Source organism: Xenopus tropicalis, chromosome 1 (assembly GCF_000004195.4).
Source record: "Xenopus tropicalis strain Nigerian chromosome 1, UCB_Xtro_10.0, whole genome shotgun sequence".
In the NCBI taxonomy this organism is placed as follows: Eukaryota; Metazoa; Chordata; class Amphibia; order Anura; family Pipidae; genus Xenopus; species Xenopus tropicalis.
This window is the reverse complement of record NC_030677.2, coordinates 83,743,155-84,031,512: the sequence shown is the minus strand read 5'-3', so window position 1 is coordinate 84,031,512 and position 288,358 is coordinate 83,743,155. Positions and strand designations below refer to the sequence as shown.

The following is a 288,358-nucleotide window of genomic DNA, read 5'->3' as shown; positions in this document are numbered from 1 at the left end:
TAGGAGGCAGAACACTAGGAAACAAAAATGCTCCTCCCTCTCTAGCTGTACCCCCCTTGGTTTTTTCCAAGTGTCAGGAGATTAGCACTGGTGCAGGATTTTTCTGCCTGCATCTGGAGCTTTTTGTACAGTTCAGAATTAGCCTGGTCACCTGGGGGCCACACTTTGTTGGCTCCCTTAGAGACACCCTTTGCCATGGGATTTTTTGGGGGGCTATTAAGGCGCTTATGCACGTGGCATCTAGCAAATTCCTGTCCTCACTGAAGGGCACAGGGCTAGACAAAGGTGAGGAGCATTCTCTTATGTGGGGCTGATGCTATGTTATATGCGTATAGGTATGCGGTATCTTCTACCAGCCACGCTTCCCATTCAGTGGTGCTGGGCAGCTCCTATATACTGTATATTATATGTTGTGAAGTTAGAGGGGCACACAGTAAAAAATGCTTTTAAAGCACCATTCAGTTTTTAAGGTTTAGTACATAACCTATTTAGCAGAATAATTATTATTATTTTTTTTTTTTTAAAAACTTAATATGTTTTGTAATGTAAAGTTGCTCAAGTTAAGAAACCCCAGGAATGTCAATTATTTGAAACTTTAGTACCAAGCTTCCTTTCTCTGCGGATAATTTTTGATTCATTTGAAGAAATCATAATTTTAAACTAAACAGCTGCAGGCAACACAAAGCAAGCCTGAAATAAGGATAATGAATAATGTACTGCTAAATAATAATTTCCATAAACAATCCCTCAATTCATACTTTAACCCTTTAAGTGCCACAGGATGTAGAATGTACGTCCTGTGTATAAAAGTACCTAAGTGCCACAGGACGTAGATTCTATCGCCCAGGGGCCCCATAGGAAATGTCAGACACGCTGTCTGTCCGTGCCTGACATTTCCTGCTCTGCTCTGCTCACGGATTGGAAGAAAGAAGCTGCAGCACGGCTCCTGGGTCCTTCCTCCCACCTCCAGAGGATCTGTGTGACTGCTTGTCCCAGGTAAGTGTTAAAAAACACACATACACACACATAATACACTAATACACACTTATACTCTCACACACAAACACATACATTTGGGGGGGGGTTGGGGGGTTTCACACATTCACAGCACTCACACTTACTTGCACAAAACACATATTCCCTAGTGCACACACACACACACTTACACACTTATGTAATTGCATCGTTTTTTTTCTTGCCTGAAAAAAATGTTTTATTGCCATTGTGGATAGCGTATTTGCTAACCGCACTGCGCAATACCTTTTGTGTATTATTTTGGTGTTTTTAGTGCATTTTTAGTCATTTTATTGCATTTTCAGTTATGCATAGTTGTTGTTCGCTTGACTTTGTCTGTAAAACTAATTTGCCCAAACCAAAATACTCAAACTGTGATTCTGACTGCAGATATCACTAGTAAAAAAAAAAACATTGATTTTAGGTATATTTTTTTGGGATTGTAGCAATTTTACTGCATTTCACATTGTTCTTTGTTACTTGTCTTTGCACATGGACATTTTGTCGGCTGTATTTCAATTTGGCTTCCTTTGTACCCCACATAGTTTGACATCAAACGTTCAGTAGACACCTGGCGTTCATATTTAGAGTGTTTTTTGTTGGTACGTTACAAAATGTGGGGGTACATAATGGGGCAAAATGCAAACTTTGTGACGATTTTCAGAAATGTCATAAAAACCTTTCTGTTTAGCATAACTTTGTAGTTTGGTAGTTTGCGGTAGAAAAATGTATTTACCCATTTTTGTTTTGTCAGAATGTGTATTTTCGGAAAATATATGGTTTTCTAGGGTGTCCGTACTGTTAGGGGTTCTTATGGCACATAATACACATACCGGGTGCAAAAATTGCACAAGCCGGAGCGTCATATCCGATACCCATTTTGAATTCACCCGAATGTTAATGTTGAATTTTCAGTAGCTAAAGAGATCTCCGGGGGAATTTGTATGTTTTCTAGGGTCTCCATACTGTTAGGGGGTCTTATGGCACATAATACACATGCCGGTAGCTTATATTGTAGCGTATTCACGTTGTATGCATTAACTTCCTTTTGGGGTCTCTACATTCCAGATACATTGGGAGGTAAGGAGCTTGAAAGTGGAAGATTTGATGCAATTTTCAGGTATTTTATCAAAACCGCCAATTTTGGGAAAGCATTGAGACTCTGTAGTTTGGAGTAGAAAGAAATGGATACCCATTTTGAATTCACCCGAATGTGTACTTTCCGAAAATATATGGTTTTGGGGGGTCAATGTGTTTTTTGTGTTTTTACCCCACAGAAAATGCAGTATTGCATTAGCTAAAGAGATCTCCGGGGCAATTTGTATGTACTAACTTCCTTTTGGGGTCTCTAAATGCCAGATACATTGGTGATCCTATGCACAATGGGCATCAAACTGTTTGGTGGACCCTTGGCTTTCATATTTAGGATGTGTTTTTTTGGTACCTAATGCTATGTGGGAGATAAGGTGCTTGAAAGTGGTAGGTTTGATGCGATTTTCAGGTATTTCATCAAAACGGCCAATTTTGTCAAAGCATTGCGACTAGTTTGGAGTAGAAAAACATGGATACCCATTTTGAATTCACCTGAATATGCACTTTCCGAAAATATATGGGTTTGGGGGGGGTCAATGTATTTTTTTGTGTTTTAACCCCACAGAAAATGCAGTAATCATGTTAAATTTTCAGTAGATAAAGAGATGGAAAGCTCAGGTTCTCCTGAAAAAAACAATATATAGTTTGCCTACCTAAACTTAACCCTTCTTCCAGTAAAAGCCCCTAAATTGAGAGAGCACACAGAATGTTTACAAAACGTCTGGCACTGAGGGGAACCGAAATGTCAAATTCTGCTGGCACTTAAAGGGTTAAAAAGGTGTTTTATTTCCTCCAAACCAAAACAACTGTTACTGTTTTTCTCATAAAAAAGGTTATCCATCTGTACCCAAAGAATCTATGATCAATGCTGAATGAAATAAAAACAATTTGTATAGCATTCAGCATTGATCTCTGTTACAGTGGTTACAGATCGATTGGAAAGAAATTCCTTTTTGTAACTCACAAATTGACCTGCAGTGGTTATATAGAACTGCATCGCAGCAAACCAGATACTCTAGCTTAATGGGCAAAACAACACTTAGCACATTTACAAAGACACGAATTCGAATCCGAATTGGGAAAATTCCGATTGGAAAACGAACATTTTGCGCCTTTTTCGTATTTTTTGCGAATTTTCGGTGCCTTTACGACTTTGCGGAAATTGTCGCGACTTTTTCGTTACCAATACGATTTGCGCGAAAAAACGCAAGTTTTTCGTAGCCATTACGATGCGCTCGTATCTTGTCGCGACTTTTTCGTATTGAGCGCTCATAAGCGGCGGGCGAAACTTTCAGACTTAGCATGATTTTGGAAGCCTCCCATAGGACTCAATGGCACCCTGCAGCTCCAACCTGGCCCAAGAAAAGTCACCATACTGAAGCTTGAATGAATCCGAATCTTTCGTACTCGGCGCGAAAGCTGCGAAAAAGTCGCGACTTTTCGCGCAAGTATTAACGCTACAAAAAAATCGCCAGATTTTGCGCAACATTCGGAATGGCAACGAAAAAGTCGCGACAATTATCCGAAAAAATCGCAAAATACCGATCATTACGAAAAAAACGCAATCGGAAGCATTCGGCCCGTTCGTGAGTAAGTAAATGGGCCCCTTAGCAAAGGAAAGTTCTTTTGATTGCAGATGCCTCTGCTAGAAGGCAGAGATTGCTCCAGTGATCCCCCAGTTGGGCCTGCTATTATAGTTCTTTGTGCATCACAGTGAATAGAAAGCATGCATCAATCATTCAGGTGCTGTAAGCCTTGGGAAAGCAATTTTTTAAATTCAGGTCAAAGAAGAATGTAATTAATTAAATATTAACAAATCTTAATAGAAGATGTCACCAGGAGTTGAAGATGAAGAGAAAAAATGTATTTGTAACAAGTAAACAAAGCTTTCAAAATATATACTATATTTATATGCACCTTCCTCCACCACAGTCTATCATAATATACAGCATGCAACAAAATGCTAAATAAATGCCTTTAGATCACTGGGTCCCAAGCTCTAGGGCTCTGTTATATTATAAATCACTTACTGCATATTCCTTTTCTAATTTATACTATGAGAATAATTTTTATTTTATGTTAAACCAAAATTGATGCATATGAGTGGTTTGTATTTCTGCGCAAGTAGAATTAATAAAAATCTATTGAGCACATTTTCAAGATATTAAAATAAACATGTGTCAGAAACATTCATGTATCACTTTCTTACAGACATACATATTTACTGAAGGTCTAAATACAATTTCCACCAGTAACATCACTCAGTGGCACTGCTGTATTTAATTATAAACCTGGTTTTAAAACATAACCTCTTATTGTAGTTCCCAGAAGATGCAAAGATATTGATGTCACAAATTTACTTCACTCCTTAGTACATACGGTACATAAACACAGGTGTCACACGCAATCGGTTCTGTAGAGAAATGTCTGTGTTAATTGATGTAGATGCACAAATTTTGGTATTAACAGCCAGCACTTATAAACTTTGGTATTAACAGCCAGCACTTATAAACCCTCAAGCACATGTTCAAGTTCAATACGGTAAGGCAGGCAGTAAGGTAAGGCAGGATGCTTCTGCACATCTTTCCCAAGTGAAAAATGCACAAATGAGCCCCCTATCCTGGTCGGCCCTGGGCAAATTCCCCTTTTGCCCATTTATTAAAATAGCCCTGGACTCAATACATTTGATAATCACCATGATTATTTAATATTTACAGTGTGGAATACTATAATGATGAAAATATAATCAAGATATGATACATAATACTGCACAACAAATGCCTAAACTAATGATAATTGGTGTCATTCCTAATAAATAGTAAAGTATTATGACTAAGCTTGGTGTTTCTGGATGTTTGCATTTTATAACTATGGTAGCATAGACTGGAGAGCCTGAACCAACATGCACCTGAGGAAGGAAGGACCATTTGAGGTTCAAAACATGTAGTGCTATGTCACTTATAAAAGGTACATTTGCTTGCACTGCAAAGCTGCAAGGGTCTATTTCTACTATATGTGATACAGAAGTGGAGGTGGCTAACCCATCAACTGTTGAAGAGCCTGTGATACACTGAGGACTAAAGCAAGAGACTCTAAGAGGACTATATGAAATGCATTTTATAACTAATGTAAGATTTGCCATATAACTTGACTTTCCCAAGGCCTTCTCTTACAGACCACAATAGGATACTGGAATTGTAAATTATGGCGATTTTCTCAGAGGAGCCAAGCAATGTTCAGTATGAGCCCCCACTAATATTTACATGTATAAATAAAATCAAAGAAACAAAGGAATGTCCCGTCTATACAGTAAGATATGTTTTTATACCTAGTGGTAAAAATATGGAAAATGTAAAACTGTCATAGGAAAACTTTTTTTTTCAAAATGCATCAGTTAATAGGACTTCTCCAGCAGAATAGATTTTTTATATTTAATTTTGAAATTTCTCATGGGGCTTGCTCTGATAAACTTCAGTCTCTCTTTACTGCTGTGCTGAAAGTTGGTGTGATGTCACCCCCCTCCCCAGCATCCAAACAATGGGAAGGTAGCAAGATAGCTCCCTGACACCTGTATTGCTAAAAGTGATAGATATCAGAATAGCACTCAATAATAAAAAATTCTAGTCTGGCTTGAGACTCCTCCAGTTACATGGAGTAGGAGAAACAATAGGTTATCTAAATAGCAGTTCTTATGGGTAGCGATGGCTGCCTACACACCAATAGTACAAAAAATGCATTTGTTAGTTTAAGAACAAAACTTTAATGGTAAAGTCAATTATTTTTTATGCCAACAATGTCATTTACAAATAAAATGTGTACATAAAAACATGACAGAATCCCTTTAAATTAGGTATAATTATTCCAAAAAATACATTTCCATATAGATCTCAAGGTTTTCAGAATAGCCTTTGCTCAGGGTTTAGTAAATCATAGCAGCCAGTAGGATGCTTTATGTTTTATTTTTAAAACACACACCTCATGTTTAGAAACCAAATCATCCTGTGTTTTAAATTAAACTGACAGAGGAAGAGTAAACATAATGTCAATTGGCCCCAAATTGGTCTCAGATTATGGAACATGTTATCTACCGCTTAAAGGGTCTTTTTACATCATTTGAATCATCATACCTTTACTAAAAAAATTTAAACTTTAAACAACCCAATAGGATTGTTTTGCCTCCAATAAGGATTAATTATATCTCAGATGGCATCAAGTACAAGGTACTGATTTATAATTACAGAAATGTAAATTATTTGATTAAAATGGAGTCTATGGGAGATGATGTTCCCATAATTCAGAACAGGTGTGCAGGTAACAGATCCTATACCTGTACATTAATATAAATTGACAAGTGGTTTTTGTTTTTTTTATTGTAATTCCAATAAAATAATTATTTTATTCATTCTTCACTGCTGGTTGCGAGTCTTGAAGCAGAAGCCAGCTCTTCCCCAACCAAGACTTTTCAATGAACTGCACTCTTCTTCACGTCTCTTTGCTGGTCTCTGCTACATTGTTTTAAGAAAGAGAATAATAAGTACAAAGACAATATTTTATACATACACACATATTTAATACATTGTATAGTAGAAAAAATTATATTTTCTGGTAAAAATGAACAAAAACATTGGGGGTCATAAGTTCCACCTTAATGTATGTATCCAGTTAGGATGTCCTTACAATTATTATTTTTCTGTTACTTACCTTGCAGTTCCTGTCATTTCCTGACATTTGTTTCATTGCAGCCCTGGGGCCCTGTGTTGCCAGCCAGAGCGCCACAGCAAGAGTTTGTATGTTCTCCTGGTGCTGGAATGGGTTCTTTCTGAGTACTCCAGTTTCCTTCCTAATTGGCTCCTGATAAAATTGACCATTGTGTGATTGTTACATTATAAACTTGGGTGAGGCAAGCATTAATGTGAATAATTTATAATCTATAGAAAGATCTGCAGAATATGTACACATTATATAAATAAAGGATGATAATATTTTTTTAGTCTATGATTAAAGCCACTACCTATTTATTAAGCTTTATAACAAGATAGCAGCTGGATTAGATTGGGTAGAACAAAAAGCAGGTTTACACTAAGAAAAGTATTTACTAAAGGTTGTTGGGGTTTTTCCACAATGCATATTTTTGTTCAAAAATACAATTTTTTTGTGGAAAAAACGTGATTTCTTTGCCACTTATCATGCAAACGAGCAACAAATCCAAAAGTAAAAATAAGCCATTTAAAAGCTATTGAGGTCATGTAGAAGTCAATGGCAACTGTTCTTTTTCAATTGGCTAATCTTTCTTTGCTTCATTGTTTTAGAGGTTTTCGGATTTTTTTACACTTTCATTTGTGTTTGTGCTTTTTTTAAAAAGATTGTTTTAATACAACACTTGGCATTTGTGGATTTAGAGAAAGTGTTAAGGACCACTAAAACCTTGAAAATGAGAATGTTGATAAATGGGCCTTCGAGGAGCAGATTTAACAAGGAAAAAAATCTTTTCTTTTACTGTTTTTGCAAATTACTATTTTTGTTAAAAACTTTTCTCATGGCAAAATATATTCTGTTTGATCAACAAAAAACTTTTTAGCTTTTTATTTACCGTATTTGTAAAGCTAAAGCTACCACCCTAGACCTTGGCCTTTGGGTGCCTATATGGCAGTATGGCCCTAGTAAAGTTTATTTCACCTTTTAATTCTTATCTACAGTGTAATCAAAAAATTTGGTTTCATTTGTGGTTTGTATGTTACATAGTATATACTTTTTTCAATTTCTATACAGCCTTGTGTACTTTTATTTCTTTTGCATGTCATGCCTTTCATAGAATGACATTTTATTGTGTAATTATCACTTTTGATTTATACAGCACTATGTAATATTACATGTTTGATCATTGGGGAAAAAATGCACTTTACAGACAATGTTTCATTGTCACAAGTGATTTATACATGCGACCTTGCTTACATTAATAACAATAAAGAAATATCAGCAAATTCTCTTGCAAACATTTATCAAGCCAGGGTCGGAATGGGCCGCCGGGACACCGGGAAAATACCCGGTGGGCCCCAGCGGCCCAGACCCGACCCTGTTGCTGCTGCCCCTGGCCAGCGATGTCCTCCCCTGATGCGTTTTACATATGCGCATTCAGAGAAGGACGTCTCTGTTACATTAAAAAAGAAATACAAATAAGGTTGCCTGTCTCCCTGCCTGCCTCATAAATTAAAGCTTCTGTAATTAGAAGGGAAAGTGAGGCAGGCCGAAGATGCGTAACGCTTAGATGCCGGTAAAGAGGTGACGTCACAAATCTCCGCTCTCCTTTGAATACAAACATTCCTAAATGGGCTAAGCTCCTTTTGGAGTTCACAGGAAGGAATATCTGTGGGCTGCTGAGCTGATCTTTGCCCTTATCCTACTTGCAAAATCGTCTGACATTTTTTGGTGCACTAACTGCTGGGGCAGGATCGAGTGCAAGAAAGATGGCAAGGACACAGTAGGGGACAGGTATTAAGCTATTCCCACTTTTTTATGCTTAAAACTTAACAAACTTAAGTGAAACCAATTGCATGTGATGGAAAAGTAAGCACTGACCTAGCAGCCACAATTTGGTTGGGTTTTTTATTTTATTTTTATCAAATTCCCTACATTGCATTTTTGCTTGCAGGCTACAAAAAGCCAGAATATTAACTATAGATCAAATGAAAGATGCTTAAAAAAATCTTAATAAAACTAACTTTAGTAAAGTTCCCCTTAAATCATCCATGTTATGCGAATGACCAATTTACACAGTAATTAACTATTTAGCTGGATATTAAAAAATATCTGAACCCACAAATAAACATACCAATGTGCTTTTCTGGGCATTTTTGCATTAAACAATTTTTGTATTTTTATAGATATTTTCATTTTTAGACTGGTTGCTGAAGACACACTACTAACAACTACTTTTTCACAGCTACTAAACTCAAGTAAACAGACAGCACTGAGAATTGCCTCTGCTAAAACACATGTAGAGACAATTATCAGTAAATGATCAGCATTGTCTGTTTTAGTAGCCATGACAAGTAGCTGCTACTAGTAGCTCTGTGTGTCTTCACTAAAAAAGAGTCTAATAGAGAGCTGTTAAGCTGAAGCCTGTTGTTAGAAGTTAAACTGTATAAAACTGCAAAAAATTTTAAGGACAAATATAAACAGAAAATGGATGTAACTTCCAAAAGCGGTCAGAGGACCGCTCTTAGTTAGTTTACATCTGTTAATTTTTGGGGGGATTATGTCCCCCTATGTATGGCCTCTTTTAGCCTCCCCAAACAAAAAATTCACCCTCCGCCTATGGAGGGGGTGAATTAGGGGTGCGCGGTGGGGGCCCCTGCAGGGGACGGAGTTACCTTGTCTGTCCGATACAGTCCGACCCTGTATCAAGCGCTAACATCAAACCAGCACCTGCATGGAGCCATAAGATGCATTAATGTTTCTGAATCAGACATTTGTAATAAAAGAATAACAGTGATTGGTTGCAGCAATTATATTTTTCGAAACCAGGTTTACTGCGAGCGATTGTTTATTGAAATGTAATTTCTGAAGGAATGGGTCTATTAATTTTCAGGAATATAAAATGATTCCTTCAAATAAAAGAAGATACGACCCACAATTGAATTTTATGTAATATTTTACCTTGGGCATTTATTTTTTCTGCCAATACTTTTTACAATAAACATTGCACATGATCATTGCTGTAGCACTGGTCTTTACAAGCTAAAAATGTGTTTGAGTAGGTTTTAGTAATGGATCAAAAAGTCAACAACTGTCCCACCTTGTTTTTCTGTATGGTCTGCAAGGGAAAGGGGCAGCACACCAGAGCTGAGAATTGACAGTTATGGGTACAGATATCGCAAGCATGGCTATACACCTGTGACACGTGCCCCAGGCCTTTTGTCCTGTGCCAACTGATTTCAGTTGGCTGACAAAGTGCAGAAGTGAGCAATAAAGTATAACTACTAGAAGGTACTTTTGGTCCCAATTTGCTAATCAAATTTCTGGTTGCAGGCCTTCCACAGGGTCTTTTGAGAAGTTAGTAACTCCATTAAAAGGCATGGTGCAAAACTATACCATGCATGTTAAGTATGTTGCTGTTTGGTAGCCCAGTATCCAGGCTAGGCTAAAATGTAAGTACAGGTATGGGATCCCTTATTCGGCAACCCATTATCCAGAAAGCTCCGAATTACGGAAAGCCCTTCTCCCATAGACTCCATTTTAATTAAATAATTCAGAATTTTACAACGGATTTCCTTTTTCTCTGTAGTATTAAAACAGTACCTTGTAATTGATCCCAACTAAGATATAATTAATCCTTATTGAATGCAAAACAATACTGTTGGGTTTAATTAATGTTTTATTGATTTTTTAGGAGACTTAAGGTATGGAGATCCAAATTATGGAAGGACCCCTTATCCAAAATACCCTTGGTCCCGAGCATTCTGGATAACAGGTCCTATACCTGTATAACAATTGCCTGAGTTTACCAAGATAAAAAAAAAAGTATCCATGCAGTGAGTCAAATGTGTTACATCATGGCAGCTGTTTTGCCATTATCTTTGGCACCAGCATGAATGAGTGGCAAGGTTAGCCTTCTGTATTTTCTTACATTCTTTATTATCCTGTGATAAATGTCCTTGCATTATGTTATCAGCTATAATAGGTGCTCAAAGTTGATGATTCATTAAAATGTTTGTATTATTAAAAACTATTCCATTTTTTAAAATATAAAACTTAAAATCACCTTGGAATTTCATGAGCTGCATGAAATCCTATAGGAATATCAGAAGCGTGTGGACCCTTGTGGTATTTTTTTAACTTCACCATGACTTACAACAGGGCTGTCCAACTTCTGTGGTCCCAAGAGCTGGAATTTTTCTGGCCTACATGGTGGAGGGCCCCCCATGCTGGGCCCTCTCCCCTCCAGAAGAGTACCCTTTCTTTTTTTGGGAAGGGTGCGCAAACTTATACGCAGATTTGCCCGTAATGAGATCCCAAATCATGTCTCCTGCGAGCCCCGGTGCAATCGCATCAACTCTCAGCATCAACCCTCAGTTTGGTTATGTCAGCAGACGTCTGTTTGCTAGCATCTTTTTTACCCTAGCAACCAAGCAGTGGTTTCAACAAGAGGCAGGAATATAAATAGGAGAGGGCCTGCATACAAATATTAGTATTAAAAAGTATCAATACCAATAAAATTATAGCCCTTAAAAGGAATACTTTTGGGCATCAGAAGCATGCAGTAGGGGGTCAAAAACTAATGACTGCAGCCTTCTGCTTATATTGCCCACAGGTTGCAGCACTACTTGTCAGAAATGCTCACATTGTTACCAATTAGGTCACGCATGTGGCTGGCCAAATTGTACTGATATGGTTATTCAGCATCGTGCGGTCAAAGTATTTCAGCCAGCACAGCAAGTAAGGTGCAAGCAGGGCTTAGCCCTTGCGTGTTTATTCAAAATGCAACGTTTTGGGGGCGTACCCCTTCGTCTGGCATACAGACACACAGCAGTGCACATGATTAAATAGTCACAACATTAACATATGTGATTGTTTGGTTGATATATTAACCTTTAAAACACTCTAAAAACTTTATCAAAATTGTGCAATACATGATTCACAAAAACTTTGATGAATTATATTATACAGAATTAACCATCCTTCCCAGTATTCAGTGTCCATAAGTGAAGCCTCCATAAGCAAGGCATAATTCAAACAATGGGTATAGATCTGCAAAAATGAATACATAAAAATCCATAAAAACATACTCCATCAATCTTATTAAAAACATTATCCCTTTAAACAGTTTCCTATGTCCTTAACATTCATTATTGTTGTTACATAGTCTCAATTTAACCTTATAACCTTTTAACAGTGTAACCAATCCTAAATTTTGTTTCCAAAACTAACGCAAGGTTACAAGATCAAAACTCAGACTCACCCTGAAGCAAGAAAGGATTCCCTGTCATTGTAGCTCTGCAGCTTCCTCACATGTATAATAAATTATCTGCAGGGAGAAATATTTTTATATATGATTCACTGAACATACTACCAACATAGTCTATAGGAAGCAGGACATAATGCACTCCTCATTTAACCCTCTAGGGTATTTCGTTTTTAAAGCCCAGATCCAGTAACACTCCCTTTGTAATAAACGTCTTTTTATATCACGATCTTCCCTTCCTTTCACCTGTTCCAGTATTTGCCACCTCAGTTGCGAAACTTGGTGGCCACATTCAAAAAAATGTTTAGCTAATGTTGTTTCTCTTTTTTCTTTTCCCAATTTTTTAACTGGTTCTTTTTCGTACGTTACGTTACGTATAGTGGATTTATGTTCATTCAATCGTACCCATACTGCACGACTGGTCTGGCCTACATAGCCTAGTCCACAGGAGCATTTTATATAATAAACCACATTTCTACTGGTACAATCAAAGGTCCCTTTGATAGGCATTTTTAAACCGTTATGTGGGTGTATTACAGTGGCCTCATGTATAATGCCATTACAATGGCTACAATTAACACATGGGTAAGTACCTCCCTTCTCTATTAATTCACTATTCATCTTCCTGCAAGTTACTCTTGATTTTACCAACTCGCCATACTTTGACTGGACTGTGTGGAGAGTGCCGACTCTCTAGGCTGTGCACCAAGTAGTAATTCTCTGGAGGAGGTAAGGGTGTGCTGGTGTAAATATTTTTCCTATTCAGCATTGTGGCCAGTCCTTATGAAGTGGTATCTGGTATGATGGAGTTTGATCTACCAAATTGCTCAATAGCCCAGGATCATACAGCCTGGATACAAACCAAACTGTATAAAGAAGTAGTTGATAAGTTTCTCTCATTACAATCCAATTTCCCCATCTGCACAAACATGAAACTTCCCTTTGTAGATAACAGGCAGCATTTTTCCCACTTACCGGAATGTAACATTGGTCTAAGGCAGTGCAGTCCAACTGTCAGCCCGTGGTCTGCATTTGGCCCACAGCCTCCCTCTGTGTGGCCCCCACCTGTCTGCTTGCTGTAACTGCTTGCTTTTGTGTAATCTTTAAATTGTATCATTACTGAGATTAACTGCCCCCCTGCATTGTTTACACCTCTGATTTAGACTGTAATCCCCCTGTATTGTTTAAACATGTATTCCCTGTACTGTTCACACTTTTTAGTCCCTGTATTGTTCACCCCCTGCATTCTTCACTCCAGACTGTAAAACCCACATTGTTCACCTGTTCATACCTCAGACAGACTGTAGGAGTGGTGCCAGCATTGTGTACTGCATGTCCTATGCTGCCTGTGTGTATGGAACACACAGGCAGCATAGGGTAGAGCATGGCACACATAGCAGCATAGGTTTTCTGGTGGGCCCCTGGCATCTCAGTCCAACACTGAAAGTCTCTATAAAAATAAATCCTATAAAACAGCTCATTATGTGATGTGGGAAACCCTGCTTCATATAAATAAACCATTTTCATAAAAATAATCTTTTTAGTAGTATGTGCTATAGGTTCCTAAATAGAAAATTGCCATTTTAAGAATTAAGGGCTACCTCCTGGGATGATATGATTCACGGTCCACGAAAACAAAACAAAGGCAGTTGAGGGCTGCTAATGGAAGCCAGTTTTGACCACTCCCCTTTTTTAAACTGCACCCACTTCCAACCACACCCATGTTATCACAAGACCATGCCCACATTAATTGTGGTAGCATAGCAAAAACCCAAATGGTTGGTGCTCACTGCGGGGATATCAACCATCATTCATATATGAAAGAATTATATTATGCCATATTAAGACACGTGCTTAAATCCATATGCCTCCTCCTCCCCTGTCGATAGCACAGCAACCCCCAGCACATAATTACACACCGTAGGGGCTATTTCCAACTACTAACTAACTCCAAGAACAAACCTCTGCCAGGTTCACCTCCTACAGGCAGCATAGGGCAGGCAGAGTATGGCACACACATGCAACATAGGGCAAGCACACTCAGAGAGTACTCTGCTTGCTCTATGCTGCCTGTGTGTGCCATACTCTGCCTGCACTATGCTTCCTGTGTGTGTCATACTCTGCCCTATGCTGCCTGTGTGTGCCATACTCTCCCTGCCATTAGCTGCCTGTGTGTGTGCCATACACAATACATACAGTGACACAATGCTGGCACTGTTCCTACAGTCTCTCTGAGGTGTGAAGAAGTGAACAATGTGTCTGATTTCAGCCTGAGCCTGAGGTGTGAATAAATGAAAAATGTGGGTGATTACAGCCTGACCCTGAGGTGTGAACAATGCAGTGGGTAAACAATGCTGGGATTAAAAGGTGTGAACAGTACAGGGGATTACATGTTTAAACAATACAGGGGGATTACAGCCTGAATCTGAGGTGTGAACCATGCAGGGGACCAGTTAATCTCAATACTGGTACCATTTAAAGTTTACACAAAAGTAAGCCATCAAAGCAGCCAGACAGGTGGGGGGTCACACCCGCGGGCCGCCAGCTGGAAAGCACTGACTTACAATATATGCCGTCCTTCAGACTGATTTGCCATATTTTTTTTCCTTATTTGCTCTCATCCCAGTGGCCTAGTGGTGCATGGGTCACAAGTAATTGCTGATTTGTATTTATTACACAGGGATATCATAATCCTTAAGCAATATCAAAGACACATGCTACCATGTTTCAAAGGGAACATTCTCTTGACAAGTGCTAGTCATTGGGGAAGGTTTTAAGCACTGTGTGTTTGGGCTATGTAAAAACATAGAGCTGAAAACTCCAAAAAGCCATAATGTAAACAAATTCAGTAATGTGAAGAAGTATTCCAAGATCTTCCTTGTCAACCCACACAATAAATAAAAAGGAAAAATAAAAAAAGGCTTGCAACAAAACAAAACAGAGTTTACCCTGAGGGACTAAGGTAGACACCAGTAAAGAGTAAATCTCCAAACCACTACTGTGTACCCATGAGAAGGCATGCACAAATACCACTTATGGTGAAGGTGACTACTTTCTAAAATTCAAAAAGGAGCTGACACATCCAAATAATACTTCCTGGCGCTCAGCCAATCTTTCAATTAAATTACTGTTTATGAAGCACACAAAATAAAAAAAAATCATTATACTCACAAACAAGAGGTAAATATTAGGCATACATCAAAGTGGGTGCAATTATGCACAAGTTTACTTTATTTCATGAGACTGCAGTCCCAACTGGAATATTATACTTTATATGTTGTACCGTTGTACCTCGTTTGGCTCTCTGGCCTCTCTCCACTTCCGTGCTTCCTGTTCCCATCCTCAGGCAAGCCTCCGGTAGTGTGGGACGTTTGTGGGCTTGCTTACATCGACTTGTCTTCCTGGCCATGACAGCTAAGCTAATATTAAAGCTGTTGGTAGTCAATCAAAAATCATTCCAACATATAGATTTTAAAAAAATGCAACATAAAACCAATAGTCAAGCCACTTGGGGGAGCCATGCTCATTTTAAGAGTCAGGGTGGGTCACCCTTCTAAGTCTACCTAATCATTACACCAAAGTAAACATTGAAGCCAGAGGTAACCCCATCAAAAAAATCAGCATAAGTACATTGTGCTTAGAAAAAAGGCTTCTGAGCTGTAAGACCCACCTGCATCCCTCAGGCTACTGCTGAACTGCAACACCCAAAACCCTTCTTAGCAGGAGTTTTTGTGAAAAACATAACTGGGTGGTAATTTCCGCTTCTTTTACATTTCAACACCAGATATTAATCTCTATTAAAACATTTCATCAGAATCTATTATGTATATGTGGCTAGCCCAGCTGGAACTAATATAAAGTTTAAAAAGCCCACTATATGGGTTACATGAAAAAAGGCTGGCTAGCTGCTCTTTATATATATATATATATATATATATATATATATAAAGCAAGAAAAAGCCAGCACTCACGTAAAGAATAGTGTAAGTCGCCTGGGTGCAGTTACCACGAAAAAATCTTGGTTATAGTCACAGTTCAGGAACCGCTCACGCAGGTCTTATGTAGTTATAAATCAGTTTATTGAGGTGAACAGAGGACTAACGTTTCGGCTGGAGCACCAGCCTTTGTCAAAGTCACAAAATGGAGTGTACAGAAACACTATATAGTGTGTTTGGCGGGAAAACCAAACGGACAGTGATCAAGAAAAAAAAGACTTCTCAGTGATGACATCGCAGACCCTCTACCTGTGATGTCATCACTGAGAAGTCTTTTTTTCTTGATCACTGTCCGTTTGGTTTTCCCGCCAAACACACTATATAGTGTTTCTGTACACTCCATTTTGTGCTGGCCTGCAACTGAGTGACGTCATTAGTTTGATTTTGGCGCCACATTTTGCTTATCAGGGGGTTTTCTTGCATGGATGTTCACTTTGAAAAAGGCTGAGGTTCCAGCCGAAACGTTAGGTTTTTGTTTGAATAAACTACTCTAATTTTCTACACTAAGCCCTGTGAGTGCGGCATTCTTCCAATTTTGCTCTCTAAACTACAACTCTAATACTGCACCCAGGCGATCTGTGAATCCTTCTGACGTGAGTGCCTGTTGCTTGGACTTCTATATATATATATATATATATATATATATATATATATATATAGTACTTTTTACTGGAAGTATTCCAATAATTTATATTGTAGCAAGCAGGAAAATAACTGTAAATCAATTGGGACACTGACACAGAATATACCATGCTATATGGACAGTGATACACAGTCAATAAAACCTACCTTCTTCTAACAAGATATATACTGCGGAGATAAGATTGATTTTTTTGTGCTCCATGGGTGCAGCAGCCACAGGTAGCCATGTTCTTATGTTCTTCACATCTTGAATAAATGATTGTGTTCTCCAAAATAGAGTCAATAATTATCTTAGCTGTGAGTGCACATTCCTAAGGACCATGGCTTCCGGTTATAGACATACAGTATCATGTGCAAATGCAAAAAGGATGTCACTCACGTTTTAGCTGGTGCAGAAACTGCCTCCACAGTAGTTTATTTGGAGCAATCAGAGAGAACGATACAAACATTTCGGGAACCTCAAGTTCCCTTTTTCAATGTAGCATAATAATTTTACACTATATGATGTTTAGATGTTGTCTTGGTAACCAGGTCATAGCCCTGACTGTGATCTTCATCACATGAACTAATACTGATGTCGCAAGATTTTGTAGGATCATGGACGCGCACTCTGGAGTTTAAATTCTATTCACTTGGGGTGGGTGTTGGGGAATGCTACATCGAAAAAGGGAACGTGAGGTTCCCAAAACATTTGTATCCTTCTCACTGATTGCTCCAGTCTCTCTTACACACAGACACACACTGTGTACACACACACACACACACACACACACATATATATATATATATATATCCCAAACTGAAGCAGAACACAAATTCAAGCATTACAGGCTTGAAAAACAAGAATTTTAACCAGGGTCATATATATATAGGCACATATACTGTATATATTAGATATATAATTTAAAAAAAAAAACTTCCACAACATAAATTTCCTTAGGAAATCCAGCAATGGAGAAGCAGATGACTTACATTAGAATTCCAATTCCAATAATTTAACTATTATATTTTTTTGACTCAGGATGATGTTCAAAAGAGACTAGAATATCTGAAACGGAAACAAAGGCCTAGGACTAGATGGTAATTATCCAAGGTCATTAAAAGAGCTCAGCTCTGTGGTTGCCAAACCTCACTATGTTATTTTACAAGATTTACTTCATTCAGTGTTGATAAATACAAGTTTATGCATAGGAATTCTAACTAAATGGTAGTGTTCTGGGTCCTTCCTTAATTGAGAAGGATTTGGATTTTTTGTGTACAACAAAAAATCTAACTCTAGGCAGTGTCAGTCAGTCAGTGCCTACTAAAGCAAAAAGTCTTGCATAAAAAGGACATTAACTTGAGAGAGCAAAACATGTTAAGGCCTTGCCTTGAGTATGCAGTGCTTATTTGGGCCCCAGAAAGAGTGCAGAGATATAAAACTAACCTACACAGGTTATTTTCTCAGGTGAAAAGGTTCTTACGAGGGGACATGAAGACTTTTTACAAGTACATAAGAGGGCATTTTAGACAGATAGCAGGGTATCTTTTTTCACATATGAAAGAACAGAGAACCAGAGGCCACCGCTTTAGACTGTAGGAACTGAACGTTCAGTTGAAACAGCGCAAATGTCTTCACGTTAAGGGCAGTGAGGTTGTAGAATTCTCTGCTGGGTGATGTAGTGGTGGCAGATTCTATTAATCCCTGTTACAGTGGCTTGTGTGAATTTTTGAACAAGCATAATATACAAGCCTATAGTAATCCCAAGATCTACAGTTATTTTAGTACAGGTGAGTGTTTTGATAGGTATGTATTTATGGGAGGGGCTGAACTTGACTTGACATTATTGTCTTTATGTTAGAGTGTTTACTGAGGATTCCTGTTAGCTTAAAATTAGAACTGATTCTTGTTACCAAGAAAAATTGTTTAATATATGCCTTTGCATTTCAGGGTCCAATTTGTACCTTTTACGGTGTACATGTGCAAAGTGGTTTAATTGAATGACCACTAGGTGGTATTGTGTAACTAACTTCTAGGTCATTCAGCTAAGAAATGAAGAGACAGAATAGTTCTGTAGTTATGTTTTACACATTGTAACGAACAAGGGCTTTTTCTGAGATCATATCTGATCTGTTTTTTTTCTACAAAAAAGCAGATGCAGAACATGTGCTACTAAGATCTACATATGTCAAGTTAAATTTATTTGATCTCCAGTTTAGAACCTCTCATTCCTTATTATAGCCCAGATGAGTCACCTCTCAAAAATCTGTTTCTCTTCAGTTTTCATTGTCCAAGCTGCATCCCACAGTCTACATTAGCTTATAGTTTATAAAAAAAAAAAGTCAGAATTGTTTCATAATAATGTATTCCTTTGGCTTCCACCCATTTTTTCTGTTAGGAAAAGCATAAATATTTATATTAAAGTGATATGCCAATAATATTGTAAAATTCTGCTTAACATTTTACACAAACTTACATGTGCTTTGGTAGTTTCTAAAATAATCATAAAATCTAAATTTTATTTTAGTTATTTTGCCACAGACATGGCATTATCGTGCTTTTATTCACACCATTTACAAAGAATAGTTTCATACTTCACAAGCAATATAACCGATTCACTGTGGGGAATAGCATAGCTGTTTCTGGTTCTTTCTGGATAAATGGAATTTTAGCTAATAGATCCTATGTTTCTGCATTATTTTGCTCTCTTTGGCAACTGATCAGAATTTATGTACATGTTATCTGGCAACCCATAAATGCAACACTGAAATAATACTAATAATCTTTGGAATTTAGGAAACATAGACATATGTGGCTTAATTTTAACTCTGACATTCCTATTATGCATACACTTGTAAAAGAAGATAATAGTCCTTGCAGACAATGTTGGACATGTTTTTCATGTATTGGTCAAATTACATGTTGTAATTCCATGTTCACCAGCCAGATCCCATTAAAATCAAACACTTACATAATTACAATTTATCACTTACTATTATAGTTACTTGGAATTGCACTGCTTATGACACTCTAGTTCAATTCTTTGCAAAAAACACGAATATGAGCAATGGATCACAATTATGGGCCACATGGAATTATGTTTATCTTGGCTATAACAGGATACATTTAATACATTAAATTATTGGCTATCATTGGTGTCTTAGTTGTTTCAAAAAAAAATATGCAACGCTACAGTACATTAATAATTTCAATCATTTTAAAAGATTATAGTTTATGTCCTGTTACAGTATGGGGCAGATTGAACTAACTTTTCTCAATTTTTAATGTTTTAAAATTTCAATATACTCATTTCCACGAATGTCTGACTTTTACAAAAAAGTCTACAGTAAACTGAAAAAGTACTTCTGGGAAAACGTTTCAGAAAAGTCACCAAACTGCAATTTTTTTTTTAATTGTCCCACTGAAACCTCTGCTTTTTCTAATTGTTCCACAAAAAACAAAAAAAAAAGGAATCTTAATTGTTTGTACCAAGTATACATGGGCCATTTCTTTCATGTAGGATAAATATAAAGGGTCATCTGTCATTTCTTACCAAGCAGTATTAACGATTACAGCTCTGTAAAAAATGACTGACCAGATTTACAGCTGAAATCATCAACAAGTGGCTAGATATGAAATGTTCTACACTGACACAGCTTCCTTGCTACCTTGCTACCTTGTTCAGGAAGCATTATGGGGCAGATGTACTAAAACTAGAATTTTTCTGGCATTGAAGCTCGTGTAAACGCTATTTTTTCAAATAAAACACTATCAATCTTGCATTTATTAAATTTCACAATAACATTGGTATGGTTAAACAAAAATATTGATTTTCGATTTGATTTTTTTCAAGCCAAAAAAATTTGAGAAATTTGTGAAATTTAAATGGCTGTCCATTTTCATGGATCCTCTTTATTTTTCCCAAACAGAAAGTGCTCCAGTGGCCATTTTAGGAGCATTTGCGTGTATTCTTGGAAAAATAATGCCTTTAAGTTTCACTTGAAACTGGGTGAAATAGAAAACAATGATTGGATTAACCTTCCCTTAAAATGCGTGGAATAGAAAACAATGAAAGGATTAACTTCCCCTTGAGAGTATGTGAAATAGAAAACAATAATGATTTTAATTTCCCCTTGAAAATGTGTTAAATAGAAAACAGTTATGGGAACAACTTCCCCTTGAAAATGTGTGAAATAAAAAGAAAATAATGCATTTAACTTCCCCTTTAAAATGTATCAAGGACAGGCTATCATTGACTATTCTATTCCTCTACTATTCTAAGCCTTCATAGGACTCAATGGTTCTCAGCAGCTTAAACTTGCTGTACTTTTTGACAGTCTAAAAAGTCACATAAAGCTTTATAAATCTCTAATGTTTGTTTGTTTCTCAAATTTAACATATGGGTCTCTATGTGTTAATGTTAGGGATGCACAAAGGGATTCAGTGAAGAATTGTCCTTCTTCAGCAGGATTTGAATTTGGCCGAATACAAGTGTCTAGGTGAACCGCATCCAAATCCTTAAAATCATGTGACTTAGCACTTGCTTCTATTTAACCCTGCATGCAAATTAGGATTTAGATGCAGTTAGTTAATCATATTTGTTTAGTTAATATGCACTGGGATTTGTAATTGCATTGTAATCTTTGTTATTTTTTGTAATTGATTAATATACTTTCTTATTTGCGCTAATGGCAACAATTAGAAAAAGTCGAGTTTTATACTAGTATCAGACATTCAGGAAAACTAGTTTAGTCGAATTTGAAAATAAAAAAAATGAGAAATTATGGAGTTTTAGTAAATCTGCCTCTAAATCTTCAACATCTGATTCCTGTTTTATGACAGACTATAAATAGGTTTGTTAAAGAAAAAAAAGCTCTAGGGAAATAGCTGGATATGTGTTAAAATGAAAACTATTGGTTTGAATGACTTTTTTAAAGAATTTCAAGTAGTTTCTAAATTATTGCTTTTCCAGTTGACCTTCTCTTTATTCCCTTTTTCTAAATTAAGTTTTTTTTTCCTCGTTCCCACATGTACAGTTCACAGGCTTGATACTGGGCTCTTTAAAAATAAACTTATACAAATTTAAGCTAATGAACCTTCCCCTTAAATATGAATACTCATGTACTACTTTAGGAAGGAGAAACAACTTTATTGTTGAGAATAGCTTCTTTATAGATTTAACTGCATAGTCAGAATTTAATGTCTTCTGCTATTTTTTTCCATCTATCTGCAATTTTTTTCTTTAAAAATGGCAGCAAGTGGTAAAAGTGTTTATGTAGAAACGTTTCCGGGTTTCATGGCAAAGACTTAAGGGGCCATTTACATCCACTACAGCAGTTGCAGTCTTGTAAATTTGCTCACAATCAGTTACATGTTAAACCCAAATCATCAAAGGTACTTGATTAAAAAAGCATTTTGTACTTCTGTATAGTTGTTCTTGGTGCTTTTCAGTCCATACTGCCTCCTGTTTGAAATTAAGCACAGTTGCACCTTTTGACAGAAAGGAACCCTGGAGCAAGCACCACCCCAACCAGGCAGTAGCTCCAGGGTTCCCTTAACGACATGCGTCATTAGGCAAAGTGCACTTGCATCTGAAAAATCTGGTGCATGTGTCACCAAACAACGGATATTACGTCAACTAACTGGACTTGGAAAACTTTCAGCAAATTTGTGTTTCATTTATGTCAAGTAAGAGAGCAGTTGGGTTAATATTGACACATAGCTTGCAATTGCTTCGTGGGCAGCACCCACTTGTGACAACAATGATGCTGGAATTATGTGAAAAATCGCTGCAATATGGGAAAAAAACATTGTGAATGTGCTCTACATTGTGCTTTGCTTACTTCACTTGTGAATGTAAATGACTCCAAACTTCTTTACAAGCCTGATTGCCCATCATTCCCTAATAAATCCCTACTGCATTTACTTCCATTAAATTTGACTGATGAGCCAGAGTACCACAATGTATATAAAATCTTGGCAGCTGCTGCGCATATGTGCAAGCACAAATGTAGTAGTTGTAAATGCAGAAAATAATGTTCATATTAAAAGTCATTTGTGTTTAGAAATACTGTCATGCACTGAACATATGAAAGAAATAGTTATAAGTACAATATAAAGATTATCATAGAATCAGTAATGCATGTGAAAGAGTATATTGTTGAAGGATCTAGATCTTGTGATACCTCTGCTGAGGATAAAATGAAAGATCAATATGATTGAGTATAATAATGTTTTATAACACAATAGTGTTAACAAAAGAAATGTACTTTTTCAAATCTGTATGTATAATATATTTCCTCTCTCTCTCTCTTTCTTTATCTATGTATTTTTGAAGATGATTTTTAGGTTGTAGTCATGTGACACTATGTACCTGTTGATAACAGATTATGAGAGGCATGTCAAGAGAAAATTACAAAGTTACACAGTAAGTGCAGCACAAACCAAATAATTGGCAATCTAAATTCTAAATACTAAATTCTCACAAAGTACTGTGCACCACAGCTTGTACACCATATACTAATAAATTGGTGATTTTTCTTTTCAATGTGTGCGTTAATTGCATCACAGATAGTAAAGAATCTACCAAGCTAATTGTAGGGGTATGCTATAGACCCCCTAATGTAAGCGAAGAGGAGGAGGCCCAGCTCCTGTTGCAAATAGAAAAGGCTGCTAGTTTGGGGCAAGTGATAATAATGGGGGATTTTAATTACCCTGATATTGACTGGGGCAATAGTACTGCCAGGACAGTAAATGGGAACAAGTTTATAAACTTGCTGCACGACAACTTTATGTCACAGGTTGTTGAGGAGCCAACCAGGAACAATGCTATACTAGATCTAGTGATCTCTAATGACCCAGAACGTATAGCAAATGTGCAAGTGGTTGAACCCCTGGGTAATAGTGACCATAATGTTATTTCATTTGATGTTTGGTGCAGGAAACAAATTTACACGGGGGCAACAAAGACACTGAATTTTAGGAAGGCAAATTTTAGCTCCTTAAGGGCAGCGCTTCAGGGCATAGATTGGGGCATTATGTTTTCTGATAAAAATACAGAGCAGAAATGGTTGTCATTTAAAATGATATTAAATCATTACTGTTCTCAATTCATTCCATTAATAAGAAAAAGTAGAAGTGTTAAGAATCACCCTATGTGGCTTAACTCTGAGGTAAAGAAGTTAATAGGGAAAAAAAGTAAAGCTTTTAAGAAATATAAGTCAGAGGGGACAGTAGCTGCGTTTAATGAATATAAACACTATAACAAGTGTTGTAAAACAGCAATCCGGAAGGCAAAGATAGAAAATGAGGAGCGCATCGCGGCCGAGGCCAAGACTAACCCCAAAAAGTTTTTTAAGTATATTAATAGTAAAAAGATGCAGGTTGAGGGTGTGGCCCCATTGAGTTATAATAACAATATGGTTACAGCGGATACAGAAAAGGCAGATGTGCTTAACCAGTTCTTTTCTTCTGTGTATACAGTAGAGGAGCCAGTGGGCCAAGTCTCACCCAATAGCTTCACTGTTGCCTCAGCTCCAACTACACAGTGGTTGGCACAGGATATGGTGCTTAAAGGGTTACACACGATAAATGTAAACAAGGCACCTGGGCCAGATGGAATACACCCTCGGGTACTGAGAGAGCTAGGGGCAGAATTGCAGTGGCCCTTGTTTCTGATATTCTCAGACTCTCTTTCATCAGGTATGGTACCTAGTGATTGGAAGAAGGCGAATGTCACTCCCATATTTAAAAAGGGAATAAGATCTCAGCCTGGCAATTATAGGCCTGTAAGTTTGACATCCGTGGTGGGCAAGTTATTTGAAGGCTTGTTAAGGGATCACATTCAAAATTATGTAGTGGAGAATGGCATTATGAGCAGTAATCAGCATGGCTTTATGAAGGACAGGTCATGTCAGACCAATTTAATTGCTTTTTATGATGAGGTAAGTAAGAAGCTGGACAGTGGGGATGCAGTAGATATAATCTATTTGGATTTTGCCAAAGCATTTGATACCGTTCCCCACAAACGACTGCTTTCTAAGCTAAGGTCTATTGGTCTTAGTGAAGTCGTTTGCACATGGATAGAAAACTGGCTACAGGATCGGGTACAGAGGGTGGTTGTTAATGGCACATTCTCTACTTGGAGTAAGGTTCTCAGTGGGGTCCCTCAGGGTTCTGTACTGGGTCCACTTTTGTTTAATTTGTTCATAAATGACTTAGGGGAGGGTATTATGAGTAATGTATCAGTGTTTGCAGATGACACAAAACTCTGCAGACCAGTCAATTCTATCCAGGATGTGACATCCCTGCAGCAGGATCTTGACCAACTGGCAATCTGGGCAGCTAAGTGGCAGATGAGATTTAATGTGGATAAATGTAAGGTCATGCACCTGGGATGTAAAAATATGCAAGCCCCGTATAACCTTAATGGGACTGCACTAGGCAAATCCATAATGGAGAAGGATCTTGGAGTCCTTGTAGATAATAAACTTGGCTGTAGCAAGCAATGCCAGGCAGCAGCTGCAAGGGCAAACAAGGTTCTGAGCTGTATTAAAAGGGGTATAGATTCACGGGAGGAGGGGGTTATTCTTCCCCTTTACAGAGCGCTGGTAAGGCCCCATCTAGAATATGCTGTTCAGTTTTGGTCTCCAGTGCTCAAACGGGACATTATTGAGCTAGAGAGGGTCCAGAGAAGGGCAACTAAGCTGGTAAAGGGTATGGAAAGTCTCGGTTATGAAGAAAGACTGGCCAAGTTGGGTCTGTTTACACTGGAGAAGAGGCGCTTAAGAGGTGACATGATAACTATGTATAAATATATAAGGGGATCATATAATAACCTCTCTAATGTTTTATTTACCAGTAGGTCCTTCCAACGGACACGAGGGCACCCACTCCGTTTAGAAGAAGGGAGGTTCCATTTAAATATTCGGAAAGGATTTTTTACAGTGAGAGCTGTGAAGTTGTGGAATTCCCTCCCCGAATCAGTCGTACTGGCTGATACATTATATAGCTTTAAGAAGGGGCTGGATGGATTCTTAGCAAGTGAGGGAATACACGGTTATGGGAGATAGCTCTTAGTACAAGTTGATACAGGGACTGGTCCGATTGCCATCTTGGAGTCAGGAAGGAATTTTTTCCCCTCTGAGGCAAATTAGAGAGGCTTCAGATGGGGTTTTTTGCCTTCCTCTGGATCAACTTGTAGTTAGGCAGGTTAGGTATAGGCATTATGGTTGAACTTGATGGACGTATGTCTTTTTTCAACCCAACTTACTATGTTACTATGTTACTATGTTACTTCCGATATGCTGTGATAGCTGCTAATAGAAAAATTTGCCACACATCAGCAAGCTTTGCCGCATAAAAAGTGGCGCAAAATATGCGTAAATCTGCCAAAATTTATGTAAAATAACAGCATAAAATCTGGCGTTTGAATGGCAAACTTCTCCAGTTATTTTTCACAGCTGTTTACACCGTTTTTTTCAGCGAATTTCATTTTACACAGTATAATAAATGTGCCCCTAGGTGTTAGTCAGTTGCATGTGTAGCGGTAGCACTCTAAGGGGCAGATTTACTAAAACTCTATTCGGATTTTTTAATAAATGACTAGACATTCATGGTTTTAGTGGAAAAAAGTTTAGTTGTGGTTTCAAAAAACTTTTAAACCACGAAAATGAGAATGCTGATAAATGGGCCTCAACTTCAAGGCATATGTTAAGGCCAGGGTTTCCTTAGCGCCTTGTGTCAATAGACATGGTGCACTTGCATCTAAATAATTAGGCGCATGCAGCATTCTCACTTTTAACACTGTAAATGACACCAACCAGACTTGGAATGTTTTTCAGTGCAATTGTGTCCAACTTACATTAATGTACAAGTGTAATTGCATTAATTTTAACACATCGCCCTAAATTGTGTCACAACCCCACCCCAGTGAGTGTAACAACACTGGAATTCTTGCAAAAATGCTGGATTATGGGAAAAAACATAGCGTTTGTGTTTGAAATTGCATTTTGCTCACTCTAATTGCAGTCATAAATGACCCCTATAGCATGGCCAAAACTAGGGTAGACAGTAAATGAAGAGGGAACTTGGGAAGAGGGAGAGGCTGAGGGAAGAGAGTTGTGCGGCGGTGGTGAGTTTGGTTGAAGGGCAGGCCACACTGGGGGCTTGTGACAGATGTCTTTTCACGTTGGATGTGTAATAGGAGACTTAATGGATTCATCCATCTGCACACTAAGAGGGCCATTTACTAACAGGTTTTTTTCAATTCAGAATTTTTTAGCATTAAAAAGATGCAGAAAAAAGTCACAACTTTTTTGAGATCTACTATTACTACAGCTAAAAATCCAAATCTGACAATTTGCCAGCTAAAACTTGTTGAGATCATGTAGAAGTCGATGACAGATATCCCTTCCCCGGAGGATTCTCCTTTGTTTTGAAACTTTAGAGGTTTTCAGATTTTTGATGCTGGTTTTTGTGCAACAATTCAAAAAAGCAGAGGTGTCAATGCGACAGTTTGAAAAAAGTCTTAGTTTCACAACTTGTCTGTGACTTTTTCCCCACACATAATTTTTCAGTTTAGAGTTTAGCAAATGTCAGAAATTAGTTTATTCAAATTTCAAAAAGAAAACAATGATACAGTATACTGCAAATAAATATTTGTCCCCATTTTCTGACTCTAATTAGGATGTGTATATGCAATACACTGTAAAAATTGATGTACTTTATCCAGCATTTATGAAACTAGCAAACTTGTGGTTTTTAACAAAAAAACATTTTAGTGAGCCAGTGTTTTATGATCATATTTCTAAGAATAAATTTAAGTTTGACCTGCAATTAATCTTTGTAATATTTAAGTTATTTTATTGTACAGGTCTAACTGTAGTCAGAAAATGTAAGAAAGGGGCTAATTTACATGTACAAGTGCAATTGCGCAGTCACAGTTTCACATAGTTTCACACAGTTTTCAGTATGATGATTATGCTAATTTATGAACTACAGAATTGTACATTTTCTATAGATTGACCATTGAGCAATGTGCCAGAAATCCCTACCTTTCTTCCCCATGATTTCTTAATGCAGTTGTTACTAAAAAACCTAGTGATGTGGTAATGGCAGACTCTGTTAATGCCTTTAAGAGGGGCCTGGATGAGTTCTTGATCAATCAGAATATCCAAGGCTATTGTGATACTAATATCTACAGTTAGTACTAGTGGTTGTATATATATAGTGGTGCTAGCCCAAGAAAAAATATATAAGTGCTATACTGCCATATTACTCTATTCTCAGACATCCACTACTTGTGCTTGTGCATTTACTGTGGGGTGCCAAGCATATTGGCAGTATCCGTCTTTCCTTGTCCTGCAATACAAACGCTAATAACTGGAGCATTAACTTTAGCTTTACTCACAAAAAGAAATTTGTGGTGCATAAGTATTGAAGATGTGTCATGTATATAGCCTTTACTAGTATAATGCAAACTTTTTCATCAACTGTGAAGCCCATAGGGTTCATTTTCTAATGGCCTACATAATGCTAAGGGTAAAAGTGGGAGCAGAATTATGCCCATTTTGTATCTACAGTATCCGATTGCATTTTGGGTAAAAAGGAATGTCAACTTGCATTTGTTTTTACAGCTTTTTATCTCACTTTACAATGTTTCCTAACAGTGTAATGCCTACTTGTCTATAATCTCATTTGCAACTTTCTTATAAATATATCATACTTTTTGCACTGGTACTTAAACTGGGTGGATTCCATAGGTCATGTGCCACTGTCAGTAATCCTGTTTAGTCTGTACGATTAATTTTTCAGTGGTAAGCATAAGCTGGAACAACATCAAGTGTTAGTTGCCATTTATCACTCTCTTGTAAACAGTGAAAAAAATAACATTTAAATATCAATTTTTGCTGTATTCTCATTGTTTATTATAGATTATTACTACTTTTCATAATATTGAAGATCACATCCTCACTTGCAGTGGTAAACAAAATACATTTGTACTAGATAACAACTCCCCCTGATTTTTCTGATATTTCAAGCCCTCAGTAATATATCTATGCCTGAATAAACACAAACCAAGTTGCCAGAGGGTCACAGGTTTTATATTGGAAAACAAAAAAAAAATGTTTTGTGACTGATGTTTCGACCTCAACAAAGGTCTTTTTCAAAGAGTGTGAACACAAACAGTGAAGCGTAAAAATCCCTATTTGGCAGGAAAGAGCAGTGAACATAGACTGATGACATCATAGTGAACAGCTGGGAATGGTGAGCATCAGCCTTAATAAACATCAGTATGTAATGAACAAAACACACAAAAAATAAAAATATATACATATATAGATACTGATAATCATGGAAAAAGTTTATCATATATGGAAACGATATTTATTACAGTTTAATGTTGGCAAATTAAAACACAGGATCGCAACAATGTTTCAAACACAAATGAAGTTAGACCTAAGAGCTAGTGAAAACAGGAGCAGGAAAAAGGAATAATGTGCAATGGTAAACAAACAACAAGAACATACCTGCAGGTCACACACATCAAAATTAACACAGAACCAAAAGAAACCCAGATACTGCTCCTGAAAAATAAGCGGTGTATGAAAGAAGGTAAAAGATATGCTTCAAAGACTGTGTAGGAAAAAAGGAGCATAATCACTAATACCAGTACTTGAGAGTATAGACTAAAAGGACAGGAATGTCAATGCAAGATGTTCTACATTCTGTGTTACTAATGCTAGATTTTCCCCAATAGGTTCTATTTACCACAATGATTCTTAATGATTCATCAAGGACATCCCCACAAGAGGAGGAGTGGCACACAACATCCCCACCACAAGGTCCAAAAGACCCCCCAGGAAGTAGTAGTAGTAGTAATTAAGTTCAATCAACCTTAAAGGAGAAGGAAAGTTACAATCACTGGGGGGGTGCCAAATGTTAGGCACCCCCCAGTGATTGTCATCACTTGGCCAACGCTTCTGTTAGCAGAAAACCGCACCAAGTGATCCTCTCCCTTCACTTGTCAATCTTCAGAATCTATTTCTATATTACAACACTTATTCCTGTATTCTCACATACTGGTATTAGTGATTATGCTCTTTTTCCTACATAAGGTTTGAAACATTTATGTTTCCCCTTTACATACTTACCCATCTATCTTTCAAAGGGGGCCGGTTACTCTAAGAAATCACTCCAAATTTATTTCTATCATATTAGTTGAGCAAAATAAACTTTACTTAAGCTATAACAATTAAAAATACATTTATAAATAATACATCTTGTTTCCTTTAGTCTTGGGATTACACAATCACAGCAAGTAGGCAGGTGCCATTTTGTGGTCACTGTTAGTAAGGCAAACCACAATCTTGTGATAGAATGGAGGACCAGATGCCCAGGCCCATGTACTGGCTACACAATTAGATGGTAAGGAAGCAGAGGGAGAGAGAGGAGTGCAGTGACTCTGGGAAGTGCTGAATGGAAAACTAAAGTTATTGTCTGTCACACCTCTATGCCTAAGCCATAGAGGCAGGGCAGGCAATATATGATTGACAGCTATGCTTTTCAAATGCTTTTATAATGGGTATGGATGTGTTAATAAAAAAAGACTTCGAGTTTCATTTTTAATATGAAAGGGGCTTTTATTATACAGCTTTTTATGTTTAGGTGACAGGTCCTTTTTAACTTCGTTCATACAACGCTTATTTTTCAGCAGCACTATATGGGTTTCTTTTGGTCCTGTTTTAACTTTGGTGTGACCTGCAGATATGTACTTTGATGTTCTTTTCTTTTGTATATGATATACAGTATATATATACACAGTCACAGTCAGGTGATCCCAGTGGAGCCAATAAAAGGGAAATAATTTGGGGGTTTTAACCTTGAAAGCAAGTAAGTTGTAACAATCCCTGTTTTGCTTAAAGTGGAGGGCATATCTTTGTAGCTTAAATGCACAAAATATGTTGGTTCGTCCACTTGGAGATAGCTAGGAGGCAGTTAGAGATTTGCGTCTCAGTTTCAACTGTTAATGAAGGGGTCGAAAAATAAATATTGATATCATCAGCATACATATGATATTTAAAGCCGAATGAATGGATAAGATCTCCCAAAGACAGGGTGTAGAGGGAAAACAACAACGGCCCAAGTACAGAGCCTTGCAGTACCCCCACATTAAGAGGAAATGGAGATAAGGTTTTGTTAGCATAGGAGCATGTTAGACTTGGTAACCACCTCTGGACTGGATATTGCAAATTATGAATCTCTTGTCTGTGCAGAAAAGCATAAATCATCCAAATAGCAAAAGCAATTATAAGAATGGAAATGAATCATAAAAAAGTACCTAATCTTATTTTGCTTCAGTTATAAACTCCCTTTTTAAGTTTGCATTTTTTTAGATGAGAGGTTTTCTTTTTCCCTTCTGTTAATGTAACCAAACCTTTATTAATGATCTATGAAAAATCTTACATTATGCTACCAGAGAGTGCTGAAAGGAAATACATTTGAGAGTGTTTATAAATAAAAATGATCATCTATAATATATGTCATCACCCTGGGGTGTTACTTACATGTTTGCTGTTGTTACATAATGGGAAAAGTTATACATTTGAAGCAGCATTTGAATTTAGTGACAGCATATACAGTAATATAAATGCTACTTTTAACTTGTTTTGCCAGTCCATTCTTATTTTAGCACTAGAATATAATAGTGTTGGACTTTTGAAACTTTATATTAAAGCTTCACACTAAATTATTTTATTTTGTTTTACAGATTCATAACACAGGATTCAAGAATGATCCATTGAGTCTCAGGAATTTTCTAGCTAACCCAATTTCCTGTGTGTGTTTTATGGTCTGCCATCTAAGCATGTGTAGTTCTAATTGGTTGTCAGCTTCTCACGCTTACTCTCAAAGATAGCTTTGCCCAGTCTGGCCAGCCACATGCCTGGCCACATTCTGATATAGAGCAGATTGCTTTTATGTGCTTTTTATTTTCTTTGTTTTGGTTTTTAAGCTGAATAAAACTGCATCTTCACTCCCCCAACTAAGGGGTTTCTCTATAACTAAATATAATTAAATTACTGCTTTTCATTGGAGTCCTACTTAACAAAGGTATTGGAATTTAGATCATTATTTATATTGCATCTTGACAGAAATGGTAGAACTGGCTAAATAAAATCTTTTGATACTGTTGACCATTCAAATAACACAATTTCTTCATTCTCTTGTTATCTATGGTTAAGTCACATCCCTATCCTTTTTCTACCTTTCTGACTAATTTTATGCTAATAAATCTTCTTCAGTTTATGTGCAGATGACATCCTGATATACTGGGACACCTCTTTATTACCCACCACATTTTGACTCAGATCTGCCTCCTTGCTAACTGCCCCTGGACAAATCAATGCTACCTCAAACTAAAACTAACTAAAAAAGAAAACATTATAGACTTTTCACCTTAATCTGTCCCTATTTCTCCTTTTCCTATTATTTATGTCATGCTTATTAACCCTGTTGATTCAAAACTGGTGGTAATGTTTGTCCATTCCATACATTCCTTTCTTTTTCATGTAACTGTTAAAACTCTAATCCATGACCTTGTGCTATCCAACTTATTGCAGTCTTAAACTAGCAATCAATTTTAAACTCTTTCACTAGAATCCTCCTGTGCTCTCCTAAAAAAGAACCTGAAAAATTCTAGGAACTAATCTCAAAGTGCTCCAAGAAAATTCCATTTACATGGGTTTATCCTATAGGCTAAAGATCACCCATTGGGGTTTTAGAGCAGAAGTAAGAATAACAGCTGACCAGATTCCAAACTACAGACAGGTTTCACTCTTCTTGGGGCTCATCAGTATAGTGCAGAGTTTTCTGATCAGCTTAGGTAGAAGCCAGGGGTGCGGATCCACAAATAAATCAAAAAGGTTGAGTACATATGCAAATAAAAACTAGGAATTCTGGGAGAACCTGTTTATCTCCATTAACCTTTATCATGGCTGTCTGTTAAGCAAAGCACAGTACATAAAATCTTTCTGCCAACCCTCAAAGCCTTTAACTACATTTTTTCACTTGTGTCCTTGTGTACGTCTGTCTCCCTACAAAAGTAGCTCTTTGGGCCCCAAGCTCTAATAAAATTTTGGGTGACCAGCCACTAACATGCCAAATAAACAAAGTATAAACAACTTTATAGGTGTTTAAATGTAAATATGTTAATAGGTTATTTGCATAAGAATCATATGTGATTCACAATAACGGGAAAGAAAAACCATTTAAAAAGTAAAAGAAGCTTATGATCATGTACATTTTGGGGTATGGAAAAAATAAGTCTAATATCTGTTTTACTGGGGAGTTGGCTAAACAGTTGGCTAGACAGAAAAGATCGAAGCAACAAGTAAAAAAAGATGGGATTTTCGCAGCAACAATTCTAAAAAGTCACATTTTTATGGCTTTTCTTGGAGCAACTTTTCCTTGTGACTTTTTTAGTAAATAGCAGACATTTGGAAAAACAGACTAAGTCAATTTCAAATTAGAAATCATAGGGGCCGATTCACTAAAGTTCTATAAAACAAGCGCTATTTATAGCATGCGTTAAAAATTTTATTGCTTCTTATTTTTTGCGACTTAATTCTCGTTTCAGTAAAAGAACATGTGTCATAATTAAGAAGCGATGTTCTTTGCGTTATTTAACTTGCGATGAGCGTTTTTTTGCGTTATCTCACGCTGTGTGCGTTATTTCCTAATGCGATATATTTCGCCACGTGCGATATTTAGCGCACAATATTACACGCGTAGCCATTACTTTCTGAAAACTACTGTTCTGAAAATGACCATTTCCCTGAAAACTGGAGGATGCATCACTTTAGGGCCAACACATACTTGAAAAAATCCGACTGCATGTTGTGTTGCCAAAAGCTCAGGAACCGCAATTTTCTTTAAGTACTGCCTGCCCCAAATAGGTGTTAATATTCGCACAGATTAATGCAATATTTTGCACGTTTACCGTTTCATATGCTTTTGTGAATCATGCGTTAGTACTATTTCTATTCACTAATCAACGCAATGCGTTAGAAATAACCCTTATCGCTGATGCGTTTTTTTGCGCATGCGATATCCATCTCAACGCATGCAAAATGACTTTGATGAATCGGTTCTTATTTATCACATGCTTTTTAACACAAAAAAGCATGCGATAAGCGTTATCGACCTTTAGTGAATCGACCCCATAGAGTTTAGTAAATCTGCCCCTAAATCTCCATCTATTTATATTTAGTGCATTTTTTCTCCCAGTTTGTCCTTTTCTGTTTGTAAAAATGTACATAGCTACATATACTATTTAAATAGTTATCCATGAATATCCATACATATACATGCAATAGCTGACAATCAAGGTTGATATGGACCTGATACTGTATATCCTTTTACAGATTTAGTTGACATAATCCACAATCCAAACATGTTAGTAATTGCTTGAAATCCCAGCAGGCTCCCTTATTAAAATCAAAGCCAATGAATTTTCCAGCATTAGCAGAAGACAAATATGAGGGATTAGATAAATAGTGAAAGCCCAAAGCACAGAGAATTAACCATGAAAATAACTACTTATCTTTTCTAATTACAGCCCCTTTCAAACCCGAACAAGTTTCTTATATCTATCGTTATTCTACTGAAAAATTAGTGTTATTTAATTACCTAACTATTCTTCGGAGGGCACAGGCTAAATATCTCATGTCAGCACATCAGAAATCTGACAGGCTTTAGACTGAAGCTCGTAGTGCCAAAAATGACTGATGTCAGAATAACAAGGAACTATGTGCAATGCTTAAGGCTATATTTTCCCTTTAAGACTTTCCATAGTCCTTAAAACAAAACATCTCTGACAGGAGTCAAGATATATAAGCAAACAAAAACTCATATATAAACCGTTATGAGCGCTAACAAGGTTTCAAATTTCTCCATTAAATTCCAGGGATGGGCAGCAGAATTTATTTCTATGGGTTTTCGTTAACAGTCCATCAGTAAGTAATTATTGCACTTTGTGTGCTTCCTGGTGCCAGACAAGGCTGGGTGATGCATGACTAATCAATACAAAATATGTCATTCTGTAATATGCATTCTAACAATGAAACACTGGATATGACTTTTTATTGTGGCATGCAAGTTAAAAATATTATTCTGATTCATAGTGTGGCCCCTATACTTCACAGGCATGACTGCATTGTCGTTTTTCCAGTTGTAAGGAAGGGGACTTAGGACTTTTTGAATCCTGCTGAATAGTCTGTTTATTAAGCCTGATCCTCTCTCAGTTACTACTTTACTGTTGCCTAGTTTGTCTGTTTATTGTTGGTTTTATTTTTTGGTTTGATTAAAAGGTTACAGGAACTGTATTCTTTTTAAAAAAAATTTCACCAAGAAATTGTTCCCTCGCATTTTCTTTTGAGTAACAAGGTATGAAAAAAACTATTATTTCCATTGATTTGGCATAGACTTGCATTGTGGCTTTTACCGGCTAAAAGCTATATAAACACTTTCAGCCAAATAACTAAATGTATTAAAATGTTCCACTGATTTGGCATAGACTTGCATTGCGGCTTTTACCGGCTAAAAGCTATATAAATACTTTCAGCCTGATAACTAAATGTATTAAAATATTGGCTGGATTTTAACAGGCTCTATAAAAAGCTCTATAGTAGTGTAAACTACAATAATTGTATACATATTGGTGTAACTCTGGCATATTCACTTTTATAAATTAATAACCTGAGCTTTTATATACATAACTACCATGCAAAGGGGGACTCAGCATTATTTTAAATGTTGCATCTTTATAAATATGTAACACTTGTTTTTAAATATGCCCCATACTTAGTAACATAGTAGATGAGGTTGAAAAAAGCCACACATCCATGAAGTTCAACCTTTTTTGTCTAAGTTAACAGTGCCTAACTGTTAGTTGATTCAGAGGAAGGGAAAAAAAGCTACTTTCAGTATCTTTTCGTCATTGATGAACACAATGAATAAAAGGGGACCTAGTACAGAACCCTGCTTATGTTGTGTTATGCAGATGATTATGTTATTTAATTTGTCTAAATTTATCCCGGATTAAGTAATGCTGATACTATTTGCAACTTTCTAGTTTAAAACATAATCATGAATGTGATTCTTTAGCAAACTTTAAAATAGTTTGCCTTAACAGATGTTAGACTTACAGGTATGTAATTGTCAGGCTGAAATTGTAATCCTTTCTGAAATAATTAAATTGCATCAACTTTTCTCAGTCAATTGGTACCATACGATTTCAAAGGGAGTCTGAAAAAATCAGAGTGGCCTGGCTAAAACTAAAATGTGAGGTAGTTTACAGTAGCTGTGCTTGAGAGAAGAGGGTGTGGGATCTGAAGCTGAAGGGAATGGGAAGGAAATTCAAACTACAATTTTCATTGCATAAAGTCCAATCTTGCCTTTTTCATTATCACATGCAAGTGTCAATGATGGGTCCCATATTTACATAAGGGAGATATACAGAAATACATAAACACACCTGATTTATTGTGTGGAATGTAACCCCTCTTCCTGACTGCATGTGATGAATCTTTCCCAGAGTAATTTTTCTGGCCTATAAGCTACAGTATTTCCAGATTTGCATTAACATCACCAGCACTTCTTGCACCCCGTATGACAATCCAAATGATTATACAATTTCAAAGTAAGGTTTAGCAATCTGCATTGTACTTAAACTGGAATGTGGTCAGTGGTGTACAGTAATTACAGAGGGAGCAGACCCCATGACTGCAGGGGCCCAAAGGAAAAGGTAGCTTCGTAAGGATAGGCAGATGATAATTAATTTTGAGTTATGAACTGAGCATGTGCCAGAGTAGAGGGGACCAAAATAAATATTTCCCAGAGGGAACAAGGCATTTGAAGTAGCAAGTACAAAGTTGTTTAAAAGTTGCTACTCTACAAATCTTTACAAGTATTCTGGCATTTCTCATGCATTGGCTCCTGATAGTGTTACATTGAAGTCCATTGGGGGATGTAATAAAAGCCATAAATGGGAAGAAAATGTGCACAAATAAAAATAAACATTCGCATTTCGCAATGTAATATTGTTCATTAGACTATTACTGCACTGCAAATTTTAATTGTGCATTGTAATCTTTTTAAGGCGTGCTTGAAGGTGGCCAAATCTTTTGAAGCAAATGTAACTTTTTCATTAAGACGTCTTATTACATACACTGCACACTGTCGCAAACAATAACATTCACAAACTTTCTTTCACTGTCAAAAGTGGTCTATAAACTGTTTCTGTGTTCGGCAAATTTGTTCACACAGAGGCGTACATTTTCGCATTGCGAACAGTTTTTTGTTTATGTATATTATTGTGTTGGGTTGAAAACCCCAACATACTGTTCTTCAACTTTGGCTTGTTCTTCCGCTTCTTCTTATTATTCTTAGCGCCCCCCATTTTCTAAACGCTACTCCTCCTACAGTTTTAGGGGTACAACACCCAAACTCGCCACACAAAGTGACTTTGACTCAAGGTTAGAAAAAGTGGGCACACCCACCAACCACCAATCACAATTCACCTATTGACTTTTATTGGTTTAAATTTAAACTGCTGCCGTTCTTTAACTATTAATCCTAGGGTCCCTAAACTTTGCAGAGTTAGTCACTGGGTAACTGCAGTTCCAGGTTAGAAAAAGGGGGTGGAGCCACCAACCACCAATAAAACCCATTCAATGACTTCATGTTTTTCACCCCAACATGAAGTTTGTTCTCAAACTTCCCTTTCTAGTTAAATTCTCCCTCAGAGAAATGAAACAATAAAGATGATTGTGCAGCATAACACATACCTTCTGTTTTACTTAGCACTTAATGGCATTATAACTAATATGTTTTTGAAAGTGAATACAGAGATAAAAAAACACTAGCAGCACATAACAATAGACTCCAACGGTGAAGAGTTAGATAAAAAGTTTATTGAAGTTTTAGATTTCCCCATATTAGCAGATAGTCAAGGGTATTTATTTTGGCTATAGTCAAGTAGGTCCTTAAAGGACAAGGCAACTCAAAATATAATGTTTTGCCTAATAAAAGAAACCAAAATTCTAAGCAGCTTTGCAATATACATTTATTACAAGTTTGTAATGGTTTTTGAGTTATTTGTATTTATAATTGCTATTAGAAGCAGTGTTTGCCTGTCCTTTTCTATTCTCTGCCCTGGTGGCTCAGACTGTTGAAACATTGTAACACAAGGCAGCAGACTGACAGACCTGCCTTGCTGGAGAAGCAAGACCTTTGCAACATTGTTTAAAATGTAACAACCAGGAGCTCAGCAAATGCAGCTTTCAATAGCAATTACATTTACAAATAACGTTTAAAGCGCTACAAATTTTTAATTATTTCATATTGGAAAGTTGCTTAGAATTATGTTTTCTTTCATTGTGCAAAACATTATTTTTGGGGTTGACATGCCCTTTAACTTTCTTTTAATTGTAAGTGGACCTTTACATTTCCTGTTTAAGCAGCTGCATCGTCTCTGATAATAAACCTCTAGGTCTGTGACAAGACAACAGGACCCTTTTTTGGTCAAATACAGCATCTCATTTTATTCTGATTATTTATGTATAAGGTCTGAAAACACCACAATGACAGCTTTATTGTTCAAGATATTTTTTTTGTCATGCCAATGAGAATGTTAAAGGAGAAAGGAAATGTAAAATTACTTGGGATGGGTACCAATTCTAAGGTGCCCACCAGTGACATCCTAATTGTTCCCAGCACTACTATTTATTTAAAAAACACACTGGCCTGGGGTACCTTTGTGCAAAGCAGCCTGCCACCAATTTGTTCTAGGTTTCCAGTTATCCCAAGCCCTGATTCAAACTGAGCAGTACAGAAATCTGATAATGCTTCAGATACATGGGAGCATGAAACAAGGTGGTGGTGACCTCTGCAAAAAAAAGGGGGGGTAGGAATGTTGATATTATTGGAAGTTGAAATTAGCATCCTCTGTGATTTTACATTTCCTTCTTGTTTAAGTATGGCATATTTTTTTCTGCAAATATAATATATATATATATATATATATATATATATATATATATAAACATAATATACCATACCATAATATAACATACCATAACTTCTTTTGAGGAAATTAATAGCAGGGTGGTTTTCTTTTTTTTTCACGTACAGTGTAGCCTACTACTGCTACTGCCTACGACTCCAGCTACTATTTAGTCTTTAGAATAAATATTCTTTTACTAGTCTACTTTAATTTGCTTCATTTTAAATTCTCATTGCTTGTCTCACTGCTCCTTGTCTCTATTAACAAGGTTTTGATTTTTAGATACACCTTAGAGCAAAATTTTATATGCACCACAAAATGTAGTCCACCAATAATAGGACTTACGTGCAATGAGAGGCCTTAATGTAAAGGGTGAATTTACATATTTTGACACTGATACTTTGATCTAGCAATATTTCTTTTCTGTTTTGACATGGGGGCATTGGTTAGACCAACTGCTGGCAATTTCATCCCTTGTTTCTTGAGAACATTTGTGTTAATTTCAATTCTCAGTTACATAACTAGAGCTTAATTACTGTATATACTCGAGTATAAGCCTAGTTTTTCAGCACCCAAAATGTGCTGAAAAAGTCACCCTCGGCTTATACTTGAGTCGGGTGCCATGGGTCCCTCCAGACTAGCACCTTCTGTCATTTGTGTGCAAATGAGGCCAACCGCAGCCAGACCCTCCAGTGCCCTGGCCAACTACCAAATTCATCTTCATCTACCATCCTCACCTGTCCCATTCTGCACTATACATTGCACTTTATATTCTATATAAACCATAGTTTTGAAGGATTTTAACTTTGTGTTTTAGCTTGGTTGCTGATTGAGCTAAGGGGAGTAGTACTCTTAAGGCATTATTGTTGATACCATATTGTTTTTGTTGACCTTCTTCTCCACTTACAGAGCTAGTTTTCTGTTTTTCTTTGTAAAAAATATTTAGAAACATATGCCCCACTGATGCCTCATTTAATGTAATTTTATTGGTATTTATTTTGATTATTGAAATTTAGCAGTAGCTGCTGCATTTCCCACTCTAGGCTTATACTCGAGTCAATAAGTTTTTCCAGTTTTCTTAGGTAAAATTCGGTACCTCGGCTTATATTCGGATCGGCTTATACTCGAGTACATACGGTATGTTTCCAGCTTTCCGTTATATAGCACCAGTGGGTCACCTTCTGGACATACGTGCTCCAGTTCTGACATTTAAACCACTTGCTTACATTTGCCTGGCACTAGAAAAGCTTCTTGGAGCTTAAAAAGAACAAGTAACATAATATTAAAAGTATTATATTATGTTTTCACATGTTTTTTAGGGAGAACCTGGGGGCAGGGATAAAGATAACTTTGAAGGTACATTGTTATGGGGGAAATGCAAAGGTAGATGAATTGTGAAGTATCAGATATGGAGTTGGATATGCTGATGAATTTGGAGGGGCAGAAAATAATGCATTGTAAGTGGAAAGGTGCAGAGATTTTTTTTAAAGTGGGCACTGGCTAATAGGTTTTGAGGAAGATGATAATAAATTGGGTGTAGAGGCAAAACCAATGAATTTGTGGGGTTAAGTGTGTCTGGTGAATTATTGGGGGAGACATTCATTTACAAGTTCTAGTGCAGTTCTGACTCACAGATTTCTCTCACAATTATTCATTAAGGGGAATATTTATGATGCTGTGTAAATAGTGTAAACATTACTGGTGATGTTATACCCCTTAATGTACTTTCAGTTGGAAGAAGCCCCTTGTACTTCCATATAGTTCTGAATTGAGGAAGTTGACGGAGTAGAACCCAGGAGCTACCACCAAATCTGAACTAGGTGGTAGCTACAGTGTCCTCACAGCAGCCTCTGTCAATCGCTGCTGAGCAGTTCTGCAGAAAGAATAGGACTCACACATCATTTGCATGTCAAATGCTGCAAATGACGCCAATTGGGCTTAGAAAATTTGCAACACAATTGCATTATGCACATTGTCCCCTATTGACCACAACAATGCTGTAATTATGGGGGAAGATAATATATTGTTGGGAAAAAACATGGTGGTTGCACTCAAAATTGCACTTTCATCACTGCACTTGCAGGCGAAAATTACACCTGTGGTGTTAATAATAATATTATATTAATGTTATAATTCTAATATTATATTTTTATGGGTCAACGTTGACAAATGGGGGCTGAATTGAAAAAAAGATAAACTAGTATCAACAAGTAAAGGCTATGTTAAAGAAGAAGGAAAGTTATTTTGGCATTTTACTGCCAAAAGATTTGCCACATTAGTGCCACCTAGAACACTATATTTATTCTGCAGAAAGCATTACCATACCTGAGTAAAGAGCAGTAGAAGCTTTCTCCATTTACTTAATACAGGAGCTGCCATTTTAAGTAGCTTCCTGCTGCAGCTCTAGCCGTTATAGCTCAGATCACACCTCCTAAGGGAGGGGGAGGGAGTTTTTAGCATTCTTGTGTGAGGGGGTGCAGGAGAGAGAAGACAGCTGTGCAGAGGAAGTCAGACACCCGAACAACATGTTTATAAAAAAGGAGACAAGAAATCCTGTGTTTCTTTTTATAGAGGAATATATATATAGAGTGCAGCTTTTCTGTGAGTGCTTATGGCTGTATTTACATAGACCTTTCTGATAAAGCTTACTTAGTTTTTACCCTTTCTTCTCCATTAAAGGGGCAGAATAACCATGTTCAACATCTTCAATGAATAGGGCTTGTGCTAAACATAATTGTCGATTGTTTTAACAAAAAAGTACATAACTTTTGCTAACTAGATTACCAGTACACAACTGTTCACCCCTTTATTGTGACTGTTTTGGCCTACAAATAATCAGGAGCCCATTATGTAGGAGGATTATCTGAGCACTGGTAAGCTAATTATGTACCTTGCAAGAACTAAACATGGAATAGCTTTAATTTCAAAATAGGTTCAGCACAAGCTCTATTTACTACACAAAGGTTGAACAAGGCGGTATACCATCCCTTAAAAGTAAACACATGATTCAAAACCTTCACTTTCTTCTCTTCCAGATTCTCACTGCTTTAAGGTTCACTGTTAGGTATAATCACCTACATTATCTTGCTAAACTGGAATTAGATGTTTTAGCAGGTCTGGAATATTTGACGGCCAAGCCTTTGAAAGGTATTGTAAATATTCTGAATGATAGAGTTGGAATGAATATTGCAGTATTTGCTTTGCTACACTCATCTGCTACTGATTAGTTTTCAATTTGCTTTACTTTTAAAGTATAAAAATGTATTCTTAACGCCCCCACTATGGTAATCTAAAATGATTACTAGCTATGTAAACTATTAGATTTTGATACATGTAATTATTTTATCGACTTAAAGGAAAACTATACCACTGAACAATGTAGGTTTGAGGTGTTTAACATGATATAATATAAAAATATATCATGTAAAACAACTCATATGTAAAACACAGCTAAATAGAAAATTGCCATTTTAAATGTTGTTGGAGTGATATTACCTTCCTCCTTTTTCCCCCAGCAGCCGATTATCAGAACAATGCGATGGTAGCAAGAGAGCAGCTCCCAATAGATATGAGAATAGCACTCAATAGTAAGACTCCTCCAGTTACATTGGAGTAGGAGAAACAATAGGTTACCTGAAAGCAGTTCTAATGTGTAGCTTTGGCTCCTTCTGAAAGCTCAGACACAATTCACTGTAGCTGTGTGCAGTGGAAGTTAGCAAAAATGGACGTCAGAAGGTTCTTTGCAGTTGAAACAAGAGAAATAGGTTTATTGTCAGAGACAAATCAGTGCAGGGTTGATAAAACTCACAATACAGATGGTATATGATAGTAGTACTCTCTGAGGACAACACGAGAGGATGCATAATGGTTTATTCCACCTCTTTGGGAGACTGGGCAGGGTAAATGCACCTGGTCAGCTCGGCACCCCTATGGTAGCAGTCTGGATAGATACCTCAGTCCTCAGGTGGAATACCCCTAGCTTTAAGAGTCCTACAGCCGACTGTGGATCAGGGTTTAGGTACTGCCTGTCTCCTATGTCTTAACCGTGGCCCTATGCTGAGGCAACAGTACCTGTATGGAAGAGTACTTCCAGCTACTTTCCTTGGTGGAGCCACAACTGTTCTTACTTCCTACCCTCTCCATCTCACTTTCCTAGAAAGTGCTCGACAAGAGTAACTATCTAACTGATCCTCATTCACAGGGTCCCTGTCCCCAACTTTAATAGAGTAGGTGATGACTCTAGGGTAAATTATGACTTTACTGGGGCCCTGTTGATCCAAGGCTTAGTGGACCTTCACCTGAGACACAGAGGCAGCCAAAAGAGGAAGACCCACCCCTTTGCTAAACACTATATTGGAGTGCAAAAGGTGGAGTCAACCTGTAAACCAATAAAGCATAAGTGCATAACTCTAAACTGATACATGGGTCTTTGCCCAGTAACAGCATAAACTAAGGAAGTTGTAGGGTTTAAAGCCATAGGGGCAGTAGAATTAATTATTTGCTATGTTAACAGTGTAATTTAAAAATGAAAAGTACACCATAAAAATCATGGCAGAATCCTTTTAAGTATGATTTTAGCTGCCTCAATTAAGTAATTTCCATTTTTTATTAGTATTATTAATTCATTTATAAGGTATTAAAGCCAGAAGTACTACGTATCCAAATCTACCCATATACTTTAGCTATACATTGAATTCCTAACAAAGTGGACCCTCAAGATATAGTATGGAAATATGGCGCAATGATTAGGAATGGCTCATGTTGCAGTTGGAATACTTAGAGGCTCATGGGCCCAACTAAAGCATTTTACCTGGGCTCCACTTAAACTAAAACACCAATCAGTTACTTAATCCAAATTTATCCTTTAGCCACACTAAACTATCCATGCATATCAATAACCCCTGCATGTGACTTGTACAGTTTCTTTTTCCTGCTTTAAAAAAAAAATATTTCTATATATGTTGCGAATAATGTACTGTTACTATTTAGCTGTTCTATTGGGGATATCAGATACAATCACACACTCTGCATTGTTGCAGAGTGTTGTTATAACTGGATCTTATTGTAACAGCATGATGATTGGTTTATGTACATTTACAGGGAATTACTGAGGATGATTCACACACACCAAGCAGGAAGTCTGAATTAAAGTCAAGGGACAGTTTAATAAAAAATATTTCCCACAGTGTTATTTTTATCTTTGCAATAAGGAATGCTCATTGCAAAAATATCCACTCAGACTTTGACATAGTTATAGCACAGTCATTTCAAATGGCTGGTTCCTGATGGATAATGCATATAGATTTATTTATATACATTATTATATACTGTACATATTTTAGTATACTTTTATATAGTGTTACTAGTATATGCAGCACAATATATTACAACAGTACAACCAGCACCAGATTTCCCTGAGGCCACCCCCCATTCGCCACCTCCCCCCACCCCGCGCATGTGGCCTTGCACAAATCTGGGCCTGAATATATATATATATATATATATATATATATATACTGCAGTATATATACTTTTTCCTTCGGACTGCACCCAGGCATCCTTATCCTATTTACATATATATATATCAGTAAATATTGCCCTTTTGTCTTGAGCCCTCATTCTGTGATTGTCTGTGTGCTCCCTCACAGATCACCTGACATGAAATAATGCAGCTTTAACTGTAACAGGAAGAGGTATGACAGAACTTTGTCCATTAACTTTGTCATGTGACCTAGCATGTATGTGTTCCCTTGGTTTGCTTATGTGCACTGTGAATGGTATGATCCCAGGGAATGGCCCTTAAAATTACTATTTCTATTTAGGATTACCCAATTGTACATACTACTAAAAAAAGTATATTTTTATGAAAATGGTTTATGTAGATAAAGCAAGGCAAGATAAGAGCTGTTTTATGCAATATATTTTTTATAGAGACCTACATTGTACAGGGGTATCGTTTTCCTTTAAGTGCTTAGTATTAAAAGCCCTGTAGAGCTTCCAGGCTAGGTAAACAGAGTGCCTCAATGCAGACAGATCAAATATTTCTGTAGCTTCTATTACTCCCACCCATGACTGGTTAATTAATTGGGGTGTTTTCCCAATCAGAGTTGCACTATGTGCAATATTTATAACAGAGGTGAGTTTTGTGAGTTCAGGCTACACTGTACAGCTATGCATGGGGTTCAGCATATCCTAGAGAATGATTATTGCTTGTTATTATATGATAGAGCACATATTGTGCATAGCATAGCACAGGTGAATTAGCATTGCTACCACACAGCATTGGGATCCTGGGTTCATTTACACTGTCTAAAAGGAGTTTGCATGTTCTACCTATGTCTTTTTGGGTTTCTTCTCAGTTCTATGAGTAGTTTTATGCTCCTTCTAACTGATCCAGCAGATTATCTGACTATGTATGGCAGCAACCTGATGGCCTTGCTGACTCACAGACTTAAAAATCCAGTAGAGTATGAGTGCACTGGCACATTTATGCATTTCACTCTCAAACAGAGTAGGTAGGTGGCCAAATCAGAAAAAGATACACTTCACCAAATAAGTGCATTTTTGTGTATAGCCAGATTTTAACTACTTTACGGGGTTCATGCATAAAACCACAAAATTTTTTTTGCAGAAAAAATCTTATTTTTTCTAATTTATAGAACTTTTCGTTATGTCCACAATATTTTTGTTAACGATGACCATTTCAGAATTCATTCAAGCTTTGGTATCGTGACTATCTTTTGGCCAGATTGGATCCAAAATCATACATTGAAGTTTCAAAGCCAGAAAGGTTTTTGCGCCGTTTACGATTGTTCGGATCAGAAAACCTAGCAACTAGCAGTTTTCACATAGGCAAAAAAGTTGAGCTTGATGGACATGTGCCTTTTTTCAGCCTCATCTACTGTGTTACTATTTATTTTCGTACCACCGAGAAAAGAATTTTCGTGACATTTTTGCACATCAGAAATTATTGTGGTTACTCCAAATTTTTTCCAGTCATGATTTTTAATGACACAAAATTTGTGGTTTCATGAATGGACCCCTAAGTGTTCACATCAAACTAAATGGAAAGCATGCTGGTGTGGGTAGCAGAAATTAAATAGGTGCTGATCAAACCTGTGCATGTGTTCCGGTTCTTAGATTTTCATATTTGAAATTTTCTTGGTGAAATTTGCATGTGACTGTAAACAGGTTCCATTGTTCAAATAACCAGCACTGGTTAATATTTTCTAATAAATCAGTGATAAAAGTTATACATTACACAGCTACTTACATTTATCATTTTACCAAGGGCAGGTTGCAACCCTAATGTTTCCTAAAATTCACAGAGGAAAATCATTTTTCCAGAACCACAAATGCCATCTGTGGTTTACAGAGAAAATTTGCAGGAGAAGGGTTCTACTTAAATTATAAGCTTTCGCTTATATCACATGCATTCCACAAATTCTCTCCCAGTCCTTATCTGTGTTCACTGAAAGCCTTGTTGTTTAAGGCACAATATTGGGCAATACTTATGCTGGGATTTTTATAAAGACTTAAAAAAACAGAGAATGGATTTTACTTTATTGCTTGGGATACTAACTAGGTGATGTGGGGGTTGAGCACTTTAAAAGTTAAAACATAACATTATGCTCTATGAATATGTTATAAAATTTTGGGATTGATTGACAAATGTGGGTATTTTTTTTACACATGGCTACCAGTCAATAAAAAAGAATAATACCTTTAGATTTACAAAGTTTATTTGCATCATAAAGCATTATAGAGCATCATATTAACTTGCTTTGTTCCTTAATTTTTGGGGCTTAAAGGAGAAGGAAAGGCTAATAAAGAGTTAATCTCAAGCTGCAGGCAGCTGCGACGGTGACAAAAAAGTTGCGGAAAATATACGAAGAAGTCGCGACGGCGACGAAAAAATCGCAAAAGTACCGATCATTACGAAAAAAACGCATTCGGACCGTTCGTGGATTAGTAAATCTGCCCCGATGAGTCAGCTTCCTGCTGATTGGCTCAGATCCACATTCCTAAGGGGAAGAGTGAGTTCTTAGCATTCTTGAAGGAGAGGGGAGCAGGAGAGAGCAGAGAGCTGCGTGTCTCTGGCAGAGGAAAACAAACACAACAAATCTTTTGACAGGGAACTGCAGCGTTTCTGTGAGTGCTTGTGGCTGTATTTAGATAAAGTCTACTTAGTTTTTACCTTTCTTCTCCTTTAAGACTTGGTGGGTTGTTAGAGTTTAGCGACTGCCAATAAGCGCTAACACCACATAGAACTGAATTCAACTGATCAAAGCTGTCAAATACGTTTGCCATGAACTGGCACATCATAGCAGGAAATGTTTTGATAACGTTGCCAATTCATTATAAACTTTCCTGAACAAATATTTTCTTCAAATCCATTAGGGATCCCCAGTTAAAATTTTAATAAATAGTAACACAGTAGATGAGGCTGAAAAAAGGCACATGTCCATCAAGCTCAACTTTTTTGCCTATGTGAATACTGCCTAACTGCTATTTGAGTCAAAAGAAGGAGACAAAACACCAATCTGAAGCCTCTCCAGTCTTCTATGAGGGGAAATAAAATCCTTCCTGACTTCTAGGTGGGTCTCTGTATCAACTCTGTATTACGATATAATTTCAGTAAATTTTGGATTTGTTACTAGCTGAAAATAGCTTTTAAGGTGTGCTGTGAAGCATCAAAAATAACTTGCAATAAAGAGGAATGGGAATCGCTGAATTTAAACCACTATAATGCAAAGAAAGGCATTTACCAGCGCTTAAACCGGATGGCTGCAGATAAAGTGTTTTACAGATGATGGGGATTAGTCTTTGCTTGGGATGCAATCCCAGTTTAAATTATAATAAATCTGCCTTTAAATTGTTTTTACTCGCACTACATAACACATAACAATATTAGATCCGTCTGCTTGTAACATATTAAGTTTAAATCATGTTTGAATAGTTTGCAATTCTATCTCTGCCAATTCTGAAAGACTTTTCATTGTGTATTATTACACTGAATGTAACATGCTGTCTTTTAGCCATTTTTGCACATAACTTTAGTATATAAACAGTATGTATTCTATTCACTCCTAAGCCACCCAAAAAATAAAGAATTCTGTCTGCGGTGCACATAAGGAATACAATAAATCCATAATTTAACTTATTATTATTATTATTAACATTTATTTATAAAGCGCCAACATATTCCGGAGCGCTGACTTTGCAGAATGAAATTTACTCAGGAGATTCGTCCAAACACAAATCTAAATTTGGATGCTAATTTTTATATTTAAATTTGGACACAGTTGACAAACTGTTACTATGTTAATACAACAGTGTCACCATTACTTCTACAGCATCTTAGTAAAATGGCAATACGGGCTTAGATTTGATTTGGATATTATTTTGCATTAATGACAAAATACCTATGCAATCCTAATGCCAATAACATAATTAAATTGTGAAAATGGATAAAAATACCCAGCTTATACTAAAAGGGGATAATTTTAGAAATACAAAAAGGTACTTGCACTCATACATGCAACACGCGGTGATGTGTAGTCTGCTGTGATATTATGGGCAAGTGCACACATTGATGCAAAGGAATCCTAGACCAAGTGAATTGGACACTAATGTCATAGCTACTGGAACCCAAATGCTAGGGGGAAAACTACACCCTGCAATTTGCACATAGTTTACCTAACCAGATACTAATTAGCATGATTATTGGTGCATTGCAGGTATATTGCACTAGAGATATAATTACACTGGAATTCTGGGAAAACACATTGTGCATAAAAAAATGTTTGTAAATTATGTACAAATTTCAGGGACCTCTAGTACCTAGCTATCCAGCTGTTACAAACAGGAATACAGCAAATCCTGGTTCCAGTTTGGAATTTGAATGAAACCTAGCAGTGTTGAATTCAATCAAATACTGAGGGGGTGCTTTATCATCGGTCGAGTTTGATTTTTTTTTCTCGAGTTCTCTTGCGCTTAAAAAACTTAAATTTGAATTATGGTTGGAAAGCTCAAATTTCTGGTATTAATTAAGTGCAAAAAAAACAAAAACCCAACTGTAAAAATTTGCCATGTAAATGCTTGTGAGTAAGGCAGTGGGAGTTGTCATACACGAAGTCGTCATATTCTCAGACTAGAGTTTTTCAAGTTTTTACAGCTTGTAAACTTGAACAATTCGAGATATTCAAGTTTTTTATTTGAACAAGTTTTCCTTAATAAATGTGTGACCATTCGATGTGTTTATTTGGCTTAGAAAAACCAACTTAAATTCACAAACATACTGTTCCTTTAATGCTTTTTTTCAAGCAACAGAGTTGATCACAAGATTCTTTAGTTAAGTAGCTGCTTAAGGATTAATCAATAAATTAAGCAGATGATAAAAGATGAAAAATATCTCAACGGAAGACTCACCAAGAAATTCCTTGTCGGTGAGAAACAATAACATGGTCCAAAAATTTGATCCAAAAACTCCAAATTGGGATTTTTCTACATTTTTTTTTCCGTTGCTTCTATACCTCTGATGCTAAAGCTAAACAGTGGGATCATTTTGACGGTCAATTTTTGAGGAAGTACTTGCAACACATAACAGAAAAAGATATTACCTCCAATAAAGAATCAGTTGCTGTTAGAGATAAAGTACTAAAGGTATGTGCCGCACCATGCTACCTGTCCCTGGATTTCACTTTCAAAATCTGGTAACCTTATGCTTGAGGAAGCAGGCAGGCATCATATATCGGTCCATGTATGGCAAACTTTAATCAAAGTATTATGCTAATTATTATTATTAACATGTATTTATAAAGCCCCAACATATTCTGCAGCGCTGTACAATAAATGGCAAATAGACAAAAAAGTACAGGGTACTTAAGTGACAAGTGTCAGCTAACATATTTAGAAATACATCCATTTACCTGAAATTACCCAGTAGTAATGCTTTTGCTGCTATGAAGCCAAATGGTTGTTTATCTTAATCATGAGGACCAAAAAGCAGGAAAATATTGAGTAAAAACTTCCTGGCACCCCTCCCAGAGCTGCTCCAGGGAGACACGAGAAGGTGAAAAATAATATTAGAAAATCAGTCAAAAATGAAAAAAAATGGCAATCAAATAAAAAATAGTCATTATTTCTTGTGTACTATTTGAAAACAACTGAGCTGAAAAGTGTTTAGAAGATGAAGAACCCATTTTAAGCTCTGCTTTTCCTTTTTTTCAGACAGCTGTACCAGAGATCTCAGAGACCTATAGGTTTAGGAATAGATGATACAATCTAAGTTTAGCATGTAACTGGGAGTGTTGCACAAAAGTGTTTTAACAGTATTTTCTGGACCTGGGGATTTCCAGAATATGTTTCTGTAATTTACATTAATGCTACTAAAATCATTTACATTTAAAATAAACCTACACAATTGTTTTGCCATCAATATGGATTATTGCTTAGTTACTATCATGTACAAGGTACTGTGTTATTACAGAGAAAATGTATATCATTTACAAATTGGAATTATTGGTTTAATATGAACTTCATGTATTTTAGGAATATCTGGATTAAGGGGTTACGGATAATGGATCCTATACTACATTATGCTGTTTCATATAGTGATTTCCATGATTTATACCCAATTGTCTACATGAAGGGGCAGATTCATCGAGTTTGAATCCCGAAATGGGTAAAATTCAGTTTAGATACAATAATTTCTGATGATCACAAATATCACGAAAATGCTTACGAAAAGATTGTATTAGTCACGATAATATCGTATTGGTGATCCGAAAGTCATGAAATTTTCGTATCCGTACGATTGTAAACTGCAGGAAACCCTTTCTGACTTTCATCCTTCTGTGCATGTTTTTGGAAGCCTCCCATAGGACTCAATGACACTCGGCAGCTGCAACCTGGCCAAAAGAAAGTCACGATACCGAAGCTTGAATGAATCTGAAAGTTTCGTACTCGGCGCGTCAAATACGATTTTGTCACACTTAGGGGCTGATTTACTAAGACACGAATTCCGACCGAATTGGAAAAATTCCGATTGGAAAACGAACATTTTGCGACTTTTTCGTATTTTTTGCGATTTTTTCGGCACCTTTACGACTTTTCGGAAATTATCGCGACTTTTTCGTTACCAATACGATTTGCGCGAAAAAACGCGATTTTTTCGTAGCGTTAAAACTTGCGCGAAAAGTTGCGCTTTTTTCGTAGCGTTAAAACTTAAAAGGCGCGACGTTTTGCGCAAGTTTTAACACTACGAAAAAATCGCAACTTTTTGCGCATGTTTTAACGCTACGAAAAAATCGCAACTTTCGGAATGGCTACAAAAACTCGCGTTTTTTCCGCAAAAATCGTATTGGTAACGAAAAAGTCGCGATAATTTTCCGAAAAAATCGCAAAATACCGATCATTACGAAAAAAACCAATCGGACGCATTCGGCCCGTTCATGAGTAATCCACAAACGTCCGAAAAGCGTCCGAATGCGTTTTTTTCGTAATGATCGGTACTTTGCGACTTTTTCGCAAATTGGCGCGACTTTTTCGAGCTCTCATGAAAAAGTCGCGACAATTCACGAAAGTTATAATGGCAATGAAAAAGTCGTGACAATTCTCCAAAGGCATAATGGCAATGAAAAAGTCGCGACAATTCTCCAAAGGCATAATGGCAATGAAAAAGTTGCGACAATTCACGAAATTTGTTATGGCTATGAAAAGTCGCACCGGTTACGAAAAAGTCGCGACAATTTACGGGAAAGTCGTAATGGCGACGAAAAAATCGCAAAAAATACGAAAAAGTCGCAAAATGTTCGTTTTCCAATCTGAATTTTTCTCATTCGGATTCGTGGATTAGTAAATCAGCCCCTAATTGTTGCGCTTTTTTTGCAAAGTATGAAAAAGTTGCGCAAATTAATGAAAAAGTCACAAAAAATACGCATAGTACGAAAAATACGTTTTTTTTTTATATTCGGAAGCTATCGTACTTTGATAAATGAGCCCCCCTGTGTTGCTTTGTATGTGCATAACTTCTGGGGGAGTCTCCTGGACCTTGGTCAAGGTATAGGATAGAGGGTTTCTGGACATTTTAGACAAAAACTTTTATAGGAGGGACATCCTGGACTTAAATCAAAATATTTTAATAAAAGTATTTTTTTATGAGCTGTTTATGAAACGTAAAGCTGTTTTAAAACGTAAAAACAAATGTTTTTTAATAAATATATTTGACTGCATAAATAAAAGCATGTATCTAGTAGAATTAAGTCTAAAACAACTGGACTTTTCTGAGTTTTTCTTGAAAACGTTTCACCACTCATCCGAGTGGCTTCTTCAGTTCAAATGACTGGTCCAATCATTTGAAAAGTCCAGTTGTTTTAGACTTAATTCTACTAGATACTGTATATCATGACCTGGATGAATGAGAATCTTCATAGACAAATAAAAGCATGGTTTGTAAGCCTCTCTTCAACCCACACAATTGTTCTAGGACATGATCCAGAAAAGAAAACCATTAAAAGCAATTCAAATTTACATTGATCAATGGCCAAAAAGAAAGATTTTACCTAATCCAGATCATATTATATGACCTGATGGTGACTGAACTTTTGGATATGACCAATAAAGAATTTAAGTTCAATATAAATTACAGCTTCTTCAACAAAATATATTTATTTATGCCTTTATGAAACATTAAAATGCCTTGTTCTTCAGATAAACACATTACTTTGCAATGATGGCCTTACATTGCAAAGGCACTTAATAATATATTATAATACCCTGGTTGACACCACTGAATACCAAGCAGTGACAGGACAAGGGCAGTTTCATACTTGCTTAGTGCTTCAAAGTAGGTATAGGCAAACTTATAAGGGATATATTTATCATGCTGTGTAAAAAGCGGGGTGAAACATTACCAGCGATTTTGCTCATAGCAGCCAATCAGATGCTTTGTTTTGGTCTTCTAACTGTTGAAATCTAATTGCTGATTGGTTTCCCTGGGCAACATCACTGGTATTGCTTCACTCCACTTTTTACACAATATGATAAATATATTAGTGTCTCACTGGTCCTCATCACCAGTAGGTAGTGGTATACCAAAAATATAAATGGAAAGCTCCATGCTTTTTGCACTTTGCTCTGCATTCCTTGGTTGCACCATGAAGCACAACTCTTGCACCCCTAAAACTGAGAGCAAATAGTTGCACCTCACCCTCAATGCAGCACTGCCTATGTTTGTCAGTGATTTATACAAGAGAAGCAGTAGGTCAGAGGCACATGGATATCCCCTAGAAGACATCTGGTTTGTGCATCATTCAAAATGCACAAGATGGCGAGGACCTTGGATGGCATATTGCACAGCTAGGGGACAGTTTATTTAACACTTGCATATATGAACAGCACATATATGAACTTTGCTTGGATTTTTAATCTGGTGCAAGGTACAGAGTGCAACTTGTACCTGCCAATACTATGGGTACAGGGGCCCTATGTATGGGCCTTAAGGGTTGATTCCAGTAACTGTTTTTGGGTATGCAGATGCTAAGCAGCCTCGAAATCAGGTTATTCACATGTTTTGATATCCTTAATGTGAATAAATCATTTTATCAAATATGTGCACTGGAGCACAAATTACTGATTGCCGGGGTTAAAATGTAAGGGTAGAAGGAGGGTAAGGGTGGAAATTGTTGAGAAGTTAAGAATGTTTTTTTTTTTTTTAAATGCTTTTATTTTCCTTTTTTCAACAAAACAAGGTGTAAGAAGGAGGGAAGGAGAGAGAGAAGGGGGGGATGAGAGAGAAGAGAAGAAGTAGAGAATTTACATATTTTGCTCGCATTGAAGTTGGGACTTAGCATGGTGGGTCAGGAGTGTCTCCTGTTCTAGGCAGGGGGTCCCCCTCAGTGTCCAGCCATGGTTGCCATATTTTATCAAACTTTGCTGGGCATCCTCTGGCAAGGTATGTCAGTTTGATGGAGGGTAGAGCTCCATAAATGAGCTTAATCCATTGTTTTTTCCGGGGAGAATGATACACTTTCGGGCATAGTAGGGACCGGGCAAACAGTCTGGGAGCAATGCCTCTTTCCTGGTCCTCCATAATGCCGAGTATGCAGGTGTGTGGTGAGAGGAGAGGAGGGTAGGCTAGTTGAGCTGACATATGGGTGGTAATATCTTTCTAGAAGTCCTGTATCATGGGGCATTTCCAGATCATATGCAAAAAATCTGCTTGGTCTGCTTGACACCTGTGGCTTTTGTCAGTATCTCTGCGGCCAATTTCTTTTAGTCTGACCGGAGTGTAGTAGACCTGCATCAGGAATTCGTATTGAATTAATCTGTCTCTTGAGGATATCAAAAAATGGTACAAGTTCTCTGTTGCCTCCTCCCATTGGTTGTCCGTTAGGTCGTCCAGCAGTGACCTCCATTTGAGGGCAGCATGTTTTAAATGTGGAGTGGCGGCTCTAGTCCTAAATGGAACCTGGAAAGGTGTTTTTTTTAAGGGCAAAATTTTGCTCACCATATGGCAAGAAGAAATCCAGTGTAGAATTATCTCTTCAAAAACACAGCAGGGCCTGATTTGTAGTGCTCATAAAGTTAACAATGAAAAGAAATATAGTTCACACTGAACCAGTTAAAAACATCACATGGTTTTTCAGGGCATGGGAACTTTTATTTATAACACACTGTACTGTACTTTATAAGCACATTCTGAACATTTGCTACAGTTTTTAAACGTGTGTTATACATGGTATTAGAACAAAAAGATTAAGCAATACACAGAATGCTGTACTGCAGCAGAAATAAGCAGGAGCTAATTTCAATATCAATAAAAGCAGCAACTGATATATATGTAAATATACATTTAAATAAAGTGAAAATTGTTCAAAAGGAAGTCATTAACATATGTAAGTATGTATATCTTTATTTATAAAGTGCTACTTATGTACGCAGTAATGTACAGTACAATACATTAATACAAACAGGGGTTATTAAGATAATAATAGATATATACAAAGTATAACAATAAATACAAATAAATACAAGATACAGTTTCAATAAGTCAAAGACACAAGAGGATGGAGGTCCCTGCCCCGTAGAGCTTTCAGTCTAGATGATATTGATATTCTAAGTCTATTTACATTATGGATTAATTTTCCTATTATTAAATAGTTTAAATCTCACAGTGGAAAGTGAAAGGAAAAACTTTTTTGAATTTAAAAAATATGAAGAATAAAAATAAAGATCAGTTACAGATACAACAAGAGCCTGAAGCCTGTGCCAGTTTTGCCTCAAGAGGGAAAAAATTCCTTCCTGACTCCCATGGTGATCGTAAAGTTCCCTAGATCAAGGATTTTACTTGCATTTAACATAAATGATACCATGCAGACTCTCACATTTATACTGTATAGCGTTACTGAAACCACAATATAACAGTGTATAGAGGAAAACATGGTGGGTGGAATGTTTCTACCTGTTCAGAAGATAGGAAGTGAACTGCTTCTCTTGTGACATCACATCCCTATCCTTCTCCACCCCCAGCCCAGCTTTCCCCCTCCTTAACTTATTGCTTCTCACCCAATCACAGCTGCATCTGATTCTGCCAATCTGTAAACATAAACAAGTGTAATCTGGCTGCTGGTTATTCGGATCCCTTGTCATGCAGCCCCTGCGTTTATAGCTTCATGGCTTCCTGTAACTGACAGCAGCACATAGCATGTGCAGAGAATCGGCAGATAAGAAGATGGGGAGCTACTGGGGGCATCTTTAGAGGCACAGGTCTGCTCTGCTGTGGTTGCCTAGGGCTGGTACAAAACATAACGTACAACATTTCTAGCCTACTTCTTCAGTTAAGCTTTAGTTCTCCTCTCAGAGAACATTAAAAATTCTCCAGGGTAGGGGGATGTCTCAAGTGATGTGGTAATGAATTCCACAGGTAGACAGCTGCTCTAGGGTAGGCTTTTAGAAGTGCAAATAGGTGAATAGGGCTTCTACCAAACACTTTTGCCTCATCTTTTAATTCAGAAAATTCACTTTTTTTGTTATGTTTTGCACTTAGCAAGAGATTGAAAGCCCTTTTACTTCCTCAGTCAAGCAGAGGAAAGGTGAAAATTACCAGTCGACAAGTAAACCACCTATAAAATGAGCTGGTCCATATCAAAAGCTGCTGCTGCAGGGAAGGGGAGGTTTTGTTGCTTTCTAGTGGCACAAAATTAGGAAAATATTTTTTTTAAATCAAAGAATAGGCAAAAATAGTATTGTGTTGGCCAACCTTCCATTTAGGTCATTATAGCCTTAAATGTTGTAGATAAATTGTTCTTAAGGTGGCCATACGTGTTGCAATACGCTCATTTGGCAAGGTCAATGGCGGGCATAGGTGCCGTTGAACTGAGGGCTGCATCAACAAGCCAATGCGGCCCTTGATCAAATGGAAAATCTAACCTGCCAGACTGAGATCTGTCCAATTTTAGGCCAGGTGTTGATCAGGTAGGCCCATTGGAGGTGCCCATACACAATCTGAAGGACCAGAATTGGCAGATGAAAACAGCCTGTGTATGGCCACCTTTAGTACAATAAATGTGCTTTCATAGTATTATGAATAAAGTAGTGTTATGGTTATTAATGTTATGGTCTGCTAAATCATTCCAGATTTTATTATAGAAATTACACAACGGGGTAATAAGAAAGGGTCCAGCCTGTCAGACGAATATAATAAAAGCTTAGACAATAAAAAAAGCTACAATACAAAAACTGGCTTTTGATGGTTATACAAAAAAAAATAGTATATACTCCATTTTTTATTTTTTTTTGTATAACCATCAAAATCCAGTTTTTGTATTGTAGTTTTTTTTTATTGTCTAAGCTTTTATTATATATATATATATATATATATATATATATATATATATATATATATATATATATATATATATAGGTGTGTTCATGTTGTGTGTAGCTTCTTTGCATTGGTAAGTAATTTATTTATTATCCCCAAAAAAGAGTTACTACAAACACATTACAATTTAGGCATATACAATGCTTTATTCAAACCAGGATGCTCTGCATATTTCAGGCTGAAAATGCACACAAGTGTTTTCAGCTGAAATCCATGTGTGCGCACAATCACAGGCATTTTCCATAGAAGTCAAGTGTAGGAGATACAGAAGTGATTTTGTGTGGTCCTTCACAACTGGGAATCATTTTCTGCCTAGTACAGTTAATGCTTGTAACTATCTATACCTTTTAGGGCAATGACATACAGAGCTACTTGTAGCTGGTTACTTGTTGCGGCTACAAAATAGACAATACTGATAATTGTCTCTGTGTATTTGAGCAGAGATAGTTCTCTGTATTATCTATGGCAGAGTATTTTCTGTCAATTTGTAGCCTCAACAAGTAGCTGGCTACAAGTAGCTCCATGTATCATAGACCAACATCTGGTCTAAAATTGGCCAGATCTTGATCAGGCAGGTTTGGTTTTCCATCGAATCGGAGACACATCAGCTCATTGATGCAGCCCTCAGTCCGACAGCACCTATGCCTGCCATTGTAATCCAATCATTTGGCCTGACCTTTAAGTGGGTATATCCGGAGAAGATCCACTCATTTGCAACCTCGCCAAACAAGCATATCTTCCTATGTATGGCCACCTTTAGACTTGTTACAGGTCAAGAAATTTGCCAGGTAGAATACCCCTTAAAGGAGACATATAGGATAAATGAACAAAAATGCTAGGTAATTATGAATACTATATGGTGCTGGATTAACTCTGTGCTAAAAATGAATACTATCTGTAAAAATGGCCCCTGGTGCTCCCTGTAGATCTGCTATGGTCCCTATTTGTGTTTTAAATAAGGGGTGGCCATGTCCAAACGGTCCCTACCAGAAGCACAGTAGGAGGGAGATAGACAAACACAGCCCTGCAGTCACACAAGCAAAGACATGCTTCAGTTTCCTATCAGTTCAGCCTAGGTGCTGATTGGTTCCTATCCTATAATGGAATGTGTTGAGTGCCGCCAGCCCCCCTGCACGGCCTGGGAAAGGAGACAGGAGGAAATGGAACAGATGGGCAGGACTAGTGGGGTTTTTAGAGAAATCAGCCCAAAACACTACTTTTTATAGCACATTTCTTCTATATTTAGTTGAGTTCACTTCATTGGCACAATATTGGTTTTCAAACGATATGTCCCCTTTATATTAACATCATTATTTATTTATAAATTACCAAAAATATTTTTACTGCGTATTAGCTTCTCAGCATTTCCATGAAAACAGAGAAAAAATTCTTTCCTATGAATGCTTTACTCCTGCTGGAGCTAACCAGTGCAGAACCACACCTAAGATTACATTCTCATGTCAGTTGTGCTCTTTTGAGCTGTTATTGATCTCTACATAGTTGATAGCTTTCTGAATACAAGAAAAACGTAGGCAACATATTCTGTCTTCTGTGTTAAAGGCGTATGGATACTTTTATTTTCAGTGTTTGTTATCTCATTCCTAGAACTCAATTTCTTGGGAACTGAACATTTTTCCCCAAAAGGCTTATCCCCTGCGGTACAGCAGTACAAAGTTTCTTACTCGACTCACAAAGAAGTACTTTAGGAAGTTAGGTTATTGCATGCTTCCGTAGATATGTCAGAATAATAAGAATGGCACTCACACAGAAGTTCAGGCTGAAGAAATAAATTTATATAAGTGTAAGTAAAAATGTAAAGACACTAATCTCTACCCTTAAGTCAGATCGAGGCTTTTAATGGTATTCTGGTTGTACTCATCAAGTGAAAAAACTCTATTAGAGTCCATAGTTCAAGTGAAGTCCCATATATAGGTATTTAGTAAGCTGCTATTTGAATCCTAGAGTAATATGAAAATTTTATTGCCAAATTTCATGGAATAACCCAGTTTTTTTGTTGTTGTTTTAGTTTTATCAGCTCTTGAAAAAGTCAGGCCTTTGTGCATATAATGGGTTTCCGGGGAGGAAAATGGAATGTTGGAAATGCAAACAAAGTAGTGTTACAGAGATATCTAAGCTTATAAATTAAGCTCAAGGAGTGCAAAGTCTTGTTTGATTAATGTAAACATCTTGTCAGATGACTTGCACTATCATATATGAATCACTGGGCACACATTTTAGCAAATGTGCATTTAAAATGACTATATATAACTGCACATTTTTAAAAAACCTTCATTAAAAGTTTAAATAGCAGATGGAAAAATATTTTGTTGTAGTACTTTGTTGCCTTAATATTGTATTTAGTATTGTAAATTATGTTGCATGAGTACTGTGTTAAAGGAATTATATAATAATATAAAAGCTATTTTTCAATAACCCCTTTCTTTTTTATGCAACATAAAATAGTTCTGTGTTGTTTACCTAACATATATTAAATTACACACATTTTTAAACTAAAATGGTTTGGTTATTTTATCCTTTACCATATATTTTGTATATCAGCAATTTAACAGTTAGGTTAATGGTACAATGGAAAGATTAAGAAAAGATAGTAGAGGTGAACGTGTAGAGAAGAAATGTGAGTAAGAGAAATGGCAAAGGAGAAAACAATGGATTGGACTGAATTCCTGAGTCAGAAATGGGCAAGGCAATGGTGAGTTTGCATCAGGATTAAGCATTCTCTTGCTGTGGTAACATGAAAAGTTTTTTGCATTGTATTACTGGCTTGTCTGAGGTAAAATATATAAACCTCATCACACTGGCCTGTCTGGGGCAGTTTGAACAAAGTCCATTGCATTGATTCATCATCATGCCTGGTAATAAGATCTGTTAACAGATTTTCCTTTCACAAACTGGTAACCTTTGTTAACCTGATCTGACTGCATGTGTCAGTATTATTATTACTACTAACATTTATAAGTGCCACCATATTTTGTAGCACTGTACAATAGAAGGGTGTAGATTAAAAACATTCAGATTATATACAAATACTGACAGGGTACAGTAAAACTTGCATTTGTAGGGAGTATACCGTAGTTCTATGGCACAGATTACTTGTCTTTCAAATTATATGGGGATAATATAATAAATGGTCTATAGTTTGCTACTTGTCTTTTCTAGTCCATAGCACCCATTCAGCACACATAAACTTTGTTTATTATTACTTACTACAAAGTAGCTCTTCCCCTAACTTCGATAAATAATTTTCATAGTTAAATATATTGTACATTTCTGCATAATTTATTGTAAGAAGCCAAATCTAAATTTGGCAGTAGGAGCATTAGATAATTGTCAAACTAAACCTTTGGCACTTTGATATAAAAGTGCCAAAAACCACAAAAACCACAACTTCCTAATTTCTCCTGCATTTTTCTGCAGGCCGAGAATCAGCCCTGTCTGGCATTTGCCTTAATCTGATAGCAAACTGAACCTCCTCTCCTCTCTTCAAATATATAACAAATCAATAAGTGAATGTATCTGTGAACTACAGTGTAATGGAGAGAACTAAATAGGATAGAGAATAAGTATTAAAGACTGACACTACACATATCAAAAATAGGATTACCATGTACCAATATTTTCCTTAAGGATTTTAAAGAAAACATATAGTAAATATAAAACCTACAAAGGAACAATATTTTTTTTCTTTAAATGGTTAAAATGAAAAGAGTAAGACATAGTTTTATGCAGAAGTATAATACCTGTCTAGTCACTAAGGTACGATACTGTACTACACATGGAAATGAGGGCCAAGCTTGTCATCCTTCTCAGAAGGTGTCTCGCCAAGCTGTGGTTACCGCTGTTGTAAAATGTATCCCCAAACTAGGGGGTCATACTCTAAAAAGAAGCAGACACAGATTAGAAAAGATAAATGGTAATGCAATAAGGCTAATGCCACATAGAGCGTATTCTCAGCAAGCTGAAAAATGATTGCTGAGAATATGCCCCTACGCATATGTCCAAAAGCATTGAATATGCTATATCCAATATCCACCGAAAATGCGTCTTGCGGTTTTTGGTGATATCAGCTACATGTGTCTGCACCCCGATCACATTCAGTGTTTTCCGGTGCAGGTACAGGTAGGAAGATTTTCAAGTATAGGGACATATTCTCGGCAAACATTTTTTCGCCTTGCAGAGAATACGCTACATGTGGCATTAGCCTAAGACTTATTTGCCACGAATATGGATTCATGCAGCTTAGTTAGAATCAAGAGCAATGTACTGTTGTATTATTACAAATGTAAATATTATTACAATGTAAATATTAGAATTATTTGCTTAAAAAATGGAGTCTATAGGAGATGGCCTTTTTTGGCGCTTTTAGTAACCAGCCACACACTGCTGCCAGATGGAAAGTTTTCTCTTACGTCACCTGATGGCAGGGCAGCCCTGGGTGTACAAAATATAACCAAATATAGTTATTACCAAACAGCTTTGTCAACCCACAACTGAATACAGCAAGTACAGTTTGCCATCTAGGGAATGATTTCATACGACAATGATTCCTTTGCTTTCATTTTCTAATTGGTCTGATCAAAGTTAATTTCTGACTGGCTTCTATGAGAAAGTGCACCTGTGTAATTCAGAACCTATGTTAGTAAATGTGGCTGTTGAAGTTTTTAATGTATAGCGTGTATACAATCTGTGCTATATAAATCAAAATATACATACAGTGGTTAAAACCCCTTAGATCTAAGGGGCACAACATTGTGAGCAGGATAATGTCGAACAAACTGCCTGTTTGGCCATTGAGTGTGAGCTTCTTTTATACTACATAATTAGGGCTATCCGCATGAAAAACAATTTCCTAATTTGTAAGCAGAGCAAAAGCTAAACCTGGAATCTATAAGAATGAAATTTGCAGCAAAACTTGGTTTCCTTCCCAGAATCCCTTCTGCTTTACATATAGTTAATGAATGGGCCTGGCATTTAGCTTTCTGTCAATATCTAGCACATGTGATTTTATTTGGGCATATTTCAAAATAGCTGCTGTGACATGCAGCCACCAGCAGTTTCATTGGGCTAGGCACCCAATGGCCCTCTGAAGCTGCTAAAAAAACACTTATTATTATCTGCTGCTATCTCAAGGCCAAGAATAAATAATATTGACCAGGCTAACAGGTCACCTAACGCTATGGCCATATCAGGCAGATTCTTGGCTTATTCATAAACACAAGCTAAGAATCATCCCTTACACTGATTATCCTACCCCTGTGCCAGCCAGGGTGGAGGCATACAAAGCAGATTTCAGCACCAAAATGCATACTCGCACGTCTCGGCTACAAAATCCACTCCGTGTGCCTGCACCCAAGCTGATGCAGTGGCTCCGGGTGCAGGCTGATCGGAGCATAGGGGCTAATTTTCAGCCTGTGTTTGTCCGCATTAGCCTAGTGTGTTGCAAAACTCCTGTGTAGAAGCAAGGCAAAAGTAGAACATTTCACTTTTATTTGTATGACCATAGTTACTGACGTACACTGCATACTACTGTATCTGCACATTAGTGTACTATAAACATAGCTGAAGTAACAATTCACTGTGCCAAATGATAAGATGAGGTGCAGCAGTGCTGTCCAACTGGCAGCCCGCGGCCCCCCTCTGTGTGGCCCCCCACCTGTCTGGCTGCTTTGATGGGTTAACATTTTTGTAGGATTTAAATGGTATCAGTACTGAGATTAACTGCCCCCCTGCATGGTTTACACCTCATATTCAGGCTGTAATTCCCCTGCATTGTTTAAACATGTAATCCCCTGTATAGTATGGCACACACAGGCAGCATAGGGCAGGCAGAGTACTGCCTGTGTGTGCATACTCTGCCTGCCCTATGCTGCCTGTGTGTGCCATACTCTGCCTGCCCTATGCTGCCTGTGTGTACCATACTCTGCTGTCTACAGGGGAGGAGAAGGCATATGGCTTTAAGGGTGTGTCTTAATATGACATAACATAATTCTTGTACATATGAATGATGGTTGATATCCCCGCAGTGAGCACCAAGCATTTGGGTTTTTGCTGCGCTACCACCATTAATGTGGGCACGGTCTTGTGATAACATGGGTGTGGTTTGAAGTGGGTGCAGTTTAAAAAAGGGGAATGGTCAAAACTGGCTTCCATTAGCAGCCCTCCACGATGAATGCTAGAGAAATCCCAGCCCTCGGCACCACAGAAGTTGAACAGCACTGAGGTATGGCATTACAGACAATGTCAAGTGAATTGGAAGTCAGAGATCCTCATTTACAAACAAAGTGCTAAAATGTTGGTGCATTTCAACAGGATTATTTTCTCACAATGCTCCACAAGTCTTGTGCACATGTACAACATGCACAGGACATGTAATATATTTACAGCACAAAAAGTGGAAAGAAGGCCCTGTACTGTGTGTCTTGTTAATGACAGGTGTAACATTGGTGCTAATTTACAATAGTAAGAAGGGATACGCAAACTTTTTTGGACATGGTGAAATTTGCAGTTTGAACATTTCCACAGATATGTGCTAATTACACCATGCATTCTGTTACACTTGGAAAAAAACACAGATGTCATTAATATCCACCCCCTGCTTTTCACATCAACCAATGGGATCTGAGCCCTCTCCCTGTCTATCAAAGGAACTGACCAGATGCGGGGTTTGGAAGAAATTGGCAATACAGAAACATTTTTGTCTATAAAGAACATCTGTAGCATAGTGATATGAAGTCTGTCTAACAAGCAGGCCACAGTGTCCCCAAAGTTACCAGGGGGGCAAAAAGCCGGTAACTTTCCTCCTGGTAACTTTAAGAGCTGATTTTCTGTTTTTTAAACTGGAAATTCAACTCTGCTAGTGAGAGCGCAATTGCATTAGCCGCCTCACAGCTAATTTCCTTTTCCTACTGACTCCAATGCATTTTGCAGTTTTGTGATTTTTTTCTCATATTTGCAAATTCTTTGGAGAAGCATGTACTGGATTCTCTTTAGTAATAAGTGCAAATCTTAGTGAACATGGCCTTGGGGGCAGCAATATAACAGAAATAGGAAGACTGGTAAATAACTATTTAAATATTTTAATATGTACATTACTGTTTGATACATTTTTGTCGCTTTTTATGCATATATGGAGGAATATATTTCCTATATTTCCTAGTTCTCACACTATTATTTCCTTTTGGCAAACCCCTTTCTAGCTAGTATTAATATAACCAATTTACCTTAAAGGATATGTAAACAATTAAAAATGCTTTAAGCTGTTTAATAATTTTTGTAACCACCTGCTGGTCAGTTCCTCTCACTGGCTCATCAGAGAGAGATATAGCTCGAAAGGGAAACAAAAAACTGTTCTGATGTTGCTGTTGATGTCTTTCCTGAGCAGGGCAACATCAGAACAACTCTCTGTTTTCCTAATAAAAGTTTCTTTCTCCCTCTCAATAATAAACAGCTTAATAGCTTTGAAACAGAAAAAAATAATGAAAATAATGTAAATTGGTCAGAAAAGCACCCTGAGCATGTATACATTCATATTAAAGGTCTATGTATCCTTTACACAAAACAGGAATTCTATCTAAATGGCTCATTACAGTACTGCATGGAATGATTTTACCATAAAACATATAAGAGGGCTCAATTATCATGCTGGACATATTGCAAAAAACACAAGTAACTATGATTACAGCCCACAATGTTTTATGATTTCCTAGCATATATTATGATCATATTTTGATTTTTGCACATCTTGCAGCCTGGCATATTCCACAATAGGGGTTGTTAAGATACTGCATTTCTGCTGTATCTATTAGAAATAAACACCATCTATGAAGCATTGCAGTTTTAAAGGGGGAATTTACCTTCATATTAACTTTTAGTATGATGAAGTTTTGGATCCCTATTCTACTAAGATTTATTGAAATTGAAATTAGGGCCTTAACTGGAGCCCTACACTCCTGCAACCACAGGGTCTGCTTTTTCTATAGTTACACCCCTGAACTATACATTTCTAAGAACAGGCCACTCTATAACACAATAAAAGTTAATTTTAAGGTGAACTACCCCTGTAAATAAAAAAGTAACACATTTTTTCCCTGCTAAAATGAAAAAACAGCAGCACTCCGGAAATGTTGTAGAAAAAAGTGACTTTACTCAAGTGCACACATTTTTTCCCTGCTGTATACTTAGCTTTTCGCACCAGAGTACTGGTGTTCTTTGCTTACTGAAGGACTCACAATCCACTATCTGACTGGACAAGTTAAAAGAAGATTCCAATCTTCTTGGTCTGCCCAATCAGAAAACAGCTTGAGTCCTTTCAGTGAAGGATTTGGGTTGATAGTTAAGTTCTTAAAGGGTAGTAGACATGTATGTATGTATGTATATCTTTATTTATAAAGCGCTACTTATGTACACAGCGCTGTACAGTGGAATACATTAATACAAACAGGGGGTTAAAGATAATGGATAAATACAAAGTACAACAATAAATACAAATAAATACAAGGTACAGTTGCAATAAGAGTCAGAAACACAAGATGAACGAGGTCCCTGCCCCATAGAGCTTACATTCTATATGGGAGGGGTAACTAACAGACACAAATGGGCAAATGTAAGGGGCAGCAAGGCAGAAAGGTTTAAGGCGGGAAACAGCAATGGTAGTGGGAGGTGCAACCAAGCGGTTGCTCTGCGAGGAATGAAGGAGTCGGCCAGGAACATACGGAGACACAAGGTAAGAGATGTAGTAAGGAGCAGAGGAATGGAGGGCTTTGAAGGTTAAGAGAAGGAGTTTGTAAAATATTCTTTGTTTAATAAAAAGCCACGATAAGGACTTTAGCAGGGGAAGGGCCTGAACTCTCCTGGATGAGAGGAGGAGAATTCTGGCAGCAGTGTTTAATATAGACTGTAGGGGGGAAAGATGGGAGTTAGGGAGGCCGGTTAGTAACAGGTTACAGTAGTCAAGTCGGGATAGGATGAGCGCATGCATGAGCAGCCTAGCTGTTGCAGTAGAGAGAAAGGGATGGATTTTGGCAATATTGCGTAAGAAAAAGTGACAGGTTTTGACAGTGGTGTTAATATGGTCAGAGAAGGAGAGACTGGAGTCAATGATCACCCCTAAACAACACATGGAATTGACAGGGTTGATGAAGGTGCCTTCGATAGAGATAGAAAAGGGGGGAGTAGGACCAGGCTTAGGCGGAAAGATCATTAGTTCAGTTTTTGTTAGGTTCATTTTGAGGTGGCGTTGGTTCATCCAATTGGAGATAGCCAGGAGGCAGTTAGAGATTTGAGTCTCAGTTTCAACTGTTAACGAAGGGGTCAATAGTAAATTTGGGTATCATCAGCATACAGATGATATTCAAAAGACATCTTGCCCAATGGCATTATCTGTCTGCCTGGTCAAAGAAAGGCAATAACAGTTTTGTTGCCAGCAGGAAACCTTTGTTACCCACAGACACCAAATCTGAAAATAGAATATTTTACATGCTGCGATTTGAATATAAGCGAGTCTGAGGGAAATATGTGCTCCTCACCTGGGCCTTAAAGTGAAGGCAAATCTCCAGAAAATACCCCTTTGCTCACATTCAGATTGCTGCATGTAAAATACATTACATCCAATGATCTGGCTTAATTGCAGAAAATTTCAAAAGATATTTTCCCGCGCTCAGAATGTTAATGAAGGTACAAGTATTTCTAGGAGATCTGCTTCCTGAGGTAGCCTAGATTTGCCGCAGGTGATAAATCTCCTTGTCTCCCAGTATCCTAAGGCCCATAGGGAGATTAGTCACCTATTGTTAGATTGCCACCAGCAATAAAGTAAATTGCCGATGGGAAGACATATGCATTGCTTTGTTTTGTGAAGTTGTGCTGTTTCCTCCTGCAGGGAATTCACATTTCTGGGATTAGTTCCCAAAATTTTAGGGAGATTAGTTGGCCGCGGTAGCCAAGATTTAACCGTGGCCAACTAATCCTCCTGTGGGCTATTGCCCTTATGGTGATGGCACATGTGGAAATTAGTCTCCAAAAAATGCTTTCCCACCAGCAATAATGTAAATCACCACTGGGAAAACATACGCTTTGCTTTGTTCTTCTAAAGTTGAACGTAATTTTCTCACAAAGAATATCCAGAAGATTAGACACCTGTGGTAGAGCAGATATATCAAGGGTGACTAATTCCTATGTGTGCAGTCACCCCTAAGGCTGAGGCACATGTGGAGTTTAGTCACCTACGATTTACATTACTGCTGGTGGGAAAGCATTTTTAAGAGATTAGTAAACTGTGATAAAGCAGATTTAGCTCAAATCTCCAGGTCTCATTGCCATGGCTCTAAGCTCCCTCTTTTGTGGAATCCTAACAACAACAAGAATAAATGCATAAGAGCGCATTATCTTTGCTGGTTCCTACATTGTGTACTTCGCACCTTGGTGTAAACCTCTGCCTAAATTAACCTTACAGGAAAGTGTTAAGATCTATCGCTACAAATTGAAATAATATAAGGAGGGTAAGGCGGCACCCAGAACATTCAGGTATACTTGCACTGTAATAGATCCTACTCACCACTAGCACCAAACACAGTGCTTATCACTCTTTCCGCCCCCTCCACTCTCTCTTTCTCTCACCCTGCTGCCGCTGCCTATTTTCTATCTCTCGGCATTTCACCCTTTGACCTTGTCTGGAAATCGTCAATTTCTGAAGACGCTTTCAAGCACGGCTGATTTTTTAACTAAGAAATTGGACCCGATACTGATTTTTTCTCTCACCAGCCCTCCCTGCTCTCTAAACAGAGCAGCTCCCCACCCACAAACTGGGAGTTTTGTAGTCCCGGCTCTGAAGTTGCTTTAAGCCCTTCCCCTTCAGAAAGCAAAGGCTGCTCCTAACCCTAATCACCAACAGTCACTCGCAATCCCCCTTTCCTCTCTCACCCCCTCGCTTGCTTTCCTTATCACTCGTACAAACCACAGACTTCCTCATCTTACTTTTAAGACAAAACTCTGAAAGAACAAGAGCTTTATTATAATATTTGGATCTAAATGATATGCTTTTCATTAAACTAACCAGTAACCTGACTGCTTGAAACTAAGTTCCAGTCTTTCTCCAGCACTTCCCAGTATAAGGAAAGCGAAAAGTCTGCACTGTAGAAACTGACATTCACAGAAGCCTCTGCCCAGGAGACCACAATGAACAGCAACATAGCTGAAAAGGAGGGCTCTCAGGATGAGATCAGCCTTCCAGAAGAAGAGGTAGGTGGCTCTAATACAACCGAAATATTTTACTCATTATCCCTAGTCTGCACATGGTGTTATCCACTTGTGATGCCTGCTGATCATTCCAACTCCTATAGTTTGTTGTATAAAAATGCTTTTTTAAATGTTTCTTAAAAAGCTGTAATATTGATCAACAGAAATGTAGTTCAGTATACATGTTTGTGTGTTTACAAATGCTAAGTAAAAGCAGCTTAAATTTTGTATATTATTACATACACACACATGTATACCTTGTTATCAGTCACTGTTTGTGTGTATATATGTAGTGCGGTACCATTTTGTGGGCTTGTTGTTTTAGTAAGTGAGCAACCCTGGCTGTAGTCCCACAGTAAGATTTGTTTCTGGGGATTTGACAGATTCTATGTGTGGCAATTTAGGTCCGACCTCAGGAGTCAGTCAGTCGCATCCTCATTCATCCTTTAGGAGTGATGAGCATATGATTACCCTGTGACTTGTCAGATTTCATTTGTATGGAAAGAGTTCACATTCATCAAAATTGTATGTAATTGCATGCCTTAACTTTCATGCTGACATTCTGATGTGATCAAGCTCATGCAGTGGAGGACCACTTTCTATAGTGTGAATGTGAGATTGGTATTTTTTTAATGGGAGAAAACGACAAACTTAATTATTCTGGTTTGTAGATCAGAACAATTGCTTAGTTCTAAACAGTCAATCACATCAGCTTTTGATTGGAAGCATGATCTGCACAACTGTTGTTTTGTGAGTGCAGCATACAGTAAATCTGTTGTTTAAACAAATGTGTTCATAAATTGTTCAATAAATCCTAGGTGTCTTGAGTTTCTGGGATTTTCCTTAAAACACGGGAAGTTGTAATATATGAGTTGCAGTTCTCATTGCTGTGTATTTTTTAGGTGGTACAAAATGGTCCTTGTTTTGTCAAAATAGTAATATTAAAATTAAAAAGCCATAACCCTCTCTCACAGTTGGGTCCTTGCATTACTGTGTAGAGGAAGGAAATAGTGTTGTTAAACAATACCTCTCATGCTGCAAACAAATAAGGATAATGGATACCAGTTCTCAAGTGTGAACTAGCTCCTGCATTTCAACTATGAGATGCCCTTTAGGGCTTGTAATTACTAGCGTTTGTTTCTGCGTTTCACCGCAGGGGTGCACAGAAACAAACACATTTCATACTTCCCCATGTGCCTATGTGGTCCCTCTTCTTTACTAGGGCCTTATTGTCCAAGACAGCCCAGCAGACATTCCAGCAGGTGGAGGCCAAAAGGCAAGAGCCATGTGATCCCGCTTACTATATTAAACATTACAGGAAACAATTATAACATCCGTGAACCAATAGGGAAAAACTATTCTACCCAGGTATCTAGGTTACAGGTGCCAGGAATATGCAAAAAGAAGGGAAATCAGGCTAGTAGGGGATTCACAAACCCACAGGGCATTTAACTTACAATTCAGTAGAAGATTCAAACATCTTGAGTGTGGGAATTTTGCTTTTTAGTACCAGTACTTTTTGACCATGCACCATTCAGTGTGCGGTTCTCCTCTGTGTTTCTCAAGTCCAGGCCCAGGACAGTTGCCTATAGTTTACATACACATCACACATTTTCTTGCAAATTCGTCAATATTGGTATTTTTATATTCACTTCTTGTGTCAAATTTTCAGGTTTAACAAAATTGCATGCTAGTATGAAGATCAGCTGTTTTAAAAAAGGATTCTAGGAGCAGCTGCATTTTCCTCTGAACAGTAAGTGGAACATGCAAAGGACACTGGCTCCCTTAACAGCATTGTTTTGTCCTTGGAATAGTTGAATTCAGGTATACTGTTAGTGGCATGGTAGAACAAGGCAAATGATTAATAAATGTTTCAGTTGTTTGTAAAATAATGTGGAGAGTTTTTGATGCAAACAAAATATATATATATATATATATATATATATAAAATCACAAAATTTGGTAACAGGCACTCACAATACAGAGTCAAGGATGCCTGGGTGCAGTCCAATACGAAATAGTAAAACACAAAATAGCCGGTACCGCACTCACAGGTCTTATATAAAGATATTTATTCAAAAAATCGTGTCTAACGTTTCGGCTGCCATTGCAGCCTTTCTCAAAAAAGAAAGGCTGCAATGGCAGCCGAAACATTAGACACGATTTTTTGAATAAATATCTTTCTATAAGACCTGTGAGTGCGGTACCGGCTATTTTGTGTTTTATATATATATATATATATATATATATATATATATATATATATATACAGGATCTCTAATTTGTAAACCTGATATCCAGAAAGTTCCAAATTACAGGAAGGCCGTCTCTCCTACTGCCCATTTTAAGCAAATAATTCCAATACTTTAAAATTATTTTTTCTGTAATAATAAAATATTACCTTTTACTTGATGGTAACTAAGCTGCATAGATCCATAATGGTTGCAAAGCAATTCTATTGGGTTTGTTTAAGTGTTTTTGATAGCCTTAACGTATGATGAACTTGTGTATGTATATGGAGTATGTGTGTGAGAATATATATCTATGCAGTGAACATATTCTTGATATATATTTTTATATGCTTTAGTAATATAACGCCAAGATAGATAGATATATTTATAAATATAGATATAAAATATATGTACCTTTTTTAAATATACAGGTATTCAGACCTGGAGTTTTCTGGATAAGGGGTCTTTTAATTATTTGAATCACCATGCATTGTCTACTTAAAAATTGTTTAAACATGAAATAAACCCAATAGTTTTGTGTTTTCAATATGGATTAGTTATATCTTATCATTTTTAAAAATTTCAACTATTTGGTTATAATGTAGTCTGGGAGATGGATCTTTCTGGATAACGGGTTTCCAGATAACTGGTCCCTGTATATATAAATATATATATGCGCACACTTTACTTGGAATTTAAATCGCATATCCTGTAGTCCTTTCCAGTCAGATGCTTGCAATGAGACTTTGGAGTCTTGCCAAAGTAATTTTTTAAATTTGAGAAACCCTTTCCTAAGCACGTTATATACATTTTTGGCTGATATGTGCTCTTTCTGCAATACTGATAATCAGTCATTGCATTAGTATGCTAACTTTCTTTCCTTTGTAATCAAATGTCTGGGCCGCATTCCACAGGCATAGCACATGCCATGTGACGCTACAGCACTTTCTGCTTTGTGTTTTCAGCTATGAGGTATTATTGGAGCCAGTATGAGGAAATGTGGTCTATGGCTCGTTTAATCGCGCTTTTTTGTGGCTAGCAACACTACAAAACGTGATGTGCCTGAATTGTGATTCAGATTTTCACACAAAATTTAAATATAGTAATGGGCTGTTCAGTGACCAGAGAAGCCATAATTTGGTTTAATAATGTCATAATTGTCCTGGTAGTATAAGCTTTCTTGCTTTAATTCTTTAATTCAAACAAATAACTGGTAAAATCAGTTGAGTGAGGTGGAACCTACACTTGACTGTGGCATATGGAGGAAATCAGGTGTTATGGTTGATGACTTAAGTGTCTTGTGAACGTGAAACACCTTGGGAGATTTAGATTTTTTAGGAGTTCTATGGTACTTTAATAAACTGATTGACATTTGAACTGATTGAACATTTGAATTGTTTGGAGATATGCTCATTGAGAGCCTGCTCTTCAGTATATGGTGATATCCACTCCTTTAGCTGAGGGATCAGAACAGTGCACCTGAGCCCTCCGTTTGTGGTGAGTTTTAGATGTTTTTATAGCTATTTGAAGTCTGGTGTTCTTTATGTGTTTTTCAGCAGCAAAAAATAAAGCATCAAAACACCTGAACTACAACCTTGCTGTCTCCTGTTATAATCAGTGGCAATTTGGTAAAAGCACCATAACTGTTGCTTGCAAGTGCTGACACCTTGGCATGATTATTATTGAATATAGTAGAATAACGATTTTAAATTCTCTGAAGCAGCAGGCAAAATATCCAACTTTTCCACTAGGTCAACAAAGTAGTAGATCTTTTCCCTATATACCCTCCCACCAAAACTCATGTTTTCCCAAATTTTCAATCTACAACCTAACAATGCGGTTAGCTGTGGAAACTGCAATTAATTTTTGCCCAGGCCAATTGATATCTGGATAAACCCTGATCATCTGACCCTGATCATCTGATCTGATCATCTGTTCATCAGAAAAGTTTATTTTGATCCCATTAACTAATTAACAGGCTGCTGCTGTGGTCAATAATAATAATAATTAGAGATGCACCAAAACCACAATATTAGGATCTGAGGCAATGCCAGAAGTATTGTACATCTACTAGATGGGAACTGTCTAATTTTTCCACCTTCAATTAAGGTGGCCATACATGGGCCAATAAAAGCTGCAGATGGTCGGCAACTTATTGGCCTGTGCATGGGTCCCTTGTACGGGCCTGGCCAAAAAATATCTGGCCAACAACTGGGCAGGTTTAAAAATCCCGTTGGGATGGGGAGCACATTGGCGCATTGATGTGGTCATCAAATGATTCGATCAATCTTATGTCGACCACCTAAAGTTGGGTGTATCGGTGAAAGATCCGCTTGGTGACTTCACTAAACAAGTGGATCTTCACGTGTATGGCCATCTTAAAAGCCAGACAACAAGTCACACAAACAGGTTTAGGAAGCCAGTAAGTTGACAGCTGACACCAGACCTTTAGTCCGAAATCCCTGCTCAGCTTCTGGATCATGGATCTGCAAACTGTGACTATTAGCTGTTGTTAAACTATATCTTTAAGGTTGTAAGCTAACAGTAAGAGCCTTATGGTTATATTATTTTTCATTTATTTCTTTTTTAGTGGATGTGTGTTCTACTACATTTGCTCAGGCAATCAGCACTTGCATATGTGTGCTATAAATACTATCAATCACAGAAGGGGTCATGTCCCAGTCACAGTACTTTGTGGTATAATGCTTGTAATTTATGTCCTTATGCAACAATTTTCAAACACATTATGTATAACTCTAAACTGTGTCATATGCATAGTTGAAGAAAATACAGTATAGTCAGGATAGTGTTAAAGGATATCCTGGGGGTGCCAATATGTTAGACACATCGTCCCAGTGAATCCTTTAGCTAGTTTTTTTCCTTCAGGAGTGCTCATTTTTGGAAAAAAAGTACAGCCCACCCCCAAAAAAAAACAACACCATGCCACCATCTTATATACCTTTTTCAGGGGTCACTCTTCAAACTTGAAAACAGAGATTAGACTTAATTTTTGCATTTTAATCTAATTCTCGTGCATGAGCCTAAGGGGCTGATTTCAAAATGCTCACGCCTTCGGGCTCAAGCATTTGTCTACTAAAACCACACGAGTGCTACTAAACTCTTGCATGATTTCTTAATTCAAATATCTTAGCTTGCTGCCAACCAGGTTTCTTTACCCCAAACATTTTTTTTAATGGAGAACTAAACCCCCGGGCGATAAAAGCCCCCCTAACTATGACTGCCTTGACCCCCCTCACGTCTCCTTTATCACAAATGTAACAACTGTCCCTATCGCTAACCCCTAGCTAAAACAGCAGAGGAGCACAGCAGTGTACCTGGCTGACATCTTCTGCAGTTGGTGGTAGCAGGAAATCTGCTTAAACTGCACTTGCGCAAGCAGGGTCCGTGTTGGCGGTGAGACCTGAAGTGTCTTCAGTTGCAAAGAAGATGTTGGCCAGGTACACTGCTGCGATACTCTGCTGTTTTAGCTAGGGGTTAGCGATAGGGACAGTTGTTAAACTTGCGAACTATGCAATAAGGAAGAGGTGAGGGGAGTCAAGGCAGTGATAGTTAAGGGAGCTTTTATCGCCCAGGGGTATAATTCTCCTTTAAATAAAAAGCTCCGCAGGTTTTAGGTGCCAAGCTTTATATTTTTTGAAAAACATGTTCAGATAAAAAAGCCCAATTGGCAGGAAGCCGAGGTATTCGAATAAAGAAATCATGCAAGAGTTTAGGAACTCCTGCATGGTTTTTGTAGCTGAATGCTCAAGCCCGAAGAATACAGCATTCTTAAATTGGCCCTTCAGTCTAAAGGGGGGGGGGGGGGGGGTACCTGGGAATTTATTAAAATGACAACACAGCACTGTTTTTTCCATCTAGGATGGTGCATTTTTTCTTAAGATGTGCAGGGGTGTGAACTTGGTTTGTCTGACAAATTGGGCCCCCCAAGTGAATTGGGGTTTCCTTGACCTTTAAATAGATGAAAATAAGCCATGAGAAGTAGCAGGCTTCATAAACAGGAAAACATTTTACTACCCTGCATGCAAACATATGCAGATAATCTGAGAAAATGTACTTTCCTGAAGCTGAAACCTATGTTATAGCAGAACAGCTCAGCACTGACAGACATTATTTTTCATGTATTTTCTGCAAATCCAGTTTAATGTAATGACCTTTTGCCTTTACTGTTGTAAATATTTTTACAAGGGTCCATAAAACATAATGCAAAAGGAATGCCGGATGAGAAAGCTTTGTAAAGATAGAAAGAGACTTTAAATACAGTAAAAAGCTAATAAAGTCTTCAGATAGCTTCCCTACACTCTACATTTAGAGATCATGCATGGTCTATGAATTTTTGTGTATAGGAAATAGTAGTTTATTGACTGCATTATAACATGATAACAGAGGAATGATGGATTCATCTATTTCAGTCTACTGCTGAAAATTTGAATGTAGAATTCTTCCACAGGGATAAGAAATTGGAAATTTTCAAATACTATGCTAAAAATACTGTAATAGGTATGTTAGCTAAGATTGACTAGAAAGAAAGACTAGCAAGATGTATTATAGACCACTTATTGTAATTCATTGGTTTGTTCAGAGCGCCAACTCACGTTTGTTGATGTATTACAGACCCCTGCCTAGGGATCCATGAAATGATTTCTATGATATCATAATTTAATTCTTAAATTAATTAAAAAAATGTTGTGAGAAAATTTTGCTTAAAACTTTAGTATTGTCTGATTTAACAAGCCAAAACCAACAAAATAATGCACATAATGTGAATTATTAGATTTTTATTACCTATATTAAATTGGCAATAAGCTACTTTTTATATAAAAATTTTAGATTAAAAAAGAGTGAATTTTACACTGTAGACTGACAATAGGCTGATAATCCCCATTAATAAGTATATGACATTTCTAAACTGTAACTGCAAGAGGTGTGAAAGCAAACAACAACGCAAAGTAGAAAGCGGTGGTACGGCTTTCTACTATGTAAAAATATGTAATATAAACACACAGTATAAAGCATTATAACATCCAAATTGCATTTATCTTACATTGAAGCCACCTTTAATTAATATACTTCTGTGTATTGGCCCACTATATGGACAAAGTTGTACAGCAATTTTGCTTAGTGGATATGTTACTAATATTGTATTAATCAGATGAAAATGACCATTCTGACATTTGATTCGCTTATAAGTTATCACAGTTAATCTTTAATTAAAACGGTAAAATAATTACCGGTCTGATTTACAATCTGTAGGTCCAAGTGCTAGGCAGGTTAGTGGGTTCACACTCTATTAAAGTCTCTGTCAGATGCTGCCTCTTACATGCCTGCCTGCTTGCCATTTGCTGTCAAGTGCAAATCTTTGACAGGGGTAGTACAGTTTCTAAAGGGCATTTGAAATAAAAAGTTCACTTTATTTGCAATTTATGTATATTTAAAAGAAGGTAAAATGATGCTGAATAGTGGTTTTTCCATTGCATTACACTGGATTTTCTATAGTGCAAGGAAAAGCACTGTTGTGTTATAAGTATATTAAAAGTATATTAAACACATACCAGAATTAAATTGACTGCTCAGGTGTCTAGCTCTCACAGAAGCTATGGTGAGATGTTGATTTGTTGGACATAGACAGCACTCTTTAGAAAAAAAAAAAAAAAAAAAAAAAAAAAAAAAAAAATATATATATATATATATATATATATATATATATACTGTATGTATGGGACCTGTTATCCAGAATGCCCGGGACCTGGGGTCTTCCAGATAAGAGGTCTTTTTGTAATGTGGATATTTATACCATAAGTCTACTAAAAAATAATTAAACCATTAATTAAAAATAGGATTGTTTTGCCTCCAAGGATTAATTATATCTAAGTAAGGATCAACCACAAGGTACTGTTTTATTATTACAGAGAAAAAGGTAATAATTAAAAAAAAATGTAAATTATTTGATGAAAATGGAGTCTGAAAAAAATGGAGATGGCCTTTACATAATTCAGAGCTTTCTGGATAACGGGTTTCCGGAAAACAGATTCCATACCATACACACACACACACTTTTTGCTTGATGTAAAGTTAATAATTGGCAAGTACAACTTCCAGACTTCTTGGAGGATAATTATGTATACACTAGAACACAACAGCACTCATATATGATGACTCTGTTAAGGGCTGGGTGCTATTATGGGGGACACTTTTTCTAAGTGGAGAAAAAGTGTCCTTTTTCTCCATTTAGACGTTTCACGCAGTTGTGCAAAACCTCTGTGCCTGCAGGATCTGGGACCGCTGGAGAGGGAACCATTATTTTGAAATGCAGTTAAAAAACATGGTGAATTTTGTTAATTTCTTTTTCCGCTTTCTGTTTCTTTAGTACACACATGTCAAACACAAGGCCCGCGGGCCAAATCCGGCCTGCCAGGCCTTGCAATGTGGCCCGCACCGCGCTGTCATCACTGCACGCCGCTGCGTTCCATCACAATGACGCGCGGTGACATAGGAGGCTTGTGATCTCGCCGGCCGTACTTGCTATCTATTACGCATGCGCATAGAATCTATGCGCATGCGTAATAGATAGCAAGTACGGCCGGCTATGCCATAGATAACAAGTCACGCGAGATTCAGGAGGCGTGACCTATAGTCCTGCATCCGACCCATGGTTGTGCGGGTGGCAGAGCAGAGGAGAGAGTGAGTGTGCGGCAGTACTGCCGCTTCCTATACGCAGAGTATGCACTCTGCGTAGGGCACCAACTCCCAGGGGGGCACCCAAACAGTACCGCCGCTCCCTACGCAGAGTGCGCACTCTGCGCAAAAACATACCAATTCTTCGCCATCGGCTCCTTCTCTCTTATGCCGGCGGCAACAGGCCTTTTTATAAGGTTGCGCCCGTGCGTATGACGTCACACGTCAGCGAGGAGGCGCTGCCTTATAGTAGTGCCTGTTGCCGCGGCATAAGAGAGAAGGAGGCGCCGACATCACTGGTCTGTTGGGGGTACTTTTTGTGGGGGCAATTGGGGGCACTGTGCGGGCTGGCTACTGTCTATGGGGGGTACTGTGTATGAGGCAATTGGGGGTACTGTTTATGGGGGCAATTGGGGGTACTTCGTATGGGGGCATTGTGTGTGGGGGCTACTGTCTATGGGGGGTACTGTGTATGAGGCAATTGGGGGTACTGTTTATGGGGGCTACTGTCTATGGGGGGTACTGTATATGAGGCAATTGGGGGTACTGTTTATGGGGGCTATTGGGGGTACTTCGTATGGGGGCACTGTGTGTGGGGGCTACTGTCTATGGGGGGTACTGTATATGAGGCAATTGGGGGCACTGTGTGTGGGGGCTACTGTCTATGGAGGGTACTGTTTATGGGGGCAATTGGGGGTACTTTCTATGGGGGCACTGTGTGTGGGGTCTACTGTCTATGGGGGGGTACTGTGTTCAGTAAACCATTCGGCCCGCGATTTAGGCTGGATTTTAGATTTTGGCCCCTTCTCTGATTGAGTTCGACACCCCTGCCTTAGTAGGTGAGCTCTAAATGTCAAACAAGCACACCTATTCTTTATAATAATATATAATATAATATAATACAAGCCTGTAGCTTTTCCTTGTTTCAGTCAAAATATAATCTAAGAACTCTTTCAATTTACAAAAAAAATACTTGAAAATTCCCAGTTTCCCAATTACTGGCTTATGTTGAGCAAACAGTGCTGTTAGGTTAACCACAAATAAAATTAATTAATAGTTGCCAAATGTGCTCCATCTGCTTCTTTCTAATGTCTTCTCATAAAACAGAAGCACTGGTTCATATCAGAGATCTTCAGCTGTCTTTTGCTACCAGCCCTATTATTCTGTAGGGTGTAGTGGTAGGCAATGCACGACTTTCAGCAGAAGTGTCTGCCATAGATAACGTGTTTTTTATTTAGATGAGTGAGAGCTGTCAGCAAATGGTTTGCATATGCCTATATACCACTTCAGTTTCACAGATTTTTACTCCCATTTAATTTCTTGTGTTGCTTCCTGGGGTTACTTCAACAACTGTTCACTCTGTGTGGATTCTTATGAATCCATCCAGTAGCTTATGGAGAGGCCTTTATAAGAGGTTTATGAAGGATTAATTCATACTGGCCAGGTGGAAACCCGTATAAAATATATATATATATAATATTGTATTATGAAGCCGAGTTTTTAATATCTATGAACTGATGCAAAGGTGGTGCTAGCCTCTCTCAGCCTGCTGTAGGTTTATTGAAGTTAATCACAAACGTCATAAAAATAATTAACCTAATGCTACTTTGCTGCATAGACAATTTTATGTCCCTCCTTTAAAATGCTGTGTGAAAATGCTGTTGCTAAAAAATGAAAAAATGACTGGGTGTTAGCATAAGAAGCTAATAGAAAGAAGTATAGGTATGGGATCCATTATCCGGAAAGCCGCTATCCAGAAAGCTCAGAATTACGGGAAAGTATTCTTTCATAGACTCCATTTTAATTTTTCTTTTTTCTCAGTAATTATAAGACAGCACATTTTACTTGATCCTAACTAATCCTTATTTTATTCAAAACAATCCTATTGGGTTTATTTAATGTTTTGATTATTTTTTAGTAGACTTAAAGTATGGTAACCCAAATATGGAAAGATCCCTTATCCGGGAAAACTGCAGGTCCTGAGCAACAACTCCTATACTTATACAGAGAAGATGGAGTCAGTAGCATACAAAAAACAATAAGAAAACTTAATTGCTTCTACTGCATTAAAGTTTTTGGGCGGTATAAAAAACACTCATTCTCTCATTTTTGCAGAGGAAAAACCTTATGTTGTTTTTAGAGCATTCTAGATGTTTCTGGATAACAGATCCCATACCTGTATATCTAAAAAGGACATATACTGTATGAAGTAACTAAGGAAGGTTTTTTTCTTTTTTTATTCTTTAAACCTTAAGTATTAAGTAACTTATATCTTAATATAAATGTGGTGTTGATGCTTTCATTTAGTTTGCTCATAATTATGCGCACAAACTTAAATATGTGCCGTTTCTCTGGCTGAAGCCATTTCTTTGTACTGCTTTTAAAATGGTGGATACAAATATTTATTCAACTGAATAAATATTAAGTCATTGTGTCTTTGCTCGCTCCACAACATGGTTTATGTTTGAAGTCAATATTTATGCTACCAACATGGGAGGAAGAGAGATTTTTTGGCTATAAACACAATTTTGGAAAACTTAGCTTTCTAGTAGTTGCATTTGCAGTATATGTGGCAATCTTGTAAAGATTTGGGGGTGTATTTATTAACATTTGAGACAAACATCACTGGTGATGTTGCCCATAGTAACCAGTCAGATGTTTGCTTTTGTTTTTTTTAACGTGTAGGTGAAGTATTTTGTACAAGAAATACTTTTCCCAAATATAATAATTACATCCATTTACAGTACATAAATGTCACTTACTGTAGAGTAAGCACTGTTGCAGATATAGGCAGCAGGTATGATTAAAACTGCGAGTACAGATTCACCTTTAGGTGCTATTGAGCATGCCCAGCATAGCATTAATTCAAATGACCAGTAAGCCAAAATAGCACTCAGCAATCTTTCATACCTTGATGCATTTATATATATATATGAGTGGGAGGTTCATTTCTACCAAGGGGTAGAACATGATGTTTCCTAGTATTTGCTAATGAAAATGCTAGATTGAAATATAAGAACTGCTTACTTATATGTCTAAATGTATGAACCTTGAATCAGAAAGACATATTATCCAAAGCAGAGCATCTCATTAGTTACTTAATACCAATGTGCTGACGATTGCAAAGACGATAAACAGATCCAGATTCCAGCTGCTTGGCAGTTGTGCATGATTTTGTTTCAGTGGAAATCATTCAGTGGAATAGACTTGGTACACACTGTACCTGGCTTTTTTGTCTTTGCTGTTGCAAGTATCTTTATATGGCAGAATTGCAATTTAACTGTGGCGTTGTGTAAATAAAACCTTTTGTCAGATCTGTCAAACAAAATGTGTGATCCCCTTAAAGAAAAAATGTGTGACGTTTGCATAACACATCCCAATTCCCACCCCCAGAACTGACTGTTCCCTTGTCCTGCCATATTTTATATATTAGACACATACACTGAACATGATTTCATATCACGCAGTTTAGTTTTCATGCAACTAAGGCTCATATTATGTAAACCAATGCAATTTTCTAGCTTGTTTTAAGTATGTTTTAGATTAGATAGAACAGCAACATGCTGCTCTACCTTCTGGCATTTGTAGACTTACATGGTATGCAGAGATCAATGTAACAACCATGTAGTGTTCAATTTTGTTAGAGTGTATTAGACCAACTGGTTGTTGTTTGACAGTAGTTGTCTTTATTTCAGGTATGGCACATATAAATGTGCTTTTTTTTTTAGTGCCAAATTACTGAAAGCATCCACCCATAGCCTTGCCAAAGGAAGAAAACAAAACTTTACTAGCTCAAGTCTCTCTTTCTTGTTGTCATTCCTTTTTCTTCATCCCTTCTCTTCATTGATTGGGAATTTCAACTTGAGGTGTTACAATCTTTTGGTATCTGTTTGGGATAACCTTTTGCGGTTCTTGCTGTCTCCTCAGAAATACCCATAAAACACAGAGGGCTGTTGTATGCTATCTGCTTTCTCGGATGTTGTAGGCTAGATAATTTATGTAGTTTAATAATGACATCTGACTGATTAGCCGGTACGACTGCTTAAAAACAATAGGGCTCATTCACTAAGGTGCGTTAAAACAAGCGCTATTTATAGCATGTGTTAAAAATGTTATTGCACCTTATTTTTCGCATCTTAACGCACGATTCACTAAAAGGATAATTGCGTTAATTTAGACGCGATGCTGTTTGCGTTATTTAAGTCGCAAAGACTATTTAAGTGCAGTATTTGACGCAACACGTGCTAATTAACGCGGCGCGCACAAATTGTCACCGCGTGCGAAAAAACACATGCCATATTAGCCATACACGCCATTACTTTCGTAAAACTACTTTTCAGAAAATGACCATTTCCCTGCAAACTGGAGGCTGCATCACTCTAGGGCCAACACATACTTGCATAAAGCACACTGCAAAGTCCTTATTGTGTTGCCAAAAGCTCATGAACTGTACTTTTCTATAATTACCGCCTGCCCCAAGTAGGTGTTAATTTTTCGCACACACTAATGCGTCTGTTTGTGAATCATGCGTTAGTATTATTTCTGCGCGCTAATTTATGCAATGTGGTAAAATTAATGCATTCGGTTGCACGCTATTTAACGCACGCAATATGCGACTTAACGCATGCGATATTACTTTAGCGAATCGCGCAGTTTTTTGTGCGGCAATTTTAACGCAAAAAAGCATGCGATAAGCGTTATCACACTTTAGTGAATCAACCCTAATTTGTGGTGGTTGATTGTAAGTAAATATATTTTTTACAAGAGTACCTTTTGTAACTGGCTCATAATATGTAAATGAACAATAAATCCTGAAACTTACATCCAGAATTGAAAAAGCAGAAAACAGCTCAGCAGACATGACAGAGAACTCCAGTATCTGTTGACAGTAAAGCTATTAGTGGCTACCCACATATTATATTGAGGTATGAATCTTAGGACAATGTAGGGGAACCTACAGTAAAAATGTGACAATGTTTAGCCCACCCCAGTAATAATCATTGGCTCTGCAATGAGGGTAATTATTTTCCCTGCAAATGAGGCAATAAAGACTTGTTTTTTGTGAATCTAAAATATGCTAATAATTTCCCCAAAATGCATTCTATCCTGCAATAAAATGAATTGCCGGTGAAAAAACATAGACAGTGCTTCATTTTTTCAAAGTCGCCCCAAGTTAGTCTTGAAGCACGGACAACTAATCTTCTGGTGTGCCAGTACCCTTAACCAGATTGATCTTTGATAAATATTTACAATACAAACACAAGGTTTTTTTTGTTTGATAATGATGCTTTATTAAAGGGAAACTGTAGGTAAAATGTCAAAAGGTAATCATATTTCAAATCAACTAAATGTATGAGGGGTTATTAAGGACCACCAGGGGCGCAAGAGCACCAAGGAGCATGATCTAGCTCAGTGCTGTCCAACTTCTGTGGTACCGAGGGCCGGAATTTTTCCAGCCTCCGTGGTGAAGGGCCGATAATGGAAGCTAGTTTTGACCACTCCCCTTTTTAAAAACCACACCCACTTGAAACCACACCCATGTTATCGCATGACCATAGCCATATTAATGGTGGTAGTACAGCAAAAACCTGCCATACTCTGCCTTCCCTACCCTGCCTGTGTATGCCATACTCTGCCTGCCCTACCCTGCCTGTGTGTGTCATACTCTGCCTGCCCTACCCTGCCTGTTTGTGCCATACTCTGCCTGCCCTACCCTGCCTGTGTGTGCCATACTCTGCCTGCCCTACCCTGCCTGTGTGTGCCATACTCTGCCTACCCTACCCTGCCTGTGTGTGCCATACCCTGCCTGTGTGTGCCATACTCTGCCTTCCCTACCCTGCCTGTGTGTGCCATACTCTGCCTTCCCTACCCTGCCTGTGTGTGCCATACTCTGCCTGCCCTACCCTGCCTGTGTGTGCCATACTCTGCCTTCCCTACCCTGCCTGTGTGTGCCATACTCTGTCTGTCCTATGCTGCCTGTGTGTATGGCACATACAGGCAGCATAGGGCAGGCAGAGTATGGCACATACAGGCAGCCTACAGTGACACAATGCTGGTACTGCTCCTACAGTCTGCACAATAACTATATATTAAAAAACCGTTTAATTGCAGTACCACCACAGTATATGTTCTTTTTTATAGTGTGCAGGGTTTATTTGTGGGTTTCTACTGCTCCTGAGGTGTGAACAGGTGAACAATGTGGGTGATTACAGCCTGAGCCTGAGGTGTGAACACTGCAGGGGGTGAATAATGCAGGGATTAAAAGGTGTGAACAACAAAGTGGATTACATTTTTAAACAATACAGGGGGTTTACAGCCTGAATCTGAGGTGTTAACCATGCAGGGGGCCAGTACTGATACCATTTAAAGCTTACATCAAAGCAGCCAGACAGGTGGGGGGCCACACAGAGGGGGGTCGCGGGCCGCCAGTTGGACAGCACTGCTCTAGCTCATTTGCTAAGCACTTGCTTCCCCCCCTTTCTACATTGTACTGTTCACCAGATGAAAAATATGGTACTCAGTGCAGAAAGCAGCATCAGGATATGGAACTCAGCTGTGTCCTTACCAGCTGCCTTTGGGCAGGAAATAAAGACAGGGCCCAGTGCAGGCTGCATGTCCTGCATAACTTGCTTCTCTGAATGGCACAGGGTACAGGGAAGGAGGGGGAACACCTATGTGACTCCTACACCCACCCGTCTTGAATGGAGCGCTGCCTAGGGCAATGACACAAGGGGCAATCAGCACAGTGCAAACAACACGCGACTAGTATGTGCAATGACTTGTATATTAATCTATGGCAGCTAAATTGCCGCGATTATTCGCCACTACTAATCCCAAAACTGTTTTCCTAATAAAAAACAAATAATAATTCTAAGAAACATTGCAATATGAATGTATTAAAAATTTGTAGTGCTTTAAAAATTATTTGTAAATGTAATTGCTATTGTAAGCTGCATTTGCTGAAGTCCTGGTTATTTCTTTTTAAACAATGTTGCAAAGGTCAGTCTCCTCCAGCAAGACAGGGCTGTCAGTCTGCTGGCTTGGGTTACATTGTTTCAAGTGCCAGAGCCACCAGGGCAGAGAATAGAAAAGGACAGACAAACACTGCTTTTAATAGCAGTTTAATATACAAATAACTCAAAAACCATTACAAATTTGTAAGGAATGTATATTGCAAAGTTGCTTAGAATAATATTTTCTATTATTAGGCAAATAATTATTTTTGGGGTTGACATGTCCTTTAAAACTGGCTGAGGGAAAAGTGTATTTCCTTTGTACTGTTCAATTCCTGGTAATTTCAGTGGACATGGGCCCACTGGTCTGATATTTAGGAATATAGCCTTTACCAACTCTACTTGCTAGGGTTTTTCTAAGTCAATTCCATTGGTGGAAAATAAAACACTTTTTTGTAATAGTGTTTTTTAATTGTAGTGTTAGAATCCTGTTACTTGCAGCATCAGGCCTTAACCAACTCCAGGGAAAGAGACAGTTTCCTTTAGAGTGGTACCTAATGGGTGGCATGGGATTCACCCAGGTAGTTAATCTGATATGTGGCAGCTGGCCTCTTTTTGTGGAGGACAAACCCTTTAAGCCAGTATTATCCACCTATTGGAATTTTCCCTTGAATAAATAAAAATAAAACCTTTTGCCCGGAGCGCAAAATACTGTATGCTGTGGTTTGGCATTAACATCTGGATGCTAGAAAGTACTGTGTTCTAGCACTGATCCTTTCCTTCCTTCTTTGGCTGTGCTTTAGTGTGCGTAAAGGAAACAGAAAAGTAAAACAAGGAACAAGTCCTTTTATAGACTTAGACAGGGGAGCTGTCATTGACTTGGGGCTAAACATATACAGTCACACAATTTTAAAAAAATGTTCAGCAAGGCTCCATGAAATGTGCCTATTATACTCATGTCATGCTCTCACAGTTTTTTTTAACTGGTATTTAATTAAATACATAATGATGAGCCATTTCCAATAACAGTCTTCCAGTGTGAACAGCTAATCCCAATACAGTTTGTCTTGTTTTTAAATATTTCAAAAAAGGATATATACAGTTTTTATTAGTAGGGATTATCTTCCTTTTATTTTCCATATAAGGGCCTTGTTTATCATGCAAAAGATATTTCTTTTACATTTCTATATATAAATTGATACTAATGTATCTATATAACTATCTGCCATATTACTTCATTGGCTTAGGCATTCTGGCTGTAAGACTACATCTTATGATAAAACATCATAAATGTATAGATACCTCAGCCAGGAAGAAATATAGTAGTACTCCTCTCTTTTATAAACATCCCTCAACTGTGACTGACAGAATACATGTCCAATCTTTTTGTTACTTTCCTATTAAAAAGGAAATGGAGAAAAGGCTTTCTATAGACTCAACAATAATGTGCCATATGCACTGTTATTTCCAACATTTTATCGCACCAAACTTTGGTGACTAATATCGATATGGAATGTGCATTATCTGTTTTACAAAAACAAATGTCATGGTTTCATCAAGTTGTCAGAACTGTGGGCTTCAGGGCCAGTTGGAAGGATTAGTGCATTTTAGTTGTTATACCCTTGTTGGGCACTCCCCCCTCCTTTCAGGGGGCTGGTTATAGCGTATCTTTAGTTTCTAAAGAGCTTTTTTGCCAGATTCATGGGACTATTTGCCATCACTTCAAGGAAAATAAAGGTGAAATTATCCTGTGATATCTTACAGCCTACAATTGGCTTCTCTTTATACACTTATTGACCATTCCCCTATATTTTAGGGGGCTGGTTATATCGTACGTTTATTTCAAAGAGCTTTCTTGCCAGATTCACGTAGGATATTTATTTACAAGGATTTCCTGTCCAAAATTAAGCACCGGACATTGTGTGTAATAGTTCTGAAAATTTAGGAATGATTCATCGCACATTACTGCATCCACTTGATTAGGTATTGTAGATACAATACATGTTTTCCAAACCAATATATATGAATTTTACTGAAGATTTCAGAGAGCTCTGAGTGAGATCCCTAATTTACACAACACTGCAGTGACAGTAAGTGTTAATTTACTATACAGGGGGCTTCGTCAGTAGGTGAAAAGTACTGTTTCCTAATGTGTATTGGATAATTGTCAGATTCCAGTAAGGTGAGGCATACAATATTCTTGCTAAAAACACATTAGGAAACAGTACTTTTCACCTACTGAAGAAACACATACAATGATATTGTCAATGAGGAAAGATAGACCCCCAGAATCATACTTTTCACTCCCAAATGCAGCCCATGGAACAGTAATAAGGATAACAGTGCTGCTTATATAAGTAGCACTATGAAAATATTCACACATGCATCCTGAAATAGAAACTGAACCTAGCAAGCAGAAAAAAGAGTCAGATGAATGACTTTGATAAAATGAAGAGCTGCATATCTAAAACATGAAGTCATTCAGAATGCAGAAAAAAATAAATGCAGGGCAAGCATACTTTGTTCAATGGATAACTCTGTCTACATCTTTTTAATATGTATTTTTAAGCTAGATTCCAAGGTGACCAAATCAGATATATACAATACAGCTGACCTTACATTTGGGTCAAATTCTGCATACCTGGTTAAAATTCTGCAAATGTGAACTTATGGTGAGCTTATCCATCAACTGTCAGGTTTACCAGAAAAATCATAGGGCCAGTAAGTGACATGGGTGGTACCCTCCTTTTTTCAAATATTCTCACAAACAATAAACTATCCACAGTCAGCAATATTTAGTTATCTATTTGCTTAAGTGAGATAGAATGACCACCAGAACAAGTTGACCAAACTTCAATCACTGCAGTCACTGCAGATTTTTTGGCACACATATATGTTATCTCCTAATATTGCATCCAGAAAAGTTATAGCCACTGGCTGGGGTTCCAAAATGTGAGGCACTATAATGACTTAAGGTGGCCATACATGGTAAGTCTTGCTTATTTGCCGAGGTCGCCCACTGAGCAAATCTTTCCCTGTTGTTTATTGTTTTTTTTTTATTAAGTCAAGATTTCTTATTACGAAAATTTCTTGACTCAAAGTGATAGACCTTTCTTGAGATAAGGTATTGAGAGAAATACTGTCTACCTTTATGGGCAATCTAAATTCTAGTCATACACACAAAGATGTAAAAGAGCAAATTGCTTAACATTTTACTGGCAGTAAAATATAAAGAAATAAATAGTTACGGCACGTTCATAAAGTTCTATAAATAGTAAGCTGCTTGTTTGAACAAAATCATTCCACAGTGCTTTCAATATCAGCTTTTAGGGTGATGGATAAGCAAGTTAAAATTATGGTAACATTATCAAAAAAGCTTTTTTCAATCATTTTTGCCTTTTTATTACCCTTTACTTGACAGACCACTTTGTATGGAATTGCTCTGTATAATACAGGGATTAGAGTGCTGTTTTAAAATGCTTCAGAAATCATGGCCTCGGTCTCCAGCTGGATACTGCTGATATGCAGCTGTTAATTTCTACATGAACTGCAGAGGTAGAACAGCAGATATATGTATTCATATTTATGTATATAGTGTAAAGTTTAAATATATATATATAGTGTAAAGTATATATAGTTTACTGACAGAAACATAGACATTATAGCATTATAACTGGGGCTAACATAGCCAATTCCCCCAGCAATAGTGTGTCAGAATAACAGAATAAAACCAGTACTGTTTAAAACATTGCTGTGAAGCACAACTGTCAAGAATTCCAAAAGCATTCAGAGTAAGTTTACAACACGCTGTTGAAAGCAGGGGGAAGTCCAAGGACGCTGTATATATACAAAGAGTGTTTCTCAATTACAGTGCATGTAGTGCAAGAGTATCCTGTATTGCTTTAAAAAGAAAAAATGCATTGCATGGATTTGTGATATGAAAAAAAACTGAGTTCACTAAATTTGTTCATGCTGTTGAGGGCTTATGGTATATAAATGAGGCAAAATATTAATTCTTAGAATGACTGATGTAGCAATGGCATTATGTTTTTTTTAAGAGACAAAGTGGGAACCCATTAATAGCAAAACATACTTTCAGTGATGATTTGAGTGATGTCAGCCTTGTTATTGTTAAGAAAAGGAACCATTGGAAGATTTTTTTGATTGCAAAACAGATCTGTGACCAATTTGGAAATATTCATTGTGGGCCAATTTGGCCTTTAAGTTCTCTGTTTTATCATTTATCACCTGGATCAAAGTGGGCTCTGACAAGCTGTTTGGCCAGTGCCAGAAGCACAGAGAATATAGAATAATTTTTCCAATATTTCCAAAGAGAATTTTGATAGAATAGATTAGATTTTTGGTTGTTTCGATTCTGTCCAAGGATGTATGTCAGGCTTGTTTTGTGTGAATAACCTTCTTGTCTGACATTGTCAGTCCATGCATGGTTAGCAGTTTCTGGATTCCTGTGGAATTTTTGTAGATAAATCAGTTAATTCTGATATTCATGGGTTACGGGCCAACATTTCCATAGATTGTTTACCAGTAACTACAGTATAAATTACTATAAGTAACAAATAGCCATTTCAAGTGGAATAATGCTTTTTTGGAGTTACTTACTCCTTTTTTCTGGAGTTAATAAAGTCAAATTCATAAAGATGCTGTTAAAATGGTGAAATAGCTTTACTCCAACTTGGACCAAAAAAAAAAAATTTTTAGTTGTGTGGTGGCAAATAAAAAAACTGGCATTCAGATGATTGTGAAGTTTTCTGGCGTAAAAAAAAAACTAAAAACCTGGTGAATTGTCTGTAAAGTACTTTAAAATCCTGGTTATATGCATCAAATAAATATATTTCCTAAAAGTAACATCATGTTGTGTTTATGTGTTTTGTGTTTAATGTTTTCCTTTATTTGTTATAAAAATTGATGATCTGCTATTTTTGGTTGTGTAGAATGCAGTTCTAAACAGTGGAAAATGATTTAGCAAAATTAGTCATGTGCTGGTTTGATGCTAGCTAAAGGTGGCCATGCACAATCAGATTTCAATCTTCTTCCGACCAACATTTCGATACCGATCATACATTTAAATGCAACGATTTAAAGCTACCGTTCAGATTAAAAATGTAGGGAAAAAGCCCTAAAAATAACAAATCGGAGGATGTTCTGAACATGAAATAGTTGATAGACACCAATTGTATGAAAGGAACTTCCTGGAAATGCATTGTTGGTCCTGCAAGGATATTGTCAGATACACAATACAAGTGTAGATTTTATCATTATCTGACCAAAATTTTCTAACTTGTTCGATCGACTAAACAACAGATCGCCACGGTACAAAAATTTTGGGATGATAATTTGGAGCCCACACACGGCCCAAAAATCATACAAAATGTATTATATTGGTGCTTGTATGGCCATCTTTACAGTACAGGTATCGGACCCCTTATCCGGAAACCCATTATCCAGAAAGCTCCGAATTACGGAAGGCCCGTCTCCCATAGACTCCATTATAATCAAATAATTCAGAATTGTAAAACTGATTTCCTTTTTCTATGTAAAAATAAAACGGTACCATGGAATTGATCCCAACTAAGATATAAATAATCCTTATTGGATGCAAAACAATCCTATTGGGTTTAATTAATGTTTTATTGATTTTTTAGTAGACTTAAGGTGTTGAGATCCAAATTACAGAAAGACTTCTTATCCGGAATACCCTTGGTCCCGAGCATTCTGGATAATGGGTCCTATACCTGTACAGGTAAAAGTTGTACACAGATAAGAAAAATAAAGCATACATAGCCACACATGTCTGATGAATGAAGCAAGCATATAGCTGTGCAGTACCTGCATAAATTCTCACTCTTGCTATAGAAACATTTCATTGTTTTTTTTTTTTTTTTTTGAGGTCCTGCTGACATACTTAAGGAATGCTCATTATACAGCTGTTGAAAAGAAATGTGCGGTATACACTGAATTGTGACATGCTTATTTGAAAAGAGATGACTGAAGATTTCACAGGGCTGTCACATAAGGGAACTGCAGTTATCCCATCTCCCTACATAAAATCATCAAAACCCATAAACGAGCTATAAAGAATTTAGCAGTTGTGCACAGCTTGTGAAGTAAAACTTGCAGCATCCTAAGTCAGCCAGCTGGAGGACATTTAGTAGGTTTTCTTTAAAAAGAGTTGGAAAAGTAGGATTTTACATAATTAAAATAATATAGGTCTTGTTTACTATCTGCAGGTCAGAATCAAAGCGCAAAAAACGGGTACACTTTGCTCCCTGCCCTGAACACAGGAACACTGATGCAGGTCTCAGCTGAAAAACAGTGCAGGGACCTATTTCCACTCCATAGCACTGCCTCTGTTTATCATGTTGGCATTTTCTCAACCCCCCACCTGTCGCCTTAATTTTGTGTCATCTCGATGTGTAATTTAGGGGGCATATTGGCCACAGGCCACAACAAGGCCCTGTCCTTACCGCCTGCCATGTCACAGGCAGTAAGGACAGGGCTGCCTTCTGACCACTCATGCTGTGCCCTGTTCCTGAACAGTAGTCCTGTTTAAATATTTCTAGTACATTAATGGGGTACATTACCTTAAAAGTAACTTTTGGTATGACGCTTTGAGCTTTGAGTTAAACTTCATTTTTGCATTATTTTATGTTATGTTTTGCAGCAATCTGCTATGGTCTGATTAAAGGAAAACTATACCCTCAAACAGTGTAGGTCTCTAAAAAAATATATTGTATGAACAAGCTCATGTAAAACTCTGCTTCTTCTAAATAAACCAATTTCATAAAAATAGATTAGTTTTTAGTAGTATGTGCGATTGGGTACTTCTAAATCGAAAATTTAGATTTTAAGAAATAAGGGCCGCCTCCTGGGATCATAGGATCACAGTGCACACAAAAGATGCCAAAACACAGATACATGCTTGGCTACATCGGCCAATTGATCGATAGAGTTCTGCCTTTTGCTTCCATACAGCCCATCACTAAATTGTGGATAAAGATAAAGGATGTAAAAGGGTAATATTTACTAATATATATATTCTAGTTTGGTGAGATTCTTTAATAGGCCCTTAACTATTTGTTGGTTAACTATTCATTCTGGGGCTATAGTTTTCCTTTAGCCCTAGAATTCTGCCTGTGATTTATCACAAACTACTGATCAATAATAGGTGGCTAAAGCAGATAGAAAGTAATTAAAAGTAACAATAACAGTGGAACTGAAGCCTCAGAGGGCAACAGATTTTTTTTGTTTTTGAGGTCAGTAGCCCCAACAACCAGATAGCTTTTTAAATTGTAAGCCAGAACGTGACAGAGAAAGCAAACTGAAAAAAGATAAGGACCAATAGAAAAACTGCAAAAACTGGGCATTTTATGACACAACTTTAAAGGTGTGCTACACCTTAGAATACAGTCCCGTTAAGCTGTTGACTGGAGGATTTTAATGGACCTCAGTTCATAGTTTTTTTTTTTTTTTCTTTTTTGGTCTAATAAAAAGTATTAACAGGTAAATGTATATATTATTTTCTTCATGCATTGATTGTTTGTAGCTTCTGTTAAACTATTTGCTAGCAATGAGGGGCTTGCATGGTAGACTTTTGGGGGGAATGTAATAACCGCTGGTAATGGAAAATTATTTTCAATGTGAAAATTTTTGTCTCTGTGCAAACAAATTTCCCTTTGTGCAAATTTTATATGGGCTTTGTGAACATGGAAAATGTTTAGCGACCACTTCCGACAGTAGAAGAAGTTTTGCCAATTTTATTGTTTACTTCAGTGCACAGTGTATGTAATTAAACTTCTTAATGAGAAAATTGTTACTTTTTTTCAGATTATGCTACCTTTAAGCATACCATAAAAATTTGCAATGCGCAATTAAAATTCACAATGCAATAACAGTTTAATGAACACTATTACATTGCAAAATACTAATTTTTATTCTTATTTGTGCACATTTTTTTCTGTTTATGACTTTTATTACATTCCCCTTTTATTTTAAGACTTATTTTACTATTAAAGGCACACAGGGCTCATAGGTCCATCTAGCACTAGCATCACTATTTCCAGCACTTTAATTTTATTGCCAGATGATGCAAATGCCATTATTTCCTCAGTAACAAGTAATCATCCTTCGGGTTATAATCCTGGCTGCATTTACTTGTCTCTAGTTGTGTAGAGAAATATGGGAACAATGGTTCAATGTCAGTTAGAGGGGATTGATCAGATACCTGCAAGTCATTCTCTTGTGATTTCTGCCAGCAGTTTATGCCATAATCTGATCACTTCTATTAGTGAGAATGATAAGTGGATGTCAGTGGCCATGGTGAGTTTGATTTCCACTATTTGCCTAAGAGCATCACAGCATGACCATGCAAACTTAGCAGTTCCCACTGGCTCAACATTAATTTAAAATGCAAAATGAAAAACCCATGTGCATGTGCGAGTATGTAAATCGCCGGTGGGATGGAATATGCGGCGCTGCGATTTCGAGTTTCCTCTCAAGGTAACTTCTGCGATTTTGGGGAAATCGCGGCGCTGTGTATGCCATCCCACCGGCGATTTACATACTTGCTTACGCGGCGCGCAATTACCCAGAAATCCCGGAAGTTGCCTTGAGAGGAAACTCGAAATCACGGCGCCGCGTATGCCATCCCACATTTACATACTCGCCGGTGGGAAGGTATTTCGGGGAGACTAGTTGCCCGCAACAAGGGAGATTTGTCGCGAGCGACTAGTCTCCCCGTCTGCCACAGCCCTAAGGTATCCAGCAGGTAGTGTGTCACTGTCATTAACATTATTATTGTTATTAACAACAGACACTGCCACTTCAATGGTAGGTCAAACCCAGTCAGATCTGTAAAGCAAAGCAGAGGGAAAGGTGCGCTCTCTGGTGTAGTAAGTTTAAAATAATTTATTTAATAATAATTGCGCTTACAAAGTTTTGACATGCTTTTTTTGCAAGTTTTGGTAAGCTTGGAATTCTGTGCCCCTGAGGAAGTCCTTTCCTGGACAAAACATGTTGGGCTGAACTGTGTTATGACATGTTCTGATGAGCGATTTGTACCATGCCAAAACTTCGTACAATTCTATTATTAAATAAATTATTTTAAACTTACCACGCCATAGAGTGTGCCCTTCCCTCTGCTTTACAAATTCCTTTTTACAAATCTGTTGCTGAATGATTTTATAATGCACACTCCTTTACCCTAAAGATTGCAGAGCACGAATAGACATAGGTCAGACATGCTGATTAGCTACATGAACTGGGCATCTTTACTAAAGCCCTAATTAATGCCATCAGAAGCTGGATTGACCTAAGCCCCAGCTGCAGCTTAAAAAAGTTGTTCTCCTTTAACGAAACTTTTAGTATAATGTATGAGAGTGAGATTCTTAGAAAATCTGCAGCTGGTCTTCATTTTTTATGATTTCTGGTTTTTCAATTATTTAGCTTTTTGTTCAGCAGGTCTCCACTTTGGGTTTTCAGATCAATCTGGTTGCTAGGCTGCAATATACCATAGCAACCAGGCAGTGATTTGATTGAGAGATGGAATATGAATAGGAGAGGGCCTGAACAGATAGATAAGTAATAAAAACAATAGAATTGCAGCCTCACAGATAAATAGGTTGTTGCCTGCTGGGGCCAGTAACCCCAATTTGAAAATAGTCAGAAGGAGGCAAATAATTCAAAAACTATAAAGACTAGTTGAAAAGTTGATAAAAATTTGCCATTTTGAAACATACTAAATGGGTTTTTAAAAAACTTTGTTGCTAAGTTTTACCTATAGCAACCAAATGGCAAGCATAATTTACTGGTCACCTGTTTAAAAACAAACATCTTATTTGTTAGTACGGGTTACTGCACTTTTAAGATCTCTTGCGTGGTGTTCTTTTCTTTTGTTTCATATACTTACCTGAAACTCAATATGCACATTACCCTCTCATCTTCATTACGTAACCATAAATTTTCCGACTTGATATACTTATGTGGAAGGTGCAATCATACTCTCCTTTTACTTAGAACCTTTTATTAAGGTGAGCTACCACCTTAAGATAGCATTTATTTAAAAAATAATGAGGCAAATATCCTCCAGGCACTTTGAAACTAGGTGCATTCTGTTAAATTTTTAGTGACTATTGTTGGTATTTTTTTCCCAAAAATAAAGTTTAAGAATCATAGCTTACATCGTGGGCATAACATTTTTTCACACATGTTCAAAAACAAATTTTGTAAGCCACTCAAGAAGTTATTTTGTATGAAGAAAATAAATAACGCTTCATGTCACACTTCATTGTTCAGCAGAATAAAAACCTATTGTGGTTGTGTAGTTCTCATTTTGATTTATTTTTTGAAATGCCACTTTGACCGTATTTGCAAGGCTTGATATGTGGCTAATTTCTCATGCTTTGTTTTACTGGTGTCCTTTTTACGTATGTTTAGACTATGAATGGCTTTAGAGGAGCCTAGTGTAAATAATTATGTTTGTAAAATTGCCAGTCTGGCTTACCTCCGTGTGACTATAATATGGATTTTTTTCTTGTAAAGTATGGTCACAAACTAGAATAATGTAATGGAAGATGAATGGTTAAAACCCATATACATTTTTAATACATAAAACAAGATGTTTAGCACTTTGCATCAATGAATTGATAATTACCACTGCAATGCACTTCACTAGTTTATATCGGACTTAATGTTTAGCACAGCCTTGAATGATATACTTTCCCTGCACTGAATTATAAATAACAGATAATGTATTTATATGAACAACATCCATTTCTGAAGCCATTGTTTCCCCCACAAATTTGAGCCTTTAGATTTCCTGCTTGACAATCAGGGAACACACTTGTAATTTCCTCCCAGAAAACTTTCATGGAAATCACTTGGACCTTGCTGGTGCATCTATGGTTCAGGTGATTTTTGTGTAGCACTACTCACTGAAGCATTTTGCAGATATTATTATTATTATAATTACATAGCGCCATCAATTTACGCTGCTCTTTACAGAATAGAGGGGTACAAAAGACAGAACAGTTAACATGTACATACAGTGGCTTGCAAAAGTATTCGGCCCCCTTGAACTTTTCCACATTTTGTCACATTACAGCCACAAACATGAATCAATTTTATTGGAATTCCACAAAGTTGTGTACACGTGAGAAGTGGAATGAAAATCATACATGATTCCAAGCATTTTTTACAAATAAATAACTGCAAAGTGGGGTGTGCGTAATTATTCAGCCCCCTTTGGTCTGAGTGCAGTTTTTTCGGCGCCTTTACGACTTTTCGGAAATTATCGCGACTTTTTCGTTACCAATACGATTTGCGCGAAAAAACGCGAGTTTTTCGTAGCCATTCCGAAAGTTGCGATTTTTTCGTAGCGTTAAAACTTGCGCGAAAAGTTGTGCTTTTTTCGTAGCGTTAAAACTTAAAAGGCGCAACGTTTTGCGCAAGTTTTAACACTACGAAAAAACTACACTTAGGGGCTGATTTACTAACCCACGAATTCGAATCCGAATTGGAAAAATTCCGATTGGAAAACGAACATTTTGCGACTTTTTCGTATTTTTTGCGATTTTTTTCGGCGCCTTTACGACTTTTCGGAAATTATCGCGACTTTTTCGTTACCAATACGATTTGCGCGAAAAAACGCGAGTTTTTCGTAGCCATTCCGAAAGTTGCGATTTTTTCGTAGCGTTAAAACTTGCGCGACGTTTTGCGCAAGTTTTAACACTACGAAAAAATCGAAACTTTTTGCGCAAGTTTTAACGCTACGAAAAAATCGCAACTTTCGGAATGGCTACGAAAAACTCGCGTTTTTCCGCAAAAATCGTATTGGTAACGAAAAAGTTGCGATAATTTTCCGAAAAAATCGCAAAATACCGATCATTACGAAAAAAACGCAATCGGACGCATTCGGCCCGTTCGTGAGTAAGTAAATGGGCCCCTATGTGTGGCGGAAAACTAACACTGCACATCACTCTGAACACACCATCCCCACTGTCAAATATGGTGGTGGCAGCATCATGCTCTGGGGGTGTTCTCTTCAGCAGGGACAGGGAAGCTGGTCAGAGTTGATGGGAAGATGGATGGAGCCAAATACAGGGCAATCTTGGAAGAAAACCTCTTGGAGGGCAACAATGGAATGGTTTAAAACAAAACATATCCATTGTTAGAATGGCCCAATCTTTCTAGATTGTGGGAGGAAACTGAAGCACATGAAGGAAAAACGAACAGAAATAGGGAGAATATTAAAATGCTTTGCAGATAGGCTAAAACTTAACCTCAGGACTTCTGCACTGTGACACAGTAGAGATAACCTCTGATGTGTGGCTCCATTTGGAGAATGCTTCTTTATGACTACACTCTTGTTCCAAGTAACTTCTGGGTCCATCTCCATTTTCAACAGTTGTTGAAATAGTAAAGCTAAAAATATAATAATTAATACTAGTTTGATTTGTAATTAAAAGAAAACTGTACCCAAGATAGGAAAATTGATGTTATAGAAATACCCACCAGTTATGATGTTCCATTGAAGTTTAAAGAAAATGTTTTTCTAAGGAATTAATATGGCAGTATCCGCTCATAAATACATGCAAAAACTGTAGAGAACAAATACTCTAAATAAACACTATGTTGCTTTCTCACACTAAAGGTACTGCCACATGGGGCTGATTCTCGACCAGCAGATAAACACACAGCGAGAAACACCACCAACAGTTGCCTCAGCCTTATTCTGTGTGTACACCCAGTGCCACTGTGTCAACCCAGATGCAGGTACACGGAGCAGATTTTGGTGCTGAAATCCACTGCATGTGACTGCACCCAGGCCATTGCAGTGGCTTGCAAAGGAGAAGGCTGATACTAGCATAGGGGGCGATTACTGGCCTGTGTGTTTTTCATAGACCAAGAATCAGCCCTGTGTGGCAGTAGCCTGACAGTCCATGTATGGCAAAAGAAACCAGCCATACTTAAAAATAGAGTATAATTTCCTCTTGACTGAACAATGCGTGCATTTTAAGTTTTTTTCCATTTTAGTCATACCATAACTGATTTAACTGTTCATGGATTTACAGATCTCACTGAACATCTGTCTTTGGTGGTTAGCATATTGGGCCTCATGTGATGTTATCTGCGTCAGGCATGCACAAGCCATTAATCCAACCCTTACAAAAGGACAGCTATTGCAGCTATGCTTGATTTAAAAACAGGAATTTAACAAGTACAGCAAAGCTGTTTATCATTAACTGTTGTCAAGTATGGTTGATGAATTTGCTATGTTGAAATATCAGGACTAATTTATTTAGATGGATGTACTTTCTTAAAACATTTTCTATTTTGGGATTGCATTCATTTTTTTTTACAAACAACTCCAACATTTTACCCGTAGAAAATACAACCCAGAGGCAGCAAATTTTGTTACTTTTTAAAGGTGTTGGAGTACCCATGTAACCTAAGAACTTTGCTGTAGAATAACTTGGGTGTTGGTATTTTAGAGAGCAGTTCTGTGATCTATAGGAAAATTGGGGGTAAATGAATATTTCCTTGATATAAAGAGTTTCTTTCTTTTTGGCAAGTCTAGGACTGGTGTCCTTCTTCCTGTGCATTTTTTTTATTAGCACCCAGGTTTTGTTGCTGCATATGGTGTGCTCCCTTGGAACTACTATTATATATAGTATATGTATATATTTCTTAATATAATTTGTCTTGGTTTTCATGGAGACAGAAATATAGCTACACAACAAGGCTGTTGATGGCTTTATGCATAGTACTGTTTGTGAGAATAAAGCAATACTCGATTTTCTTTAGGTTTTGAGTTGAATAAATGTAGTTAAAACAAGGAATTGACATTTGGGCAAACATATGTATCAGCTTCCTAGCACTGAAGTTTACACACATGCACTGCTTTCAGGTTTCTGTTTTAAAATGCTGATGTCTCTGAAGCAGCTTCTCTGTGATGCAAGAGATGTGGGTTTTTGGAGTAAAAACATAATATATACATGTGTGTTTTATATATTTAGTAGGGGTTTTTTTGTAATTCAGTAATCACGTTTTGCAAATCGTTCCTCAACGCTCTTACATCCCTTCTTATTTTAAGGCAGGCTCCTGAGCTGCTAGGCTAGTCATACTTCCCAACTGAGGAGGGAAGGTGCATATCATCTTTAGGTATACTTCTGTAATAAAGGGGCACTTTTCAACTCAGTGAATAAGGCTTGTGCTGAACATTGATTTTGCCTATTGTTTTACCTGGGAAATATGTACGGTTTTGTTATCTCCTGCAATAAACAGAACACATTCTGAAAGTAAAGTGACATTTGAATTGTAAGCACAATAAAATCAAACTGAAAATCCCTTTGTATAATCAAACCAATCCTTTCCCCAGTTGCAGGCTGTTAGTTGTTTTTAGAAAGAGAGTATACAGACAGTGAACTGTTCATTTGTTTTGATTGTGCTCGTATGAATTTAGAATGTCTGTACAATCTACAGTATATGAGATAAAGATTGTTTTGGATTTGTGTAAACTCTACGCAAAAAGTTATTTTCTTTTTAATAATCAGTTGAAGCTTATACAGCTGAGGTGTATGTGCAAGTCTGTAGACCCATTTTTTATAGTGGAGAAAGAGTGGCCAGTGGCTTTACTGACTAGTATAAGAGGCATCTATAGCCTGTTTACTGGTAACTTTGCATATATTTGTTAACATTTTGGTAAAAGCACAAACAATTCCTGTTTCTCATAATAATACAAATAAACACAAACATTAATGCAATAAGTTAATTGATCTAATTCCTTAACTAATTATCACTGGGACCAAACTCCTTTTGCTTCTATCATATGCTATTCTTTTATTTCATTTCTGTTTGAGTATCTCATACACTGGAGAGATTCTTTTGCTTTTACATGAGAATCATCTTTTTGTTTATATAGGAAAGATATGTTATTCACATTGATCCCTCCCCCAGTTGATGACCTAATATCCCTATTACGTACACACACAGCATTCTTCCAAGAAAATAAATTGTGCAGGCATGGAAAATTGGAGCTGGTGGGGAAAATAAATAAATATGTGCCTCCTCTACCTTGCTCACCATATTAGAACTATGTTTACAAAAGCAGATATGACTGTGCACTTCTGAAAATACAGCATGCAGCCCTACCCCCTTCTTTAGGGGCAAGGGCACATGGAGAGGATTGTCAGCCTGCAAACAATCTTGCGTTTGTTGGCAAATATTTCGGCTGCATGTTCCTGCACCTGGGCAGATTCAGTGCTTCTGGCTTTAGGCACAACAAAAATATTTTTTAAGCATAGGGGCGAACATAGCACTTATCTCCTGGCTGACAATCTGCCCCCAGTACAATTGCCCGTGGGCTGAGGGTAATCACTCTTTCACCTAACCAGTCATAGATAATGCTACCTAACTTTTCCTTTGTAGGCTGCTGAATCTGGCCACATTTAGAAATGGCCAGTTTACCTGGTCCAAATGAATTGTTTGCGTCTGCTTTTAGTCAATGGATGACAAGTAACCAGCTGCATCCCTAATGCATAACACAGCAGGTGTTTATAATGGTTAGCAAAGGATAACATATGCTTGAGTAATGATCAGTGTAGTTGGTCAAAAACAATTTATATTGTCTCACTGTTTTTGAGTGGCATAACTAGTGAGTAACCTTTTTTTAGAAGTCCTGACCATAACATTGGTACTTAACCTGCCACAGGCTTATGATTTTCATCATCCCTGGGGAAATGTTGGATGTTCTGATTGTCTCTCAGTGCAATAAATTGTTGCTGAGGCATTTGTGAATGCTTAGTATACTTTTTAGCATTAGCTATAATATTCCATTTTTGTCTGGGGCTGCAAATTTGCCTAGGATCCAGAAGATCCATATTTAATTTGATTCTAAGCAGAGAGGGTTTAGTAATAAGAGTTTATCCATCTGTGTTATTGGTACTAACAATCTTCTGCTTGTATTTGTGTTCAGAGTGCTGTGTTTTCTTTCTCTCTCTTCTAAGAAGATAAGAAATCCTTTTGCCTTTCACTCCCACCACCACACAGCTTTCCTCCTTGCCTGCCCTGAATGTTCCTTCCGCATCACTCCCTGTACTGGCCGAACAATGCAACCTTATTTCAGTTTAAATGTTGGCTGACCTGCACTTCAACTCTACAAAAGTAAACAAGAGTCATTATTAACTGCTCGCCTTCTACTTATTTGTCTTTCTGAGGCCTAATTTAGGATGCCTCTTAAAACATCCAGAAAATAGTGCGATTATATGACTTAGTGGAGCAAGAAAACAATACTCCAGGGCATAAAAGGGAACATACCTATACAAAAACTTTTTTTTATTCACAAACTTTTTATTTCTTTCAAGACTATTGCTAATCTATTGGTGTAAAATAAGTTCCACAGTCACAGAATTTCTACATGGGTTTCTGTTTCTACATTAATTCGTCTATGCCTGCCTGTATAAGTAGCTTGGTATGTTTTTTGGTTCTTGCTTTGTAGATTGTTGCCTCCTAATCAATCACCACAAAACAAGAAGAGCAACAGGAGTCTGGTATAGGTATGTGTGTGTATATATGCACTGGGGTCAGTTGGAGTGGTTGGACTATTACTATTGTCTTTTTTCAACCTATATTAACTATAATATATCAAAAAATAAATATTTGCAAAGACGGGGGACACACAGACAGTGCTTGTTGCTGACTGCAACCCAGCTTTTTTGAATGTGTTTGGAGGTATGAAGGTGGCCATACGCAGGCAGATTTAAGCTGCCTAAGTTCTTTAGACCAATTCTTCCCCGATGGGCCTCCATGATCGATATGTGGCCGAAAATCAGCTTGGTGTTGACTGGGCAAGTTTGATTTTCCCGTCGGATCGGGGACCGCATGGGCTCCTACGCCCGTAGTTGTAATTCAAGTTACAGTAGTAGTGGTTGTAATTAGCCCGATATCGCCCGCTCAAGGTGGACATATCACGGAAAGATTCACTCATTTGGCAACCTTGCTAAACAAGCAAATCTTAGCATGTATGGCCAGTTTAAATGGAAGCTAGCACAGTTGTTCTCAATGTACTTTTTTGTTTTTTTTTAATAGACCCGCACCTCACCTGCCCCTTAGTGCTCTTGCATTTTAGAAAAATGTTGTCCAGAAAAAAATATGTATGGAATCATGTTAGAGATGGATTATGTGGATGGAGATGCTAAGGGGCCCATTCATTAAACCATGATTTTTTTGGTGGTTAAAATCACAATTGCAAAAAATTCGGAGTAACCGCTATAATTTCTGATGTTCGAAAATGTCGCAAAAATTATTTTATCAGTCGTAGGAAAATATTGTGATTGCGTTACGAAAGTCACAGATTTTTTGGATCCAAACGTTCGTAAACGGCACGAAAACCTTTCTGGCTTTGAAACCTTCAATGTATGATTATGGAAGACTCCCATAGGATTCAGTGGCACTCTGCAGATCCACCCTGGCCAAAAGATAGTCGCGATACCAAAGCTTGAATGAATTCCGAAATGGTTGTAGTCTTTGCAAAAAATATGACTTTTTCGTGGAAGATAACGAAAACCACGAAAAAGTAGTGCAATTTTAACAAAATTATCGTGGACATTTCGAAAAGTTCTATAAATTAGAAAAAATGTGATTTTTTTTCTCAAAAAAAAAATTGTGGTTTCATGGATGGGCCCCTAAGTGTTCTTAAAGGTAGCCATATACTGGTTGATACTCATAGGTATCCGACCGACTGGCTCGCTGGACAAACTTATGAATACCATATGATATGTAGACTGTACACCATATGGCTATCTTTCTACTGTTTCAGTCATTCAGTCCTGAATAGTTTAGCCCATCTTTTTTAATCTGTGGGAAAAGTCATATTAGGTATACTTGCCTGTTAAACTTGATTATTGTGTAACATATTCAAAAGATGGATAAGGCAAATGTTGGAAGTCACTTTATCCAAAAAGCAAAACTTTTACCATACTATGGGGCACATTTACTAATCCACGAATCTGAATCACGAATGGGAAAAAATTGGATTGGAAACGAAAATTTCTGAAGATCGCAAATATCACGAAAATGCTTAGAAAAAAATCGTATCAGTCATGATAATATCGTATTGGCGATCCGAAAGTCATAATTTTCGTACCGAACAATTGTAAACAGCGGTAAAACCTTTCCGAATTTTTCGTGCAAACGTCCGGAAAAGTTGTGCGGCGAACGAAAAAGTCGTCCGGACGCCCGAAAAAATCGGCGAAAATACGCTCGGAGCGTTCGTGCTTTTGTGAATGTGCCCCTATGTATACCTTGTAAAACATTGTGCCCCTGTATAAATAAAGGATAATAATAGTAAATGGCTGCAAGAAGTATATTTTAACCTTAAAAATTCCATTCCCACTAGATCGGGAATATAGCTATTAAATTTTAATATAAAAAGGTATTTTATGGTATATGATGGTATACGTTAGGCATAACTCATTTGGGGGTGAGGTCTAAATATTTGCAAATTGAAAACAGTTGTGGTATAATTTCTATGTGTACATGTACTTGTCCAGGAGAACCAGAGACACCAGATCTTATTGGCCTGTGTGCTCAGCTTTAGATCTGACTTTGATTATACAGTGTAAAATGTACGGTAGTGGAGCTCATTTATGAATACTAGGCAAATTTGCACCTGGGCAGTAACCCATAGCAACCAATAATTGATTAGCTTTGTCATAATTGTATTTCATAGGTTTCTGTACAGGGGCATATTTGCTCATTGTTGATAAATGAGTGCTATCAGGTCCAGACTGGGATTCAAAATGCCCTGGCATTTCATGAACAAACAGCCCGCACCAGTACACTAAATAGTGACAGATCCTCTGGCATTCGCCAGAACCCACAGTTTGCCAGTGCCTTGCAGTTCTTATGCAGTTATGGGATCTGTTATCTGGAAACCTGTTATCCAAAAAGTTCCAAATTACAGGAAGGCCATTTCCCATAGACCTCATTATAAGCAAATAATTCCAATTCTTAAAAATGATTTCATTTTTCACTCATCCTTATTGGAGATAAAAGCAATGCTATTGGGTTTAATTAACATTTAAATTATTTTTTAGTAGACTAGGTATGGGGATCCAAATTACTAAAAGACCTCTCATCCCAAAAACACTAGGTCCTGAGTATTCTGGACAAAAGGTCTTATACCTGTAGTATGTTTATGTGATAACCCAGAGTAGGGGAGGTCAAGGATAGAACTGGTATCTTCTGTTTTCTTCGGCTTAAACACAGTAAAGATTTAATTTTTCTAGCTCAGCCTTGTGACCAGCTGTTTTTAACAGTTTACATTGTGATGACAAGAATGACAGTATCCCACTAATGCTCTTGTAGTTCAAAGGTTGTTTAAAAAGTGATTTATAGGATAGTCATGTTGCTCTGCTCAAAGCAGATCCTACACTAAATCCTAGAGACATTCTGTTTGGTTATTCCATAGGGTATGACTAAAAATATTCCTTTTACATACAAACAAGGGCAGATTTATCAGTGATCATTAGAAATTCATCAATTCCTATTTCTCAATAATGATGCAGGGAGTTATCAGTCTAATAGCAATTACGACCGAATTAATTTAATTCAGTGCAAATCATTCTGAATCAATTTAATTTTGAATATATAGATATAGACATATTTGCAAATGTTTATATGTTAATTCAGAGTTACAATTTATTTCTTGAACAATAAAACATAGTGACAAACACATACAGTTGCTGTGTGTTTGTTATTACATTCACTGAATATAAGTTGACACATTTCAAAGGTGTCTCAGGTAGGATTTTATGTAAGAAATAGATTTTAGCAGACAAATAAGAATTTATCCTGTGGTACTTATAGTACACGCACTTGTATAGCTAAATAGCTATAGCTAATATATATATAAGCCGATCCGAATATAAGCCGAGGTACCTAATTTTACCTAAGAAAACTGGAAAAATGTATTGACTCGAGTATAAGCCCCTCAATGGTGCAGCATGAAAAGCATCCATATACCGGTATACAAAATCTTTAATCCCATAAGTAAATATGGCATTTCTGTATTCTTTAAATACACCAAATTGCACCAAATTGCAAGCAGCAGATAAAATAGAATTGCTCTTCACTTCACTGCATGGAGGTTGGAGGTCCGTAATTCATAGGACTACTAATTTTTAAAGAAAAGCTCCATTTATTCAGGCTATGGATTTTCCAGCAAACAGCCCTAATATAAACAAATCTGAGTGTATTAAGCAAGGCTAGGGCCCACGACTAGCACAAGGATATCATAACCAAGCATTTCAATAGTGTGGAGTAACGGTGCTGCTCTTTGTGTCACTTACTGTCATTGTCATTCTGCAAGATGTTGGCACTAACAGTAGCAACAGTAACTAACTGTAGCGCGCACGCCGTGTCTGCATTCTCCTTAAGGCCGGGCACGGAGGGGTCCAGGGGGGGCGTGCTCCTCCTGTGCTCCACTGTGTCCTTACCTGCAGCGGCGCGCTGTGCAGAATGTCGCGCGCACGCCGTGTCCACACGCTGCAAGAGGCCGGCACGCTCAACTACCGTATTGCATGAAGTTTGAGTGCAATTACCGTATATACCCAAGTATAGGCCGATGGTTACTTTTAAAGCACATTTTTAGGGCTGAAAAACTCGGCTTATACTCGAGTATATACGGTAATCTATAGAGTACCACTTTTTTTTTTAAGGATATTGGATAATAATGTACTATAAGGGGCCCATTTACTTACTCACGAACGGGCCGAATGCGTCCGATTGCGTTTTTTTCGTAATGATCGGTATTTTGCGTTTTTTTCGGAAAATTATCGCGACTTTTTCGTTACCAATACGATTTTTGCGGAAAAACGCAAGTTTTTCGTAGCCATTCCGAAAGTTGCGATTTTTTCGTAGCGTTAAAACTTGCGCAAAAAGTTGCGATTTTTTCGTAGTGTTAAAACTTGCGCAAAACGTCGCACAAGTTTTAACGCTACGAAAAAATCGCAACTTTCGGAATGGCTACGAAAAACTCGCGTTTTTTCGCGCAAATCGTATTGGTAACGAAAAAGTCGCGATAATTTCCGAAAAGTCGTAAAGGCGCCGAAAAAAATCGCAAAAAATACGAAAAAGTCGCAAAATGTTCGTTTTCCAATCGGAATTTTTCCAATTCGAATTCGTGGGTTAGTAAATCAGCCCCTAAGTGTAGTTTTTCCTATGACTGCTTATTCTACAATGCTGTATAACTGAATATACAATTATTTTTTGCTGTTAATTTTTATTTGTAGAAAAGCAAGACTATTACAGCCCTAAGGGCAATTAAAATTTAAAAAAGTATTTCCTACTGCTGTTCTATGTCATAGGTCTGCTGTATGTGTTCAACCCCTGATCCTGCCCCCATATATCCATGTCCTTGTCAGCCCTTGAGGTCACTTGCCAGCGTGCATAGTGTGTTTGTTTTGGCACTCTTGCATACTTATAGGGGCATTTACAGTATCTAAACTATTGCACAAGACCTCTGACCCATCAGAGTAGTAAAGCAAAGATGAAAGGAAGTGATAGATTACATAAAAAAAGATATGTGGCCTTCATCTAGGGCTGTTAACCTTTCATGTGGCTGCTGTACCGTGAACCAGATCATTTTAGTAAGTATCTCAGTTTACTACAGAGCCCCAGCAGCTTGGTTGGGCAATGATACATTCAATGGCATACATTGTCATACATATGCCAATATTGTCTCTAACTCATATCTCTAGTGGTGACTATTTAGTATGGACAGTCCTGTTTAACACCCAACCCAGTCAATAAACAAGTCAATAAAGCGCTGAGACCCTACAAAACATTACACCAGTGGATTATTAACATTATTAAAATTTATTTATAAAGCGCCAACATATTCCGCAGCGCTGTACAATAAGTGGGTTTCATACATTGGACATACAGAGTAACATATAAAGCAATCAATAACCGATACAAGAGGTGAAGAGAGCCCTGCCCAAAAGAGCTTACAATCTACAAGGAGAAAGGGTTGAGGCACAAGGTGTGGGAATGGGCATGACCAGAGTCGTGAGGTGTGGCACAGGGTTATTGCTTTTAGCAGCGCACTGAGGTTATGTTAATCTAGATTAGAGTAAGCTTCTCTAAATAAATGCGTTTTTAGAGATTTCTTGAAGGCAGAGAAATTGGGAGAACGTCTGACAGTTTGTGGGAGCGAATTCCAGAGAAGGGGGCAGCCCTTGCAAAGTCTTGAATGCGAGCGTGTGAGAAGGGAATGAGAGAAGAGTTGAGGAGCAGGTCAGTAGAGGAGCGTAACAAGCGGGTTGGATGGTACCTAGAGATGAGTTCAGAGATGTAGGGTGGGGCAGAGTTATGAACTGCTTTGAATGTGAGAGTCATTAGTTTGAATTTTATCCTGGATGGTAGAGGAAGCCAGTGCAGAGATTGGCAGAGTGGCATGGCAGAGGAGGAGCAGTTGGAGAGGTGTATGAGCCTGGCAGCAGTATTCATTATGGACTGGAGTGGAGACAGTCTTTGGAGGGGAAGGCCAATTAATAGGGAGTTACAGTAGTCCAGGCGAGATGATGAGAGAGTTAATCATAAATTTTGGCAGCATCTTGGGGGATAAATGATCGTATTTTGGAAATATTTCTTAGGTGAAAGTGACATGATTTGATAAGTGACTGGATTTGAGGAGTGAAGGACAGGGCAGAATCAGGGATAACCCTAAGAAGATAACCCTAAGGCTTGGGAAGATGGGGTGATGGTAGAATTGTTAACTGTTAGAGAACAATGTGGGCGTTGGATGGGGGAAAGAGAACCAATTCAGTCTTAGAGATGTTTAATTTAAGGTAACATTGGGACATCCAAGTGGCGATAGCGGACAGGCAGGAAGAGACACGCATTAGAAGCTCTGGGTTGAGATCAGGAGAGGAAAGATAGATCTGAGTATCATCAGCATAGAGGTGGTACTGAAAGCCAAAAGAATTGATTAATTTGCCAAGTGAGGAGGTATTGGGAGAAAATAGTAGGGGGCCCAGGACAGAGCCTTGAGGAACTCTGACAGAAAGAGGCAGGGGAGAAGACGATTCACCATTGTAAGAGACACTGAAGGATCGATCTGAGAGATAACATAAAAACCATGATAGGGCAGTGTCACGAAGGCCAAGAGAGCAGAGAGACTGGAGGAGAAGAGGGTGACTGGGTAGCATGTAGGGAGGGAGATGAATAGTTATGCGGATTAAGTTGTGCAATGTCACTTCGGAGGGTGTCAATTTTATTTTTAAAGTGCTCTGCAATAGCTTGAGCAGTGACTGAAGCACGTGCAGGGGGTGGAGGAGGGGACAGCATAGAGTTAAAGGTAGAGAAGAGTTGTGCAGGTTTTTTAGAGAGGGAGTTAATGAGTGCAGTGAAGTAGGTTTGTTTAGCATGGCGGAGGGTGGTATTATAGGAGAGCAGAGCAGATTTGTAGCTGCAGAAATCTGATTCTAACCTTGATTTGCGCCAGCGGCACTTAAAGGAGAAGGAAAGGCTAAGTCACTTGGGGGTGCCAAAATGTTAGGCACCCCCAAGTGACTTAGAGCGCCTACCTTGTACCCCGGGCTGGTGCCCCTGTACGGAGGGAACAGCACCAGCCCGGGGCACCTGTAGACACCGCTTCCTCCTTCCTTTGCGCGCTGCCGGCGAAATCCGCCGGCCGGCGCATGCTCAGTAGAGTGAAAAGCCGACTTTAATGTTTAAGTTCGGCTTTTCACTCTACTGCGCATGCGCGCGCAAGCGAGGAGGAAGGAGGAAGCGCCGGCAGCTACCCCGGGCTGGTGCTGTTCCCTCCGTACAGGGGCACCAGCCCGGGGTACAAGGTAGGCGTTCTAAGTCACTTGGGGGTGCCTAACATTTTGGCACCCCCAAGTGACTTAGCCTTTCCTTCTCCTTTAAGTGTACGTTTTTGGAGGGATTTCGTATGAGCAGTGTGCCGGGGTTGGATTGGTTTGGGCCTCATGCGTTTTGTCTTGGCAGGAGCAAGCTCATTAAGGGCAGTGGCGAGTGTGTTGTAGTAGACAGAGGTAGCCTGATTAGGACAAGAGACAGTTAGGATGTTAGATAAATTCAAAGGGGGCCTGCATGTATGTGTATGCCACACAATGTTTAGTTCTCTTATTCCACTTTACAGTTTGTAAATAAAAGTAATTGTGCATTAACATTTGCTTTAGGGATGTCACCTGGCCGGTGTTGTACTGGCCTGGGCGGTAAAAATTATGCTTGATGGAAATGTTATTGATAGGAAAGACAGCTAAAAATATAGAAAGGCCGACATTTTTTCCAGAAAAGATGGTAACCCTAATTTGTATTAATACATGGGCATAACTACAGAGGAAGCAGATCCTGCTGTAGAGGACCCAGTGAGGCCCTAACTGGTGAGCAATTTAAATATATCTTAATAGAATAGGGCAACTTATCCAGCCCCAGATTTCTCCACACAGTGCCCTCTGCGGAATTGCTGGCAAGTGCATTCTTTCATCTCATACACGGAGCACTGGGGACAGGACAAGCAGAAATCTCCAGCACGCCTAGACCTTAGTGCTCAGGATGTGAGCAAAGTTCTGGTGGGGCTAGCAGTATAACGCTTCTAAATTTGCGCCACCCTAGGTCTGGGCCTTTGGCCTTGCCACCAATCAGGGCCTGAATTTACCACTTTTTGGGGCCCTATATTGGATTTGCTGTGGGGCCTAGTAACATCTAGTTATGTCACTGCATTAATATGCTTTGTTTCAGTTTTGTGGTGGTTGAGTTAACACACAATTTATCAAAATTTCAATGATATTTTCATTAAAAAAATACTGCTCAGAAATTCACTGAAACTCTCCAGATATATGTCATTTACCTGATAAGCCATTTAAACAAAATGAATGACAATTTCTGTTGTTCCAGTGTGTCATTCTATGAGTGTTTTATCTTCTCTACTGCGCAGTAGAGTGAATGCAAAAGTTTTTTCAGGCACACCAACTGTATTCTTACAGGCCATTTGTTGCTTGTATTGTTCATTTTTAGCTCACTTAGGCTGATGGCACGCATGGAGGTTTGTCACAAGAGATAAATCTTCGTTTCCCACTGGCAAGAATGTAAATCGCCGGTGGGATGGCATATGCATTGCTTTGGTTTTCTGAAGTCAGCCCAAATTGCCTTATGAGAAACTTGTTTTAACATTGTCAGCGAGCATTTTTTCCTATCTCCCAAGCTGCCTGGGCGTAGGTTAAGTTGTGTATACACAGTATGTAAAAATACAGTTTTTACAGGGAAAAATAAGAAAATATGTGTGTCTGAGAGGAATTTGTTCATTGTTTCATATATATCCTATTAAAATCAATAAACATTTTGTTTTCTAGACAAAAATATAATACCAGAATTGCTACAGGTATGGCAAATAGATTAGAAAAATCACCTGAAAAGCTCAGAGCCTTAGTTTACTCCATTTCTGTGGCAGCTCCCACCTAGCCTTTTCTTTCATTTAGTAACTACAACTTTCCTGTTAGCAATGACCCCTGAGATTGCTTTAGGTTTGGTCTACTTAAAGAGACAGTATTCACCTAAAAACATGTTTGGTAAAAATGAGCATATTAAACAGGACTTGTTTTGAAATTACATTCTGTTCATTTTTAAAAACCAGGCAATGTTCACTGAATTGTCCTTTAAAAACAGGACAGCTTGTTAAGAGCTCCCTATCTACCTTTAAACAAACAAACCTCTCCCTTCTCTAAGCAGCAGCCTTTAAATTGCTTATTATCAAGGGCTTCTAACTGGACCGGTAATTAGTTTTATCAACTCCTTTAAAGTTCTTTGGGAACGGAAGTAACAGGAAGTAGAAACTGTAACCATAGATACTTCTTACAGGGCTGTATTTGATAACACGGCGCCCGAGGCCGCCCCCTTTCTCCACCCGTATGCATGTGCACGCGCAACCACTTAACTCACATACGGAGCAGTGGGGAGAGTAAGCGCCAAAGTTTCCATGAGTCCGGTCCCCATAGCTCTGTATATGTGAGCAAAGTTTCATTGCGGTTTGGGCAGCATACCACTCTTAAATTTGTGCCGTCCTAGGCATGGGCCTTTGTGGCCTCGCCACAAATCCAGGCCTGTTCTTAATTTAACCAAAAGGCAAAAATTATTCTAAGCCCTGTTCATTCGTCGGTGGGATGGCATACATAGTTACATAGTTACATAGGGTTGAAAAAAGACCAGTGTCCATCAAGTTCAACCCATCCAAGTAAACCCAGCACACTTAACCCACACCTACCAATCTATACACTCACATACATACACTATATATACAACCACTAGTACTAACTGTAGATATTAGTATCACAATAGCCTTGGATATTCTGATTGATCAAGAACTCATCCAGGCCCCTCTTAAAGGCATTAACAGAATCTGCCATTACCACATCACTAGGAAGGGCATTCCACAACCTCACTGCCCTCACCGTGAAAAACCACCTACGCTGCTTCAAATGGAAGCTCCGTTCCTCTAATCTAAAGGGGTGACCTCTGGTGCGCTGATTGTTTTTATGGGAAAAAAGAACATCCCCCAACTGCCTATAATCCCCTCTAATGTACTTGTACAGAGTAATCATGTCCCCTCGCAAGCGCCTCTTTTCCAGAGAAAACAACCCCAACCTCGACAGTCTCACCTCATAGTTTAAATCTTCCATCCCCTTAACCAGTTTAGTTGCACGTCTCTGCACTTTCTCCAGCTCATTAATATCCTTCTTAAGGACTGGAGCCCAAAACTGCACTGCATACTCAAGGTGAGGCCTTACCAGGGACCTATAAAGGGGCAAAATTATGTTCTCATCCCTTGAGTCAATGCCCTTTATTATACAAGACAGCACTTTATTTGCTTTAGTAGCCACAGAATGACACTGCCTGGCATTAGACAACTTGTTATCAACAAAAACCCCTAGATCCTTCTCCATTAAGGAAACCCCCAACACACTACCATTCAGTAGATAGTTTGCGTTTATATTATTTCTACCAAAGTGCATAACTTTGCACTTATCAACATTGAACCTCATTTTCCAGTTTGCTGCCCAGTTATCTAATTTTGTCAAATCGCTCTGCAAAGCGGCAGCATCCTGCATGGAACTTATAGTTTTGCACAATTTAGTGTCATCAGCAAAAATAGAAACAGTACTGTCTATGCCCACCTCCAGGTCATTAATAAACAAGTTAAAAAGCAAAGGCCTGACCCCTGCGGTACTCCACTAACCACACTGGTCCAATTAGAAAATGTTCCATTTACAACCACTCTTTGTACTCTATCCTTCAGCCAGTTCTCTATCCAATTACAAATATTATGTTCTAGGCCAATATTCCTTAATTTGATCATTAACCTTCTGTGAGGTACTGTATCAAACGCTTTAAGTCCAAGTAGATGACATCAACTGCCATTCCAGCATCAAGGTTCCTGCTCACCTCCTCATAAAAGGCGACTAAATTAGTCTGGCAAGATCTGTTACGCATAAAACCATGCTGGCACAAACTAATAGTATTGTGAACTGCAATGTATTCAAGTACCCTATCCCTTATTACCCCTTCCAAAAGTTTTCCTACTACTGATGTCAGACTAACAGGCCTATAGTTTTCAGGCTGACAACGGGATCCCTTTTTAAATAACGGCACCACATTAGCAATCCGCCAGTCTCTTGGCACCATGCCAGACCTCAATGAATCCTGAAAAATTAAGTGAAGAGGTTTGGCAATCACAGCGCTCAGCTCATTTAATACCCTGGGATGAATCCCATCCGGCCCTGGACCTTTGTTTACCTTTACATGTTCAAGTCTCTTTTGAATTTCCTCCCGAGTGACCCATGCGCCAGTAGCTAAATTACTAGAACTGGGCATATTACAAGGGAAGCCTTCATTATCTGGCTCCTCAGATGTATAGACAGATGAAAAATAAGAGTTCAAAATTTCAGCTTTTTCCCCATTCTCATCAACCAACTTACCCCCCCGTCATAATAAAGTTCCCACCCCTTCTTGCTTCATTTTTTTACTATTCACATAATTAAAAAATAATTTAGGATTCTTTTTACTCCTAGCAGCAATATCCCTTTCCATTTCTATTTTAGCTTGCTTGATAGCTTTTTTGCATGCTTTATTTGCTTCCTTGTACCTGATGAAAGTTTCTGCTGTCCCAGCTAACTTGAATGCCCTAAAAGCACGTTTTTTCTTACCAACCTCGACAATAACACTTTTATTCAGCCATAAAGGTTTTGCTTTGCGATGCCTCTCCTTGCTTACAAGGGGGATATACTGTTGTGTATACCTACAAAGCAATGTTTTAAAGATGTTCCATTTTCCTTCTGTGTCTAACCCCATGACAAGCCTTTCCCAGTTGACACATTGCAGAGATGCCCTTATACTGGCAAAGTCTGCACATCTAAAATTGAGCGTATTAGTTACTCCCTTATAGCGCTGTCTCTGCAGCATTATCTCAAAGGAGACCATGTTGTGATCACTGTTCCCCAAATGCTCACCCACACAAATGTTAGAGATGAGTTCATTATTATTAGAAATCACCAGGTCCAAAATAGCGTCATTCCTAGTGGGTTCTTGAACTGCCTGAAATAAAAAGTTGTCATTTAGCATATTTACAAACCTACTAGCTTTTTCTGACTTAGCCACCCCATTACTCCAGTCAATGTCCGGATAATTAAAGTCCCCCATAACAACAACTTGACCTAGTTTTGAAGCCTCCTCCATTTGCAACAATAGCTGGGCCTCATCCCCCTCATCTATACGGGGTGGTTTATAGCATACACCAATGATCATTTTCTTTGTGACCTTCAGCCCTACAGAAATTTCTACCCAAAGAGATTCGACGTTTTCATTGGTAATGTCTTTATTACATGGCTTTAAGTCTGACTTTACGTAAAGACAAACCCCTCCACCCTTTTTAATCTCTCTGTCCCTCCTAAAAAGTGTATAACCATTTAAATTTGCAGCCCAGTCGCATTTATCATCCCACCAGGTCTCAGTGATACCTATTAAATCATAATTTTCAATACATGCAATAGCTTGCAGCTCCCCTAATTTACCAGACAAGCTACGCGCATTAGCCAGCATGCAGCGTGATTTCAGTGAAATTGCGGAAGTTGCCTTGAGAGGAAACTTCCGCGATTTCATTGAAATCGCGCTGCCGCGTATGCCATCCCACCGGTGATTTACATTTTCGCCGGTGGGATGGCATTTCGGGGAGATTAGTCGCCCGCGAACAGGGAGATTTGTGGGGGGCCCTAAAAAAAAGGGGGGGTTATACTGTCGCCTTAAACAAAAGGAAGCCTAGAAATTTGATGCATCCAAAATTACTAATTATGGTCACATTATCCTTTTATCATTTTATGTTATTTGTCTCTCTAAATTATGTATTGCAGTATGTGCATGTTTTAAAGCAAATGGTCTCGATGGGTCAGTATTATAATAATTGTGTTTTATTTTTGTATATTTCATATTTAAGTTGTAAAGTATTTGCCATTGATGCTAATTCCAGCACAAAGAAGAACATGTTCTTTTAAATTAATTGATGTTAATCTTGCCTCCCTGTGCGTCAAGGCTGAGGGCTCTTTATCTAGAATCAGCACGGGATGTTCTTGAAATAATTATGGACACAAGTAAATGTAAAAACATAAGAAAAGTGACTGAACAACAAGTACAACAATGTAGTATCTACATGCAAAAGAGTTTATTTACCTGTCATAAACTGTAAAATCAACAGGGCTGGCTGTCAAGTACCTGACTTCACAGGTACTTAACACAATAGATTGTAAACCATACTTACTAATATAGCATGTATTACTATGAACAGAAATTCAGCCACTACCCTGGGAATGTGTCAGTTACACCGGTTATTGGCAGGGATATTTTTAGTATGTTTTATTTTCATGGTGTCTTCTATTGTACAGGTACTGATTCTTAGGTTTAAATGGTTCCCTCAGTATTATTTTTCTGTCAGATATGAAACAATTGGCATATCCATACTGGAAAACAAAAGTTTAAGTTGATATATTCTGTGCTGGTTAAAACAAGCACACTAATGTACTGTAGTGTTTATTAACTGTGATTATGACCAGCCATTTGTAAGCCAGAAATCTTAAGTTATGATAAGAAACGCTTTCTAAAGAAAGAGACAAATATTACCATAAAAGGAAGAGTTTAGCTAGCTGTGGCTTTCTACAGTAATTAGGCTTTCATTTTAAAAGGATTTGTAAAGTATAGGATATTTTTAAGCAATCCTTACAGCAAGGCTGCTTAGAACTGATCTATTCATCCATTTTAATTGGTAATTACAGTGACTATGAATTGGGATACTAAATATAATATATGTTTTTATATATGTTTAATTTAAAAGTTACTGCCTAGTAATGTAAGGTGTTTTACAGTTTAGGAGAGGGATCCCAATTACGGAAAGACCCCTAATCCGGAAAACCCCAGGTGTCGAGCATTCTGGATAACGGGTCCCATACCTGTAAATGCAACACAAAGTGACTTACAGTGATTGTTATTGTTTTATCTCTTCTACTTTTCCAGGTGTGCCATATACCTTTTCCCAGGCATCATGTGAGTTGTTAGAGAATATATGCTTGGATAAGTGATAACAGAGGGTAATGGAAGTCAAAGATTAGCAGTAATTGGAGGGTTACTGGTTTAAAATACTTTAGATTCCCTTAGCAGAATTTTATAACCTTATCCATATATAACCTTAACCATATTAAGTCTGGGTGTGAGCCTTGTGATTCCAGATATGGGGAGTCATTTATTAAACATCACAAAAGTTTTCTAGCCAGTTTGGATTTATTAATTTATGTTCCTTGCCGTAACATGGAAAAATAATTTGTCAGTTCTCTCTGCATTTGATATACATTCACTTTCTATGTGATGTATCAGCCCCTTGATTTAGAATTCATCACAAATTTTGTTTTATGAATACTGTCTGTTTTAAGAGTTTAAATTTCAATGTATTAAAAGTAATCATTTAGACCCACTCTATTTAGAATGGTGTACCATTCTTGGTTTCCAGATTCCCTGCTTTAAAGGGACACAGACACATCTGCGATAGTAAGACATTTTGGGACCGATTCACTAAAGTCCGAAATAAGGAGTGCTATTTATAGCATGCGTTAAAAATCTTATCACTTCTTATTTTTCGCTCGATTCACTAAAAGGACACTTGTCATAATTAAGAAGCGATGTTCTTGGCGTTATTTATCTTGCGACGACATATTTTCAAGCAACGTGCTGCGTAATATGTTGTGTGCTGCGTAATATATTGCTTGAAAATATGTAGTCGCAAGATAAATAACGCCAAGAACATCACTTCTTAATTATGACAAGTGTCCTTTTAGTGAATCGAGCGAAAAATAAGAAGTGATAAGATTTTTAACGCATGCTATAAATAGCACTCCTTATTTCGGACTTTAGTGATTTGGGCCCTTTGCCTTTTAACTGTGTATCTAGCAGTTTGCAGAGTTTATAAAGTTATACATTTTCTCAATGTGTAGTAACATTTTGCCTGATTTTTTCAACGAGGCCTCTAGGCCTACGTTTTCAAAATATCTCTGTTAATACCTACAGATCTGTGTAGATGTCAATGGCAATTTTTTTCTGCAAGATATGGCATTTTATTTCATTCTACTGACAGAAATTAGTGTGCAGCATGGGGGATACTGCATATTGAACTAGACTGGATGATTCAGTTAAATAAACAAGAGCAGCTTCAAATAAAATATTAATGTTCGGAGTTTGCAAATCTAGCCAATAGCTAATACAACAAGCCAGAAAAGACAGATGCTTCCATGGACCATGTGTTTTATCATTGCGGAATTTAACGTTTTTGAATATTTACTTTGGTAATATGCAAATATAAACAACAAACATATAAGTTCTTGTGTCAAGTATTTATATCTTCAGGTTTCTTTCAGATCATGTTTTATAGAATAGAATATTTATCACAGTCTTTCAGCATTTCCTTCATGTCTTTTGGCTATGGAAAATGCTGTGTACATTTGTAAAAGTGTATCAAGCAATATTTATGCCAAGTGTCATTTTCAGCAAAGTCATGCAAGGTTTCCAACCAGTATTCTTTAAACAAGACAGAACACGTATTAAAACATAATTTATTTAGTTAGCTAGGGAAAAGATATGAAATGTACAAAGGAAATTAGCATGAAAAGGGTTTGCTCTTTATGTGGGTTACTTTATGTCCTTCTATAAAATAAGATCTGCTTGTGAATGGGCCTCTGTACTTCAGAAACAAGGTGTTTGAGGCTTCACAGGCTTGTTTTAAATTTTTTAGTGAATCATTTACAGGTGGCCTGTAACATGCCCTTTATCAGATTTGACAGGAAATAGCACTGTACTTAAGCTTACCAGAGTTTATTTGTCATATTGGAAGTTCTAGCATGGTGAATTGGGCACAAGAATTAAAAATCAGCCAAAGTTGGGTAAAAAATTTAAAGAATTTTACACCAAAATGTACAACCCGGATTCCAAAAAAGTTGGGACACTAAACAAATTGTGAATAAAAACTGAACGCAATGATGTGGAGGTGCCAACTTCTAATATTTTAAGGGAAAAAGATGTTGATTCAGAATTTCATGGTGTCAACAAATCCCAAAAAAGTTGGGACAAGGCCATTTTCACCACTGTGTGGCATCTCCCCTTCTTCTTACAACACTCAACAGACATCTGGGGACCGAGGAGACCAGTTTCTCAAGTTTAGGAATAGGAATGCTCTCCCATTCTTGTCTAATACAGGCCTCTAACTGTTCAATCGTCTTGGGCCTTCTTTGTCGCACCTTCCTCTTTATGATGCGCCAAATGTTCTCTATAGGTGAAAGATCTGGACTGCAGACTGGCCATTTCAGTACCCGGATCCTTTTCCTACGCAGCCATGATGTTGTGATTGATGCAGAATGTGGTCTGGCATTATCTTGTTGAAAAATGCAGGGTCTTCCCTGAAAGAGATGACGTCTGGATGGGAGCATATGTTGTTCTAGAACCTGAATATATTTTTCTGCATTGATGCTGCCTTTACAGACATGCAAGCTACCCATGCCACACGCAATCATGCAACCCCATACCATCAGAGATGCAGGCTTCTTAACTGAGCGTTGATAACAACTTGGGTTGTCCTTGTCCTCTTTGGTCCGGATGACATGGCATCCCAGATTTCCAAAAAGAACTTCGAATCGTGACTCGTCTGACCACAGAACAGTCTTCCATTTTGCCACACTCCATTTTAAATGATCCCTGGCCCAGTGAAAACGCCTGAGCTTGTGGATCTTGCTTAGAAATGGGTTCTTCTTTGCACTGTAGAGTTTCAGCTGGCAATGGCGGATGGCACGGTGGATTGTGTTCACTGACAATGGTTTCTGGAAGTATTCCTGAGCCCATTCTGTGATTTCCTTTACAGTAGCATTCCTGTTTGTGGTGCAGTGTCGTTTAAGGGCCCGGAGATCACGGGCATCCAGTATGGTTTTACGGCCTTGACCCTTACGCACAGAGATTGTTCCAGATTCTCTGAATCTTCGGATGATGTTATGCACAGTTGATGATGATAGATGCAAAATATTTGCAATTTTTTGCTGGGTAACACCTTTCTGATATTGCTCCACTATCTTTCTGCGCAACATTGTGGGAATTGGTGATCCTCTACCCATCTTGGCTTCTGAGAGACACTGCCACTTTGAGAAGCTCTTTTTATACCCAATCATGTTGCCAATTGACAAAATTAGTGTTATTTGGTCTTCCAGCTCTTCGTTATGCTCAAATTTACTTTTTCCAGCCTTTTATTGCTACTTGTCCCAACTTTTTTGGGATTTGTTGACACCATGAAATTCTGAATCAACATATTTTTCCCTTAAAATGGTACATTTACAACTTTTGTTCCGTGATTTATGTTCTATTCTCAATAAAATATTAGAAGTTGGCAACTCCACATCATTGCGTTCAGTTTTTATTCACAATTTGTTTAGTGTCCCAACTTTTTTGGAATCCGGTTTGTATTTATACCATATAGCGGTGTGTAATATTTTATACACAAATTTAGCTCGAAAAGCGACATTAACTTTGTGAGGGAAACGCTATGCATTTCTTTTAGTAGGTGTATTTCCTGGTACTCAAATGATTAGTGATGCTAGGGGACCAATCACACCTGATTGAGGTTTTGGTCTGGTCTGTACATCCCTACCAGTGATTATCTCTGCATCATTTGTGGCAAAATAAAAGAAATATTTTCTTGCTTCATGGCATGGATTTTATAAAAAAATTCAAAATAAGTCAATCAATGCCAGTGTCAATATCCAGGTGAATGTGGCAGACTGATACCACAGAATTTTTTTAAAGTTTAAAATGTGGTAATGATGTATTTTTTTTTTGTTAATCTGGTTTTTGCTTTTTTTTTACAAAATAGCAATTGCATGCTGATTCAATTTTCAAATTGACCATTTTGTCATACTAGTCACTTTTTTCTGAGACCAAGCATCCCATTTAAAAAGATTTTATACACTGTTGCTCAACAAACTTTACCCTAATATCACCAAAGTACAAATACTGTTGTGCTACATTCCCACATATTTTCAAGGGTTAATACATGCTGAGAGCTGTAGTCCAACAACATCAATATTATGTTCTTAAAGTAAGACTTTGCAATAAGACTATTTCCAAGCTGTCCTGTGCCTGCAGTCATAATGGTGCAAAAGTCATATAGTGAGATTTCTTCCTGCTGTTTGCACACTCAGCCTCCTGTTCTTTTTTCTCTTATGTTTTCCAGTGCAGCCTAAAGTATGTGCTGCTCCTACAGGGTCAGCTCAGGTCTTTTGTTACATTAGTTCTTACTTGCAGCCAATCCCCTGCCAGGAATTCTACTAGAATGCTCAGGACCTGGGTATTTTTAGAAGAGGTCTTCCTGTAATTTGGATATCCATCCCTTAATGCTATGAAAAATAATTAGAAATGAACTAAACTGAATAGATTTTTTTTACTCCAATAAGGATCAATTAAATGTTAGTTGGGATTTATTATTACAGAGTAAAGGAAATAATTTGTAAAAATTTTAATTAATTAAATGGTGTCTATAGGAGATTGCCTTCCAGTAATTTGGAACTTCTGGGATAATCAGTTTCTGAATAATGGATCCCATACCTCTACTCACGTGCAATTGATCCATTAACTAAATGCAGCTAATCCTCACATCCAGTATATTTTAATTGTGACAAGGTGGAAGTATTTGGTTAATATGGTGTATGAGACAGGGAACAGTTGTTCTGCCTTTAGTGCTGCATTGTGTTACAATTATAGCACATGACCAGTGCAGCAGACCCTGAAGGGAAGCTCACGCAACAGGGGGTTCCAGTCTGCAGGGTGTGCTGTATCATGGTATAATCATGGGGTAGGAGGGACTGTTTGTGCCTGGCCCCTTTTTTTTGAAGGGGTGCCCAGCACGCCCAAGTTAGGCTACTGTATTTAACACATAAACACATAATAAATTCTGTATTCAGAGTTTTTCAGATTTTTGTTGTATTTTGTTTCCCCTAGAGTCGCAAACACAACTCTCACACTGTCTATATACTTTCATTCTCAGACTCAGTCCTGTGTACTTGCAAGGCCAAATGTCCTTTTAACTTTTCAAAATTGCACAACTCCTTTAGACTTTTCTTTAGACAGTGACAACATTTTTAATTATGTGACCTCTTACCAAATATGTGCCTTCTTCTTTCTCTCAAAAATTATTTGTAACCCATGTGATGAAATGCCTGCAATATGATTCCATGGGAGAGATTTTTCCATAAAGAAGTTGGCTTTATTAGATCTTGTGAAATAGAACTGTCAGAGAAAGTATTTATTCAGCTAAGAATTTGCAATGGCCTGTTTTCTACTGATGCCATAAATATATATATATACATACACTTATAAACTTGAAGTTAGCCAGCACTCACGTCAAAAGGCAAGTCGTTGCCTGGGTGCAGTATCAAAACTGGAGAATAAAGTACTCACAGGTGTTATAGAAAAAAAATGTCTTTATTAAAAATGGACTAACGATTCGGCTAGCAATCTAGCCTTTCTCAAAGTGACAAACAACAAAGCCAGATAAGCCCTAAATGATGGGAAAGTAAGGGGGACTGACATCATGAGGACGTCACTTCAGTCAGACAAGACATACTTCATAGTGTACAAACATATTGCCCCCCCATAAAGGCACAAAATAAACACCAAATAATGTACAAAAGTAAAGGGGAGCAAAATAGAATACTAAATAAGATGCAATAAATGTAACAAGTGTTCTCTCGTGCATCAATACATACTGGAAACAATGTATACGTTGGCATTGGTTGCCGGTGTTTCCCACCAGCAACACGAGTGGTTGCTATGCATGCAGTGCCTAGTAATGGCACACAGTTTGGCTCTTTACAGATGCTGTTTATCTTTTTTTTAAACTGATTGACATACAGACAGATACAGATAGCAAAATATTACTGTTTTTATTGTATAAGGAGTTAAACTTAAAAAAAAATTAATAAAACAACTTATAGACATACTGTATATATTTTGGCACTATTACCCATAATATCATTATAGGACTATCAGGAATGAATTATTGGGATTATGTGAGCTGACCCTGAAGCTGTAACTCTGCAATCCCTTTTGTTTTGGATTACATCAGTGATTACTTCATTGCATTAAATATCCGATGACAGGTAGATAACTATATTATTAATCACTGTTAAGGCTCTAGCTGTTTCAGCAGCACGAGTGTGTCTCCTATACTGGACTTAGTACCTCTTCCCGTAGGATCTAAAGAAATGAATCCTTTCTTTAAAAGAAAAGGAGGGTTATTGTTATCAGGGACGGAACTAGAGGGAGGCAGAAGAGGTACCTGCCTAGGATGCAACAGTGAAGGGATGCTAGGCAGGTACCGCTATTGCCAACCCCTAGTCTGGGATCTCTTACCCACACCGCTGATTTCCTGCACTCCCCCCTCTGCATGTCCTGTGCAATCTATACTCGCTGCACTTTAGGGGGAAGCAGCAGTGGGGGCACAGGGGGGCCCTAGGCGACCCGCCCTGCTTTGCCCAACTCTGATTGCTATGTCTTTCTCCTTTCAAATTTCAGATGTGATCATCATTTCAGACGTCCATAATTGGAAATGTACAACATAATTGCGCAATATTATCCCAAGAAATCAGAAGCTTAAAAATAGCTTTACTTGTAGCCAAAAACATAGGCTCACTTCCCTTGAGTATACAATCACAAAAAAGAGGCTTAAGTTTTTATTTTAGTTATTTATTTTAATTTTAGAGAAGGGATCATATAGTGTCTCATTACAGAAACATTACATCTCTTTTCTTACTTTCCATACAAACCAATATCCATAAAGCAACTCCATGTACTGGGTAGACATACCAAATCTATCATAGTTACATAGTTACAACCCTTAAAAGTAAACCCAGCACACACAAACCTATACTAACCTATCTATACACTTACATACATGAATCATATATACCAACATCAATACTAACTGTAGATGTTAGTATCACAATAGCCTTGGAAACTATGCTAGTTCAGGAAATCATCCAAGCCCCTCTTAAAGGCATTAAAGGAACAGTAACACCAAAAAATTAAAGAGTTGTAAAGTAAAAGAAATATAATGTGCTGTTGCCCTGCATTGGTAAAAGTTGTGTGTTTGCTACAGTAACACTACTATAGTTTATATAAATAAGCTGCTGTGTAGCCATGGGGGCAGCCATTCAAGCTGGAAAAAAGGAGAAAGGCACAGGTTACATAGCATATAACGGATAAGCTCTGTAGAATACAATAGTGTTTTATCTGTTATCTGCTAAGTGCCTGTGCCTTTTCTGCTTTGAATGGCTGCCCCCATGGCTACACAGCTGCATTCTTTATATAAACCATAGTAGTGTTTCTGAGGCAAATACACCAGTTGTACCAGTGCAGGGCAACAGTACATTATATTGGAATTTCTTTTATACACTTGAATTTTTTGGTGTTACTGTTCCTTTAACAGAATCTGACATCACAACATCACTAGGAAGGGTATTCTACAACCTCACTGCCCTCACCGTAAAAACCATCTACACTGCTTCAAATGAAAGTTCCATTCCTCTAATCCAAAGTTGTGATCTCTGGTGCGCTGATCATTTTTATGAGAAAAAAGCATACTCCCTATCTGCCTATAATCCACTCTAATGTACCTGTACAGAGTAATCATGTCCCCTTGTAAGAGCCTTTTTTCCAGAGAAAACAACCCCAACCTCGACAGTCTAACCTCATAGTTTAAATCTCCCATCCCCTTTACCAGTTTAGTTGCACGTCTCTGCACTCTCTCCAGCTCATTAATATCCTTCTTAAGGACTGGAGCCCAAAACTGCTCTGCATACTCAAGGCATATAAAGAGCCAAAATTATGTTTTCATCCCTTAAGTCAATTACTTTTTTTTATACAAGATAGCACTTTATTTGCTTTAGTAGCCACAGAATGACACTGCCTGGAATTAGACAACTTGTTATCTACAAAAATCCCCAGATCCTTTTCAATAAGGATGCCCCCAACACACTACAATATAGTATATAACGCATGTTTATATTATTTCTAACAAAACTTTGCACTTCAAAAAATTGTCAACATTGAACCTCATTTTCCATTTTTTTTGCACAGTTTTCCAGTTTTGTTATACCATGTAGCATCTTAATCCAGAGAATTTTAGAGAAATAAAAATAAAATATTGGGATTACTTCCTAAAGGCACACAGAATATTATCCTAGACTTACTTTTTTTACCTCAAATGGGTTACCGTATATACTCGAGTATAAGCCAAGTTTTCCAGCACTCAAAATGTGCTTAAAAAGGAATCCTCGGCTTATACTCGAGTCAAGTATTACGGCCCCCCACCGTGTGTTGCCCGAGCACTGTCACTCTCAATCCTACCAACTAGTGCCTGCGTGCCTACGGCGGTACTAGTTGGTAGGATTGAGAGTGAGCGTGCTCGGGCGACGCATCTGTTACATAAATATAAGTTTAGTGGAGTCATGAAAAACCTTACCATACACGCCCTGTACCATACAATATGGCTTTTCACGCCAAAGCAGCATTTTTCATAAACATTAGTGTCCCTAATAAATGTCAGTTTCTCTCATTGCAAAAGAGTAACAGAGAGGAGGTTCTATTTGCTTAAACATGTGAAACAGATGCACTATTCACAGAATATGTGATATCTGACACAGAGTTTGATGTTCCCTTTAAGCTCTTCTGCATGCACTTTCACCCGACATGCGCGGTTGCTGAAAACCTTGCAAAACCTCGTTTTGAGTAAGTTGCCTGTTTCTTTGCGTATGGTTCTGTATAATTTAACATGTAAATATCTTTGTTTCTATCTTTGAGAGCTTTAATATACTGTAGAACTCTCAGTATCATTCCTGTTACCTACACACTTTTTGTGAGTGTCCTTTTATTAAATAATTTGATTATTGAAACTTAGCAGTAGCGGCTGCATTTCCCACCCTAGGCTTATACTCGAATCAATAAGTTTTTCCAGTTTTCTTAGGTAAAATTAGGTACCTCGGCTTATATTCGGATCGGCTTATACTTGAGTATATACGGTAATCATATCACTGTTAGAATCTGACTTCCAGACCTAATTGAACAAGCAAAACCTTTAAAGTTTTAGAGATTAGGCAGTTTTTCCATTGGGTAGTTGACCTATCATCTTATGTCCCACTTTCCCAAAGGGCCCTTTTCTAAACAAGTTACAAAATTAAGTCACACTGTGTTGCACTTGGTGCTTTATTTCCAAGGAGAAGGAAAGGTAAAAAGGCAAGCTTTATCTATATAAATACAGCCATAAGCACTCACAGAAACGCTACTCTGAGTTCTCTGTCAAAAGAAACAGGATTTCATGTCTCTTTGTTTTCCTGTGCCAGAGTATGCACTGCTCTCTCCTCTCTCCCCTCTTCTGCTCCCTGCTCCCTCAAGAATGCTCCCTAAAGAACTCCCCCCTTAGGAATGTGTGATCTGAGCAATCAGCAGGAAGCTTCCTCATAGATTTACAAACTAGGCATGTAAACCGGTCTTGGTCTTGGTGCAGGAGTGAGGCATTATGGGAATTTTCTTCAGAGGTCAGCGTTTTTTTTTCCTTTGAAGCTTCTGAACAGGAGAAATATGGGATTTAAGGGCACTATTGAGAGAACTGAAGGTATGCCTACAGCTTGAGATTAACTCTTTATTAGCCTTTCCTTCTCCTTTAAGGTTACTGTACCGTAGTATACATTTTGCCCTTCCCTACAGAGATTTACTTTTCCCTACTTAAGGTGGGCAATATCGGGCTAATCCCATAGTTTGGCACTAGAGATACAAACAATAAGAGTTGATTCCCTTGATTTATTTTCTTGACTGCCCTCCATGTTCTACCCTATCAGAATTTGTATCTGTGCTATTAAGCCAGCAGTTCTGGATGTATACGTGATCAGAAAGACATTAATGAGTACTTTCTCTCGCCCATATTTTTATTGAAGGTTAAATCCTTTCATTTTTGGTTTTAGGGCAATTCTTTAGCATAAGCCATGTGAATACCTTTTGATTTAAGAAGGCTTTCACCGCATGGGTAAATAAATGGTAGATGATAACTACAGGTTTATAAGATTAGTAAAATAATGAAAACCTCTGTAGGAGGTTGTTAGATATCCTGAATGACTTCAAATTTTTTGAGACGTCAAACATTCTATGCTTACAGTAAATTATTTAGAAATTTGAACCAGGAAAATTTTTAGTTTGTTATTTAGAGGTCTGAAACCAATGCCAGTAGTTAGGGGTATGAAACAGGTGAGCTACAATATTTTAAATAAAAGCTCCTGTGAAAGTTTTTTACTTGTCCTTTAGACTTATAAAGTATTACTTTGAAGCCGTATATTGTAGAAACTATTTTCTACTATTTTCAGTACTTTATATTTTTGTGCTTTATGTGTATGTGTGTTCTGATATTAACGAATTAAATTATTGGCTGAAATAGTGTTAGATTTGTGAAGCATATGTTGATACTGAATGCAGTCAACAAACTAGTAAATCATTGCTTAAGTTAAGTCTTCTCAAATAATTTGTGGCTGGTTATTCATTATGTTTTGAAGTGGTCCTGGAGGTCTGAAAAAGCAATTGTTGGCCTAGTCTGCTTAATAAGTAACCGATTGTTCCCTTGCCAGAGTCAGTAATGTCTTCTATATGCTTCCCATTCTTTTCCTCTCATCGTGTTGAAATTTGGAGTAGTCCCCGTAAAGTTAATAATTTCAGAGAAGGATTTAAGGATTCAAAACGTTATTGTTTTTTGTTTTAGGAAAAATACTGTTCATAACTCAAGGGTCCTGTTAGCCTTTTTAGGGGGAAGAGAGGAGATGAAAGATAAGAGTGCACCTGATCTTGTAAAGCTGTTAAATTTCTTTTTTGTAGTAGCTAAGTAAAGACAACCCCTATATGACCCTTCAGCCTTAGATCTGAGAAGAACATTTACACAAAGTGCTATTTATGTTTTTAAGTGATCTAACCATGTGAAGTGTGTTTTCTTTTCCTGCTTAATATATGATTAAGCTTTTTGTACACTTACATAGCTTTTCTGAAACAAAATATGATCTTATAGAAAACATATGAGAGGAGTGTATGAACTCCTCTCATACAGAAAGCATGCCATAGTACAGAAATATATCAGAAAATATCTTGCACCACGCTCTGATAGAACTAAACTGAAGCGAGGGGTGTAAATCTACAAACAGAACTCAGAAACAGTTCACCATTTACAACACTGTTTTTAACCTTTCTTATGATTAAAAGTTAAGTTTTATTTTATTGCAACTGAAATCCCACTTGACTGTTCGAGTCATGGTGCAATTAAACTGAGTTCTGTTTTGGAGCCCTTGCTCTCTGCTGACACCATAATACAGGTATAGACTCTATTATCTGGAAATCAGTTATCCAGAAATCTCTTTAAACATGCAAGTCTATAATAAGCTGACATCCTCAGTCTGTAATATCTAATGTTTGTTTTTTGTTTTTTCTTTTAAGGTGAGGACGCTTTTTGTCAGTGGCTTGCCTTTAGATATCAAACCTCGGGAACTCTACTTATTATTCCGACCATTTAAGGTATTGTACAACGCATTCATCAAAATAATGTTGCATGGGAAGTTAAAAAGAGCTATATCCATGTAGTAGTGTTACAAACAGAATGCAGTTAGATGAGTCAAATGTATAAAACTATTATTTAGTAATTTGTTGGTTTATGTTATGTTGCCTTGGGGGAGAATTGAGTAGAAATGCCTAGATGTTAGCCTATATATTCTTGGAACCATGGCTAAATGACCGATGCATTGATAAATTCTCTACATCTGTAACCTTATTGTAAGCTAAGGGGAGCCCTGTCCAAAGTTTACTTACTGGAACATAATTTTCAAAACACCTTGGTTTCTTATTGGATAACCACAGCTAGCCATTTTTTAAGAAGATTAGTTTATTTCATACAAAGTAAAAACATGAACATGAGTGAAACAACACAAAATAATCAAAAGTAAAGCTTGACCATTATTTTGTAAAATTAGGAGCATTTACAATGTTAGTATTGTTGCTAATGTTACTATTCTATAATGTCAAGCACAGAATAGTGTCTGTAGCTATTCCAGGTTACAAACACCTAAGTTGCACAAATATAATGCAATTATATAGGACACTCTGGTCAAATATACAACTCACAACCTTCAAAGCCCTTCATTCCTCTGCTCCTCACTACATCTCTTCTCTTGTGTCTCCATACGTTCCTGCCTGACTCCTCTGCTCTTCCCAGAACAACCTCTTGTTTGCACCTCACCAGTACTACTGCTGCTGTTTCCCAACACTTCAGCCTTGCTGCTCCTTATATTTGGAATGCCCTCCCCAAATTCGTCTGGAGAGAATCTTTCCTCTTCAGAACTGAATTCAAAGACTACCTCTTGGGTAACTCACATAACACCTGACTGGCACATAATTTGCAGTGTGACCCATTGTAACCTGCAGCACTTACTATCCTCCTATTTGTGTCTCAAGTTGTTCTCCCAGTTAGATTGTAAGCTCTGTGGTACCGGGACCTCCATCCCCTTGTCTCTTTGACACTTAGCTCTGTGAAATCCTTAATGCAACTGTACTTTGTATCTGTATTCATTATTGTACTTTGTATCTATATATCTATTATTGTAATGACCACCTGCTTGTTTATTAATTTATTGTTCTGCTGTACAGCACTGCATACATAAGTAGTTCTATATAAATAACAATATACATACATACATAAAAAAGTCATACATACATACATAAAAATAATAGTCTTTTTTTAACTAAACACGTATGTTTATTTATTAAATAATGCTGTTTTATTTTATTCCTAGGGGTATGAAGGTTCCTTAATAAAACTCACTTCAAAGCAGGTAAGAAAAATATTTTTTTTAGTATTCAGCCTTACCCTGCACATAGGGTTACCACTGTTTGTGGAAAAAATATCTGTCTTGCTATATGTTGCCTTTTTCATATAACATTCCTTCTAGGGCTCTTATTACATTTAAAGTTTTTTTTTTATAGGTGAAGTAAATGGTGTGGTCACATGAATACAAATACTTATTCTAGAAATCAGAAAAAAAGTGACAGCTTCAATTCAAATAAACCACCATTTAAAAAAATTAAACACACATATATCCAACACCGGGCAGAAGAAACTATTATTTTGTAGTATTAAAGGAGCTTAATTTAAATGACTAATAAAACGTGTGCCTGTTAATTTCAGGCTAATAAGGAGAATCATTTTATGAGCATGTAAATATGTGACTCCATCAGTCCTAGATATATAATATAGATTCTATTATTTGTGGACCTGCATGATACACTACTCTCATATGAATATTATAAAATATTTGCAATAAAAACTAATAGTAGATTAACGGATTCTCTGTCTTTGTGTAGTTAAAGTGAAACATATAGGGGGGGCCCACTTTGATCAAACAATTTTATCTGAATTGTATAATGTTGTCCTTGCAAAAGGTGTTATCTTTATACATCAACGAAGTCCATTATAAATAGAGCACTATTTTAGTGCCTGCACACAATTTCACTAACCACCCCAAATAACTGTAAATATACTGCTCAGGACAATGCACAAAAAACTGGTATGTCCTCATGTATTGTTGGTATTCAAGGAAAATTCATGGGGGAGTAATACTGCTTATAAAAATGTGTTTTATTTTTATGAGAAATGAAAAAAGGCAAATTCCTGTGTATATGCATTGTTAGTTATAAATAAGAATAAACAGTGTGTATTTACTTCCGCTATTAGGTATTCTTTTATCATTCAAGTACTGCAACAGAATTATATAAGGTTGCTATACCTGTAGGCAAGCTATCAAATATTTTACTACTGTGTCCCAGACAGAACATAGGAATAAGAAATAGGGAACCTCATTTCTCCTAACCTCCTGAAGCAGAAACAAAATCATGGCATCTTGATTAGATGCAGAGGGTTGCAAATGTGACATAATTCAAAAACATGAACATTTAGTAGTACTGTGCTTCTTAACCCCAATAGCCAAAAATCACCAACAGTGCAGGTTTCCAGCAGTCCTCACACAGTCGCAACATATTAAAGGAGAAGGAAAGGTAAAAACTAAGTAAGCTTTATCAGAAAGGTCTATCTAAATACAGCCATAAGCACTCACAGAAACGCTGCACCGAGTCCTCTGTCAAAAGGTTTGTTGTTTCTGTTTTCCTGAGCCAGCGACACACAGCTCTCTCCCCTCTCCTGCTCCCCCTTCTCAAGAATGCTAAGTACCAGTACCGCTGCTCCCTATACGCAGAGTACGCACTCTGCGTAGGGCACCAACTCCCAGGGGGGCACCCAGTACCGCCGCTCCCTACGCAGAGTACGCAGTCTGCGCACCAACATACCAAGTCATCGTCAGCAGCTCCTTCTCTCTTATGCGGCAGCGACAGGCCCTTTTATAAGGTTGCGCCCGTGCGTATGACGTCACACGTCAGCGACGAGGTGTAACCTTATAGAAGTGCCTGTTGCTGCGGCATAAGAGAGAAGGAGCCGCCGACGATGACTTGGTCTGTTGGGGGTACTTTCTATGGGGGAAATTGGGGGCACTGTGTGTGGGGGCTACTGTCTATGGGGGGTAATGTGTATGAGGCAATTGGGGGCACTGTTTATGGGGGCAATTGGGGCACTGTGTATGGGGGCACTTTCTATTGGGGGCACTTTTTATGGGGGCAATTGGGGCACTGTGTATGGGGGCACTTTCTATTGGGGGCACTTTCTATTGGGGGCACTTGAGGGCACTGTTTATGGGGGCAATTGGGGCACTGTGTATGGGGACACTTTCTATTGGGGGCACTGTTTATGGGGGCAATTGGGGCACTGTGTATGGGGGCACTGTTTATGAGGGCAATTGGGGCACTGTGTATGGGGGCACTTTCTATTGGGGGCAATTGAAGCACTGTGTATTGGGGCACTTGGGGGCACTGTTTATGGGGGCAATTGGGGCACTGTGTATGGGGGCACTTTCTATTGGGGGCACTGTGTGTGGGGGCTACTGTCTATGGGGGGTACTGTCTATGGGGAAATTGGGGGCACTGTTTATGGGGGCAATTGGGGCACTGTGTATGGGGGCACTTTCTATTGGGGGCACTATGTGTGGCGGCTACTGTCTATGGGGGGTACTGTCTATGGGGCAATTGGGGGCACTGTTTATGGGGGCAATTGGGGCACTGTGTATGGGGGCACTTTCTATTGGGGGCACTTCCGTAATATTTGGGGGAGGGGGCACAAAAGTAAATTTCTGCTTAGGGCACCCATTTGGCCAGCAGCGGCCCTGCTAAATACTCCTAAGGGGGGGCCCTTAGGGGGGATCTGAGCCAATCAGCAGGAAGCTTCCTCGTAGTCTTACAAACTGAGCATGTACACGGGTCTTGGTCTCGGTGCAGGAATGAGGCATTATGGGAACTTTTTTACAGAGCTCAGTGTTTTTTTTCCTATGAGGCTTCTGATCATCTGAATGGGAGAAATATGGGGAGACTTAAGGGCACTATTGAGAATTGAAGGTATGCCTGCAGCTTGAGATGTACTCTTTATTAGCCTTTCCTTCTCCTTTAAGCAGTAAAAGAAGGAATCATGACACGTTGCTTTGTGCTAATCCTTTTCTCATGGGTTGATGTAATGACATGCTAAAAACCAAAAGCAGTTAAGCAGGCCCCTGCTCTTTAGATCAGTTTAAAAGCTCAGGATCTTTAAATTGGTTTATTCTTCAAATACTTTAATGTTACTTTTCCTTCTGATCAGCCGGTAGGTTTCGTCAGTTTTGACAGTCGATCGGAAGCTGAAGCTGCCAAGAATGCATTAAATGTAAGTTGCATTTTTGTCACATCTGTACTAATACTGTAACAACAGTGTAATTATGACAGTGAAGTAAATATAATACTGGTAGGTTAATTTTAACTGAGATTTTTTTAAGAAAATTGTATTTTAAGATAAGATTTAATTTTTTTTATTTACTTTTGTGTCTGAGTTATTGACCTTTGTATTCTGCAGCTCCTATAACTAAAATTTCATTGGCTGGGTAATTGCTAGAAATAAGTCAATCTATAACATACTAACAGTTAATGTAAACATTAATGCCCCCTTAATTACCCTAAAAGACTTAAGTTGTAAGCTTTATGGGGCAGGGACCTCCTTCCTACTGTGTCTAATAGCACATGACACTTAGGGGCCCATTCATTAAACCACGATTGGAAAAAATTCGGAGTAACCATGATAATTTCTGATGTTCGAAAATGTCCCGAAAATTTTTTTCTTGGTTGTACGAATATATTGTGGCTGCGTTCCGAACGTTCATAAGTGGCGTGAAAATCTTTGAAACTTCAATGCATGATTTTGGAAGCCTTCCATCAATGGCAATCTACAGATCCAACCTGGTCAAAAGATAGTCACGATACCAAAGCTTGATTGAATTACGAAATGGTTTTTGCGAAAAATACGACTTTTTTTTGGAAGTTAGTGAAAACCTCAAAAAAGTTGTGGAATTTTAACGAAATTATTGTGGACATAACGAAAAAAAAATAATTTGTGGTTTCATGAATGGACCCCATAATCTGTGTATTTAGACTTGTAGACTTTAGTTGTATTTATTATAATATGTGTCCTCCTTGTGTGTACTGTTGTAGGATTGTACAGTGCTCTGTATTCTTGTAGGGCTTTATAAATAAAGTTATACATACATACCAAAGACTTAGCAATAATCAGAAGTTGGCTTACAGGGATTAGTAACTAGTAAATTCTGCAGTTTTTAAGATTTAAGTAGAGTTTAAGGTCATTGATCCCCCTTATTTTGTGTTTCTACTTCCGTTTTTATGTGACAAAAAGTCATGTGATTTTATGGATTCCTTTTTGGCCAGGAGCGTGGATTCGGCCGAATCCAAATCCTGCTGAAAAAGGCAGAATCCCAAACCAAATCCTGGATTCAGTGCATGCATTTGTTTTATACAGAAAGCTTCTATTTTAAGCAAATAATTCAAATTTTAAAACGTTATTTCCTGTAATAATAAACCAGTACCTTGTACTTGATGGTACCTTAGCTGCATGAATCCATATTGGTGGCAAAACAATTCTGTTGGGTTTATTTAATGTTAATTTTTTTTTTTTTTAACAGACTTAAGGTATGCTGATCCAAATTACAGAAAGACCTGTAATCTGGAACACGCAACCCAATGTCTTGAACATTCTAGATAATGGATCCCATAACTGTACCATTATGGAGCTTAAAAAGAGATATGCATTATAATCGTATATTAGCAAACCATATATATAAGCAAAACTTAATTAAACATAATGGAACAGCAAAAGTGACTTTTGGTACACTAACTTGTCATCTCTCAGACCGTAGGAACTGACTAAATATATATCCAAATGGTGACCATCAATCTCTGTGGAATTAGAATTCCTTACATTGTCCCAAGGATGTTGAAAGCATATAGATACTGCACCCCAGAGACTTAGGTACCTTTGTTATAATATTTTTAACAAAGTACAGGTGTGGGATCTATCATCCAGTAATTTAACATTTTCTGGCTATGGGGTCTTTCCTTAAAGGAGAAGGAAAGGCTAAGTCCCTTGGGGGTGCCAAAATGTTAGGCACCCCCAAGTGACTTTAATCGCTTACCTTGTACCCCGGGCTGGTGCTCCTGTTAGGAGAAAACAGCACCATCCCGGGGTGCCTGCCCCCTTCCTTTTTCTTGGCCGGCACATGCGCAGTAGAGTGAAAAGCCAACTTTCTTGTTCAAGTTCAGCTTTTCACTCTAATGCGCATTCGCGCACGGGCAAAACAGGAAGAGGAAGATTTAAGTCACTTGGGGGTGCCTAACATTTTGGCACCCCCAAGTGACTTAGCCTTTCCTTCTTTAATGAGTACAATACTTTCCAACGGTTATGAAAACATCACATGGATTTATGCCAGTCTACATGGTATGGTCTAAGTATTACAGAAACAAAGCAAATCATATTAAATGAAATTTTGCTTCAGATTACAGGTTTCTGGATAATAGAGCCCATGCCTGATTTTCAGGTGAATTATTAGGTACTCTTTAGCCTGATAACTGTACAGTCATCTTGCTAATGCAAAGCAAATATTGCCTCATACAGTAGTTGATTAATTCTATCTATTTCAATAGACAAGTTCTTTGGGCCAGGTTAGTTTTGGCAACTGCTCGTGTCTTATGAACATATCATCGCAATGTCAGTTTGTTACAGAATCTGGTCTTACAAATATCACTTACTCTCCTGGAAGACAGGAATTATGGTTTTGGCCAACATTCCTGCACACAATTGCTTGCAGGTGTTTTTCTTGCGTCAGCAACATTAGATGAATTTTCAAAAGAAGAAAATCAAAGGTGTGTTGTGAAAGGCCTTATAATATGGGTCATTTTTCACTTAACGCATTGGTTGAATGTTTTGATGGATTTGTGGTCTGTAATGATTTATAGTATATTAAACTAGGCAAAACACTGTATTTATAAAGGTAGAGCTTAACTTACTTGTGTTTGTATAAATAACAGATTTATTTTCAGTTGATATGTAATGGTTTAATTAGTGGAGTACGCCATATTTGCCTTTAATATTTCTTCAAGGCAAAAGTAGGAAACAAATGTCATAGCATAAGGAATACACAGAATAATTTTTCAATAGATATTTTTTTACATAGGAGAGGGAACATATATATATTGTGTACTTCTTCTCTCCATAAATACTGTAACAAAGCAATCTTTTGTGACCACTTGTGGTGCTGTTATAAATAAAGTATATCATGAGGGCCTCAGATCATATCACACCAATATATATGTGGCCACGTTGCACAGTTCATGAATGTGGCCCCTTTATAAACCATATTCTGCTGTAATAGCTGGGACGTCTTATGCCACACCCCTGATCTTCTAAGGCCACTTACTATTACAGCTAGCCACACCCCAGATCTGAACCAACTGTCCACTCTTTCCCACTTCTTTGTATATATATATATATATATAATATAACACCCTAATTTAAAAAATGTTAATTAGAGCTGTCTAAGTGAAGTCACACAGGCAAAATGCAGCCCCCCAGGTTTTTTTGACATTTGTCAAAATGTAAAATTCTGTATTTTTATAAAATGTTGAATAGTGTTTAAAAATGTACCCAGGCATTATATAGGTACTTGTTACTTGTGTGCCTCTTTGACTTATATATATAGCCATAGGAAAGCTCTCTACTTTTTTACTTATGGGTTTGGATCTACATTGTTTTTCAGTAAACTGTACTGCAGAGATAATTTTGTAATGGGATTTGCTTTAAAGGATCAATATAGATTTTAAACAGATTTATTTTTAAAAATCAATCTTAGAAACTCGTTCCTTTTTAATGATTGGCTCTTTCACTGTTGACTACTGTCTACCCACTCTTTTGACTTAATAGTGTCTTTGCCTGCAACTTTGCCTCTGTTTTGGTGCGTCAAGAGCAAAAAGATCAAACATTTTTTCATGCATTTTTAGACAGCAAATCTCCAACCTCTTTGTGGCCAGCCTGTAGATTTAACACAATGTTCCCAAATGCTTCTTTGATAATTATCTTGTTTCTGTAATAGGGCCATGGCATTTCTAAAATAAACAAGCTTGCATTTTGTTTATGATGTCAACGTTAATGGAAAATAGTTTGCCTTAAAGCACTAGATGTGTTTTCATTTCAGATTATCTTTCTTTTAAGATGTTTGCACAGTTTATAGCTAAAACAGACTTTACTGTTAGGATGAAATTGTGCACACTAGAGCATACCTTGTAAGTACATGTATCTGATCGTACTACAAACATTCCATGCCTGTGCCAGACCTATCGCTGAAAAGTCAATGGATGTGCTTTTATGGAATGTTTCTACAAACATCTTGTACCTGTCTCTTCTCATCCTACCCACAGGCCTTCCTTTCCCATTAACCTCTAAATCCCATATGTTTATCTCTGCAGTCTGTTGTTAATGGCGAGTTAAAAAGAAGTACATATGTATATCAGAAACAGAGCTACAAAACCAATACGAGTTAACAAATCAGTTGGCAGTGCAAAGAAGTTTTATAAAAATGCCTGGAATGAGATAAGGGGAAATGTGTGTACCTAATAAGAAACACATCCTGCTGTTGTTACATTGTTGTTTGTTGGAAGGTGTACTCCCATTCGGGATTCAAACTCGTGTTTTGATAAATTGGCCCCCTTGTGTTTAAAAAGACTTAAATGAATTAAACAATAAATATGGATAAACCTTTGTGTTTAACATGCCTTTTTTCTGCACGACCAGTGGAAGAAGAGTTAATTAGCTCTTCCCTCTTTTTCACTAGAACTGTGTTATCATAAATAATCAATAAGGTAAACAAAAAAAAAAAATTACTAGGAGGTAAAAAGTACTTGCTCTGACTCCACTGCTGCACTATGCTCAAGGCCTGATATTTTAATTTCTCTTACAATTTTATTTCTAAGGCTAATGCATGCACATGTAGGAGGCGTAGGGCGGAATTTTCAGCAAGCGCTTTTCCGCTTGCCGAAAATATCCGCCCTACGCCTCGTGTGGCATTAGCCTTACTGTTTTATTCTTTTTTTTGGCCCCATAAAGCAGTATAATTGACCAATCAATCTATTGTGTAGTACTGATAGGACAGTAATTAAAACCTGGTTGACCAATGCACTATGTATATGCAAAATCAAAACAGTGTGACAGTATGGAATTTAAGCTTGATAATTGGGGTGACTGTTGATGACTGTCACAGCTTACTTGAATAAGTTTGTTTTGGTTGTGCTCTAAGTATAATACCATATTACACTTATGTCTGTTGGAAAGCTCCTTAAATTGGTGTACAGCAGGGGTCCCCAAACACGAAATGAAAGAAATTCCAAGGGGTTGACTAATAAAAGCTGTGATTGGTTATTTACTAGCCCAATGTGGACTGGCAGATTACAGGAGGCTCTCTTTGTGCCTCCAAAACTTGCCTCCAATCAGACATTCAAAAATGAACACCAACATCCATGGAGTTGGTGAGCAACATGTTGCTCACAAGCCACTGGCTCGGGATCACTGATGTAAAGGATTGACAGTGAAGATGTAACATAGTAACATAGTAAGTTAGGTTGAAAAAAGACATGCGTCCATCACGTTCAACCATAGTGCCTATATATAACCTGCCTAACTTCTAGTTGATCCAGAGGAAGGAAAAATACCCCATCTGAAGCCTCTCTAATTTGCCGCAGAGGGGAAAAAATTCCTTCCTGACGAGATGGCAATCGGACCAGTCCCTGGATCAACTTGTACTAAGAGCTATCTCCCATAACCCTGTATTCCCTCACTTGCTAAGAATCCATCCAGCCCCTTCTTAAAGCTATATAATGTATCAGCCAGTACGACTGATTCGGGGAGGGAATTCCACAACTTCACATCTCTCACAGTAAAAAAACCTTTCCGAATATTTAAATGGAACCTCCCTTCTTCTAAATGGAGTGGGTGCCCTTGTGTCCGTTGGAAGGACCTACTGGTAAATAAAACATTAGAGAGGTTATTATATGATCCCCTTATATATTTATACATAGTTATCATGTCACCTCTTAAGCGCCTCTGTCTTTATTTATAGACTTTACACAGTATGAGTTTAAGTTATTATATCCCCAGGCTCAGTGCTAAATCTGTGCATTTTTGCGCTTTTTGTCCCACCTGCTGACTAAAGATGTATGAGACGAATTGGGGCATTTGCAACTGCTGCCTGTGCTCCTTTCCCAGGTCAAGTGTGAGGGACACAGGGTAGCAAATTGAGTGATGTCACCCTACCCAGCAAACTGAGAGAAGGAAACTAAACTTGTGTTGCACAATGAGTTATGAGAAAATGCACTAATAACATGATCGCTTGGATTACATTTGAACCAAATCAAAACATTCTAGGATGTGGCCTTATGAGAATCTGTCTGGTTAAAAAAGACAGGTTGCCATTTCATGTTGCAATTACATTCCTTATTCTAAACCCACCTCCCAGCAATCTATTGTTACCGCTTGTATTGTTTATTAGTTCCTTTGTATGTAAATCTGTATGTTCTATGTATGCACCCATTTATTGCCCAGAATATGTTGGTGCTTAAAGAATATGTTAATATATATATATATATATATATATATATATATATATATATATATATATATATATATATATATATATATATATATATAGCGAAAGGTCCCGATGGGGACCGAAACGTAACGTTGGCTGTTCATGCGTTTTTAATACACAATTGATTGTTTTTGGAATATAACTCGGTGTTGCTGGTCTTTTTTGGATATATATATATATAAAATAAGTGAAAAAATATATGAAAAAATAGTTGATGTTATGTTAGCAATGAAAAGTACTGTAGTTACATAGGGTTGAAAAAAGTCCATCAAGTTCAACCCTTCCAAGTAAACCCAGCACACACAAACCTATACTAACCAATCTATACACTCACATACATAAACTATATATATACAACCATTAATACTATGGGGCTGATTTACTAACCCACGAATCCGACCCGAATTGGAAAAGTTCCGACTTGAAAACGAACATTTTGCGACTTTTTCGTATGTTTTGCGATTTTTTTGGCGTCTTTACGAATTTTTCGTTACCAATACGATTTTTGCGTAAAAACGCGAGTTTTTCGTAGCCTTTACGAAAGTTGCGTAAAATCTTGCGATTTTTCCGTAGCGTTAAAACTTACGCGAAAAGTTGCGCCTTTTTCGTAGCGTTAAAACTTAAAAGGTGCGAAGTTTCGCGTAAGTTTTAACGCTACGAAAAAAGTGCAACTTTTTGCGCAAGTTTTAACGCTACGAAAAATCACAAGATTTTACGCAACTTTCGTAATGGCTACGAAAAACTCGCGTTTTTACGCAAAAATCGTATTGGTAACGAAAAATTCGTAAAGACGCCGAAAAAATCGCAAAAAATACGAAAAAATCGCAAAATACCGATCTTTACGAAAAAAACGCAATCGGACTCATTTCGACCCGTTTGTGGGTTAGTAAATCAGCCCCTAACTGTAGATATTAGTATCGCAATAGCCTCGGATATTCTGCTTGTTTAAGAACTCATCCATGCCCCTCTTAAAGGCATTAACAGAATCTGCCATTACAACATCACTAGAATGGTCATTCCACAACCTCACTGCCCTCACCGTGAAAAACCACCTACGCTGCTTCAAATGGAAGCTCTGTTGGGTAAACTTAAAAACTGATTAAAGCCTAGTCAGTCAGATCTTGGAATATATAAAAAATATACTGTATATACATAATTTGTGAGCATTACATAGAAGGGCTGATTCACTAAAGGTCGATAAGTGTTATCGCACTTTTTTTGCGTTAAAATTGACGTGAAAAAAACGCACGATTCACTAAAGTATTATCGTGTGCGTTAAGTCGCTTATCACATGCATTAAATTTTGCGCTACCGCATGCGTTAATTTTAATGCATTGCGTTAATTTGCCCGCAGAAATAATACTAACGCATGATTCACAAACACTTAGACGCGTTAAATATCGCGAAAAATAACACCTACTTGAGGCAGGAGGTAATTATAGGAAAGTACAGTTAATGAGCTTTTGGCAATAAAATATGGACTTTGCAGTGTTATTTATTCAAGTCTGTGTTGGCCCTAGAGTGATGCAGCCTCCAGTTTGCAGGGAAATTATCATTTTCTTAAAAGTAGTTTTATGAAAGTAATGGCGTGTATGGCTAATATGGCGTGCGTTTTTTCGCACGCGGAGACTATTTGTGCGAGATGCGTTCATTAGTGCTCGTTCCGCCAAATACCGCACGAAAATAGTCTCCACGACTTAAATAACGCAAGCAGCATTGCGTCTAAATTAATGCAAGTTGTTATTTTAGTGAATCGTGCGTTAAGACGCGAAAAATTAGACGCATGCTATAAATAGCGCTCGAAATATTGACCTTTAGTGAATCAACCCTGTATTCTTTGTAAAATGTATTTAGTGTTATAAAGTTAGTTTTAGTGGTCACTTTTTCTCAAAAAGTTTTGTTTCTAGAACATCTTGTGATTCTTGAATGTATGTGTTTTTGACATCTGCATTGCATTGTCTAATTGAGTGCAGTGTATATATTTATATGATCAGGTTTTGTATGTATGTGTTTTGTTAACCTCTCTGTGAAGACATCTCTGTGTGATTTTGTTTTGTTTTGTTGCTGTCCTTCATAACCAATGTCGCTTTTATATTTTGACCAGCAAACAACCTCCCTAAGCTTTAATCTCTCAGGATGTTAGGTCTGAAATGTTCCACCGGTGCCCTATTGTGAGTGATGGTCTCACAGTGCATCATGGGTTGTAGCCTTTATTCATAGCACATGCCAGGGTCAATGATTGGACATAGCAGGGGCCAAACCTGTGTGTAAAAGGTCTGCATCAAAGGCCTGATGTGTGCTGTGTCACTTGACAGGGTTAATAGAATAATGTCTGGCTGTAATTAATAGACAGTGCTGTAGTTTGTCACCTAGGCATATTCCTACTGGGATATGTCTATGTTATATGAAATTGTTGTTATAATTGGTAACTGCATGATAGCATAACTGCAGTGGTCCGACATACCATGAATCTGCAACAGACAGCTTTCTATCTCTTTCACTTGTTTGTTGAGGGACATACAGTGTAAATTATGCCATGAATGCAACATACTATGCTGTACATGTGTTCCTCTCTAATACAGTGTACGTTCATTGTGCAAATGTTTGGATCTTGTTGTGCTTAAAAAAAAACCTAAGGGCTCTTACACACAGATGTTTTAATATGCATTTCCTTGCCGTGGTGCATGTGTTAGAAAATCAAACATTTCAGACCTTGTAAGTGTTGTAAATCTTATTAAGATCTACAATACTAGTAGACTAGTACTTCTGTGTCTGCACCTTGCGATCTTCCTATCAATGTGGGAAAAAGGTAACGGTAGCAGAAATGGTGTTTTTTGTGGCTGTCTTTCTCACTTTAGAATTTAAAAATATATTTTCTGTGCCTGGACCATACATCTAGCTGACCCTATCCAAAGGTGATTCAGCATACATTAAAAAAAAATTGTAGAGGTATAGGGTCTCTAGACTTGTTATTCCCACCAAGTACTATACACCCCCCCCCCAGACTTAACAGATACTAGAGAATATGGGATAACATACTGGAATATCATAATGCATCAGGTCAAGTAATATTTTTAACTTACTGGCACATGCCTGTCAATAATGCTATGGTAGTTAGTTAAACCAGTTTCCTATGTCCCATAGAATTTTTTAGACCGTACCACTCCGCACTCCACACACTGTTTATCTGGCCACAAACACAAACTGACCACCACCATAAAAAAGCAAAAGATGGCTGATATGTCAATGAACTAGTTATAAATAGTTAGCTTGAACTTTGAAAATATCAAAGGAACAACTGTGAATAATGTTAACTTATAAGGTTTATATATCCTGTATGTTGCCCAAGTGGAGATTTGTGCATAAAATAAACTCTCTAAAAAGTCATGACCCTGAGATTATTGCATTACAATTTTTCAATTATAGGAAATTCAGCCACTGCCAAATAGGCATTTTAAAGAGGTTTTTTAAAGATATAAAATTGAAATAGTTTGTCAGCTCAAGCTAAACCTTATCATAGTGACATTCTGGAAAGAACTGCAGTATCCAGTAAATAATCTCAGTAAATGTAACTTTGGAATGAGCTTTTTATATCCCTTTGAAATATTAAAATAGTTCTTTATTGGTGAATGCCAGAGAATAAGCACATATTACAGCAAAGTGGAATATAAGCTTCCTAATATGGTGCGCTGTTGCTTAAAGATGATAAAGACTGGTATCTATGCTAAGCCCTGCCAAACAAGTGAAGTCCTTTAATTTCAGTTGAGTTTTTAAAGATGTTAGGGCAATAGTGATGTAAGGAATATTAGATACAACATATAATATAAAGATATTAAAAGTCAAAGTGGAAGTCCCTGAGTTTGCATTAATATTTTTTATACAGGTAAATATAATCCTAATATTCCCAATATAAAATCCTAACATTTTGCAATGGGGGTTAGCTGTAAAACACAAATTCCAGTGATGTCACTAAGCTAAGCACCAATTATATATATATATTACAGGGGATCAGAAAAATGTGTAAAATCTGTGAAATTGCAAAATCAGGGAAATGCAGTGTGTATTGTTATTGATGGAACCAATAATAATTCATACTGAAAAAAAACTGTAAAATGTGGGAAAACTTTATATATGGGGATGTGGTTTTACTGTATTCATGTGCTTAATCATCTTCACTTTCATCATAACCATACATCCTTATTTAGGGATTGAGGAGTCAGCTAGTTCCTGTAAGTTCAAAGTAACAGACAAAGCTTTGGACTCTGCTAGTGGCTACTGCTACTGTAGATCCTTAGAGGAGTAGGATGTTACTAGGTTCCCAGAGAACTGGGCACAGACCTTGCTTTTCAAGATGGAACAGGTAATCCCCTCTAAACTACTTAGTTATACCTAGTGCCTATGAATGTTTATGCATAAAAGTACAGTCACTGCAAAACCAAAAAAAAAGTGGTTGTGTTTTTTATGGATAATTACAGAGGAATACATTTATTAAGATCCTCTGAATAAAAATGGGGCTTATATCCTTTCCTAAGAGCATATGCTCTAACTCTTTGTCTAAGTGACTATTATGTATATCGTGCTTGATTTGGCATAGTTGTATAAGCATTACATTACATTTTAAATACTACAGTTTGATCAGTATTGGTAAACCTGTAATAAACAAACCTTTAATAATTTTTAGTTACAGAGTTGACTATTGGTTCTTCTATACTATCTTCACAAATCTGTGGTCGCCTTATTAGGGTATACAAGACTGGTGGGCAGGAGTGTGCCAAAACAAAGCATAGAGGGTCAACTTGGCTAATTCCTCTGGCAAATTCATACCTGTCTGTTGTAGTGTGTATATACTGTATAGTGGATAATGTACCCCCTATTGTAATTTATTAAAATATTAGAAGTCACTGAGGAGTTACAAGACCATATAAAAACATGAGGCCTCAGGCAGAGTGCTTTTATCCGGGTCACACCAACCTTTTTTATTCTCCACCTATGTTTTACAGATATATGTAAATACATTTATAAATGCTAGATAGAAACAGTGTGAGGGCCAAGGTCAAAAAGTTGTGTTAACTATGTACAAATAATCAGGAAAAAATTTAAAATTGCCCTTAATGTATAGATAGATGGCCGTTCATGCTCTGTTATTGTCTACTGAGCAGCTTGTTGTCCCATGCCTGGTGCCAGAATTATGGTCATTATTATCCACGGCCGATTGGGACTTTTTTTGTCAGTTGATAATGCTGAAACCCACCTTGGGTGAGGACCACCCTAGACAGCGCTGCATGGGCCTCTTATGATCTGACTATAGGGTCATCTAGATTTGTCTCACAGCTTTGGTGGTGAAATCCTGCACTGACCTGAATGATTGCACTGATGTTTATTATAATGACTGCATGGTAGTTGCAATTTAATCTGTGAAAGTTACAGAACATCAGTATAAAATTACTTTTTCTAAAGTAGCTCTAGGCAGCTTTAACTTTCAGGCTTTACCAATTTTTTTGCATGTTTTTAATATAAGAATAAAATGGCATTTACTTGTTGTCTCTTTAAAGTTATTTATGTATTTCTCCTGCAATAATTGGCTAAACAGTACATTTCCAGCTATGTTTTCCTAATTTCTCTGTATCCCCTTATAAGGTATTATTTAGTAAATGTGCCTCAAGGTCCATTAAGAACAGTTTCTTATTGTTGCTGTAATTAAATTGTTCCCACAAGTCTAAGACTTGTTTGAGCTATTCTTTAATATGTAAGCCTCTAAACAGATTTCCAAGAAAGGGTAAGAGTTTTATTATTTATTGTTTTGTTTAATTAGTGCAGCCAAGATGCAGTGTATAAATCTGTAGACGAGACATGCAGGGATCCTTGAATTGAAAAATCTATACATTTATGCCTAGAAGTATCACATGAAACACAGAGTATAACCTAAACTGACAAAGGGTAAAGTCCCAGAATGTGTTCAATGTCAAGAAAATGTTCATTTACTACTTCTGTAAGTGTAACACATATAAACACACATTACAATAAGTTGAAATCAGAATTTCATTTATTTTAGAACAGTGTTTTACTTCAGCCCAAACTTAAGTCATTTCTTTTCTACCTCTGCCATTTTCAATTCTCTTTCCATCCCTCTCCTCATCTACTGTACCTCTTCCCACTCAACTGCAAGTTGCATCCATTTAACAGCATTTCACTAACCAATTTACACCTGATTGCAGCTGGCAATAATAAATCAATGTAAATACTAATTATAAACAGGGTATGCTCTTCTATAAAGTGTTTTCATTTGCAATGATGTCTTGTTTATCATGCTCTGATCAATGTACAACATTCTGTTTGGAGTAAAAAATGTTTTACTATTTGTTGTTTTTTAGGGAATCAGATTTGATCCAGAAATTCCTCAGACGCTACGCCTTGAGTTTGCAAAGGCAAACACAAAGATGGCCAAGAGCAAGCTTGTAGGCACCCCAAATCCCAGCACACCTCAGCTGAACAGCGTACCTCAGTTTATCTCTAGGGACCAGTGTAAGTGTTTATACTCTGAAATACTTTGTAATTGATCACTTGCAGCCATTAATATCACTGTAGTATCATGTACAGTTCCATGAAGGCAAGTTCCATATCACATGTAAAGGATGAAATATTGATGAAGATTGAAAAGAGAAAGATTAATGTGAGGGTTAATGAAAGGGAATGCTATGCAGGAATTATGAACAAAAATAAGAAAGACAAAGGAACAGTATGCAGAATGGATTGAATCTCACATTTAAAATAGATTCACGGTTGAAGGAAATGTCTCCATTTTAAATCAACATTTCTACTAGTAAAACTATTTAAAAGGCTATAGGAACATATAAATATTGTGGGTCTGGTCCATTGCTCTTGTATAAAGGCCTATATTCCATTCTGGTTACACAGTGTGTTAACGGAAGTCTATTCATTGTTGTACCTTTCACCTTCTTGCTCTAGTAACATCTGATGAAGAGATTAATAATAGGTTTTTCTACAGTCACCCAAACTGTACAAATGATATGCCGAGTACTAATAGTAATTAGCTTTCCTGAATGGTTGTACTTTTGCTTCTATTTACCCACAGTCAATGCTGTTAGGTTCTTCCTGGATTCTAATCTTGCTAGTAGCATGTAAAAAAAGTCGCTGAATATTAATCTATGATACCCTGACTGTTTCTTTAAATTGAGAAAGATTTTTAACATGAACTATGATAATGCCCTGATCTGTGATGTACATAGAATATACAATTCTAACATGACTGGGGTTTCCATTAAAACATATATCTGAAAATGTGATCCATTTAAAGAAGGATGTGCCACAAATATTTTACAAATATTTTACTTGAATTTTCACATAAGAAACCCTAAATAATGTCAAAATAAAGTAAAAATAAATGTTCTTTTTTAACCATGTGACCAGTAAATTCTATGTTAAAATTAGTTTACATAATTGACTAAACCTGTGGCAAATGCTTCACCTTTGATGACACAACCCCATTAATATTTTAATGTCAAAATTACTGGCGATCTCAAATTTATTAGGCATCCTCCAGTTGACTGGCATGTCTTGTCTTTAAAGGAAACTATACCCCCAAACAATAGTAACATAGTAGCATAGTAAGTTGGGTTGAAAAAAGACATTCGTCCATCACGTTCAACCATAATGCCTATATATAACCTGCCTAACTACTAGTTGATCCAGAGGAAGGCAAGAAACCCCATCTGAAGCCTCTCTAATTTGCCGCAGAGGGGAAAAAATTCCTTCCTGACTCCAAGATGGCAATCGGACCAGTCCCTGGATCAACTTGTACTAAGAGCTATCCCCCATACCCCTGTATTCCCTCACTTGCTAAGAATCCATCCAGCCCCTTCTTAAAGCTATATAATGTATCAGCCAGTACAACTGATTCGGGGAGGGAATTCCACAACTTCACAGCTCTCACAGTAAAAAATCCTTTCCGATTATTTAAACGGAACCTCCCTTCTTCTAAACAGAGTGGATGCCCTCGTGTCCGTTGGAAGGACCTACTGGTAAATAAAACATTAGAAAGGTTATTATATGATCCCCTTATATATTTATACATAGTTATCATGTCACCCCTTAAGCGCCTCTTCTCCAGTGTAAACAGACCCAACAGGCCAGTCTTTCTTCATAACTGAGACTTTCCATACCCTTAACCAGCATAGTTGCCCTTCTCTGGACCCTCTCTAACTCAATCATGTCCCGTTTGAGCACTGGAGACCAGAACTGAACAGCATATTCTAAATGGGGCCTTACCAGTGCTCTGTAAAGGGGAAGAATAACCCCCTCCTCCCGTGAATCTATACCCCTTTTAATACAGCTCAAAACCTTGTTTGCCCTTGCAGCTGCTGCCTGGCATTGCTTGCTACAGCCAAGTTTATTATCTACAAGGACTCCAATGTCCTTCTCCATTATGGATTTGCCTAGTGCAGTTCCATTAAGGGTATAAGTGGCTTGCATATTTTTACATCCCTTGTGCATGACCTTACATTTATCCACATTAAATCTCATCTGCCACTTAGCCGCCCAGATTGCCAGTTGGCCAAGATCCTGCTGCAAGGATGCCACATCCTGGATAGAATTGACTGGTCTGCAGAGTTTTGTGTCATCTGCAAACACTGATACATTACTTATAATACCCTCCCCTAAGTCATTTATGAACAAATTAAACAAAAGTGGACCCAGTACAGAACCCTGAGGGACCCCACTGAGAACCTTACTCCAAGTAGAGAATGTACCATTAACAATTACCCTCTGTACCTGATCATGTAGCCAGTTTTCTATCCATGTGCAAATGACTTCACTAAGACCAATAGACTTAGTAGTTTAGAAAGCAGTCGTTTGTGGGGAACAGTATCAAATGCTTTGGCAAAATCCAAATAGGTTATATCTACTGCATCCCCACTGTCCAGCTTCTTACTTACCTCATCATAAAAAGCAATTAAATTGATCTGACATGACCTGTCCTTCATAAAGCCATGCTGATTACTGCTCATAATGCCATTCTCCAGTACATCATTTTGTATGTGATCCCTTAACAAGCTTTCAAATAACTTGCCCACCACGAATGTCAAACTTACAGGCCTATAATTGCCAGGCTGAGATCTTACTCCCTTTTTAAATATAGGAATGACACTTGCCTTCTTCCAATCCGTAGGTACCATACCTGATGAAAGCGAGTCTGAAAATATCAGAAACAAGGGCCACTGTAATTCTGCCCCTAGCTCTCTCAGTACCCGAGGGTGTATTCCATCTGGCCCAGGTGCCTTGTTTACATTTATCTTGTGTAACCCTTTAAGCACCATATCCTGTGTCAACCACTGTGTAGTTGGAGCTGAGGCAACAGTGCAGCTATTGGGTGGGACTTGGCCCACTGGCTCCTCTACTGTATACACAGAAGAAAAGAACTGGTTAAGCACATCTGCCTTTTCTGTATCCGCTGTAACCATATTGTTACTATAACTCAATGGGGCCACACCCTCAACCTGCATCTTTTTACTATTAATATACTTAAAAAACTTTTTGGGATTAGTCTTGGCCTCTGCCGCGATGCGCTCCTCATTTTCCATCTTTGCCTTCCGGATTGCTGTTTTACAACACTTCTAACTTCTTTCTAACCCTATTAACTTCTTTACCTCAGTGTTAAGCCACATAGGGTGATTCTTAACACTTATTAATGGAATAAATTGAGAACAGTAATGATTTAATATCATTTTAAATGACAACCATTTCTGCTCTGTGTTTTTATCAGAAAACATAATGCCCCAATCTATGCCCTGAAGCGCTGCCCTTAAGGAGCTAAAATTTGCCTTCCTAAAATTCATTGTCTTTGTTGCCCCCGTGTAAATTTGTTTACTGCACCAAACATCAAATGAAATAACATTATGATCACTATTACCCAGGGGTTCAACCACTTGCACATTTGCTATACGTTCTGGGCCATTAGAGAACACTAGATCCAATATAGCATGGTTCCTGGTTGGCTCCTCAACAACCTGTGACATAAAGTTGTCATGCAGCAAGATTATAAACTTGTTCCCATTTACTGTCCTGGCAGTACTATTGCTCCAGTCAATATCAGGGTAATTAAAATCCCCCATTATTATTACCTGCCCCAAACTAGCAGCCTTTTCTATTTGCAACAGGAGCTGAGCCTCCTCCTCCTCACTTACATTAGGGGGTCTATAGAATACCCCCACAATTAGTTTGGTAGATTCTTTACTATCTGTGAGAAGCTCAACCCATAAGGATTCAGCTCCCTCTGTTCCCCCCATCACTTCCTCTTTAATATTTGCTTTTAATTCTTGCTTAATGAACAGGCACACTCCTCCTCCTTTTCTATTGCCCCTGTCCATCCGAAACAATGTATAACCCCCAATATTAACTACCCAGTCATGAGACTCATTCAACCAAGTTTCAGCAACACCAATCACATCATATTTCCGCTCCAACGCCAGCACCTCCAGCTCTCCCATTTTACCAGTCAGACTCCTTGCATTGGTAAACATACATTTAATACTGGTTCCGGCTTTAGAATGACGTGTAAACAACTTATGGGCCTCCCTGCCATTATCAGTATCAATGTAGGTCTCTATAAAAATATATTGCATAGACAAGCTCAGGTAAAACTCTGCTTTGTCACTCTAAATAAACCACTTTCATAAAAATATAATTTTTTAGTAATATGTTCTACTGGGTAATCCTAAATAGAAAATTGCCATTTTAAAAATTAAGGGCTGCCTCCTGGGATCATAGGATCCACAGTGCACACAACAAGCCAAGGCACACATACATGTTAGGCCACATCAGCCAATTAATGAACAAAGCTCGAAAACACAGGAAACACAGCTTCAGTGATAAGGTAGAAGTCTTACCCTTGGTTATGATGGGTCCAGGTGCTCATGCCCCAGACCTTCAGCTTGGGTAGCCAATATGGGGATTTAACATAGAAAAAACAGACAGACACTCCGGATGTCCAAAAAAATGTTACAAAGTAACATTTAAAATAAAAAAATTTAAATTAAAAATCATATTTAGTTGATCATATCCATACACAAGATGCCAAGAAAAGCCTTACACATTTCATACTAGAAAGGGTACTTAGTCATAGACTATGACTAATTACCCTTTTTGGTACGAAACGCGTAAGGCTTTTCTTGGCATCTTGTGTATGGATATAATAAACTAAATATGTTTTTACTTTAAATTGAGCTGCTTTGTAACATTTTTTGGGGATCCGGAGTACCTGCCTGTTTTTCCTATGTAAAATTAATAAACAAAGTTCTGTGTTTTGCTTCCACACTGCTTCCTGTTACAGTTAAAGCTTCATTATTTCTGGTCATGTGATCTCTGAGGGAGCACCCGACCCATCACTAAATGATGGGTCAAGGTAAAGGATGTAAAAGGGCAATATTTACTGATATATATTATATATATATTATATATAGTTTGGCAAGATTCTTTAATAGGTCACTTAACATAATATAAACTATCTGCTGGTTAAGTATTCATTCTAGGGGTATAGTTTTCCTTTAAAAAACCACCAGGATAGGGTACTTTCCAGCAGACCCATCTTTATGTCTGCTCCCAGGTCTCCCTTGTTCCACCCATGCACCCAGCAAAGTAAACCTGAGAGCAGGTAAGAATATGGAGGCCCTGAAAATTATCCTGGGCTGGTGTATTTTCTTTACAGAAGAGACAAACCAGCGTGTGGTATGACATACCTGATTTTGACTTGTTCTCCTTTAAACCCCAGTAATAAACAGGCACTCTAACTGCCTTAGCGCTTAGCGTATTCAGTAATATATTATCCTCAACAGTATAAACTAAATTCAGGGAAACTATAAAGCTCAACTTTGCATACTGGCAAGATACTTAGTCTAAAGCTTTTATTTTAATGGCTACTGTTACAGTCATTTCTGGAAAGCCATTTGTGTCCTGTAGTTGGCCAGCCTATCTTGACGCTCCTTTAAAACAACCCTCAAAAAAGTAGACAAATAATATCAGTCGCTTCATTACACTGAAACTGTGCCAGTTAAGAAAGTTTTATTTGTTTTACCCACCATATTTTCTTTATACTTAAAGAAGGTATTGTTGCCACGTTGTTTCCCATGACAGTCACATGAAAATACAATATCTGCAAGTTTCAAGTTTTGTTCTTTTAGCTTATGTTTTCTGTTGAGAATTGTGTGAAAATTGTTCAAGCTGGAATATTCCCATAAACAATTGTAAAGGATTTGGGTTGTTTTGATGCTGTGTTTTGAGCTCAAAACAACTGCATATAACACTGTTCAACAGTGCTACATGTTGCCATAAGCCTTACATAAACTTCCTAAAATGTTTTTTAACAGGAGGATAAACCCTACATGTTTATAAAGAGAAGATATTTTGCTTTTAATAAGCATTATAATGAGTATAGTAGTTTCATATGGGTAAGGGATATGCACTAAATTTATTGCACTCTTGCCTTTCGAATAAAAGCAAGTGAAACTACCTAATCTTTAGACTAGTAACATTTGAAGTAAATTTGACAGGCGTGCTTTTAACTAACTGCAGCATTTATGTTGCTGGAGAATGGCTAGAGGCATATTACGTTTTGGAGTTTCCTTAGGATGTCATAGCTAATGTCCCAGCTGAATACAGAAGGCAGCACCACCACAGACTATTACCATCTGAAGACTCAGACTCCAACTCTAGCCCTTGGCCAGAAGTTAAAACTGGTGACAAGTGTAGGGTTCCCCAAAATTTGGGTCCCCTAGGATGGTTGCCCCCAGGATAGACCCCGAGGGAGGGTAACACTTTAGTAGTGGAACACCTTGGGTGGTTGGCACTATAAGGGTTAACAGGGAGTTAGCTTCCCTGCAGTTCAATAGTTAGGCCACAGGGTGCACACAGTATATAAGGCTGTGCAGCCATGTGCATTCAGGTCTTCCTGCCTGGGACCCCTCTGGCTAGAGGATAGTGACAGGCTGGGTCTAGTGAGTTAGATGTGTGTTATAGACCATTCTAGGAGTGGTAGACAGGAGTATTTAGCTGGGCAGCTTGGCCCCACCAGGAGGCAGATGAGATTAAGATCTCCCAGCACTGATAGCTGGAGTCAGGGATACAAGAGCTAGGGTTAGGAGTGTGCCTAATCTGGGGGATAGCCGGTTGACATTTCCGGGGTGAGGTCTCCAGGGGGTGTCTGCTCGGCGTGAGTACCGGGGGTAGCCCTAGAGAGGGTATCCCGGCGTGAGTACCGGAGGGAACCTCAAAGGGAGGGTCATTTGGCTGGAGTGTGGCCGGTATCCCAAGAGAGGGGGACTTCAAAAGCCTAGAGAAGGTATCCTGACATTCTCTGTATCCTGTGTGCCAAAGCTGTCTACCACTCTGCCAATAAACACAACACTTTGTTCAGCATTACATCAGTGTGTGTGTATCACTCCTGGAGGATCCACCTGCCTGGTAAGCAACTACCCCAGGGAGGGGCAAGGTACCAGGGGTGCTGGGATTCCCTGAATAGGAGCATAATACTAAGGTCTCAGGAGGGGAGTAATAGTTCATCCTGTCCCCATCCTGGGTGGAGGCACGCCAAAGTACCAAGTAATAGCTGTTCCCCAAAGTAAGCGGGGCTCAGGACTCCTGAAAGCGCCAAGTATAGTCAGAGATCAGCAGGTAGTGCCACATCTAATCATAAAGTGGGCTACACAAGGAAGTAATACTTAAAGGAAAACTTTACCCCCCAGGCTATAAAAGCCCCCTTAACCACTGCCTTGACCCCCCTCACCTCTCCCGCATTGCATAGTTTCTAACTTTTAAAACTGTCCCTATCACTAACCCCAAGCTAAAAGAGCAGAGTAGCACAGCTGCGTACCTGGCCGACATCTTCTCCTCAACTGAACAGTCTTCAGGTCTCTCCGGCAATTCGAACCCTGCTTGCGCATGGGCAGTTTGTGATAGCAGGAAATCAGCTTCAACTACGCATGCACAAGCAGGGTCCAAGACCCCAAGACTGTTCAGTGTTGGGGAAGATGTCGGCCAGGTACACAGCTGCGCTATTCTGCTCTTTTAGCTTGGGGTTAGCGATAGGGACAGTTTTAAAAGTTAGAAACTATGCAATAAGGGAGAGGTAAGGGGGGGTCACAGCAGTGCTAGTTAAGGGGGCTTTTATAGCCTGGGGGTATAGTTCTCTGTTAATAGTGTCAATGCCAAGCACTTCAAGTGCCTTTTTGGCATCATTTAATAATGTGATGTTACCAGTCTAGATCCAGCTTTAAAGTACAGGAATTGGGACCTGTTATCCAAAATGCTTGGGACCTTTGGCTCTCTATACTTTAACCTTACTAAAAATTATTTAAACATGAATTAAATCCAATAGGATTTTTTTTGCCTCCAGTAAGGATCAATTATATGTTAGTTGTGACTAACGCACTGTTTTATTATTATTACAGAGAGAAACAGAAATCATTTTTAGAAACTAGAATTATTTGCTATAATGGAGTCTATAAGAGATGACACTCCCATAATTTAGAGCTTTCTGTGTAGTGTGTAATAAAATTGAAATGAAATGATTTTTTAATAGTAATGATAAATGCATGGTAGTATTTAGAGTATGTCAACATCTGTTTCTTAGAGTCTAGTGGTCTCACTGGGGGATAGACCTTTCCGTATACTTCTAGACACCCAAAACAGAGCACCAGTATAACTGACCCTTGACTAATTTATTTAAGGCTTCTCCAAAGATGAAAAACAAAACAAAATACAGAAAATAAAATCCCAAGCTCTACCTAATACACAGGTGGCTTCCCTGTCTATCATGGGATAAAGGTCTATTGCCCAAGCCCCTACAAAAGAGCCACAAAGCTTTTCTTTTACAATTCTGTATAACCCTCAGTCTCAGGTTTTGCAGTTTCCCCAAGGTCTCACTCTCAAAGGCCCCACTCAGGCCATTTGGCTTTCTCCTAGGTTCCTTGGCTTCATTTTAGGTTCCCCTGCTGCATCTACACACATGGACCAATCAGCCATTCTCCTAGGCCTCCTCCTTCTGCAGCCCATATAAAGCACCTTAGTTGCACAATTCTCAGAACATTTTTTAGGCTGTCCTGCCACATAATAAAATGATACAAGGATTTACCATTGTGGCCTTAGCCCTCAGTTTATGAAATGAAGAGGAAGGAAGTAGGTTAATACTACAAGGAGAATAATCTCATTTAATTTGAAGAAGGGCTGGTATATATTTGAAATAAACAATTACCTTTGTTCATTGTTTTTCTTTGTTCCATAAGTGAAATGAGGAAGGCGTGTAACAGTGATGGGTTTCCTGGCAAATATCCATCCATCTTTTTTCTCCCATATGACAATCTTATGGCAGTAGGTTTGCCAGAAGCATTTGTTTGATTTGTCAAGGTAATCAAATTCTCTGGCAGGGCCTGAACAAAGTCATTGTATTTATATTTGTGCATCTATTCTTTCATTTCCTTCTTGAACATTTACCATTACGTGTGCAGAACTTTTAATAAACCATCTGAAAAAAAGAGATGTGTTGCAACATGTTGGAACATGGGGTTAGGTAACTATATAGGCTTAACATGGAGCAATATCATAGTGCTGCTCAGAAAGGAGCCCTAACTCATTAGATATAGCAATGGGCTGTGCTGTGTAAAATATTATTCTGTTTTCTGTCCCAACGAAGTCAAGCATGTGGTGGAACGAGTGGACAGATTGTTGGGAGGGGCTGGGGAAGACCCGGCGGTCTTGGTACACATAGGTACCAATGACAAAGTTAGAGGAGGGGGGGAAGTCCTCAAAAACGATTTTAAAAAGCTAGGTGCGAAGTTGAGGGCGAGGACTTCCAAGGTAATTTTCTCAGAGATATTACCTGTGCCACGAGCAACATTAAGAAGGCAGCGGGAGCTTAGGGAGATTAATGCGTGGCTGAGAGATTGGTGCAGGGAGGAGGGCTTTGGGTTTCTCCAGAACTGGGCTGATTTCTCAATCGGCTACAAGCTCTTTGCCAGGGATGGGCTGCACCTCAATGATGATGGGGCAGCTGCTTTGGGGGAAAAGATGGCTAGCGGGTTGGAGGAGATTTTAAACTAGGAGTGGGGGGGGAGGGTGCAGCGGGAAATTCTGTGGGAGACAGGATAGATGAGGTAGTGGGCATAGTAAGGGAAAATGGGGGAGGAGACTTGCTTCGGGATACTGATAATGGCAGGGAGGCCCATAAGTTGTTTACATGTCATTCTCACGCCGGAACCAGTATTAAATGTATGTTTACCAATGCAAGGAGTCTGACTGGTAAAATGGGAGAGCTGGAGGTACTGGCGTTGGAGCGGAAATATGATGTGATTGGAGTTGCTGAAACTTGGTTGAATGAGTCTCATGACTGGGCAGTTAATATTGGGGGGTATACATTGTTTCGGAGGGACAGGGGAAATAGAAAAGGAGGAGGAGTGTGCCTGTTCATTAAGCAGGAATTAAATGCAAATATTAAGGAGGAAGTGATGGGGGTAACAGAGGGAGCTGAATCCTTATGGGTTGAGCTTCTCACAGATAGTAAAGAATCTACCAAACTAATTGTAGGAGTATGCTATAGACCCCCTAATGTAAGTGAAGAGGAGGAGGCTCAGCTCCTGTTGCAAATAGAAAAGGCTGCTAGTTTGGGGCAAGTGATAATAATGGGGGATTTTAATTACCCTGATATTGACTGGGGCAATAGTACTGCCAGGACAGTAAATGGGAACAAGTTTATAAACTTGCTGCATGATAACTTTATGTCACAAGTTGTTGAGGAGCCAACCAGGAACCATGCTATACTAGATCTAGAAATCTCTAATGACCCAGAACGTATAGCAAATGTGCAAGTGGTTGAACCCCTGGGTAATAGTGACCATAATGTTATTTCATTTGAGGTTTGGTGCAGGAAACAAATTTACATGAGGGCAACAAAGACACTGAATTTTAGGAAGGCAAATTTTAGCTCCTTAAGGGCAGCGCTTCAGGGCTTCATGTTTTCTGATAAAAACACAGAGCAGAAATGGTTGTCATTTAAAATGATATTAAATCATTACTGTTCTCAATTCATTCCATTAATAAGAAAAAGTAGAAGTGTTAATCACCCTATATGGCTTAACTCTGAGGTAAAGAAGTTAATAGGGAGAAAAAGGAAAGCTTTTAAGAAATATAAGTCAGAGGGGACAGTAGCTGCGTTTAGTGAATATAAACACTGTAACAAGTGGTGTAAAACAGCAATCTGGAACGCAAAGATAGAAAATGAGAAGCGCATCGCGGCCAAGGCCAAGACTAATCCCAAAAAGTCTTTTAAGTATATTAATAGTAAAAAGATGCAGGTTGAGGGTGTGGCCCCATTGAGTTATAGTAACAATATGGTTACAGCGGGTACAGAAAAGGCAGATGTGCTTAACCAGTTCTTTTCTTCTGTGTATACAGTAGAGGAGCCAGTGGGCCAAGTCCCACCCAATAGCTGCACTGTTGCCTCAGCTCCAACTACACAGTGGTTGGCACAGGATATGGTGCTTAAAGTGTTACACACGATAAATATAAACAAGGCACCTGGGCCAGATGGAATACACCCTCGGGTACTAAGAGAGCTAGGGGCAGAATTACAGTGGCCCTTGTTTCTGATATTCTCAGACTCTCTTTTATCAGGTATGGTACCTAGGGATTGGAAGAAGGCGAATGTCATTCCCATATTTAAAAAGGGAGTAAGATCTCAGCCTGGCAATTATAGGCCTGTAAGTTTGACATCCGTGGTGGGCAAGTTATTTGAAGGCTTGTTAAGGGATCACATTCAAAATTATGTAGTGGAGAATGGCATTATGAGCAGTAATCAGCATGGCTTTATGAAGGACAGGTCATGTCAGACCAATTTAATTGCTTTTTATGATGAGGTAAGTAAGAAGCTGGACAGTGGGGATGCAGTAGATATAATCTATTTGGATTTTGCCAAAGCATTTGATACCGTTCCTCACAAACGACTGCTTTCTAAGCTAAGGTCTATTGGTCTTAGTGAGGTCGTTTGCACATGGATAGAAAACTGGCTACAGGATCGGGTACAGAGGGTGGTTGTTAATGGTTGTTAATGGCACATTCTCTACTTGGAATAAGGTCCTCAGTGGGGTCCCTCAGGGTTCTGTACTGGGTCCACTTTTGTTTAATTTGTTCATAAATGACTTAGGGGAGGGTATTATGAGTAATGTATCAGTGTTTGCAGATGACACAAAACTCTGCAGACCAGTCAATTCTATCCAGGATGTTACATCCCTGCAGCAGGATCTTGACCAACTGGCAATCTGGGCAGCTAAGTGGCAGATGAGATTTAATGTGGATAAATGTAAGGTCATGCACCTGGGATGTAAAAATATGCAAGCCCCGTATACCCTTAATGGGACTGCACTAGGCAAATCCATAATGGAGAAGGACCTTGGAGTCCTTGTAGATAATAAACTTGGCTATAGCAAGCAATGCCAGGCAGCAGCTGCAAGGGCAAACAAGGTTTTGAGCTGTATTAAAAGGGGTATAGATTCACAGGAGGAGGGGGTTATCCTTCCCCTTTACAGAGCGCTGGTAAGGCCCCATCTAGAATATGCTGTTCAGTTTTGGTCTCCAGTGCTCAAACGGGACATTATTGAGTTAGAGAGGGTCCAGAGAAGGGCAACTAAGCTGGTAAAGGGTATGGAAAGTCTCAGTTATGAAGAAAGACTGGCCAAGTTGGGTCTGTTTACACTGGAGAAGAGGCGCTTAAGAGGTGACATGATAACTATGTATAAATATATAAAGGGATAATATAATAACCTTTCTAATGTTTTATTTACCAATAGGTCCTACCAACGGACACAAGGGCACCCACTCCGTTTAGAAGAAGGGGGGTTCCATTTAAACATTCGGAAAGGATTTTTTACAGTGAGAGCTGTGAAGTTGTGGAATTCCCTCCCCGAATCAGTCGTGCTGGCTGATACATTATATAACTTTAAGATGGGGCTGGATGGATTCTTAGCAAGTGAGGGAATACAGGGTTATGGGAGATAGCTCTTAGTACTAGTTGATCCAGGGACTGGTCCGATTGCCATCTTGGAGTCAGGAAGGAATTTTTTCCCCTCTGCGGCAAATTAGAGAGGCTTCAGATGGGTTTTTTGCCTTCCTCTGGATCAACTAGTAGTTAGGCAGGTTATATATAGGCATTATGGTTGAACTTGATGGACGTATGTCTTTTTTCAACCCAACTTACTATGTTACTATGTAAAACAAATCAGCAGACTATAGAGAAGGCCTCTTTATAATCAAACTCTTCACTTCCCCCAGTTACACCCTGTGATATAAAGAGCAGCGTATTATAAAGAGGCTTCTTGTGAACTCTGCCTTTGTAAAACATTTCTTAATTAAAACTGGCAAAAATCAAGTTCAGCTAAGCCCTATTCAGTAAGCTAAAATTAAAAAAAGGAATACTCTCATGAGAAAACATGGTTAGTAGAGCTTCTTCAGCAGAATCCTGCATTGAAATCTGTTTTTCAAAAGTGTAAACAGATTTTTTTATATTTAATTTTAAAATTTCACATGGGGCTAGCCATATTCTTTATTTCTCAGGGGCCACAGCCATGTGACTTGTGCTCTAATAAACTTCAGTGACACCTTACTGCTGAGCTGCAAGTTGGAGTGATATCACCACCCTCCCTTTCCCCCCCCCCCAGCAGCCCATGAACAGAACAATGGGAAGGTAGCAAGATAGCAGCTCCCTGACACCTGTATTGCTAAAAGTGGTAGATTTCAGAATGGTAGGGATGCATCGAATCCAGGATTCGGTTCGGGATTCGGCAAAGATGCGCGCACAGTTCTTTTAACGTCTTCTGTGCCTTAGTTTGCATATGCAAATAAGGATTTGTATTCGGTTCAGTATTCGGCCAAAGCTTTCATGAAGGATTCGGGGTCCGGCCGAATCCCAAAATAGTGGTTTCAGTGCATCCCTACAGAATAATTACTTAAAATTTTTAAGTAAAAAAAAAATTAAAATTTTTTTTTGCAAAGTGGATTATTCCCTGCATTGCCATATCGCCCTATTTCAAATGACTGGAAGCCAAGTTTTACCAGGTATTTTCTAATAAAGCATTCAAAATAATAAATGCAGGATAGGGCAATTATTGGGGCAGGGTAGAATAGATTTTTTTACTTAAAAATTTTTAGTGTTACTTTTCCTTTAAGACTCCTCCAGTTACATGGGAGTAGGAGAAACAATTGGTTATCTGAAAGCAGTTCTAATGTGTAGCAATAGCTTTTTCTAAAAACTCAAACTCAGACACAATGCACTGAGATGGCTTTACAGTTAAAAAAATACATGTTGGTTCAAGAATAACATTTTAAATGGCAGAGTAAATTATTTGCTATGTAAACAGTCTAATTTAGAAATAAAAAGTACACCATAAAAAATCATGACAGAATCTTTTTAAGGAGCATTTCATTCCTTTGTTAGCTGCTTAAAGGTCATACACGTTCAGATTTTAGTCTTCTTCTTCTTACAAACAATTTAAACATATGTTTAAATGCAACAATCTAAAGCTAAGATTCATACTGAAATGGATGTTTTGAACATGAAATAGTTGGCAGACACCAATCGTACGAAAGTGACTTCCTGGAAATGCATTGTAGGTCCCTCAAGGATATCGTTAGATACACATGCACAGATTTTATCATTTTCCAACCAAAATTTTCTAACCTGGCCGATCGACTAAATGACCGATCACCATGGTACGAAAATTATCAGGATTATACATTTTGTAAGATTTTATCAGTGTGTGTATGGTATGGTCAGTCTGGGAAAGTACTTTGGTCACTGAGTCTAAGATTGTATTTGCAGCCCCATGGACTACTGATGTGGGTCTAATGACTTAAAGTGGTATTACCAACAAAATAAAGTTTTTTTTCAAAAAAAATTACATTTTTAGAAAATATTAAAAAAGTATTGATGTGAATATTTAAATGAGAAATGTTCTTGTCTCTAAATGAATAATGAATAAGGTCACTCCGATCAAATTTTAAAATAAAATAGCCACTTAAATGGCATGGGCTCATTTGCCACTGGTATAGGTGCAAATACTATTTGTGTATTTTTTGTGTTTTTTTCCCCACCAAGGCTAAACTTAAAAAGCACAAATACCTCTGCATTTATTAAAAGATCTGACTACTAAAAGCACTAATACAAAATAAATTAAATCTTTGTTTACTTTCAAGCGATTCCAAGCTAAAAAGAAAACTCAAAAACTCTGTTAACCTAATTTACAAACATAGGTTTTTAATTGCACAAATGCAAATGAAAATGGCACCCAATCAGCAATATATATAAGAAAAAGTACTGCACTCAAGGAAGCTACAAGGAAGAGCATAGCTGGTGCTTGAAAAGTACAAAGTTTGCAAATACAACACTTTTTTTGCTTGAGTAGCTCCTGTGAGTGTGGTACTTTGTGTGTGTGTGTGTAAACCTCAGAGGGGCCCCACTGTAGTAATGGTCCCTGTACTGTGTATAACCATATGTGGCTACATTATTACGTATCTAGCTATTTGCAGTTAGCAAGAGTAATGTCTAGGTAGATCCCTGTGAATTGCGGGTGAGAAGTGTAATTGGGTACATAAATGTCTTGCAGAGAATAAAGTCTGCATATACAAATGACTTTTGCCACAGGTGTTCAGCAGACCACGGACAAAAGCTGAGGAAGAGTTCCTGGGAATTCGGCCAAAGCTAGCAGATAATAGTTTTCTAATTCGGAAGTGCGTGATACAAATAAACGCTGTTTCCCCCAGCCAGTTAAAAAAAGAACACCATATAGATTGCTGTTACTCTATGGGAACATTAATATTTCATGAAAGAGCAAGTGCTATGTGGTGGTAATAAACCCTTACTCGATTTCACATTTGTATTTTTTAATCTGTGCTCAAGCCTATAGCAATATTTTACTTGTGATCATTGCTGACTTATTGAAATCTGCAGCTTTTAGCATTTCGTTTTATGATAAGTAAATATGAAAGATTTATTTTTGTTAAAGTCCCAACAGCTGCTAGTGTGACACACTGTTTTATCTTGGTGATAATGAGGAAATATGATCCTGCTGAACAAACCTACAAGACATCTGTGGATGAACCAATTATGAAGTACAAGTTCAAGGCTGATGGATTCCAAATACTGACCCTCAGAAATAGTTTCTGCTTTGCCTCATGTTAATTCTGGCAGCAATTCCTATTCCGTTTTGCTGCTGTTCCTGGGTTGTAAACTACATTTCACTGTAAATATTTTGTAATCCAGACATTGTCTGGATATAGTTCAGACTCTGGATTTGTTTGCTTTTCTTCTGTTTGCTTTAAGAAGCATTTTATTTTAACATTACTAGAAGAAAGCATAGGGTCAGAGAGTTGCAGATTCTCTTCGCTGTGAACTATGAGAGCTCTAAAAGCATTGGCATGCGGTGCCTGGTGTGCTCACATAATTTCTAAGTGACACCCCCTCATAGCTAACTATGTCAATTATAACATAGCACTGTGCTGTTTACAAGTTACTCTGTTAACCAAACATGGGATTATATGCTAATATGAAAATTGCCCAATACAGTAATCCATGGAAACCAGTTAGTCGCTTCTTCACTTTTACTGTACTACCCTCATTAGATCAGTTGAAATTAACGGCTGACAAGTTACTATAACTTACTAAAATAAAGCAAATACTTGTTTCTATACCACCCCATTGACTCATTGATCATGTGTCTGACAAAGGTAACCGAGCCTTTACAGCTTATAAAAGCAACACAATGTACATGAAATTTCAAGAAGGGAAGTTCAAGTAAAACCATAGCACTAAATATAATGTTGATTACAATAATGGCTTCTTTTGGTGACAGAAAACAAAATCTACTGTGGTTTGTTTGGTTCTGTCAGCTTTTAATAATTGTAGGTATATTTGTTTTTATATAGTGCTGCTTGTATACACAGTGCTCATGGATCTTGCCTTATATCTTTGCAAGAATTTTATCAGTGCATTAAGTCAGCCCCATGCCAATATTCATGATATTGAAGTATATTGTTCTTAAACCAGGTGTGAATTGATGCTTCTGCCACTTCCAAGTCTGGCATTGACTGATTCCAACACTAATTTGAAACCTCAGCAGGGCAGAATTTCAAGACTGCCTATAATCTGATAGGAACAAAGGCCGATCTGTCAAAACTATCTCTGGATAATCAAATACATGTAGTGATAGGCCATAAGGCCAAATCTAGCCAAGCTGCCAAACCAGATTGCAGTGTTTAAGGCTACCTTTACACACTACCAGATATGGCATGCATTGCCCAGATTGCCTATTTTCACAGTGCATTGCCTATTTTCACAGAGTAATAATAAGAAAAGACATTTCTTATTTACATTTTTATCCTTTAGTTGTACAGCACCAATATATATTACCATATATTGTATCATTCACATTGGTCATTGCCCCAATGAAGCTTCATAATATTAAAAAACACGCATGCTAAATTCAGCTTTAACTGTTAACGAACAGATAAAGATGAACAAACAGTTAAACAAATTTTGACTGATTTGTTTTTCTTTGTTGCAATAAGACAGTACATTGTACTTGATGATAACTAAGCTATGAAGAATCCATGCTAATCTAATACTAGGCAACTGCCACACCAGAATGATTCTTAGGTTTGTTTTAAAGTTTATATTCGTTTAAGTAAGGAATGATGCTTTACATTACAGAAAGTCCCTCCATCCCCTTGCACCCTAAGCCATTACTGCCTCAGCAGTCCCAGCCTCCAAGTTGATGCAGAGATCGTTATTTCGCTCTAGGCACTTGAAGAGCCAAAATTCCAATTTAAAAATCGGATTTCTCAACTCGCCTCATGGCAGCAGCGCCCCTTTCCCTTAGCACATGGCTCTTCTCCTGCCCCAAGTTCAACCCTGATGAAAAGTATGTCATTTAAAAAAAAAAAAAAAGATGGCTGTAGTGGAAACAATAGTTTGCTGCACACTTTTCTGATTACAGTAAATGCCTTGCTGAGGAAGTAATCTTTACCCTAGGGAATATAATACATGTCTCCTACAGAATCTTGTCATATCAGTTGGGCATTCGTGCCAGACTCAACCAATTACATATATTCTTGAACAATCAGAATATCCAAGGCTATTGTGATACTAATATCTACAGTTAGTACTAGTGGTTGTATTGTTATGTATGTGAGTGTATAGATTGGTAGGTGTGGGTTAGGTGTGCTGGGTTTACTTGGATGGGTTGAACTTGATGGACACTGGTCTTTTTTCAACCCTATGTAACTATGTAACTATATTTGAAACAATAGTGTATATATTGACTCTTAAAGGGGAAGGTAACTTTTAGTACAATATAGACAGTGATATTGTAAGACAATTTGCAATTTATTTTCATTCTTTTCTTTTAGCACCTCTCTGTTACATGGTACCTAAAATCACATTTGACACCAAGCAGTGCAGTGGTTAACAACAGACTAGAAATTGTATAGAAGAGGACCTTAATAGAAAGATATATTTATAAAAGAAAGCAACAATAACAAGACAACTGTAGCCTCAGGTTGAAAGTGGAAGAATTAGAAGACAATTCATAAAAAATGAAGAACAATAGGCGCCAGTGGTGTAATATATAGCCAGTGGTGATATATACAGCAGACCTGGTCTACTGTACTGTACCTTAGTCCCCCCCTCCCCGGCCTCTCTCCTACCTTAAATATACTAGGGCTGTCGGGGCCCTGAGGTCGGAGATGGGAGGGTGGGAGGAGGTACTGGTCGCCTCAAGCCCTCTCAAAAGATTATTATGTAGAGGGACCTGAAACAAACAAGTTATGCCCAGAATTAAGTACCCAGGAAGCACATGGGTTAATCAGAAAAACGTTTTTTGGTTTATGGCCAATGGGTGTTCTAATCTTGGAGGCCTTTCCAAGAACAATAAGTGGGAATTGCCAAAAGGTCCACACAGTCCATGATTATTGCTTGGTTTATGGGGCAGTAATAGTAAGGGATGTCATGCTCACACTAATTATTATTTTCTACTTTAGAAAGAGATAATTTTTTCTTGTGACAAGAAAATGCTAGCTTCCTATATGTTTTATCCCACTAAGATGAGCAGCGCTGAGGAGAAACATCTATCTATACAGATTATGCATGCTAATTGTTTCACTGTGTATAGTGACAAAATGGGCCCATAGGCCAAGCCATTGGATCAAGCTGAGTTGGCCATGCATACGTCAACCACTATAACCTGTAGCTCTTAATATCCTCCTATTTGTGTCTGTAAGTTACCTACCAAACCAACAATAGTACATTTTGTTTTTGTCACCAAAAGAAGCCATTATTGTAATCAACATTATATTTAGTGCTATAGTTTTACTTGAACTTCCCTACTTGAAATTTCATGTACATTGTGTTGCTTTTATAAACTGTAAAGGCTCGGTTACCATGTCAGACACATGATCAATGAGTCAATGGGGTTGTATAGAAACACAAGTTTTTGCTTTATTTTACTAAGTTATAGTAACTTGTCAGCTGTTAATTTCAACTGATCTAATGTGGTTAGGACAGTAAAAGATTGTAAGCTCCATGGGGCAGGAAGCTCCTTACTCTTGTCTACATAATTTAATGGAATTGCTTATTTATTTGTATTTATTACTGTAATAACCCCTGTTTGTTTTATTAATTTATTGTTCTGCTGTACAGCACTTCCTGAACAAATAGCACTACATACAAAAAAATATACATACCTGCATTTAGTTTAATTATTTTAATCATTATCTTAAATACAAAGATATGGAGGGATTCATATACTGGCAAACCCCCCAAATGGCATGATAAAAAACCTGCTATGCCATGTCCCTACTGGTATTTTATAACCTAAAAGGAAGCAGAGGGAGGTGATAAGAAACTTGTGACTTGGAGACAATAGCAGCCCAAGCAAGGCTAAAACTGCAATGACGAAAAAGAAATAGGAAAATTTTATATAATAATCCATGTAGATTGAGATAGTACTGTAGATTATATGCTTCCAGGTTCCATGTAACCCTGTTGAAGCTTTATTTGCTCACTTGTTTTTTTGGCCAAAACTATTGCCGCATAACACTTCAAAAATGCAGCAGAATCGGGTATGCCTATCCTGTTCTGCATTAGATTCTTTGTTTAGTAAAATAATAACATAGCAATTTAGTTTGATAAAAGACACATGTCCATTGAGTTCAGACTTTTCGTCAAAATAAAACCTGCCTAACTTCCTAAAACATTTACATGATTGGTTTAAATACAGATTTTAGTACAGGGTCACTTCTTATTGCAGTTAGCTGTCCAGTGTTTCTCCATTTTCCTAGTAGATTCCTTTATTTCATATTCCATCAGAGGAGATTGAGTTTGTCTCGCTTTTTTCCTTCAGTGCAAATGTAACAAGTGAGTCAGCTCCAAAGCATCTGTTTAAACTAAACTATAAATGAACCTTAAATACACTTTGGTATGTGTAATGCTCTTAAAAGCCTTGAGAGCAATAAATTGTCAAGTTAAAGCCGAAGACGACTCTTGGCTTTGATATCCATTTATCTTGGTTTCCCGTAGCAAATTAAAACAAGAGGCTTTCAATATTGGCCTTTATGTTTCCATTCAGGTTTTGAGTTTGTAAAGGCAAAACTCTTTAGTGCAGAGTTTTCTTCCTCTAAAATATAGCTTGCAGTGAACTGGTTAGAAAAGTAGCTTTCTGTAATATATATGCTTGCCATTGTGTACACCTAAAGTGTCTACACCCATTATGGGTTCAGATATTTTTTTTACCACCTACTCAAGCTTATACATGTCTTTGAAATCAGTTGAGGAAACACTAGAACTGGTGGCATTAAGGGAAGAGATATAGAACCTGCAGTTCAGACTGATGGGTTTGGAAACATGGATTTATTTTTTAGAACACCAAATAGAGCAATAACATAAAACAGCAACTAAATATCCCTTCCACTTTTAGAAAAACTTGCCGCAAAATATCTTGCAGTAGTGTGTTTAGTAGTGGAACAGTTCTCTTTTCATCAACTAAAACTGAAAGGAAAATGATAAAAGAAACAAACTGACAAATAAAGTGTTCATGGTATAGGGGAGGTATGGATGTAGCTGCATTTTTAGCCTACAGTCTGCTCTCATGTTCTATGATAAAATGCTTTTGTCCCACTGCTTTCTAGGAGACATTGAGTGTTAATGTGCATGTGCTATCCCTTAAGCATTTGTGACAAGCACGCATGCTGCCCAGGGTAGAGAATGCTGCAGGACAAAAGTGAGTGACTTGGATCACATATGGAAGAATTGCCATTGTACCATTTTTCCTTTTTTTGTTCATTAATAATCCATGTGTATGCATGGGACAGCACAAAAACACATATCAAAGTGAAAATATTAAAATGAGCTCTGAGAAGGTTTCTATGTTTCCCTGCTATCTACATGTATGTTTCATCAATGGTTTAGGTTGCTTCTTCTTGTACTTCTCTGCTCACACTGAGCGATAGAACTAGACTGTCTGTCCCCTGAACTGCAGAGTGTGCTCCTGTTACACAGTCAGGATATTAGCAGTGAACAGCGAAATTTAAAATAAGAGGGCACTCTGATCAATTTTACATCCATGTATAGGCGGGTACATATTCCCTTTAAACATCAGTGCAATGCCCATTTATGAGGCTGTTGAATTCTGGTAAACTGCCCAGTTGCAACACTTATTGAGACACCTCTAGGAATTTGTTGGCAACAGTTCACTGCTGGCGTATACAATCTCTAGAGCAGGGATCCCCAACCTTTAATACCCGTGAGCCACATTCAAATGGAAAAAGTTTTCCAGAGCAACACAAGCATTAAAAAAGTTCCTGGAGGTGCCAATAAGAGCTATATTTGGCTTTTTGACAGTCCCTATGTTGCCTGGCAGCCTACAGAAGGCTCTGTTTGGCAATTACACTGGGTTTTTATGCAACTAAAACTCGCCTCAAAAAATAAACACCTGCTCTGGGGCCACTGGGAGCAACTCCCAAGGGGTTGGAGAGCAACATGTTGCTCACGAGCCACTGGTTGGGGATCACTGCTCTAGAGTATCAGAAAATAAGCTTTTGCTATAAATTGGTAAAGTCCACAAATTATATTATTAGCAAGAAGCAAACTATTTTTCACACAGCATTCAGACAGAAGATATGTTCCTTTGGGATGTTAGAAAAAACAGGAAGAAAAAATAGAGTTCATGAAAAAACTTCCATGAGAACGGGAGAAATAGCCCGTGGGTGTATATATGGCCTTGTTTTTTTCCCAGAATGTGGAAATCAAGCTGGGACACAGCCCCCATCCTTGTTTCTTTGCCGGGAACATTTTTACCATTACATTTTACTTGTGAGAAGAAATCCTCTTGGGATATAAACTGGCTCTATAACCATGATATCTGTTGTAATGTTAAAGTTAATAAGCAGGAAATACAACACGATTAGGCTTTGTATCTGTCCAAGTGGAAACATGACTGTTGTAACTAGAACAACTTCAGTTTCAACATCATTAACAAGATTTAATGAGATATTATTTTTTTCATGTTAATGATATGCTCTCTGAGCATACAACGAATTAAAACTATTACCTTTGTGGGACCTGCTACTTTGTAAGGCTGAGCATTCAGCAACCACAAAATACTCCTTAACCACATGCACATTTTAATCTACATACAGTATGTGTACATGCATAGTAGAATTCACCTCTAAAACATATATATCCACACCTATTCAAGCATCAATTTGTTCACTATTAAGGAGTTTTCTTGGACTTCTACTCATTCCATTTCATCCTATGTGCAAAAACCTGTAGGTATGAGTTGCCACATCTTATAGCATCCTCAGCAGCTGCCTACCCCTAGTGGCTTATGTTGTAGTTGTGCTTAGGTTTGTTGACTAAATATCAGAGTAATTTAAAAAATACAATTATTATAAGGTAGAGCCAAATATAATGCTTTGAGCTCAATAAATAAACTTTTCAGCAGTTATTCATCAATCTATCACTTCAGTGAATCAACCACCAATATTTCTGCCGCTAACTGTATAATTCCAATAACCTCAGGATGGTGGCTACTCATTAGTAAACTACCTTTCTTATCATTAACCCAGATCAGGGCAAAGGAGGAAGAGACCTAAAATAATGATACAGACAGATAATACTGACATTGTGAAACAGTATGAATACTCTACCCTTTCTTAGGTTTCATTTTATTATTGATTTACCAAGAAAACTGCACAACTAGTGGATTAGAAAAAAAAAAACTTACCAACATAATTACTTACAGTAACAATTTAATGGGATGGAGTTATGGCTTATTATAAAAATTGGAATAAGCTCTGATGTAACTCCTTAAATCTATTATGCTCAAAACTCTCTCATACCCCCAGTTTAAACTTAGTCCTATAGCATTGTATTACTAACATTATGTCCTTATTCTTTTCTTGCAGATGAGCTCACAGTGCCTGCACTTTATCCGGGTAGCCCAGAAGTGTGGGCGCCATACCCCCTCTACCCAGCGGAGTTAGCACCTGCTCTACCTCCTCCTGCTTTCACCTATCCTGCTTCACTGCATGCCCAGGTAATTGATGCAAATCAGCCACGACCTCACTCTATATCCCACCAACCTTTTCTAATCCTGGTACCACGTTGCACTTGACACACTAACTACTTTCCTAACCAGTTCACTGCAAGAAGACTGATGAAACCTTTATTAATTCTGTGGATCACTTTTGTGGCAAAACACATTATTAAGCTTTAAATTCGTAAGAGTGCCAGCGGGATTTCACATATTGTATACCTACTGTCAAGCAGGCCAGACTGAATGGGCTACCTAAGTTTATGGTGCCTAACAAATCAATAAAAAACCTAGGAGCCCCTTGATGTAGTGCCCTGCATTAGTAGTGTGATCACCATAACAACAGCACTAAGCAAGACTGGCTAAATGTATAATTGTGCTGAAATGTTTTCTGTGATGTAATTATTGGAATTTAGATTGTAAGCTCTTGTAAGTAGGGTCCTCTCCTCTATCCTATGTACTTTGTAGCCCTTGTTTCGAAATGATTGTAAAACCCCTGATTGTTATAAATTAATGTAAAGGGCTATTTAACGTGCTGGAACTATATAAATAATTGATGATGGGAGTGAGGGTGGTCTTATAGACAGGGTTATCATCTATTATAATATTTTCTTTTATTAAAAAACGTCTGTTGGTAGCTATTTTTTAGTCCCCCCATCCTTATGTTGGCCCAATGCTTACAAATTCTTACGCCAACACAGGAGTTTGTGAACAAATGTCGATAAGAGCATTTTAACACATGGACTGCTGAAATAAGTTGGGTCACCAAGAAAAATACTCAAGATACAGTAGCCAAGTTTAGAGCCACTTATTAAATGTCACAGTTGCTGCATTGCAAACTGGTTTGTCAAACTTTTGAAAGAGTAACATACAATGCCTTGCATAAGTATTTCCATTTTGGATTTTTCTGCATTTTGTTGTGCTACAACCTTAAATAAAATTGATTTAACTGGGGTTTACTATCACTAATCTACATATCTGAAAAGTCTTGGTTGCATATGTATTCAACCCCTTTGGAAGTCAAATGGCACCTGTGTGAAAATTAAGTTTTACATGATTTCAAAATAAATACTAAACACTTGGGGGCTGATTTACTAACCCACGAATCCGACCCGAATTGGAAAAGTTCCGACTTGAAAACGAACATTTTGCGATTTTTTCGTATGTTTTGCGATTTTTTCGGATTCTGTACGAATTTTTCGTTACCAATACGATTTTTGCGTAAAAACGCGAGTTTTTCGTATCCATTACGAAAGTTGCGTAAAAAGTTGCGCATTTTTCGTAGCGTTAAAACTTACGCGAAAAGTTGCGCATTTTTCGTAGCGTTAAAACTTAACGCTACGGAAAATGCGCAACTTTTCGCGTAAGTTTTAACGCTACGAAAAATGCGCAACTTTTTACGCAACTTTCGTAATGGATAGGAAAACTCGCGTTTTTACGCAAAAATCGTATTGGTAACGAAAAATTCGTAAAGAATCCGAAAAAATCGCAAAACATACGAAAAAATCGCAAAATACCGATCATTACGAAAAAAACGCAATCGGACTCCATTCGACACGTTCGTGGGTAAGTAAATCAGCCCCCTAGTTTTTGAAATTCCAGAGCTTGCCAGAGGTCATATTTGAAAAAAACATCATAAAGACCAAGGAGCACCAATTAGGGCTGAGTTATAAAAGAAATGTCCAAAACTTTGAACATCCTGCACTGCAATGTTAAGTTTATTATTATTATTATTATTATTACACAACAGCAACCCTGCCTTCCACTTAATTTCAAGGACTGAGTGAAGAGGGCACTAATTATAGAAAATAACAAGAGGGCTTACTCTGAAGAACTGGAGACATGTATGTATATTTTTTATGCATAAAGCACTACTCGTGCATGCTGCACATTACAGTAGCTGAGATTAGAGAAACCATTCATGGGATGACTATAACCTGGACACTTCACATAGCTGGGTTTCGTGGAATAGTGGACAGAAGAAAGTCATTGCTCAGAATTAAAAAAAAATACATATGTTGTTTGGAATTTGCCAAGTGAAAAGTTTCTGATTTTGATTAATCTAAAATTGAACATTTTACCCATAGCCCAATATGCTTTAAGTGGTGGATAACACTGCACATCACTCTCTGAACACTATCCTTGCAGTGAATAATTGTGCAGAATTGTGTTGTGTGGATGCTTTCTATCAGCAATGATAAGGAGACTTTTCAGGATTTAGGATTAAATTGTTGGAATCAAATACAGGACAATTGTTGTGAAAAAAACGACTTTAGTCTGCTAGAGACATACAGATATCACAGCCATAGACCTCTACCCTGACCTTTCCTAAACACTTACTCTGATGCTAAGTGCTTAGTCCATAAATAGGCAGACCTGGTAGCCAGATGAACAGAAAAGCAGGGGATTGCTCTTGTGCTTTAATGTGTCATAGCAAACTGCTAAAGACCAGAGACTGGCTGAGGTTTACCTTCCAGCAGGACAATGACAATAGAAATGCAACAAAAGTTTAAATGGAGCTGTCTGTAACCAAGAACTTGATGTAGAATGGCACAGACCTCAGCTGACAAATTGTTGTTCATTAATCTCCTGATCAAAGCCCAATTTTGCCAACAAAAAAGATTTCAAATGTGCAAAACTGGTAAAGCCAAATGAATTGCAGCTGTAATTGCTGCCAATGGTAGTTCTACCAAGTACTGGCTTGGTGGGGCAGCACTTATTCAACCAACAAATATCTGCTTTTTTTGTTTTACTTTTGTGTCACAATAAGCAGTATTTTACACGCACAAAGTGTTAAATATGTTCTGTAAATCATATGGCAAAATCCATTTTAATTTTAGGGAGCAACAAAATATGTAAAATTTCAGTCTTATTCAAGGCATTGTAAATAAAAGTATTGTTCTAATCACCAGTGTTACATGTATAGTGCCACCATATTGAATTAACAAGGAAATAAACAGTAAAAATAATAGATTACCATTCAGCACACAAAAAAAGGATGTGATTCATCATTGCTGAGCCCGGGGTGTGCTTAATTGTAATTTAATTGGCTGAACAAAATCAGAGATTCATATAAGCTGACCTTTAAATGAACAGTACAGTAAGATTTACAAACATGAAATGTGTTTTTTGTATCCATTTTTTGTATACATTTATTTTTATGCTTCTCTGTCTTCCTGAACAAAATATTTTTACTTATTTTCACCATTTTTTCATAAATACAAATACAGGACGTTACAGACCACCCTAATGTTGAAAGCCCCTGGTAAAGCATTGAATTAAAATAATAAGGAATATGTCTGTGTATTTATATAAAACAAGAAGCAACATACTTCTTTTGCCTAATATAGGTTATTTTTCTGACCTTTAAATGCCTGTATAATAGCTACAACCTTTTGTATATAAAGACTTATTTATGCTGTTAATACCAAAGGTTTAACCCTTCTAACTATAATCAAAATCCTTCCTGTCATGTCTTTTTTTACGACAGCAGGAAATGCACTGCCTGTGATTTTAACACAGCAAGGTTTGCGTACTGCCTATTGTCTCTGGTACAGTCATGATTTGCTGAACCTAAAAAGGGATGCCTTTTGCTTGAAAACAGAGGGTTGTTGGTTGGATGGGTTGTGTGGAATGGCAGGGCATTCACTTACCTCTGGATTGTTCTAAGTGTAATATGTATCAGCGTCTAAAAATAATTAATCTGTTTTATCAGCTTCAGCTACTATTTTGGTTGCAGCAGTTTGTGCTTTGTTTTAGAGTGGAGTAGAGTTTCAGCAGATTTTTGTAAATGATGTAAATTAGGAATGTGTTCTCTCACTGGAATAGCTTTTGCCTTAGTGCAGACATTCATATGTAAACCATTTAATAGACTTCATATTTACAGCTAGGACATAACAAGGAATATCTCCCAAAATAACAGAATATAAAGGTTTCACTTTTTTTCTGAAATAAAAGTTTAAAGTCACAGAGTTTACATTTAGCATAACATTGTCCTTGCACATTATTTATAATTTTGCCTTAAAAGTACGACCAGTGTTTGTACATTACCTATCTGACCACTTATGTTCCTCTATTAGGGGGCTGCCATATTTGTGCAGCAGGAGTCCATTCACAAGCTTAAACAGTCAGGCTGAGAAGGGACAGTCAGGTTGGTAAAACAGTCAGGTTTAGGAACTTCAAGTAGCAATTACTTACAAAAGCAAACCTATCACCAAAAAATGATCAACATGACCTTTAGGTAACTTTTAATGTACATTCATATTTTCATATTTTGAAGAGTTTTTTGGTGTTAGTATCACTTTAAATAATCATTCTGACTCTCCAGTCAGTCTTAAGTCTTGGTACAAAGAGAAGGATTTTAATGATGCAACACTGGACAAGGCTTTTTCTTACAGTAAAATTACATGACATAGAACATATATATATATATATACACAGCACGTCATGCTGTCAGGACTATGTTATGATTATGGGATGTAGAGAAAAGATACATATGGGGATGATTTGGAAATTGTCCATACAATTGTCTCATCTCACTGTTGTTGGCAAAGTTGTATAAAATACACACACATAACAAGATGGGTGATGATCATGGTTGCTTTAACAGCCATGATTTATTTGTTTTGCAAAATGGACTATGAATAGTTTTAGATTAGCCAGGCTTTAGCTACATTTCAAATAATGTAATATAGCAAATAAATGAGCAATTTACTATTAACTCTTAATGTCTTTACTAAAAGTTGCATGTCTTCCAGATTCTGTAGTATCCCTTTAAAGACAGAGGAATTAAGTTAATAGAAAACTTGAGACAGCATAGGGATCATGTTGTTTTAGAATGATAGAAACCATGACATCATCTGGAAAATTTACAGTGGCTTTGGGGAGACAGAAAATAATGCACTTTCTGTTAAAACCTTGTATTTACTGAACCATGCTGCTGAAACTCACCTACAGCATTTATAATAAAAGTCTAGTTAAAATTGCTCAATTGAAAATATAAACAAGAGAAGGTGTTTATGAAATTAACAGATATTAAACATTATCTGTGTTATCTGAAAAACATATACAGGTCCTTTTCAAAAAATTAGCATATTGTGATAAAGTTCATTATTTTCTGTAATGTACTGATAAACATTAGACTTTCATATATTTTAGATTCATTACACACAACTGAAGTAGTTCAAGCCTTTTCTTGTTTTAATATTGATGATTGTGGCATACAGCTCATGAAAACCCAAAATTCCTATCTCAAAAAATTAGCATATCATGAAAAGGTTCTCTAAACGAGCTATTAACCTAATCATCTGAATCAACAAATTAACTCTAAAAACCTGCAAAAGATTCCTGAGGCTTTTAAAAACTCCCAGCCTGGTTCATTACTCAAAACCGCAATCATGGGTAAGACTGCCGACCTGACTGCTGTCCAGAAGGCCATCATTGACACCCTCAAGCAAGAGGGTAAGACACAAAAAGAAATTTCTGAACAAATAGGCTGTTCCCAAAGTGCTGTATCAAGGCACCTCAGTGGGAAGTCTGTGGGAAGGAAAAAGTGTGGCAGAAAACGCTGCACAACGAGAAGAGGTGACTGGGCCCTGAGGAAGATTGTGGAGAAGGACCGATTCCTGACCTTGGGGGACCTGCAGAAGCAGTGGACTGAGTCTGGAGTAGAAACATCCAGAGCCACCGTGTACAGGCGCGTGCAGGAAATGGGCTACAGGTGCTGCATTCCCCAGGTCAAGCCACTTTTGAACCAGAAACAGCGGCAGAAGCGCCTGACCTGGGCTACAGAGAAGCAGCACTGGACTGTTGCTCAGTGGTCCAAAGTATGTCATTCGGAAATCAAGGTGCCAGAGTCTGGAGGAAGACTGGGGAGAGGGAAATGCCAAAATGCCTGAAGTCCAGTGTCAAGTACCCACAGTCAGTGATGGTCTGGGGTGCCATGTCAGCTGCTGGTGTTGGTCCACTGTGTTTTATCAAGGGCAGGGTCAATGCAGCTAGCTATCAGGAGATTTTGGAGCACTTCATGCTTCCATCTGCTGAAAAGCTTTATGGAGATGAAGATTTCATTTTTCAGCATGACCTGGCACCTGCTCACAGTGCCAAAACCACTGGTAAATGGTTTACTGACCATGGTATTACTGTGCTCAATTGGCCTGCCAACTCTCCTGACCTGAACCCCATAGAGAATCTGTGGGATATTGTGAAGAGAAAGTTGAGAGACACAAGACCCAACACTCTGGATGAGCTTAAGGCCACTATTGAAGCATCCTGGGCCTCCATAACACCTGAGCAGTGCCACAGGCTGATTGCCTCCATGCCACGCCACATTGAAGCAGTCATTTCTGCAAAAGGATTCCCGACCAAGTATTGAGTGCATAACTGAACATAATTATTTGAAGGTTGACTTTTTTTGTATTAAAAACACTTTTCTTTTATTGGGCGGATGAAATATGCTAATTTTTTGAGATAGGAATTTTGGGTTTTCATGAGCTGTATGCCACAATCATCAATATTAAAACAAGAAAAGGCTTGAACTACTTCAGTTGTGTGTAATGAATCTAAAATATATGAAAGTCTAATGTTTATCAGTACATTACAGAAAATAATGAACTTTATCACAATATGCTAATTTTTTGAAAAGGACCTGTATTTCAGTCCAAATTTGTTTAACTCCCTTTAATCCTGTGGTAACTCATGTTAATCATATAAATCAATTACAGTATACTATAGCTGCTTCTGGGTCCCATTAGAATAATTTACAACAAAAAGCAAATGTGCACTGTTGTTCTGCCAGCATTACACTGAAGAAGGCCAATTTCTCATTGGTTGTTATGGCTCACTGCACTGGAGAATATTGCCTGCTGCAAGTAAATGTGTCTGAATGAGTTTCACAAGTGATCACCCAAACATGGAACGATAGGCTTATGACCGCTACCTTTTCATTTATGTGGTCAACAGCCAACCCTAAATAAGATGTAGCTGGTTGTACAAAGAGATACGATCAAACGTGTGACACAAATGCACAGTATAAAATCAGTCATTGGTCAGTTAGCTGGAAAATGAGTTTTGTGTGGACAACTTTAATCTAGCAGTAGTATTTGGGATAAACTGAAGTTTAGAAAGGCAATGATGAGAAATTCTAATAATAGGGATACTGTTCTAGTTTATTTCTGACATATTTATGACCTTTTTGTTAAGGTCTTGATAATGCTGCCCACACGCATACTTATACATTTTCAATACTTGTATTGTTGGCCATTGATACTGACAATATGTTATATGGATTTGGTATGGGATCTAACACATTTAAAAATCTAATCTGCCAATGCACCATATCTGCCAGTGTTTGGGTCTCTGGCAGATGAGGAAGTGAATAGGAGCTGTAGCTGCTCTGATCATTTGCGTTTCACCAGAACACCAGAAGGCTACCCTTACATTTTATGCTATTCATCCCTTTGGTCCATGGGTCAAGCAGTAATACCTAGCAGGATTGTAGTGTGTATGGCTTCCTTAAGAAATATATGAAATCTAGCTTGGTTATCTTTAATTCTATCAATGTCTTTCTATAGAGGGGTCTTCTCTGAGATGCTTCTTTCCTCATTGTGTTCTATAGAGCTGGCATAAATATTTAATAGATTGCCATTTACTTTCTTCTTCATAAAAAAAGACAGCTTTTTTTTTATGGCAGGCATTATATAAATTCATGTGGCATCAATGCTTGTGTCTTTCTAGACAAGATTAATAAATTGTTTTTGAAATATGTGTTAACATTTAGGGTGAAGATACACAGAGCTACTTGTCACAGCTACTTAAATAGACAATACTGATCATTTTCTGATAATTGTCTCTACGTGTGTTTTAGCACAGGCAATTCTCAGTATTGTCTATGGCAGGGTATTTTCTGGCGTTTAGTAGCCCTGAAAAAGTAGCTGCTACTAGTAGCTCCATGTGTCTTCAACCTAACAGCAATGATTAGAGGACAACAAAAACACAACTAGTGTAAAAAAAAAAACAACAGTATTTTTTAAGTGGGTAAATAACACCTACACATCATGCGCTACCTTTACATCTTTTTTAAAACAATCTTAATATTTCTGCCAGTACAAGAGCTCATCATAAAAAATCTTTTTCACATTTTAAGATGTACAGGTATGGGACCTATTATGCAGAATGCTCGGGACCTGGGGCTTTCCGGATAAGAGATCTTTCTGTAATTTAGATCTCCATAAGGATTAATTATATCTCAGTTGGGGTCAAATACAATGTACTGTTTTATTACTTCAGAGAAAAAGGAAATATTTTTTCAAAATTTTAATTATTTTATTAAAATGGAATCTATGGGAGCTGGTTTTTCTGTAATTCGGAGCCTTTTGGATAACAGGTTCCCGGATAACAGATTGCATACCCGTACATTCAGAATCTTCTTTCTTCTATGTTGAATGGGTGCCCCCTCTGCCCCCTGAAAGAATCTACTGGTGAAAATCACATAAGAGAGCTTAGTTTATGGTCCCCTTGAAAGGAGTTTGTATATTCTTACAGTATAGGTATGGAACCTGTTATCCAGAATGCTCGGGACCTGGGGTTTTCTGGATAAGGGATCTTTCCATAATTTGGATCTCCATAACTTAAGTCTTCTAAAAATCATTTAAATATTGAATAAACCTAATAGGCTTGTTTTGCCTCCAATAAGGATTATTTATATCTTAGTTGGGATCAAGTACAAGGTACTGGTTTATGATTACAGAGAAAAAGGAAATCATTTTTAAAAATTAGAATTATTTGCTTATAATGGAATCTATGGCAGATGACATTTCCGTTATTCAGAACTTTCTGGATAACAGGTTTCCGCATAAGGGATCCCATACCTGTACTTGAGTGGGTTTTTTTCAAGCACTGCAGTTTCCTCACAAACTCCAAAAACATAAAATGAAGGTTAGCTGGCTCTTGATAAAATTAACCATAATGTGCATGAATGTAATTTCTACTGGAATGGTGTGTAATTGCTGAAAGTGCTGCAGAATATAATAGTGTTCTATATACAAATAATAATATTCATTCTAATAATCATACTGTAACTCCACTGTCGAAGTTCCTACTTAATTCATTATAAAGAGCAACTATTTGTGCCCTATATTATCTGTCCTACATAAATCATGCTAATTACTACTTATAAATCTTCTGAATTTCATGTTGAATGTGGTCCATTAACAAGTCTTCAAATAACTTGCCTGCAACAGATGTCAAACATACAGGCCTATAATCACCAGGCTGTGATTGTAGTCCCTTTTTACATATGGAATTACATCAGCTTTCCTCCAATTCAAAAGGAAGTGTGAGAAAATCAGAAAAGTGACCTAGCTAAAACTGAACTAAGCTACTTGTACAGGTATGGGACCTGTTATCCAGAATGCTCGGGACCCTGGGCTTTCCAGATAAGAGATCTTTCCGTAATTTGGATCTCCATACCTTAAGTCTACTAAAAAATCATTTAAACATCATTTAAACCCAATAAGATTGTTTAGCTTCCAATAAGGATTAATTATTTCTTAGTTGGGATCAATTACAACAGGGGTCTCAAACTCGCGGCCCGCGGGCCATTTGCGGCCCTCGGTACAATATTTTGTGGCCCCCACCAACGCCTTCTTAAAAGCAATGAATGGATCGCGATTTTTATTGCTGCTAAGGAGCTAATTGTGCACACAGAACGTCTTCCCATAATAACTGTTATGATGGCATAACGTCATTTCCGCAATCAGCAGCTCCCGCCCGCCGTGCCTTGCATTATCCCTTGAAAGCCAATTTTTTGTGAAATCCCTTATGCGGCCCAGCCTCATCCTGACTTTGCCTCCTGCGGCCCCCAGGTAAATTGAGTTTGAGCCCCCTGAATTACAAGGTACTGTTCTATTATTACAGAGAAAAAGGAAATCATTTTTAAAAAATTAGAATTATTTTCTTATAGTGGAGTCTATGGAGATAGCCTTTCCGTAATTCGGAACTTTCTGGACAATGGGTTTCCGGATAACGGATCCCATACCTGTAGTAGTATTCCACAAAATTGGGACCTGGGCCCTTGTTCAAATTATGATTGCTGAAACATATAAGTGCCATATCCTGTGTCAGCCAAAGAAAGCTTGTTTGAGCTGAGCCATGAGCATAATAACAAGGTGGGCCATGAAACTCTGTAACGGAGAACAAATGGTCTTACAAATTTTTACAACTTTATTTTTTTTATCAGACTGGATATTTAGAGTTTCTCCATTAATCAGTTTGTCAAAACAGGATTCAACTGTAAATTTGGGGGCAGGTCTATTATTGCCTGAACAAAAAAAATCACAGCTGCACTCTTTTCTGTGGTGCAAAGTCTCCTAGGCGTATGGCAGCATCCTGACGAAGGGAGGGAGTGCCCCCCCCCCCCCCGAAACGTTGATGTTTTGTGGTACATTGGCATAATAAATGGGGTAAGCTCCCCAGCTGAAATTTTGCTTGAGTGCAGTCTCTATTTCTGCTTTGTTCTATAATTCCCTAAACCTTTTGACTCAAGCAATCATAAAGGAAACCCTGCTTGAGTTAAGGATCTCACAGAAAAAAATCTGTAACCTTGTTAGCTAAGGTATTTTCCCGAGTGTATTTTCTTAAATAAGAAAAACATTGGCAGCTTTTATACACATTTGCTATTTTGCCTTTTCCCATATATAATGGGAGGCATCTTTAGTGGTGTCACTGGCAATCCGCATACTATTAACACTGCTGTTAACACGTGTATCTGTTTAGCATTCTGGTGCTCCTTTTATGGTTTTCCCATAAAGTCTTAATCATTTTTCTTACCGGTACTTATATCACATGCCCTCCCAGACTCACCTTCTTCTGGTCTGAGTTTACACCCACTTCCCTGCACCCCTTCTTCTAGAGAAAACAGTCTTTCTTCCCAATACGTTGCTGTATTCCAAGTGCTGCTGCCCCTACTATAATATTGACAGTGATTGTCATTGGATTTAGAGGCCCGACTAAGCAGTGCCTTTCCTTGATGTGCAGAATCCTAAAACGGTAGGTAATTTTGTTTCCCTTATTTTATGTCTTTACATAGTAATTCTTTGCTCAGAAATGGCTTGGAATATTATTCTTGCTAAATAAGATAAATATAGCAGCATTTTCTTTTGTTAAGTGTGTTTCAGTTACTTTGCCCCCAGAATGACTGCAATCCTTTTTCAGTAAATATCACCCTTATAGTATGCTTAGTGAATTTTCAATTAAACTACTGCATCAAGAAGTTTCTGCTTACCTGAAGAGACTCCTGTTAAAGATTGATATTTGATATCTGATTGATCCAATTGTCATATACCATACAGTGACAACATTTCTCTCTTAAAGGAACAGTTTGGTATAAAAATTAAACTGGGTAAATAGATAGGCTGTGCAAAATATGGTTAGTTAGCCAAAAATGTAATCTATAAAGGAAAACGGTGATTGTTAATGGCACCCAGATACTGTTTTAAAATGGTTTAACAAAATGTAAAAATGTATCCAATAATTACTCCAAATCATTACAAGTGTGTGAGTATTTTTTAATTTACTTATAAATAAGAAAGCCGACTTTATTATACATAAAGAGATCTACTGTAATGTGGCCATAAGCTGAAATAGTAATAGAATAACATTGGATAGTGTAGAAGCCTGCAGGCTATTATAAGGATTTGCCAAATGTGTTAGGTCAGGCATACGTCATGATCTAACATAAAGAAAAATTAACATTTTGTTAATAAGCTCTGAAAGCTGTTGGAAAATGGCTATAGGCTACTTTTGATAACATTTTTGTTCTTCATTTACATGTAGGCATTTAAATATTTTTATTGTTACCCAGTCATCCGTGTTACTACCCCTTCCAAAGTATAGGCACCAAGCATCAACTAAACATCTTAATTCAATTAAGTAGTTTATAATATAGAATTTCAGCAGTATGTAATGCTGAAAGAAATCAAAGAAAATGTCTAAAAGGTTTTACAGAACATCTGTAGTTCACATACCTTATGTTCTGTTTTATTTTTTTTTTATTTTTTATTCTATTTAAATTTACATTATTGTATAACCCTTAAATATAAGGCAAGACATTTGTAGTCTAGAGCAAGATATGAATAATCCACCTATTTCACATAGCTCCAGATCATGTTGTAGTCTCTGCTGCTTTAACAGACATGCAATACCCGTGGGTGGTCAAATGTACGTCAGCTATAACAACTAAATGTCTCAGCTTCCCCTGTCTTAATCTCTACAGTGGGCTGACAGTGGGTATGGCACACCAAGCTATACCAAAGGGCATACAGTAATTTTTTTTTTTGCATAACAATCTGTAAAGGGCTAAAATAAAAGTACAAGAATTGTATAGTAACTCTCCCAAGAAGTTCCCCACTACAGATTGTGTCATATACTTAATGCAATGGGTCATTAAGAGAATCCCTGTAAGACAGCTGGCCCATGTAGGAGTAACCCATATAAAGAACACAAACAGGTACACGGGAGCACTTACCGCTGAAAAAGTGTGCTACACGCGGGTCCTCTCCCCCAAGGATCCAAAAAATCGTATAATAATAAAGCAAAAAAATGCGGAGCACCACTAAAAATAAAACCAGTCTTTTATTGCATATTTCTTAAGAGGTACACGTACATTCCTTAACAGGACTTTGGCGCCAAAGTCCTGTTAAGGAATGTACGTGTACCTCTTAAGAAATATGCAATAAAAGACTGGTTTTATTTTTAGTGGTGCTCCGCATTTTTTTGCTTTATTATACCATGTAGGAGTAAGAATCAGGCAAAAGAAGAACTGACATGGATCAGGCAAACTTGTTGTCAGAGTCTGGAAAGATTGCAATATTGTGGTTAGGGAACAGGAAAAGGTCAGATTCGTATTAAACTGCAATTACAAGGCTTGAGCAAGATCCAGGATACAAAGCAATATTGTCCCGGGTTAGTGGGAATTTAAAAAAGAAATTGACACACTGGCATAGAAATGTGCCCCTATGTGATGACATGCGCAATTGGGGACCAGTGCGCCAAAAGGTACAAAAACAGGTACCGCACTCATTCAGGAACTAGTGCAAATAAGTAATTTATTTACTGAATGAGTGCGGTACCTATGTTCCAGTTTTTTTCCCATAAACTTCAATAGAGTTTTGATGTGATAATCTTTGAGATAGCTTTTTCTGACTTGAATTGCATATCAAATTGAATCTCTTCCCTTATCCGGAAACCCATTATCCTGAAAGGTTCCGAATTACGGGAAGGGCATCTCCCATACACTCCATTATAACCAAATAATTCACATTTTTAAAAATAATTTCCCTTTTTCTCTGTAATATTAAAACAGTACCTTGTACTTGATCCCAACTAAGATATAATGAATTTTTATTGAGGACAGAACTATCCTGGGTTTATTTAATGTTCAAATAATTTTTTAGTACACTTAGGGCTTCATTCATAAAATCACGAGTTCGAATCCCAAATGGGAACAATTCAGATTGGATACAATAATTTCTGAAGATCGCAAATATCACGAAAATGTTTACGAAAAAATCGTATAAGTCATGATAATATCGTATTGGCGATCCGAAATTTTCGTACCGAACGATTGTAAACAGCGGGAAAACCTTTCCGACTTTGATCCTTCTGTGCATGATTTTGGAAGCCTCCCATAGGAATCAATGGCAATCTGCAGCTCCAACCTGGCCCAAGGAAAGTCACGATAACGAAGCTTGAATGAATCCGAAACTTTCGTACTTGGTGTGACACACAAAATTTTGTCGCAAAGTACGAAATTATTGCGCAAGCTACGAAATTGTCTTGCAAAATAGGCTCAGAGCATTTGTGGATTAATAAAGGTATGGAGATCCAAATTTTGGAAAGATCCCTTATCTGGAAAACCCCAGGTCCCAAGCATTCTGGATAACAGGTCCCATACCTGTATTTACTTTTAAAAGCAAAATTTACAATATATTTTTCACTTACTGCATAATACAACAGTTTTATGTTTTTTTTTAGGATTTAAAGGAGTTTTAATAACCATATGTGGATAAAATAAAACATTTTGGTGGTGACTCTCTGATTTTACATTAAAAAATTCAGAATGCATTGACAATATCCCTGTAATGGCACAACGGTTTTGAGCTACGTCATAATGCTCTTAGTTCACTTCAGAAGTCTGGCCAAGAAAATGTTTGAAATGACCCTGCCAGTTCATGAAACCATAACATTTAGTAACATGTTTTTCCCTTGTCCTCCTTGGCAGCAATACACTGAGAATGAAATAAATTTTAAGTTTTCTCTCACAGTGTCAGCAAAAATAGGGGTACATAATCTCACTGCATTGAGGTCCATTATTTAAGTCTGCGGGCCACCTGATTTAGGAGGGATTTTGTTGCCTGGAAACCACTTAGTCACTTTAGTGATGTACACAACTGTAGCAGTATTTCAGTCTTTACATATGTACCTTGTAAAAGTCTCTTCCAGGAGGGAAATATACTTAATGACGGAAAAAGGAGATCCAATAATATAAACTATAGTTTATGTTGCCTGTTTACAGAGAGGTTGATATGTGTTTCTTATATCCAGCATAAGAATATATAAGCTACCGACCTTTACATCTTTAAAGGAGACCTTTAAAGGGATCTTAACCTCTGAAAGTCAGAGAATCAGCAATGCTTGGGTTAAATGAAAATACAGGAAGTGCATAGACATGAGTGCTGACACTGAGTTTCTTAGAAACCACTAAAAATAGAAAATGATTGTAAATTGCAAATATGAGGATATATCATTTTTTGGGTTTAGATCCCTTTTAAATATTTAATCCATTTGGTAAGCAGTTTGTTTTCTTTCCTCCCTCCCACACACATAGCCTGTCATATTTTGTATGAATGTTTGTTAGACTTTGTTCACAATTTTTAATTTTCCTGCATTTTGCTTTATTGATCCAGGTGCGTTGGCTCTCCCCCTCAGATGCTACTTCCCAGGGCTGGAAGTCCCGCCAGTTCTGCTGAGTAATGTGTAAGTATGGTTTTGCTTATTCTTTTCTTTCTCTCATTCTTTTCTAAATTATTAAGAAGCTGTTTATCTTTGGAAAACATGTACCATAGAGGGACTGCAGGAGCATATTGCATAAGTTAGAATGCTTTACTTCATTTCTTTTGTAACCTTTGATGGTAGCATGATATATTTTCAACCTGTGTGGCTGGACATGGTATTATAAAAAGACAGAGCACCTCTTGCAGGGTTCCTGCTTAAAAAGGCTTTATTTCTGACTATACACACAGATACTGTGTGCATCCTGGCCAGTATCCTTCAATGTAGTTGTTTTAAACACACTAATTGCAGTAAAACGTATATTATCTCAGTCACTTAGTTGAAAACTGAAGATGGACGTACTCCATAATATTTGCTCGTCCCCAAATCTTTCTTCCAATCTGCCCACCTAAGGTGGGTGACATCAAGCGGACTACAACAATGAAAATAGGAGCCGTTGAAGCGAGGACTGCATCAATGAACCAATCCTCGATCCAATGGGAAGATCAAGTCTGCCCAAGCGACATCTGGCTGATTTTCTACGGCAAATTTTTGCGCCTGTTTGCGTGTAAAAGTCTGACAATGGCGGAACGTGGACATTTGGCGTGAATCCATGCCTGGCAAAACATTTTGCTCATCTCTATTCACTAACGCTAGCTAAAATTGTTTTAGTGCAGTAACTTCTAATAACCAATTCATAATCAGATTTCATCAGTCTGCTGCAGGCAGGATACATAATTCAAATAGGTGACTGGTTGTCAATTGAGGCAGTTTTCCCAGTGTGGATCTAATTCAAGTGAATAGAAAAGAATTGGCTGAGTCAGTGTCAGACTGACCCTGTGAAAGGCCCCAAGAGAACCTGACATCAGGGTCCAATATCTCAAAAATTAGATGGGGACAGTAGCAAATGGTATTAGAGGTCATATATGCTTATGTTGGAAATTGTCACAGACTGGCTCCCCTTGGGAGATCCTCTGGAGCTCTAGCAAGTCAGTCCAAGCCTGGATCTAGCACAAACTGTGAAAAACAGCCCTAAACAGTTATTCCTCCTCCACAACCAAGAAATCTAGGCAGCTATCATACTATCAAACAAACCACAGCAGTCTTATTTGTTATACTGCCAAATGGTAAAACGCAATTTATCACTCAGACAATGGTTTTTCTTGTTCTAAATTCCAGTAGTGGAGACCGGTTCACTACTCCAGCTGACACTTGGAATTGCACATGGCAATGTTGGGATTTTATAAGGCTGCTATCCTATAAAAGTCCATTCTTCAGACAAATAACTATTGCGTGATGTTCCTTCCAGAGACAGATACCAGCTTACGGCAAACAATTTTAGAAGGGTTGTCCGGCTACATTTAGGGGCCTGTTTATCATGCTGTGTAGAAAACATTGAACAAAAAATAATCCACCAGGCATCACTGTATAAAAAACGTTGTACTTATTAAGGTGTGCAACGATTTGTAAGTTATTGTATATCTCTCTGTAAAAATCTGGTGTGAATGGAAGCAGCAATTTGAAAATGCGTAAAATATTTATCATCATCAAGGTTTTTTCTACATTTTTTATTTTGCACTTTTTTTCCACTAGAACACACTTGGTAATTGAAATGTTTTTATTGACTTTAATGGATTAAACAAGGTCTGAAGTGGTATAAAATAATAATGTCAAATTTGGCATTTGGATGGCGTAAAATAAAACACACACCTTAACAAATTCACCATTTTTTTTTCACAGCATTTTTTTGGCATTAATTGTTTTACACAGTATGATGAATAGGCCTTATTCACCATTCATTCAGTATAAAATGTACTCATCTTTTATAAATATAAAACCTGCTTTTCTTATATCTGGATATTCTATATCAACTAACCTTTAGTACAGTAAGGTAGCCATTATGCAGAGCTTGTGTGTAAGTTAGGGAGCACCAGCAGACTCAGGGTGCAAAAAGAAGCCTTGTATTTGTTCCACCTGCCTTAGAGTGATATAGACAGAAAAAAGTTGCTCATGGTAGCTTCAAAAGCCAATATTCCAATTTTTGCTTGTTGTTGCAATGTGGCTTCCCCTTAAACCACTCTTGAAGACTGACACCTGAAATTAAACATGTTTTAAATATGTCATAACGCTGTCTTTGTATATTTTTTAATAATTTTGCCTTGAAATTATTTGCCTGATGTTTTTACATAACCTGTTTGAGTCCCCATGTTCCTCTATGAGGGGGATGCCATATTTGTGCAGCAGTAGTCCATTCGCATTAAAAGCTATAACTGACAGGTTGAGAAGGGACAATCAGGTTGGCAAAACTTACAAAAGCAGATAACCATGACCTATAGGTAACTTTTTATCTATATTAATATTTTGAAAAGTTTTTTAGTGTCAGTTTTACTTTAAGAGGAAAAAAACCTGGACGGGGGTGCAGAAACAGCCCTGCATAAGACAAATTTTATATTCCCCAATTTGTTTTGTCTTGCTTGATACCAGATGTCATGCTTGGCTTTTTTGGTGATCCCTTGTAATGAGAACACCGTTTTTATCTGATTTTCCAATATACTGGATAACTTTGTATCCGGATTGTAGTGCATTACAGCATTATGTGAATTATTGTCATTATGTTGATTTTTGCATATGTCTGTTATTCGTTTTACACACAGTACAAATTAGATATAGAACATTCTTAGGTCTGTGGAAATGTAATGATTTCTTTAAAAAAAAATAAACAGAATGTGGCACTTGTAAGGGAGAAGAACGCACATAAAACCATGTTATCCCATAAGATATAAAACTTGTGATATGTAGCCTAATAATGGAAGGAGTGATATCATGTTCATTTAATATGATGTCATCAGTTAGTCTAATCAGTGTGTAACATTGCCTGCATCTGCTGGAAATGTTTGTGATGTCTGGCTAAAGGTCCTCTGTGTAGGACCAAAATGTCGACACCATTAAATTTATGCACATAACTTAAGTCCTGTGAGTGCTCTGAGTTCTAAATGCTGATATTTTTTGCGGCAGCACTTGGACTTTTCTTGCCTTTTTTGGGTGAGTGCGCTGCCTTTCAAATTCTATCCATAATACAATAGTGAACCATTAACTATATTTAATTTGCCAAGATAAAATGTAAATTTTGGAACTTGGAACAGTGCTGTTCACAATATTGTGAATGTACTCTGTTTAAAGTTTATTTCAATAGAATAAAGGAAATGAGGTTGTAGAGAGATTAAAATGAAATGCAATATGCCTGTTACATAGTACACCGCTTGCCCAGTGCTCCTATTAAGTGAACTATAAACAGAAGAATACAGGACCATATTATCTCCCAACAGATGACTAGTTCAAAGACACTTACACATTACCCGCTCAGAATAATAGACCTTAAAATATTTACTTTGAATTGCATGTTGTGTGTCCGAGTTACCTTCCGCAAGGATTTTCTGACTTGACGTGCCATGCATACCATTCACTCACGGACATTAATGGTGTTTCTGGAAGGATAAAATTTTGATCTGAAGATTAAATATGTTTTGTGTTCCTTTCAGTCACCTTTCTTCCTTTGCCCAGTGTTCATCAAAACATCTTTGAGCACTCTTTATTATTTTCATTGTATTGCATTTTCATTCAGCTTACCAGATCATGTGAAAAATCAGGAATGATTTTAGAAAATGTAGAAGCGTGGCAATATATCAATCTATTGCAATCAGTGCAGCCGAGCAATTTACCTTTAGGAGAAATGTCTTTGAATTTTTAAAAGATCTGGTACCTGAGGCCTATTGGGCAATGCCCATACACATAATGAGCAATTGCATATGGCTACCTGTACCAGGAGCCCCCTGCTGGTGTTGATGGCCAGAGTTTGGGGCCTTTTCTTAAAAGGATACAATTGTTTCCAACCAGATCTCCCAACCAGAGTGTAGGCAAGCATGGGCGTCCACAGAAGGGGGCAAGAGGGGGCACTTGCCCCCCCCTGGAAAAGTAGCAAAAAAAACAAAAACCTTACTCCGTTTCTGCAGTCCCCTCAAGCCCGTTTTTGCTGTGCTCCGATTGGATCTTTCTTCTTGTGGATTCTCCAATCAGAGCACAGCTTCCTTGACAGACAGTAAAATTGACCAATCAGAGCACACATGCACACAGGGATCGGGAGATTTTGCAAACTGGAAACAGAAATAAAGACTGAAAAGAAGAATCTGCCCCTGTAACTTTACCTAAGAACCAACTCTCAACTTTTGCTGCAGTTTTCATCCCACAGGTACTATACCCAGGCACTATACCCAGGCACTATACCCAGGCACTATACCCAGGCACTATACACAGGCACTATACCCAGGTACTATACACAGGCACTATACACAGGCACTATACCCAGGCACTATACCCAGGCACTATACCCAGGCACTATACACAGGCACTATACCCAGGCACTATACCCAGGTACTATACAGTTCTAAAGAATCACTAGCTGACATTAAATTGTTTTTTGCCTGACCTGACATCTATAATAATTTATAATCTATCCCCTACCCTAACACATGGAGGGTAAGTTAACTCTTTCCCTCTGAAAAAGCTCATTGTGTGTTTATATATGTGTTGTTGTTTTTTGCACTTACTATTTTTTTTTTTTTTTGTCATTGTTTTGTTCATTTATAGTAAGTTACAGTGGGGCCAATGTTGTGTATCAGTGCCAGTGTTATAGTGCCAGGGCCTGAATATCTGCCATCTGTACCCACTGCTTCTCACTGTATATAATGTGCTGGGTTTGTAAATACGGACTGCGTCTCACTGTATATAATGTGCTGGGTTTGTAAATACGGACTGCTCCTCACTGTATATAATGTGCTGGGTTTGTAAATACGGACTGCGTCTCACTGTATATAATGGGGAGTCAGTACCCACTGCCTTTCTTGCTATAAAACTAACATAAACACATCTAAAGGGGTGGTTCACTTTTAAGTTAACCTTTAGTATGTTATAAAATGGCCTATTCCTAGCAACTTTGCAATTGGTCTTCCTAATTAATTTTTTTTAATAATTTGCCTTTCTCTTCTGCCTCTATACAGATTTCAAATGGGGGCCAAAAATATTGCTCTGTGAGGCTACAATTTTATTATTATTATAATTTTGTATTACTTATTTTTCCAAGTAGGCCCCTTAACTATTCATATTCCCATCTCTTGTTTAAATCACTACCTGGTTGCTAGGGTAAATAAGACCCTAGCAACCAGATAGCTGCTGAAATACCAAATGGAGAGCTGCTGAACAAAAAGCTAAATAACTGAAAAACCATTAAAAATAAAAGTGAATTCGAATGCGAACTACCCCTTTAAGCTAACTGATCACAAACACAAATGTTTGCAGATCCCCTAACAGAAGTGCGCGTATGAATACTTTTACTACTAATACTAAACATTTTAGGGTAAAAAAAAAAAGCACCCCCACCCGCACTTTTGCGCAGTATCCCTGGAAGTCAGTGGGAACGGCAAGAGGTAGTTGGGAGGTTAACTTTTTACGTCAGCAGCGAATCCACTAAGTGTCACATTAGCTGTAGGTCAGTCTGTGTATGGGCCATATTTAGCCTCCCCTAGTATCATCCTGCAAAAAAAAAAATATATATATATATTTATATATATTTATATATATATATAAATATATATATATATTTATCTGTTGCAGGATGATGCTAGCTTACTTGCCCCCCCTTGGAAAATTTTCTGCGGACGCCCATGTAGGCAAGTAAAAAAAAAGAACATTTAAACATTACATAAACCCAATAGGATTGTTTTGTCACCTATATGGATTCATGCAACTTAAATATGGTCAAATACAAGGTACTGTTTTATTACTCAGAAAATGTAATGTAAAAAAATTTAAATACTTTCTTAAAAAGGACTCTATCGGGTTCCTATATCAGGGTTCCAATTATGCCCATCAAGGAAGGAATGTTATAGTTAGTCCCAAATATGCCCACTAGGGAGAGACTGATTTAGTTAGTACCAAATATGACCGAGAGACTGCTATAATAGGGCCAAATAATATATTCAATAAATTTAAGTCATTCATGGCTGTTAGATGTTGAAGCAGTTTAGTTTTACTTTTAAAGCTCCACTGCACCCATGGGGTTAAGTTTCTTTTCTGTGCCTTTAGATACAGCCTAATCCTTTAATACATTCCAGAAGTGTACCACTAACATACAAATACGAGTGATGTCATTGCTCTGAAATGAGTGGGGGGCCGCATACCATCCACAGTGAGGTCATTCACTTTAAGGTTTTATTGTCTACTATTTGCTTTTTGTGCTTGCCATGTAATAGCATGTTTTAGAAAAGCAGCAAAATGAAAGCACTTACCAATGTAACATGACTTCATTGCTTATTTCCAGTGCTTGCACTGACTCCTTTTCCGTCATGCAAGTTTGAACAAAACCTTGTTAACATGGACATATTGCTGATAAAATACAAATATGCACGTAATGGCAGAGCAGTTGATAGTAAGACTATCAAGATTTGTAAGGGTCACATGGGGCAATTTTAGGGGCTTAATGTTTTTTCATGTTTTTAAGCAGCCCAAAAGTGTGCCACTGAAGCACCTGAAACACCCCCATCAGACTATAGAGGTAATTTATGATAAATCTGATGTAAAAGCATCAATGGGTGCAAAAGCCTGTCCCCTAGTGCTCATGCAGAGATCCCTTCTGCCTGGGGAATAGCAGTTTTTTGAACCTCTGGCATTTAAAAATAATCTAGTGTGAGATGCAGAATAAAGCTCCAGTGGGTACAGGCCAACCGTATCCTTACTGCCTGCTATAATCCCTATTTAAAATCTAATTGCACACTGGGTGCTGAACATAGAAAAGTTTATCTTTTACATGGACAAAAACATATATCACTAACCAAACTTTAAAATTAAAGGAAAACAATTATGAACATACAAGCAGGTACTGAAAAACAATATGTCTGCATAGGTTTCCTCCAGGAGTTTCTCACATGCTTCAAAAACAAACAGGCAGGCTAATTGGCTTCTGAACAAAATAGCCTATAGTGTGTGAGAATGTGATAGGGACCATAGATTGTAAGCTCCTCCGGCACAGGGACTTATGTGAATAATGCATAATCTCTGTAAAGCACTGAGTAAATGTATTGATGCTATATAAAAAATACTTATAATAATGGCAGTTTCAATAGAGTCCTAATTAATGAAACTATTTTTTTAATGACTTGTTTTTTTACTTCAATAATTAAACAGTACCCTGTACTTGATAGTAAGACAATACTACAATTTTTTTTAATGTTTGTGTTTTTTAGCAGTGTGGGGGGCAGGTTTATTAATCTTGGGCAAACGATTGCAGTTCGTAAACTCTTCTAAAAGATTTTTGTCAAAAACCTGGTTTCTCCATAGGTGTTGGGATCTGCAGCTCATCTTATTCATGTGTAACATGCTGTAATCATTTGTTTACACATACTACAGTGCACAGGAGCAGGTGATGCATTTGAATGGGGATGCTTTAGTGTCACAATTACTGAGGTACACATGGTATGTGTTGTATACCAGTAGAATGAGCTGCATGCCTAAATGTGGTTTCAGCTAATATGTATTCTCTCTTTTATTGGACGTGCTTTCTAGCCTCTTCTGCTTGCTCTCTATAGTCAGATATACTTGCTTCTTGCAAATGTTAGCCATGTTGGAGGTCTAAAGGTGGCCATACATGCTAAGAACTTCTTCCGATATCCCCACCTATGGGTTGGGGCGATATTGGGCTAATTTGGTCGTTTGGCCCTAGACCCAAACAATCGAATTAGAAGAACGGGTATAGGTGCCCGTCAGTTCGGGGACCGCTCAACGAGCCGATGCAGTCCCCGATCCAACGAAATATCAAACCTGCCCTATCCAGATCTGGGGGATTTCAGACCAGATATTGCTTTGGCAAGCCCGTCGTTAGTGCCCATACAGAGGCCAATAATCTGCCGCATCGGTCTAGGGGACCTATATTGGCACCTAGACTTGCCCGTGAGAGAACTAAACCCTACTAATGTTCAACATCTCTATAGTAGCAATAATACTGTCCTTTAAAGTTGTCACAGGGGGTCACCATACTAGAATCTGTTAGAAGTGTTTGCAATACTTACATGTTCAGTGCGCTCTGAGCAGCTTTTGAGAAGCTAAGCTTAGGGGTCATCGGAAATTATCTAGCAAAGAAAATTATGTTTCTCTATCATATAAGCTGATCCTAACGGGCTGATGATTAAAGTCTGATCCTAATAGCACGGGTTTCAGAGCTGCTATGCAGTAATAATCTGTGTTAATTACTAATCAGCCTTACATTGTGACATTTATATCTTATATATACAGTATATTGTGAGTTGGTCCCTAAACTACTGAGTTTAGGGACCAACTCACAATATACTGTATATATAAGATATAAATGACAGCAGCACAGAGCATGTGCAGTGAATCAGCAGAAAAGATTAGAAGTTACTGGGGCATTTTCAGAGGCACATATCTTCATTGCTAAAGGGCTGTGGGTGCCTTGGGCTGGTACAGAAGCACAAAACATAATGTACACCGTTTCTAGCCTACATCTTTAGTTAAGCTTTAGTTCTCCTTTAAGAAGTAAGTTGTATAAGCTTTACCAGTGAGTCCTGCACAACTTCTACTGTGAACAGTATGAATTTATGCATTTTGTTGTTCTTTAAGGTTGGTTGGTTTTGAATGTTAAAAACGGACATGAACCTGTAACAGCTAGGTAAATTGTCAATAAGCATGTGTGCCCTTCTATACCTCAGTAATGTGGGCATGTCTAATACATTCTGAACTATTCGTTGAGTCCCATAGATTCAGGATATGCTTAGCAACACAAGGGGAAGGACTATCAAAACATCCTGCAGCGCTCCAGTTTTAGAGTAAATAAACCTGTCAGTTATCTTCCTCCCTTACAAAAAGTTTTCAGTTCACTTGATTTTATTCTAAAAATGTTCTTTTTCTGCTTTTCCTTTTTGTCCACATGTGAAACATAAATAAACATGAAATGTTTTACAGCTGCTATTGTTTAACATATCACCCAATGACATGAATTCAGAGATTCCTTCCTCATATTTCCCATCACTCCCTTGTAAATAGAGGCCTAAAAAATACACTCTTGCAGAGCTGTGCTAAAATGTCTGCAACCAAAGCAGTAAATTCCTTTCAGGATTTCCAAGCTTACTCTGATCGGTGCATTTTTACTTAGCATACCTATAACAGTTCCTTGTTACCTACACTCCCCCTCAACCTAGCCTTATGCTGCAGTGTTCTGTTCATACAAAATGGCTATGTACGGTGGAACAGACTGCATAAAGGCAAATCCCACAATACAAAGAGGGAGTGGGCAACTAACTGACATCTGATGTTGAAGAATGGAGGCAGGATTATAGGAATTGTATCTTTTGTGTGATAGGGATGTTGTACAGGTATGGGATCCTTTATCCGGAAACAATTTATCCAGAAAGTTCAGAATTACGGAAAGGCCATCTCCCATAGACTCCATTATAAGCAAATAATTCTAATTTTTAAAAATTATTTCCTTTTTCCTTGTAATAATATAACAGAACCTTGTACTTGATCATACCTAAGAAATAATTAATCCTCATTGGGGGCAAAACAAGCCTATTGGGTTTATTCAATATTTAAATGATTTTTAGCAGACTTATGAACATAAGTTATGGAGATCCAAATTACAGAAAGACCCCTTATCCAGAAAACCCCAGGTCCTGAGCATTCTGGATAACGGGGCCCATACCTGTACTTCAAGGTACATACAGCAGACCTGTAACTACCACTCACATTTTAGCCCCTTGGTTGCTATATAAGTTCTTGTCCCCATTTATAACATTCTATTCCTTATTTATTCAAGATTTCTCATCAACTGCACTTTATTTTACAATTATACCGCACTCACAACATACACCTCTATCTTCAATTTAAGTGATAAGTTAAGTTTATTAATAATACAATTTGCATACATTTTAGTGCGGCTGCACTTGTGGCTGCATTCATAAATACGCCCTATAATAGTTTATATGGGAAACAGCCACCTTTTAATGGAGAACAAGAGGCAGAAATTATACACTATGCCTATAGTCTCCTTGCACTATGCCTATGCCTATAGTCTGCCTATGCTCTCCTTGACAGCATAGTTTTTTCCACCAAAATATTTTGGATACTTTTCCAAATCTTTAAATCTATATACTGTATATACTCGAGTATAAGCCTAGTTTTTCAGTACCCAAAATGTGCTGAAAAAGTCACCCTCGGCTTATACTGGAGTAGGGTGCCATGGGTCCCTCTAGGCTAGCACCCTCTCTCCTTTGTGTGCAAATTAGGCCACCTGCAACCAGACCCTCCAGTGCCCTGGCCTAGGCTCCCACTAGCAATACTTATTTCCCCTTACATCTCCTATGGGACCGGGTCTGCTGCCGGTTTGCCAATGTGCAATGAGCGTGGGGTAGTACTCATATTGTTTTTGTTGACCCTCTTCTCAGCTTACAGAGCTAGTTTACTGTTTTTCTTTGAAATAAATATTGAAAAACAAATACCCCACTGATGCCTCAATTAATGTAATTTTATTGGTATTTATTTTGATTATTAAAACTTAGCAGTAGCTGCTGCATTTCCCACCCTAGGCTTATACTCGAGTTAATAAGTTTTTCCAGTTTTCTTAGGTAAAATTAGGTACCTCGGCTTATATTCGGATCGGCTTATACTCGAGTATATACGGTAATTTCCCAAAAATGTAACATATGAAAAAGGAACATATAGTTTTATCTGAAAATGTAACTGAAAAGTAGACGTGCTTACAAATGTATTTTAATTTTGCAGGTACCAGGTGTGTGATGGTTGCTGCAGTCTGTCTTGTGGGTATTAATGTTTTTTCTTTGTTGGCCACTGGAGTCTCAGGCTATTCAACACATCAACAGTGCGCTGGTGAGTTGCAAACCCCTGTTAGTAAATCTACTGTATGCTCACTGACTGCACTTCTTGCTCTAATATTATATAACCTATAAGGTTAATGAGTTGGAGCTGAAAATCTGTTATATTTTGTTTTGAGCTATCCACTTGTGTATCGTAATATAAATCTCTTATCTGACTTAGTAGGCACTTACCATACCAGCTGCCAAAGTTGTTCTCACCAGAACTGAGTCTATGTACTTCATATAAGTATATCACTAGCTGCTTCAGGCTGTAGACAAATCAACTGCCTTTTAAATATTAGCACACAGTACCATAACAGCTAAAATGCCTCTTGTGCCATGAGACTAATATTTGAGGACTAGAATATAGTAGATAGGCCCTTATGTACCAGAAAATATTTAAAAAATTCCCAATTTCTCCTCCAATTTACCATGAAATAGTGCTGGATACTGACTCCCACCACAGCTGTTATTTTGGATCCACACTCAATCCACCCACCTCTTTGTCCTTGATGTTATCATACCACCCCAGGATGTCATACCCATCTATTCTTCTTTAGGGGCTGGTAAGAAGCCTTCACAATACACCCGAGAATAAGCTAAACATTTTTCCCTTTTGCCAGTGATTGAATTGCATGGTGACCCATGTTGCTGTGGCATCTGAATGATATGATTCAAGGGGTCCTAGCACTGCCACCTGTATTCTAGTCTGTTGAATGTGAAGTGGTAGATTTAAGCTCTTCACTGGCTGAAAGCTTCCAGAAAATATGCACCATGTACCCTCAGTCTAAGTTTAATCAGGGAATTGAGCATCCTGTAGACATTGCCCAAATTACAGTTTTCATTAAAAGTCACACTTCTTCGTGTGTAATACACTAGGCATAGCAGCAGGCATAATTCTTTATATTTGTTCAGAGCCTTTACAAAGAAATACCTTAACATTATGCCAAAAAACATTTCCCTACTAAGCATAATTCGGCTAAAAGGGTATAGAGGCTATTTTATTATAATTCAGCATCTTCATGTATATATAGACTAGGGGGCTGATTTACTAATCCACGAATTCGAATAGGAAAAATTCGGATTGGAAACAAACATTTTGCGACTTTTTCGTATTATTTGCGATTTTTTCGTCACCGTTATGACTTTTTCGTAAATTGTCACAACTTTTTCGTAGTCGTTACGACTTGCACGAAAAGTCGCAACTTTTTCGTAGCCGTTACAATTTGCTTGTATATTGTCGCGACTTTTTCGTAATGAGCGCTCGTAAACGGCGGGCAAAACTTTCAGACTTTGCATGATTTTGGAAGCCTCTCATAGGGCTCAATGGCACTCTGCAGCTCCAACCTGGCCCAAGGAAAGTCACGATACTGAAGCTTGAATGAATCCAAAACTTTCGTACTCGGCGTGATGGATATAAAAAAGTCGCAACAATTTGCGCAAGTCGTAACGCTACAAAAAAAGTTGCGACAATTTGCGAAAAAGTCGTAACGGCTACGAAAAAGTCGCGTCAATTTACGAAAAAATTGCAAAATACCGATCATTACGAAAAAAACGCATTCGGACACTTTTCGGACGTTCATGGATTAGTAATGTGCCCCTAGGAGTCTATATATATATGAAGTGATAGATTGAGAGTGAGTCTGACGTTTAGGCATAGTTTATGGACACTGCTTTATGAGACCTAAGGGTAATATTAGAAATGGTGCAAAGTTTACTAGTCTAGTAACCCATAGCGACCAATCTGCCGTTCATTTTTAGTTTGTTATTTAGCAGTTCAAAAGCAAACATCTGAACTCTTGCTATTGTTTTCTAGGCCTTGGTAAGTGTAATAATTTTTATTACATTGCCCTGATATTTGTTTGAACTATTCCATACAGAGATTCTTTTTATATTGTGAATATATATTCTCATAGAGCAAATAAAATATATCATACATCCATAGATCCAACACTCTGGCAAAAAAATAATCATTTCAGAGTGGGAAGACCAGGTGCCATTTGTTAACTGTCCAAAGAATACAGTAAATCTGCTTTAAAACAGTAAGACTCATAAACTGTAACATGAAATGGTGTAACCTAATTCAAAATTTGTTATTTGGCTCTGGCCTCTCTATAAAATGACTGCACTACCTGAAATCAGTTGCAGAAAGCTGAATTGTTCCCAGGGGTGGAAAGTCCTGGAACATGTCAGGTTGAAACAGTTGCGTCCAACTGTTTTTTTTTTTAGGCCCAAACTGAGAAGCAAGCTATGAATTCTATGGGACAATCATAGAGGGTTATTCGGTTGGTGATAAAATGTTATATTTGATTTGTTATAGTAAATGTTTGACACATTGCAAGGTGAGGATTATTATGGTTTTTGCCGCTAGACAGATTTGTATTATCCCTTCAATTATTTCTACTTGTTTTTATTAGTGAAGAGTAAATTTTTTTGCCAGGCATGGATTTGCATTGAAATTCCACATTTTGCCATCTGCAATTTTTTTCCCAAAACAGGCACAAAATTTTTAGTTTTTATTCATATTTAGTCCTGATGCCTTGATTTGGATGTAATTGGTTTAAAAAGTAAATGATGCTTTATATAAAGCACCAAGATATTTTACTGTCTTTTTAGAGATTATAGATAAGTCCCTGCCCCAATAGATTTTGCAATCTAAGGACCCTATAACATTCACACGCACTATGTTACTTTTTAACAGATGCCAATTAACCTTTCTTTTTACTTTTGAGGGGTCATTAAGCCTAGGACCGCAGCATTGCAATGCAGCAATACTATAAGCACAGTACTATTTTATAAGTAATGTTATCTTATATGCATAGAACATCCCATTTGTACCTAAAATATGAGGGGGTCTTTAATAAACTGCATAAATACAAATTCAGACACAAACGAAACAGCCCATTGGTTTTTATTAATGTTTAAATGTTTATAAGTCATTAAGGCTTGGTGCTAGACATTGTGGAATGACCATACCTCCCAACATTTGAAAAGCAGAAGGAGGGCCAAAAAGTCTGCTGCGCGTAGCGCGGCAAAATTTTTCAGGCCACACTCACTTTTTGGCCACGCCCCCCATCCAAACAGGCCCATTTTACAAAACCACGTCTGAAAAGCATAACATACACAAAGTGCACCAGAAGACAGACACGGTGGCCCCAATCATTTTATGACATATTGTGGCCCTAAGGATTTCATTATGCACTGTGGCACCTGTGCCAGACATTGGTAGCCAGGGCCCCCTAAAATACTGGTAGCCAGGTGTTATATTTTGCATTGGTGCTAGAGCAGGGACCCACTAAAATATTGCTGGTCCTCCCCCAGTGTCCCCATACTATGGGCCGCTCCCAACTGCAGCATCCTCCCCAACATCCTTCAGCTCCCCCCAGCATCCACCCAACATCCTCCAGCTCCCCCCAGCATCCACCCAATATCCTCCAGCTGCCCCTTACCTTCCTCCAGCTCCTCCCAGCGTCCTCCCCAACATCCTTCAGCTTCCCCCAGCGTCCTCCCCAACATCCTCCAGCTCCCCCCAGCGTCCTCCCCAACATTCTCCAGCTCCCCCCAGCGTACTCCCCAACATTCTCCAGCTCCCCCCAGCGTCCTCCTCAACATCCTCCAGCTCCCCCAGCTTCCTCCCCAACATCCTCCAGCTCCCCCAGCGTCCTCCCCAACATCCTCCAGCTCCCCCCAGCGTCCTCCCCAACATCCTCCAGCTCCCCCCAGCGTCCTCCTCAACATCCTTCAACTCCCCCCAGTGTCCTCCCCAACATCCTTCAGCTCCCCCCAGCGTCCTCCCCAACATCCTTCAGCTGCCCCTTACCTTCCTCCAGCTCCTCCCAGCGCCCTCCCCAACATCGTTCAGCTCCCCCCAGCGTACTCCCCAACATCCTCCAGCTTCCCCCAGCGTGCTCCCCAACATCCTCCAGCTCCCCCAGCGTCCTCCCCAACATCCTCCAGCTGCCCCAGCGTCCTCCCCAACATCCTCCAGCTGCCCCTTACCTTCCTCCAGTGTCTTCCCCAGCATCCCCCTGCTTTCTGCAGCTCCCCCTGCTCCTACCACCATCCGGCTGTGCCCCAGGGCTCTCCTTCTCCTCCTCGTGACGTCACACGCACTTGTTAGTGCCGCAGCTTCTGCACTGTGAAGGCCTTTATGTTAGAACTGAGCAGAGCTGCGGCGCTAAGGGGAGACATGCGTGTGACGTCACGGGAGCGGAGACCTTTAAAAGCGGGACAGATCGGCGGCTATCCGGGACAGCGGGACGGGGTAGCAAAATCGGGACTGTCCCGCGTAAAGCGGGACAGTTGGGAGGTATGAATGACCCTAATATACAAGCATTCTGGATATTTTCCCCTATATGAAGCATTTTCCCTAGAAGTCAGTATAGTTACAGTATCTATAATCTGAATCTAGTAGATTCTAAAGTGCTGCGCAGGCAAGGAAGGGAATATAGAAGTACCACTTATATGTATAAATACACATAAACAGAGAAGGAAAGTTTTAGAGCACAATTTTCTGTGCCATATGCCGTTCTGTAATTAAAAGGAAAAATAAATTGAACAAATTCCATAGTAATTGACTTTATTTCTTTTTACCAAAGAAAAATGTCTGCAGGAAACAGACCTCTCTTTTGTATATTAACCATTTGCTCTTTTTAACCTGAATCTCTTTACTGATGTCTTTGCCATTTTTCATTTACAGTGGTTCTCGAAACCTTTTAAAATGTTCTACATTTTTATATAAATGTGACCTAAAACATCATCTGATTTTCAAACAAGTCCTAAAAGTAGATGAAGAAATCCTAGTGAAAAAATAATTGTTTCAATAGGTTTTCTGGTTATGTATTTATTGAAAAAAAAATGATCCAATAACATATCTGCTTGTGGCAAATGTAACTGAATCGTGCTCTTTTAAAAGGGTTCACAAACTTTAAAGCAACACTGCATATTACAACAATATATATTTGTCATTAACAGGTTAAATACACAATACAGAGAATATCATTGCATAAATGATTGCAGTGAAATCCTCCTTGAATGGGGTAATCCCAGAGAACATGCAGGCCCCAACAAGGCATGACAGCTTTGTGTTTTGTTACAGACTGTATGCTTTAGAAACCTTGACAATGTAAAGCAAGATGCTCTTAAATGGCAAGAGCATTTACCTCATATTTAGACACTGTAAATAATTTGGGATTCCCAGATTGCACATTATTTAGTAATGTTTGTGTATGATTTATACAGTGATTTCACAGGGTCTAAAACATTGGTTTTAAGGTTTATTTATTTTTGAAAGATAATGGGTAATCTGAGTTCAGAGCAGTGACGCCTGTAGCTTTTGGATTCCATATTTGTAGCATCATAGAAAAGCTCTATCAAAGCACTGATTTCCAACAGATGTGCTTATTAAAGAGATACAGATCAGCAGAGCAATGTTATTGTTGGCCAGGAATTGTTTGAAATCATAATCAGGAGAAGAGCAAAAAGATTTACAAAGGCTAATTTTGCAGATTCAAATTACTAATTACTTACCCCAGTCATTATTCTGCCATTTTGAGTCATAATGGTGAGTTTGAGCAGGCAACATAGCTATGTACTATCTTAGTACAGAAATCCATTATCCAAAAAGCTTTGCAATACAGAAGTGCCCATTTTAACCTTATTTAAATGTTTTTTGTATTTGAAAATGTGCTTTTTCCTTGGATTTGATGTTCGCAAAGCTATAATAAATACATATTGATAGCAAATCAATCCTATTTTCGACCTGATTTGCTAAAATCCATCTTTGTGCCCTTGGCACCTCCTACTCAAGTTGTCCCAACAGTTTGGCTTCAGTTCCTTATCCTACAATGCCTTAAATGCTTCTATTATTTCTGTCTGGTCTATACAGAGCCAGGGCAGGTAGAGGGCAAGGCAAGGGTGGCAGAGTCTGCACTCCCCACTGCAATATACATTTATTGCCCCCCCCCTGTTTTCCAAAATTGATCTACCCTAGGCAAATGCCTATGCAGACTTCTGCTAGTTCTGCCTCTGGGACTGTTAATCACAGAACATGCAAGGAGATAAGCTCACTACTAATACAATGTTTCAGTGGTAGGAAGTATCAGGGAAAGCAGTGGAATCTTAAGACACAGACAGGCAGTTTTCAATAGCAATTATATTTACATATTGCTTCACAATGTATTTAGGAAAAGTTGTGTAGCTGAACATTTCATTGCGCATGCGATATGCGGATTAACGCATGCGAAATGACTTTGATGAATCAGTACTTATTTATTGCATGCTTTTTAACGCAAAAAAAGCATGCGATACGCGGTATCAACCTTTAGTGAATCGGCCCCCATGGAGGAAATTTACTTTCTAATTGATGTACCTTACTTATATCAGTGGTCACTGACATTTAATTTCTTCCTCCTTTAGGCTCACGGACCACCATTTATTCCATTTATGATCCCTTCAAGACATTTCCACAGCATCTATCACACATCTGATTTACACCCAATAGAAGAAGAAAGAAAAGAACGTGAAACTATCCAACCTTTGTACACTGTAAAGAACTGCAGAGTGCCTTATGTGAAAGCTTGGCTACCAAAGCATTGCTACCCAACATATGCTTTCAGTCCTAAGCCAACCCTTTGAGAGCATAACTGGTAAAAGCAAGCAATGTCCTACCCAAGCAATCTTACACTGTAAGACACACTAGTTTGTGCTACAAATTTTTATGGCTTGTAATTAAAAAAAAATCTATTTTTGTTTGGATTTTTTAGCCGCATGTGATATGCATGTTTAAGATATTGTCTAAAAGCATACAAAAATGCAAAGAATTGTATTTAAGGAATAGATATTTTGCCATGCTATTTTTGTTAAAATGAGCTGTAAATATTGAATACACATGTGTGTGCTTTCCAGTATTACCTAGTTTTATGCCAATTCATAGCAACAGTAATTAGAGGAAGATTATTCCAAACAGCATTTGGTGAACGTAATGTATCTTTTGGGGAAAAATGTATTATTTTAAGGGAATTTTCTATATGCAGAAGGCCTTTCATATTTTGCACAGATAGTACAGAAACGATCATGTAGTTAATATTACAGATCTCAAGTAGCTTGTAAAATAAGATAAGTAATGTTTAAGGGCTCTGGCACACGGGGAAGATTAGTCGCCCGCGATTAACTCCCTGTTCGCGGGCGACTAATCTCCCCGAGTTGCCTAGCCCTGCCATCCCACCGGCGAACATGTAAGTCGCCGGCGGGATGGCAGACGCGGCGGGGCGATTTCCGGAAGTCGCCGAAAAAGACTCGCGAGTCTTTTTCGGCGATTTGCGCGAAATCGCGCCGCCGCGTCTGCCATCCCGCCGGCGACTTACATGTTCGCCGGTGGGATGGCAGGGCTAGGCAACTCGGGGAGATTAGTCGCCCGCGAACAGGGAGTTAATCGCGGGCGACTAATCTTCCCCGTGTGCCAGAGCCCTAAAGCAGGAGCATCAAAATCTGCCTCTGGCTTTGCTGTGATACTGGGAATCGGGCCATTAGTTAGCTACATTTTTTATTTTTGCTGGTGAGCACCACCAATTAGCTAGTCTGGCCAGTTAAAGTATAGGAATAAGAGCAAAAAATCCCAGTATGCATATACTTTGCAGATCAGTCAGCCAGACAGATAAGGAAGATTGCTTTTAGAGAAGGTTTTTCCCTTTGTCAGAATTACCTGGTTATATTTTTTGAAGACACTGTCCCTCTAAAAATAAGCATTTGCCTAGTTCTTATACAGTCCAGACTAGTAGGTCCTGGCATTTCATATACAGGCTCAAAACAGCCCCCGCCCCCACCTATGGAATCTTACAGTAGCCCCTCTGCCATTTTCCAGTATCCAAATTGCCAGTCTGGAACTGGTTCTTTTGCACCATTTTGGAACCCCAGTTTCTTTTTTCTGTGCACTTTTTTCTACAAGTTTGGACCAAAGTAAAAATTGCCTTATAAGTCACTGTTATGCTGTTCTGTGTGATTGTGGAGGTAGCCGCGATGATCTTCAGCTCCCAGCAGCTTCCAACTGCAAATAAGATCAAGTAGAATGAAGAGGCTGACATATCTGCTGTCTTACACACAGGCCTTTTTATGCATTTATCGCAGGTTTGAGATGCAGGTTTGAGTGCACCTAAACACATCAGCTATTTGATTCCATTATATTCTGCCTGGTTGTACTCAGTGTTCAGAGTTGCAGTTTATGGCATTGGCATTTCGCACTTAGGTGTGTTTTGATGCACTTAGCATGCATTAAAAAATGTATGAAAAAAACTGTGTATGTTAGAGCCCTAAGCATGTACTTACTAAATAAAGTACATACTGTATGTCAAGCCTACCCATAATGACAATTGAGCAATTTTGGGAGACATTTTTGAGGGAATTTAATAAAAACCTTAAAAAAAAAATGCTTAAATTTGGACAAAAATTCTGTTAATGATTTTTATTAGATTCTTATATTAGTCACCAAGGTTTTTTGTTGTTTTAAAATTATAGTGACTTGTAACCCTGCTTTACGCTATTGCCAGGAGCAAATGGGCAGTGCCAAACCTACAGATAAGCTGCAGGCAAAACACTAATAAGGCAGATTTATCAAAATTACAATACATCATTTTTTTAAAGAACAGAATGTGATTTCACTGAATTTGAGTTGTTTTCTCACAATTTTAAGTTTTCAAGTTTCAAGTTCTTACATAAATAAACGAACATTCGAGATTTAAAAAAAATTATTAAAATTCAAATTTGATGTTTTTTTTCATCTGCCTCTTTGTCCCTAAAAATCTATATCTTGGGCAATAAAGCTCTTTTTGTCCATTTTAGCATACTGTGCTAAGGAATGAACTAAGGGAAAGAACTAAAAGCTTCGTAAATTGATGGCGCTATAGAAATAATAATAACTAAGGGTAGAACTCTGAGATTGTTTCATTTTTATTTGCTCTCCTTTTTATGCCTTTCAGTCAGGACTCAAATTTCAAGTGTGTGCTTATTTATGTGAAAGGAGACCATTCAAATTCAGTGAAATCTTATTTTACCCTTCATATTGAATGAGTTTGGCAAATTTGAAATTTGTCTCAAAATCATCGTTTATTATTCAAATTTTTTGTTTAATAAATAGCAAATATTCAAGCTTCCAGAAACCAAATGTATAATTGTTTGCTGTGAAAACCGTGAATCATTGTAAAAAAAAAAATGGAATGTTGATAAATCTGTAAAATTCAGGCATTTTTCAACAACACACCTCTCATACACGGCACACCTTTCAGTTAACTTAAAGCTCTATGGCATGTTTTTGGAAAAAAGGTGATCATTTATACTGATTAGTAATTCAGGGTAAAGTCATGCTCAAATATACATATTTGGACTAAATCAACAACAGGTCCTTTATTTTTCCTGTGCATGTCCATTTATGCGGTGTCCATGTAGAGGACTGTTACGCAATCTTTATTATTGCCAAAACAAAGCATTTTCCGGAAATGCCCTTTTCCGAATAGTGAATAATACTAACTGGCTTCCCTAGACAGGTACATTTTGGTAACCAAAGCAAAGCAAACAAATACCACACTAACTGCAAGGTTCACCCTTGTGTGACTGAGGTGGGTTAAAGCCATACTTCATGGTTGTGGACACACCTCACTCTGTATGCATTAGCATGCAAAGTTGGCTGCACCTGGGGCCATATGTATATGCTTATGCTACTAGAGGAAAGAAACCTCTGGAACAGGGAATGGACTTTGTGCGGATGTGCAGGGGTTAAACTCAGGCATTTTCTCTATGCAGATTTGATGGTCAATAGAAATGAATGTTATCTGTGCTGGAATGTTTGGCTACTTTTCAGTTCTCTGAAAAATATGTTTTATATTGTATTTAATATGTTTGTATGGTACTACTTTATATAATGCTGAAGGATTTTAATAGGAAATTAGAAGCTATTTGTTCCATATGTACTAATTTTATATGCTGTAATGTAGCTTCTATGTGCTGAAGAATGGATACAGATTTTAAATGAAAGCTTCTCATAATGCAGAGCAATTGTAGCGCTGCTGGGAAATAACCACTTTACTAGAAAAGATATTTTCACGTCGATAATTCCTTTATGGCTCTAATACAGCAGTGGAAGCCCCTGTGATAGCCATTAAACCTGAGTTTTCAGCATCCAACCATGACTAGTATATAGTTGTCAAAAGTGGGTATATTTAAGGGTAGTAATATTGGCTGAACAAAGTGCTGGGGAAGTTGAGTGGGACTGACATCTGCTTGTGCCAACACTCCACCCAGCTGACAACACTAAGGTTAAAGATGAAGGAAAGGTATATCCCATGGCTGGTATCAAAATGTTAGGGCCCACCTCCCAATGATTATACTTGCTTACCTGCACCGGCTTAGGGTACTACTGCAGGATTTCCACTATACAGTACACATGTACTGGCCTGGGGCTGCATCAAAGAAGTGGAAGAAGTGCTGCAGATGTACCCCAGGCTGCTGCAATTTTCAGCGAACAGAAGCACTGGGCTGTCAGTTGAAAAAATTATGATCATTGCGGAGTGTCCCCCAAAATAATTATACTTTTTCTGCTTTAAGTGTACCCCCGTGCTAGCCAGACACAGGATGCTGATAACACAAAAGGTGGCTGGTATAGGAACTAATAGCTGTATGTTTAGATTGTCTTGTTGTTTTTTAACTCCGGGAATGTCATGAAAGTTTTTCTCCAGCTGCTGTTGAATTACAATTCCTTTAGTCCCTGTATATTACTCCCTGACTGTTGAAAAGAAGTTGGTTGGAGAACCCCACTTAAATATGAAAAATAAAATGTTTTGTATGCATGTTTTATTTTCATATTACACAGAGAGTTATGTACTGCTGTTCAGCCATAAAATTATTTCTCAACATATAATATTTTTTCAGAATAATTGGAGCTTTTTTATTGCTTTAATTTACTTAAAAATGTCCGTAATGCCATAGCAGTTGTCCTCCATCAGCAAAATCCTGTCACTGGTAATGATGGGAAGGTCACAGTTTGAACATCCCTGAGTTAAATTCAAGTGAAAGGGAGATTAAAGCAAGAAGCAGCTTACCTGGTTTACTGGCTCATGTATAAATGGGAGGGCAAAGCTCATAAAAAAGGTAAAAAGTAATTTGACACCCCACCTCCTACCCAGGTTGTTCCTCTGTGCTCATACGCGCAATGTATTGTCCTTCTGGAATGCAAATAGTCGTACCTTTCTCACTGTACAGATTACTTGAGAGGTGTCACTTGGCCCAGAAGTCAGCGTCCCTCAGAGAACTTCACCTTTGGTGCTTAAAAGTTTTTCACACAACTCCTAAAACTAAACCAAGCCATTTCTTTCATTAACCAGGAACTGGAGTGCCCCCTTGGGTAGCAATACCTGCAGCTAAACATTTTCAGTCTTGCACATCAGCTTGGACCTTACAGAACAGCTTCAACTCAGGGATGTTGGTGGGCTTTCTTGGCATGGAACCTGCCTGCTTGAGGCCCTTCCACAACATATTACATTACATTACATTAACATTTATTTATAAAGCGCCAACATATTCCGCAGCGCTGTACAATAAGTGGGTTACATACATTGGACATACAGAGTAACATATAAAGCAATCAATAACCGATACAAGAGGTGAAGAGGGCCCTGCCCAAAAGAGCTTACAATCTACAAATCTATAATGATTAGACTTGGCAGCACCAAAATATTTACTTTTTTCTGTAGCCATTCTTTGGTAGATCGATTTGTGTATTAGGGTTGTTGTCCTGCTGCATGACCAATTTTCTCTTGAGCTTTGGAAGTTGCTTGTACAATTTAGAATTCATAGTTCCATTAATTAATGGCAAGCCATCCTGGTCCAAACAGCAAAGTAGGGCCAAACCAAAGTACTACCACCAGCATGTTTCACAGATGGGATATGGTTCCAATGCTGGAATTAAATATTTGCCAAAATTAACAGATTTCATTCAAGTTTTGTTTTCATCTCATTTGTCCATAGAACATTTTTCTAGCCATCTCACTTTTCCAAGTCGTCTTTATCAAACTGTAGGTTGTCAGCAATTATTTTGTTTGATAGGAGTTGCTTTTTCCTTGTAAACCTGCATTGCGTTAACAATGGAGGTTCTCAGAAACCCCCTTTGTTCAGGCCATCACACACTTTCACAAACCTGTGTTGCTAAGATTAGACTCAAATCTCTATTCCACTCTCACACCTAGTTATTATCCCATTATCCCCTAAGTGTCTTTGGAACAAATAGACTGATCTACTATATTATTTTTTTTAGTGTGCTATTTTGCTTTTGTATTTGAAGAGGACCACATTGTGTATAAATAGGATGGGCACTTGTATGTGTTTAAAGTGTAACTGAATGTAAGCTAATTTTTGGCAATGTTGAACTAAAACGATTACGTGACAAAGCAAATTCCTCCCCCTGCCCCAGAGACACAACTGTAATTTAAAATGATGTAAGTTAAATAGTGTAACCCCAAAGTAATCTGTGACCCTTAGTGTAATACCCATACATTTGTCACTCATGATGTGTGAACCAAAGGTGAATTTTCTTTAAGAAAATACTAATTGTGTCTATAGCAATACTTTGTGTTCTTTGTTTCATTCTGGTTTGTACTTGCCACTATTTGCATTATTGAAATGTGTTCTCTTCATTATAACCAAATGATAAAGATTCTCTCTAAACTAATCCCCCTAGATGGTATTATATTCAGAGTTTTTCCTTGCCAAGGGCATTTCCCCTAATCTCTCATCACCCTCCTCTCCATGCTCCACTAATGAGCGCCTCTGACATCATGTAGGGCTAGCGTGTCTGGTTACCACTGCCACCCAAATGTGGCAAGTTGAACCTTGACAGTGGATGCTTTGGAGCTTTAGTGGAATGGATACGGTGTAAGACAAAATGTTGTGTTGCATACATGTGACTAAATTAAAAACAGTGTAAAGAGGTGCATATTTACTAAAATTAGATATTTTAGACTGTTACATTCACAAGAAACATAACAATAATCAGACCTTGTACAGGACCAGTGCACTTAAACTAACATATCTGTACCAGTTGAGAGCTTCATAAAAAAAAATTGCTAGCTATACTTTTAAAAAGATGGTTGGCTAGTTTTATTGGCTGACATATTGCCCTCCCATAAGCTTGTATATGGGGCCACATAGAGAATAGATGTTACTGGGCTCCACAGGAAATTCCAAAGTCCAAAAACATTGTTAGGTTGTCCTATTCAACCAAGATATATTGAAATTGCTCAATAATTATGGTCTTACTGGCCCCTCCAAACTCCTGGGGCCCCCTGCAACCACAGGATCTGATTCCTCTGTAGTTATGCCCCTGATCGTGGGCATTCTTATAGTTGGCACATAAAGAAGATTTTGGCTTGATACAAAGCTTGCCTTAATAACAGTGTCTACAAAATGGTGCCTGCCTTCTTGCTGTGATTGTGTAATTACAAGACTGAAGGAAGCATGATTTATATTATTTATATAGGATATAAGTGAAGTTTATTTTGCTTGACAAACACAATAGAAAAGAATTTGGGATTAGGTCGACAGGACAGGCCCCCTTTAAATAACCAGTACTGTATAGCCAATGTTTCTACACTGTTTCTAATAAGTCAGCTTCATGTGTCAATACTTGTTCTTAAAGGAATACTGTCATAGGAAAACAAGTTTTTTTTTCACATCAGTTAAAAGAGCTTCTCTAGCAGAATCCTGCATTAAAATCTGTTTTTTAAAAGTGCAAACAGATTTTTTTATATTTAATTTTAGAATTTCACATGGGGCTAGCCAAATTCTTCATTTCCCAGGGTGCCACAGCAATGTGACCTGTGCTCTCATATACTTCAGTTACAATTTATTGCTGAGCTGCAAGTTGGAGTTATATCACCCCCCTCCCTTTCCTTTCCAGCAGCCGATCAGCAGAACATTGGGAAACTAGTAAGACAGCAGCTCTCAGTAGATATCATAAAAGTACTCAGTAGTAAATCCAAGTCCAGCGACTCCCCCAGTTACATGGGAGTAGGAGAAGCAATAGGTTACCTGAAAGCAGTTCTAATTAGTAGTGCTGGCTCCTTCTGAAAGCTCAGACTCAGGCACAATGCACTGAGATGGCGCCTACACACCAATATTACAACTAAAAAACCTACATTTGTTGGTTCAAGAATAAAATGTTAAATGATAGAGTGAATTATTTGCTATGTTAACAGTGCAATTTAGAAATAAAAAGTATACCATAAAAATCATGACAGAATCCCTTTAATGATAAGTTTAGGGAGATTGGTAGGGTTAGCGTTGATGGGCTACATTAATACAGATTCCTTGGCAGGCATGGAGCACCAGCTTCCTTTCATTTTCTTATTCATGGGTTTAATTTAGTAGAGGATTATGGTTGTTTCTGGGGGTTAAGATATAAGCCACCTGGCTACCCCAGTGCCCCACCCAGCACTGGGTTTACAAGAAGTTCTAAATACTACTGACTATATATTGCTCACAATTCCCCTGGTCAGATAAAGCTGGGAAAATGTTCTGGACCCTTAAATCAAATTTGAAGGGGGCTCATTCATTTTTTACCATTTCACATATTCCAAGCAAAAGTAACATAGAAAAATATTTTTATCTTTAGCCTATTGCCTCTTTAACATATACCTATTGGCTCAGTCTAGCTTGGCTTAATTAGCTTGCATCCTACATTGCTGACAGAAAGAGCCAAGCCAAATATGTGCAAAATCTGCTTATACTTTTAATTATCTTAGTGCTTCTAAAGTAAACAGTTTCAGTTAAGTTTACTTATAAGGTTTACATACCTGTTAATACAGGTATGTCATAAAGCATTACGATATATTGGTGTTCATATATTGTAAGCTCACACTCTTCCACTGCAGCAGAGATGGCTAGCCTGTGGCCCGCGAGAAGTTGGGGTAATGAGAGTTGTAGTTGAACAACATCTGGAGGGAGTCAGGTTGCATATTCCTGCGCTACAGCATGAGACCTGTAATAGGTTCCTTGTGTTAATAGATGTAAATACAGGATGTAAGAACAGTTTAACAAGCTGCACAACATATTCTGCAAGATCAGTACGAAGAGTATGTAGTATTTAAATGTTGATGGTTTCTTACATTGTTAAGTAACTGGTCCTTTAATGATAATGTTAAGGCGCTAAATGCCACATACATCACCACCAGTGTTTGCTGGTTTCCATTCCAATACTGTAAGTAGCAATATATACTGAAAGGCAGCAAGGGGGCTGATGTTTTTGTACAGCTGCTCATTTGTTTGTTTTAAATACTTATGCCAAAAAACAAATTGTTCATGAAGCTTTGAAGATGTTTAAAGGTACTTTTCTGTTGTTATTTTAAAATAAAATATATTATTGTATTGACATTGTTAATTTGACATTTTTTAATCAAGAATGTTTCAACAATAAATAAATTCAATGGACAAGGAATAAGCACATTTAGACATGATATCCACTGTCAGGGTGAGAGGCAGAAAATAAAAAGTAATGAATTATAAAGTAACTTGCCCAGACAGGTTGCTGAAGCAAGGACTTGTTCTTAGGTCCCTGATGCCCACATCACTGGCCCTTGCATAGAAGTGGAACAGAGGCTTCAGGCACTGTGGGACTGGTGGCAGATGGGGGATCTGACAAAGGCTGCTTATGTATTTTGAATTGACCCACTTGACATATATATATGATCTGTAAATGTGATTTCACAGTTAAACCAAGGATGCCCAACATGCAGCCCTCCAGATATTCTTGCATTGCAACTCCCAGCATCCACTGACCAGCTAAATGTTGCCAAGAGCATTTTGGGAGTTGTAGTCTAATAATAAGCCAGGATTCCTAAGTTAAAGGGAACATTCCTGCATGGTAGTTGCCCACTGCCAGCTTTGCTTGTTTAGCTGTAACATTCCTAACTATTCTGGGAGCTTCCTTGACCCCTCTCCTCCTCTGGTGCTGGAAAAAGGACAACACTGTTTATCCATCTGTCACAGGGGATTGTCAGGATTGTGTAAACACTGGCATGATGGCTGGGTGACCTCAGCATGCACATAAACAACATTGCCCTAAGCAGTCTAGATATCTCTTTTATTCTCTTACTTGTTTATTACTATAATCCATTCTACTTTTAGTTTTTGGACCTGTCATCTACTCCCACTTCAGCCTTGAGCACTGATACTTTACATTCTTTTAACCTTGATATAAAACCAATTTTATTCTCTGTTGCTGCAGAGGACATTTCATCTTACTCAAAAAGTATATATAAAATAGAAATTATGACAACAGAAAGATAATTGTACAACAAAATTGTACAACAAGAAAGAAGCGGGCATGTCGTTTTCCTCTGTCCTATGCTACAGCGCCCTCACCAAATGCTGTCATGGAAGCAGGGCTACATTAGTGCTAGAGAGTTACTATTTATTGCACTTGTGGTTTGCATTTTAATCTTATATTAAAGAAACAGGCATATTTTGTCTATATAAATCGAAACATGAGTGGTGTCCAAGGGAAAAATTGTTTGGGTTTTTTTTGGGGGGGGGGGGCAATGCTTACTTCTAAACGGATGTGGTGAGTGTAGCAAGCAAGGTTCTTTAATCTCAATGTCTCAATCTGCAAATACAGACAACCTTATTTTTTCTTTTCAATCTATGCAACTAATGAACTTGTTGAAAGGATAAGGCATGGTACTGATCTTACAAATTTATCCCAGTTGTATTAAACTTAAACCATTCCTATGGTCCCACAGTTTATACAATGTCTAACATAATATATGTTTTAAGAAATATTTTTGATGCAAGTAAAGATTTTGTTTGTTGCTCTCTGCAGAGGTCACCTTTAATATCTATATTCCAATAAATAATGAATAGCAGAGCTCTTCAGTTTAGAAAAGATTTATACGATTGGCATAGAAACACAAGGGGGGAAATTCACAAAAGTGGTGATATTGAGACAAAATAAAAGTGGAGATAGATTTGTTGGAGTTTCCACCTAATTCACAAACCTCTATCTCCACTTTTGTGAATTTGTCTTTTAAACAGACAGTTTTCAGATTTGGTCATTTTCCCGAAATTTTTGTTATGAATTTGCCTTTAGCTCTTAGTAAATCTGTTGGTGCCATCAAACCCAGTCCCACACCTACAGGAGCCTTGGGGGAAGGAATTTACCTGCAGGATTTTGCATTTCATTTGCCATTTGTCTTTTCACTTTGGGGCATTTCCTAAGGGGTAATTTTAGTTTGCCCAGGGAAACTATACATAATTTTTTTCAGGACAATCTGGGCTTTATAATGTTTTCTATATTTCTGTGTAATTCCACTTCTGTAACAAGATTTAAGGGTCTAAATCCCTTCTTCTCTAGCCCCTACTCATTACTGGTCAGCAGCAATCCGGCCCCCACACCAACATGCCCGGTCAATAGAGGTCCAACAGGACTAGGGCCCAGCGGGTTTTTATCCAGTGCCCTGTTGGGGCCAGTCCAACCCTGTACCCCAATATCCCAGTTTGGGTGCCAGTGTGTATGTGCTGTTTGCTGATCACCAAGATGGCGGCTGGGAACAGGTGAGGGGCAATGCTGTCGGGCAGCTCTGTAGTTCTGGACATGCTATGAGGGCACAGATAAGTTGGGGCTAATGTCAGTGAAGTGATTAAAGAGGGGGCACTGCTGCTTAAACTAAAAATTTTCCTGGGAGGCTTTACTTTTCCTTTCAATAAAAATGTTTACAATATATTCACACAAAATGTTATTATTGTCTCATTGATTAAGCTAAAACTAGTATAATCATGCAAATGTAAGGTAAAAACCTTTTAAATATAAGATAAAAATGTTAATGAGGCTTTTTGCACCTAGGGTTAGACAGAAACTTGTCCCCTAACAATAGGCTGCTAATCCCCATTAATATGTTAATGATCCCCCAATGGGGCCCCCTACCTTAGGTGTGAAATGGAGACTGGGTGAAACCAAACAAAACAGAAGAGCTTAGAACTGGTCTGACAGAGTTACACTGAGCTTTACTCCATTTTGAAAATGTCGGGAAAAAATATCATTAAAACGTCGTATAAACGACAAATTCACAAAAGTGTCTGTAAACTGTCTTTCTTTCACCAAAAACGGAAAAGTGGCGGTTGAGTCAGAATTTAGGCGGATTTCTGTTTGTGAATCTGGAGAAAGTGTTTTCCACCACTTTTACTCCAAAAAAGGGCCATCTCCACTTTTGTGAATTCCCCCCAATGCGTTAGGTCTGAAACATTCAGTGCAAGCATCACAACGTAGTATAGGTATCTATAAACTAGACGCATTCTGCTAAGAAAAGAGTGAGACAAATCCCTAATGCTACAAAGGAAAGCTTGTCAGCTGGTTACAAGGAATGTTTGGAAGCTGTGGTTTATACACGTTACATACACGTTACAGTATAATCTTTCCTGGATGCAGGAAAGATCGTTCTTCCACTCCACTAACAGTAAGAGCTGAATCAACAGATGCATGTAGAAACAATGTAGTTCTGCCCCTATCTGATGATACAGCATAAACCAACTGCCGATTTTCATCAAAATTTTCCACCTTGGCTGATCACAGAGACAACTGATATCCAAGGCTTTTGTGGATAATGGTCACTTTGTCAACCCACCATACACGCACTGAATATTGTACGTAATATCGGTCCATGCTTGAGCACCTTAGGGGGGTGCTGCAAAAACATCACGTTTTACTGCAGAAATGTAACATTTAAATGTGTTCCAATGTTCCATACTGATGTTATATTAACTTACATTAACTTCTTTTTTAAAAAAACACTGCACTCCTATCAAATTTGTAACAAATATTAAAGGTATATGTTGCCGTAAAATGCTTTTAGCTCCTAAGGAATTACATATATAAAATCCCAGTTTGCATGGGGCAATAACAGCAATAGATGCTTGAAATCTGATAGAAAGGTTATCCCAGTAAAAAGAGGTGAACAAATCATGAATAAAAGGAAAACTGCTGCATGTAATAGCTATTTCCAACTACTAACAAACTCCCAGAACAAACCTCTGCCAGGTTCACCTCCTACAGGCAGCATAGGGCAGGCAGAGTATGGCACACACAGGCAGCATAGGGCAGGCAGAGTATGGCACACACAGGCAGCATAGGGCAGGCAGAGTATGGTACACACAGGCAGCATAGGGCAGGCAGAGTATGGCACACACAGGCAGCATAGGGTAGGCAGAGTATGGCACACACAGGCAGCATAGGGCAGGCAGAGTATGGCACACACAGGTAGTACTCTGCCTGTGTGTGCCATACTATGCCTTCCCTATGCTGACTGTGTGTGCCATACTCTGCCTGCCCTATGCTGCCTGTGTGTGCCATACTATGCCTTCCCTATGCTGCCTGTGTGTGCCATACTCTGCCTGCCCTATGCTGCCTGTGATACCATTTAAAGCTTACAAAAGGGGGCCATACAGAGGGGGGATGCGGGCCGCCAGTTGGACAGCACTGAAACACTGTATTGTTCCATCTTCTATCTATTCTAACGACACCAGCTGATAGCTTATAGTAGCCTCAATGTAACAATTTGTGGTTCTAACACTATAATTCCTGTGTGAATTTCATTACAATGGTGTAACTATAAGCCATTGGAACCATATACAAAATAGGTTTGTGGCCACCCCTGCTTATTATATACAAACATGTACCTGTTACATTAGTAACCCATGTTTCCATCCACATCCCTTAACTCTTACATGAGTTATTATGTTAAGTTGAAAAACCCAACATACTGTTCTTCGACTTTTTCTTCCGATTCTTCTTATTCTTTGTGCCCCCCATTTTCTACATTTTGCTACTCCCCAAACTTGAATCACATAGTCATGGAGTCAGCCTGAATGAAAATATTATATTTTTGGATTCCCAAAAGTGGGTGGAGCTATGAACAGCCATTCAGATTTGGAAATTCAACCTGCTGCATGTATATCTTTATTTATAAAGCACTATTCATGTACGCAGCGCTGTACATTTTCACAGTATTAACACCAGGATCCCCAAACTCTTACAGTTGGTCACTAGGGGACTGCAGTTTTAGGTTTGAAAAAGTGGACGGAGCAACCAACAGCCAATCAGATTTCACCTATTGAAGTTTAATGGTTTAATGCCAGGGTTCCCAAACTTTGCACAGTTTGTCACTGGGTGACTACATCCAAAGTTTAGAAAAGTGGGTGGAGCCAACAACAGCTCATCTGATTTCACCAATAGACTTTCCTTGGTTTAAATTTAAACTGCTGCCGCTCTTTAAATATTAATACTAAATCACTGGGTAACTTAACTGTCCAAGAATAAATAATACAAATTAAATTAACTAAAATGATTATATTCATAATCATAAAAAGATGAATGTGCTTTCTTATCACAGTCTCACTATAGAATAATAGGCACATTGCGCCATTGTAAATTTAAGATTAAATTAATGTGTATAATACATCATCAATACAGGATAATGACCAACATTTTGATCCCCTCTCAAACTGGTGGAACACCCGGAAAAAATCCTGGTGGGCCTAGCCGGCCCAGGTCCGCTCCCTGCTGCCTTGAACTTGTGTCTAATAAAACCAGATGTGACACGATGTGCATGCGTGCACACATATGCGTTGGGCTTGCTGGCTGCAAGTACAGAATCAGGGTGCGTCACTGGGGTGGGGGCCCTCGGGGTGGCAGCCACGGTGGGCCCCGGACACCCCAGTCCAACCCTGGAGCCATGACAATACCAATTTTTTTTAGCTGGGCAGGTTTCTAAACTGGTCCCATCAGTGACTTCTACTTACATGTGACTTAAGCCAATGTATAGAAGCCATTTTTATTTATCTTAATTCTTCTTGCTTGTTGATAAATCATATACAGTGGCTTGCAAAAGTATTCGGCCCCCTTGAACTTTTCCACATTTTGTCACATTACAGCCACAAACATGAATCAATTTTATTGGAATTCCACGTGAAAGACCAATACAAAGTGGTGTACACGTGAGAAGTGGAACAAAAATCATACATGATTCCAAACATTTTTTACAAATAAATAACTGCAAAGTGGGGTGTGCGTAATTATTCAGCCCCTTGAGTCAATACTTTGTAGAACCACCTTTTGCTGCAATTCCAGCTGCCAGTCTTTTAGGGTATGTCCCTACCAGCATTGCACATCTAGAGACTGAAATCCTTGCCCATTCTTCTTTGCAGAACAGCTCCAGCTCAGTCAGATTAGATGGACAGCGTTTGTGAACACCAGTTTTCAGATCTTGCCACAAATTCTCGATTGGATTTAGATCTGGACTTTTACTGGGCCATTCTAACACATGGATATGTTTTGTTTTAAACCATTCCATTGTTGCCCTGGCTTTATGTTTAGGGTCGTTGTCCTGCTGGAAGGTGAACCTCCGCCCCAGTCTCAAGTCTTTTGCAGACTCCAAGAGGTTTTCTTCCAAGATTGCCCTGTATTTGGCTCCATCCATCTTCCCATCAAGTCTGACCAGCTTCCCTGTCCCTGCTGAAAAGAAGCACCCCCAGAGCATGATGCTGCCACCACCATATTTGACAGTGGGGATGGTGTGTTCAGAGTCATGTGCAGTGTTAGTTTTCCGCCACACATAGCGTTTTGCATTTTGGCCAAAGAGTTCCATTTTGGTCTCATCTGACCAGAGCACCTTCTTCCACATGTTTGCTGTGTCCCCCACATGGCTTGTGGCAAACTGCAAATGGGACTTCTTATGGTTTTCTGTTAACAATGGCTTTCTTCTTGCCACTCTTCCATAAAGGTCAACTTTGTGCAGTGCAGGACTAATAGTTGTCCTATGGACAGATTCCCCCACCTGAGCTGTAGATCTCTGCAGCTCGTCCAGAGTCACCAAGGGCCTCTTGGCTGCATTTATGATCAGCGCTCTCCTTGTTCGGCCTGTGAGTTTAGGTGGATGGCCTTGTCTTGGTAGGTTTACAGTTGTGCCATACTCCTTCCATTTCTGAATGATCACTTGAACAGTGCTCCGTGGGATGTTCAAGGCTTTGGAAGTCTTTTTGTAGCCTAAGCCTGCTTTAAATTTCTCAATAACTTTATCCCTGACCTGTCTGGTGTGTTCTTTGGACTTCATGGTGTTGTTGCTCCCAATATTCTCTTAGACAACCTCTGAGGCCGTCACAGAGCAGCTGTATTTGTACTGACATTAGATTACACACAGGTGCACTCTATTTAGTCATTAGCACTCATCAGGCAATGTCTATGGGCAACTGACTGCACTCAGACCAAAGGGGGCTGAATAATTACGCATACCCCACTTTGCAGTTATTTATTTGTAAAAAATGTTTGGAATCATGTATGGTTTTCGTTCCACTTCTCACGTGTACACCACTTTGTATTGGTCTTTCACGTGGAATTCCAATAAAATTGATTCATGTTTTGGCTGTAATGTGACAAAATGTGGAAAAGTTCAAGGGGGCCGAATACTTTTGCAAGCCACTGTATATATATTGACTCATGTACCCCCTATTGTAAAGTATAAGGATATTTCAAGTTGCCAAGGAGTTCCATGACCATATAAAAGCACAAGGCTGATGCTGCTAAAAATACACAAGAGCCATGAATATCCTGTAAATGATATCCTTATAAACAATGCTTATAATTGGTGCCTAGTGATGTAATTTCTGTCACATGATTCACTGAAACCTGTGTATTATAATAATGTACCCCCTGTTGAAAAATATAAGTGTATTAGAAGTCACCTTGGAGTTCAATGACTTGTGTAAAAGCACAAGGACAAAGCTACATTATTATAATACAAGTTTTAGTGAGTCATGTTACACCACTAAGGGGCTGATTTACTAATCCACGAACAGTCTGAAGGCGTCCGAATGCATTTTTTTCGTAATGATCGGTATTTTGCGATTTTTTCATAAATTGTCGCAGCTTTTTCGTAGCCGTTACGACTGTTTCGCAAAATGTCGCAACTTTTTCGTAGCGTTACGACTTGCGCGAATTGTCGCAACTTTTTCGTAGCCTTTGCGCAGAGTACGAAAGTTTCGGATTCGTTCAAGCTTCAGTATCGTGACTTTCCTTGGGCTAGGTTGGAGCTGCAGAGTGCCATTGAGTCCTATGGGAGGCTTCCAAAATCATACAAAGTCTGAAAGGTTTGCCCGCCGTTTACGAGCGCTCAATACGAAAAAGTCGTGACAAGATACGAGCAAATTGTAATGGCTACGAAAAAGCCGCGACAATTCGCGCAAGTCGTAATGGTTACGAAAAAGTCGCAATAATTTACAGAAAGTCGTAACAGCGACGAAAAAATCGCAAAAAATACGAAAAAGGTCGCAAAATGTTTGTTTTCCAATCGGAATTTTCCCAATTCGGATTCGTGGGTTAGTAAATCAGCCCCTAAGTGTCTTGTAAGCACTATGGGGCAGGGACCTCCTTCCTACTGTGTTTCATACCACATGGCACTTATATATAAATATATATATATATTTATTGTATTTATTTATTATATCACTTGTCCTCCCTGTGTGTAATTTTGTATTTTGTAAGACAGCGATGCGTACCCTTGTGGCGCTTTATAAATAAAGTTATACATACAGTACATACATATAACTGATGACATCCCTAAGCACTGTTTATAAGGATATAATTTTTTAGGATATTCACAGCTCTTGTGTATACAGGTATAGGACCTGTTATCCAAAATGTTCGGGACCTTGGGCTTTTCGGATGAGTCGTCTTTCTGTAATTTGGATCACCATGCCTTAAGTCTACTAAAAAGTCATAAAAAAATTAAATAAACCCAATAGGATTATTTATATCTTAGTTGGGATGAAGTACAAGGCACTGTTTTATTACTACAGAGAAAATTTTTTTAATTATTTGATTATAATGGAATCTATGGGAGATGGCCTTCCCTGCATATAAACCAACACTGCTGGGAGGAACAATGTCTATATTATGGAATACATAAGGGCTTAAGATATCTCTTTATAACTTGTGATGTCATCAGTTATTATTGGTGCTCAGTGATGTCATTACAGTGACTTACTGACTTGGTTATTTTACAAAATAATTTACACATATACATATACATATATATATATATATATATATATATATATATATACATATACATATATATATATATATACATATATACACACACACATACATATATATATATATATATATATATATATATATATATATATATATTTAAAAAGTCCAGGCATATGCTGATACAGTGGTACTTAGCTTAACAGAAATAAAAATAGGTTGCAGTTTCACAGTCTGTAAAGCTGCAACCCATATTTGTTTATTTTCTTAAAGGTGTTGCACTAGTTTCATATGGGGGTATGAACCCTTGATTTAGCAAACATCAACTGATATAATTACACATACACACATATACATTATATATACAAATATACCCGGAAACCCCAACATTTCGTAACCAAGTCCTTTGTAAAGGCGATTCCCTTTGACAAAAGGACTTGTAATACTTACTACATAAAGAGCATAATATGTTAACGTACCATTTGCTTCCTTGACTCTTACTTCCAAAAAGGTGTGCAACTATTTATTTTAAAAATATATATTATTCAGGATTTTGCAAAATCAAATTTGAACCACTGTTCTTTATATCATTTCTGTTCACTTTTTGCTATGGTACATTACGTATGTGCCAATTTAGACAAGTTTATAGAAGGTTCAAAAGAAAACAATCTTTATTACATTAAAACAAAAGAAAAAAAGTGGTTTAACCATTTTGTACGTAAAAGTTTTTATGTTGGCTAACAAAAGAAAGAGTTATTTTTGCTATTGAAATAGCACAATTGCCCTTTAAATACAATAAACACAAAACTCATTAAATCAGATGCTGGAGACATATTTATCTGAGCAACAAGGGGATCAGAATGAACAGAATTAAGCAGAGCAAAACCAGCACAATATTCGGCTTCCACAAACTGCCAATCGGTCTGTGTCTGGCAGAGACATGGCAGCTCTAGGATATTTTTTTAGCTAATGTATAGTACATTTGATTCTTTAATACTCCTAAGACAGAAATAAATGGTCTCTTTAACACCCAGAGAATGTAATTCTGGATTTTTGAGTCTGTGAGGGGAAATATTAGGTAACTATCAAGGTTTGGAGTTGATGAGCAGCTAAGGAGATCCTGCAGTGAAGATACTCTGTAAACATCCTTAGTCCAATTGATGCTTTTATGATTTGCCTGGAGCACCATCTGTATAATCTTTCAGCACTCCCGCCAAGTGGTCGTTATGAGTCTTAAACCTCCTTCTCTGTGAAGTAGTTTTCTTCCTCTTCTGCACTGGAATCTAAAATGTGCATTAATAAATTGCGTTAACGCTGCAAATAGCAGAACAAGGCACAGACTATGGAACACGAAGGCAAGTATAAAAACTACTGCAACCCAGAAAACAAATCTCTGCTACCGCGGGCAACTAATCTCCCTGACATGCCTTCCCACTGGCAATAATGTAAACCACCAATGGGAAGGCATACACATCTCTAAATCGCCCAAAGTTTCCTTGCCACTGGGAAGGCTTTTCAGGGAGATTAGTGGCCTGCAGTAGCAGAGATTAATCAACTAATCTCCCCGTGGGACATTAACCTAAGGATGTAAGTGTGGATTAAGGACAATATTCCTATTGTAGAAAAATTGACAGATTGAAAGGTATTTTACACAAATTATAAGGCTCTCTTACAATTTTCTTTGGTCCAGAGTCTTGCATTGAAGAAATTCCCTGCCTTTTTAGGTATTCTTCAATCTTCTCATCGTCCATGGAATCTACTGGGACACTCCTCCATAACTTCTGAAATTCTAAGAATAAGTAAATTCTTAATAGAACACATGCAGGACAACTAAGGTATTTATTCACAGGTGATTTTGAGCTCATCTGAGCTACACCTAGTTCATTCTGCACTCCATCATTAAAACCCATTATATGCACCTACATAAAAGGGCTGAGCTGATATAATGAATGGGACCCACCACAGCACCTATGATCAATGGAGAAAAACAGTGCCATTCAGCTTCTAAAGGTAGGAGTCACAACAAAACATGGATTTTATCTAAAAAGGTTCATATAGTATTCCGACTGGTATTAATTTCTCTCTCTTTGCAGGAGTCATTCAGATGTTTCATGACCTTTTTCTCATCTTAGCACTCATTTGTATTGCTGATGGAGTTTTGCAGCACATAATTTAAAAATAAGATTTTAGATACATTTACATGTACATAAAGTATGCAATATTGCTTACCACAGCTTTTTTGTGTTGGGGGGTGGGAGATTATATATATATATATATATATTTTTTTTTTTTTTTTTTTAAGTAAAGGCAATATTGCTATTACAGTAAAAGGTAGCAACACTAGAGATAAGATGATGAGGTACTTAGGAAGAGATAATGGATTGAGCTCAAGAGCGGTAGGAGTTGATAAATAAGTTATGGTTATTTTTTTATGGTTATCTATTATACAAATATATGCTTATGTCACAAGAAGACCTATAAACTAGAAGGCCTGCATTCTGAGGTGATGCTTTAATCACCATGATTACTATTATATCTAATGGCAAGCAATATGAGACAGAAGTGCTAGAAAGTGATTGGCCTTAGAAAAGAATCAGAGGCTGGTAAGCTGATAGCCTGATTTGCCAAAATAGAACTGCAGTTAACGTGTCCAGTCGAATATATAAACAACCCCAGTTTCTCACTCTATCATAAAATGTATGGGCATGCACAAGTATAACATTTGTGCACTGGTATAGGTGGTAGCGAGTACTGGCGTGTGGGTGCTTGTAGCAGCTGATCAACTCTACTATGTGGTTTAGTTTAAGTGCTGATGACTTCTGATGGTGTCCAAATGTATCATAAAATCATTTCTTGGCAACAGCATTACTTTACATTGAAATAAAATTGGTGGTAAAAACGCAAATCAAAATATTTTGCATTTCAGATTTTCACATCGCATTTTGTCATATCACTAGAAATAAGTGTACAAATTAGGATCTAGAAGCAGCTTGTTCAAATTGCATTTATCAGCCACAATGTAGCATTGTTAAACAAACGAAGGAAGCAGGATCTCTGGAGCCACTCTGTCTGAAGTAAGGGCAAGAGACAAGCTTCTCTGATATCACTCTGAATTTTCCCCTAAACATTAAAATGAAATACATTTGTGAAGTTATCGGCCTAAGCAGTTGGCTGTTTTATCTCTGATATACTGCACCCTGTGCGTAGGGGATAAAGCAGGTAACCCTGTGCTACTGCATTCCTATGAATAGTGAACTATGGCTTTGAGCACTGCAGATCTTATTCATCTGGAATGAATGGAGAGGGAGCGGTACCAGACACAGCTTCAAAGACATATCATTGGCTGGAGAGTGAAAAGCAACATATTTGTTGCACCACAAGTGATCTATATAGAATAAAATGATAATTTAAAGGGGATGATAAACAGGCTGTATATTGCCACAAAGTAGGATTTTCTGTCTCATTTGTCAGTCACCTTGTCACTCCTCCTAAACGCCCTATGTTTATCCATTCTACCAATAATCGTTTTAATCGGCCGGTGTATGGCCAACTTTATTTATTTGTATTTAAGTCTTTATGTCAATGAAATTTGACTGTAGGCTCCCCTAGGCACTAATATAACATGTGAGCTCTAGTTAATATATAATCAATCTAATTATAATAAATAACAGAAAACAAATTTACTATAAAGATGTCAAAAGAAAGGATATGTACAAAAAGCCATTATGTTAGTGATGACTTGTTTCCTATCATTAAAAGCAACTTATCAATCACATTATAGGGGCAGTTCACCGTCACATTTTCCCCCTATTTTTCCCCAGTAGTAGCTGTATAGAAACTGCAGATGGAGAAAAGCCAATGAACAGCCCTGTGTGCCACTAGCCTAAAAAGAAAAAGTCATTATTAGTGATGTGCTAATAATGAAAAAGAAACCATTTAAGTGTCGTAGGTAATAGAATCTAAAGCACTGACCCTCAATCAGAAAAGACCTGTAGCCCAGCAACACATATTAAAGATTGCAGGCTTAAAGAAAATAAGGAGAACTAATTCCTTAGGCTATCACAACAATAAATAAAAAAAACAATTATATTTATTCTATGTATATATGAACAACGTGCTAGGGCCATTTTCACCAATAATCCATTTAGAAAGATAAAATGTTTTTGCTGCCACCAAGTGAACACTTCTGGTACTTCTATACACTAACAATTGACAAAAAGAAAAAAATTGAAAATGTTGGTTATAAATATATGTAATCGTGTTGATGGAAGCGCATGGAATTAGAGAAAAACAAAAGCAAAACTAGTGCAATACGTACAAAACTTTCTTTGTGACTAAAACGCTAAAAGATTTTTAGCGTTCTAATTTGGTGCAAAATGTGCAAATATATTAAGTGAATCGGACAATCAAAAGTGCTTATATATCAGCCCAATGCAGTGTATCACACCCACACGATGTGTCCAAAGTGGACACATCGTGTGGGTGTGATACACTGCATTGGGTGGGTGTGATACACTGCATTGGGCTGATATATAAGCACTTTTGATTGTCCGATTCACTTAATATATTTGCACATTTTGCACCAAATTAGAACGCTAAAAATCTTTTAGCGTTTTAGTCACAAAGAAAGTTTTGTACGTATTGCACTAGTTTTGCTTTTGTTTTTCTCTAATTCCATGCGCTTCCATCAACACGATTACACACATCTGAGACCCATCTAAAAAGGGAGGGGTTGTTCTTATGAGGAGGCAGCACACGATCACACAGTTTCTACTATACTGAAGATTTGGTTTCAAAGAACTCCACCAAGAAGCGCTGAGTATTTGGGGGACCACCCTATTAACTGTTACATTGGTTATAAATATAGTTTCACGGAAGATGTCAGTTTTATTGGGCATCTTTACCACAGGTTGGGCAGGTTTGGGTCACGATCCAAATTTTTTAGCGGTTTTTATTTTGGCTAGAAATATTAAACAAACAATAATATTGTTGCTAAAAGTAGTAAATGACAGGGTGAAGCAGCTTTCAAAAATAACAATGCATAGCTTACGACAGCACTAGCATCTGTCATATACAGCATTTTTTGCATTTACATGAATGGAATGTAATTGGCAGCTAGCAAGGCTGCTTTTATAACTGTCGTTCAATAAGCCATGTGCAGCTGGACACTGTTGGAATAGAGAATACACATCCAGTGTTAAGCAAACTTACTTCCGATTGGCTCATACTGAACACGGAGGATCGTGTAGTAGGAGACCAGTCAGATTACTTCAGAATCAAAGCACTGGCTGATGGAGGCTGCCTGTGGCATGTGGTTGTGGTTATTATTCTTTGCATCAGTAAGAAAAAAAATGGATATATATATATATATATATATATATATATATATATATATATATATATATATAGAGATATATATATATATATATATATATATATATATATATATATATATATATATATATATATATATATATGTATATATATTGGAAACTTACTTGTTTTTAGCTATCCTAATAGAATCCCTAAACTTAATGGCAGTTAACTTAACAGTTACGCCACTGAATGAAAGCATTTAATGAAAACATTTGAAATGCAGGGAGCGCATCAGATGTGCCATTCTATAGTATCAATCAGATGGATGAATATCATAGTATTCCATCTGATGTGCATTGCCAGCTGTTTTCTGCCAGATAGCAGACAAAATATACTGTGTGCCACTGTCCTAATGTCCCACTAAACACTAATTTACTGAAAGTAGGCAGAGATGAGAACACAGAGATGCCACCTTCAGCAGTGCCTAAAGATAACCCATTTGACTCCAAACAGAAAGCAGAGATATGGTGCCCAAGGCCACCCAAAGCCAACCTTTGATTCTGACCCCACAAAACAGCGCAACCCCCTCCCCCCCTCACAAGCTGTGATAGCTAAATGTAACAAAAAAATGTTAATTTACTTCTTTCATTAGGCAAAAACTGTGCTTGGGTGGTGGATTAACAGTTTTCTAACTATATAAAAGGGAGGGGGTGTTCACCTTAAGCACTTTATATTTGTTGTCTTACATTTAGGGGCAGATTTATTAATGTACGAACGCTCCGAATCCGACTTTTTAGTACTGAGCGTATTTTTTGCAACATTTTCGTACCTTTATGCGACTTTCTCGTACTTTGCGACAAAATTTGTGCAATAAAATGCAAGATTCATATACAAAGAATATTACCTTCATCTACGGTAAACTGGCAGCTTTTGTCATTGTAGAAAAGGATTTTCTTTTTGTCCGGCCGTGTTACAAATACAATTTGATCGCCCAGTGCCTGGTGTTAGGACAAACAAACAAAAAAAAAAATAAAGACATTTTTAAAGACATACAATCTAGTGAAGATTTACCATGCATATTTGTCTAATGATTTCACAACTTGAATAAACCATTCTTGTAGCAGAACAGAATGAAATGCAGTGTAAAGCTTGGAGAGAACTAGAAAAAGAGTGGTTACAAAAAGCCATAAGTGTGTTAAAACTATTGTTTATATCTAACTCTCAAGCATTTGATGATCCATACTAAGAAGCTGTTAGCTGAAGTGTTTTGCCATAATTGGCATATGGGGTTTTGGAGGTCTATAGGAAGACAAGCAAGTTCCCAGCATAATAAACAATCTTCACAAAAAGTCACTTCATCTGACAAGGTTAAACTAACAGCAGACTGTGCCAAATGTAAAGAAGGACATCTAATATATGTCAACAGACAGTGTGGATGAACGTTAGGCCAAAATTTAAGCCAAATTTTGGTTAAGAATGAATCATATAGCTGGGAAAATAATGTATACCTTTATGGCTTTCTGGGAATTAGGAAGCCCTTCCTCTATATCTTCAAGCAGAATCCCACCAAGGCCTCGTTGGTCATGTTTGTCTAGTAGCCTCAGAAGAGCCTTCTTGTCTTTCAAGTTGTACTTTGGCTTAAAGGCATATTTACCATCAATAATCTCAATTTTGGGATTGTTCACCAAAGCCTAGCAAATATAAAAATGTAAAAAAGTCAGATTAAAAAAGGAATAATACATTCTATAAGCATTGGTTGGCTCTGTTCATTACAGTTCATTTAGTTACTAACACAGCTTTCAGAAAGGGTGTTAGTGACAACTACATAATCAGCTGTATGCATTGAAAGACGTACAAACTGTTGCACTTTCCTATAAGATTATGCACTTCACTAGGGAAACAAACATTTAGACTGTACAATTTTTTTAAAGCCTTATAGAGATACTGATACCAGAAATTAAACCTTTTTTCATAACATTGCCCTTACATCTTATTTATCATTTTGTCATAAAAGAATTTGCCTGATGCTTTTACATTACCTCTCTGATGCCCCATGCTCCAAGTGGAGCCAATTAAATGGCAACCATTTGGGGGTTTTAACCTTGAAAGCAAGCATGTTGCAGGTACAGGTATAGGACCCGTTATCCAGAATGTTCGGGAGCAAGGGTATTCCGGATAAGGGGTCTTTCCGTAATTTGGATCTTCATACCTTAAGTCTACTGCAAAACCAATAAAACATTAATTAAATCCAATAGGATTGTTTTGCATCCAACAAGGATTAATTATATCTTAGTTGGGATCAAATACAAGGTACAGTTTTATTTTTACAGAGAAAAAGGAAATCAGTTTTAAAAATCTGAATTACTTGACTAAAAGGGAGTCTATGCGAGACAGGCTTTCCGTAATTTGGAGCTTTCTGGATAATGGGTTTCCGGATAAGGGGTCCGTTACCTGTTACACATTATATTTTATTATTGTTATTATTATAATATATATATATATATATATATATATATATATATATATATATATATATATATATATATATGTGTGCGCAGAGGATCTCTTGTTGTCACAACCTCATTGCACCCCCGTCTAATTGTTTAAGATTTAGCGGTTGAGCACAATTTCCCCTTGTTTGCTATAGTTTATACAGGAGCAGAGGACAGTTCCATGTTGTAGCTCCCACCCTTCCCAGCTACAGTCAGGTAATCCCAGTGGAGCCAATTAAAGGGCAACCATTAAGGGGTTTTAATCTTGAAAGCAAGTAAGTTGCAGGAAAAACTCAGTCCCTCAGTTAAATGTACACTGAAGCAGTAGAATTCTTAAAGGACAAGGCAACTCAAAATATAATATTTTGCCTAATAAAAGAAACCAAAATTCTACGCAGCTTTGCAATATACATTTATTACAAGTTTGTAATGGTTTTTGAGTTATTTGTATATATAATTGCTATTAGAAGCAGTGTTTGCCTGTCCTTTTCTATTCTCTGCCCTGGTGGCTCAGACTGTTGAAACAATGTAACAAAGGGCAGCAGCCTGACAGACCTGACTCGCTGGAGAAGCAAGACCTTTGCAACATTGTTTAAAATGTAACAACCAGGAGTTCAGCAAATGCTGCTTTCAATAGCAATTACATTTACAAATAACTTTCAAAACGCTCCAAATTTTTTATTATTTCATATTGGAAAGTTGCTTAGAATTATGTTTTCTTTCATTATGGAAAAAAATATTTTTGGGGTTGACATGCCCTTTAATGAACCAGATAAGTAAGTGTAGGCCTGGCCAGAGGGGATGACTTTGACGTAGTTGGTCAGCTTGAAGTATATTGCAATATATGGACAAACAATCCCTGTTTTGCTTAAAGGGGTGGGCAGCACTGGATTTCTTATCTGGGCGCCCGAGGCCACCCCCTCCCAATGTGCTAGAAGAAGTATGGACTGCCCTGATATTGCTAATTTTGTGTAATATATGCTTTAGTAACATATACACTAAGCATTCTCTGCATACATCAATAGAATAGTGCTATTCTATTTATAGTTGGAAAAACCTTTACACGGTTAATACGGCATAAGTTCCTAATAGAGAGGGAGTATGTCACTTTGTTGCAACAAAAATGAAAAAACAACATTAATATTGTATTATAGATTGTTTTGTATGTGGTATATTGGTATCTACATTGTATGCAGCTATGGTCTTGTATTTTGCATATGCACATGGTATGGTGTAAAATTTGTAGGGACATTATAACTTACTGCAATCTTAAACAAACAGAATTTATTTTAGAAAAGAACAAAAACAATAAATTACAGAGAATTGTTTTTTTACATTTATAGTTTGTATCCATTCATTTAGAACTTACAAATAACCAATTTCTTACCAGCAAAAATTCTATTTCATATTAGAGAGAAATTAATCATACACTTCGATAGAGTCATGAATGAAACTTGACCTATTTATCACACCCTGCTTTATTTGCACATGACAGATTAAATGTTAGTTGGGGCCTGGAGTCCTTTGTTTGGAATGGTTTAGAAAACCAGAGGGGATAGATGGGGGGAAAGATTGACACACGGGGTGGCAGAGGCTAGAATAGTAAAGCAGAGAGAAAATGTTGAAGTAAAAGAGAAGAAAAATATATATAACTAACAAATATAAATAGACATGAAATGCAAGAATATACAAAGAAAAAAAAAGGTAAAATGTGTGTATACATATATATATATATATATATATATATATATACATATACATACATATACATATATATATATATATATATATATAGTTATTCATGCTACTTTAAATACACATTTTTGTTTTTTTTCACAAGAAATCCTGGTGTTGCTGGTCTTTTTTTTGTACTATTGGAACCCTTTACTGAGCACCTGAGGTATATACTGTAATATATATGTATATATATATGAAAAACTAGTTCCAACAGGGAAGCCCCACTCCATCAAAATATGTAAAAGCTGGGATTTGAAGTTTACAACAGCTGAAAGGACAAAGGTTAGCACATAACATTAATGCAATGTGAAGTGCAAACCATGATCATACTTGTTTCCTCTAAAGGGAAGGCCTGAAATATTAGACAATATTATAATGACAACATTTCTCGTTACCTCAGACATGAGCCATTGTTTCTGTTTGATACCAATGTCAAGATGTTGTGTTTCATCCAAAATTTCATCCAGTGTTAGTGGATGAGTGTCTCCTCGCTGGTGCCGAGTCTGCAAAAAGAAACACATTCTCTTCATAAAATACACTTCTCAAGGAAGCTAGTTTTAAATCTTGGAGGTGAAGGAAAATGATTAAAATTCCAATTTGTTGGACACTTCCCTGTAAATGAATTTGCTATTTTTCCCTGCGCCAGCACCCATCTCTGAAAAAAAATTAACAGCCTTGGTTGTTTCTCTAACTCCCAATTATGCCTTGCATGGGTTTGGGCATGTGCAGTATAGTAAAACATTTGAAACAAATGGGATAGCCCAAGAAGTAGGCAAAATAGTGGTACTCAGCTAGAGGAGCACTTACCAGGGACAAAAAGCCTCAGATAAAAAAACAGTAAGTTGCTGTCATATGCTGGTTATACATAAACAAAACCCTACTTATAAACGGTTTATATTAGCCCCACTGAAAATAAGAGTACCTTCATATAGTTAACAATCTTAGCGAGGACCCCAAACTTATATCCAGAACTCCCAGAAAGGCTCTTGAGATTAAATGACCCATTGCTGCCATCTGAAAATGAAGAGAAAACTTTAGTAAGAAAAGTTAGTAGTTTGTTTTGAACAAGGCATAATAAATAAACATATACAGGAAATAATGTTTCCTTTACCAGGAGGGTTAAGGTAAGAAGTCCTGATTTAAACCCACTTTAACAGTACATACATCAGTTATATACAAATTAATATTAAGGCTCTATTATTCTGCTTTACAGCACTGCATACATAAGTAGTGCTATATAAAAAAAAAATATACATACATACCTTTACCCTGGCAGAGACAACAATATCAATATAAAACACACCCCCTAATTGCTATTGTTGTTACTAGCAAATGCCTTTGAGGAGGCAAACAATGTTGTAATACGGCATCATTAATTTGAACTTGCCTGTGATCGCAGGGGGTAGAAATCACAAGAAAACTTGACTCAGTATACTAGCAATCATTCCTGTAATAATTAAAGATGTAGTTTACCTTTAAGTTAACTTTTAGTATGTTATAAAATATCCTATTTTTGAAACATTTCATTTGATCTTAATTTTTTTTATTTAAAATAGATTTGCCTTCTTCTTCTACCTCTTCTACTTCTACCTCCAGTTTTCAAAATGACTAGCCCCGGAAGTCAAAACAGATTGCTCTGTTTATTGTTATTGTTTCTTTTTATTATCTGTCTATTTCGACCCTCTCCTAACTCATATGCTAGTTTCATTCAAACTACTAATGGTTTGCTAGGGAAAACTGGATACTTGCCACTAGATAACTGCTGAACAAAAAGCTTTGGGGGGGGAAAAACACACAAAAATAAAAAGACTAACTGCAAATTTTCTCAGAATAGCATTGCCTTCTACATCATGCTTAAACATAATTTAAAGGTAAACTTGTTTTTTTTTTTTTTTTAAATAACTTTTTTCATTAACACAAAAGGTAGTCTAAGGGCAATGGCATACAACTTTTAGTCGTGCATTAGGGGTCTATGTGTATGCAGGCTTCCCTGTGGTGCTTTGAGAGGCTACCATGGCCTGTCCCAACTAGTGCCAGTCTGCACCATACTACTGCACTTAAACCTAATTTTGTAATCACATTTAGGGGCAGATTTATCAAAGTCCGAATTTCGGCTATTTTAAAGTACGACTGGCAAAAATTTGGAGTAAATACGATATTTTCCGATGTGTGTAAATTGCATGTAAATTGCATGAAAAATTATCGTGGTTGTACGAAAATATTGTGGTGCGATTAGAAAGTTACAAAATTTTCGTATCCAAACGATGTGCATGATTTCAGTGCATGATTTTGGAAGCCTCCCATAGGACTCAATGGCACTCTGCAGCTCCAACCTGGCCAAAGAAAAGTCACGATACCGAAGCTTGAATGAATATGAAACTTTCGTAGTCGTTGCAACAAATACGATTTGTCGCACAAATTTACGCAAAGCACGAAAAAGTCACGGAAATTAACAAAAATATTGTGGAAAATATGCAAGGTTCTATAAATTAGAAAAAATACGATTGTTGATAAATGTGCCCCTTAGTCTGGCAGGTTTACAGCAATGCAAATAGGCAGCTTCCTTAATGGACCCATGCATAAACACATTATGTGCAATAGATATCTACCAGGCCTCTTTCAAAACTGTTTTACTGGACAGAAAACCATAAATATGGGGACACACAATATAAAATACATTTGGTTGTTACAGACCCTTCACAAAGGAAAAAATAAAAAACAGGGTTCCTTAAAAAGTGCAGTTCTGAGCTAATATTTCTATTTAGCTATTTTTTTCATGTAAATTATCTGTGTCAGAATCTACAAAATGTAACAAAGTATAAATCATTTTTAGTGAATCTGCAAATTACGATTTCCTCTTAACAAAAATCACATGAACAGCTTATTATTTTCCAAGTGGACCAAAGCAGCATTTTAAATCATGGCAAATTCTTAACCAGTCCAGCGACATACAAAAGACATGTAACTAAAAGCACACTGGTTCTGACATAATAATATATACATTATATGCACACACGCATGCTGCCAGTTAGCAAACGGCCTATGAATAATAAACAAATTCCAACTGAGGGGGAGGAAAAAAATACAGACTCCCTTGCCAATTGATCTGTCTTTTGGGTGGAGGGCTGGGATGATAATGTAACATTGAACAGTGAGCTGGCTGCATTCTGCTCTGTCCAATGGTAGCAAAGCTCTGTCTGAGCAGCGTAATGCTTGTCAGTACAGGCTCAGCTGCAAAACAGACCCCGGCAGCATCTTGTGAAAGAAGGAGGTAGGTTAATAATCACCACATCTTTGTTTTCTATTTTGAACAGGAGGGAGAGAGAATACAGAGGGGCTAAGCCATTTTCGCTTTGTGTCAAGTGATGAGGAAATGTAACAAGAGATGGCTACAGATACGAAATAACAGGATCTCACAGCAGATCATGGTCTCTCGTTTGCTTAGCATGGCTCACGCCCATTTAGGCATGTAGTGAAATACTAGATGTTTGTAGGTTCCTATAACAAAGATAGGATGAATATTTTGGTTACATTAGACAAATGACTAATTGAGAAGCAGGAATTTTTGTTTTATGTTCAAATTTTAAATTTCTTCATTAACCTGCCCTTTGCTATAAATGCTTCGGACTTATCTAATGAACCAGCTGTTTTCAGGGTAACGGTTCTGCAGGTCTCTGCAAAAGTCTGGGCAAACTGCACAATACAAAAAAATTGGGTGTTATTTATCACCACAGCACTGGCAACCCTAACTGGAGCCATTTTATAGTCAGCAATTAAAGGTGTAGAGAAATGGGAGCTGGGTCTCATAAGCATACCTGATAGCAGATGATGGAAATGTTATTTTAATAACATCTGTTAAATGCTTAGCCCATTTAAGTTGGTTTACAGTATGTAAGCCTCAAATATCTGTCCTTATTTTGTATTATTGTAGATTTTGGGTCCTGAAAAGCCGATTTATTATCAATCAACTTTAGAAATATGCCAGTAGAATGCACTCTATACAAACAGAATAAAAAATAGCAGCTGTTTTAATGCAGATCCCTAGCATGTGATGGGTTCATGTAATTTTTTTTACCACTTTAATATTTAGATCAGAAGAAAAATACAGTTCCGCATCCCTGTATTTTAAAGTTATTCATATTTATTACATATGTGTGTCTCCATAACCCTGAAAATACCTTAACAACTCTGAAACAAGCAAGCTATACAAGCCAGCTCTCCGTCATAGTAGCCTTATCTTAAGCAGAACAAATGACTTAACAATGTAAGTTCTGAGTGCCCACAGTAATCATGTATCGACCTTCCCTGCAGGCACTATTTTGTTTTAAGTGCCAATAATATAAACTAAATTCACAGCAATGCTAATTTCATGTACTCTATACATGGCAGATCCCCTACAAGCCATTTTCCAAATAATTTCCTTTCTAGTTACTCTCTAAAAAATGCACATATAAATGGGGTATAAGGTATCTTGGTTAAAACCTGATAACCTGAATGATGTGCTCTGTGCACTTCTTGAACAGGCCCAGCATAATTTTCCTGAACTACAAGCAATATGAGCACTATCTTGAACCGACGAGTAAAATTTTACTCTAGAAAAAATATACTCTAGAGACACACATTAAATAGCCCGGTGTTATTCTGCAATTTAGAAATCAAGAATTAAATAAGAGATGGAATTTTGATACAAACTACAAAACAATGTGAGCCGAAAAGCACAGACAGACTGCTGATTCACTCTGCCTGCCAATTATATCCAAGGTGACTGGGCAATAATAATAAAAATCAAGTGATTAACTGCACCTAAACTAGACTGAGCTAATAGTTATTCTCTTTTCTAAAAAGTTATTCTCTTAAATCAAGGACTATGTGTAAAATAGGTAATTTCTGTACATTCTGCCCATTTAATCCAAAAGCTGAATGGGCAGATCAATTGCCAATCTTAGCAAAATATTAGGATATTATAAGTCCCCGAGGAGTTCCATGGCCATGTAAAGGCACATGGCCAAAGGCCAAATTGCCTTTATACAAGTTATGACAGATAACTTCTAATATCTTTATAGTTTTGTTATGATATGCACATTTTCAGTAAGTTACATGACAGAAATCATTAAGCACTGATTATAACTGATGACATCACTAAGTATCATTAATGTGAATATAATTTACATATGGCTAATCTGCATTTAAACCATACTTTAAAACTGCATCCAGGACTCTTCAAAATGGTATACCTGACAACTTTGAGCAGTCAGAACAAATAAAGCAGTAATTGTTCAATAATGCTCTACCTTATGCTCCCCCACAAAGATGTTGACCCAGTCATTCTTGTATGCACTCACCCATCATTTTACATTACATTTAATTATACTCACACTTCTTATATGGGGATATTATCCTTTTTCGTTAAATCCACAGCCCTGGTGTCCCATTGACCTCAATGCGTATAACAAGGTTACAGACTTAAGTAAACACTGCTGTATAAGTCAGTGTTCATTATGAATCTTACCCTAAATTAATTTTCAGACTAGGATCCCAGGAATATTCTGGAGTGTGTTACTCTCTCTCTACCTACTACTTTGGGCCCAGCGTTACAGGACAATTTTGGTATCTTCCATATTACTTTGCCATGATTTTGCTGTGCACATATAATAAAGAAAGAAATATCTCCATCTATTTATAAACCTCTAATTCCTTGCAGTCAGTCCCATCAGGATGGCATCTCTTGGCTCCTGGAAGAATGAATCAGCCTTGATTCAGCAGCAAATAGGCTTTCAAGTGCAAAAGATCTATCCTTTCCATGATGGATGGAACACCGCTTGCTTTGTGATCCTTGTCCTGTTTATTCTTACAGTACTCTCGTTGGTACTGCTTGCCTTCCTATATGAAATGCTGGACTGTTGCTGCTGTGCCAAGCACAAGACAGTCAAAGATCTGGAGAATGAACCAAATCCTGTAAGAGCCTTAATGAGCAGCATGAAGAAACGAAAGACTGAAGTGGTATAAGTATGGTTAAGAATTCTGCAAGGGGAAATCAATCAGGCAGCTCAAATAAGAGGACAAATTGCGAACAACTGCCATGTTTCCTCTTACTCCTCAAGGCCAACATAATGTTTCTGGCCCAAGATACACTTTACATCCTCAGTGGTCTATTCTGTTATTCTATTCTAGGTTTGTTGCAAGCTACATTATATAAGAAAATGATACTCTGCCAAGGAAACCATTGAAATACTGACTTTTGAAGGTGGTGAAATGTGTGGTACTACTATATATTTTAGGTGTAACAGGAAAGATTGGCATAAGAATATTTTTACATCACCTATAATTAATAAATAATGGTTGGGCTAAATGGATATTGTGCAATTCTCCTGTATACTCCTGTTGATTGGGTCTTTGTCCAACAAGGTTTTTATTTCAGATCAGGCAGAATATAAGAATATTCTCATGTCTACACCTATTTCAAGCAGTGATGTTTGCACAGGTGGATGAAGATCAAATGGGGCCCTAGGCAAAATAGTTATTTGGGACTCCATTTTTCACCAACTAACACATGTATTTTTGTCATGTTGCAGTACAACTAGTAGTGCAGGAACAAGTGAAAACTGTATCCTTCGCACTTCACAGCTGTTGTGACTGCATTTTATTGCAGTGATTGTGTCTTATAGCACTGGTGGGGCACAGTAAAACTGATGGGTCTCTTGGCAAAAGGCTACAGAATACTGTTTATATGTGTCATTAATGTAGTTACTATACATGCTGAGTTTTGCCAACAGTTGTGTTTAACAATTTTCACAGAACTCAAAACACATGACTTCATATAGAATTGTTGTTTTAGACAGTTGACTTGCATTCAGATATCTGGGCTTACTTAAAAGGGAAGTAAAGCCTTGTGACTAAGCAAGAATTTGACCAGAAATGCTATATTTATATACTGAATTTACTGTACCAGCCAGAGGATTAGCAGCCCTATGAAAGTAGTGACCCAGGTTTAATAGTTGCACTGCAATCATGAAAACATTAGCTTAAAAGTAAGGTTACAACATAACTGATGCTACAGGGTTGACTATTAAAAGACAAGGAAATGCTGAATCATAGGGTGTTGACAATATGTTACGTACCCCTCAGAGAGCTCAATTTCAAGTTTCTTCCATTAACCAGTGCACCAGCTTGAAAAAAATATGCAACACCACGCTGCCATCTTGCTTCCCTTTGCCAGGAGCCCCGTAAACAGACTTAGAACCGCGCATGCACAGAGTGACACCTAAAAATCCTACTCTACTTTGCATGCATGAATGTAATCTGACAATAGATGTCTGGGAAAGGTAAGCTGAGGTGGCCATACACAGGCAGATAAAAGCTGTGACCCAGTCCTTAAAGCATGTGTATGGAGCCTGCGTAACGACTATCTTGCCGTAAATTATCCAGAAATTGATTGGACAGGTTTAAAAATCTTTTCAGGGTTGGGCGAGTTGCTGTGTATATGTGTCTGCAAGGTGATAACATTTGTGGTTAGCATCAGGAAACCAGCATGCGAGCACCCTGCACCTTCTATCTAGTAGTAAGTATTTGGTCAAAGTCTGTATAAGCAGGATGAGTGGAGGGGGGCTGATGACTATCTGATCGTGTTGTCAAAAGGGAATATAAGCTTATGACTTGTTAATTTTAATCATTCATTCATTCATTTCTGTTCTTAAGTAATCAAACACATGTTTTAATAAATCTTTCTTTAGGTGAAACAAGACTGAGTGTCTATTATAGAATCTAATTTATGTTCTTATCAAAGGGTACAGTTAACGGCAACTATCAATGATGCAGTTAATGTGCATTGGTGCCAAAACAAAAAACTTGCCTGGAATGCTTTGCTTACCCCTTTAAAATTAGTGAATGGAAAGTGAATGTGTACAATAAAAAACCACTAGATAAACCACAAGGTATTTGTAATCAGTATCATAAATAGTCTAGGCCAGTGCTGTCCAACTGGCGGCCTGCAACCCCCCTCTGTGTGGGCCCCCCCCCCCCACCTGTCTGGCTGCTTTGATGGCTTACTCTTGTGTAAGCTTTAAATGGTATCAGTACTGTGATTAACTGCCCCCCTGCATTGTTTACACCTCAGATTCAGGCTGTAAACCCACTGTATTGTTTAAAAATGTAATCCCCTGTGTTGTTCACACCTTTTAATCTCTGCATTGTTCACCCCCCGCAGTGTTCACACCTCAGGCTCAGGCTGTAATCACCCACATTGTTCCCCTGTTCACACCTCAGACAGACTGTAGGAGCAGTAGAAACCCACAAATAATCCCTGCACACTACAAAAAGAACATATACTGAGGTGATACTGCAATTAAAAAGTTTTTTAATATATAGTTATTGTGCAGACTGTAGGAGCAGTGCCAGCATTGTGTCACTGTATGCTGCCTGTGTGTGCCATACATACAGGCAGCATAGGGCAGGCAGAGTATGGCACACACAGACAGGGTAGGGCAGGCAGAGTATGGCGCACACACAGGCCAAGTATGGCACAAACCAGCCAAGAATGGCACACACAGTCAACGTATGGCACACGCAGGCAGGGTAGGGAAGGTAGAGTATGGCACACACAGGCAGCATAGGGCAGGCAGAGTATGGCACACACAGGCAGGGTAGGGAAGGCAGAGTATGGCACACACAGGCAGGGGAGGGAAGGCAGAGTATGGCACACACAGGCAGGGGAGGGAAGGCAGAGTATGGCACACACAGGCAGGGTAGGGCAGGCAGAGTATGGCACACACAGGCAGGGTAGGGCAGGCAGAGTATGGCACACACAGGCAGGGTAGGGCAGGCAGAGTATGGCACACACAGGCCAAGTATGGCACAAACCAGCCAAGAATGGCACACACAGTCAACGTATGGCACACGCAGGCAGGGTAGGGAAGGTAGAGTATGGCGCACACAGGCAGCATAGGGCAGGCAGAGTATGGCACACACAGGCAGGGTAGGGAAGGCAGAGTATGGCACACACAGGCAGGGTAGGGCAGGCAGAGTATGGCACACACAGGCAGGGTGGGGCAGGCAGAGTATGGCAGGTTTTTGCTGTACTATAACCATTAATATGGGTATGGTCATGTGATAACACAGGTGTGGTTTCAAGTGGGTGCAGTTTCAAAAAGGGGAATGGTCAAAACTGGCTTCCATTATCGGCCCTCCACTACGTAGGTCGGAAAAATTCCGGCCCTCGGTACTACAGAAGTTGGACAACACTGGTCTAGGCTTTTGAGAGCTTTAAATCATTTAAAGTGTCAGTGTGCTCTGTCAACCTGATATTTGTTTTCCTGCTGCATCAGATTGGTTTTCCCTTCTACAAGTTACAAGTATTGCTACTAGCAGCTAATGAAAATATGTAATAATATGTTCTACTGCAGTTCTTATTGATATCAATAGAGGGACCTATTGAGAGTACTGGATTGTTGGTATAACAACGGCCCTAAGCTCCAAACAAACCAATATGCCATAGGCTTAGAGCACCAAATAATAACAGTTATTGATTATTTTTGTAGTGTTTTTGTTAAGAACTATTTGTGAAAAATATTTTAAACCTCCTCTAATGACAGGTTTAATTATTTTTTTAGTCCAGTTTTATTAGAGAAGGAATGCAAAACCTTTTACATTTTTCCTTCCAGGCTGCTGCTTCTCTTCTATTAAAAAAAAAACAAAACAAAAAACACATAGGCTCAAGGTTCTTTTTATCTGAGGAACCCTTGCAGTGTGCACATTACAGGCAGCATAGGGCAGGCATAGTAAGGCACACACAGGCAGTACTCTCCCTGCCCTATGCTGCCTGTGTGTGCCATACTCTGCCTGCCCTATGCTGGCTGTGTGTGCACCATACTCTGCCTGCCCTATGTTGCCTGTGGCAGGTGAACCTGGCAGGGGTTTGTTCTGGGAAGTTGCTAGCATTTGTAAATAGTCATTATATGGTCCCTAAGGTGTGTAATTATATGCTGGGGGTGTTGCTCTACTATCCACAGGGGAGAAGAAGGAGGCGAACATGTATTTAAGGGTATGTCTTAATACACACATAATACATTATTATATGACCTAATACATTTTTTTAACATATGAATGAGGCAGATATCCCTGCAGTGAGCACCAACCATTTGGGTTTTTGCTGCACTACCACCATTAATGTGGGTATGGTTTTAAAAGCTGATAGCATGGGTGTGCTTTGAAGTGGGTGTGGTTTAAAAAGGGGGAGGTGATAAAACTGTCTTCCTTTAACAGCCCTCCACCATGTAGGCCAGTGTTCCCCAGCCTGTGGCTCATGAGCCACATGTTGCTCCCCAACCCCATGGATGTTGCTCCCCGTGGCCTCAAAGCAGGTTGCATAAAAACCCAGTATAATGCAGTAGGCTGCCAGTGCACATGTGGGCTATTAAGTAACCAAATATGGCTCACAGGTATAAAAGGTTGGGGATCTCTGATGTAGGCCCTTGATACCACAGAAGTTGGAAGTTGTCCCAGTGCATTTGACTTTCCTTGCCATTAATAAAAAAAATCCAATATTAGCACAATGCACAGCTGACATCTAATCATACCAATGCAGTATAAAGTACAAGTTTGGCATCTGTTGTTTTGAATGATGCACCATGCCTTAAGGCTAATAAGAATTCCAACCAATATGGATTTTTGAGAGCTCTTTATTACTTAAAAAAAAACTAGTTAGAAAAACATTTAAATTGTTCATTTCACTTTGACACTATAAGAAATAGCTCTGTCATATTTTAGTTCTTGATAACAGATTTCTGCATAATAGGAGTACAATGTGACTTTAGAAACTAGCTGCAAGAACCAACCAATGAAAGGGTTATAGGACTGTGGGATTAGAAAATAGCAAAACACGCAAGTGCATTACTAGACAATAGTGATGAGCGAATCTGTACCATTTCGCTTTGCTGAAAAATCCACATAACTGCAAAAAAATTGTGAAACCGGGAAAAATTGGGAAATGCATTGAAGTCAACACATGACAAATTTTACGTGTGATAAATTGTACACGCAAATTGTTTTTTTCTTTACTCCAAATGCATTTTTTATATCAGTGTTATTTCCATCTCTGTAACAGATGCATCGATTGTTCCGCAGTTTCGCAAAAATATTTGCCGAAATGCAGAACTTCCCTGCGAATCCATGCCTGGTGAAGAAATTCACTAGATAAATAAAAGTATATACAAATAAAGAACATAAAACTGGATTACAGTTTAGTGAAAAGACAATCTGAAAATCTAAGAGATTGCACTAAAGATAATATTTGGGATGAATGCATATTGTGCAACTCTCCTATATACCCCTGTTGATTGGGTCTTTGTTAAACAAGGGTTTTATTTCAGATCAGACAGAATTCTTCAAATGTTTATCCAGGCACCCTAGTTCAATCATGAATGGTCTAACTGTATGAAAAAACTTCCAAAAGTTGTTTTTTAGGGTTTTATATTGTTACACGAGACTGCCCAGCTATGTACAATATACAATGAAACTTTTACATCCCTTGATTTTACGCTTTTCTGCACTTTACAATGTTTTTTTGCGATATCACCAATATATAATGCATTTGCGTGATTTTACACCATTTTTTCTTGTCCCCTACAAGATGGGGGGTTCTATTGCAGTGCTGTCCTGTTAATTGTCTCCTATAAGTAAAACCCGTTTGGTTCCTTTGTAAGCAATTAATCTCAGAAAGGAGACTGGAAAGTCCATCAATAACTGACTGGCTCACCGATTACAACGTTTTAATGGAAAATTTGATACAATCAATGCAGGTTGCCACAAAGACCATCCCACAAACAGGTGCTGAAGCACATGCTTACGTAACATGTTACATTTAGGGATACTGTAACAATTGTCAATTCTCTAAGTTTTTGGCGAGAAGTCCTAATGTTGCAAACCTAAAACCATACACTTGGGGGCACATTTACAAAGGCACGAACGCTCGAGCGTTCATGCGAACGCTCCGAGCGTATTTTTGCCGATTTTTTCGGGCGTCCGCACGACTTTTTCGTACGCCGCACGACTTTTTCGTACGCCGCACGACTTTTTCGTACGCCGCACAACTTTTTCGTACAGCGCACAACTTTTTCGTACAGCGCACAACTTTTTCGGACGTTTGCACGAAAAAATCGGAAAGGTTTTACCGCTGTTTACAATTGTTCGGTACGAAAATTTCGTGACTTTCGGATCGCCAATACGATATTATCGTGACTAATAAATTTTCGTTTCCAATACGATTTTTTCCCTTTCGTGATTCGGATTCGTGGATTAGTAAATGTGCCCCTTGGATTAGCAGGCTAAATCAGATAGAAAAACACTGCTCTGCGGGTATTCTGCAGGTATTTGACTTAATGCAGAACTTCCCAGTATAATAAATCTGCATAAAAAAAAAAAAAAAACTTGCAATGCATATCTTGCATATCTTCTACACTGAAAAATTTACCTTTTAATCAATCTGAAAAATTCTCATATGTGTGATACTTAGTCATATGGTCAGCCAAAAGTAATTTTATCATGAAAATGTTAAAGGCATGCCCAAAAACCAGAACAAACAAAAAAAAAAAATTTCACCAGTAATATAAGAAAACAATCTGTATAAAATTGTGGTTTACACCTGATCAGAGGTTTCAGTGCAAAGTTTAGCAATAGGAAATATGGGGAATAGATATGCCACTGCTTGATATATTAGAGAAACTAAATGTAAAAAAAATTAACCTCTTTTGTTTAGATATATTCTTTTTTTTAGAAATCTGAACAAAAAAAAAAAAGCTATGAAAGTGGGTAGATGTATTTAAATGGGCCTTTACAAAAAATTTATTTGTAGCATCAACCCAACATGAACTCTCATCTGAACCGCTAGAGCAGCATCCAACATTTTAGGAGTATTTTAAAAAGGTGCATTAAATTGCACAATACATCCACAATTGTTCTGTATCAAAATACATGTATGGAATCTATTATCTGTAATGGTTAGGACCTGGGGAACATAGAGCCCCATGTCCTAAGTCCACTAATGACTCTCATAATATAGCTGTCCCTACTATTATGGATCTACCACCATGTTGGTGGTAATAGACACAGAGTTGAAGGCATTATTTTTCTTTCTGCAAATGTTAACATGTCCAGATTTTGAAAAATGTTTATGCATTTATGGGTGTTGCTTCTATTGGTGAGTTTGAATTTGCTACTGGGAGTTTCACTTTAATGATGCAATTTCTCCACATTTGGAATATGTTGTCATGATTTTAATGGACATTGAAACTGCAATTATTTTGAAGTTTCAATGTCCATTGCTCCTGCATCAATCTTTTGAAACGCTCTTAGCTGGTTCATGCCAATTTAAAATTAATGTACTGAAGTGCTGACTGTCAGACCGCTTTTAGATCTGACACATACAGCTAACTGTAATGTTTTTTCTTTAAATTGTGAATTATTAACTTTATACATAATGTTCTTTTTTATTTTGTGTTTGCTTTATTTTTCCCACTCACAAACATACAGTAGCAGAATGTTTACAGCAAAAGATTTAACAAAAACTTCAGTCAAGTGAATCCTAAGGCCCACTTACAGATGCAAGAAGAAATGCAAAGAACTAGGTTTATCATAAAATTACATTGACATAAAGAAAGGCACTAGTGATGAGCGAAATTTTCCCCATTAAAAAAAACATCTATAGACTCCAACGGTGGAGAAAATTACAAGAGAAAAAGTTGTGTGGTAAAAAATAGTGCAGTAGCTGTGAAAAAACGCCAATTGACATAGGGGGTGTGGTTGCAAAAATGGGCGTGGTCAAAAAATGTGGCATTTCTTTTTGTCCCTCTTTCCATTTTCAAAAAGTTGGGAGGTATGCTTTAACAATATGTCTTCACCTTTTTAATACAACAATATTTAGCCCTTGGGCTTCACTACAGCATCATTTTGATTTGTGCCCCAACACAAAAGTACAGTGTGCACAGTAAGAATTGTTCTGCAGATTAATAAAAGCTGGGAATAAGAAATTAATCATTCATTGGGGTTACTGACCTAAGCTTGGCTTGGATCCCGAAGTGCCACTAGGTTCAAGTTTGGCTCTCTTTTTCTTTGAAGACTCTGAAGAAGCACTTGGACGTTTTTCCACAGCTGGTGTGGTCAAGGCTCGCTTTTTAAAGAGCTCCCTGTCTCTTAGTAGGGCTGGATCCATGGTACTGTAAATAAAACAATAAATAAAAAATGAATTAGCCTTGTACAGGTATCGGACCCTTTACCCGGAAACCCATTATCCAGAAAGTTCGGAATTACGGAAAGGCCATCTCCCATAGACTCCATTTTAACCAAATAATTCACATTTTTAAAAATGATTTCCACCAAGCTTACTTTTATATGTACCACATCTAATGCAGTAATAAAATAATATAGTACTCAGAAAGAATGGTTTAAAATAATCATATTTTTTCAACACATTCTTACATATTTTGCCTATATTGGAAACATATAATTTAAAATATCCATTAGGCATTTAGATTCAGTTCAGCAGAACCCAAAAGTGGCTATAAAGCTTTGGACAACAGAACATTTTGTTCACAAATTATGATTTTTTGATTTCTCAAATTAGGGTTTGGTGCATTCAGTGCAAGCCTAGTATTCATTGCCTTCGTGCTGGTGTTGTTACAAACATAACTTTTTATAAAGCAAAGAGGTTTACATATTTGCATACTGGCACAATGGCATATGTTGCAAATATCTGTGTATAATCAAATACATGTTCCTTTAACAATTTTTACAATACAGGTATGGCACCTGTTATCCAGAATGCTCGGGGCCTGGGGGTTTTCCGGATATGGGATCTTTTCCATAATTTGGATCTCCATAACTTAAGTCTGCTAAAAATCATTTAAATATGAAATAAACCTAATAGACTTGTTTTAAGGATTATTTATATCTTAGTTGGGATCAAGTACAAGGTTCTGTTTTATTTTTACAGCAAAAAGGAAATCATTTTTAAAAATTTGAATTATTTGATTATAATGGAGTCTATTGCAGATGGCCTTTCCGTAATTCGGAACTGTCTGGATAACGGGTTTCCGGAATAAGGGATCCCATACCTGTACTAAATAGAAGATGATTATTTTTTTTTTTAGTGGGGAATTTTAGCCACTTTGCCTATTTTATTTAAGACATTTACTTAAGACACTGACCAAACCACCCTAATAGCCATTTATAATAATATATAGAATACAAATAAAATAAAAAAAAATTTAATGCCTTCTACTACATTTTTGAAGGCAAACTGTCCCTTTCACATGTTATATGTTATATATATATATATATATATATATATATATCTTTGTGGAAAAAAGTATGAATATTTTCTACAATTTGTTATAAAGGCAGATAGTCTTTTTAATTTGTTATATCTCTGTTGATGTATCCCTGTGGAATAAAAGTATGAAATAGGGCTAAAGTCCACAAGTGATTTTGTCGAATGGTGTCAGATCAATAAAATGCATTCGACAAGTCAGATGTAGTCACGTGGGTCAAAATATGATAGGACTGATACAAAAATCTCATTTGTTAACTATATAGAAAATATTGTCATGCAAGACAATAAGCCTGTCATAAGGGAACACTGCATCCAACAAAATAAAAACTGATGGTGTTAGAAAGACTTTTGGATGTTGATCGGAAAACATCCGATTTAATCTTATGCAACATTACATTACAGCCTGTGGAGATCAGATTTTGATCAAAATCTTGTGTATGTAGATAACGATTTGCCACTGTTATATATACATTTTATTGCCCATGATTTGCTTATAAAACAGCAAAATTGGTTTACATAAACTGTTTGGAGTATAAATGGACCAGAAAATTTTAAAGGGATTGTTTACTTTCCACACACTTTTTTTAGTTTAGATATTTACAAATAGTACACCAGCAACTAGTTAGTTTCTTTTTTTATTTTTGATCTTATAATATAAACTAATTTTCCTTCCTCTGGCAATTCAGACTATCAGCTCAGTAAGTCAGATGCAGACTCTTTTACAATTTGCTCCATTAGTTGACACATTTCTCAGCAGCATCAGAGAACTTCGACCCGTATATTATAATCAAGCTCAGAAAGTATGCTCAGTTGTAAAGGTAGCCATGAATTCAGCAGCGATATCTGCTAATAATCGGCCAGGTGTAGATCGGGGAGGCTTGATTTTTCTGCCGGATCAAGGGATACATGAGCTCATTTATACGGTCCTTGCTCTGACTTTTTGTATACCCTTCATTGTAATGCAATCTTTGGTTCTAGGGCCAAATGATTGCATTATCATATCACCCACCCATGATGGGAATATCACCCACCCATGATGGGAATATCACCCACCCATGATGGGCATATCAAGGAAAAGATTTGAATTACGTGTTAGATGATTGGGTCTGGGACTGAGGCAGGGGATATTTCCAAAGGTAAAGAATGTACTCAAGCCTTCTTAAGGATCACACAGCCAGCTCTCTGCTACTGGAGACATTAAGCAAAGTCAGATTGTCACTGGTGGTAAGTTTTTCCAGGGTGAGGCATGTACTAAAAAAAAAAAAAAAAAAAATCTGGGCCATTTTTTTTTTTAGTAATACTGTCATTTTCCAAAGGCTTTCAAAGGAACATGTCATTATCACTTTAAAAATATTTCACTGTCCCAATATTAGTCAGAACATGCATCAAGCGCTAAACAATTGTGCAACACGCATTTAGAAAAATGTAGTATATTGTAACATTGCTTGAAATTATGTTTACTTTTCGAAAAGTTTAAGTTGTGTTTTTTAAGAAAAATATCCCAGAGAATAAAATTTAATTCTTGTTCATTAAGTGGGACATATGATCAAAAGTCTGAATACTTTTTAAGATGCTGTAATATTCACAAGTCACTTCTGTACACATCTGCCTTTAAAAAAAAGTTCTTTGGTGTCCCTAAATAACTACATTATAACAGCGTTTCTTATATAGCAAAGCTGGTTCAGTGGCATATTCCCTCACAAGATTCCTTATGAATCTGCACTAAATACATGACATCTCATATAGGTTTTGCCTTTGCTTTGGACATCCCCAACTTGTAGGCAGAAACTAAGCATTACAATCACAGTTATCAGATGTTGGTTCCAAAATAAAGCCATATATACATCAGTCTAGCAGTTACATTTATATACACAGCCAGAGGTGAGTTATACAATGGCTTTTCCAGAACTGGCAGCTGGTCAGTTTTATTGTTGCCAGTGTAACACTATGCTATTGGTCTGCTTTGGACATTCCCGACTTGTAGCGCAGAAACTAAGCATTACAATCCCGGTTATGAGATGTTAGTTCCAAAATAAAGCCATACACATCAGTGTAGCAGTTATATACAGTTAGAGGTGAGTTATACAAAGGTTCTTCCAGAACTGCCAGCTGGTCGATTTTATTAGTGCCAGTGTAACACTATGCTATTGGTCTGCTGTGGACCTCCCCAACTTGTAGTGCAGAAACTAAGCACTACAATCCCAGTTATTAGATGTTGGTTCCAAAATAATAGCATATACACATCAGTCTAGCAGTTATACATAGCCAGAGGCGATTTATACAAAGGTTCTTCCAGAACTGCCAGCTGGTCAGTTTTATTGGTGCCAGTGTAACACTATGCTATAGGTCTGTAATTTTTTCCCCCCTAGACTGGAGGAATAAAGAATGAGCAGCTGAAGAGTATACCATTTATCTGTTTCGTTCTTCAGTAGTGAAATGAGGACCCCCCTCGAACCTATGCCCACAGTTCCCTTGCCCTGCCAGTGGGCAGCAGCAGAACCCTGGTAGTGAAAGTGCTTAATAACTTCCATTTTGACGTCACTGTCTCCCAACCAACCGCCATCAATGAACGAACAGACACGTATCGTTGCTGAAGAAACAACACTTACAGTTCCACGAGGAGCGGCGGCCCACCCGCAACAAAACAAGCGGACACAGCTGCCAATGGCAATATAGTTATCCACGTGACGTCAGTTCCCACAAAAACCGGCTTCTTCGTTTAAGAACGATAGCTACATTGTTACACTCAATAAAGTTTTGTATGAAGGGCGGGCCCCGAGCGTAGTAAGCCATAATGGCCAACCTCTTTTCCAGCCGTAACCCTTGCGACGACGCATCCTAGTGACATCATAGCGGGCGTGGTTATGTAGTAGAAACACTGGAAGGCGGAAGTAACTGTAGCATGATGTAACTAGCTGTAATTCGTTACTTGAAATTGGTATGTTTTTCAGAATTGCTGGATAGACGGTGTTTAAAGTCGTGATCAGCCGCCGGTGTTGTGTTAGATTTCTGACCATGGTGGAAGTTGCAAACATGTGGTCCCTGCTTCTGTTGCCCCTTCTTGCCCTGCTTCAAATCCCTGGTGCTTGGTGTTGGAACCATCAAGGTAACCTTACAGATAGTAGTAGAGATTGAGATAAATTGAGATAATGAGATCTGTATAAACAAACCCTTTCCTAAGGTGTATCATTTATTAGGATTTGCAAAAAGGTGGCGTTCATTATACATAGAGCTTAGCTTTGCACTGGAAATTTGCTTTACTAGATTTTAGATAGTGACTCGGCAGAACCAAGATGTGAAACTTTGGCCTTGTGTTTTAATACAGGTTAGGGAACTCCTAAATAGCCAAGAATACCTTAGTGACCTCTAATATCATTGTGTTTTTTTTACAATAAGGAGTACATTATTACCATATTCAGGTGCTTTTTTTACTGATCTAAATCCTTCTGTGATGAATTTCATCACTAATCTCTATTTAAAAGGATTTATTCAAGGTTTTTGTGTGAAAGCTAATCAAATATATCAATAACAGCTAGACAGTGTTTTAAATGATGAGACAGAGAGTGAAACTAGAAAGGCAAATAATTAAAAAAATGAATGTCAGAATACTAATCACATATGTATCATACACATATCACTCAGATTGTAAACTCTACGGGGCAGGGACCTCCTTCCTACTGTGTCTCATACCACATGGCACTTATATATATATATATATATATATATATATATACATATATATACATATATGTATTTTTTGTATTTATTTATTATATCACTCGTCCTCCCTGTGTGTAATTTTGTATTCTGTAAGACTGTACAGCGCTGCGTACCCTTGTGGCGCTTTATAAATAAAGTTATACATACATACATATGTAAATTTAAGATTACATGAATTAGGATTTGAACTGGGGAATCCTGAGGGCTTGTCATAAGATTAAAGGAGACCCGTAGCCTCTTATAATTCCTTGTCCCTTTCCTAAACCGCACAACTGGGGATCCCCTAAATTATAAAATTGCATAGAAGAGGACCGAAGGCTGCACAAGATGGTGATTCAGCAAATAGGGCAATATGAGGGGCTCCACAGTCACGCTGTTTAGGAAGGGGACAGGGTATTGTAACATAAGGTGACCTGATCACTGCCCCATTTTGGCACACAAACAATATATTTTGGGGGTTATAGAAAACTTGCCTCAATAACATTTTTGACAAAATGGCAAATGACTGCTTGCTGTGATTGTGAATTCCAAGAAGGAAGGAAACAAAATGTAAATAATTTATATAGCGTAAGTAACATTTATTTTGATGATAGTAAGAGTTTTGAAATTATTTCTTAGGGTGATGGGTCTCTTTAAAGAGGACCCTGTCACCCAGACATTCAAAGCTGCATAATAAAAGTCCTTTTCAAATTAAACCCAGATTTCATTTTTAACACACTTCCATACACATTATAAAGGCATTTGACAATCCCAGCTGTAAATCATATATTTTCTGCCCAGCCTCTATGCCTGGGCAAACAATAACTTTCCATTTAGCACTTACTGAATGTCACTGCACTCCTCACCATCTAATTGTGCAGCCAGTGCATGGGCATGTGCATCAGGTTCCCTATTCTGGCACATAAACAAGATTTTGGCATAATGAAAAGCTTACCTTTCTAACAATATGCACAAAATGCCACCTGCCTGCTTGCTGTGATATTATTTATATAGTGTAAGTGAAGTTAATTTTGTTCACCTAACATGACTGAAGTACATTTGGAATTACCTCTTAGGGTGGCAGGTCCGTCACCCAGACATAAAAAGCTGTATAATAAAAGCCCTTTTCAAATTAAACATGTAACCCAAAGTCATTTTTTATTAACACATCTATACCCATTGTGTAAGCATTTAAAAGTCCCAGCTGTCAATCATATATTGCCTGACCCGCCTCTTGTCAATCATTTTCATCCAGGGGCATTAAGATCCTCCTATATGGTGAATGTACTCTACATAGCGGTGTGTAGTGCTGGGGTGATTTTGCTCTGATGAGATATTATTTTGTTTTTCTTTTTTCTTTTTACTTCAGAGAGAGTGCTTCTGAGGGACATTCAGGCAATAACTCTGTATGCTGACCGATATACCAATGCACGCCGCTCAGCTCCTGTCCCACAACTGAAGTGTATTGGTGGTAGCGCAGGCTGTCATACAATGGTGCCACAGGTAGTACAATGTCACAACAGAGGATGGGATGGCTTTGATGTTCAGGTAACTTTACTTTTAATTTTAATTTTGTGTAATATATGCTTACTGTTTGCCATGGTTTGCTGTGCATTTGTATTTCGTAATATTTCAAAATACTTAGAAAACAAAAGTGAAATTATATATATATATATATTAAATGGGTAATAAATGTCCATGTTGCTAATATATGCATTATAGGGGTGAGAATCACCATATTTTTATATGAAACATATTGAGCATATGAAGACAGCTTCAGATGCTTTATTGCTGTAACTGATCTTGTTAGCCAAAAAAAAAAAGTTCTTTACATTGATTGAATTTTTTTTTTTTTTTTAAATGGCCAGTGGGAATGCAAAGTGGACATGGACAACTCGTATCGATTTGGTAAAGTAGAAGTAAGCTGTGAAGGCTTTGACTACCCAGAAGATCCCTATGTACTTCGTGGCTCCTGTGGGTTAGAGTACACCCTTGAGCTCACAGAGGAAGGCAGAAAGAGATCACAAGATGGTTACAGAAGTGGTGGCTTTGGCTCAGGCTATTTCCAAAGCAATTCAAATAGCTGGGATACCAAAACAAATGGCAGCAGTGCAATTGTTCTCATAGTTATTGTCATAATTGCTTATGGAGTGTATAAGCTATTTCTCAGTGGCCCATCAGTGCAGGAACACCCTCGTCCTGATGAGTATGGATATGATTTTCAGAGCCAGACTCGTGCTAGTGCTCCTCCTCCACCTGGTTTTAAATCAGACTTTACAGGTAATACAATTTTTCCATCACATTCCTTTAGTTGCTAGAGTTTACAAATAAAAAAGGGTGTTTTCTTTTATTTCAAGTTAATATACATTCAAACAGATTTTAACTTCTTTTAGATGGCCTGTTGGTCAGTGAGTGTGCTGGTAGCAGGGACTTCAGTAACCTCCTTTTATGTTTCCTGAAGACCCCCACTTATGCAAAATATTTGGTGCAAGCAAAAATGTTTAAAAGAGAAAGAAAGGTAAAGTAAGCTTTATCAGAAAGGTCTATGTAAATAAGCACTCACAGAAACGCTACACTAAGTTCTCTGTCAAAAGATTTGTTGTTTATGTTTTCCTGTGCTATAGACATGCAGCTCTCTCCTGCTCCCCCCCCCTTAGGAATGTGGATCTGAGCCAATCAGCAGGAAGTTGACTCATAGTCTAACTAACTTAGCATGTTTACTTGGTCTGGGTGTCTGTGCAGGAGTGAGGCATTATGGGAACCTTCTTTACATAGCTCAGCGTTTTTAATTCCTGTTTGGCTTCTGATCATCTGAACAGGTGAAATATGTGAAGACTTAAGGGCACTATTTAGAGAACTGAAGGTATGCCTGTAGCTTGAGATTAACTCTTTATTAGCCTTTCCTTTTCCTTTAATGCAGTTTTAAGATCTAATGCAAATGTGTGCAGTTATTTATATATTTATAAATTTGTAAATCCGACATAGATGCTACAGACTAACTACCATGGTGTGTATCTTTTTTGCATCTTGCAATGTGGATTCAAGCAATCCCTCATCTTTTATAAAAAGGCAATTAAATTATGACAGCATATCTCTCCTGTCTGGTTCAAGGTCCACACACTTGTATGCACGTATATGTACAGACTCATCTACTGTAGTGAATTGCACTGTATTGGATGTGGCTACAATCTGGTCACTATCCCTCCCCTATTTGCATTTTCAAATTGCGTGTGCCCCATTTAGGAATTCTCTGTATTTTCTTGTCCAGATTGGCTGGACATGGTTTGGGTTGAGTATAACACTACACAGGTTTTCCAAACTAAATTTGAAATGGTTTACAAAAATAGTCAAACTAGGAAAAATTCAATCAAAATAGGTAAATTAGCCTATTATTAAGTGCTGGATTAGCATGAAACGCGTTAGGCTTTATACATGGGTTATGATTTTTAATGGATTATAACAAAGATTTGTATTTTTAATCTTTTAAAATTGTAAATTTTATATGGTGACTTTCTTCTTTTTAATTTAGGCTTTTCATCAGGTTATGGTACCAGCCATTCTAATCAGGGACCTGGGTTTTGGACAGGTCTTGGAACTGGAGGTGTATTAGGATACTTGTTTGGTAATCGAAGGTATGTGATCTGATTTAGCTCTGCAGCTTATAATTGCATCTTAGCGTTTAGGAAAACTCTTTTTATAGTTAAACAATGGACCCCCTGGCAATAAAGTCCTCTAAATCAATAGATTTTCTCTTATTTTGCATTAGGAAGGAATTGTGTTGTATCTGGGGTGCATCCCCACCTCATAGATGTATGATCCAGTATAGGGGTTGGGGCTAAGTTGGACCATCCACGTATCTCTTTTTTTCAGTTTATCTAGGTTCATTAAACTTTTTTGTTTTCTATTTTATTTTAGCATCCCTGTTCCGCTGGCCAAAAGGTGATACATAACACAGCAGCTTATTTATCAACACTGGGTAAATTTGCCCTTGGGCAAAAACCCATAGCAACCAATCAGTGACTGGCTTTTTACATTCAGCTGCAAGTAGAACAATGAACGCAACAATGTGAATGGTTGCCGTAAGTTACTACTTATGGGCAAATTTTCCCAGTGTGATAAATGACCACCACAGTGTTTTGGTTTCCACTGTGTGGAAATCATTGCATGTGCCCATAATCCTAAATCTCGCCTATTTCTACAGTAAGAAATTAATTCTTTCCCTAATGCCTTCTAACAAGATATTCAGAAACCTAAGCGCTGCATATGCCTTCCCACCGACGATTCCTGGTGGAAAGACATTTTAGAGAGATTTAGAGCATCCCCCAGTAGCCAAGAATTAACTGTGTATGACCAATCTTCCGTGTGCCACTGTGGAGTGTTTGACAGTGATAGCTAATCTGTACTATAAAACTGTGTGAAATACACAAAGTTCACTGACAATTTTTATATGATAAAACTGTAGTAACCCACAGCTACATTTTCAAAAAACACCTATAGGGTCATTTTAAGACTGTTGTTCCTTTTAAGGGCTCAACCATACCAGGCACCATATTTCAACACTTGGACTGGTCCTTCTAATTCAGACTCAATGCATCAAAATTACAGGCCACCACAGAGTTCAGGTGTCAGAACAGCGTCAGGTAAGATTTGTTATTATTTTTTCTCTTTATGTGCACATTATTTATGATGCAGACACTGATATGTTTTTACACTTATCTCATGAATTATAGGTTGATATTAAAATAGTAATAACCTAAAGCATTTTGAGCTGGTATAGCATACTTAATAGAAATAGTGTATAAAAAGCACTCCTGCACTTCTCTGCCTATGGTGAAAACTATTTGCACCTTGGTCATGTCCTCCAGTTATGCAAGTAGAAAAATGAGCATTAGCGCTCAGTTTCTGGAGTGGTGTATGTTTTTTATTTTGACATATGTATACTAAGGCTCCTGCATTCTATATGTATGGTGTTGTATAATTGAGTATACTATTTACTCATTGTTGTATTTCTCCCTACAGGCTTTGGAGGAACCAAAAGAAGATAGGACATTTACAGTGAAAATAAACACAGCCTGGGTGTAATCTGAGTGTATATTTGCATTTAGTTTGTTTGGCTCCTTTAATTAGTGCTGGGCAGTTTCCTTTTACTAAACATACAGTTTACATAGGACTACATATTTTAAAAACAGTTGTGTAGTTTTCTTCTGCATTTTGTAAGGTTACATACAAAACTAATGTCATGCTAGGAGACTTATCAGAAATCGGTAGCCAATTCAACCTGTTCTGGTGGTGTAGATTTGATCTGTAACTGCTGTGCCAGAATACTGTTATAGCTTGAATCAGCCGTGAATCTTGACTCCTACTGTTTGAGATAAACAAATTAGAGACAAACATGTTCATACAATTCATTACACAAGAACAGCAGTGACTAAGGTCTGATCATATGGAACGTTTGCTCTTCTTCTAAAAATATAATTAAATTTTATCATCACGAAACAATACTCCGTGGCTAAAACTTGGCCATACACGCACAGATGATATTGTACGAAACCTTGTTTCATACGATATTCGGTGCGTGTATGGCGACTTTGCGAGGTGACCAATATCGCAAAAGGCTGTGGATATCGACTCGCCCGATTGTGCAGGTTAAAAGATTTTGATCTGGCACCATTGCAGGTGGATATTCCATTTTCTACCTCCATATCCGGCTCCATACAGCCCTGAACGTCTGTGGAGGGTGGGAACGATCAGTCGCACAAAAGATCGAAAATCGCCATGTGTGGCCACCTTAACAAGGGTTTATTATGTAGTCGAACGAAAATAAAACTTCACACAAACAGCTTCACAATACTCATGGATATTTGCTGCAGGATGTTGGATATCTTGTTAATCAGTTTCCTAGCATTTTGCAATATGATATCTTTTAAGGTACTTTAGGCAGATTTATCAAAATTTTGAGTAAATTCAGTTGTTTTTTTTTTTTTTAACTTCAACTAAACCCACATTTTTAAAAAGTAAAAAAATCCCCCAAACCTCTAAAACCTTGAAATAAATAAGATTTTACAATGACTTCTATATGACCGTGCCAGCTTTTACATGGCAAAGTTTTGTATTAGTTTTTCATTAGTTTTTACACTTAATGAAGTTTTAGAATAATTACCTTAATAAGTGATTTTTGGCACTTAAAAGTTTGGAAGAACAAAGAAAAAATACAAACGTAAATCTGCTCCTTAGTTATGGCAGTCTTGTAATAACTAGTTCATTTTTCATTTAAATTCGTTCAGTAGGTTATTTGTTCAACCCGTTTTATATGGTGATATAGATAAAAATCTGGGAACAGTAACAAAAAGTCAGTTCTCAAGGACTTTAAAGGGGTAGTTTACCTTTAAGACTTTTAGTCTGTAATCAAATCTCCTAATCCTAGCACTTTTGTTGATCTTCATTATTTATAGGTTTTTTTTGTTTGTTTGTTTTTTTTAATTATCTACCTTCCTCTTCTGGATCTTGTAGTTTTAAAATAGTGGTCACTGACCACATCAGCCCAAAAATGTATTGCTCTGTAAGGCTACAATTTTGTTATAGGTATGTGTACATAGTACTATTCACAGCAAACCAGTTAAAACATGTTTTTACAAAGAAAACATGTAAAGATATAAGGATAAAAACTCCAACATATTACTTTTTAGTTTTATTTTCGCTTAACTGGGGTTGATACTGGGACTCGGGTCCTTATATAAATATCTTATTAGTCTAATTAAAAATATCACTCTCCTGCTTCCAGCAATCTCTCTTACCCATGCAGAATTTGTGTTTATTATAGAAAGAACCGTCTTGTTGAGAGACAGATTGCTGAAAAGGGGTTACTTAAAGGAGAAGGAAAGGCAAAGTCACTTGGGGGTGCCAAAATGTTAGGCATCCCCAAGTGACTTTAATCGCCTACCTTGTACTCCGGGCTGGTGCCCCTGTTAGGAGAAAACAGCACATATGATCAACCAAAACATTGGTTGATCATAGGTCCCAAGATGCATTCAAACCAGTGGCCACAGGACAACTGGAGAAAGTCAGTTTATATTACTTATATTGTGTTTACCGCAGCTAAAATTTCCCTGCATATGTCTGTATGCGCCACGTGAACCTGAACTTTTACTCTGCATTTTTGTAAAAGGGGGCTCTTTCAGAGTACCAGGAGCTACCAGGTTATGTACTAAGTCACAGGTTTTGTGCCACATCTAGTATCCAATAGGAAGTTGCATTTAGCGATAACATATTTTAAAGCAAAATCTGCATGGTTCTTTTGAGTAACTTTTAGTATATTATCCTACATCCATTATTTACAGCAGTAAAGGAACAAAGGAGCACTAACATAATATGCCTAAAACAATTTATGCATGTAGAGAGCCCCAGCGCCCAAGGTCTCTTAAAAATATCAAGTTTAAATGCCAATAACAAATAAATGGCTCTGCCTTTAGATTTCTGGATTTTCTTATAGCTGTGACAATCATTATTAGTAGAGGCTAGATACAGTGTTCATGTGAAAGAAAATCTAACTTAGAATTATTATGGCTGGTACAGGTATGGGATCCCTTATCCGGAAACCCGTTATCCAGAAGCTCCGAATTATGGAAAGCCTGTATTCCATAGACTCCATTTTAATCAATAATTCAGAATTTTAAAACTGATTTCCTTTTTCTCTGTAGTAATAAAACAGTACCTAGTAATTGATCCCAACTAAGATATAAATAATCATTATTGGATGCAAAACAATCCTGTTGGGTTTAATTAATGTTTTATTTATTTTTTTAGTAGACTAAATATGGAGATCCAAATTACAGAAATACCCCTTATCCGGAATACCCTTGGTCCCGAGCATTCTGGATAATGGGTGCTATACCTGTATTGTAAATCATGTAGAAAATTGTTTTACAATAAGTGACAAGGAATGTTACCTAAGTTATGGAATCGTATTAATTGACTATAAGATGTGCAGTGTGTTAATGTTAGTAAATATGTTTTAAACAAATACACTTAACATACCACAGTAATTTCAGCTCCTTGCCTTTGAATTGGAAAACTTCAGCAGCATCAGTTCTTTTGCTCAGCGTGACATCACATTTAATAGATTGTTTTGCCTACCAAATGACTCCTCATAATTAGGATTAACTCTACAGTCAAAACTTTGAAGTGATAAATGTAACTGCACTTTGTGACTTAGGGGGAATCCACAAAATTTGTCTTAACCCTACTTTTTTTAACCCCACCCCCCCCAATACAGAGAACAAATGTTTCTCCAAAACCTATTATCTACTAGTCTTATACCCTACACTCAAAAATGTTTCTCTACTTCTAGAACTCTCACTGGTTGCACTGTTATTTGTTTAATATGTTGCATCTTTATGACTTTTTTTTTTTTTTTTTTTTTAGAAAAACAATATATTTAATCAGTGTGCCTTAAGCTGTGAAACAAGTTGATCGCAAAACATATGAATAAATATAAAACTGCTGTGACCAATGTGTGTGTCATGTTTAGCAAGGACAAGTGCAGACAAAAATAATTTATGAAACCCTTTTCTTGGAGCTCTTAAAAATTAAAAATATAACATAATTGTGGTATACCAGGCATGGATAAACTGCAGCTGAACAAAATCTGTAGGGTTACAAATAGCTCACAGCAATTTTTATTATAGTTTGCAGTGGTTCTAATGATATATATATATATATATATATATATATATATATATATATATATATATATATATATATATATATATATATATATATATATATATATATAATGATTTACCTTTATATTATATTATTATTATACAAGAAATGAGGGGAAAAAAAAGATTAAAAGAATAGGCCAAAAGTCCTAGTCACTGAACTCATGTTTAACAAAGGGCTATACTGCTCCTTTAAAGTAAAACTATACCCACAGAATGAATACTTAAAGGAATACTGTCATGGGAAAACATGTTTTTTTTTCAAAATTCGCCAGTTAATAGAGCTTCTCCAGCCGAATCCTGCATTGAAATCTGTTTCAAAAGCACAAACAGATTTTCATAGTTAATTTTGAACTTTCACTTGTGGCTAGCCATATTCTTCATTTCCCAGGGTGCCACAGCCATGTGACCTGTGCTCTAATAAACTTCAGCCACACTTCACTGCTGAGCTGCAAGTTGGAGTGATATCACCCCCCTTCCAGCAGCTGATCAGCAGAACAATGGGAAGGGAGCAACATAGCAGCTCCCAGTAGATATGAGAATAGCACTCAATAGTAAGAAATTCAAGTCCCGCTTTTTACAAGACATTCTTTTTTTTGAAAGTTTTACATGTCCTTTAAAAGCTGATGAACTGAAAATGAATGACATGGCCAAAAAATGTCTGGACAACCCTAAAAATTAGTGGACATGTCTATTAAAAATCAGCACAGGTGTTATTCCCCATGCACAAAGCAAAATTGAGGCAAACAGATTTGGTCTGCTAATCTACGAGGAAAGAACTTGACTAGTGTTCACTGAACCATGACCTCAGCCCATAAGAACAACTGTGGAATGAACGGAAACTGCCCAGACCTGAGTGCCCAGCCTTACAAAGGCGGTTGTAAGTGAAGCACATCTCACCAACAAAGACTTTCCAGAAGTGCAGAGGCTGTTATAGCAGCAAAGGGAGGACCAACTTTTTAATACATTAAATGAGAACTAAAGCCTAATGAAAGAAGGGCAAAATGTTGCACATTATGTTTTGGGCCCTTGTACCAGCTCAAGGCAAACACAGCCCTTTAGCAGTCAAAATCTGTGCTTCAAATATGCCCCTAGCAGATCCCCATATTTTTTTTTTGCTGATTCACTGCAGATGCTCTGTGCTGTTGTCTGTTCCCTGAGCTTAGGGACTGACTCACAATATACTGTATATGTAGAACAGTGATCCCCAACCAGTGGCTCACGAGCAATATTTTGCTAACCACCCCCTTTGATGTTGCTCTGAGTGGCCTAAAAGTTTGTGCCCATTTTTGAATTTCTGGTTTGGAGACATAAAGACCATGTGTGCTGCTACACAGAGCCTCTAGTAGTCTGCCAATCCACATTGGGCTACTAATTAACCAATCTGAGTCCTTATTGGTCTTTTTAGTTTTTGTGCTTGTGTTGCTCCCTAGTTTTTTTTTTTTTTTTTTTCATTGAAATGTTGCTCACAGGTAAAAAAAAGGTTGGGGATCCCGATGTAGAGTATACATGCCACAATATAAGGCTGATTAGTAAATAATTCATAACTACTATAAAAATGCTAAACCTTTAGGCTAGTGCAGTAAGTTTAGTATGTAAAATATGGGATTTCTAGTCATCTTCATTTATAGGGTTTCTTTCTCTTTTAAATGTTGGGGAGACATGTGTCTGGATACTTTTGGCTAAATAAGGTATTTACCTTTAGGTAAACAGACAGTCAATCTACTAAAACAATTCTTGTTTCTTATATAAAATATCTATCCAAGTGTCAATGTGCTCACTTTAGAATACTGGGTACTACAGTAATTGCCAAATGTGAAAAAATAATACAATATATTATTATACAAAAGAGATTGGCCTGCATTCTAATCTTAGTACTTAGTGTGCCTATTGCAGGCAGTGAACTGAACAAATCATGCTATAGCATTAGCTTTTGCTTTAGCATGAAAATAACTACTTCCTAAATTAACAAGTAACCCATACGGGATATATTATGTTGCTTACCAATTCTGCCAATATGGTGGAACTTAGGTAACACAAGTACCTGTTTTTTCCTGTTAAGATCACACTTTACAGTTTTCACTGAAAACAATAACACATCTTTCCTTAGGTTGAAAGAGTTAAGTATGCATACAAGGATTACATTAAATACAATGAGATGCATCTTTTTCATTTTATTAGCCAGTAACAAAATAATTATTTTAGGTATACAAAAATAAAGATCTTTCTTGTTCTACATATACACAGTACAATGCACGGTAAGTCTTGTATGATTAGGTATCCTTTAGTTAGTATTTTATAGCAAAACTGGAAAATGGGAGACGCTTGGCGCAATGGTCCATAATTGCACAGGTACAGGTTCTGAAGGGATGTTTGTGGGTTCATTGACACACCTGGGAATCCAGCTATGGTTTAGTCTGCCAGTGTAGATCTTTAGCACATCAGCCATCATAGACAGAGTATGTTCTGTAAATGTGTCTGTATAAACAGATCTGGCTACACGTCGCTTTCTGCATTTTGGGAACATGTGTTTCTGTCTTGCCCTACCAATACTCCCTCTTCCCATGTATTTTGTGTGTATTGGGTACCTGTGTACATTTGCATTGTAAGCAAGAGCAGCCAGCTTTGTTCTTGCTTCCATTGCATTAATATTTAAATGAAACCTATTTGTTTGATATTTGGTAACAAAGCTCTTGTAAACATCCATTTCCTCTGTGCAGCAAAACCGAGACATGCAGTGAAAATCTTTTGTTATTTGAGGGTTCATTACAACGTCTCTTAGAGTATGGAATGCTGGAGTGCCTTTTTTCAACCATGAACACTGTCTGTGTTGCATGGAAGTTAACTTCCCATGAGAACAACCATGAAATGTTTCTGCATTCTTCCATTGATGCTGATTTGTTACATGATGAAGCAAGGATTGCCATCTTTCCTGAAACATAACAGTGTTTCTTTGACTGGTGATGCATGACCACCATAGATGAGTAGAAATAGCTGGCAGCCAATTGATGAGCTTGACCAATGTTTTCCCTTTCCTAGCCCTGGTTAAGTGTTTTTTCACACCTTTGGCATAATGCCATACATCATATTCATGTTTCAAATGTCTGTATTTTTTATGCATAATTTTTTTTATGGCAGAACTGTGTCCAGTGGCAACAGATTTTACTTTAAAATCATTATTCAGTAATCTGTTTAAACAAATGCTGAATACATGATTTTCTACTGTAGATGTAGAAGTTAAATCAGATACTGGTTCAATTTGAAAATCTACAATTCTTTTTGTTGCAGATTCCATGAATGTGTAACTAAAGTTTTTAATATTGTGTCCTACTTGTTCAAACTGGCCATCTCCAGTCAAAGTCAGTGGAGTGTTGGCAAAAGCCCTATTGAGGCGGAGACACTCCTGTTGCCAATGAAGGTCAATTGTGGGAAAGAGAAATGTATTTTGATAACTGTCATAAACAGTTTTGCTTATTTGCTGCAAGCCCAATACACTGTTCATTTCATATACTTTATGAAAGTTGGAGCCACTAAAAAGCACAGCAGCTGCTGTGAGAATATTTCCTACAGCCATACATCCCATCAGTGGCTGACTGTGCCAGAGGTGGAAGCGATGACCATTTTGACAGCGGGCAGTGACTGATAAAAAGGAACCATCAACAAATTTTTCTATTTTAGTTATATGGGCTTTACAGCCATTTCCAAAACGACAACACATTTTATAGAAAAGAAAGTCAAGACAAGACTCAAAAACAATAAATTTTCGTTCATTTGCAACCTCTGTCTCTATTTCTCTTTCACAAAAGGGTTTTTTGCTTGTTCTCAGAGTGTGTCTTTGTTCACTATCTGAGTCATGTGTTTCAGATTTTATTTCTTTTAATGTTGAGCCAATGAAAGAAAATGTCTTCCTGCTTGTAATTTCAGAATCCAAGAGTATGTCTTGTTCTGTAAGAATAGGACTGCCAACATCAAAAGGGTATTTTTGGTGTCTGGTGGAAGGTCTGTCATTTTTGACAGTGGTAAAACATGAAGGGTAAAAGTGATCCTGCTCTATTTTCCACAGCTCGCCATCAAAATTGAATTCAAACTCAGGCCATTGTACACTTTTGTCTTCCATTTTAACAGCTTCAAATGTAGATGTTGAGGCATCAACCATTTCTTTCTTTGTTAATACATTTTTTACTTCTCCTTTTGACTTAATAAAGGTTCCTGTTGGGTCTATGTCCAGAATAAGACCATGGTCAGTGCTTAATATCCTCATGGGTATAATTGATGTTGGCCCAGGGGCCCCAGTATTCATATTTAATTGGGGAATACCTTGTTGCTCTAAAATTGGCTGCTGGGCTGTAACTTGTACAGTTGGTTGCTGTGCTGTGACTTGTAAAGCTGGTTGCTGGGCCATTAGTTGTAAAACTGATTGCTGGGTCAGTAATTGTAAAGCTGATTGCTGAGCCATTAATTGTAAAGCTGACTGTTGAGCCAATAACTGGAGAGCAGATTGCTGAGCCGTAAGTTGAAAAGATTGATGTTGAGCTCCTAATGGAAGCTGACATCCTACTTGGAAAGTTGGTTGGGGGGTTCCCACATGCAAAGCTGGCTGTTGAACCCCTAACTGCAAAGGCTGGTATTGTGCTCCTAGTTGCAGAGGTAGTTGCTGAGTCCCAAGCTGTAAGGGTGGTTGCTGCGGACCAAGTTGCAAAAGCATTTGCTGAGAACCTTGTTGCAAAGGTGGCTGCTGAGCACCTAGTTGCAAAGGCAGCTGCTGAGCACCTAGTTGCAAAGGCGGCTGCTGAGCACCTAGTTGTAAAGGTGGCTGCTGAGCACCTAACTGCAAAGGCAACTGCTGAGCACTTAAATGCAAAGGCAGCTGCTGAGAACCTAGTTGGAAAGGCGGCTGCTGAGCACCTAGTTGCAAAGGTGGCTGCTGAGCTCCTAGTTGCAAAGGCGGTTGTTGAGCACCTAGTTGCAAAGGCGGTTGCTGAGCAACTAGCTGCAAAGGTAGTTGCTGAGCACCTAGTTGCAAAGGAGTTTGCTGAGCACCTAGTTGCAAAGGTGGTTGCTGAGCACCTAGTTGCAAAGGCAGTTGGTGATTTCCTAGTTGCAAAGGTAGTTGGTGAGCCCCTAGTTGCAAAGATGGGTGTAGAGCTCCAATTTGCAAAGCTGGAGGAGCCCCTAACTGCAAAGTTGGTTGTATAGACCCTAGTTGTAAAGCTGGTTGTGAAGCCCCTAGCTGCAAAGATGGTTGTTGAGCCCATAGCTGCAATGCGGGCTGTAAAGTCCCTAGCTGTAAAGATGGTTGTGGAGCCCCTAGCTGTAAAGATGGTTGTGGAGCCCCTAGCTGCAAAGATGGTTGTGGAGCCCCTAGCTGCAAAGATGGTTGTGAAGCCCCTAGCTGCAAAGATGGTTGTGAAGCCCCTAGCTGCAAAGATGGTTGTGAAGCCCCTAGCTGCAAAGATGGTTGTGAAGCCCCTAGCTGCAAAGATGGTTGTGGAGCCCCTAGCTGCAAAGATGGTTGTGGAGCCCCTAGCTGCAAAGATGGTTGTGAAGCCCCTAGCTGCAAAGATGGTTGTGAAGCCCCTAGCTGCAAAGATGGTTGTGAAGCCCCTAGCTGCAAAGATGGTTGTGAAGCCCCTAGCTGCAAAGATGGTTGTGAAGCCCCTAGCTGCAAAGATGTCTGCAGAGGGGGAACTTCTAACTGTAACGTTGGTTGTGAGTTTCCTAACTGCAAAGTTGGTTGATGAGCTGCTAGTTGCAAAAGTGGTTGTTGAGCCAATAGCTGTAATGCTGATTTTTTAGCCAACAGTTCTAAATCTGATTGCTGAGCTGTTATTAAAGTTAATGGTTGAGCTGTATTTGATTGTTGAGGTAGCTGTCCATTTCTTTGCTGAACTGATAACTGTACATCCGATGATACAGGCAAATCAGGCTGTGGCTGAATGGGAATTAAATCTGGATTTTGAGGTGATAATAAAATATCAGACTGTTGAGGTGATGCAAAAAAATTTGAATCAAAGTGAGGAGCTGACAGTTGCATATCTGATTGTAGAGATGATGCCATTAGATCTAAATGCTGGGGCAATGCAAGCAAGTCTGATTGTAGAGATTGCAAAGGTGACTGAGAAGGAGATGATTTCAAATCTGATTGAGAAGGGTATTCTTGCACATCAGATTGCATGGGGGATGTCTGCACATTTGTGGAAGATGGTGCTTGCATGTTTGCTTGCAGGGGTGATGCTTGAAATTTTGATTGCAGTGATAACATCTGTAAACTTGACTGCAGAGGTAATGGATGTAAATTTCTTTGCAGGGGCAATGTCGGCAAATTAGATTGGAAAATCAATGTTTGGGAATTTGATTGTAGAGGTGAGGAAAAGTCAGCACAAACTTTTTTGGATGGTTGAATAAGAGTTCCATCTTCATTGAAATGATCTGGCCTCACAGGAAAAATAGTTGGAACAGCATCTTTACTCAAAATGAATTTTTCACCATCCAGTATATATGAGTCTGGTGTAAAATGAATGGAACAGATTCGAAAAATACCCTTCTTTCTTTGGTCCATCACTCTCTGTGTAAATGAATCAAGGTCTTGTATATTCTGACCAATTTGTTGAAGCCATAGCTTTATTCTGCTAGGGCATGAAGGGAATACGTGTAATCTCACTCCAGACTGACGACCATTTTTCCGAGTGGAATTCTGACACCCCTTAACAATGCAGTAAGTCATTGTTAAACCTGTGAATAAGCAAAAACCCTTAAAATATACACAAAACATATCACATATATATGCTTAAAGGCAGAAGAAAGAAGAGGATCGCCAGTGCGGTTTTTCTGGTAACAGGAGCACTGGACCAGGGTATCAGGTAAGTGATTGCAATCATTGGGGATGCCTAACATTTTGTTTTTATGGGCTTTTTTTTTTTTTGAGACTTTCCTTCTCCTTTAGGGCGAAGACACATGGGGCGATTAGTTGCCGTGACTTTTCGAAAAGTTGCCGTGGCTAATTCGTGTGACGGAATTGCGTATGCGATCTGTTGCAGTGACTGAGTTAATTAAAAGTCACGGAGACTAATTGCCCGTGTGGCTTTGCCCTTAAGGAGGAAAGGGAAAATATTTACATTAATCATTTCACTGCACCTCATTTGTTTTCCCAGTAGTGGAATGTGCAAATGTAGAATCTAGGCTGTTGACAGTTAAATTTTTTAACGAAAAACAGAATACTTACCGCTTAAGTCTGTTTCCTGTTGTCCGATATGCAAAGAAAACCTCTTTCCATATACTTGCACTAGTCTTTCAGAAGTTTCTTATCTCTGTTAAAAGCAATGGAATTAAGTTTGTACAGATGCTCTTAGTTTATTGCCTTAAAGAGATACTGATACCAGAAATTAAACTTTTTTTTACATCTATCATAACATTGTCTTTGTATTCTATGCTATACGTTTAAAGTAACTATCTGATCGCCCATGTTCATCTATGTGGGGCCTGCCATATTTGTGCTGCAGGAGTCAGTTAGCATTAAAAGTTATAACTGACAGGCTGAGAAGGGAAAACAGTCAGGTTTAGGAACTTCAAGTAACAATTACTAACAAAAGCAGTCCTATCAGCAAAAAATGATCAACATGACCTATAGGTAACGTAATGTGCATTGATATTTTGAAGAGTAGTTTTTTTGCGTCGGTATCACTTTAAAAAAATATCAATGGAGAGGAAAAATATTTAAACACTATTAAAAAGTCAAAGAGGGCAGAAGCTTATTTTAAAGCATTAAAATTTGACAAATGTTGTAAAACAATATTTAAGAAGTCAAAATAATTAATGAGGAACTGATATAACTAAGACTAATGGAAATTTTTTATATAGTAGTATAGAAGTACTTCAGTAGTAAGAAGATACAGGTTGAAAGTGTGGCTCTGTTAAAAATTAAACCTATTTGGTTATAAGTGAAAAGCAAATTTGATTTTCTTCAGTGTATACAATAGAGGAGTCAAGTGTTTCAAGACTCACTCTGTATTGCTACAGATGGCTCGGGTCAGTCAGTGGCTGACACAGGATATGGTACTTAAATGTTTGCTCATTGCTGCTGTGAACAAGGCTTCAGGGCCTGATGAAATACATCTTAATTGAACATGCAGCAGGATCTGGAAAAACCAGCAATCTAGTCAGCTAAGTGGCAGATGAGTTTGATGTTGATAAATGTGTGGTTATGCATTTGGAATTTCAAAATATGATAACTAAAATGAAAACTAAAATTATAAGGGGACCATTCAACAAACCATCTGATGCTTTATTAACCAGTAGATTCTTGTGATACATACTTTTTTTAATTATTATTATTTATATTAGGGATGCACCGAACCCAGTTTTTCGTGTTCGGCCAAATCCCCCAAGGCCATGTTAAGGAATTCGGCCGAATACAAACCCGAATCCTAATTAGCATATGCTAATTTGGATTTGGAAGGGTTACATTTGAAAAATTTTACGCTTCCGTGTTTATACGGCGACATTAACCCTTCCAAATCCTAATTAGCATATACTAATTAGGATTCGGGTTTGGTTCGGCCAGGACCGTGGATTCTGAATCATAGCTGAATACCGAATCCTGGATTCGGTGCATCCCAAATTTATATAGTGCCACTGTGTCCCACAGACATATACAGACATTCATGTCACCATAATAGATGCACAATTATATTTGCATACTTTTAGGAGGCAACAGAGTACAGGCTCTGCTTGTGAGAGTTTACAGTCTTAAGCTAAAGAGACATGGCTGGTTCTTGGCCTGTGCATAAATGCAGGCTGAACTTCTTGCCCTCTTTTTGCCACCCAGGTAATAGTTTTCTAGGCAAGTGACAAAATGCTTGGAATCACATAGCAATTTTCTCACAAGCAAGTGGAACTGCAATTACAGGGGGGCTCATATTATTAATTCACTGCTAATAAAACCAATGGGGATTACAGGCATTTATTTACTAATTAACATCGTAGTAGAATTGGTAGAATAATTTTGTGCACCACTGTGCTAAGATTATACATATTTAAGATGTGTGTCATAGAACAAAAGGCATTTTACAAATGTTTTGCCTAGCTATGATGCAGACAAGAGCTGTCCATATATGCTAAGATGTACAAGTCTGGCAATCTAAGTTATAGACCAGATTGGGTTGATTTAATAGTTAAGCATAAAGGACAACAATCAGATCACATCAGATGGCTCTGCAGACCCACTAGGAGATCATATTTACAGTTCAATATGGTCCTCATCAGGCAGCCTGATCAATATCTATTTTAGCCCCACTGTTACATTTAATGTTATAATTTGTCAAAATTTGTATTTGGGAGTTTTACATCCTATTTTATGATGCCACTGTTTATGATTTCTATATTGTAATTCTATATATACCTTAATAATGTCAAGGAAGCTTTTGATCTGGATTTTGATATTTGCAATAAAGGAATTCTTTGCAGATGAGTGGCTGCTTAAACTCAATATAGATCTAAAAAATGCCAATAGGGGTCGATCCTGCCCCTTGTCCAAAAGTGAGTGACATCTATAACATTCACCTGTCACAGCATACACAGTGTATATGAAAATGGGAGTGTGCTTTTCCAAAATCTTGAAAAGGCAACTATTTCAGTCAGAATCAATTTAAATTTAAAAAACATTTGTCAAAGTTAAAAGCAGCAGAAATCGGTACAGTGGGAGGATAAAAAAAACCCTTAAGACCTAACGCATTTCATTCCCTACTGGCAACTTAATCATTAGCTTAATACTACACGTGATGTCAATCAGCTTCTCTCACCATAATGACATAGCCATTATTACCATACATATTGTATACTATATTTCTCCTGTATTGTTATTCTTTATCAAAAACTTAAAAAAAAATAAATTCTATATTTCATATGCTACTAACATTTATGCATACAAAATATCATTTTTATAAATAAGATGTTATGTCAACATTAAATCAAATATTGTTAATAAAAACAAGAGCACCTGGCACCGTAGTCTTAAGGGTGTAGATCCTGAAAACCTCTCTTTCATCTTATAATCTTTTAACATCTTCACCTCTAAAACCCAATTTACTTGTCGTATACCTTAAAAAAAATCTCAATCATGGCATATTAATATTAATTTACTTGAAGATAGCATACAGGAGACAGTTGTTTTTTTTTTTAACCAAGAAATGATGAAAACACTGCACAGCTCACTTAACTAAATTTGACTTTATTGCAAAACACATTAGAAAGATCCCCATAGATCCCAACGCACATTTTTTGTCTTGAAGTTTTGGAGAAACATGCCTGATCAAAATAACTGACCAAAGAATACCAATAATTCAATATTTATAGTGACAATGGGCAGGGGTGTAACAACAGAGGAAGTAAGGGGGCTCAGGGATGTAGAGGGTCCAGAATCACCCTAAATGTCAATATATCTTTGTACAACAGGTCTATTTAGAAATGTTTTGGGGCCCTACATTGAATTTGCTGTGGGGCCCAATAACATGCATCCCTTCCCCACAGAATTACACTAAAATCACTTGCCAGGAGATTTCAATGTCAGTTTATTCTGTATGGTTGATTAACTCTACTGGCAGAATAATATTGCCCTCACCAACTATGGCTGGTGTGACTCTTTTTCTAAACAGTTCACGGGAGCAATGTGGGACCTCTAAAACTGGTCAAGTTAGCCCATCTGTTGTATAACTTCTAGCAATGAAGACATAAAACCAGTCTTTCGGGGTTCCCAAAGCGTTTTCTTAGTAACCCGGGGGAGAGTTTTGGGAAGTTTGCACCGACGGCGGCTTGAATCGCCTCCTCCCGCAGCAGGTATTACACAGAAGTACGTGCCAGCTTCTGCCCGTTTCCCCCCTCCCAGGAGCCGTGCAACTCACAGTGACTAAGCAGTGGTGCTGGGCGCTACCTCCCTCCCCTCCCAATATATATACTTGTGGCTCTAGACTTCCGCGTTATGGCATTGCCACTCCGGGCCAGGGGCCTCCTTGCAAACGCGCCGCTACTCTACCAACAAGCCTTGGGCGGAGCGGGTATCAGCAATACAGCTTTCCTCTGCCCAGCGGGTGCCCTTTACTCCTCAGTCCCTGTCCGCTCTGCATGTTCCAAACCTCCTACAGCCGGACTTAAAGCTTTTCCCTTCCCAGGATCCGTACCTGCACCCTGCAGAGTTCAGTCCCTGTTTCACAGCAGCCACTGCTCCCCGTCGGCCTTTTCCCAGACAACCATACTTAGTAGAATCGCTTCTTTCTTCTCTCCGCACTGCCCCCTTCCGAGAGTTTACCATACTAGCCCCGCCATGCACAAACCTGTGCCCGATTCTCATAGTAGCGATGGGCACCTTCCGCGCTACTTCGATTACCTGGTGGTCGGGGGAGGCTCAGGTGGGCTGGCAAGTGCCCGCAGGGCGGCTGAACTGGGAGCAAGAACAGCGGTGGTGGAAAGCAGCAAACTCGGGGGTACTTGTGTGAGTATAAGAGGAACGCAAGCCTGTTCTGTATATTCTGTCTACAGCATGGGGCTATTCTACTGTTACAACATCATTCTAGTACACAGGAAGGAGAGACTATGCAATTTCAGGATTCTTAAGTTGGAATTGCAAAACCAATGCGCAATATTGTTTTCCTGAAAGACATTTAAGGAAGTTGCTTTACACAAACTAGTGATGGGAACAACAGTTAAAAGAATACCATGGGTCATTATCACCAATGATGAAAGTGCTACCGTAGCATTAGCTAAGGACCCAACCTAGTGATGAACATGACATTTTGCATCCCTCAAAGTGCCCTTGGGATCAGTCAGGGTGAGATTTATAGTAAACAATTGCTTGATGAGCTTAGAATAATAATACCGACATTTTTATGGGTCTTAAACCTTATAACCTAAGCTACGTTGCTGTACTTTTAAGGGGATTTATACTGGTAAAGTCAGAAAATCACCATCCTGTGGGGTACCTCAGCCACCTGTAGCCATAGTTGTCTAGGGATGCTAGTGGAAGCTGTAGTTTAGAAACATCTGGTGGTGGGTAGGCTGCATGTTGCTGATGTATGGCTGTTTTACTTATGCAGTTCTTATGGAAAATACTCTGTTTGGGTTAAAGGAAGTGGACATGTTTTTTCTTAATTAAGTCTTAGGACGCCCCTTTTGAAATTGTATGTCTCAGCTGGAACACTCACTGCTTAGTTCCAAGCTGTCTCTGGAAGCAAGTTTAGAACAAGAACTGTACACCAGGCTCTTCAGTTATTTTTGTTTTCAAATTAGCCTAATATCATCATCAATAACTAATATAGTGGTGGGAGTGATATAAAGGTTTCTTCCATTGGACTGGACCAGTGGAATGTGTTCTCTGGGGTGGTAAATCACTCTTCACCGTCTAGCAGTCTGATAAACAAATGTGGATTTCATGGAGGAGGATTAATGATCTGTGGCTGATTTTCTGTAGTTAAGGCTAGGGCCCCTGGTATCTATATGAGTAAAAAGGATCATGGAGATCATAGTTTCTGTGGCCCATTTAGTGTTTGGTGGGAGGATCTGTTAAAATATTTAGAATATATTTTTTTATCAGGCACATCTTTAGCAGAGAAAAGCACATATTATGTTTTTCCCCTCCAAGGCTGGAACAGATCTAAGCACATTTTGGCATGTACAGGGGCCTGTAATCCTTTGCTTACAGACTGGTCTATTGTTTAGTCAATTATTTTTCTAGTAGTATTGATAGGTTTGTGTGAATCAGCTTATTCTGTTTCTACTGTGCCCATAATTTTAGCTCACAAGCAATTTATCTGAAATACAGCTGAATTTGCCTAATGTTTTTGTAACTATTTTTTTGGGGAGGGGGGGAATATTACATAAAATATAATCATGTCCATTTTTTCCTAGGTGAATGTTGGATGTGTACCAAAAAAGGTATGGTTTATGCTTTTCCAAAAATTATTGCTTTTCTATGAGAGAGCTGCATAGTTTTTCATATAAAATATTTAATAAACTATGGTTAAGCAAATCACGCAACCCACTTAAGAAATCCTGCAAATAATATCAGGTCTAGGTTGATGGTAATTCCAGTGTTCTCTTGGGTCAGTGGGTGTACTTGTGCATAATTCATCAGGGCAGGCTGCAAGAGTGCATTGGTATTTGCCCTAGTTTAAAGAAGTATATATAAGCAAGTAGCTTTGAGTTCTTATATTGTTTAACCTCAGTTTAGAAAACACTGGGGTATATTTATCAAAGGGTATTCACTTGTATAGGATTTGTAGGGGCATATTTATCAAGCAGTAAAAGCAAGAGTTCACTCCTTGATATACACATCCAGTGAATAATACCTGTTGCATACAGGCTGTATGCACTGATAAAGTAGGAGATGGGTTTTTCCTTTAACTCTGCTGGCAGCTTTCACAGTGAGTATATACTTACAGGGACTTCAAAAAATTGGGATTTATAAATATATATATATATATAAAATACAGCCCTGAATACATAAAAAGCCTCTAGAAGTAAATACTGTTTTATTATTACAGAGAAAAAGGAAACCATTTTCAAAAATGTGAATTATTTCATTAAAAAAGAGTCTATGGGAGATAACCTTTCTGTAATTCGGAACTTTATGGATAATGGGTTTCCAGAAAAGGGGTCCGATACCTGTACAATGGAAGTGTGGCTGATCTGGCTGAATTAGCTACAGACATACAAAAGAGAGAGGATTCATCAATGCACATTGCCTGTCTCCTGTTTCACTATTAATTTAATTTCTATGCAAGTGCACGTTTCCGTTGCAAAGTTATAATCATAAAGTTGGTAAGCCACCATACCACGTCAAGGTAAACCCCAAATGGTGGTCCTATTTATGGTGATATTTTCTATAGGCTGGCCCCTCCCTGCATAGTAGCATTTCTTGGGATAAATGTCTTCTGACCAAGGCATAATGGGCTTGAGCCTCCCTTATAACTTTAGCTTTTATAGGGAGAAGGTTGCCTTCTCCCCTGCTTATGGTTTTAAAGAAGAGAGATTTCTCAAACTAACACCCATTTTTGAAGGCATAAGACCACCCTTAAAGGGATTGGGATTGGGTTGCTGCAACCACATGGAAATTTGGTATTGTGCCCATTCCCTAGCAATGATAAAAATGACAGCAACATTTTTACACAGAAAACACTGTTAGTGTGTAATGTAAATGTATTCTGTATGGTAATATTGAAATACCATATTTGTTATCTTCCCCATTAGATTATGTGGAATGCTGCTATTCATTCAGAGTATATCCATGACCATGAAGATTATGGATTTGAGACTTCAGCTATAAAGTTTACCTGGAAGTAAGTAGAAAACATCTTAGTAAAATGCCCAAAAACTGTCCTGTGTATAGCCAGTTTTAGCAATACATTGGTGTAACTGTTTCTTTTTAAATTAGAAACAAAATGGTTTTTGTTGCTTCTAGTGGGGTTGCACTGAATGCAGGATTTAGTTTAGGATTTGTAATGTCTAGTGACCCTAGCAAGTTAAAAGTTGACAATTTTTTTAAGGTTGTGTTTTTTTTTTAAAAATGTTGTTCAAATTGGAATATGCACATTAGGGTTAAGTTTGGTATTTTGTGGAGAATGTAATTATATTGTAAAATCCTAAAATTACAAATGTAGTGCTTTCTTATTATGTGTAGTAATGTGTGCTTAATAAAGTTTTCATCCTGTTAATAAATCATTGGCTTTTGCAACGTTTATCATAACTATGTTCAAATTATAATCGATTCTCTCTCCATAGCAGATTCTTGTTGCTTTTCATGCCAGAGTTTTTTTTTTTCACTCTTTTTTTCATTTTTTTAGAGTTATTAAAGAAAAACGAGATGCTTATGTGAGTCGCCTCAATGATATCTACCAAAATAATCTTCAGAAGGTAAATTAGATAAATACCTATTTAGGGCAATATTTTTCTTATATCAGATGCAGAATATAAAGCACAATAAGACAAGAATAATTATTGTAAACTTTGCAGTTAGTCACTGGGTAACTGCAGTTCCAGGTTAGAAAAAGTGGGCCAAGCCACCAACTGCCAATCAGATGTCACTCATTGACTTTCAGTGGGGAAATTTAAATTGCTTTCATTCAGACACTATTAAAACCAGGTTCCCCAAACTTTGCACAGCGGTTTTTACTATATAACTATATCGTCCAAAATTAGAAAAACTGGGTGGAGCCAACAACAGTTTGTTCTATATAGTGCTGACATATTCTGCATCAGTCCCCTATTAAAGCTTACAGTCCCTATATCATAAACACAAATTGTAATTTTCATTAGGAACTTGTCTGTATGTGTTTGGAGTGTGGGAGTAAACTGGAGTACCCGGAGGAAAACCACACAAGCACAGGGAGAACATACAAACTTTATGCAAGGCCCTGGCAACAAACCTAGGACCCTACTTGCAGCAGTGTTAAAAAAAGCTATTATATAGAAAATTGCTGCATTTTTTAAATATAAATCTCTAATAGGGTACAGTAATAAAACATATTATGTTTGCTGCAGGTTTAGAAACCCATAGTAACCAATCAGCAGGTTTTATTTACTGATCACCTTCTTTAAAGTATACATATAATTTGTTGCTCTGAGTTACTAGACCTGCAAAAACTTTGCTCTTTTTATTACATTAAGTCACTTCCGCATACATCACTTCCGCAAACATTATATTCGCTTCTGTGATGTTGCGCTCTATACACTATACACTATATATGCGTGTTATTGCATACGCGTAATCGCACACGCCATGTATATACTTAAAAGTGCACACACCCTATGCACAAACACACACATATTATCATGTGTGGGAATGTTATTTTTTAATCTGAGTGTATTCATAGCTTCTAGCTTTTTATCTAACAAGTACTTCAAGTGACCTTCAATTGGATGTGGTTGTAGTAAATACAGAAACAAGGTTAAATTCTGCATCCTTTTTGTGTTTCAGGCTCAGATAGAAATTATTCGTGGGCAAGCAAATTTTACATCTGATTCAGAACCAACAGTGGAAGTCAATGGGCAGAAGTACATTGCCCCGCATATTTTAATAGCTACTGGAGGGAAGCCTTCAATGCCATCAGATGCAGAGGTACCTGGTAAGTGATCTTTCAAATACGATCAGTCATGTAAGGGTAAATGATGTGTGTGTACATATACACTTCAACTGGTCTTCTGTTTTTTTACCTGTGGCTTTAGTTTTATTATTATTTTTTATTATTATGTTGGTTTGAGAACCCAATATACTGTTCTTTGATTTCAGCTTATTCTTCCGCTTTTTCTTTTTCTTATTCTCAGTGCCCCCCATATTCTAAACACTACTCCTCCTACAGTTTTAGGGGTACAACACCCAGACTCTCCACACTTCTTAATCCTATAGCGGAGTAGCCTATGAATAAGTGCTCCTAACGCACGAAACGCGTCAGGCACACTTTTGTTTTTAAACATGATGAAATAAAGTACAGAATTTTAACGGATTCCTTGTGTCCGAAGTGTGCTCGACGTCCTTCCTTCCACTATAGCGGAGTAGGATGCTTGTGCTTTTCTAAGCATTCCCACCCCCTGTCACTTTGTGGCGCCGCTCACACCCAAATTTTTCCATTGACTTTGACTGACGGAAGATTTTCAAATTGCTGCCACACTTACAGCTTTGAAGCCACACTCCCCAAACTTGAATAACATAATCATGGGGTCACCCTGAATGAAACAGCGACATTTGTTAGACGAACCAAAGTAGGAGGAGCCAACAACAGCTAATCAAATTTCACCCATTCACGAGAAAATTTAAACTGCTGCCAATCTTACAGCTATGAGGCTACAGGGTAACGCTTTTAAATAAAAAATAACAAAAGTGGTATAAAGTTGATACCTTTATTGGCTAACTAAGATAACCATAGCAAGCTTTCAGAACATTTTAGTTCATTTTTTTTACAACATTCAGCTCATAGATCAAATAACCAGAAAAAAGGAATATCCATCTGTGAGTGAGGCTACACTCACCAAACTTGAATAACATAGTCATGGGGTTAGCCTGAATGAAAATATGATATTTGTTTCCAAACTTTGCAGAGTTAGGCACCAGGTAACTGGGGTTCAAGGTTAGAAAAAGTGGACGGAGCCACCAACAACCAATCAGATTTTACCTATTGAATTTTATTGGTTTTATGCCAGGGTTCCCAAACTTTGCACAGTCAGTATTCAGTATTCAGGGTTACATTTCTTTAATTGATTTCAGTGGGAAAATTTTAACTGCTGCCATTCTCACACATTTAATGCCAGTGTCCCCAAACTTTTCACTGGGGGACTAAGGTTACAAAAAGTGGGTGGAGCCACCAACAGCCAATCCATTTCCACTTATTAAATTTAATAGGTTTATATTTAAACTGATGCCATTATTTAAGTATACATTCCAGGGTTGTAAAACTGTAAAGTAAGTCACTGGGTATTTGCAGTTCAAAGTTAGAAAAAGTGGGCGGAGCCACTAACAGCCAATCACATTTCACATATTGACTTTCAGTGGTGAAATGTAAAATGCTGTCAGTCCCACAATTTTTTACTTCCCCCCCCCAGTCCCCAAACTTTGCAGAGTTGGTTACTGGGGAACTGCTGTTCAAAAATAAGAAAAGTGGTTTGGGCCACTAACAGCCAATCAGAATTCATCCATTACATTTCATTGGTTTAAATTTGCTGTCATTCTCACACCGTTTATGCCAGGGTGCCCAAACGTTGCAGTTTGTCACTGGGTGACTTCGACTCAAGGTTAGAAAAAGGGGGGGACACCCACCAACCACAATTCACCTATTGGATTTTATTGGTTTAAATTTAAACTGCTGCCATTCTTCAACTATTAATCCTAGGGTCCCTAAACTTTGCAGTTAGTCACTGGGTAACTGCAGTTCCAGGTTAGAAAAAGTGGGCCAAGCCACCAACCGCCAATCAGATGTCACTCATTGACTTTCAGTGGGAAAATTTAAGACACTATTAAAACCAGGTTCAGACACTATTAAAACCAGGTTCCCCAAACTTTGCACAGCGGTTTTTACTATATAACTGTCGTCCAAGATTAGAAAAACTGGGTGGTGCCAACAACAGTTTGTTCTCAAACTTCCCTTTCTAGTTGTTTATTTTTATTGTTACTATATAGTGCTGACATATTCTGCATTAGTCCCCTATTAAAGCTAACAGTCCCCCATTAAAGCTAACAGTCCCTATATCATAAACACAAATGGTCATTTTCATTAGGAACTTGTCTGTATGTGTGGGAGTAAACTGGAGTATCCGGGAGTAAACTGGAGTATCCGGAGGAAAACCACACAAGCACAGGGAGAACATACAAACTTTATGCAAGGTCCTGGCAACAAACCTAGGACCCTACTTGCAGCAGTGTTAAGAAAAGCTATTATATAGAAAATTGCTGCATTTTTTAAATGTAAATCTCTAATAGGGTACAGTAATAAAACATGTTATGTTTGCTGCAGGTTTAGAAACCCATAGTAACCAATCAGCAGGTTTTATTTACTGATCACCTTCTTGAAAGCATACATATGATTTGTTGCTCTGAGTTACTAGACCTGCAAAAACTTTGCTCTTTTTATTACATTAAGTCACTTCTGCATACATCACTTCCGCAAACATTATATTTGCTTCTGTGATGTTGCGCCCTATACACTATATATGCGTGTTATCGCATTCGCGTAATCGCGCACGCCATGTATATAGGTAAAAGTGCACACACCCTATGTGCAAACACACACATATTATGTTGCTTAGCAACCAGTTTTCCTAACTCAAAACTTTTTTACAAGTACATTACATTTCCAAAGCAGTATGTTCACATATAAGTATATAATAAGCATATAAACATTCTCTATGATAAGCCTTCATTTCATAATAGAAAAAGTGATCATGTGACTAAAGTGCACGAGTGCCATATAAATAAATAAATATAGCGAAATACAATCTCATATCAAAAAATCAAATAGATTATGCCAATATATAGTCATGTGACAGTAATAAAACATAATTTATATCAAATATTAAAACTGTGTTCTAACATCATAAATCAAACAATGAATTTAATAAAAGTGTCAGTATCAATATTCACAAATATCAGTGTTACATATATTAACCCACCATAAGATAGTGAAGTATAACAAATATAATATGGACACTAGAGCTCCCTTGACAAAGGCGTTTGAGCTGAAACGTTGGGGTATTCTCTCATCCAGAGTATCTGCCTTCATAACCTTTTTTTCAGTTTTTTCACTGGGTGGTATGTATTGATTTGTTTATTGATGGATATTATACTGTTTAAAATGCAATATTTTGGCTGCATAATGATTTGTTAAATAAAAATGTTTTTTTAAATACAATACCTCCCTGGGAAAGTTTTTTCCGGTGTGCAGGGTTTATTTGGGGATTTGCTGGTATATATTAATGCTCTAATGGGGGGATTGTTGAAACCCTAACACCTGCATATTTCATATATATTTTTTTTATATATTCTTTTTTGATTGTTAATAAAGGGCAAGAATATCTTAGCCTGGAGTGCCCTCCATTATTCTAAATTCTTTTTATTACATTCCCATTTGATTTACATACATAGTTACATATTTTTTTTATATAGAGTTACATATCCTATTTGATTTTTAGGGGTAGCACAGGGCCTGTATTCTGTTTTAAAACAAGATGTGTGCTGACATATATTTATTTCTTTTCAGGTGCAAGTTTAGGCATCACAAGTGATGGGTTTTTTCAACTTACAGACTTGCCAAGGTATACTTTCCCTTGTAAACTCCCATCAACATAAGTCTGTGATTGAGAAAATGATAATTAAATAGCTTCCTAGCAACCCGGCAGCTCGTAATTCACATAATTCCACATAAAGTGCAATCTTTGCATCCTGCCACAGGTGTTTATGCTCTGTTTTGGGAGTAGTGATGAATTAAAATGCAAAAGGGGCCCTTTACTTACCATCTGAACAAAAAACAACATAATTTAAAAACCAGAAAAATATAAAATTGAAGACCAATGGTTTCAAAATATCACTGATCACACCATACAAAGGGGCTGATTTACTAAGACACGATTTCGAATCCGAATTGGAAAAATTCCGATTGGAAACGAACATTTTGCGACTTTTTCGTATTTTTTGCGTTTTTTTCGGCGTCTTTTCGATTTTTGCGTAAAAACGCGAGTTTTTCGGCGTCTTTACGATTTTTGCGTAAAAACGCGAGTTTTTCGTAGCCATTACGAAAGTTGCGCAAAGTCGCGATTTTTTCGTAGCGTTAACACTTGCGTGCAAAGTCGCGCCTTTTTCGTAGCGTTAAAACTTAAAAGGCGCAACGTTTCGCGCAAGTTTTAACGCTACGAAAAAATCGCGACTTTGCGCAACTTTCGTAATGGCTACGAAAAACTCGCGTTTTTACGCAAAAATCGTAAAGACGCCGAAAAACTCGCGTTTTTACGCAAAAATCGTAAAGACGCCGAAAAAATACGAAAAAGTCGTAAAGACGCCGAAAAAAATCGCAAAATTACCGATCATTACGAAAAAAACGCAATCGGACACATTCGGCCCGTTCGTGGGTTAGTAAATGTGCCCCTAAATGTTAATTTAAAGGTGAATTGTGAACTTTATGTTAATGTTCTCGCATCGCATTTATATATACATACAAAATATTGTTTCCTGTTCTTTACAACTCTCATTTTATGCAGTCTAATATAGGGCCCACATGTTTTAATTTAGGATAGGCAAAATGTTGAAATAGATTGCAGCTGTACTGTATCTTGTTTTTAAATGTTTCAGGCGCAGTGTTGTAGTTGGTGCTGGTTACATAGCTATTGAAATTGTTGGAATTTTGTCTGCTCTGGGGTCCAAGGCTTCGCTGCTGATCCGTCAAGACAAGGTAATTTATATCCTATGGTACATACAGAAGCCACTGAAGCAAAAAAATATACCTACATAAATATTATAAAGTAAAATAGAAACATCTTAATTGTATTCACCCCCCTTTATTGTAAAACATCGAAAGTGTTAAGCATGTTGACACTTTCATATTTCCAAATATTAAATGTATTCACATTGTCCTTTATTGCAATACCTGTCCTATATATTTTGCAGGTACTAAGAACATTTGATTCCATGATTAGCTCAAATTGCACAGAAGAGCTAGAAAATGCAGGAGTAGAAGTCTGGAAGTATGCACAGGTAAATCTATTGACCTATTGATTTATTACTGACACTTTTTAATTAATATCATTTTATGTAAAAATAGCCCTTGTCGTGGTTTTACACACTACAGATCTGACACTACTTAACAAGAAGGTGTGCTTTCTGCATTGCATATTGCTCCTTTTTTGCACAGAATTTAATCTATGTTTATCTGACAAATGCATCGACCACTGTGTTTAAAGCTTGCAGCCTGTATAACAGAGAAACCCCTTCATTTTTACACACTACACAACTGCATACTATAGTGTGTAGTGTGTCATTAAATCAAAGTGTCAATATCTCTTTTTAGCTGCTGGTATATGGCTATTTTTTGTATTCCACCTGTAGTGTACCTGCAGCCATCATTAACGTTGTACTGTTTTGAAATGTTACAGGTAAAAAATTAGATTCTGTCAGTATCAGTTTCAATTAAAAAATAACCAGAGCTTCATATTTTTTGTTAAATGCTTCCAAAATAATAGATTAGAACTTAAACATGAAAGATTAGGACTAACATTTTCTGAGACAGAGAGGATCATTTACTAAGATAGATTTGCACCAGAGCAGCTACTAGTAGCAGCAACCTCTCACCACATTACAATTAGTAAATGAAAGTAGGAGTCTGATTGTTGTGGATAAATTATCTCTAGACACTTATTTTAATGAAATCTTACTTTGTTTGAAGTTATATTTAGCTGTTTGAATTTTAATATCCAGATTTGAAATCTTTTTTATATGCAACTATTTAGGTAAAATCAGTCAAGAAGTCTGCTACAGGTCTAGAGATCAATGTGCAGTGCTCCATGCCTGGGCGCAAGCCAACAGTGAGGACAATTCAGGATGTTGATTGCTTACTGTGGGCCATAGGGAGGGACCCTAATACTGAGGATCTGGGCCTGGAAAATCTGGTAAGAAGAAAGACCTGTATCATGATGTTGTTGCTTCGGCATGTTTGCATTAGTAATTTGTTTTGATAAATTGAATTGGTTAATGTTCTATGCAACACTAACATTAAAATTGTCTCATAAAATATACAATAAAATAGCATTTTAGGAACTGAGAAGGCAAAATTAAATATATAGCTGGGTTGAAAGTTGGCATGGTTTCCTGGCTGTGCTTTTTTTCAAAATAGTGTTGAAAGCAGTAGGTATATGCTAAAAGAATTTGCAGAAAGTAGTTGTAAACCTGAATATGTGTTTGAAGGTTGGTTGCTTTTTATGCAGTGAATTTGTATTGCCAATTTGCACACAGTGCATGAATACATTCTGAGGAAGAAAGGCAACTGAGGCATTTCATATCTTATTTGTACAGCTGAATGTTCTAGTCACTTTTCCTACCACTTTAATTGTACATATATGGAATATAATAACCAGAATGCTTGGGCCAGACGTTTTCTGGATAAGGGGTCTTTCTGTTATTTGAATCTCCATACCTTAAGTCTACTCAAACATTTAGGATTGTTTTTAAATCAAAATAGATTTATTACAGAAAAGGGTAATAATTAAAAATAATAGAATTATTTGCTTAAAATAGACTCTATAGGAGATAGTCTTCTCGTAAATCAGAGCTTTCTAAATAATGGGTTTATGGACCTGTATTATTAACTCAAAATAAATCATATTTTTTTTTTGTAACTCATCACAGGGCCTTGAGCTTGATGAGAAGGGTCACATTGTGGTTGATGAGTTCCAAAATACCAGCCGAAAAGGTGTTTATGCTGTTGGTGATGTGTGTGGCCGAGCACTTTTAACACCAGGTAATTCTTTTGTGAAATTATTATTATTAACATTTATTTATAAAGCGCCAACATATTCCACAGCGCTGTACAATAAGTGGGTTTCATACATTGGATATACAGAGTAATATATAAACCAATCAATAACCGATACAAGAGGTGAAGAGAGCCCTGCCCAAAAGAGCTAACAATCTACAAGGAGAAAGGGTTGAGACACAAGGTGTGGGAATGGGCATGACAGAAATGATAGTTAAATACAAACAATACAAAATGCCCTGCATATCTCTGCTTAATAAGCTGGTGAAATGATACTGGAAGTTGTGGTACTGCAATAACTGGAATAGCACACTTTGGCTATCCTGTCACTGTCCAGTAGAGGTTACACAAATGCATACCAGTAATTTTGCAAAATAATTGCATTCTGTTCAAAAATAATCTCCCTCACAAAAATGTAATAAAAGAACTCAAATGCATATGCACATATACAGTATGGTGGGATATGTATGTGATGTTTGATAACAGCCTATATATACAGTGGAGGAAATAATTATTTGACCCCTCACTGATTTTGTAAGTTTGTCCAATGACAAAGAAATGAAAAGTCTCAGAACAGTATCATTTCAATGGTAGGTTTATTTTAACAGTGGCAGATAGCACATCAAAAGGAAAATCGAAAAAATAACTTTAAATAAAAGATAGCAACTGATTTGCATTTCATTGAGTGAAATAAGTTTTTGAACCCTCTAACAAAAAAAGACTTAATACTTAGTGGAAAAACCCTTGTTTGCAAGCACAGAGGTCAAACGTTTCTTGTAATTGATGACCAAGTTTGCGCACATTTTAGGAGGAATGTTGGTCCACTCCTCTTTGCAGATCATGTCTAAATCCCTAAGGTTTCGAGGCTCTCTCTGTGCAACTCTGAGCTTGAGCTCCCTCCATAGGTTTTCTATTGGATTAAGGTCCGGAGACTGACTAGGCCACTCCATGACCTTAATGTGCTTCTTCTTGAGCCACTCCTTTGTTGCCTTTGCTGTATGTTTTGGGTCATTGTCGTGCTGGAACACCCATCCACGACCCATTTTCAGTTTCCTGGCAGAGGGAAGGAGGTTGTCGTTCAGGATTTCACGATACATGGCTCCGTCCATTTTCCCGTTAATGCGAATAAGTTGTCCTGTGCCCTTTAGCAGAAAAACACCCCCAAAGCAAAATGTTTCCACCCCCATGCTTGACGGTGGGGATGGTGTTTTGGGGGTCATAGGCAGCATTTTTCTTCCTCCAAACACAGCGAGTTGAGTTAATGCCAAAGAGCTCTATTTTGGTCTCATCAGACCACAGCACCTTCTCCCAGTTACTCACAGAATCATTCAGGTGTTCATTGGCAAACTTCAGACGGGCCTGCACATGTGCCTTCTTGAGCAGGGGGACCTTGCGAGCCCTGCAGGATTTTAATCCATTGCGGTGTAATGTGTTTCCAGTGGTTTTCTTGGTGACTGTGTGGTCCCTGCTAATTTGAGGTCATTAACTAACTCCTCCCGTGTAGTTCTAGGATGCTTTTTCACCTTTCTCAGAATCATTGACACCCCACGAGGTGAGATCTTGCGTGGAGCCCCAGAGCGAGGTCGATTGATGGTCATTTTGTGCTCCTTCCATTTTCGAACAATCGCACAAACAGTTGTCACCTTCTCTCCCAGCTTCTTGCTAATGGTTTTGTAGCCCATTCCAGCCTTGTGCAGGTCTACAATTTTGTCTCTGACATCCTTGGACAGCTCTTTGGTCTTTCCCATGTTGGAGAGTTTGGAGTCTGCTTGATTGATTGATTCTGTGGACAGGTGTCTTTTATACAGGTGACTAGTTAAGACAGGTGTCCTTAATGAGGTTGACTAATTGAGTAGAAGTGTCTAACCACTCTGTGGGAGCCAGAACTCTTAATGGTTGGTAGGTGTTCAAAAACTTATTTCACTCAATGAAATGCAAATCAGTTGCTATCTTTTATTTAAAGTTATTTTTTCGATTTTCCTTTTGATGTGCTATCTGCCACTGTTAAAATAAACCTACCATTGAAATGATACTGTTCTGAGACTTTTCATTTCTTTGTCATTGGACAAACTTACAAAATCAGTGAGGGGTCAAATAATTATTTCCTCCACTGTATATATATATTATATATTATTTTTTTTTAAACCACATAGTTTGGCAATGCCCTTTAGATGAGTAAAGGACATTGCCAAGGAACATTATTCACTTCATTTAGCTCCATACGGCTTGACCCTGTTTACCACAAATATTGATTGGGCTTTGTAATAATACAATACTTTGAATTAGCAGACTTGCACATCTACTTCCATTTTTCATGGGCAGCCTCTGGCAAAATAGTTCAGCTGTAGGCATCAGGTGTTCCATATGCTTAGAGATGGAGAAGGAGAAAATTTCAAATGTATCTGAATGGCTTTCTTTGCAAATTACAGTACAATACAGAGCACAGCTGTTAAGCCGAATGTGATCCTCCAAAATATTTTTATTGTCCCCAGCATGACCTTTTTTATATGAGCTTGTTGTTTTATAATGGTAGATAATTGGTCCATGGCAAGGAAAATCATTGATTGATCTTAAGTATGAATTTAATCATAGATCAGTAACATTACCTCAGGAAGAGGCTGGGGGGAGGATGATATGGAGGGCAAGTGACTTCTCAGCACAGAACCACCATCTGTAATAGTTTGTAAACATTAACAGTGCCAGTTTAATGGATATGCCATTAAGAACACAAACTTTGCAGTCCAGTTATCAGTCACAAAGACTAGTTTACATGGTCTCAGATAGTTTGAACAAGACATTTTAACCAATTTGTTACTTTTTAGTTGCAATTGCAGCTGGAAGAAAATTGTCTCATCGATTGTTTGAAGGTCAGGAGGATTCCAAACTCGACTATGATAACATTCCAACTGTGGTCTTCAGTCATCCACCTATAGGAACTGTGGGACTCACAGAAGGTATGGAATATGTCTGACATCCATATTTTGTATTTTCTCCTCATTTCTGCCATTTTTAACACCACCCACACTCACTGCCATCTCTGTTTTTAAATCTTGTCACTGTGTAATTTTCTTTATAGTAATAATGTACAACAGCACTATATGAATAAGGCAATACATTTTGTCATACAAGTGATCCTTTCACCCTTCAGTTTCATGGTAGAAAACACTAATATAGTACGGCAATAAAAAAGAGGTAGCTATATAAATCTATGCTAAGTTAGAGCTATTGGCTTGGTAAAGATTATTAAAATGTTAACAACTTTAAAAATAAGGAAGTAAAATCTCTAATTATTACTGCATTTGTCCTCATATATAATCCAGCACCCAATTTGACTGAAATGGTTATTTATTCACATTTTACAGAAGAAGCAGTGACTGCAAAGGGAAGAGAAAATGTGAAAGTTTATACAACCTCTTTTTCGCCAATGTATCATGCAGTAACCAGGAGGAAAACCAAATGTGTTATGAAACTGGTCTGTGTCGGCAAAGAGGAGAAGGTAACAAGTGAAACCCTTATGCTGTGAACTACATGGGTAGAATACATGATACATCATATTACCATATAAACAGCGCTGTATTTTCGTGTGGAGTGGGACTGCGAACCAAACCTCAGTGCAGTGTGATGTACTGTGCATGTGCTGTTCATATTGTTCAGGTACCCCCCACTGCCGCTGCAAGGTTTACATTGCAAGTATCATGCCCCAAAGGCATGGTCCCTTAAGTGCCAGTATAGTAAAGATGAGTGGATCTTTGCATGATTCTACAGCCTGATTTATATTTTACCAATCAGATATCAGTCAGGGAGGCAATTATTTTGACACTAGGCTGTCAAGTCAGAGTCTGCAGCCAGTGGCCAACTACATTGGTTATATTTAGCTTATCACAAAATATCTGTTTTTGAGTGTTTGTGTTTGCAAACAATAAGGAAATTTAGAATAACAAAACATTATATTTGCAGGTGGTTGGATTGCATATGCAAGGACTGGGTTGTGATGAGATGCTACAAGGATTTTCAGTTGCTATTAAAATGGGAGCTACAAAGAAAGACTTTGACAACACTGTGGCTATTCACCCGACGTCCTCTGAGGAGCTGGTCACACTCCGTTAGACTTTCCAAAGCATTCCAAAGCTAAAGCTCTCAGACAACAGCATCAACTCCACTATTAAATATGCACCAATTTTGCATTTGTAGTTATTTTCTTTACACCATGGTTGATAAAAACTTAACAATTACACAATTTTAGATGTAGCCAAAAGAAAATGTTTTTTATTTGTTGCCAAGGATTTGTTTTAGGGTTCATGTGAATAGCCATTATGTATAAATTACCTTGGTTAACATTTGTTAACCACATTTGTTTTAATTTGTTCCTTATGAAAATTAACAAATAAACTATGTTTCTATAAGAAAAAAAAGTGCTTAAGATTTGTCCACTCTTAATATTTCTGTGTTAATTACCAAGATAACAGTTTTAAGCAAATGTAACAGTTCTACACCCTAGGGACATCAGCAGCTTATTTGGCACTAAATTTACTCAATTAAAGGTACAGTGAAAGAATTATAAAGAAGGCTTTTGGTGTAATTTCGCTGAAACATAAAATTTTATAACAGGTTTACACATTTAGGGCTGCAGCAGGAACTACTACTTTTCATATCTTAGCCAAGTTGGCCAAAAACTGAAAAAATAGTAATTGCATAGTATATTTTTTGCATATAGTAAAAATGTTCTGCACCTGTCCTATCCTTCTACTGACATCAGAGTGCAGTATGGTCAATTACATCTTCAGAATGGGTGGGATATGGTTAACGATGTCACCATCAGGGGTAGAATTTTGTGTCTAACCCACCTAAATTTGTGACTAGTTTGTCAAAAGACCAAGCCTGCCCAACCCACAGGTTTCATGTGGGCCCATGCATCACTATGGGAATACTATCATTATTCATAAACTAATTTTTAACCCAGTTGTATTGCTCCCCTTTCAGGTAACACAATGTTTTTATTTATTTATTTTTTTAATTATTTCTTAAAAAATAGTTCACTCCAGCCATATGCAAATTTGCTAAACTAGTTTTTGTAATCTCACTCTGATCCTGACAGGAAGAATATACAGCACTGATTTTAATGTATATTTATTGCACTAAAAACATTTCTGGGTAGCTGTTTAAACCTTAGGGAACTGCCTGAGAAAAGAGGTAACTATTTTACCAGTCCCCTACAACTATATTATGTGATCTCTACACAGACATACCTGATTCTGCAGATTGAAATGAATCTATATTGGTTTGTCTGTGTGTTTGCCTGTTCCTTTCTCCCACCCCACCCTTTATCAGTCTTTGCTGGGATCTGGCCCCAAGCTGTTTTACCATATAAAAGTGAAGTAGCATGTTGTGAACCCTTATTGCCATCAGAAATTGTGGGGCTCCATACAACAAAATTATCAGGGCCCCCTCCCTAAAGCCTAGTGGTTAAAAACTAAAACACACATTGGTGGCCATTGACCAATGTCTAATATACATTTATTTTTTAAAAAAGACTCCAATGTATTTTTCATGAAAAAAGTCTCTGCCCAAGTCTTGTGAGCAAAGTGATTAACTTTTCACTAATTATGTAAATAGCCGAAAGAGACCCAATTAATGGATTACAAAAGGGGTACATGGTAGTAAACTAATAACTCATGGCCCCCAGGATTTCTGATGGCAGCCATGTGGAGATAGTGGTCAATGGCCATGTGAAAATTAAATAATTTTTTTTTATTGATTTCCATACAGGCCAATTGTAAAAGAGAGATTGAAGAGAGCTGCGGGAGGGAATATTCATGTTGGTGAACCTCCATTATGGATGCTGAATGGAATAAATAATTAAGGAGTAATAGTGCATTTATTATTAAAGATAGTCTGATGGTCCGATGATCAATTTTTTCCCCTCTGCAGCAAATTAGAGAGGCGTCAGATGGGGTTTTTTGCCTTCCTCTGGATCACCTACCAGTTAGGCAGGTTATATATAGGCATCATGGTTGAATGTGATGGACATATGTCTTTTTTCAATCGAAAAATCCTTCAAGAGTGAAAATTCACTCATATACTCAGCGCTTGTTGGTAATAGTCAAATATAAGTAAAGTCTCCAATGTGATGAAACATGTAACCTTGTGCCGCTTCCTCTTGATAAAAGCTCCCCTTCAGATGAGCCTCAAAATGTATGTGCAGAATGTTGATAGAAGCGCATGAAAGTAAAAAATAAAATATATAGTGCAAAAAAGTATTATACAACAATAAATATGGTGAGTGATTTTAGGGTGAACACCACAATATATGTGACCCCAACTATATATATGTCCAAACTGCTCACCAGAACAACGTATCATAAGAGCATGTAAACCATACCCAACTGGGTTTTTGATTGAAGTGAGATCAAATTTCAGCGATGTATATAGAATGGAAAATAAGGCAGATATAGTGTAAAACCGTTTAATAGATATAAAAGGCCCTGCGCTCTGCAGGCTACTTACAGTACAGTAGTAAAATAGAAGTAAAAACAAACGTTTGTTTTTACTTCTATTTTACTACTGTACTGTAAGTAGCCTGCAGAGCGCAGGGCCTTTTATATCTATTAAACGGTTTTACACTATATCTGCCTTATTTTCCATTCTATATACATCGCTGAAATTTGATCTCACTTCAATCAAAAACCCAGTTGGGTATGGTTTACATGCTCTTATGATACGTTGTTCTGGTGAGCAGTTTGGACATATATATAGTTGGGGTCACATATATTGTGGTGTTCACCCTAAAATCACTCACCATATTTATTGTTGTATAATACTTTTTTGCACTATATATTTTATTTTTTACTTTCATGCGCTTCTATAAACATTCTGCACATATGTCTTTTTTCAACCCAACTTTTTATGTTACCAACTGTTGTATTTTGTTGGACACAAGAGAGCGGGACACTGATAGATTGCACATTTCTGTATAAATATGGAGCCTTTTGTTTTTGTAAAGTTGTTAAATAGGTACAGCTACACTGGGCGTCGTGATTGCAAAAGACAGTGTAGGGAACCCTTCTTTGATTGCATAGTTGCCTGCTTATTAAATCCTGTTTCATATCTGCTAAAGCTGGCCATACACGTGGCGATCCGACGATGTTTCGTACAACCATCGGTCGCACGAAACATCGTCAGATCCGCCACACACCATTCAGGGCTGAATCGGCAGGTAAGGAGGTAGAAACAATAGGATTTCTACCTCCTTCTGCCGATTCAGCTCTGAAGGGAGAATTTTGGTCAGGCGCCTTCTATGGCGCCCGATCAAAATTTTCTAACCTGGCCGATCGACGAGCCGACCGATTTCAGCAGCTTCCTGCGACATCGGTTGGCTCGCTGACATACCATACACGCACCGATTATCGTACGAAACGAGGTTTCGTACGATAATATCGGTGCGTGTATGGCCACCTTAAGACTGGAAAGCAGCAGCAGCAATGACAGCTTGTTGATTATTTGGCACCTGTAAGCCAGGGCTCTTTGCACCTAAAAACACATTTTGTAGAATATGGGCATGCTTGTTTTTACCTTCTGATTCAGACCCAAAAGAAACATCTCACACAGAGCAGCTACGAGTAATGCTAAGTACATTCGGTAATAGTGAGTGTATTGTGGGGCCCTGCCAAACTAACTCAGGAACATTCTGGGAAAGCATTCTGTAGCTGGACAATAGATTCTTTCTGCCTCAGGGATAGCAGCATTTCAGCTACACTTGGGGGCACATTTACTAACCCACGAACGGGCCGAATGCATCCGATTGCGTTTTTTCGTAATGATTGGTATTTTGCGATTTTTTCGGCGTCTTGACGATTTTTGCAAAAAAACGCAAGTTTTTCGTAGCCTTTCCGAAAGTTGCGCAAAGTCGTGATTTTTTTCGTAGCGTTAAAACTTGAGCGAAACGTCGCGCCTTTTAAGTTTTAACGCTACGAAAAAATCGCGACTTTGCGCAACTTTCGTAATGGCTACGAAAAACACGCGTTTTTTCGCAAAAATCGTAAAGACGCCGAAAAAATCGCAAAAAATACGAAAAAGTCGCAAAATGTTCATTTTCCAATCGGAATTTTTCCAATTCGGATTCGAATTCGTGTCTTAGTAAATCAGCCCCTTGGTCTGTGCTCAGAAAACACAGATAAACAGGAGAGACAGGGGTCACAGGAGAGTCTTACTTCAAGTCAGCAAAATAAATAAGTCAAAGTAAAATCCGTTTCCTACTACTACCTATTTCACGTTCTTTTGAATGGCAAATGCAAATTCACATACAATCCATGCAATGTGTAGTTGCTATCGTGCTCAGATTGGGTTTCTGCCACCAAAAAGCAGGGGGGGCCAAGCTGACTGGGTGCTCTAGGCAACCCAGCCAGCCACCTCGCCCCTGCATCTTCTCCCCACTGCATGTGAGTAAACAAAAATACAGTGACAAGTGGGGGGCAAGGAATTGAAGACGAGGTAGAGAAGAGGTGCATAGAAAATGCCCCTCTTTAATCCTTTCCCGTTCCTGTTTTCCCCCTGCCCTGCTTCATAATACTGCTGTTTAGTAGATTCGGAACACATGGAAGCAACTGTCAAGCTGCGAGTGAGTAGAGATTTCTGATGTGTGCTGGTTGGGATCAGGGTGCTTAGCAAGTCAGATAGATCATTGTAGCAGTAACACACACGCGCCAATTTTAACTTAATTGCAGCTTGTTTCCATGCATTCTGGTTCAGTACAGCCACAGCATGGTGAAATTTCTAAAAGATTACACAAAGCTGGGGCCTGGGCAGCGTAACGCAGTGTGTGTGTGTGGGGGGGGGCCCTGACTGTATATAACGTGCTTGGGGTACCATGCCCACTGCCTCTGACTGTATATAATGTGCTTGGGGTCCCAGTACCCACTCCCTCTTACTGTATATAGAGTCCAAGTGTCACTGCCTCTCCCTGTGCAAAATGTGTTTATTGTTCCTGAATCCAGTGGCCCTGACTGAATAATGTGTTGGAGATGCTATTTCTTACTTTGTTGTGGGGATGCTATCCCATTGTTCTCACTGTATAATATAATTTTGGATCATATCCAACCCCTGCCTCAGTTGCATCCAGAGCTCAACCTAAGCCCCCTAATCTGGTGTAGTACTACAACTCCCAACATACTTTTAAAGTCAGGATTGCAACCTTGCTTTTGTTGAGGCTGTGTCTGTAAAAGGGGGAGTGGCTTACTAGCAGCGGGAACAAAAAAATGGGCGTGGGTTATTATATTTGCAGCATAGCGTGCCACTGTTTTTAAAAGTGTCCCCAGATTTTGCTCTGAAAATCTGTTAACCTTGCTCCAGGGCACTGCTGGCAAGGAGTTTGCATGTTATCCCCATGCCTTGTGCAGGTTTTCACTGATTTCCTCCAATGCTACAAAAATATACAAGTAGGTTAATTAGATCCTGATAAAATTGGCCCTACTGTGTGTAAATGTGATAGGGACCTTCCATTGTAAGCTCCACTGAGGCAGGGACTGATGTGAATGATATGCAGAATATGTTGGCACTATATAAATAAAGGATGATGATTATAATAATATAATATGGTGCATAAAAGTATATCTAACCATGGTGTCATCCTTAGACACCATGTTCCAAATGGACGGATAACAAGCAATTTTTCAATCCACTGTGTAAGCAAATAGCACTGTTGTGGATCTAGCAGGGAAACAGGAGGTGGCACTGCAGTTTCTCACGTCCTTTCTGTCAATGAGAAGAGGCACAGGCAGTTTAAAATAGAAGAAAAGTTAGAATCGGGTAAGCGATTAGAATCACTGGGGTGCTTTTAGCAAACAGATGTACTGGCCCAGAGTATCAGGTAAGCAATTATAATCATTGGGGGGAAGGGGGGGCTTGCCTAACATTTGGCACCCACCAGTAATTATACTTTTCCTTGTCCTTTAATGGGTATTCCTAGTTTTTTATTTTCTATAGTTTTTTATTGTTTTGTAGCAGAAAAATGAACATTTATGGGTATTCCTATTTTATACAATTATGCAAAAATATAATCTTGGTGGAATTCCATTTAAGGTTTCAAATAACACAGGCCATTTGGATTCCATTGGATTGCAGGATGCTTTGTTCAAGCTGCCCTTAAAGATACTGTACATGGGCAGAAGTTCAGGCAGTATGGTGAACACTGGTCAATTTGTAATGTATGGTGAACATACGGCAAACTGCAACTATGTTATTGAAAATTGTTTTGTTGTATGCTACAAAACAATTCCCAGAAGCACTGAATTTGTTTCATCAGTCAGTAAAAATGCTTTTTTCAGAGACTAAAAAATACAATAGTAAAAACTAGATTTGCTGACAAACCTTTATGTACAAGTGACAAGAATAGTTGCATTAAGTACAAATTTATACTGAATTTAACATGAACTCACAGACATTTGTGTTCCACTGCTACCAGCTCAGCACACAAAACAGTATTTAAGGTGGAGCAACAGAGAACATCCTTTTTGGGACCAGCACAACAGCATACAATTTAGGAGAATGCTTAAGTGACAAAGAAATACATATAGATGCAATGAACTTAGCATTGACAAAAGTGTAAAACTTAAATGACAAGGAGAGTATAACTCACTGGGGGGTGGCAGTTTGTTAGGCACCACCCTGGACTCCAGGCCAGTGCTTCTCTGCTTTTCTGAGGTTAGCAATTGTAATTAAATTGGCACCTCCCAGTGGTTTACACTTTACTTGTCCTTTAAGATGAAAATACTATATCCTTACATTAGCTCATTGTGGCTACATAAAGGTTAAGTACACTTGACAAGAACAGAGTTCTACAAAGCTTGCAACAAAATTAGAAACATACAATATCAGGAAAACACTATAAAACAAGTTATAAACCTAGTTTTAGGGAAAAGCAAGTTTATACCCTCAGTATCATAGTATGATTATTGCTAAAACTACATATTACAATTTACATAATCTAATATATATTGATGATGGTTCTGGTATATCTGAAAGGTACCCAGGCTACGCTTTTGCTGTTCGGTGCTGATGAATATAAGCATTAAATGATGGTTTGATTTTATCCTGATTTTTGTAATTTTCTTTTTCTCTGTGCTGAAAGATTTGTTGCATCATTTACAGAGCTATGCTGACCTTCCAGTTGAGGACCAAAGCAGAGGGCCAATATGCTCCTTTGCCAACAGGATTTTACCCAGTTCCCATCCAGATATCTATCCATTATCAATATACTGCTCACTCTGTCTGAAATGGACAAGTTTTCAGCAGCTAATACTGACCTGCATTTGGCCAGCTTAAAGGAACAGTAACACCAAAAAATTAAAGAGTTTTAAAGTAAATGAAATATAATGTACTGTTGCCCTGCACTGGTAAAAGTTGTGTGTTTGCTACAGTAACTCTACTATAGTTTATATATAATAAGCTGGTGTTTAGCCCCGGGGGCAGCCATTCAAGCTGGAAAAAAGGAGAAAAGGCACAGGTTTCATAGCAGATAACGGATAAGCTCTGTAGAATACAATAGTGTTTTATCTGTTATGTGCTAAGTGCCTGTGCCTTTTCTCCTTTGAATGTCTGCCCCCATGGCTACACAGCTGCATTCTTTATATAAACTACAGTAGTGTTTCTGAGGCAAACACACCAGTTTAACAATGCAGGGCAGCAGTACATTATATTGGAATTTTTTTTATACATTATATGTATTATTATATTGAATTTTTTGGTGTTACTGTTCCTTTAACTCTCTGGAAGTGATAAGGAAGGATAAATCTACCACAACTATTCTTCTGACTCAATGCCCTGGGAGGCTTTT

General features: G+C 37.8%; 6 protein-coding genes across 12 annotated transcripts; 4 read left to right on the top strand and 2 right to left on the bottom strand.

Moving 5' to 3' along the window:
- The first annotated feature begins 67,234 nt into the window (after positions 1–67,234).
- On the top strand, positions 67,235–203,034 carry rbpms (RNA binding protein with multiple splicing). 6 transcript variants are annotated; one of them, NM_001171852.1, is given in 10 exon segments: positions 67,531–67,884; positions 125,891–125,968; positions 127,240–127,278; positions 130,179–130,241; positions 142,926–143,076; positions 166,069–166,199; positions 181,160–181,229; positions 192,090–192,194; positions 198,599–199,314; positions 199,655–203,034. In NM_001171852.1, coding segments are annotated over 7 exon segments (588 nt in total). In that variant the 5' UTR covers positions 67,531–67,821; the 3' UTR covers positions 181,223–181,229; positions 192,090–192,194; positions 198,599–199,314; positions 199,655–203,034.
- A 13,724-nt stretch (positions 203,035–216,758) lies between these two features.
- gtf2e2 (general transcription factor IIE subunit 2) lies at positions 216,759–240,006 on the bottom strand (the record flags this gene model as incomplete). The annotated part of the gene is given in 7 exon segments (NM_001016555.2): positions 216,759–217,540; positions 217,931–218,046; positions 222,478–222,571; positions 223,082–223,264; positions 226,198–226,305; positions 226,725–226,816; positions 239,846–240,006. Coding segments are annotated over 7 exon segments (867 nt in total). The 3' UTR covers positions 216,759–217,423.
- Positions 228,948–233,538, top strand: smim18 (small integral membrane protein 18). Its single transcript, XM_004911060.4, has 2 exons — positions 228,948–229,073; positions 231,504–233,538. The coding sequence occupies exon 2, from the start codon at positions 231,518–231,520 to the stop codon at positions 231,806–231,808; it is 291 nt and encodes a 96-aa protein (XP_004911117.1). The 5' UTR covers positions 228,948–229,073; positions 231,504–231,517; the 3' UTR covers positions 231,809–233,538.
- A 3,982-nt stretch (positions 240,007–243,988) lies between the features above and the next one.
- On the top strand, positions 243,989–253,325 carry saraf (store-operated calcium entry-associated regulatory factor). The gene is made up of 6 exons (XM_002942846.5): positions 243,989–244,227; positions 246,190–246,368; positions 246,689–247,100; positions 248,350–248,452; positions 249,348–249,460; positions 249,840–253,325. Exons 1-6 carry the CDS (start codon positions 244,137–244,139, stop codon positions 249,863–249,865), a joined length of 924 nt encoding a protein of 307 aa, XP_002942892.1. The 5' UTR covers positions 243,989–244,136; the 3' UTR covers positions 249,866–253,325.
- Positions 253,326–255,694: 2,369 nt separating this feature from the next.
- Positions 255,695–264,801, bottom strand: LOC101731273. 2 transcript variants are annotated; one of them, XM_004911059.3, is made up of 3 exons: positions 264,712–264,801; positions 260,763–260,847; positions 255,695–260,272 (listed from the first exon to the last, which is right to left on the bottom strand). In XM_004911059.3, exon 3 carries the CDS (start codon positions 260,262–260,264, stop codon positions 255,837–255,839), a length of 4,428 nt encoding a protein of 1,475 aa, XP_004911116.1. In that variant the 5' UTR covers positions 260,265–260,272; positions 260,763–260,847; positions 264,712–264,801; the 3' UTR covers positions 255,695–255,836. The 2 variants fall into 2 exon arrangements, with proteins under 2 accessions (XP_004911116.1, XP_031759246.1); XM_031903386.1 differs by lacking the exon at positions 264,712–264,801 and adding an exon at positions 263,535–263,725.
- Positions 264,454–280,943, top strand: gsr (glutathione reductase). The gene is made up of 13 exons (NM_001127154.2): positions 264,454–265,022; positions 266,435–266,461; positions 267,776–267,864; positions 268,369–268,438; positions 269,502–269,649; positions 273,271–273,325; positions 274,356–274,455; positions 274,671–274,757; positions 275,510–275,668; positions 276,405–276,516; positions 279,354–279,485; positions 279,894–280,027; positions 280,489–280,943. Exons 1-13 carry the CDS (start codon positions 264,513–264,515, stop codon positions 280,636–280,638), a joined length of 1,773 nt encoding a protein of 590 aa, NP_001120626.2. The 5' UTR covers positions 264,454–264,512; the 3' UTR covers positions 280,639–280,943.
- Positions 280,944–288,358: the final 7,415 nt, after the last annotated feature.

Coding starts and splice junctions, on each gene's coding strand:
- gsr (NM_001127154.2), top strand. CDS start 264,513: ATGGCATTGCCACTCCGGGCCAGGGGCCTCCTTGCAAACGCGCCGCTA. Junction 266,462..267,775: donor TTGGATGTGTACCAAAAAAG/GTATGGTTTATG, acceptor CTTCCCCATTAG/ATTATGTGGAATGCTGCTAT. Junction 274,758..275,509: donor AAGTCTGGAAGTATGCACAG/GTAAATCTATTG, acceptor GCAACTATTTAG/GTAAAATCAGTCAAGAAGTC.
- LOC101731273 (XM_004911059.3), bottom strand. CDS start 260,264: ATGACTTACTGCATTGTTAAGGGGTGTCAGAATTCCACTCGGAAAAAT.
- saraf (XM_002942846.5), top strand. CDS start 244,137: ATGGTGGAAGTTGCAAACATGTGGTCCCTGCTTCTGTTGCCCCTTCTT. Junction 246,369..246,688: donor GGGATGGCTTTGATGTTCAG/GTAACTTTACTT, acceptor TTAAATGGCCAG/TGGGAATGCAAAGTGGACAT. Junction 247,101..248,349: donor TTTTAAATCAGACTTTACAG/GTAATACAATTT, acceptor TTTTTAATTTAG/GCTTTTCATCAGGTTATGGT.
- smim18 (XM_004911060.4), top strand. CDS start 231,518: ATGGCATCTCTTGGCTCCTGGAAGAATGAATCAGCCTTGATTCAGCAG.
- rbpms (XM_018091791.2), top strand. CDS start 67,822: ATGAACAGCAACATAGCTGAAAAGGAGGGCTCTCAGGATGAGATCAGC. Junction 125,969..127,239: donor TATTATTCCGACCATTTAAG/GTATTGTACAAC, acceptor TTTTATTCCTAG/GGGTATGAAGGTTCCTTAAT. Junction 130,242..142,925: donor CTGCCAAGAATGCATTAAAT/GTAAGTTGCATT, acceptor GTTGTTTTTTAG/GGAATCAGATTTGATCCAGA.